At 33.1% G+C, this 231,803-nt stretch overlaps 11 protein-coding genes across 19 annotated transcripts; 5 read left to right on the top strand and 6 right to left on the bottom strand.

Annotated features, from left to right (window-relative positions):
- Positions 1 to 16,494: 16,494 nt before the first annotated feature.
- Positions 16,495 to 22,064, bottom strand: LOC129799642 (ninjurin-2-like). Its single transcript, XM_055843719.1, has 3 exons — positions 21,800 to 22,064; positions 17,548 to 17,730; positions 16,495 to 17,440 (listed from the first exon to the last, which is right to left on the bottom strand). The coding sequence occupies exons 1-3, from the start codon at positions 21,932 to 21,934 to the stop codon at positions 17,261 to 17,263; spliced, it is 498 nt and encodes a 165-aa protein (XP_055699694.1). The 5' UTR covers positions 21,935 to 22,064; the 3' UTR covers positions 16,495 to 17,260.
- Positions 22,065 to 45,526: 23,462 nt separating this feature from the next.
- Positions 45,527 to 46,555, bottom strand: LOC129799639 (calcineurin B homologous protein 1). The gene is made up of 2 exons (XM_055843716.1): positions 46,369 to 46,555; positions 45,527 to 46,247 (listed from the first exon to the last, which is right to left on the bottom strand). Exons 1-2 carry the CDS (start codon positions 46,433 to 46,435, stop codon positions 45,742 to 45,744), a joined length of 573 nt encoding a protein of 190 aa, XP_055699691.1. The 5' UTR covers positions 46,436 to 46,555; the 3' UTR covers positions 45,527 to 45,741.
- Positions 46,556 to 46,793: 238 nt separating this feature from the next.
- LOC129799632 (protein MEMO1) lies at positions 46,794 to 57,701 on the top strand. Its single transcript, XM_055843705.1, has 4 exons — positions 46,794 to 46,989; positions 53,697 to 53,778; positions 53,844 to 54,025; positions 56,734 to 57,701. Exons 1-4 carry the CDS (start codon positions 46,941 to 46,943, stop codon positions 57,300 to 57,302), a joined length of 882 nt encoding a protein of 293 aa, XP_055699680.1. The 5' UTR covers positions 46,794 to 46,940; the 3' UTR covers positions 57,303 to 57,701.
- LOC129799634 (DNA repair protein XRCC3) lies at positions 57,638 to 62,708 on the bottom strand. Of its 2 annotated transcripts, none has more exons than XM_055843708.1 (3): positions 62,179 to 62,708; positions 61,625 to 62,117; positions 57,638 to 57,777 (listed from the first exon to the last, which is right to left on the bottom strand). In XM_055843708.1, exons 1-2 carry the CDS (start codon positions 62,470 to 62,472, stop codon positions 61,626 to 61,628), a joined length of 786 nt encoding a protein of 261 aa, XP_055699683.1. In that variant the 5' UTR covers positions 62,473 to 62,708; the 3' UTR covers positions 57,638 to 57,777; position 61,625. The 2 variants fall into 2 exon arrangements, with proteins under 2 accessions (XP_055699683.1, XP_055699684.1); XM_055843709.1 differs by having other exon boundaries at positions 57,638 to 57,772.
- A 3,169-nt stretch (positions 62,709 to 65,877) lies between these two features.
- LOC129799626 (ferrochelatase, mitochondrial) lies at positions 65,878 to 67,218 on the bottom strand. The gene is made up of 2 exons (XM_055843692.1): positions 67,119 to 67,218; positions 65,878 to 67,055 (listed from the first exon to the last, which is right to left on the bottom strand). The coding sequence occupies exons 1-2, from the start codon at positions 67,156 to 67,158 to the stop codon at positions 65,923 to 65,925; spliced, it is 1,173 nt and encodes a 390-aa protein (XP_055699667.1). The 5' UTR covers positions 67,159 to 67,218; the 3' UTR covers positions 65,878 to 65,922.
- A 110-nt stretch (positions 67,219 to 67,328) lies between these two features.
- LOC129799619 (elongation factor Tu) lies at positions 67,329 to 68,998 on the top strand. Its single transcript, XM_055843672.1, has 2 exons — positions 67,329 to 67,389; positions 67,588 to 68,998. The coding sequence occupies exons 1-2, from the start codon at positions 67,350 to 67,352 to the stop codon at positions 68,928 to 68,930; spliced, it is 1,383 nt and encodes a 460-aa protein (XP_055699647.1). The 5' UTR covers positions 67,329 to 67,349; the 3' UTR covers positions 68,931 to 68,998.
- Positions 68,999 to 72,533: 3,535 nt separating this feature from the next.
- On the bottom strand, positions 72,534 to 82,287 carry LOC129799636 (GTP-binding nuclear protein Ran). Of its 2 annotated transcripts, none has more exons than XM_055843711.1 (3): positions 82,193 to 82,287; positions 81,326 to 81,800; positions 72,534 to 73,244 (listed from the first exon to the last, which is right to left on the bottom strand). In XM_055843711.1, exons 2-3 carry the CDS (start codon positions 81,755 to 81,757, stop codon positions 73,029 to 73,031), a joined length of 648 nt encoding a protein of 215 aa, XP_055699686.1. In that variant the 5' UTR covers positions 81,758 to 81,800; positions 82,193 to 82,287; the 3' UTR covers positions 72,534 to 73,028. The 2 variants fall into 2 exon arrangements, with proteins under 2 accessions (XP_055699686.1, XP_055699687.1); XM_055843712.1 differs by lacking the exon at positions 82,193 to 82,287 and adding an exon at positions 81,907 to 82,030.
- A 2,953-nt stretch (positions 82,288 to 85,240) lies between these two features.
- LOC129799630 (syntaxin-1A) lies at positions 85,241 to 128,374 on the top strand. 7 transcript variants are annotated; one of them, XM_055843702.1, is made up of 8 exons: positions 85,241 to 85,702; positions 104,272 to 104,461; positions 104,555 to 104,628; positions 104,741 to 104,924; positions 108,539 to 108,612; positions 108,763 to 108,900; positions 117,069 to 117,179; positions 127,698 to 128,374. In XM_055843702.1, exons 1-8 carry the CDS (start codon positions 85,670 to 85,672, stop codon positions 127,773 to 127,775), a joined length of 882 nt encoding a protein of 293 aa, XP_055699677.1. In that variant the 5' UTR covers positions 85,241 to 85,669; the 3' UTR covers positions 127,776 to 128,374. The 7 variants fall into 7 exon arrangements, 6 of the variants coding, with proteins under 6 accessions (XP_055699677.1, XP_055699672.1, XP_055699671.1 ...); XM_055843701.1 differs by lacking the exons at positions 117,069 to 117,179; positions 127,698 to 128,374 and adding exons at positions 117,779 to 117,889; positions 123,681 to 123,867 and having other exon boundaries at positions 85,272 to 85,702; XM_055843699.1 differs by lacking the exon at positions 127,698 to 128,374 and adding an exon at positions 123,469 to 123,867 and having other exon boundaries at positions 85,272 to 85,702.
- An 18,427-nt stretch (positions 128,375 to 146,801) lies between these two features.
- Positions 146,802 to 171,311, top strand: LOC129799629 (PDZ domain-containing protein GIPC3). The gene is made up of 4 exons (XM_055843695.1): positions 146,802 to 148,028; positions 167,286 to 167,768; positions 170,785 to 170,874; positions 170,981 to 171,311. The coding sequence occupies exons 1-4, from the start codon at positions 147,738 to 147,740 to the stop codon at positions 171,134 to 171,136; spliced, it is 1,020 nt and encodes a 339-aa protein (XP_055699670.1). The 5' UTR covers positions 146,802 to 147,737; the 3' UTR covers positions 171,137 to 171,311.
- Positions 171,312 to 180,542: 9,231 nt separating this feature from the next.
- Positions 180,543 to 216,772, top strand: LOC129799617 (pancreatic triacylglycerol lipase-like). Its single transcript, XM_055843652.1, has 9 exons — positions 180,543 to 181,041; positions 192,776 to 192,924; positions 197,687 to 197,955; positions 202,652 to 202,744; positions 202,815 to 202,895; positions 202,969 to 203,056; positions 214,795 to 215,564; positions 216,242 to 216,369; positions 216,458 to 216,772. The coding sequence occupies exons 2-9, from the start codon at positions 192,792 to 192,794 to the stop codon at positions 216,561 to 216,563; spliced, it is 1,668 nt and encodes a 555-aa protein (XP_055699627.1). The 5' UTR covers positions 180,543 to 181,041; positions 192,776 to 192,791; the 3' UTR covers positions 216,564 to 216,772.
- A 4,140-nt stretch (positions 216,773 to 220,912) lies between these two features.
- On the bottom strand, positions 220,913 to 228,748 carry LOC129799638 (ras-related protein Rab-10). Its single transcript, XM_055843714.1, has 5 exons — positions 228,507 to 228,748; positions 228,061 to 228,129; positions 227,850 to 227,980; positions 227,639 to 227,728; positions 220,913 to 221,883 (listed from the first exon to the last, which is right to left on the bottom strand). Exons 1-5 carry the CDS (start codon positions 228,631 to 228,633, stop codon positions 221,683 to 221,685), a joined length of 618 nt encoding a protein of 205 aa, XP_055699689.1. The 5' UTR covers positions 228,634 to 228,748; the 3' UTR covers positions 220,913 to 221,682.
- Positions 228,749 to 231,803: the final 3,055 nt, after the last annotated feature.

Genomic DNA, 231,803 nt, shown 5'->3' with positions numbered 1-231,803 from the left:
AAATGATCTTGAAGTCTCAATTAAATGAAATGTGCTTGTATTAAGTGAAGTTGAAGAAACTCCAAAAGGAAGTCATGTCATTGCTCCATGTAGAAAGTTTTACTAATAAAGCTTCTTTCACCCCTGTATTTATGGAATGAATAAGAGTATTATTTTGTACATGTTCAGAAGAAATGGATGGTTAGTAAAATATCTGAAACATAAAGCAGCAGACACTTGAAGTTGAGCTTATTGCAGAAAATTGGTTTTTCCACCACAGAATTTTATTAAGAACTCAAGTATTACTCTTTCAGAAACATTTACCTACATTCAACATATATAGATAATATTATTCATCATCTGACGAATTGAAAATTGTCGATGCAACCAAACGTGAATTTCCCACAAGAACGCATTTCAACTTGATAATAAAATCTTCTTAGATACTCAACTACTCATACCTTTTGTGTGGGCGATGTTGGATGCAAGAGATGCAAGTTTTATTAAATTATATGCATGAGAAGGAGTATCTGAGCGTATAGCAAAATCCTATTTTGTGAGATTTTAATAGAATGACAATATTGTGCAATTTTAATACCCACAAAGTGTACAATTTATTAAAATTCTCGCTTTCTGCAGATTTTCTTATCATCCAGCAATTCTTTCACTTACCACTTTTCCATTTAATTTAATTTCAAATACTTGAACGTTGAAATTGAGCTGTACGTGCTAGAGCAATTTCATAATCTTGCGAATAAACGAATGATCATCATTAAATAGAGATAGTGGTATACTTTGTTGAACTTGGCAAATGATAGAAGATTCATTGTTAACCTCAATAATTATTAGTATCAATCTCAAACTCAAATGCTTTTAAGAAATCACTTATCAAGGTACAGTTCTTGGAATTTTTTAAGCACACTTTAAAGAGAAAGAGCGATATGTTTGCTTTTTGTTTGCTCAAACCGTTTTATTTTGGCAGCTTTTCAGATGCTTCTAAAGCCTTTTTCAATATTTGATAGCGTATTTTTTTTTAATTCTTTAATTTTTTAAAGCCAGATTCAATAAAGAAATATGGGAACAATATCAAACGTTCGAACCCAAATGTGTGTGCTAAGCCTTCCCGAACTAACCGCATTTATAAATTCTTTATATGAATTCTTTTGATATAGCAAATTTTCATTTAAATGCAAAAAACACACATTTTAGTTCAAATTAAATTTCCGAATTCAGTTTAATTTAACTTTTTCCATTAACCCTTTAAGGACGATTGGGTCACCGCACCGGTGACCCAAAAATGGAATTTTTCCTACGGCCTTCTCAAGCTATGTTCTCGTCCTTAAAGGGTTAAGGCGAGGGTAGCAAAGCTTTTCAGCTTGGCAAAGTGCTCAAACTAGTAAATTCAATTGGCTATGCGGGCTATGCACTAAGATTTTATTTTCAATTATTTTTATATTATTTAGTTCAAATATTTTACTACTATACTAAGTTATTTTTGCGTTACGCCTTTAATTATTTATCCTAAAACAAATAAACCGACTACGAAGAACAAAAGAAATTATCCAATATTGCTTTATCTACAAATTATGATCGATCAATAATATTTAAAAATATTGTTAATAAATTTATGAAACAAAAAAAAATAATTTAAAAAATCACTCTGCTAGGACCCCTCGTCAAAATCCCGAAAGCCAAAAATCCGAATAGGTAAAAGTGACATAGCTACTCCCGCTATTGCACCTGCACTTACTGAAGGCAAAGGAAAAGTTTCAGTAGGGGGAAGTTGGGCACCTTTGAAATTAGGATTTTCTACCTATTTTAAATATAATTGTGCCATACCGCGATATAATTTGACTGCACAAACAGATTGAGAAGCCAAATTATATCACGATAAGGCTCAATTTTATTTAAAAATATGTGAAAAATCCCAATTTCATAGATGCCCCACTTTCAAAGGTGCCCCACTTCCCCCTATTTTAGAAAATTATATCACACATAATCCTCTGTGTGATCTATAACCTTTAAGGATTTTGACCGTTTGAGATTTCAGTTATCACTGGATTGAAAATGTGTTTAAATTTAAAACTAAAAATGAATTCAAAAAGTAATCGTAAAATCCTTGTTCTAACTTCTCAATTTTATTTTATAATTTAAAATTTCCATTGTATAATATTTTTTATACTGATCGAAATTCAGTTTTACTGACAATTTTTGCCAAAAAAATTGCAAAATCTACTGCAGTCCGAGAAAATAGCCTGAAGTACAAATGGCTACGATAAATCGATTTGCAATCTCCTGTGATTTACTGATCCATTGCTAATAAGTCAGTAGTTATTCTTTCCTCCAAATCGGTTCAAAAGTACTAATAGTTTATCCAATAAATTGTTTTTATACCATTTTAATTTCTTTTATAAAGATAGTCAATGTGTAGGAGAAGATTTTGTAGCTTCGTAATGTTGCAGTTGTGCAAAAGTTTGTAAATGAATCTATTCCATGACCATATATTATAATAGCTAGTCTAACACTTCACATATCCTGACAAACTTGATAGCCTAGAGGCCTTTTTTCCTAGGTATAATTGTGTCCATTGTTTACGGTGAAAATGAGGGCGTACACAGGTGAGAAAATTTTGTACATAGCTGGACAAACTGGAGCAACTTCGGAAAAATCGCAACTAAATTTTAATTTTCCTCTAATGGAAAATCTAAGGGATTTCCAAGGATTTTCTGAGGTGGATTTTATGAGCCCAAACAGAAGTAGATTTCCAATAGTGTCTTGGATATGGAACTCTATTTGCACAAAATGTCGTTGAAGTTCGAAGAATTCAAATTCAATTTCGAATTTTCATACTAAATTTTCGAAAAAAAGTGGGGAAAATTTATCAAATATCACACTAAAAAGCAGGCAAAAAAATTACTCAGTGATTATGGAGTGATTAAATACTGGGGCAAGAATAGTAAACGTCGTTGTTCTGTTTTATTTCCTCATAACAAAGTGAAGACCGTCGCATTTTGACATTGAGCACTTCGAAATTCGAACAGGATGTAACTTCCGCCACCTTGCGAAACTATTAAGAAGTAAGAAATTCTCATTTTTGGATCTTCAAATAGATTTTCGAATTTTTCAAGATCTACTTCTGTATACGGAAAGGATAGAGATTTTTTAACATGTGGTATAATTCATTCAGCTCTTGTAGCATTCAGGAATAAATCTTGAAACTATGACATCATTTTCCGTACGAAACTGAACAAGGTTCTCCTATTTCTTTGTTCATTTAGCTCAAGATTGCACTAATTCCAATAAAACATTTGAACGTTTTATAAATTTTAAGATGATATAAAAACCGGTTTAAATCGGTTTTAATATATATCAACCACTTAAGTATAATGTTAAAGAAAAATTTAACGGTGCATAAACTTTGTTTAATTCGAACATAGCGAAATTCTTTACATTATATTGTTAGCACATGATCATCTTATCAAAAATTCATTTCCTAGAATAAACTTTCAAAATTGTGTTTTGCTTCTTATTAAATTTTATCATATGCTAGTACCTCCCAATTTATTTATCTGATTTTACAAAATCCGAAAGGGATAACTTTCAACGAAATAGGAATGACAAAGCATTCCATCTTTGCGAAATGCTCTAACTACAGACTTTAGCTACTATATCCATAAAATAGTATGGCACTTTGTATCGTATTGATTATTTAGATTTTTGATTCATGGGGAAATACCGGAAATACAATCGGTCCACGTTGAGAATTTCGCAAATTTTTTCCAATGTGCAATTTCATTGGAATTTTATGTGTTAAAAAAATCGAGGGATTAATATATGTACACACTGCTCTCTCAGTAGAGTTCGAGCAGTAAAATTCAAAAAAGATAGTTATTTCCTCTATTTCCTTTCATCCGCCTTCCTTTTGGGTACAAGTTTATTTGAAAAAGAAACGACTTCCTTTTCCTATTTTAAATCTGAACATCTAGAAACTTTCAACATTTGTGTAAATGACATCAGTGACTTTAACAATTGCAACTATGAGGAATAAAATCGAGTGCCTTAAAAGCTCTCATCGCATTGTGAAACGGTTAAATAACAATGAATAAGATCTGAGGGAGCCAATGAAGCAAAATTGGCTCAATTGAGAAAACACCTAACTTATATCATATAAAACAATGAAAATTGCCAGTCAGTGGAAAAGTTTTCTCTGGGAATTTTATGTTATTCTTGGGAAGACTTGGTGCTTTTTTTGGTACTCCCCTTGACGATTTTCACCTCCATAGAGATTCCACATCATCTGCAGAAGGTCTACATTGCTTATGAGAATGGAAAAGTTTGTGAATCTTTCTCCATCATGATGGCTGTGTATTGTCTGTGCTGAGAAAGTATAAAGCACACGGGAAAAGCTTTTGTGCTCTCACACAAGTCATTCATACAGAAAGAACAACAATGTTGGCAGCATGTTTCAAGTATACGAACATATTCAACTTATTTGATGCATTTTCTGCATTTTCCGTGACTGGGATGCAATGGATGGTGAAAGCGGGGTGACACGTATGAGGAGGATAGGAAGCATTCTCTATGATATATTTCGACGGAATAATCTTGTATCCCAACGAAATTGCCAATAAATAAAGGAAATCGAAGAGAATTATTTAGTGATTCTTATACTTCTGTATTGAACTGTTCGAAAAATATTTCTTCGCTTTCCATATATGCGAATCGCTTTGTGTGGGTAGTTTTCTCCTTCTTCTTAGTTATTGCTCATGCATTTTCCATAGACGAATATTTCTTAACGAGTTCCATTCAACTCTAAATATGTGAAACATAGTAGAATTTCGATATGATTACCAATTCTATCTATAAGATATAGCTTTTAGTTCTCCATTTTCGCAGTTAAAAAGTTATCCAATCACTTGTGAATTAACACCGAATGGTTAAATTAAAAAAGTTCAGTAAAACTCTTCAGTTCCTCAGGATATACAACCATAACAATTTAAAATAAATATGTTTTTTAAATGAACACTCAGGAAAAAAAATGCAACAAATTCATCAACAAAAAGGTTGTAAGGGAAAGACCGACTTTTCGACTATGTATTTTCCTACAGTGTTGTCAATGTTTTTCCTACACTTTATTTATAACTTCCGGAAAGAGAAATTTTCTATGAGAACAAAGCTCATGTGGCTACTCTCTATGTTTTCCCCTAACTCTGCTACCAAAATGTTGGATAATGGTGCTATTTCAATAAAAAATTAAAAGTGGAAATCTTTCTCCTGGACATTTTTTTAATACATAGCTATTCTCATGTGCTTCTGCGTTATCGACTTTTCATTGTATTGAATCCTGTCACGACATTTTACCCTAATCCTCTTCGTGTTCCAAAACAACCAAACAGTCGAAACAGAAACTAACACAAAGAAAAGTCGATAAAGCAGAAGCACATAAGAACAGCAATGTGTTGAAAAATGTTCAGGAGAAAGATTTCCACTTTTCATTTTTTATTGAAATAGCACCTTAATAGATGTCTAATCTTTGTTTCGATGTGAGTTTATGCACATTACGTTCCCCAAAGTCCAAACGATAAAAGATATCGGCTTTCCATGTTCGATGACTGTCGTAAATTGATATCCGTTTGATCTTTCCTTAAAACAGAAACAGATGCTAAAGTGTCCCAGTTTGCGGAATATTGGAACTCACGAAATAAAGCTATCCGTGAATTATTATTTTGCATGTCTTTTGTAGTATATCGGTTTATTAACGATTAAATTCCTTCCTAAATCGGAAAAGAATCTGAACTATGAATTTGACTAAGAAGTGTGCATTTGAGACTATTCTTATGATTAATTACATGCTCACGCGCAAATAAAAAAAAAGATATTCGAAAAAATCAATTATACATTTAACCTTCAATAATTCAAAATGGCGAATTTTCTGATCATGTATGTTAGGACGAAATGGTCGTCTGGGCTACCTCTAAAACATATGCAAAAATTATTGAAAACGCTTGGGCCAATTTTGAGAAAAACACGGTTTTGGAGGGATTAGAGGGGGTTTGGGGTAAATGGAAAAAATACCGTCAGTGATAATGTTCACATGGATGGAGGGCGAAGTCATCGAAAATCGGAAGTCGTTATCTCATACCGTTTGACCTCTAACTCGGGACAAACTTAAAGTCAAATAAAAATCAATATTTCCGTAAAAAAAATATTCTAAAATCGATACTTAACCCATTCATTACCCATAAAGACCGATGCAGCCGAATTCGAAATTTAAATACCTTTTCTAAAACCTCCTTTTAGATCAGGAAAATTTCATAAAGTCAAAATTCACATCCTTTTCTTTTTTTAAAGCTTTACATACGTCTATCCCACGCTTTCGGACTCTTGTTCTTCTTTTAAACGTCATAACAAATTCAATTTATCTCAATCTGGTTTTGAGACTAAAAGAATGGGATAGACTTATTTAATTTTTTCGAGAAAGAAAGGGACGCGAATTTTGATTTCATGAAATTATACAATGCTAAAAGGTGTGCCAAGATGCATAAATATCTAAATTTAACCAAATCGGTTGAACATTGAGCCCTGCAAAGTGATTAATTTTGACCTTCAATAAGTTAAAATGACGAATTTTTCGTTCATAGGTATGTATGGACGAAATGTTTATCGGGACTACCTCTCTCTAAAATATATCCCAAAATCATTGAAAAAGCTCGGGTCACTTTTGAGAAAACTAAAACAAATCAAGGTTTTGGAGGTTTTGAAGGGGAGTGGGAGAAAAAGGAAAAAAAACGTCTGGAGATATGCTTTTTTTATTGAAGGTCATCGAAGACTGCGGAAGTTTATATCGAATTACCGTTTAGGACGAAGACAAGTTACAAAAATGGCGATTCTATAATCTCTTTCTCTTTGAGTTCGAGCAGTAAATAAATAAAAATTCTACTTTTAAACTAATAAAAAAAACATTCCCTTCGTTTAGGGGGACGTGGGGCTACTTTGAGCTGTGAGGCTATATTATTATACGATTTTTTCGCATATTTCTAATGGAAATTGGGTTTAAACATGAAGTAATTTGGATAGACAAAATAATTGTGGATCTAAATAAAATAAGTGTAAGGACTGATTCATTTAGAAATAGGCGAAAAAGTTGTATAACAATCTAGCCCCACAGTTCAAAGTAGCCCTACCTCCCCCTACGCTTGGAGAATGGAATCAAGGGTAAGATGTCGATGAACGTATAGGGAGGAGTGTAAAAATTTGAAAATCAGACAAAAACCTAAATCTTTACCAAAAAGGTTCTATAATTTATTTTTTTATTTGTGTAATTAATATCTATGGGAAAGTTGTCTGCCTTTGAATGCGGCAGCCTTTGAACATTTATTTTTTCTTTTAATTTTCGAAACAAAAATTCTATTTTGTTAGTCGAAGTTAATAGAAAATAGTTAGTTGTATTGAATATAGTTTAAAGAATAGGTTGTTTTCTTTGGAAAATAAGAGATAAATTGAAATATTCAAAGGCTACCGCATTCAAAGGCAGGTCACTTTCCCCTAATACGGGTTTCCGCTAGTGGTTTTAGTATAGCTTAAATTTCATGTAATCCTAAATAATAACGAAACTTAGTCAGTTTTCAAAAACTTATTAATATTTTACCTTAATATTCGATTCTAATTAATTTATTTCAAACAAGAGATTGGAGAAGTTAAGCTTATATGTATAAACCTTAAGTCTGAAGCCCGTTTAAGATGACTGAAAACTAAATAAAGAACACTTTATTTTCTCTTCTGCAAAAATTGCATGATAATTTTACGGTTTTCAGAATTTCAAATTGGATACCGATACAATTTCAATTCTTACTGACCAAAAAGGCGATAGAACAAATCTGAAGCCCTTAACTTAGTTCAAAGTTTTCTAAAAGTCTTTACTTTGAATTTACAAAACCTGTACAAAATACTAAATTATGCTATTTTCAAAAAAAAACTTTTGCTTTCGCAATTGTTTCCCACTCAACATAGATATTTACAAAAATTTCTTAACTTCTAAGACCTGTACTTTTATTTTTGTTTATATTTTTTATTAGGGGAAAGTGGGGTACCTTTGAAAGTGGGGCACATTTGAAATTAGGATTTTTCACGTATTTTTAAATAAAATTGAGGTTTATCGTGATATAATTTTGCTGCACAAACGGATTGAGAAGCTAAATTACATTATGATATGGCTCAATTCCTATTCAACATAGGAGAAAAATCCCATTTTCAAAGGTGCCTGATTTTCAAAGGTGCCCCACTTTCCCCTACATTGTTCATACATAAAATATATTTCGTGCACTTCTCTTATAGTGAAAATTAAAGTTACTTTAATTGAAATCTATATATTTTCCTTATCATCAGAGTGAGGTCAAAAACACTAATTAGAGCTACTGAAAACTTTAGTTCTTCTAGAAATGAATAAGTTTCCTAAAGCTTTTCCTAAACTCACTCTGTTCAATTTTCTCAGCTCTTGAAGGATAAAATATATCCCAACATTTTCTTTCACTTGCAATTTTCAACCAATCACAGAATCTTTTAACCTGCAAGAAAGAAAAAAATTCTTTACTCACGACAAAACATCTGTATCCTGGATGAGGTTGATTTTTTTCGCCATATCTTCTTTGCCTTTATTCCCCAAAGTTCATGGAAGCTTTTGGGGTACGTGAAAGTAGAGGAAAAATCACTGTCATCATGGTACATATTGTTCCCTCCCCATGCTATCCCTACAAATACACTTTGAGAGGGAAAAGTGCTCCATATAACAATAAGAGTGAGAAATTTGAGCTTTTGGCTCGTGCACCCCCGAAAATTCCGGTGGCGGACCGGAAATCTACACAGAGCGCGGTCAGAATGTGTGAAAAATGGACAAAACCATCAATTTGGCGAGTGAAGCGTTCCCCAAAGCCCATCAATCATCCCCCAAAATACGTATGTGGCACCCTGTGGCTCACATTACATACACACAATGAGAATGGGGATAGGATTTGGGGTACTTTGAGGAGGATGATTCCATGGGAGGCTCAAAGGGCGGTTCGTGTTTTTCATTAATATCCCCAATTTTCACCCATACCACATGTTTATTTGCTTATGTGGCACGTTATTTGGTTACCGAAATCTCTTCCTCATCTCCATCAAACCCCCAAACACCCTTGGTTTTTCCTTCTTCATCCTTAAATGTCTGCACGAGTCATGAAGTGTGGCCAAGAGTAATCAGGACATTCTGATCGATATAATTGTGGAATATATAGGTTAATATATGGTGCTGAATTTGTACTTGGAATCAATCAAACATTAAGTAATCATCATTGATTAGGTGTTGTAGACAAATCCAGAAAACATCTTAAAGCTTCATCTTGTACTGACTCAGAAAAGAGATAAATGCAACCCGTTTAAATTAAGTAGGCGAATCTGGGGCAAAATGTAACAAGTTTTATTTTAAAATCTCTCGATACACGTTCAATATAGCCCAAAGGTTTTGTATAGGTAAAGGGAAGGTGCAGCAAGACTTAAGATTACGGTATGAATGCAAAGGGTCAGTGATGTGGTCCTCGAAAAACTCCAAGTCGCTATCAGTCTGCAACTCAGGCAACGAACAGCGTGACATTATTTCACAAAAATCGTATCGCGATGATATGTTGAAATAATTATACTCACGAAGAAATTTAAGCATTGAGAAAAGAAAAAAGCGGCAAAGTTCGATCTATTTTAGACGGAATTAGGAATACCCGAAATCCGTATCTCTTACCATTCAGCTTCTTATTGTACACCAATCAATGAAATGTAAACTATTAAACATCCAACACACATAAAACATGTAATATGTTGGTCTTCTTCAGATTTTTCTTTGAAAACAAAATTCCATCACAATCTATAAAATGTGCAAAATTTTTAAATGCATTGTGAGAAAGTTCAATTAATTCCAGAAACTTAAATTTGAGTCATATTTATGTGATGTGATAACTTTTTGAGAACTGCACTTTATTGCACAAAAACAGACCACAACTTCATTAAATTTTATGTCCGTTCTAAAAAAATAAACTTTGAAATATGGTGGCCAAGAGAACCAAATTTAGCGAAATGCTCAAACTCGTGACTTCTAAGCCATACCCCAAAAGTAGTTTCACATCATTAACCTATTAATGAAATTCTTTAGAAGTCCTTTAGAATTCTTTATAATTTTTTAGAGGGGTTAGTGAGGACGAGTACTAGCTTTTTGTATAGATTTCTTTCCGTGCAGTAATTTATAACATTTACCCCGTTTACCAATTCAATACAAATTTAAACCAATTTATAAAGCAGTGAAAAGATCACCAAAATAGTTTAAAGAAAACACGATTAAATTTCGTATAAAAATTTGTTATCGGTTCATAACCTGATTATCACTATCTCATTGAGCTCATTACTAGTAACCGATTGGAACCGATTTAAACTTGTCGAATAATTCAAGACCTTTCCAACAAACCTAAATATGGCAGCATTCCATTGAGAAATACGCAATTTATCTAGAGCCTTTTGAATATTTGATTAAGTTAAATTTATATAGTAAATTTATTTAGAGTAACTCAATAGTATTTTCGTATGTAGATGCAATGTCCACCTGATCAAACTTTAAAACTTATCCAAGAATAAAAAACAATACGTACTCATCGAGTCGACTTTAGGGGGATCGCTCTAAAATCGGATTAGACCGGTGATACGGCACACAGCTTGATATAATATCTCAGCCGTACCAGTCATAATCCCAAACGCCAAAATTCCGAAAGGCAAAATCCCGAACGTCAAAAGCTCGAAGAACCAAAATCAAAAGTCGTTTGAAATTCCGATTTTTACCGGTTCGTGGTTTTGGCCCATTCGGAGTTTAAGCTTTAAAGATTTTGACCCTTTCGGGATGTCCATTTGTAAAATAGATTCATTCGAGATTTTGGCTTTTCGTGATTTTGACCTATCTGGGATTTTGTCTATTCGGGATTTCGATATATTTGGGATTTCGGTCTATTCGGGATTTTGAATTTCTGAATTTTGGTGTTCTAGTTTTTGCCATTCGGAATTTTAGCTTTCCGATTTTTGACTTTCGGAAATTTCTCCATGACCCATATAAATTTTGGTCTATTCGGAATTTTGGCTTTCGGAACTTTGGCGTTTAGGATTTTGAATTTTTTAGATATTGGCGTTCGGGATTTTGACTTTAGGAATTTTGGCTTTAGGGATATTGACCGGACCCTTTCTCAGATTTCGTCTTATTCGCGGAAATATGTTTAAAATAATAAGTTCCCGGGGAGTGGAGGGTACAAATTTTGGGTGATCAAAAATCTAGTATATAAATCTTTTTATAGAGTTTGCACAGTAAAATTAATCACCCCAAAAATAGTCAAATATAGTGGCACATGGGACAAAGAATTGCTCCAGTAGAACACAGAAAATCTGTTGATTATTACACTGCTCGTCTGTTATACAATGTTCTGGGATGGTACTGGGCAATAAAAAATGAGCAATAAAAGTCAATATAGTATCTACCAAAAAATAATTGAACCTAATAAATTATCCTAATAAAGTAATAAATTGCAATGAAGAATTATCGTTTAATTAAATTTCTTTGTACGCGTCTTTAGCATTCTAAAAGAAATTCAGAAAAACCAAAAACATTGACTAAAATATTATATATTTCAATTTCCAAGATAGGAAAAAAACATCTTGGGATATGTATAAACTGTAAAAAAAAATTGAAGTGAATTACTCAACAAATACCACAAGCATATTTCCTCAAAAATCGTTTCTTCTTGAGTTTTGTGTGTGAAAAGTCCATGTTTTATGTTGTTATTTTCACAGTAGATAGCAAACAAACTTGCATTTGTGCCTCTAACACAATTGTTATCTCTAAAATCAAGTGTTGCTGATGCTTCATAGTTGTGTGAATGGGGAAAAGCTTACAATATAAATTCTCACAAGTTCTTCTGGCAAAAGCGGATCATAAATGAATACAAAAGATTCCATTGTAGAAAAAGTAAAGTGGATTTTCTACTGGAAGTTCTTGTATATTACTCTTTTCTTCTGGCACTTCAACAATAAATAAAATGCTGTAAAATTGTAGCAAAAGAAAGTTCACAAGAAAACACACTCAACTCAGGTGAAACACTTAGTATAAGCTCACACATGATGAGGTGAATTACTGAAGTGATGTGTACAGTGAGACCGTTGAACTGCAATTTGGATTAAATATGAAATTAATAATGTAAAATTGTTTTTAAATTATTATTTTATTAATATTATTAAGATCCAATATAAATCAAATTTAAGTTACATGAAATTTAAATTATTTGTTTAAGAACCTTTTTTGTTAAGTGGTTCTCTGAACGACGCATTACGCGGCCATGCTGTCCTAAGCATGATTGAACGAGCTTATCATAGTGGCTCTATGACTGTGAGGTCTCGGGTTCGAGACTGGGCAGCAGCAGATTTTTTAGCTGCTGTATTAGTCTCGAATTCGTCCAGTGAATGAATGGAAAAGTAATGCCAATGCATTGACAATGAACCGCCTATAAAAGAGCTGTTGGTATAGGAACTAAGTTTCGACATGCAGAGTTCAGTCAAATAGAAATACACATTCACTGCCCAGATCCATAACCGAGGCTGGTTTACCGTGATATAAAGCGGTACTGTGTGTATCAGAACGCACACAGAACACTGTGATATAGAGCAGGTTTACCCGCCTTGGAGGTTAAGATAGAACAGGAGAATAGGGAGTGCATAATGGGCCTGGGTGCAGCGGTTCCGAAAGGAATATAACCGACGCATAAACAAATCTTAATCAAATCTTAATCATTATGGGATATAATACTGCCGAGATATCTAAAGTTGTTGGTTCTAGGCAGGTTTTCTCCATCTATAGATACAGATCCGCTACCCTCTGTGCTTCTGAAATTGAGGTTCATACACTCAGTTTTCGAACGACTAATCTTAAAGCCACCACCCTCCAATTAATCCTTCCAGAGATCTAGTCTACATTACAGGAGATTCCTGGTTTTGTCCACCAGCACCACATCGTCTGCATAGAGTAGAGTCTATAGCGCCTCAGTTTAGATAGAGACGGTTAGATATTCCAAGACTACACTGAAAAGCAGTGGTCTTAATAATTTCGTCAGATATCTTTAGGATTTCTGCAGAAAATATCTACACCTCTGCAGAAAATCTGCCGAGAAATCTTTAGATATTCCTATGAATTTTATTTGGGCTTGGGACAAAATTCGTCAGAAATTTTTGCAGATTTTCTGACGAATCCTGGTGCATACTCTGACGAATTTCTGTAGATATTTTGCCGATTTTCTGTAGATTTTTCTACATTCCAGACTTTCCAGACAGATGTGTCTGAAAAGATGGAATATTTTTCACTGAAGTTTGCAAAATTTAATAGAGTTATTCTTGGTGATATCACAGTGTTTATATAAAATAAAGAATTCTGCGACGCCGTGTTATAAGTAGAGAATAGTGAAGTGATAACTTTAAACACAGTGTCGACCTAAATTTCGTGTTTTTGTATCATTCAACAATATTGATAAATCAACAATATTTTTGTTGACACAACGGAGACTATGCAGATTTCCAATGCAGAAATTCTGCCAAAAATCTGCAGATTTTCGGCAGAATTTCTGCCGAAAATCTACAGATTTTCTACGTATAAATTCTGTCGAAAATCTACAGGTTTTATCTGAAAGTACTAGAATATACCGTTACAATTCAAAAAACCTCCGAGTAAAATCGGCAGGTAAAGCAATGATTTGACGGGATGTTCTGTATTATCTCTCGTCTGTTCGTTCCGCTGTATATTTTTTGGAGAGTAAACAGTAAGTGATGCAGATTACGGTTTTCGAAATAGGTTGAAGAGCGACGAACCCATATCTTATTTTCCATCATTTTAGAACACCCCTAAATTTTGTTTTCTTGATAATTCAGCTCTATGGCATCAATATTGCTTAAGTTTTATTATGTTATAGCTGAGTCTTAAAGTTCTCATTCAAAAATAATAAAAGATTATTACTTAATGTTCGAATGTATTTATAAAAGATCTCGTGAAACGACACAGCCCTTCAAAACATTACAACTTTATAGGATCACAGGTGCGCTACCTGACCTTCCAGATTTATTTTGCTGGATGTCTTGAAATAAACCTATTCGGTTTTATTTATTTATTTTTTAATTTTTCGATTTTGATTAAATTTTGGTATATTGTAGATGAGGTCAAGACCTTTCAAACGATAGGTCGCGGTTAAAACAGATCATTTTGGACACGATATTTTTGAATTTATATTTTACTTATCAAATTTTTTATCTTTGTAAAAAAGCATGGAACATTGCTTGAAATAGTCCTTACGTTTTACATTTCAATTGCCCCATGCTTTAGTATATAAATCTATATATCGTATAGTTTATCGCCAAGGAACTGTACCATTTATTTCTGCCCATGAAAGATTTATGCTAAAATAACGCACACTTGAGTACAAGTGCAATAAAAATTAAATATCCATAGGATTGTAAGTGGAGGAATGAAACATTTGAATTGAACTTTATTCTAGTCATTCTAGTATTTGGGAGTTTTAGAAACACGTAGAACGAAGTGTATATGATAATTGTGAAAATGGGATGTGAGGATAGCAGAAAATCCCTTGTCAGTTAATGGTATCTTCAGGGGTATTACACCTGGGCATAATATAAACGCTCATGAAATTCACATTAAAACGTAGTACAATGCTGTCTCACAAACCACTGAGTTATTATAGATTCTTTGGCTATTCTTCCGCCAATTCCGCAATGTCAGAAAGGTATTAAATTAATTACTTTTGTGGTTTTCGGCAAGATTCTATTTGGCCAACAGTCACACACTCGTTCACAATCTCTGTGTTCATGCCAAAAATCCACCCTACGGCTGGTCCTTCTATAAAACCCCAAAACACCATTGTTACACTCTCACTGCTTCAGCTGGATAATGATGGATTTTCTCATTTTATGCCACAACAGATAATATATTTTATGATGAAAATACCATCCGACTCCCTTCTGGGAACGAGACAATTGCAGACATTTCCCAAAGAACACAGGGATTTTCTGTAGCAAAATGAAAAGATACTAGTAGTACCCGAGAAGAGATAGTAAACACAAGACTCAATAACGAGACTTTTTCTCCTCATTAAAATTTCCACAAAACTCATAATGCTACTTTTTTGGTTTCTCTATATAATTAAAGACTCAGAAAGGGGTTAAATATGCACAATTTTAATGCACCAAGAACTCTTCTTGCTGTAACAACATTTTATGGTATTCTTCTTATTCACGCTAAAAAATTGAGTAAATTTCACGAACTCATTAAAATAGAACACTGCTCATTGTAAATACAATTTCAATTCGTTCTACTTCTATGCAGACGTGTAAAAACACAACTGAAATAAAAGGTTTTTCATGTTCTCAAAAAAAAAAAACAGTTTTGTTTGAAAAGTTTCTTTTCTTTTATTTAACATAAAAGATGTGATTTTTCCAAATGAAATAATGTCAGCCAATAGGAAAAAAATAAATTTTATAAGGAGCACGAAAAGATTTTATATCTTTTTGACTTGTTCCCTACCTGAAAACTTAGTTAAACATTGAAAAATATAAAATATTGTGGTAATATTTTTATTCTTCTAAGGAAAACTGGAGCATCAGAGGACGAGACCTGTATGAATTCACATATGCAATAGGTATGTTTGTCCACTGAACACTGAGGAAAAAAGTGGAGTGCGATTAACTTTTTTTCCTCATAACTTAAACACTTTTTATGCTTTTCGCGCAAGAATAGCTTCATTTTCTGTGGAACAGATAGAAATCGCTGCAGGCTTAATTAAAGCAATACCGTAGTGGAAGGCTTTCAGGCTTCGCACTTACTCTTTCGTCTTACAGTTAAGGCCTATACTTCAGTCGAGATGGATTTCGGTAGCGAAAGTTCATAAGGAACATCAAATAAAAATCAACTCGAGAGTGTTTTATACCGACGCGTGCATGACGAAATCATATGCGAGTGCTGGCAGCAGGAGAGGAAGGGAATCTCGAATTAAAAAAGTGAAACCATGTAGCACGCAAATTTCCATAGATTTGGCGTCCTGCTCGCTTCGGTGACGGATGACTGAGTGTGAGGGGAGGGATACGATTTTATGTTAGACGAGCTATTTTTTGGAACAAATTCGTTACTAATATTGGGAATCTTTTTGTTTCTCCTAGAAGATACAAATTTATTCCAAAAATTTTCGGTGTCCGTGAACGAGCTACTTTTTGGAACAAATTCGTTACTAATATTGATTATCTTTTTGAGTCTCGTAAAATGAACAAGATTGTGCCAAAAATTATGGTGTCCGTGGACGAGCTATTTTTTTTACTCCACTCATTTATATGATCTGCTCTTTGGAATAACAAATAAGATTTAATTAGTTAGAAATCAATAAGATTAAAGCAGTTTAAACCATAAATAAATTAATTTTAGCATATAAAAATTTATTAAGGTTAGTAAAAATACATTCTTTTCGATAAGATAAATCAAATTTCGTCATTAGCAATATGAATTTGAGAAGTTCTTCATTTAAAACTGTCAATTCAGCAATTCATCAAGGAGAAAATTAAAAATACTCAAATACTTTTCTTTTCTCTACTGCAATTGTCAATGGAAATTGTTTAAATTAAATGGATTTTATTTCATGAATTCTATTGATAGATCAATATAATAAAATCCACTTCTATAGTCTTTTATGCACAAACCTGAATTGAATTTATCTTAATTGACATTAAGACAAATTCAATTTAAAGATAGAAATTTTGAATAGTTTTTCACCAAAATACAAATCACTCTTTTTTCAAACGTTCAAATATAACCTCAACCGCATTGCAATACCACGAAACATAATTTTCAATACAAAACGAAATCTCTGTAAAAGTTTTGGTAGATTCATCCAATTATAACGAAGAGATATTGCAGAAGCACAAAAGCACTCTCAAATAACTTGGTTATATATATAATTTATAAATACATATAAAAAGCTGTACAATCTACTCTGAGTTTCATATAACACTGATAAGGTTATTTATAGACATATAAAGTTATAATTGAACATTTAAAAGTTAATGAATGTAATTAAATGGTTTATATGCTGAAAGACCTCGAACTTCTCAAATGCAAGTAGAGAAATATGGCCCAGATATCTTTACCAAAAATTACATCTAATAGCCAAAAGGAGAAGAAGACCTAAATGTGCCTTGTGCCATCATCTTTCAGGTCGAAAGCACTAATTATAACGTTTATAGCCACAGTGACAATGATGATAGTCAAACAGACGTTGTTGCAAATGTCCGCAATTTTCTGTTGGTCCACATTGTTGATATCCAGGATGAGCCCAAGCACAACACATACAATTGCCTGAATTACCTGAAAATTTGCAAATGATAATATGTTAATTCGGCAGGTGATTGAGCAATTACACTTCCACTGGGACTCCAATCACAAATCCGTCACGACACATATCAATCATTCACCTGAAGGCAGATTGATGATACAATGAGGGCAAGGAGGAGTGTGTAGAATTCATGGGATTCTCCAATTCTCAGCAGATACTTCAGCTGGGCAGCATTTGAAGCCAAGAGAGCCAAATCCAGAATTCCTTGTGCCAATGTCTTCTTTGTGGCATACCTGTTGGCGTTGAATAATCTCCGAATTGTCTTTCCAAAGCACCAAAATGTGAAAGAGAAAGGAAAACCAATCAAATTAAAATCTAATCAAATATTTTCTTAGGCATATCGCTTAAACGCATATAAGTTGATAATTTTTCTGGTCATTGTTTATTCAATGGCTAGACCAATACTTTAAGACAAAAGAGTCTTGGCGCGCGTTCTATCACTTAATTGATATTATGTACTTGAATGTGTTGAGATGGAATTTGAAGAGCTCTGTTATATTATGTACCTAATTACTCTCTCTCCACAAATCAAATCATTGTATTATTCGTATTAATCTATGAATCACTTAGCCATAAAGATTTATAGATAATTAGCAACCAAACACAGATGACTAATAAGTGTTGAATTTCAACTAATAATGCAACGCAAAAATTTTGTAATATTTTGTGTTCAAAACTAACGATTTATAAAAATATTTACCGCTCAAAAAATTGCTTTTACCAGTTTTCGTGCTTATGAGCATAGCTGCGCTTATTCTTGTAAAATTTTAATTTTTAATTATAGAAAGAGTTAAAAGAAATACATATTTTTATATTGAAATATTTTAAAAACCAAAACGTTATGTTGTATTGTTATTTATTTTTATCTTAAAATGCTTTGTGGCTGCTTTTATTGTAAACGACAGCGCGGCGATACATCATTTAGGACAAGCGCAGATACAAAGGAATTCCAGACACCCAGGTTGAAGGTGCTCGAACTCAAAGAAAGAGTAATTATAAAAAAAAAAACAAAAACAAGTATTAAAAAATCGTCATCTTGAATTTTTAAAGGTCAAAGTTTAACCACTCTAGAGGGACTATTTTTCCACCGATTTAATTAAGTTTGGATTTTTTGAAAAGATCTTAAAATTTCCAATCCGGCTGTATCGGTCACAATCTGTAACGAGTCGGTAATATACTAGTCAATGACCTATTTTTTTAATATTCTTTTTTTCTGTTCGTAAACTTGTAACCCAACTATAGATCAAAGGGTAAGAGATACGAACGTCCAGTCTTCGGAAGACCCCCTCCATAAATTAGCCCAAGGGTAATTATAATGACCTTCATATTTCTCTCACCCCCTCCAAAACCATGTTTTTTAGTTTATTTCGAAAACGGCCCCTACGATTGCTTTTATTTTCGGATAGGTTTTAACCCATTAAGGACGATTGAAACACCGGTGTCCCATAAAGAAAATAATTTTTCCTGACTGCCTAAAGTTATTTTTTCCTTATGTTTGCACGTGATTGCAAAGTAGAAAGTTGAAGGAATCTGGAATATTTTTTGTAAGTCTCTAGCTATTTGCTATATAGTAAATTTGTAAGCTGAAAATTATGAATTTTTAATTCTCATAATGATAACTAATTTGAATTATTTTTTATACTTCCAATTTTTTTTAAGCAAAATGTTTTGGAAAAAGAAACTACAATACTCAAACATAATGTTTTCCATTAAAGTAAAAATTATCGTTCATTGGTATTGTCAGAAAAATTACTTCAATTTTTAGGTTATTTTTGTCCCTATCGCCCATAGAGGTAAAAATCGGTGTATAGACTCTGTTAGATTTTCTAAGGCTAGATGTAAGACTTTTACTGATTTTGTTTATCGGTTTCATTTTTATTGCATATTTTCGGTCCACAAAAACTGTCTCGTCGTTAAAGGGTTAAAGGTGGTCCAGTCCAGGCGAACATACAGTCTATACACACCTACGACCTAAAAAAATTGTCATCTTGAATTTTTAAGGGTAATCACTTTAGGGAACTATTTTTCATCAGATTCAATATAATCAAAAATGACTCATCTTTCTCGTATATTTACATATTTTCTATTTGTTCGTAGGCTTATAACTTGTATCTCATGCTAGAACATTCTAAAATACGAACTTTTTTAAGCAATTTTCGATTTTGAAATGCTTAGTTTATGAATTGCTTTAGTCGCTGGTCGCTAGTAAACCTAATAAACCAGTAAGCATAAAATACCATTTGAAAAAATAATTCACGGTAAATTCTACCTAGTGTGTTCGAGCATTCTGCAAAACTAGAACGTTTGCCATCTCTTTTTAAAAACTCTAATAATAATTCTTATTTGTTATATTTTTCAATTCTTTGAAATTCTCCGATTCCTAGTCTTATGATGTCATCCGATTGCTTGCTTCCTCGTAACTGAATTTAGTGGCAACAACATGGGCTTCTTAGAGCCCGTTATCTCTCAATCTTAATACCGTATTCAGTGCCTCGATGTTGTAATAAAATCATATAATCCATGCTCGATTTTATGAGTTGTCTGAACGGCTATAAGGCTCTTGAACCAGGTTTTATGTGGCTACTTTAGAGAAACCAATTATTTTAAGTTGGGAATGTTTGCAACCAAGGCACATTATTGAAAAATAATATTATAGAAATTATAATAAATATAAATATTTAATATTTCCTATATTATTTAAAATTTAAATGGAAATTAAATTTAAGAAGGTCTATGGAGGCCATCTGTGGAAAAAAAATGGCAAAAAACAAACGATAAGTAAAAAATTCTAAATGGGCAGTAAAATATTAAAAATGAGCAGTAAAATATCTAATTATGGTCAGTAAAAAACTTAAATCTTTACAAAAATGGGCCTAATTTACATATTTAACATTTAAAATTGTTCCATATAGAGTGAAAAGCCCTTTATTTTCCCTTTGCCGAAATTTGGACGATAATATCACTGTTTCAAATTTTTTTGTTACTGATCAATTTTAACTTTTTACTGCTCATTTATTCAATGCCAAAAAAAAATTTAAGCCGCTGTCTCTTTTATCTTGGAACATATTGAATTTTCAAATTTTCAATTTGTGACTTTTTGCCCCAGTCTCCCCTACAGATTTACAAATTCTCCTTTCAGAAAGTTTTGACCTCTGACCTTGAAGGCTGTTAAAGGGAAGAATTCAAGATCATTGTCGTAGATATATAAAGTATATTTTCGCTTTGATTACCTAGAAAACTCTTTACATTTAATAAATCATTTATTCGTTATTCCAAAGCTTCCAAAGTCTATATCTATTACCGTTGGGTCCTCAATCCCAGTTGAACGATAATAATTAATCATTAAATTAAAAAAAAACAAACGCTATTACAAAATTTCTCTAAAATCTTTAAATTCCCAAAATTATACTGCACATATTTATTAAGTTAAATTCTTTACATACTATTTTTCTAAATTAAGGGAGATAAAATGTTTGTCCTTGCGCGAAAAACTCTTTATTGTGTATTATAATATCACAATAAAGTATTATATACAGCAATAGCTACGGAAGTCAACAAGTGTTCAATATTGTAATGAAAAGTATTGCAACTCCTACTGCATATCCTTCGGTATTCACTGCTGCAAACTGTATGCAATAAAAGATAATGAGAAAAATTCCCGCCAATTTCTCAACTTCCTATTGTATTCTGGACTATTTCCAACAAAGTAGAAATGGGGTTGCATCTTACAATTCATTGAAATTAAATTTTTTTACCAGTACGGAAAACTTCGTTAAAGTCCTTCAATTGCTACCATCATTCTGCCGTTTATTGACGCTTCCTTGTGGCACTAAAGGAAGACGAATAGGGGACACAAAAAGGTCTTGTGAAATGCAGGCGCGGTATGTGGAGAATATTAAATTTTATAGACCCTTTATACTTAGACATAGTAATTTTCACTGATAATAATTGCACTTAGAAACACTTTATGGGATTATGCTTTTACGATGGCCAGAGTGGGTGATATTGGCCTGCGAATGGGTCAGTTGCTTGGTTGCTGTTCTCAATTGAGTTCCGTGATGGATGAGAGGAGACCTCCCAAAAATATGATGATGTCGAATTAACAGGGCTATTCTTAAAATTTGAAAATTAGCATTATCCTTGGAAAGGGAGACAGCCATCAAACGAAATGTTAAATTTGCAAAATACAAATATTATGAATAACTCTGCAATTTACGAGATAATAACAGTTGCACCACTGGTCACATTAAGGATGTCGCAAGCTTTGAAAATGCCCACTTTCATCATCATCAACAATTTAATGGAATGCAATATTAATATTGTTTTATTACCGGAATACGATCTGTCGTATCTCGATCAGCATTATTTTCAGCATCAGATTTCGTCCGGTCGTGACCAGTTGGTCTCTCATCTGACGCAGTTGAGGCCACAGCCACAGGATTTTCGTATCCTCGCAATTTTCCCATCTGTTACACACCAAAAAGGCACCATGAACCGACACAAAATCAATTTTCCACAATGCTCCACTGAACTACACAGTCGCTCTGTCTTCACTTGAAGTGTTGACAATCATTTTATCACAAGAGTCTACGTGAAATGTTTCGTGGCATTTTATTATTGTCACTTATTCATTTGATCATACCAATATTGCTTCACAAAAGAACCACTCAAGGGGCGAATCACTATTTATTCAATCGGTATACGTAGTAATTACGCACTAGCAGAAAAAAAACTGACTTATTAAACATTATCCATATGTAATTAAATATTTAATCTCATAAAATAATTTAGTCTCATCGTATTCTCTGATTGGCTACATTTAAAGCTTTGAAGCTGCACTCCAATCAGAAATTTAGTAAAAATCACAAAATAATTAAATTGCGTACTAACAAGGTTTAAGAAGAATTTTTTTTTTATTTCTGGCTTCGCACATACTCTGGCTTCGAACACTTCAATTTTTTTCCCATATTCCTTTAATGAGTATGATCTACGGCAATAAATTATAATAGATAGTACTAAGTCACACATTCTTGGAATATGTAGGCCAGATTCGTTAAAAAAGTATATGGGAAAAATATGAACTGTTCAAAGTTAGAGTATGTGCGAAGCCTGAAAGCCTTTCCCTATTCATCTGAGTACTCGTACTTTTTTTTCCATATGATATTTCAAAATATTATATGAAAAAAATTATGCGAATATTTTCTCATTTTTTGTAATACTCATTTTAAACAAAGACGAGTAAGGAGCCCCTCGAATTCAAATTGATGAGATAACCGTGATAACCAATCGACAGCCGATGGGAGCACGCTTTATAATTATATTGATATATTGATTATAACTACTTCATGTGAAAAGTGTCTTTTTGTGTTTTTCTTCAAAATTGATGGCAAACAATGAGGTTTCCTTTAAGATAAATTTGTATTTCGATAAACTCCGATAACCCCAATCGGACAATTGCCCTATTTATAGTTTTTCTCACTTGACTCACCCAAACCCTCTCACATTGCTTGATTGAGTCTTTGTTGAGACGCCCTATTCAATTTACTCCAAACTGCAATTGAGTGATTTCAAGCAAGAACATAAAGGGGATGAAAAAGTTCACAATTGTTCAATTTATATACAAAGATGCCAGTGAACTCTGGCGTCTCCGCACCTGCCGTATCAATCAATCGCCAATAAATGCACAATACAACTCCTACAGAAAGTTCTGAGAGAAAATTCATAGTGGATACTTTCAGACGATATAATAATTGGCATTCAATTCACCATAGAAATCAACTCATACCACAATTTGTATCAATTACATGTAAAATGTAAATTTTTAAAGACCAAAAAACAAATATTGAGAACTAGAATTAATTTAAATAGTTTTTGGTCATTCATTAATAATGCTATAATACACCATGTTATTCCGCTCTGTTAATTACATATCTGCATAAATAAGTAAAATATTTAAATTTATTATTTGCAAATGTTTTCATTGACATAAAAATTTATAAAATTCATTAAAAGGACTATGTAGACAATACTTTGCGGAATGCACGAACATGTTACTTCTATACCATGCCTTTTAGTCCCTAAAAACTGATTTTTATTAACAATACAAAAATAACCACTTATTCGCCACTTATTTTTACCACTTTTCGCCAGTTCTGTAACCACTTCTCGCCACCCACTTGGAAAGGTTCAAACTCGATTATTTTGGGCGATATTTTGCAAAGAATACATTCAGCATTTCTTTTTCCTCATGTTCATCTTATTATTACTCATATTAACTGATTTTTCTTCACTTTTACAGTAGACTCTCGCTAATTCGGCTCTTTTAAGATCGGGCTACTTTTTAATTCGGGCAGCGGTTAAATTTGAAAAAAGTTTGTTGTCATTTTTCAAGTTTGATTATGATTATCAAATGAATCAAATATGCCTAAATTTGGCATGGTTTGTCTTAGTTTTGATGTGATTTTGCATTATTGAGGGATTTTCATGCAATTTACGTTATATATGAGTGTGTAAACTCAATATCTATATGCACATGAATAAAAAATCGTTGCATTTCAAAAAGTTTGTCGCCCGAATTTCTGTCTAATTCGGCTGACATTTCGGCCCCATATGCCCGAATTTGAGAGAGTCTAGTGTATTTGAAAAATCACATTATTAGACTATTGCAGAAAGTAAACAAAGTAAATTTGACAACTGAGAATCTATGAAGTGAAGTTAGCGTCGCCTATTGAAAAGCTATGGCGATAGGTGGTGAATCAATTTTAAATTATTACCACTTTCTGCCATGGCTCATTTTTACATAAAAATAATATAAAATGAAACATTAACTAATTAAATACAAATTTTATGTATTTGCCGAATGTAATTAATTGTTCAATAGACAAATTATTTATTCAAAATCGTAACTTTTGTTCGATAGAAGTTTCATGACACTTACTAATATTTGATAAGAAATATTGGATGCGATAAACTTGCTTAAAATATTCCCCTAAAAAAATGCTCAAGCATTTAAATTCAAAACAAAAAAATAGTGTTTTTCGATTCTATAAGTAACAGCAGTAGAGATACAAATAATTCTACGGCTAATTTATTTCACAAATAATGGATAAATCGCGATTTCAATTTAAGTGGGGAAAAGTGAGCACTGGCGAGAAGTGGTTATTCCACGCTAATTCAATCTTGTTTCAATCAGTTGATTAATACTTTATACTACAGGTAAACAATATAACAATATAAACAATATAACAAATTAATTCAATACTACTTCAATTTTAAATCTTGGTCCTGAAACACTATTAAATCGAAGAATACACAGTAGAAAGTGATTATAACTATAATCTTTGATTCCCTTTTTCGACACAATTGTTATTGTAAAGTTATACATTCCGAAAAACGTGTAATCTAGAAGAGTGTATAATAGGGGAAGTGGGGCTACTTTGAGCTGCTAGATTGTTATCCGACTTTCTCGCCTATTTATTAATGAATTTTATTTACAATTACATATTTTATTTAGATTCGCAATTATTTTGTCTATCCAAATTACATCATGTTAAAAAAAACAGTTTTCATTAGAAATATGCGCAAAAATCGTATAACAATGCGTAGCCCCATATCTCAAAGTAGCCCCATTTCCTCCTACACATTTTATATATGTATGGTAAACTATATAATTAAACGATGAGGTTATACAATTGTTATGTAAAATTACATGGATTTAATATAAAACGTGTAGGAATTTTTCACTATATTCATCTGGGTAAAAAATAGGGGAACTGTCCAAATTTCAGACATTTGGCATACCAAAATTACGAATTAAATAAAACTATCAAAGGGAGGTGGAGCTACTTTGAACTGTGGAGCTAAATTGATATTCGATTTTTTTTTTGCAAAATTCTAAATGATCATAATACTGAGCTTTAACGTATTTTAATTAACCTCTACAAAACAATTGTATAGAACTTTGGGTTGGTAACCAACGCTAAGACGGCAGTGGCCGTAGAAAAATATTTGCAATGAATGTAGTGCAATCTCCAATAGGATTGATGACAATAAATCTATCAATTTATCTAATAAATAATATTATTGTAGGACCCAGCTTCTTATATAAATATGCTAGAAAATCGTATCCCAAGAAACAAAATAGCTGCCTTATAGAACCAAGTATTAAACAAGTCTTTTAGTATACTTTTAAAAGACTTAAAGTGAGAATTTTCTGTTGAAATTCCTATAGAAGTTCCTAAGATCCTTAAGAGCGCGCCACTTTACTTACAGTAATCTCAATGATGGTATCAAGAGCGTTATAAGTAAAAAAAGATTTTTGGTTCTATAATTCCTTACTTAAGGAATTCTACAAGACTATATTAAGAAAAAAAATTCTTCTTGGGATATCTGCTCAAAATAGCCCCACCACCCCGTACTACATGTCAGTAATATTTATGACAATATGTTATATAAATTTTGAGTGATATTGCAATTCATAAAATTATTTTAATCGCTTTAATATTTTAGGATTCTCTTTTATGTTTATTAATTTCAATAAAGCATGTTGAATCAAACGATTCTCTAAATCTCTTATCACTATAGTCAAACTTTTTTTAGATTATATGGAAATAGTTGGAACAGCATTCTAAACTAGTGAATGCTGCGAGAATGAGCAAGCAAAATTCGCAATACTCATAACGCAATTTATGTTGAGGAATTTCATGCATGTGTAATTTTCACATTAAAATCATTTGTATTCATATTGAAAAGTCTGTCGCTTATGAGGAACATGTGTTGCATTCACAATCTCCGTTTCGATCCAGAGAAGAGAAGGTATTTGAGATTAATCCGAAAGCATCTAGCAATTCCCTAAAGGAAAATGCAAAGAATGTGACAAATCATTCCATATTCCACCTAGTCATCAAACAGCATCACGTTCTATCGCTATTCTCCAGCACGAAGACCACTAATTATCCATTTGAAAGGCTTCTAGCATTTGGAGACTAATTGGAAATTTTCCCATCATCTGCTTTATACAAGGAACAATTGCATGTTGGGCTGGGATATTGAAGAAGTTGCAATTGCTTCAGCAAATGGTAATTTCATTCCCAATTACATCCTCTTGTATGGAGCATGTGCCAATATAGTGCAATACACAGGACAATGTGAAATAATATCTCTGACAGGATTCAGTTCACCCTATCATACACCATCTCAGCACAAATTTATCTTTAATCTATCTTATATCGGTCCCATTTGCATTATTGAACTTCAGAGCATTTGAGTGCAATATAGGGGATGTTTCTAATTCTCATCGTGCAAGTTGTTCACTTAGAAAAACCTTTCTTGAATGACAAGAATGAAATTGTTAAATCAACTATATATGAATGTATTTCTATGTAAATTTATCGTTATTTTTAACTGATATATGGTTGATGTCTCCCCTGACAATTTTCTAATTCTAAACATCAACATGTTTTATTCACTAGAGCTGAAACCAATACTAAAATGTTATGCGAAAATATTCATATTTGCAATTGTCCTTCTCATAAAGCACATGATGCGAACATTTTCAATTAGTCTTCCAATGCTAGAAGCCTTTCAAATGGATAATTAGTGGTCTTCGTGTTGGAGAATAGTGATAGAACGTGATGCTGTTTGATGAATAGGTGAACTATGGAATGATTATTTGTCACATTCTTTGCATTTTCCCATAGAGAAATTCTGGATGGTTCTTAATTAATTATAAATACCATTCCTACTAGATAATGAGATAGTATATACAACACAATACAATTTAAATGTTACTCATTAAGCCAAAAAATAGGGAAAATTATATAAACTATTTAGGCCGTATCCTTCTATTCGTATTTCACAACTGTAATTTATTAACTAAAAGTGTTTCGACTGAAAAGGTAAAGCTTCTGCTTACACAAACTGTCGATGTTCGAAAAATTCAAACTTGATTCCGAAACTAAGAAGCTCTTAAAGGACTTAAGGTGCTATTCCAATGAATAAATAGAGAAAATCTTTGTCTCGGACATTTTTTTAGCACTTTACTGTTCGCAAGGGCTTCTGCGCTATTTTTTTTCTTGTAATGGTTCCTGTCTAAACTGTTTTCACCAGTCCACACTCTTTCCGTACAGAAGTAGATCTTGAAAAATTCGAAAATCTATTTGAAGATCCAAAGACTTTCCGTACAGAAGTAGATGTTCAAAAATTCAAAAGTCTATTTGAAGATCCAAAAAAGATACTTTCTTACTTCTTAATACTTTCGCAAGGTGGCGGAAGTTACATCCTGTTCGAATTTCGAAGTGGTCAAGTATCAAAATGTGACGATCTTCACATTGTTGTGAGGAAAACACAGAACAACGACGTTTACTGTTCTTGCCCCAGTATTTAATCACTCCATAATCACTGAGTAATTCTTTTGCCAGTGTTTTAGTGTGACATTTGATAAATTTTCCCCACCTTATTCGAAAATTTAGTATGAAAATTCGAAATTGAATTTGAATTGTGAAGCAAAAACCGACGTGAAGATAACTATATTGATGGGGAAACCGGAAATCGTCGGGAAATGGAATCTCTTCCGGTTTCTCTCTTCCGGTTTCCCCATCAATATGAATTTGAATTCTTCGAACTTCAACGACTTTTTATGCAAATAGAGTTCCATTTACCTTTTATCCAAGACACTTTTGGAGAATCAAAATCTACTTCTGTTCGGGCTCACTGTGTTCTTAAACCATCAAACAGTCGTGACAGAAACCAAACGCACACGCTCTGAATTTGAATACTTCATATTTTTTCACATAGTCCTTTAATAAAACTGTCTCATTAACTGTTCAGGAAATATTAGACTTCGGACTAGCTATTAACATACCGTAAATGCGGGTGACTTTGTCCCCTGCGGGTAACTTTGACACCCCCCTATTCGTAAGCTTTTCTTTATTTCTAGAACTGTCTTTTAAGAATGGTCTTTACCGATCAGACATGGTAACTCGAATCAGTACACTGAGAGAAATCGGAAAAAGCTAAAATAACATTCCGGAAATGTTAATTTTACCCTGCATTATTGATCGGAAATCGGTGTAAATATTACCCTTTTTTGTGTATTAGGGGTTAAATTAACCCTTTTTCATGTTAATTTTACCCTTAAAAAGGTGTAAAATTAACATTAAAAAATGTTGATATATTTTTACACCTAAAAAGTGTTAAAGTTACGAGGAAAAAAGTTAATCGCACTCTCTTTTTCTTCTCAGTGAATGAATAAATAGAGAAAATCTTTGTCCAGGGTGTGAATTCTGAGATGCGTGAGTTTTTCACGTGAGAAACTCACGGCTTTTAAATCATCTATTGTAAGAGTTTCGTTAAGTTTTCATGTAAAGTGTCATGTAAAACTCTTACAGCGCCTAAGGAAGCACGGTTTAGTTTTTACGAAAGTTTCACAAAACGCTTACTAAAAGTGATCTCAGAGCCGAGAATTAGTCATGTGAGTAACTCACGGATCTCAGAATTCATACCCAGGACATGTTTTTTAGCATTTTACTGTTCTCAAGGGCTTCTGCGCTATAAATTTTTCTTTGTAATGGTTCCTGTCTAAACTGTTTTCGCCAGTCCCCACTGTGTTTTTAAACCACCAAACAGTCGTGACAGAAACAAACGCACTCGCTCTGAATTTGAATACTTCATATTTTTCACATATTCCTTTAATAAAACTTTCTTAACTTATTCGGGAAATATGAGACTTCGGACTAGCTATTAAAATACCGTAAATGCGGGTGACTTTGTCCCCTGCGGGTAACTTTGACACACCCCTATTCGTAAGCTTTTCTTTATTTCTAGAACCTAAGGATGGTCTTCACCGATCAGACATGGTAACTCGGATCGATAAAAGACCATCCTTAAGTTCTAGAAATAAAGAAAAGCTTACGAACAGGGGGATGTCAAAGTCACTCGCAATTGCAATATATTGCCATAAGATCAATTTCGCTAAATGAATATGGGAAAAATATAAAGTGTTTCAAGCTGAAATATGCGCGAGGCCTGAAAGCCTTCCCCTACTGACATTAAAGGTCTTAAAGGTATTCCGAAATTCGAAACATAAAAACCCCAACCACTACTTAGACTTAATTTTCAAACCCGATCTTTGAATGTCTTAACTCCGATTTCCCTTGCTGAATAATTTTCAAAATCGTGACATTCCCTCTGAACTTTAGATGAGTATCAATGGATATTTGTTAAATTAAAATTGAACATTTATTAGCAATTGTTCTTCATTTTACAAAGAACTATTCGAAAGAATAAATTCCAATTTCACAGAAAACTTTATTAATTCCATCAATATCTTCTCACGGTGCTGCAATATTTATTGAAATGGGATAAAGTTTTGGTACTCGACTGATATAGTAAATTCCAGGAGTAAGAGCCATTTCTAATTGCGCCAGAGTAAGACCGTATATCTCTTTGAATTTCCGCCCACCATAGCTTTTTACATCTGACAGCCCAAGGCGAGCTTTGCAGTTTCCGCATCCACCCCATCCTTGAGATTTACTGTTCCCAAGTGCCCCAAGAAGGCGAAAATGGAGCAAGATTGCAATAATCGCGGAATTAGGGGAATGTTATATTCAGAAACTTAAACATCCTGGGAAAATCAAAATCGAACATGAAAGAGGGAGGAAGTAAATTTTAGTCCAACCTGAGACTGTCATGTGTAATTTGTGTTTCTCGTGGAAAATGTTAAAGGAATTTATTACCCTTCTTTATGTCTTTCGATGTCAAGCAACCCTTTCGGGTGAGGAAACATAATAATTCCAATAGTACAAAGTTAGGGGATTAATTTGGGACTAATTGAAATTTCCAAACTAGGCAAATTTATGCCATTACTATTTTATATTTTAGCAAAGTGTAGGTATATTTGTCAAGAATGGAGTGGATTGAATGAGATATATTTTATGCTAGAAGGTATTTCTTATTCATGATGGTTTTTAGAAGCTGGAGGAAATCTCTGTAATTCCTTGCAAGTTTTCCAAAGCTCAGGTTTTGCAATAAATCTTACAGTGCCGTTTCAGGTGAAATAAATAACTTGAGAGGAAAACCAATGTACAAATTTAAATCCTGTAAACGTGAACTAAAATAAATATCCGTAAAAGCCGCAATAATTTGTGACAAATAAAGAAGTAAGCCCTATAGATGTGAGAAAAATTCAGTAACAAAAGTCTAAGTAGGGGAAAATGACCATGCCTTACTTCATAATGACCAAATTTTTCCTATGTTTTTCAATAAATGTCACTTATCGTACGCTTATTTTAAAAACTATGGGAAAGTATCCTGTTTTTAAAATATATTGCAGAGTCACATTTATTCAGAAACATAGGAAAAGTTTAGTCATTATGAAGCTTGGGACAGTACAAAGCATAGATACTTTCCCCTACGTATGAAAACAGTATTAATTTTCTTTTTAATTCTGCTACATTTTTTAATTAAAAATATTATATTTGTGTACTTTTATAACATTTCGAGTCAGTACTGTAAGCCCTGATGGGGCTCACTGAAATTATAAAACTTATTAAGGGAAAATGGGGAACTGAAGGTGCCACTCATCTTTCAACTTCCTTGGAGTGAACCGTCCACGGCGACTGATGCTCACTCACTGAAGTGCAGGGACAGCTGACATGAACAAAAGCCCCAGCAACCTTCAGCACCTGCCTAGGGATGTTGGGTGGGGTGTGTCATAGGAATGAAGGATTGGGATTGGTGGGTTTGGCCGTCGACTGGGTTAACAATTGTCGAATGGGCCATACGCTCTACAGTACGGTTTTTTTGTCACAATATAGCTATTGTTAAGTTTTCTTCTTACATATATCCAAATCAAATTGAGCGACAGTCTAAAGATTATGATATTAATTATACGATAATAATTCATCATTTATTTTGTAACTATTTTTTAATAGTAAATTTTGCTCCAATTAGGAGGAGGTGGGGCTAATTTGAGCGGTGGGGCTAGATTGTTATATGACTTTTTAGCCTATTTCTAAATTTAGGTCCTTATGTCTCCGGCACACCTTTTAGATCAGGAAAATTTCATGAAGTCGAAATTCGAAGCCCTTTCTTTCTCATATTCTTTGCATATGTCTATCTCATTCTCTTGCACTCTTCTTCTTCTTTTAAACATCACACCAAATTCAATTTCGATCAATCGAATTTGGTATGCAAAAAAATGAGATAGTCATATACAAAACATGTGAGAAAGAAAGGGATGCGAATTTCGTCTTCATGAAATTTTTACTGGTCTAAAAGGTGTGCCAGAGCCATTACAATGACTTGATTTAGATCCACAATAATTTTGTTTATCCAAATTACATCATGTTAAAACCAAGTTTCCATTCGAAAATATGCGAAAAAATCGTGGAACAATGTAGCCCCACAGCTAAAAGTAGCCCCACCTCCCCCTAATTCGTTTTCTTTATATTAGGTTATTATTTACTCAGATACATTTAAGGTAAAGTGCCCTCAAGTCGACCGGTTCCTCGACTCGACCGGTGGTCAATATTTGAATGTTTGATGGTGAATTTCTATAAAATTGTCACCTATTAATTCTATTATATTAATTCTATATTTCTATAAAATAATTGACTTATTAATGTTAGATCATACGCCAAATATTAGTGAAAATATAAATAAATTGAATAAATAACTCTACCGGTCGAATTGAGGAATCGGTCGACTTGAGGGGACTTTACCTTATACAATATCGCGCCGTATAATTTTAGCTAATTAGATTAAATTACTAAAAATTGTCTAACTGACCGTAATTTTAGTAACTGGTGGATAAAAACTTTCTAAACCTTTACGTTATTTTAAAATATTACGGATTTAATAATTTAAAATAAGGTTTATTTCCAGAAAAGCGAGACTTCAATTTTAATAACTGGAGGGTTAATATTAGTAACTTTCAGGATTGCTTTTCGAATACCCAAGGGGTATATTTTAGTAATCGAGGGCTTAATTTTAGTAACTGGAGGATAAATTTTAGTAACCTGAGGATCAATTTTGGTAACTGAACAGTTACTTTTAATACCTTCTAGGTTTAATTTTAGTAACTGAAGGGCAATGTTGAGTTTTCAGAATTGCTTTTAGAATATCTAGGGGATCAATTTATATTATCCCGAAGGTTAATTTCAGTAATTTGAGGGTTAATTTTAGTGACATTTCGGATTGTTGTTGAAACATAGTGAGGGTGATGACGGTAAAATTTAGAAATCTGCTGCATTAATTTATTAGTTGATATGGTTGTGTGAAATGTATGGCAGACGATATGATAAATTTTTATTCAAAATATATAAAAGATAAAATGTAAGATACGAAATGAAAAAATACGAAATTAAAGAAATAAATAAAAAATATTAAAATATAAATTTTAAAAAAAATTTAAAAAAATAAATAAATAAAAAATAAAAAATAAATGGAAAATACGAAAACGTGTAAAATACGAACATGTAAAATACGAAGTTTCTGTATGAAAACACACCGATCAGAGGTTGCATAACTAATCAGAAGGTTTAGGTGTGATTATTAAATCTAAAACATCTCATCCATTTACCCTAATTTTCTCTATACTTTTATTTCCATAAAATCTTTTATTATAGCGCTGGCACACCTTTTCAATTTAGCAAAATTCAATCGAATGAAATTATACCTCTTACTCTTTCAAACCGAAATAAGATATGTTTGTCTCTTTCTGTCAAACGAAAATTGAAATTTCAATTTAATTTTCAATTTTAAATTTTAAATTTCATTTGACAGAAAGAGACAGCTATATCGGATTTCAGTTTGAAAGGGTAAGATATAAAATTTTAATCGATTGAAATTTATTCAATTGAAAAGGTGTACCAGTGTTATTACAATTCAAATCAATTTATTTAGGTGGCAGACTGTTCTCTACGTTCTCTGCATAAAAATTTACCCTCTAAGAGCATAATTTATTTAATAATATCCGGACAGTTTAATTTAACCATGGTCATAATTCAATTTGAAAAAATAACTTACCCTTGATGACCAGGGTAGGCATATCAAGAGTTTTTCCTTAGAATTATCCACTCTGTTTGAACCTAAAAGCATTTAACACTTGGAAGGACCCTAGTGGCAGCTGCTGCCAATTTAATTTTCAACTTAATTTCTTATAGTGAAGAATATATCATTTCGCCTGGAGGCCCGATTGAATGCGTGCAGAATTTATCTGGCTATTTTTTCGTTATAAAATTTTTAATAAAAATTAAATATTAATGTAAATATATTGCAAAAACAAAAAAACTGCACTCGGAAGGACCAAGTGGCAGTTGCTGCCATATGCATTTTATATGGGAGTTTGACGTTCTGCAGATGTAATTTTCTTGATTGTTAGTGTATAAAAGCCTTAAAAGAACAAATTGAAAGTGTTTTTGCAAATTATTGAGAAGAATTATGGGAAATATTGAATTGGGAAATATGAATAATTATGGGAATTATTCAATTTTTCTCTTATTTCCCAAAGCTCAAAATCCATTTTGTTAAGCAAAGTTAATAGAAAATAGTTAATAGTATTAACTATTGTTCATAAAGTAGAATTTTTGCTTTAAAAAATAAGAGAAAAATTGAAACATTCAAGGGCTGCCGCATGCAAAGGCAGACCACTTACCCTTACCCCATGATTCTGATAAAGATGAAAACATCGAATGTTAAAAATCTTTAGATACAGTACCCAAGGAGATGAAATTTCTGATTCAGACAACAGAAAAGAACTGACTAAAGCTCCGAATGTTTAAATATAAGTAAAAATATCAAAATATTATGTAAAATTCGATAAGTGGCGGCGGCTGCCACTTGGTCCTTCCGTGACACTTTTAGTTAGGGTTCTACGAAGTGTTAAATGTCTAATTAACAGTAAAAAGTAGTCACATTAAAAAATATGGAAGTAATATTTTATGGAACTTAATTTTAGGTGAGATACAATTTAATTTCGTATAGATAACCGTTTAACATAGAATATTAAATAAATAAATAAATAAGCTTCAACCGATTGTGCCTCTTGAATATGAACTGAAATGACTAAAATCAATTTTGGGCGCAACTTTATTTATTTATTTGTGAGTTCATGTCAAAGTTCAATTTACAGGTACAATTTGGGACTATTTCACTTTATGTGTATTGGAAAACTCACAAAATTATATAAATTAATGATCTATCAATAAAGTTTGAAGCGAATAAATTTACTTTAACAATACTTTAATAAATTTTGTATCGAAGCGAAAATACTGATATTCGGTGAGATTTCTATCGAATTTGCAAATTTATTTAGTGACTGAATAAAAATTAATTCATTTTAGACCAAAGAAATTATTTTAGGTTTAGAAATTTCTACTAAGGTGTTTCTGTATTATTTAAAATTGAACATTTAAGCAAGTTTATGTGTTTTTTTTATTTTCTATTATTTTAAGGATAACTCTATTTACCCTCAAAATTTTTATACTTTTAAAGAAATTTCAAAAACGGGAAAGTTCGTGTATAACAATTTATTTTCACGAGTACGTTATCAAATAAATATGAACTGTATCTTGGGTTATAGACAAAAAATATGATAAAAATAAAAATTTTTGAAAAAAACATCCCTAGAAAAGATGCAAGCCATTGTGAGAAGGCGTCGATCTCGAGGCAGACCTAGGACAAGGTGGCTGAATCAAATTCAGAATCTACCCTTGGAATGCCTGCTAAACTGAATGTCATAAACGGTTGAAAATGATGATGATAACAAAATTTCCTTAATATTATTTTTTTTTCTTTTACTCTACTATTGCCAAATAGATGTTTATTTTTTAATTAAAAAAAATCTAATGCATTTCAGATTTAAATTGTTCTTTACTAGCATGGAGAAAACTAACTGTAATACATGAAAATATAGGGCCCTATGAAATATAATTGTAACGCAAATGCTTATAATTTGTAAATTTAGACGCTTTCATCTACATGTTAGTCTTCCTCAAAATTTTATTATAATTTAATTAGATGAAAAGCAATTAATTATTCATTTGAAGTGTGTTTGTTTACCTCTAATTTGCCTTTGTAAATAACAGAAACTTCCAAATATGTATATGTAATGTGTAGTGCGAATTCCAGAAAAGAGGTTCCCTTCGTAAAGTTATGCCCTGAGAATAAAATAACATTTTCCAATTTACCCTGACGAATCCTCTTTCTGGTAAAATGTGTTTCTCGTCGTTTGGATTTTCACCTGTCGTCTCGTCATCCCAACATCTGGGATTTCTTTGGAAAAAGGAACTTTTATAACACCGAAAAAGGACCCATTTGTTGAAAATGTTACCTCCGCCTGTTTCGCCCCCAAGCATTAACTTGTTCGAGGGGAAAACCTTTTGAATAAGAGATCAATCGAAACGATAACGCACACAAAAGTAAATTAAAGTTTATGTGCACCAAGTGGATGTGATGGCCAAAAGAGGCTGCTTTTGATAACAACTCTTCCTCAACAATAGTTTAATTCTTTTTTTTTCTTCTCAACATTTCTCTTCTCCCGAAATCATTCTACCCCAAAAGTTCATCTCAAAATCAGAATCCTCAACCATTCATTTCCTATATCAAACCAACAAACAATAGCCACAAACAAAACAGAATATGCCTATACAAGTATAATATAAAATATCAGTTATCCAACCACAAAAGGAGATCTTTTGGTTTTCACCGCAAAACATTGGCTCAAGAATTGAAAAGCAAACTGAAAGAAGTCCAAGAAAGTGGGTGGAAAATGAGTGGGATGCCTTTATTTTGTACCAGACATTTTCAACTTTTTAGCTCTCCAAGCCGTCAGTAATTTACGATATTATTTCTTGTGATAAAGTCACCAAGAATCCAAGAGAATCAACCAGCACGACACAACATATACATTATCGCTCGGGTCTGTCCTTTCCTTCATAAACAACATCAAGAGGAGCAAAAAAGCTCCCAGATTCACTTTTCTTCCAACTGGAGAAAATTTATCTATACATGAGATTGCAAGGTGGTTACAAGGTGAAATTGATGACTGCTCCTATAGTCAGAGTTGGGTATTCTTCACCATGGCTAAAGATAAGGAGATTCATAATGTTAACCTAATATATGATTATGAGAAGATTTTTGTATGATATTTAAGCACTGATTTTACTAGTATTTACTAATATCTGCTTTTTTAACACCCAACTAACCCTTTCAAAATGTTCAATAAATATTTACAAGTATCCACAAAAATTTACAAAATATTCGAAATATTCACAGCAGGTTATTCAAAATATTCAAAATATTATTCGAATATTCGAGCATCGCACTTACGCGATTTGAGTTGCATTTTTCGATTTTTGATTATTGCAGAAATAAACAGAGAATTTTGTGCAGTTTCAGAATCCGGTTATCCCAAAAAGTTGTGCTAAAAATTTTCCAAAATTATAAATTTTCCAAATCCTTGTTTAGTATAAGGGAAGAGTACCCCGAATCGAAATGTTAAGAAACATGCTCCATATTTAGTTGAAAATACAATCCACAAAACATTATTTGGTATTTTTATGTTTGCTAATTGATACATTAGTGATCCCTTTAACTATATCTGTGCTTTTGAATTTTTAATTTTTACAATAAATTAATAAAAAAAATATGTGTAATTATAAACTTGCACTCTGTACCTCGGATCGTCAGAAATTTAATCAAGTGTCTCAGGGAAAATTGGTTTTATAAATTAAATCTGAGTTAATGAACTGTATTCTTGTGAGAGTTAAATGGTAAAAAGTAGCTAATAATTTTTAAAAAATCATTTAATTTGGAGCAACAATGTGGTATTAACCTGATGATCCGAGGAATACTGCCAATCGCTGGTACACTTCCCTTAAGTGATGTTTTCAAAACTTTCTTAAAAAGATTGGTAAGAGTGGCATTTTTGCATAATATACGCTGCACACAACTGATATCATGATAAAATTTATAATGATATATTGATAATTTCTAAAAGTGTAAAGCCGAAAACATTCATAGCCTGAGAAGGGGTTTTCCAGCGTCTTTCCCCCTGAAGGTTGGAAAGGAACGCTAAGACAGCGATGGCCGCATGAAAGGTGGGTTATTTTTGAGTATTTAGTGATTGCAATTCAATTTGTTTTAATATCTGATTTCGCGATTTTCTTAGTTTAACTATGAAATACATTAATGAAAATTGAAAATTTATTTCAGATTTTTTTTCTCAGACAAGAATTACAATTTGCAGATTTCCCGCAAATAAGGCACTACTCCATTGAACTACGTATTAGATCGCCATTTTGTACTCGAAATTTTTTTTAAGTAATTTAAATATGTATAAACATATATCAAAAATTTCAAGAATCTCGGTCGTTTACTTCACTTCGAAAAAATCGCGAAAAACAGCTATATGGGGAGGTGGGGCTACTTTGAGCTGTGGAACTACATTGGTATACGATTTTTTCGCATATTTCTAATGGAAACTAGGTTTTAACGTGATGTAATTTGAATAAACCAAATAATTGTGGGACTAAATAAAATAATTGTAAGAACCAGCTTCCTTTAGAAATAGGTGAAAAAGTCGTATAACAACCTAACTCCGCAGCTCAAAGTAGCCCCATCTTCCCCTAAGTTTCGGCCTGACACTCCCCCTTAAAACATTAAATTTTTTTCTCAAAACTATCAATCGGTTCAAAAAAATGTTCTTAAGGAAATGGGCACATTCATACGGTTCACCTTATTCCCTGCATTCAAATGATATACGGAACTACGGAACTCATGAATCGATTTTGGAAACGTATCCAATATTTTCTAAACCGCAAAATACGATGAAATTTTTATTTTTCAACATTTTCACATAATTTTCAACTTGATCCATAAATTTTCTTCAACTAAGATACTCACAATATCGTCGTCAATGTTAGAGGTCGTCCAAAATGTAGTTGATCTTTCCAACGACAAATCTTTATTGCACAATTTTTCAAGCACTTTTTAATCATCCTGCGAGCAAGGACACGATCTAAATAAACAAATAAAATGTATTTTTGTGCAAGTTCATCACTTACAAATTTCCAAAATTTGCCAAACATTAAATACGGCAAATGCACCTTTTTGTTCTGAATTTTGTAAATGCCCACACTAAAAACACATCATATTTTCTCTATTTCTTTTGTCAACATGATAAAAAAAATTATTTAATTAAAGCTCTATAAAAGCAATAAAATAGCATAATATATATTTCCTGAAATTTTCATTTAAAAATTTTAAAAATTCAACCGTTTGGACCTGAAGTTCGGAGACCTTTCTGAAAACTTATTTTTCGGTGGACAAGAATAACTCAAGGTGGGTTCATTTGTAGTCGAAAACAAAAATATTTTCTATTAGAAGATGAGTTACGGCGTAACTCGTTTTTCGAATTAATGCTATAAATCAATTTATATCAAATTTTGCGGGCCAAGTTTACCTTTTTATCAACAAATAGATCAAATTTTGAATATAAAATGATTCAAACACACAAATTACACATTTGGACTCTCACCAGCGACAATTAATGTGAATCATATATTAAAATTTTAATGTGCAAGTGTGATAACACAGTTAAACTTGTACGTAAACGAAATATTTCAAAAAACATAAATAAATAAAATTTAGATTTTTGAGAGAATTTTCTACAAAAAGTTACCATTTTCGGTGTATTTTGCATCATATTTCCTCTTATAGGGGCAAGTGGGGCACCTTTGAAAATGGTATATTTCTCCTATGTTTAAGTGCAACTAAAATATATCATAATGTAATTTAGCTTCTCAATCTGTTTGTGCAGCTAAATTATAACACACGACTCAATTTTATTTAAAAATATGTGAAAAATCCCAATTACAAAGGTGCTCCATATTCAAAGGTACCCCACTGCCCCCTAAAAGAACTTGTGATCATGGAAACGATAATACTTCGTTCATGTACGAGTTTAACTCATTTGCTAATGGGAATTTTTTTTTTTACTTTGAATGAATCTTCTTTAAGTAATCTTGTCTACCAATAAATCAGTTTGTCAAAAAGGTCTCCAAAAATCAATTTTTAAATTTTTTAAATAAAATTTCAAAAAAATATTCTTAATTAAATTTAATTTTTTTTAATAAATTTCTCGATATTAATGAATTACTAAAGAACTTTATTCATCTATAAAATTAAGAAAAAACTGATTAGAAATAAATCTACAACATTTTGTGAGGGTCAGAGAAGTCCTTATCTTGCTATAGTAAACCGTTTCGCTTCTAAATTTAAATTCATTCTGCGCAGGACTCGATAATTTTATTGCAAAATGTTTGATCAATATATTTAAGTGACTGAAAACAAGTAGTCTGAGTTCAGAACAAATTTAATCTTTTCATGAGAAGAAATATCTTGCAAAATGGACAAATTGACCAAGGAGGAAGATACGAACGATGCCATTCTCTCTGAAATACGTAATCTCATTGCGGAGCTCAACACAAATTTGACAACATTTCAAGGAATTGGGGAAGTGCTGCGAAATTTCTCAGTGATAGACTTGAGGGAGAATCTTGAAGTTTCCACTGAAAGGAGTGAACAAGAATTGGAAGAAAAATCCATTGGTGAAATTTTAAAGGACATAAGAGGAAGTTCTCAAAGACTTGGACCCACATTTCAAGGAGATGCTGCTGGCAAATTCGTAAAATCACTAGACAAGCTCACAGAAACCCTACAAGAGCTGCAGGAATGCAGTGAGAAAATGGCCAAAATTGATAAACAAGTCGAAGAATGTGTTCAAGAAGCACAGAATTCTCTCTCCATGGCTTGTAAAAGTATTCAAGACGATTCATCCAATGCTACTACTGGGATAGAATAGGAAAATTTATGGTAATTTTATAGAGAAATAATTTTTGTGACTTCATTTAAAAAGAACTGTGAATAAATTATGGAAAATATGAATAATGTAAATCTGATGAAATTAAATTTTTTAATAAAACTAAACAAATTTTAGTTTAAACTAATTAATTTAAACTAAATTTTAAATTTTTTTGTTTGTTAAATTTTTTTTTTTTAAGGTCAATTGGGTATTTGGTCACCGGTGACCCAAAAATAAAATTCTTCTAACGGCCATGTACGGTTATGTTTTGTTATAAAACTCGGGAAAAAATTAATTTTTCTGAACCTAAATTTTTGAATCTCTCGTCCTTAAAGGGTTAAAAGGACAAAATTCGTAAGGAGCAGGTGAACAAATCGGCACCGATCCGTCTCCATGATCGGCTAATTGGTAGCCAAAATGAAGCGTAAGTGATCAATCTAGCCCCTAAAACAGAAAAAAATGTACCGAAATTACGAAAAATATGTATTGAAGAAATATAGACATTATATAATTTCCAATACAATTATACTGAAGTAATCATCAAAATCGTTTAAGCAAGAATCAAGATAATAAGTATGCGTTATGAAAATTAGTTCTTGGGACTAAGGCGCCCCTGTCATTGATCTTATGAAGCTGAAATGTCCTAGAAAGTTGCAGAATTTTCTAACACCTTTCATTTGGACATTTTGGACCATTATTCATCAAATTCGGTCAAATAGAACTGAAAATATAACTTTTCAAATTTCCTGAACTGTAACCTCTTATATTCCCGGTTCTAGTGAAACCAGAAAGAACACACAATACGCCAAGTTTATTTTTTTTAGTTTAGAAGTTATTAGACTTAAACGATTTTCCGTAATCAGAGAGTATCAAGAACCATTTTAGTACAAATTGAGCATCAACATGGCATGAAGCTTTGCCAAGATTGTTAATAAAATCACCTAATATTTGCAAGTTTACGATCTTCGGAGACCTTAACGGTTTTCCAAGGTGAATATTTCTGTATAAGAGACACGTTCCTATAAATGCAATCCTTTTCATAAGTTGAAAATGATAAGAATATGGTTTGGTCTGGTAAAGTCATCGTCAAATCCTCCTTTACAAATTGTTCGTTGAACACTAACAACGCTAACAACATAAGATGAACCGTTCTTGAATAAAAAGATTTAGCTGAGATTGTTTGGAATCCCTTTGGTAAAATAATTCAATTTATTTCACTACTCGAACTCAAAGAGACAACTCCGTTTTTTTCAACTTGTCACCGCTCTGTACTTTAAACGGTAAAAGATATCAACATCCAGTATGCGATGACTCACTTTAAAAAAAAAAAACTTATATCCAGACGTTTTTGTCCTTTTTCCTCCCACGCCTCTCCAACCCTTCCAAAAGACCATAGTTTTTTCGGTTTTTCTTAAAATGCTTCCAAGCCAAGCTTTTTCACTGATTTTCGAATATGTTTTGAGGGTATCCCAGGCGAAAATTTCGTCAAAACATACCTATGACCGGAAAATTCTCCATTTTGATTTATATTGAACGTCAAAAGTCAATAATTTTGGAGGGCTTTTCAACCGATTTGCCTGATTATGAATTTGAGAAAAGGGTTATAAAATTTTAAACCAGCTCTGAAAAATTTTTTTTGTCAAATTAACAAAAGAAGTTTGTAAAAAGGATGTTCTTCCATACAGAATATGGAAAAGTTTTGTCAAATAGGCGGCCAACTGGATCTTCTGTTAAAAGTTTGTCAAAAAGGTGTTTTTCCTTATAAAATTTAATAAAAAGTTGTGTCAAATTGGTAAATAACATCCTTTTGACAAAATTTCAACAAAATCCATTTGTTCGTTCAACAAGACATTTTTTTCAGAGCGGGTACATCGGTCTTAATCGGTAATCAATCGGTTAAGTACTGGTAGTTTAATCATTTTTTCGGAAATTATTATTTTTACTTGACTTTATGTTTCTTCCCGAGCTAGAAGTCAAACGGTAAGATATCGACTTCTAGTCTTCGATGACCCCCCCTCCCCCAAAAGTGGACATTATCACGGACGGTCGTTTTTCCATTTTCACTCAACCCCGTCCCCTTCAAAACCATGTTTTTCTTCTTTTTTTTTTCAAAGTAAGGTCCAAGCTTTCAATGATTTTTGGATATGTTTTAGTTAGAGGTACCCTGGGCTAACTTTTCGTCCATACAAACCTATAACAACCTATATGACCGGGAAATCCGGGAAGTATAGTAACTTCTGCATTTCTTCCTGTTTCTTTCCTTTGATTAGTCTGACTGAAAAGAAATATGTGTCCATTCAAACAGAAATTATAAATAAGGGTCCTCCGGAGGCCAGGGGGAGATATTAGAATCGGAAGTGGTGTACAACTGAAAATAAAGTGCTTGGAAGTCTTTGGAAGTGGGAGTACTCGAATATAATGTCTTTTCTGTCTAATTCTGTATTCTTCAGACTGCGTTACTTTTAATTGAGAATTTTAATTCGAGCGGCAGTATAATTTGGAAAGGTTTGTTGAAATTTTCAAGTTCAGTTATGACAATAAAATTTATTATAGTTTGATCGTTTTAATATCGTTTTAACTCTTTCCGGACCATAACATATCCAGCGAACGAATTTCAGTAAAACTCACTTTATTGTAAGTTTTAGTGGACAAATATGATACTTTTGTAGAGAAAGAATTTTTTTCGTCTCTAGGAAATTGGAAAACTCATGGGTACTCTCGTACCCAAAAGAACGAAAAGGAGACAAACTTCAATTTCCCAAAAGCCAATAATATCAATTTTGTGAATAATTTTTGCGTGTCAAATGACTCCTTTACAATGTTGATTACTAAAACAAGAAGAATTATTGACCAGTATCTTGTGGGATGTCCAGGAAATGGTCAAGAAGACACCAAATTCTTGCTTGCCAACAGATTCCTCAAAATATTTTACACATTTCTCTTAAGACGATGTTATTGTGCATTAAGCTTTCTCAAGAGCCAAAAAAACACTTCATCGACAATCAGAATTCATTAAAATCAGGAAAAACAGGAAAAACTTCCCCGAAAGTAATTTCCCGCACTGCCAAATGTCAAAATTATCGGCCATATAAGCAAAAATGTCGCTCCCGCTTGGAATTTTGTTACAAGGTTGATGTCAAAAAGCAAATAGCGGGCATTGGCGGGATAACCTTACATTTGACCTTTAGATTTTTGGGGACGAGCGTACCCAAAAAGTTTGAACAAGTTTTTTAAAAATTTAAGAAAAAAATATTTTTCGAATTTATGTAATCTATAATTGTTAGTTATCATACTTATTGGCCCCGAGAGGTTTTTCCTTATTCTGGTCTAGAAATATGAAAAAAGTCACAATATCTGCAAGGAAGCAGAAAATCGAAAATTAACAATTTTTGACCAAAAATATCTATGTTCAGGAGTTAATTGGGATCCTGCAAAAAATATCCTAGATTTGGACATCCTTATAATTTGTAATCATCCACAAGAATCGGATTTTTATCGATTCTAAATAGTCCAAAAAAATTCTTTTTTTCCATGGGTACCCAGAGTCCCAAAGGAGACGAAAGAGTTAAATGTAACCGTCGTGAACTTGTCCGGATTAAAAAGCGAGCATTGTGTTCTAGATTCATTAGAGGTACCCTGGTCAAACTTTTCGTCTATACAAGTTTTTGGAAAACTTTTGAAATTTGCTCTAGTGCTTTTTTGCATACTTTTGGGGTTTGTCCAAGAACAAAAGTTGGTAGTTGGTACCTTTGCCTTAAGGCCTCTACACATTGGGAGCAATTTTCATCAAAAATTGCATTTTTGACAGAATTTTGATGTTTCTGCGTACACAACTGCAGGTAATTTTCTTCAAAAAGCAATTTTTGACGAAAATTGTTCTCAATGTGTAGACACCTTTATACCAAGACCTTTGTTTGATGGTATGGGTCTCATTCACTCCTCCCCATCAAAACGATGTTGTTTTTGGAATTTCTCGGAAACAAATTGTGCGAGTTTCTTCATGTTGAATAATTTCTCAGTTAAATCATATAACGGATTTTTTCAAAGTAAAAGGTTTAACCCTTTAAGGACGATTGGAACACCGGTGTCCCATAAAGAAAATAATTTTTCCTTATATTTGTACATAATTACAAAATAGAAGGTTGAAGGAATCTAGGATATTTTTTGGAAGTCTCCAGCTATTTGCTATGTAGTAAATTTCTAAGCTAAAAAATGACGAATTTTTAAATTCTCATAATGAAAATTAATTTTAAATATTTTTTATACTTTTCCAATTTTTTTTAAGCAAAACTGTTTTACGAAAAGAAACTACAATACTCAAACATAATATTTTTCATTAGATTGAAAATTATGATTCATTAGTATTGTCAGAAAAATTACTTAAATTTTTAGGCTATTTTTGTAACTATCGTTGATAGAGACAAAAAATACACCAAATCAGACACTGTTGGCTTTTCGAAGGCCAGATATAAGACCCTTTACTAGTTTTGTACATTGGTTTCATTTTTATTGCTGATTTTCGGTCCGCGAAAACTGTCTCGTCGTTAAAGGGTTAAAAGGCTCTAGAGGTCTAGAGAGCGTGTTTCTTAACCGAAGGGGTTAATATTTGGGCTCGTTGGAAAGGTCTTGGAATTTCTAATAAGCCTGAACCGGTTCCAATGATTTATGAATCGGTAAAACCATTATGAACCGATAACTAATTTTTATCTGAAAATCAATTTTATTAATCCTAAGAATTCTAACCACTTTGGGCAATATTTTGAGTGATTCATGAATCGGTTTAAATCAGTTGTGAAATACTTTTGTGGTACAGCATCCAAGTCATGAGTTCGAGTATTTCGCAAAGTCTGGGACGCTTTGCCACCCATTTTTTAGCATATAAAAATACCAATGAGGTCAAGTTTTGGGTTGAGTTAAATCAATGATTTAATCTCTCATCTACAATTTTAGCAACTCTGATGTAAGAAACCAAAAAGACTGGAGTATAAATTTATTTACGATGTCCTCTGACAGGCGCAAAACTGCCTATTCTGTCCCTGTAAAAAGCTCCAAACACTAAATAGCAGGACAAAAATCATAAATTCCCTCAGATGTGGGTGCAAAAGTGACAAAATAATCTTTTCCTCGTGCCGTTCCAAGAACCGTTGATTCAAAAAAAAAATGAAAAAGCGCCTGGAGGTATGCAAAACATCAATTTTTCCTTCTTCACTAAAATCCTTGGCTCTATTTTTATTAAATTCATGTTAATAATTTCTTTTATAAGACACATCTCACTGGATCTTATCACCTGCGGAATGATTCTAATCCACGCTGTGCAACTTTAAGTGGCTGGTCGACGAGAGAGCATCGCGACGTATTTGGTTAAGATTCTTGTGCATTTGCGTTGCAGCAGATTCCTTCCTCTGGGAATTAATTGAGGAAGCGAATGGACATCTTCTGCTCCACATCCGTTCGTTCCAGAGCCTTGCAGAAGTCCTCGAATGAGATGGTGCCCTGTCCCATTTGATCTGCCTCCACAATTGTCCTCTCAGCGATGGAATTCAACTGATCCTGGCTAATATTGTCTCCCACCATCATGTGGAGGATGCTGAGGAGCTCATCGCGTGAGATTGAGTCATCGTCATCGAGATCGTACATCTTGAAGGCAAACCGCAACTTATCCGTGCGACTATTCAGTTTGTTGCGCTTCCCATTGGACTTTGGTGGCCGGAAACGGGCTAGAACCGTCATGAATTGCCGGAAGTTGACACGGTCATCGCTACTCTCCACAAAGAACGCATGAACAATACGATCACACAGAGGATTTATGGCCAATTCTGGGATTCTCAAGAAGTCATCCCTGGAAAGGGTTCCGCAATCACTGCGATCCAGGGACGTGAACCGGGAATACAGACGTTCAATTTGATTTGGAGTGACTACGGGAAGACAATTTAAAACTAATTTATCCTGCCGGACTTACATAAGCAGCCCCAATTGATCCATGAACTTGAGACTTTGTCCCTGAGATTCTGGACATGCATTTTTAATGCCACTTACAGCCTGTTTCCTCCTGAATCTGTGCAATTTCCTCTTCACGCAGCAACAGAGATGACTTGTTGCCCATTATTTTAACAATTCACTGCTAAAATTGAGAGAAAATAGAGAAAACACTTTGACTTTAGGTTCCAGGAATATTTTTCTGGTCAATGACGAAATGACAATAGCAGCTACAGCACAGCTGAGTAACCGAGTTCTTGGGACAGTTTCCTTGATTTATCTACCTGCAATGTAGTAGGAGGCGTAGAAAAAATAATTTCTAATACGACTTTTCTTCACAGTTGTAAAATAAAAATCAAAACTGATTCTTTAATAAGGTTTTAGGCACCTTAATTAAATCCAGCCAATGTTAAATAATAAATATTTTTCCATTAAAATACGTGAAACATTCGACGGTGTAGAAAAACATTCCAGTTGCATCAGTGTTTTTGGGACACTTTGGGACAGTTCGGGTGACAGTCGTGAAATTTCATTTTTTGGGCTGCATCTCCGCGAGCAATTAGTGAAATTCCACGAAAAGCCCTCATTCACGGTGATTGTGGTGAAGTGAAATTGCTGGAAAAGTATCCACGATGGCATCCCGGGAAGCAACGCACGCTGGAAGTTGGTACACGGACTCAGGTTTGTGGTTATACAATTTCACACAAAATCAGCTGTTCTTTGTTTCCCCTTGTTTGATCAATTTTCTTTTGGGCGGACTAGACATTGGTCTCCGTCTCTTTTGAGATAATTGATACTGCACACAGAAGAATAAGAATCTCAATGAAATCATTAAGAGAGAGAATGGAAAGCCTCTCAAAGGCCAGGGTGATTGATATCCTGGAATTATTCCAAGAACAGTTTATCTGAGTGAGATGAGGCTTTATGGTCCTCAGCATTTACCTAATCTTAATCTGAACTTCCAGATTTAACTTATCTCTTCCTTTGGATAAAAAAAACAAAAAGAAAAAATTGGGAAAGCAATTCACTGATTTAGTATCATTGAGAAGATAAAGATAAGGACATATCTTTCTAATTTTGGAATGAGGAACAAGACAATTCATAAAGACGATTTATTTTAAAAAAGAGCTCTTATAAAAACATTCTCCTAATTCCGAGATAAGAGTCTCAGATCTTAATCACAATCTAAAAAGCTGACTCGTATTCTGAGTAAAAGATCTTTAATTTTAAAAAGTCAAACTCATCTTTTAAAAACTAAATGCAACTAACTTCACTCACTAAAATGGAAATTTTTTATTTTGAAAATTATGATACTACAAGGTGACCCAATTCAAGTGACCACCAAATAGAGGAATTCTGCAACAGTATGACAATGTCATATAAACAATTTTAAAAAAATGTCTCTGAGGTAAATTCGGGAAAATTAATTGAAAATCAGATTCATATCAGTTACTAATAAGACCTCCATAGAGCTTCTTCCAATAGGTAATTCGATACTCACTGGGTTTTATTAACGTTTTGCTCCAAAACCAACTATCATTAAAATTTGTGATATGACATTGTCATATCGTTACAGAATTCTTCTACATCTAAAGGTAGCTATAACTTTCCTACTACCAGTCGCAGCACCCTCATACTAAGTGAGCTTCTTAACAATCTCATCTACTATAATCACATCGAACAGACTGGGCTTTTTTACATGGTCATTGCTTTTTTACTTCTTCATTGCTTTTTTACACGTGGAAAAAATATCCAAAAAATTGAGTCATCAAACCTTTTTTTGTTTCAATTTGATCCTTTTCCGTTCTCTGAGACAATATTCTGTAAAAAGAAAATGGTATTTTAGTAAAATTAGCCAAATTTAAATACCTTGAACAAAAAGCAAAAAGCAATTGCCCGGTGAATTGCTTTTCCTTGACAATTCCATATCACATAGTCCGTTAACATTCTCTGTTTAAATTCACTGTTCGAAATTTCATCGACCACCATCGAAATCAGCTGATGCCAGGAAAAATCAAAACAAAGGAAATTTTACTCATAAAACTCTTGTGAAAACTTTTGAAATACATTTAAAATGAGTCTAGGCTTAGTAAAATTAAAGTTTAGTATAAAATACATGTGAATAATGTGAACTGCATTGTTTTGAACAATTGAAAATATTTCCCGCCATCGACATTTTACTTACACTAGATGGCGCTGTTCTCAGTGAGTTATCCAATCGAAAATAATGAAGGTGTCATATCACTTCTCCATTGCTTCTTTGAAAATCGATTAAAAGAGCAATGGCCCAGTTTGTTCGATGCTTTTCCGTTCTCTGAGACAATATTCCGTAAAAAGAAAATGATATTTTAGTAAAATTAGCCAAATTTAAATACCTTGAACAAAGAGCAAAAAGCAATTGCCCGGTCAATTGCTTTTTCTTGACAATTCCATATCACATAGTCCGTTAACATTCTCTATTTAAATTCACTGTTCGAAATTTCATCGACCACCATCGAAATCAGCTGATGCCAGGAAAAATCAAAACAAAGGAAATTTTACTCATAAAACTCTTGTGAAAACTTTTGAAATACATTTAAAATGAGTCTAGGCTTAGTGAAATTAAAGTTTAGTATAAAATACATGTGAATAATGTGAATTACATTGTTTTGAACAACTGAAAATATTTCCCGCCTTGGACATTTTACTTACACTGGATGGCGCTGTTCTCAGTGAGTTTTCTAATCGAAACCAATGAAGGTGTCATATCACTTCTCCATTGCTTCTTTGAAAATCGATTAAAAGAGCAATGGCCCAGTGTGTTCGATGCTAATCTTAACAAAATCTCATGTCCTCCGATCGGCCCCAAACAAACAAAATTCAAACACATTTTACTCAAAAACGCCATTTGGGCATATTGATCAAATTTTAGTTTTAGACTGTTATAGTGTATGCTACGAAGTTTCCAAAAATTGGCATGGGTTCTCTCTGTGGTTAAAATACTTAGGGTAAGTGTGCCAAATTTCGGCATAGCTGCATGCAAGCGCCAAAGTCTCAAGTTTGAAATTTAATATCTTTATTAGAAATTGATTTTTTTATTACTTCTTTTTAAGGAGTGTTGCTTGGAACCTTGTAGACAGTTTATCGTCTTTATTTACTCTAAAATCATTATTAAAACATTTTAAAATGAATAAAAATGTAGACATAGCTTTGGTGCCCTATTTCGGCCACCTTCATTCTCATAGTTCTTTGCCCATCGGGAATTCTTCCAAATTCGAATTCTTGTCGAAGCTACATTTTTTGTTATTCTTTTGCATTGTATAATCTCTAGAGTGTGTAAAAACTAAAAATTCATGGAAATTCGAGGAACAAAAAAAGTGGCCGAAATTACAAGCTGGCCGGAATTTGGCACACTTACCCTAAAATAGAACCGGAGATATGAGGGGTCAAATTTCACGAAATTCAAAACTTCATACCTCCGGTTCTATTTGACCGATGTTGACGAGTGAGGGCGCAAATTAAGGGCCTCGCACAGCGCCGCGCTACAATTTTATAGAACATTTTGTACTTCGTAGGACCTACCGTAGGGGCGCCACACTCGCAAAACCAATTTTCATATTACAGTAAACTTTCGCTAATTCGACTCTTTTAAGATCGGGCTACTTTTTAGGTCGGGCGACAATTAAATTCGAAAAAAGTTTGTTCTCATTTTTCAAGTTATTATGTGATTTTTAAGAAATTTACAATAATATGAACTATGTAAACTTAATATGTGTATGCACATGAGTAAATATCGTTGCATTTCAAACAGTTTGACGCCCGAATTTCTCTCTAATTTGGGAGATATTTCGGTCCCAATTGACCGAATTTGAGAGAGTATACTGTACCCTCGTTGCGGGTGACTTTGCACTCTGCTGTCCGTAAGACTTTCATAAATTCTAGCATTTATTGATGGTCTTTGCCGATCCGGGCTACCATGTCAAAGTATATAGGGATATGTTATGTACCAAATAAGGTACAATGATCCTCAAAAAGATTCTTGTAGTTTCAGTAATAGTCAATGAAATTCTAATGTAGGTATTTTGTCAAAAAACTGCTCCGTCAAAAAGTTATCTAAAGGTGCAATTCCAAAATCGATCTCAGAGTAGTAAATTGCCCAAAATCCAATCTAAATTTATCTGGCTAGAATAATCCACTTCGATTTTGTTGATTATTTTTATTAAACTATTGTTTTCCCTATTATCTTCCTAAGAACGCACGATTTATGTTATAAAATTGCATATAGGGGAAAGGCTCATAATTTTGTCCAGTTTCTTATTTTGGACACTTTGAGGATAACATTGGACACTAAAAATAAATAGATTAAAATGATGGATTTTTATTCCAATATTTGATGAATAATGAATTCTATCTAAATATTTGTTCTTTTTGGAAGATTTTGACACTAAATACGTCAAATTTTGAATATGATTTGTGTTGAAATTGCTCTGTTGAAAATTCAGTGTGAGCAATTGCTTACGAGAAATATGACAGAACTTTATGTTTACTTCAGTCTTATTAGCTGTGGTGAAGTACTAACAATGTTTCCTCGCTTTTCTTGAGTGATATTATTGAATATTCATTGAATATTGTGTTGATTCACGTTAGTGGTGATTTGTACATTTGACCTAAAGTGAGATTTGCCTTGTGAATTAGATTTTTCGTGTGAAAAATGGGAAATTTTCTAAGACATTCACCAGTGAGGTGATGATTCTTATTTTGGACAGGTGTTTTTCTCACGAAATTTCGTGAAGTTTTAGCTTTTGTGATGACTAGGTTGGACAAATGCCTGGAGAAACAAAGGAGCATCATCTCTACGAAAGAGATGTAGCGAGAAATGTCCTGAAAGGCTCCCGGAAAGGTCAGGGAATGAGCGAATCCGCACGTACTTGGAGTATCGAAGCCAACTCACTTTAATGAATGATATGGAAAGTTTCCGGGCTTCTTGTGACATTCTACGTTTCCCTTACATGAACAGGAAGAGGACTTGGTAAGATTGGTTCATCAAATGAATAACAATGGGCATCCCATTGAGGCGGATTAGCTGTCCAAATTTACAGACAAGTTGTAAAAATTAATAACCAAGTTGTCCAAAATAAGAGCCAAGGTCACCTCTACATATCAATTCATTTTTAAACGTATTAAAACTAATTTTAATAAAAATAAGACGATAAATAGCTTGCTAAGTTTGTAAATAACCCCTCTGAAAAGAGAGTAACAAGAAATGTCAATTAGTATAGAAAATATCGCACTTCAAACTTGGAACTTCGATGCTTATAAGCAGACTGTCCAAAATTATGAGCCCTTACCCTAATGGCCTTTATAATGCTTTATTATAGAAGTATTTGGCCAAAAATTATCCAATTTTGTGGGAACTTAAGATAAAATGACCGAGATCTACAAGATGGTATGGTCGCCATCTTGATTTGACGTTTCTGTCCGCCATTTTGAATAACTGTCAAAACAAAAATCTCATCCGATTGAGCTGAAATTTTAGTATGTTCTAGCTGATGTCAAGGCCTTTTCAGAACATATATAAAATCCGACCTAGGTCAAGTGATTGTCTGGATATAGGGGCTCCAAGTTCAAAATTTTAACATTTTCATGAATACAGAAATACAGGGAGCTTCTTTTATCAAAACCATCACAAAAAAGACAGCGCTATTGTTAGGCGATGAGATCTATCAAACAAGCAAAAAGAAAAGTAATGTTTTTTGTTTAGAACAGCATTTTATTTGAGGATCTGAAAAACTGTTTTTGCGAATATGAAAAAATAATAAATAAATAAATAAATGCAATTTTTCGTTTATTTTTTTTTAATTATGTTAGAGTAAATAAATATATAAATTAAAAGTCTCATTCATTTTTAATGGTTACTGAGGCATTTCGTTTAGGTTTCAAATATTGAAGATTAAAAAATAAAGACCGCCAAAATATGAGTATTACAAAATATTAAACTTTGAGCCTTTGTATCTAGGTAAATACTTGACGTAGACTGGAATATAGATATGTTTTGAAAAGGTCTGGACATCAGCTACAACATACTAAAATTTCAACCCAATCCGACCAGTTTTGGGGTTTGACAGTTATTCAAAATGACGGACAGAAACGTCAAATCAAGATGGCGACCACGTCATCTTGTAGATCTCGTGCATATTACCCTTGGATGTGAAGATCTTGATTGTCGTTTATTATCAGAAATTGTTGATTTCTTAGTATTTATTAAAAAGTGCAAAGTCACCCGCACCTCATCCCAAGTGCAAGCCTTTTTTCTTGATTTGTTTTAACATGGTAAAATTTTATAAAATTAATGTTAGTGGCACAAAATCCATTCATTAACAACTACTGAATACAAATAATTTTGCCCATTCACCCCCTTCCTTTCACTTTAACTATCCACTTTTAGAGCGTAAAGTTTAAAAAACAGCGAAAAAACGTGCAAAGTCACCCGCAACGACGGTATATAAACTCAATTATCTCGACTTTTGCTCAACCGATTTTGATGATTATTTCGACATAATTGTAGAGAACATTTTATATCTATATTTTGGCCAAACATAATTTTTTTGCTCAGATTATGCCATCTGTCAGGCTTTGTCATTTTAGTGTTGAAAAAACTGACCTTTTCCGAGTCCGAGTTTGCTCACGTTAAGAATCTCACCTACAATAAGCTGATATAGGCTTATGACTAACTTTTGCACAATGATAATTCATTTTATTAGCTACAAGGTCACTAGAGCATTTGTGAAAATTCTTTCTGAAACTTTTTCTACTCGAACTCAAAGAGAGAGCAGTTATATAAACAACTTTTATTAACGTATCTGCGTCCTAAGTCCTGAACTTAGGCCTGAACTTATTTTCTTGCCAATCTGCCCCGATCTCTCCTATAAATAAATATTATTTGATTAAATAAAAAATTAAAAGCCGTTAAAGCTATATAGAGATTTCTTTTTTATATTAAATTATTCAAAAGTTGTTTATCTTTATCTTGTTAAAAATAGAGCGCAGAAAAATGTTGTTCAATACAATTCAATTAAAGTGAGACAGCAACTTTTACCAATATTTTTACAATTATATTAGTTGAATTTTTTTATCAGATTTGCAATAAATTAAGAGAAAAATTTATAAATTTTTGTGGGAAAACCAACTTAAACACTTCATTGTCTGAATTTACACACCTTGGAATGTGGCAAAAAATTCTTCCGCAATATTTTCAAGCAAAAACCCGTCTAGTCCAACCACCAAGGTGTCATCTAAATTATCATTAATTCCTCTTGCTAACTTTCAATTCCTGTTTTGTGCCACTCGCACGCATCCGAGATGTGAATGATCCCTAATTACCCGCGTCTCCTTTGACTCTCTTCCCGCAGAAACTGAACTCAATAGGCAATTGGATAGCTGGCTAGCCAATGCAGAACTGAGCTATGGTCCAGCTCGTGCCATCATTGCCCCGTGAGTTTCACTATGGGAATTCTTTTGGCACTTTTTCTGGACAATTTTATGATTTTTTTTTGCAGGCATGCAGGGTACACTTACTGCGGAGAATGCGCTGCTTATGCCTACCGACAAGTGAGTCCAGCTGTTGTTAAACGCGTCTTTATCCTGGGACCATCGCACTATGTTCGCATCAAAGGCTGTGCCTTAACGTCTTGCAGCACCTACAAGACACCTTTCTATGATCTCATTGTCGACAGAGCTGGTAGGTTCTATTCTTCTGCCTTTATTGACTTTGGACTTTTGATGTTTTTTTTTTCATTATAAATCTTTTAAATTATTAAAATTTTCCTAAATTCTTCATTAATAATGAAAACAGTAAAACTTCTTTGATATAGATTTAAAATTATAAAATTCGGACAATAAGTGAGATGAAAAATGACCAGTGATAAGCCCAGATAAGCTTATGGTAGCTGAGATTCTTTACAGAGGACGACAGAATGCGTTTAGTTCTGGCTACTTGTAGTAACTTAGAATGCATAAAAATTCGACTTTGAATTGAATTTTGGAAGTAATAGCTCCGGCAGACCTTTTAGCTCAGTATAAATTCATGAAATCAAAATTCGCATCTCTTTTTCAAGATATATTCGCCTAAGTCTATCTCACTCTTTCGGACTCAAAATTGGGCTGAACTAAATTGAATTTGTTGTGATGTTCAAAAGAAGACGAAGAGTGCGAAAGACTAGGATAGACATATGCAGATCTTTAGGCAAAAAAGAGATGTAAATTTCGAGTTTATGAATTTTTTGTGATCTGAAAGTTGTGCCTGTGTCATAAATAATCACTTCGAGCAGTCAGTTCTCAGTGGCAGAAACGAATAAAATTGGCTCAACACGATTTTTTATGGCTCTCGCACACCTTCTAAATCAGGAAAATTTCATTAAGTCAGAATTCACATCCCTTTCCTTCTTAAAAGCTTTGCGTATCTCTATCCTGCTCTTTTGCACTCTTCTTCTTCTTTTGGACATCACAACATATTAAATTTAATTCAGTCCAATTTTGAGACCGAAAGAGTAGGATAGACTTATTCAAGTATTTTGGAAAAGGAAGGGACGCGAATTTTGATTTCATGAAATTTTGCAGGTCTAAAAAGTGTGCTAGAAGCATACTCTCAAAATTCAACTCACAATCGAATTTTACACGCGTTCCGAGTTGTTCACACCCCGAGTTGCAAGTAAGTCCGACGTCCCCTGTAAAGTAACTAAGCTATACCATAAAATTACACTACCGTTCAAAACATTAAATACACCCTTCGTAAGTTTAAATACACCTGGTTTGGACCGGGGAAACGCTGTAATATCCAGTTCTATTGACTGAAATAGATATATAAACCTAAGAACAGTTTTAAACAAAATATGAGAAAATACCTAGGCTAAAAAAATTATAATTTGAGGTTCATTCAAAAATGAGCTTTCTGGACAAAAATGCAAAAGTAGCCCCACATTCTAAAACTGATCTAATCTTTTAATAATCATTTAATATAAGCTAAATACTATTAGTAAATATTATTAAGAGTCAGAAAAACTGAAATTATGCCAAGGGAATATTTTTGGTACGGATTGTGGTCAGTTTCCGGTGTGATCTGTTCTGAAAGGGGTTTCTTCTTTGAATATCAAAATTTCCAGCCCAAATTCTACTTTTTCAAATACTTTTTATTATTTGTCAAATTGTTTTTTATTATTGTTGGAATTTCATTTCTTTTACTTCATTATTTTATTTAAAAAAAAAAAAACATGAATAAAATCATCAAATTTAGTTCTCCTCGAAGAATCCTCCTTTAACTTTGATAAGCGCCTCACATATTCGAGGCAACCTGTTGATCAATTTCTACAAAATGTCAGAAGGAACTCTGCCCACATATCCTGAAGTGTTTCCATCAAGTTTGGAACTGATGTCGGCGTCTTCTCTCGAACCGTCTGGTCGAGAAAATCCCTATCTATTATTAACTTATTATTAACTATCATATTTGTAGTACGATACTAACATAATGCTAGTAAAATTAAGTTTGTGTAATGAAATTTGTGTATTGGAAAATTTGTGTGAGAACTGTCAAAATTTCATTGTTTACTATTGCAATTTTTCTGAGATTTGACATTTTTCGCATTTCTAACTGTCTAATTGTCTTCTAGAATCATTCATTGGATTCTTAAAATATGCCTCAGTCGTAAAAAATGAGGAATAATTATGTAATAACAGAAAACAGAGGAAGCATCATGTAAATTATAAAAATTGACGATGCAACTCTTGGCCATTTGCTTAAGAGAAGTAAGCAAGTTCGTGGCGCGGCCGGAAAACGCGAGACCATCAACGCAAAGGATATGGGTTCACGTCTCAGACCCTCTCTTCATGTTTTTTCTTTTTTTTTTTCTTTTTTTCCTAGTTTAATACAGAGACTTTTCACAGATAATACACATAAACCGAACAAAATTGCTCTACAATCAAAATTATAGACAGGAAGCCATTTTATAAAATTGACAATATACAACTTTGCCAATACACAACATTTCCAATACACAAAACTCACAACCATAGTGCTCGTGCAAAAATTACCAACGATAGTGGTTGTAATTTTTTTACTGTGTGGATATTACAGCGTTTTCCCGGTTCAAATCAGGTGTATTTAAACTTATGAAGGGTGTACTTAATGTTTTGAACGTTAGTGTACTTTCTTGTCATGCTAACGCTTATGCTTAACTCTCCCGAAGTATAGGGCTTCAGTGTAAAAATGACACCTTAACCAATATTCTGCAATTCTTACCCCAAAACCGGTAGCTTGGCCTATAGAAGGCTCAAGGGCGAATTACAAGGATAGAACGTGGTTCATATTAAGAATATCATTTTATTAATAATAATTAAAACGTTGCCTTTAGTTTTTTTTAAATTTAAAAACGATTGTCGTGGTGAAATTTGCAGTTAATGAAGAGTTGAGGGAATCTCAGCAATTCCAGTGGATGGATTTAAAGACAGATGAGGATGAGCATAGCATTGAGATGCATTTACCATATGTGGCCAAAGTGATGGAAGACTTCAAGAATCAATTCACTATTGTGCCAATTCTCGTTGGATCCCTCACGCCAAATTGTGAAGAGACATATGGCGAGATTCTGGCCCCGTATTTGGCCGATCCACAAAATCTCTTTGTGATCTCATCGGATTTTTGCCACTGGGGCCAAAGATTCCGGTACACGTACTATGAGAGGAGCTGCGGGCAGATCTACAAGTCAATCGAGAAGCTGGATAAGTCGGGAATGGAGCTGATTGAGAGCCTCAATCCGGCAGCTTTTACGGACTATCTCAAGAAGTACAACAATACAATCTGCGGACGTCATCCGATTGGTGTGATGATGCAGGCTGTGCATACGCTCAAGACCAGAGGCTACCACATGAGCTTTAAATTCCTCAAGTATGCTCAGAGTAGTCAGTGTAAGTCAATGTCTGATTCCAGTGTCAGTTATGCTTCCGGATCTTTAATCTTCGAATAACCTGAGAATCGGTGAGACTCTACAATCCCTCCCGTCTCCTCCCTCAGAAGAAAAAAAACACGCACTTAAATACCACAAAAAAAACGAATAATTTTCATCTATGCATGTAAGGTTTTGATGGATGACTTTCTCAATTGTTTGTTAGGTCTAATGCATTTTTTTCTTTTTTGTAAAATGCAATGAGAAGGCAAGGAAAATAGAGAAGCAAAAGCGTTTCAACAATCTCAAAATGTTGAGGAAGAAGATTCCTACGTAAATTTGCACGACCCCTCTCTAGGATATTTATTTTACATTTTTTATTCTTAAAAAAAATAGATTTTCGATTTATCTTTTGGTATATATCATAAAAAAACCATTATAATTCACAATTTCTTTGAATAAAAATTGATATCAATACAATTCTTATGGGCTTTGTTATTGATTGAAGGCCTAGTTCCAGGTAACATCAATGAACATCTGTTAAAACGATGCTGCCCTGAAAGAGGTTGGTGCTCAATTTCTTGTGCATTTTGATTAAGTTTCCTTTTTATTTAAATAATTCGAGTGCCTTAGTTCCGCCTATAAAATCACTTTTATGGGCGTGGCCTAATAACTCCGTCTAACAAAAAAACACGCATCTCTTGGAACTTGCAACGCGATTCTTTTTTCCATTAAATGAACCATATAATAACTTTATTGAGAGCAGAGGCACTTATCCAATTTTTAGGATTGTATAAAAAGTCAAGCAAAAAGCTGAATACACCTAAAAATAATTTTAGGCCACTCCCACTTTTAATTTTTTTTTACTTTCTGTGTTCAATAAGGTGATTTTCTATCATTCCAAGGGGGAGACAAGACATACCCTTACTTACAAGCGAAGTATATAGTTTTCTCCTACCAATTAAGCCATGCCCATTTATAAAATAAAAAAATAAATAAATGGGAAAAAACTGATTGATCTACGCCCATTTGCATGCATTATCTCTCTGAAAAGATCATTGGATCAATTCATAAAAAATTGTGGTAAGTAAAACAAATATTGATCGGTTAAGAATTAAATTTGGTCAGTAGAAATATTGGAATGTTCAATAGGTTGGTAAAAAATCAGTTTGGTCATTCAAAAATCTAATTTTATCAGTAAAAAAGTCGATTGTGAAAACTGCTCTCTCTCGGAGTTCGAGCAGTAAAAATTCAACTTTACTAGGTTAAATTTTTTTAGTCAGTAAAAGATTTTGAGTAACAAAAAAACATTTTATTTAAATAGTAAAATATTAATTTAGTAAAATTATTTAGCAAAATATTAATTTAGTAAAATTAAATTTTACTAAATAAATTTTAATAAAAAATAATTTGTTCAACAAAAAGTAATTTGATTATTAATGGCTTCGGCACACCTTTTAGATCAGGAAAATTTCATGAAGTCGAAATTCGCATCCCTTTCTTTCTCACATGTTTTGCATATGATTATCTCATCCTATTGTACTCTTCTTCTTCTTTCAAACATCACTCCAAATTCAATATAGCTCAATCGAATTTGCTGTGCGAAAGAATGAGATAGTCATATGGAAAGCATGTGAGAAAGAAAAGGATTCGAATTTAGACTTCATGAATTTTTTCCTGATCTAAAAGGTGTGCCGGAGTCATAAAAATTCAAAGTTGGTCGGTAATGGCTCCGGAAGACCTTTTAGATTAGGAAAATTTCATAAAGTCGAAATTCGGATCCCCTTCTTTCTCACATGTTTTGCATATGTCTATCTCATTTTCTTGCAGTCTTCTTCTTCTCTTAAACATTGCTCCAAATTCAATTTAGCTCAATCGAATTTAGTATGCGAAAGAATGAGATAGTCATATGCAAAACATGTGAGAAAAAAGGGAATCCGAATTTCGACTTCATGAAATTTTCCTGATCTAAAAGTTGTGCCGGAGCCATAAATTTTTTTTTCAGTAATGGCTTCTGCACACCCTTTAGATCAGGAAAATTTCAAGCAGTCGAAATTCGAATATCTTTCTTTCTCACACGCTTTGTATAATGTCTATCTTATTATTTCGCACTCTTCTTCTTTTAAACTTCACTCCAAATTCAATTTAGCTCAGTCAAAGTTGCAGTGTGAAAGAATAAGATAGATATGTGCAAAGCGTGTGAGAGAGAAAGGCATGCGAATTTTGATTTCGTGAAACTTTCCTGATCTAAAAGATGTGCAGGGGCTATAAAAATTTTATTTCAATTTTAGTGAAATATCAATTTTGTCAGTAAAATAATCAATTTTCATCAATAAAATATTTAATTTGATCAGTAAAAAAAACAAATTAGTAAAGAACCAACAAAAAATCTTATGATCAGTAAAAATTCAATTAAGGTTGGTAAAATGATTTTGGTCAATAATGGCTCCGGCACACCTTTTAGATCAGGAAAATTTTATCAAGTCGAATTTAGAATCTTTTTCTTTCTCACATGCTTTGCATAAATCTGTCTCAGTTTTTCGCACTCCAAATTTGATCGAGCTAAATTGAATTTGTTGTGATGTTTAAAAGAAGAAGAAGAGTGCGAAGGATTGAAAGTCACGGAAAGTCAGGAACGAAAGTCACATGCAAAACGCGTGAGAAGGAAGAAGATTCGAATTTCGACTTGATGAAATTTTCCCAACCTAAAAGGTGTGCCAGAGCCATAAAAAACATTATTTTAGTAAAACAGCCATTTTTCGCCGTAAAAAATCAATCGTGATAAAACAAAACCTAATTTGAAGAGTAAAAACACTCATTTAATTAAAAAACGTTTTTTATCACTATAGAAAACTGTTTGTTCAACAAAATATTTAATTTTGGCAGTAAAAATGAATTAGTAGTTCTTATTTACCATAAAAATAATTTGATCAACAAAAAAATTATCTCATCGCAACAATTCAATTTTTCTTAGGCTCCGGCACACCTTTTTTTAGTTTTGCGCATGTCTATTCTACTCTTTCGCACTCTTTTTCTTGTTTTGAACATCACATCAAATTAAATTTAATTCAGTCCAATTTTTAATCCGAAACTGTGGAATAGACTTACGCAAATCTTTTGAGAACGAAAGGGATGCGAATTTTGATTTCTTCAAATTTTATTGATTTAAAAGGTATACCGGAGGCATAAAAAAAAACAATTTTGAATTTTGATCAATAAAAAAATCAATTTTGGCTAGTAATGACGCTGCCACACCATTTCAATTTAGTGAAATTCAGTCGATTATTTATCTCTTAGTGCGTCTTTAAAACTAAAATCTAATACAACCGTGTCTTTCTGTTAAATAGAGATTGAATTTTAAATTGAAAATGAAATACGATTTTCAATTTTTAATTTAGAAAAGAGAACATTTTAATCGATTGAATTTTACTACATTGAAAAGGTGTACCAGTTATAATAAGAAAAGAAATTTGTCATAAAAACTTGCATTTGATCATTAAAAAAAATTATTTGATTTCTAATTTAATTCGCAAACAAAATTTATTTTGAAATATAATGGCTTCAGCACACTTTTTAGATTAGGAAAATTTCGTGAAGTCGAAATTCGCATCCCTTTCTTTATCAAACCTATTGCATAGGTCTATCTCACTCATTCGCACTCTTCTTCTTCTTCTTTTAAACATCATCAAATTAAATTTAGCTCAACTGAATTTGAGAAACTGATGAAAAATTCAATGGTGAAAAGGTACACTTTTAATTTTTCTGAAAAATTAACAAATTAAAATTTATGAATATGAATATATTTTCGCTTTATTTGGAGCAAAATTAACTAAATAATAAAACTGTGGTATAGAAAATATATAAATATAATAATTTAGTACTGTATTTACCATGACAAGAATGACGTTTCCTTTTAGAGTAGCAAAAAATTTCCATTTGGAGCAGATTTTGAATTAGCTTAATTTACTCTCTATACGCAAAACGTTTGAGAAAGAAATGGATGTGAATTTTGGTTTCATGAAATTTTCCTGTTCGAAAAGGTGTGCCGGAGCCGTAAAAATGAAATTTGATCAATAAAAAAATAAATTTTAGTCAGTTTTGAAAATTGATTTTGATAAGTATAAAAATATTATTCTTCAGCAAAATAATAAAATTTTAGTCAGTAAAAAAGTATTTTTGGTTAGTAAAAAAATTGTTCAGTAACAAAATGGATCTTTGGGCATTAAATGATTTAATTTTGGTTAATGAAAAATCAAATTTGGCAGTTAAAAATCGATTTGGATTGCGGGATTTGGACAAGTAAATTTTTTTTAATTTTTTTTTTACAAAGTATCAATAGTACCTTTTTTGTAATTGCAAATGCGCAAGAAATAATGAATCAACCAAATAAAATGCAAACTCACCTCAATAAATATCGCAAATCCCTTTACCAGTCACGACAAATTCAGCAGCATCCCCAATTATTCGAGGTAAAGTCCCAGAGTGATCAATCGACATTATCCTGACGACATTTCCATCTCTTGTCGTTTTGTGGCTTCTGGCCACTCTGAGTCTGGTGGTGACGATATTGGACCAGGAGACGCCTAGACTGGGAATGGTAGTCTCATGATTGGGTACTGAAACCACTTCATTGACGCAGACAATGGCAAAATCGTGCAAATCTGCCAGTTTCTTCAATTGCTGCCCAAAATCCACTCTCAAGTTTTTACTTCGAGCCACTGCGTTCGTCTCCGTACGGAAGATTCCCAAAGAGTCCACAATGACCAGGCCAATCTTGTGGCTCTGGAGGAATGCCGGGAGTTTCTCTCTGAGGCAGCTGAGGAAACTAGGCAGATCCAATTGGCTCTGGATGAAGATGTTACTCATGTAGTCTATCTGAAGATCTCGATGGCGTTCCTGGGGAAGGTGATACTTTCAGGAATACTTGCTTTTGGAGAAATTAAAGAGTCTGTAGTACCTTAAAAGTCTCGATGATTTGAAAGAGTCGTTGAGATGGGAATACTCCTCCGGTTGTTGTGAAATAGACAACTCCTCTGCCTGTTCCTCCTCTGTCTAGAGGCAATTGAGCTGCCACAGCCAGCTGCATGCATATCTGGGACTTCCCAGAAGCTGATTCCCCATAGATCTCAGTGATCCCACGACTGGGAATGCCTCCTTCTAGCAAATTGTCCAGAGCTTGGCAACCGAAAGTAACTGATGACCAAGTCATCTCCCAAGCTGTTTTGCACTCAAAAGAAGAGGAAGATTGCATGGGATACCACAAAACGATTCCTCCTTGCTTGGAAGAATGATTCTGAATATCAAATGTACTACAAACACTTGGAATTCTTGAGATTCAAGAGAGCATTCCTGGCACTTCTGGTCTGAGCAAGGGGGAGATATTAGGGTTGGAAGTGGTGTACGGTTGAAAATGAAGTGCTTGGAAGTCTTTGGAAGTGGAAGTGCCCGATTATAACGTCTTTTCTGACTAAAATTCCATATTTTTCAGACTACACTACTTTTAGTTAAGATTTTTAGTTCGAACGGTAGTGTAATTTGAAAAGATTTTTTTTGACAATTTACAAGTTCGGTTATGACAATGAAGGGGCAAATATGCTCAAATTTATTACAGCTTAATTTTGTGTTGTAATTTTTCCGAGGAAATATTTAGTTGAATAATTAATTTTCTTTAATTTTTACAGGTACAGTAGACTCTCTCATATTCGGGCACATGGGACCGAAATGTCAGCCGAATTAGGCAGAAATTCGGGCGTCAAACTTTTTGAAATGCAACGATTTTTTATTCATGTGCATATAGCTCGGCATATAGATACAGTGCCCGCTTTATAATCCGGATGATTGGGAGACAAAATGACAGATGTCCGCTTCGTAATCCGGATGGATTTTTTGAATTTGTTCAACGTCTCGAAAATATAATACAAGATTTTTTTGTAGAATTAGAATAAAACTTTTAAAGAAGATTAAAAGACATAATTGGACAAGTCTTTTCTATTATACTTCATTTATTAAACAAAAACATCACAGGATAGTTCATTTTCAGTGCTGAACACGCATGCATACATAACCTCAAAAGTATTTTAAATGTAACCGTCGAGAACTTGTCCGGCTTACGGCGATCCGGATTAGAAAGCGGGCACTGTATTGAGTTTACACATTGATTACGTAAATTGCATGAAAATCCCTCAATAATGCAAAATCACATCAAAACTAAGACAAACCATGCCAAATTTGAGCGTTGATTCATTTGATAATCATAATGAAACTTGAAAAATTACAGCAAACTTTTTTCAAATGTAACCGCTGCCCGAATTAAAAAGTAGCCCGATCTTAAAAGAGCCGAATTTGCGAGAATCTACTGTATTTCAAAATCATATAGTTGTTCACAAATAATGTCATAGCTATTGCAATTGACTTTGATTCAGTTTGATATTTTTTTTAAATAATTTATTGTAAGATGTATTGGATGATTGCATAAATTCGTGGGACTTTTCACAAATGTAGTTATGGGGTATCCGGGTATCCCATAGATAGAACACATCCACCATTATTTTTTGTTAACGTTTTTGCATATGCTGGAAAGGTTTTAGTGTATTACATCTCTTCAAAAAGGTCGATTTCTGCTTTTGAGAACTTTTACAAAATGAGAAACGAAAAGGAACATTTGTAATATTTAATGTTTGCGTAATTTTGAATAAATCTAAGTGATGGTCTTTCGTAAAAAAAAAACATTTTGGAGGTTTAGTTAGATCGTGTCCTTGCTCTCTAAAGATGATTTTGGCTTTGAAAATTTGGAAAGAGGGATATATTCTTCGAAATATATTTCGAAATTTTAATCTTAAGGACGATTGGAACACCGGTGTCCCATAAAGAAAATAATTTTTCCTGACTATACCTGAAGTTACTTTTTTCTTATGTTTGTACGCAATTAAAAAGTAGAAGGTTGGAGGAATCTAGAATATTTTTTGCAAGTCTCCAGTGATTTGCTATATCGTCAGTTAAATCAGCATTTATCGTAACTTCATTTTTGCGATTTTGAGATATATACATATTTGGAATCAGCGTAATTTTGTTTATTAAACGCACTTGTGAAAATGAAACTTTTATAAGCTCAATAAAAATTATTTTAAACAAAAATTATCGTAAGTGCCCTTAATTAAGAAAAAATTAACAGAATTTGTCGTAACTTCCATTTTTGGGGAAGTTACGACGACAAATTTCCATACAAAAATTTCAATAATCAGCATTTGTCGTAACTTCTTTTGCTCACTTGCGTGGCTTGTAATTTGCAGCAAAATTGCAATATTTCTCAATAAAACGTTTATAAACTCTTCCAAATATCGAAAGACAGTGCGAATAGTGTAAAATGAAATCATTTTAATTCAATATTTGCGAGAAAAAAAGTGAGAAAAAATCCCTACCCATCTGTCATTTATTCAAAACAAAACAAGCAACGTGGCGCACAAAATTTATTCAATAAAACTTATGAAATAAAAACTTTTAGGGACAGGGATAACAGTTTAATTGACTAATTTAGTCAAATAAAGGCGCTTATTATCACTAGAATAATTCAAATTGATATAATGCATTTTAGAAAATTGTCGTAACTTCCAGAATCTCCATACATTGGAAGTTACGGCTTTATAAACGATGGAAGTTACGATAAAATATTATTGTGTTTCTTCTAACATATTTTTCAATATTGCAGCTTTTAAATAATTTTATAAAGATTTTCTCGAGGTAACTTACAGTTTATTAGTGCCACTTTTATTATTTTGACTCAAAAGCATCGCATTCGGGGCTCATTTTTAAAAAAAATAATATTGAACTGAAAATTTCGTCTCCTGAAAAGTTATCAAAAGGAAATTACGACAAATGCTGATTTAACTGACGATATAGCAAATTTTTAAGCTTAAAGATGATGAATTTTTAAATTCTCATATTGAAAAATGATTTTAATTATTTTTTATACTTCCAATTTTTTTTAAGAAACACCGTTTTGGAAAAAGAAACTAAAATACTCATACATAATATTTTTCATTAGACTGAAAATTATTATTCATTGGTATTGTCAGAAAAATTACTTAAATTTTTGGGCTATTTTTGGCCCTATCGCTCGCAGAGGTAAAAAATGCATCGAATCAGAATCTGTTGGATTTTCCAAAGTCACAGGCGCTTCATTGATTTTGTTTATCGGTTAAATTTTAATTGTTGATTTTCGGTCCGTGAAAAGTGTCTCGTCGTTAAAGGGTTAAATAAACTATTGATTAGTAAGTGTAAGAAGTGCCAGGAAGTACAGGAAGTGTTGGAAGTATTTCAGCATTTTCGAGAGTGTTGCGAAGTTTTGGAAGTGCGCAGGGCTATTCCATGCAAATTGTGGAAGTGCCTGGAAGTGGTGTACACATTTTCACCGCAATATCTCCCCCTTGGCTCTGAGAGTCCTAAACTTTCCCTCCAAAATTCTGACAGCCCCCTGGCCCTCTAGCTATCAAAGTTCCAACTAAATTTAAATCCTAACATTTTTTTATTTTTTTTATCATTTTTATCTTTGAAAATTTAAAAAAAAATTATAGAAGACTCAGAATTACAAAAGCAAAAAAAATGCAATGGAAATTCAGGAAACCACAATCAAATAAAACCACCGGAAGCCCCCGGAAGCTAAATACCAAAACCAATTTTATTTTCTTATCATTCTTATCACAAATTATTCACAGAATTTAGTATACCAATTCTTGCTCTCTAAGCACCTGGGATTGACACAATGGGGGCATCTGGAGAGGAATTTGGGGGTGATTTTAGGGCCTTTCCGGAGATGCTGAGCCACAATGTCCGTTATCGCCTCAATGAACACTGGATGATCATTGGGAGCTGCAGCTCGTCCAATTCGCTCAATCTTGAGTTCCTGGGCCAAATCATGGCAGTACTCAATGTCCAGCTCATGCAGGGTTTCAATGTGCTCATTGACAAAGGCAATGGGAATGAGGATGAAGTTTTTCTTGCCCTGTCGAGAATATGCCTTAAGAGCGGCGTCCGTGAAGGGTTCCAGCCAAGGCAATGGGCCCACCTTGGACTGCCAGACAAGGGTATGAGGATTGCAGAAGTTTAGCTCCTGCATAACAGCCTGGACAGTGGCTCCAACTTCTGAAGGATAGGAATCCCCACGATTGACGGCTTTCAGGGGAAGGGAATGGGCTGAGAACATTAGAATCACGTCTTTCTGTTTTTCAGAAGGGAATTTTGTCAATTCCTCTCGGATTCGCTCAGCAAAAGTCCTGGCCAGGAGAGGATGTGTTGGCCAGCGATCGATGACACTCCAGGAAATCCCCTTTGGAGGGCTGTTCTTCTTGAAGTGATCGAAGATGGCATTGAAGCTGGAGCCGGAGGTGGCACAGCTGTACTGTGGATACTGTGAGAAGATTACAACGCGTTCTGAGCGATCTTCCTCAATCTTCGCCATGGCTTCAGCTGTCGTGGGAGTGACATAGCGAAAGGCCACATAGTGACGATGGGGGGCTGTTTCGGGAGACACACGATCCAGCTGGCCGCAGAGAAGCTCTCCCTGACGATTGGTCCACTTGAGAATTGGAGATCCTCCACCGATTTCCTGATACTTCTTCTGAACCTCTTCAGTACGCCTCTGTGCAATCCATGGGCCGAGTTTGCTCTGCACAGGCAACTGGATCATATCCCTATCAGTCATGATACCCAATAGGTAATCATGGACCTGCTGGGTAGTCTGGGGACCTCCCATGTTCAGCATCAGAACAGCCGTTTTGGCTTTCTGCTGAATCACAGCGGATGCTGAGAGAAAACGGCTTCTCTCTGCTCCCCATTGTGCTGAATTTTCAAGATAACTGCGGTTTTAGATACTACAGGATATGTACTTTCAATTTTACTTACAAACTTTGAGGAAATTCCTTGAGAACCTGGTAAAATTCATTGATAAAAGTGTGATAGTACTTTTTCCGGAGAGGCACTTTCACCAACGCTGCAGTGGTGCCAACTGGCGGAGAGAAGTTGAAAAAGTGTCCAGTGACAGCCGCATTGATTTTCCATCGGCATTTTCATCATTCTTGGAAAATTGCATTTTCCCAGCTGCTTCCTGTCTCAACAAAGATAAACTACATCAAAATGACTACATACACAGCCTTGAGAGCCCTTCTGACGCCACGTGAGTAGAATTTTTCTCCGGAACTCCCAAAACCAAAAAAATTTTGAGGTTATGTCACAAGGGATTTTCCGGTTGTATTATCAATTTTTCTTACATAATCCCTGGCTAGCTTGGTCAGACTTCTTGGCCAGAGACCCCAAGGGTCAGATTCTTTAGATTTTCAGGGTATTTGATGGTTTTTTTGCCTGTATTTTGAAGTCTTCAGAGACGTCGCGAGGAAGGCATGGATTTCTGGGCCGCAGAAGGTGATTTCCTGCCAAACCAGAGGCTATGCCGAGAAGAAGGTGTTCCAGCGTGTGAAACCTCACTGCAATGTGGGGACTATTGGCCATGTGGACCATGGAAAGACTACCTTAACAGCTGCAATCACTCGAGTACTGGCAGACAAAGATCTGGCTGAATCCCGGAAATACACGGATATCGACAATGCCCCTGAGGAGAAAGCCCGTGGAATCACAATAAATGTTGCTCATATTGAGTACCAAACCGATACCAGACACTATGGGCATACAGATTGTCCTGGACATGCCGATTACATCAAGAACATGATCACCGGAACAGCCCAAATGGACGGAGCGATTCTCGTTGTTGCTGCCACGGATGGAGCAATGCCCCAGACACGGGAGCATCTGCTCCTGGCCAAGCAGATCGGCATCAACTACATCGTCGTCTTCATCAATAAAGTCGATGCTGCTGATCAGGAAATGGTTGAACTGGTTGAAATGGAAATCCGGGAATTGATGACAGAGATGGGCTTCGATGGAGACAACGTGCCAGTGGTCAAAGGCAGTGCCCTAGCTGCCCTCGAGGGCAAAGATCCGGAGATTGGAGCGAATGCTATACTGAAGCTTCTCGAGGAAGTGGACAGATTTATCCCAACTCCCGAGCGAGATCTCGATAAACCCTTCCTGCTGCCCGTGGAGAATGTCTACAGCATCCCTGGAAGGGGAACTGTAGTCACGGGACGCCTGGAAAGGGGCACCCTGAAGAAGGGATCCGAATGCGAATTTGTCGGCTACAACAAAACTTTCAAGTCCACAGTCACGGGAGTTGAGATGTTCCACCAAATCCTGGAGGAGGCTCATGCAGGTGATCAGCTGGGAGCTCTTGTCCGTGGAATCAAGAGGGACGAAATTAAGCGCGGAATGGTGATGGCAAAGCCAGGAACTGTCAAAGGATACGATCATTTTGAGAGCCAGGTTTACATTCTCAACAAAGAAGAAGGTGGACGCTCCAAGCCCTTCACCAACTTCATCCAGCTTCAGATGTTCTCACGCACCTGGGACTGTGCCACGCAAGTGACAATCCCAGGCAAGGATATGGTGATGCCAGGAGAAGATGCCAAGCTCGATATGCGCCTGATTCGGCCGATGGTGCTCGAACAGGGACAGAGATTCACACTGAGAGATGGAAGCTTGACCCTGGGCACGGGAGTGGTCACCAAAGTGCTGCCTCTGCTCACGGACAATGAGCGCATTGCTCTTGTGGAGGGCAAAAAGGCGCGCGAGAAGAAGGCAAAGGCCGTGGAGCAAGGAAAGTAGAAACAGTAACTATTAGTGTAACTTTTATTATGAAGAATAAAGATATGAATTAATAAAATCATTAAAAACCAAGGAATTTTTTTAATAAAATATTTTATTTTACTAAAGAATTTTGTTCCATTGCACCTTGGACTTGGACGGGAAGGAAAGGTTTTGTACAGGACAAATGGCTCAAAATTCAATAACCGAAGCTCTGCTTAGAACGCTTAAAAGAGGGGAAAGTGTCTCAGATTAAAAGGAAATGGTGTGTTGTACGATATATAATTCGAAGCTTGAATCAACAATTGTCGTAACCTAATCGTTCTATAGCCTGCGAGACAAATTGGGGTGGAGTAAGTACTTTTGGCCACTTTAAGGTTTCATGTGCTTGTAATTTTTATTATCTTTATTCAAATAAAATAAAATTTTGTACAAAGGTACCTTAACCCTGGACGAGAAGCTTTCCGCTGAGCGAAATTCAACGAAATCAAGTTTCCCTCGATATTTTAGCCTAAATAAGACATTTACGGTTAAAAATAAATTTTCCCATCCCTAGGAGTCCTGGAAAACTATGGGTCATATATGACCCAATCGTCCATAAAGGTAAAAAAGCACAAAATTTTCCAGATGACTAGTTTACTCATTTGCTCTGTTATTTTTGAAAGATAAATAACTTGAATATATTTGTAATAATAAAAAAAATATTTAGAGTACGAGTAAAAATTAAAACGATCAAAAATTAATTTTAAAAAATCTCATTCAATTTTTGGTCTCAAAGACTCTTGAAAACTTGTACACAAAAACAATAATTTTTATGAAAAAAATGTATTGTTGTTTACTTCACTTTTAATTTTTATGATATTCATCGAAACAAATTTCGTATACTGGTAAGGTAACACAGAGATAAATGTCACATGCCTCACAAATACAATTGGTTTTATAAGTCTCCACGAAACCGCTCGCGCCGCTTGTACGCTGGATTTTTGAATTCTCTATAGAGAATTTCCTAAAATAACGATGTTGATAGGGGGTGTTTTATAATCCTTTTTTCTGATAGCACCATGTGCACTTCAGTTTTCTTCAAAGCATGTTTGATGGTAATGGGTAGGTGCAATGTTGTTTGTCTCTGCGAATTTAAGACGTGACGTACAGTTGCACATTGCTGTGGATCTGGGAGTTCTTCCGGAGTTGATGCGTTTTTGATGAAGACTTCAAAGTCCACTTCATCCACGTTTTATTCCAAATATATTATATATGTAGCTTTCGTTCAGGACAAGATTGTCGGCATTATCGCTATCTTCCGGGCATAATATGTGGATGATTTCGGGTTCATTGATCATGAATTTTTCTTTTCCATTTTTGAAGTCATTTACAAGAGTAAATAGTTATGAATTTACAACACATACGCAGAAGTATCTTATAAATTGTCAAAATGTTACCTTCTTCAGTCAGTATTGCACTGGGAAATCTCAGCTAAATGATATTATCACACAAAATTACACGAATAATTGACTATTTTGCGCACACATAAACAAAAACATGAAACAGTCTAGCCTCAAATCTTCGAAAATCCACTAGAGACAAATTCGGTGTTTTTTACTATTAGGGACGATTGGGTCATATATGACCCATGAAAATTATGAAGCTTTCTTGAAAATACCAATTAAACTATAATTTTTACTTTGTTGTGAAATAATATGTATAGTTATTATAGTTTCTAGTCATAAGAGGTTTTTGCTTAAAAAAATTAGAAATATTAAAAATATTAAAATTCAAGCACTAATGTGAAAATTTGAAAATTCGTTATTTTTGAGCTCAAATATTTTTTATATAGCAAATAGCTGGAGATTTGCAAAAAAATATCCTAGATTCCTACATCTTTCTACTTCGTGATTATGTACAAACATTAGAAAGAAATAACTTCAGGTAGTCAGGAAAAATTATTTTCTCTATGGGTCACGAGTTCAACTTTTCGTCTGATTCTCCTTGTATTTTACGTTTAAGTTGTCGGACTCATTCATTGCAGGTCTGTGACGCTACTTTAAAAATACACTGTATACTTTGACATTTTCAATTGTAATTGTAAAATGATAACTTTTTTGAGGTTAGGTCATACATAACCTAGAATTATGCTGTTAAAAATTAGAAATTTGTTTAGTACGATTTTAATTACAGTAGAGTCTCTCAAATCTGAATCTCTCAAATTCGAACGCCGTTTGGATTCAAAATGGCAATTGTGAGGTTATGTTGGAAAATTCGTATTCTCGGTGAATGGAAATCATATTTATGTGCTTCTTCCTGAATGTTTACATACATTATTATCGTATAAAATGAAAAGGAAGTATGTTATCAATGAAACTTGCGAGAAAGTACGAGATTTTGATTCAAAGTACAATTTAATTTCACACAAATTTCGTTAGTTTTGAAAAAATCGTTCGAATTTGGGAGGTGAGAAATGTCAAAAATACCCCCCGAGCGTTCGAATTTAGAAGACTCTACTGTATTTTCTTTTGTATAGATAGAGGGCATACTAAAACCGAGGTTATGTTCAATCACATACATTCTGCATTGAATTGGTGCGTTTTCAGGGTTTTCAGTGTACCAAAAATTCTATAATTTACCAACTAACTGCATTTTTTTTATCTTAAATAAATTAGAACACTTGAGAAATCAATTCGTGATCTTCTCTTTGTGAATTTCTGCAATTTTGCTTTTCAAAATTCAATAAACTCTAACCTAAAAAGTTTTAAGCATTTTAAAGTACAGGGAGTACGGTTTAAGTTAAAACGGACTGAAAGAATTTGATATAAATTGCCTACTATTGGGAGTGGTTTGTAAAACCATTTTTTCTAAAATGCCCTAAATATGCAAATATTTATTTTTCACGTGGCATTTCTTAAGGGAGTCATACATACCGTTGACGAGGCTGAAAAATTGGCACCGAAAATGTTTTGTATACATGACGGCGTTTCCGTAACTTACTCCAAAGATATCTCCTGTTGGTATGCAATTTTTCTGTATAAGCGAATTCACATGCTTTTTTTTTAGTCTCGATAATGTCTTTCAAAGCGGAATTCTCAAAGAAAAATATTTTAAAACACCAGTGAAATTCTTCGAAAAATTTATTGTAGGTTACAGTTTTTGTTCTGTTTACTTATTTTTTTTTAGGTTAGACCTAAACATAACCTTAAATTTAAAGAATTTTAAATTGATAAATTTTATTCTTTAATTTACTTGATTAATTTTATTTTGGTTATTATCAAGTTGGAATTTCTTATTTTGTGTTGCTTTAGTTTCCATTTCTTGTAAATTTTATTTTTCAAGGTTATGATTAGCCTAACCTCACATTAAAAAAAGCCAGACAAATGGAAAAAAGACTTACGGTTTCAGGTAAATTCATATGGTCGGAAAAATTGCAGGATATCAATTTTGAGAAAAATCAACGAAGACAAGCGAAATGTTCCTTCTCCAGAAATTACGAACAACAACTACGTCAGGAGAAGACTTCAGAACCGTCAGAACCTAACCAAGATAACCACTTCTTCGCTCCTCAGAATAAAAGTACAGAAAGCATTATTTTTTCAATATTTCACGGAAATGTATTTGTTAAGATGAAAAAAAAAGAGCCAATAAAGATTACAAATTTTAACTTGATTTAAACACACTCAGTTCAACATTTCGCTGATCAGTCCAATAAATCCCCCCGCAAGAAAAACTTCTATTCAGCTGGAAAATCAAGAGAAGTTGCCATATTCAGCTAAATCATTCAAACTAAGAGAATTAAAAAAAAACAGCACACTCCGCAAATCCTGACAAAGTGGCCAAAAAAAATATTAAGAATTCTTTTTTGTAAAATTCTAAAACAAAAATCCAAATTTAGGCTGATCTTAGTAAATCCTCTCGTGTATAATTTTTTTTTTCTTATTAAATGGTTTTTCTTCCATTTTTTCTCCTGCTGTTCCTCTCCCCGTCTCTCTCTCTCTCTCTTTCAATCGGCATCTTTTTCTTTTTTAGAGGATGAAGATCGCTTTTCTCAATTACGTTGCGACAAAATAAAAGTAATATGAGAAATGTAGATTGGGTATTGTTGTTTCTTTTTCTTTTTTTTTAAACTCTTCTCTACAGATCTTCATCATCTTCCGGCAAAGCAGTGGCCTGAGCCTCCTGGAGATCCTTTTCAATTTGAATCTGCCAGGCCTTGTCCATCTTAACTTCAGGCGGCAGAAGGGCTGGCATCGCCACAAACTCCAAATTTGGATCACCAACCAATTTACGGGCCAACCACAGGAAGGGCTTCTCGAAATTGTAGTTCGACTTTGCAGAAATGTCGTAGTACTGTGGAGAGAATGTTAACATCTCATTGCAAATTCATGTTCCTCATCGATTGCACAGCACAAATTCAGAGATTTCCAAAGGATGTCGTGGGAACTTTAAATTGTCTCTTGGGGCACCAAATCTCGCATTATTGTATACTCATCAATAAATGTTTAGTAAACAATTCGAAAAATTTCCATTTGAATGGGGGATATTTTGGGATATAACACGGAGTTAATGTTAAATCAAAGCAAGAGGCAAACAAGTACATAAATTTAAGGATAAAGCTCACAGAACTGAGAGAAATCCGAAAAAGTTAAAATAACATTCCGGAAACGTTTATTTTACCCTGCAGTATTGATCCAAAATCGATGTAAATATTATGCTATTTAGGTGTATTAGGGGTTCAAGTTATCCTTTTTCATGTTAATTTTACCCTTAAAAAGGTGTAATATTAACATTAAAAATGTTGATTTATTTTTACACCTAAAAAGTGTTAAAGTTATGAGGAAAAAAGTCAATAGCACCCCCTTTTTTTCTCAGTGAAGTGATTCCCGTTTTAGAATATACCCAAGTAGCATTTTAACGGAAGAATACCGTATTAGGTGAGATTCTTAACAATCTCACCTACTATAATCCTAACAAAATTTCATGTCGTCCGATCGACCTCAAACTTGGCCAAAATGTGTTTCGCCACTTCCTGATTCCGAATATATATGTGGCTAAGTTACGTTCCCGGCCGGCCGGCCGCTCTTTGGAGCTTAATAGCTCCTAAACTAAAAAAGATATCGGCTTGCGGTTTTCGGCAAAGGTTATATATCGGGTGAAAATTGCAACTTGGTGCATAGACCCCCCACCCCCACCCCTCCTTCCGCCATTTTGAAGACCCCCCTTTTTTTGTTTTCTCAATAGCTCCGCCCCTATGGCATCGAGCGGGCTCAAATTTTAGTATGTTATAGCTGGGCCTTAGAGCTTTCCATCAATACCAAACTTAAGGTCCCCCGACCCCCCTGACCCGAGCTATAAGGGTCTAAAAAAAATTTCTTAAAATGGCCATAACTCCGGTTCTAATTGTCAGAATTTAAAAAGTGAGGGCTTTTTGGAAAGCTCTCGTGAAATGCCACTTCCCCTTCTAACATCGCAAGTTCATAAAACCACCGCTAGGGGCGCTTTTTTAAAAAAGAAAATTTTTAAATCTTAAAAGTTAAATAACTCAAAAATTCCATTGTGCATCGGGCTGAAAATTTAGTATGTTGTAGCCGTTGATTATACCTATCAAACAAAAAAAACCTTAAGTCGATCTAAAACCCCTGACCCGAGCTATAAGGGGTCAAAGTTCGAACATTGACCGGCCTCTATCTCCGGTTCTAATTAACATAGCGACCTAAATTTTACCTTTTTGGTTTCGTCTCGATGAGCACTTTCAGATGGAAGTTCAAAAAGTCACCACAGGTGGCGCTGTGATAGCGTCAAAATTCATCGAAATTCAAAGTCACTTTTTTCAAAAACGGCATTGTGCAAGTTAATGAAATTTTAGTATGTTGTAGTCCAGTCTAGGACGTTTCCAAAATGGTGCGTAAGTGCGCTGTGGTTAAAACAGAACCGGAGATATGAGGGGTCAAAGTTCACAAAATTCAAAAAATCATATCTCCGGTTCTATGTGACCGATTTTGATGAATGAGGGCTTAAACGAAAGATCTCACCAAATGCTACAACTTTCTAGAATATTTGAACTTCGTGGGACCAACACCAGGGGCGCCACAGTCGAAAAACCAATTTCAATATCACATAACCTCAATTATCTCGACTGTCGCTGAACCGATTTTGATGATTACTTCGACATAATTGTAGAGCACATTTGTCTCTACATTTCGTCCATACATCATTTTCCGCTCAGACTACGCTATCACTCCGATTTTGCCGTTTAAGTGTGAAAAAATTGATTTTTCCAATAATAACGCTTTGAAATCACTCAGATGCCAATTTGACTGCCTCTACTCCACCGAGACACTTAAAATAGGGGTTTAAATGGAAAGTCCCGCAAAATACAACAATTCTTTGATATAGTTGAAGTTCAACAAATGACTACTTGGGGAACTCTGGATGAAAAAACGAGTTAAGAAACAAAAAACCTCGCTTATCTTGGCTTCTGAGTAATCGATGAGTTCAAGTTCTACGGCAAAATTATAGAGAACATTCTGGTCTACATTTCACCCATATAACACTTTTCTGTCAGTTCATCCAAATCCTTGACATTTTGGTTCAAATACAAAACTTGTATAATTTCACGAATTTGATTCAAGATAACTGAATGGCGTCTCCCTACTTCAGCATCAAATCGAATTTGCATGCACTCCGAGTTAGCTCACGTTAAGAATCTCACCTACAATAAGCCGGTTAGGATTATCTGTCCCTTTTCTTTTCTGTCTTGGTCAAAACAGAACTTTCTAGTGATTACTAGAGCATCCCATCACAGAAAGCACGGAAAATTATGAAAAATAATGTTAGTTATTATGTAGGTAATTTTACGTTTTATTAACCCTGAAATTCCCTATAAACGACTAAAAAATGACACAATAAATAAACATTTCAATAGCTTCCAGATTTGTAGCTTATTGTTGCCAAATGACAAATAAAATAAACCAATAAATGTGAATTCGTGGAGATGTACTTATTTTTGCCCAAATACGAGCTTCCTGGATATTCGGATGACAGCTGTCAAATATTCAAGAAATTTGAAAAAAATCGTCTACTGAATTCACCCTTTATCCTGATTTAGCGGTGAAAATGTATGACAAAAATCCATGCAGGAGGATTTTTCCTTGAATTTCTCAAGCGTTTGACAGCTGTCATTCAAATAAATATCGGGGAGACAAATAAATAGCAAAAATTGAGAGAGCCCATCTGCAGAATAATCTATAGTGATTCATAGGGACAGTACGGACTACCCCCGGAACTCCCATTTACATAAATTTTTGTTGAGGTTCTCAAAGGTCTAACAAGGGAAGTACTCGAGCAACCCCCTGACAAGTTGCCTGAATTTTGATTTAAATTTATATGGGAATTTTTTTGCACTGGCTACCGTTATGCTAAATATTTAAAAAGTGAGAAGTTTTTCCGTATTTTAAGATACCTTTCCGTATGGAGGGATAAATATCGTCGGTTGCGTCTACCTCTGTCGTATCTGCATTTCTTTTGTGTCAGCATTTCACGCAAGAGGAGACGTCTGTATTGAAGCTTGCACCGAATGCAGATACAAAACAAATCCAGATACGACAGAGGTAGACGCAACCGACGATATACTAAATTTTTGTTTAAATAAATTTTTTCCTCGGAGCACTGTGAGCTGAGTCCGAGATCAATTTAGGAATTGGCTTCAAATAACTCCATATAAAAAGGCCAACTTGTCAGGCGCTTGTACTCGAGTCATCAAATTCAGATAAATCTGGGACTTTGCTAATCTACGCAGGAAGGCATCAAATTAAACGTGATATATTCAAAAAGTGCGAAATTTGGTTAAGTTTTTTTTTAAATTCCCCAAAGTTGAAAATGACACCTTACGCAGCACATAATAAAGAAAATTCGAATGAGTCTGCATGCAGCGGTGGCTGCAGTGGTGCAGTGCAGGACATTCAATGGAAGTGCCGCGGGTTCGATCTCTGGCTCTGTCTGTTTTTTTTTCCTTTTAATATCTTTTTTTTTCTTTGCTTAAAAAATACTAATTTTTTTTGTTTTGCTTAAAAATAATTGAAAGTATAAAAAATAATTAAAATTAATTTTCATTATGAGAATATAAAAATTCGTCATTTATGAGCTTTAAAATTTACTATAATCGCTGTATAGAATTTCCATTGATTGGAGATCTCTTAAAAATAAGAGACAAAAGACGGTTGGATTTTGAATATGCATGGAGGGAGAGAGAAGGAGGAAAAAGTGGTGAATAGGATCAGCTGGAAAGAAAGTAGGGGAATGAGCGGGAACCAGTCTGAGAGTTACGTAAGACTTGATTTTGCAAAGAGACGTGAGGAGAGAAAAGTTATAAGTTTATTTTGTGAATTATAAATTAAATATTAGTTCAAACTACAGAAAAATTTACGTGACGTAGAGTTAAACGTGTTCAGTGAAATCTAAGAGGAGAATACTTGTAAATAAAATAATTGGTGAAGGTGAAAAGTGTGTTTCACTGCCTCAGTGGATTTGGAGAAGGGCATTTGGCGGTCATCGAGGAAACGTCTTCTGGAAAATCCAGCCGCCTACGTTCCGGATCACTGTTGAAGACATTTACTAAAGGAATATATATTTCCAGGTACGTGAATATCACAAACGGTAGAAGGAAGCCCAAGAAACACACAGTCCCTGACAGATTTATAACACCACAATATATTTATAGGTAAACTGGGCAGGAAGAAGAGGGTATTAGATATCACAGAATCCTATCACAGAGAAATTATTGTTTACCACAGGTAATTCTCCACAATCGCAAATAGCTAGAAGCTTGCAAAAAATATCCTAGATTCTTTCAAAAAACTACAAAAAAAAAACTTCTTTGTAAAACTACAAAAACTGCTCGTCAAATGATCATGTTAATAACAATGTTTGTGAAAAAAGTACAAACTTTTACTAACTTGTTTGTGGGTTATAAGATTTACGAACATTTCGTATGTCCCCAGTGGGAATTGACAAACATTTACGAACAATTTTACAATTTTTTTTTCTATGTGGAAAAAGATATTTTTTGACAGGCTTCTTGTTAATTAAGCATTTTTTTTGTTTTAAGACATAAACAGATTGGAAATTTCAAGACCTTTCTAAAAAAACCAAATTTATCCAAATCGAAAAAATGTAAAAAATCTGTTTATCTATCTAGTTCAATCTGATCTCAAAATTATATTTAACTTAAATTGAACTTTTTATGACATTCAAAAAAACAAGAAAAGTCCGACAGAGTGGGATAAGCGTATGCAAAGATTTTAAGAAAGAAAGACATGTGAATTTCGATTACATGAAATTTTCCTGATCTAATAGGGCGCTAGAGCCATAAAATGCGAAAATATTGCAAATTGGACATTGACAAAAGTATCCATAACATTTAAAAGGTTTTGCTCCGAAAAATGAAAGTATTTCCATTTTTTTAATCTTTCGCGATTTATTTTGATTCGCAGCAGGAAAATTTCTTAAAAGTCTTTAATAAAAATATATTGTTTCTCTAGACAAGACGTCTGGTCTCAACATTGCGGAATACTCAAACTCGTACCTTGTACTTCAAAGACGGTCTTGCATTTACTTAGAAGCATTATAAAAGTTCAATGGAAAAGTTTCACTCTCTTAGATTTCGAGGATTTTGAAAAATACACTTATTAACATTTTTTTCTTGAAAAAGAATTTTAAAATCAAAACTATTTAATATTTTTTCGTATATAAAAAAAAGTCAGGCTAGAAAATTTCAAAACACGTCCGAGAATCTAATATTATAATAATTATATTACTCTGGTCCTATACAAAGATCAAGTAATGAAATGGGCAAGACACGACATGAGGTCTTTCTCAGTCAGTTTATATTTATTTTGAGATTAAAAGCAGAGTTTGTAATATTTTGCTGCAGCAAGACTGATCGCGTCACAAGACGGAGCAGCATTTCCTACATTGGATTAATTGCTGTTATCGCTTTAATATTAATAGCATAACATGGCATCATATTACCGGAATATCTTGACGAATTGAAATTCTTTAGCTTAAAACCAATTACTGTATGGCACAAACACAAAAGAATTAATGAGCCGCTAATTGATTTTATTGTGTCTAAAACTGAATTTCTTACATTTCTTCGCTATTGTGGCTAGATTTTAAGAATATCTATGGGTCGGTTGGGCATCAAGTAACACAAATAAGATGATACAGTGGAAGAAAACTTTGCAAAATGCCTGATTTCTTAAGTATGATACCTTTTTTAGTAGTAGAGATTGGGGATAAATTAACATTTATTTTGAGAAAGCTTCCCGTTTTCTTAAGTTTTTTTAGACCTTTAACTTTGGACAACATTAACTTTTAACTTTAAGAGAATTGTACATTTTGTCCGAAAGATGTTTAAAATCGACTTTACGCAGTTACATTTTTAATTTATGGGCTTAAAGGGCTTAAAATATTTGACCGTGAAAGTAAACTATAAAATAGTTAGCAAAGACACAATCCATGTAGCCATAATTAGAGTCAAGGGGTGTATAAGCGTCTCTCAGAGTGGCCCGTGAACAGCAATCGGCAAAATAGTGCCAATCTAGAGCTAAAAATCGGCAGATCGGCATTATTTGGCCAGAAATCGGCAGATCGGCCTGATGTTGACAGATCATCATGAAATCTGGGGTGGCATGATAATTAGTCCTATCGCTAGTGTCGAGTGTCGATTATGGGCGATTTAGATGATAACCCGCATTTTTTGTCGCTAGCTAGTGTCGATAATCCTCGCCACTAATTTATCGACACCTCTTGTGAAATTTTGTTTGTTCTGCACGGAATAACCTCGGGCAAATTAGATACGAAAATTTATGTTCTGTTGATTCTGCACAACCACAAAATATTTTTGGACCATCCGGGAAAGGCTTATCAGAGGATGATCTTATTATACCCAATGATTGAGTTTGATTGATTCGTTCTCGTGAGATTTAATTTCACAGAGTAGGAAACGGTCACATGTGCGTGAAAAACATTTCTTTAAATTTCTGGAGTCATTTATTCAGTGACTGACTTGCAGCAAGTCTTTTTTGGAATTACTCGAAATCGCATCATTCGATGTTATTTGGATCTGTTTTAGAGATTATCTAGGCGGACATCTCGTCCTTATACAAAAATAATGGTTTTTCAAAGTCAAAGGTTAAAAAGGCCCTAGGGAGCATATTTTTCAACAGAATGGTATCATATTTCACACCGTTGGAAAGGTCTTGGAATTTCCGATAAAACTGAAATGGTTTCAATCGGTTCTGAACCGGTTGACAACTGATAACTAAATTTTATCCGAAATTTAATTATATTAATCCTGAGGAGTATTTTGGGCAATATTTTTGAGTGATTTATAAATCGGTTCAAATTTGTTGTGAACCGGTTATAAACCGATAAACATTTCTTTTCAAAAATCAGTTTCATTACTCTTAAAACTATTTTGGGGATTTTTTAGTGATTCATGAATCGGTTTAAATTGATGGAGAACCGGTAAACGGTAAATAATGAAAAAGTACTTTTGAGGTAGGGCAAGTGGGGCACCTTTGAAATTGGGATTTTTCTCCTATGTTTAAGTGGAACTGAGCCATATCAAAATTCAATTTAGCTTTTCAATCTATTTGCTCAGCTAAATTATATCACAATAAGGCTCAATTTTATTTAAAAATAGATAAAAAATACTAATTTTAAAGGTGTCGCACTTCCCCCTAAAGCATCTAAGTTACGAGTGTGAGTAATTCGCAAAGCCTGGGACGCCTTGACACGCCACCTCTTTTACCTTATCGTTCATTGACCTTGAAGCGTTCTTTTTACTGAGTTTTCAAGGTCAAAGATTATTCAGCTCCAGAGGAAGCGCATTTCTCTAGCGATTGGGGCGATTGAGACTATTTTGGAAAGGTCTTTGAATCTCTGACAAGTTGGACCAATTCCATATGATAAGCAATCGGTTGGGAAACGGTTATGGACCCAAATTGATTTTACAGGGACTCTAATTAATTTTAGTCAAGATAGAGTCATCAGATGCATCAGTGTAAATTCAAAATACTTTTAAAAAAATTAAAAATCATGAAAAACACTATTTTTTATGTTTTTCCGCTAAAAATCTTTTTTTTAAATTTTTTTTTTTAAATTCTCTGACCTAGGCCTTAGATTAGATTTTTTGTTTTAAATTCCTTGAGAGAAATACCTAAGAAAAAGTTACTAATTAGCTTCACTTAATCTTGCTACTAAACTGGGGTTATTAGATCATCATCTGATTCATTTCACAGAGTTTTTCTTCTCGAATATTCTCTTCAGTGAAAAAAAAGTAAGCAATTGTTTGCCTCTTACGACATCTCCATCCACGCAAATTGCATTCATCAGAAATTTATCAATAATTAAAAAAAAAGACTTACTTGGAGGTTCTTCTTCCTGTGGAAAACGATGCTCTTTGCTTTGACTTTGCGGTCCTTTATGTCGACTTTATTCCCACAGAGCACGATGGGAATATTCTCGCAGACGCGCACCAAGTCCCGATGCCAATTTGGAACGTTTTTATAGGTGACGCGGGATGTCACATCGAACATGATAACCGCACACTGACCCTGAATATAGTAGCCATCGCGCAGTCCACCAAACTTTTCCTGGCCAGCTGTGTCCCACACATTGAACCTGATGGCACCGCGATTTGTGTGGAACACCAGAGGATGCACCTCTACGCCAAGAGTGGCTACATACTTCTTCTCGAACTCTCCCGTCATGTGCCGCTTGACAAAAGTTGTCTTCCCGGTGCCACCATCGCCCACCAGGACACACTTGAAAGTCGGCATATCCGCATCTGAAGCCATTATTCACTTTTATTCCTCGCTCTGTCGCTTCTCACGATGATATCTGCAAAAAAAAGACACACCAAGTCAGCAAAGATGCTCAACGAATTTTGCGCTTTTCTCTAGTTATTTCCCCACTGAGAAGCCCCAAAGCACCCCAAGAAGCTCACCAACTCAATCACAAATTGATTTAGGTAGCAAAGGTAGAAAATGCAGGTGAAAATACAGAGAATATTGAGGATAAAACAGCGGCAAGATGAATGGAATGGAAATTCTAGCGCCAACTGCGACTGTCACTTGAGCGTCCATGACTCAAACACCTTGGCATGCATCACGAACATCTCGCCATGCTTTTTTCCACGCACATCATCTGCATTTTCACACAAAATCCACACAAGTGGATGCCCCAGGGCTCCAGCTACCTAATCTGCCATTCATGATGTATAGGAAAATTACCTGAATATCGGCGAAAATTGAATTCCAAAACGAGGACCGGAAAATAAGGGTGAACGTCAAAAGGTCTGCAAGCAGGAAACTGTGTTGCCAGATTTGATATGTCAGAGGTGTCACACGTTGTCCCAAACTTTTTCTACCGGCGAGATGTGTAATATTACACTAGAACTATTTTTTTACGTCGTGTATTTTTTTGTATTAAAATACACTAAGTACAATTTATAAATAATAATCCGGATTTATACAATACGGTAGACAGATATTAAAAATATTTAAGAAAGTAAAAAAAAATCCTTAAGTCGACCGGTGGAAATATTTATTCAATTTATTTAATTTTTGCAATAATATTTAGCGAATGGTTTAACATCATTGAGTCAATTATTCCATAAATAATACGAATCAGTTGGAAATTTGTAATAATTAACCATTAAAGACTGAAAAAATAACAAAAACGCGAAGCGTGAAAGTAATTTTTTAAATAAAAATTCGCAATTTTCCAGTAAATTATGGCATGCTTCTTGATATCCTTGACTTCTTTCTTAATGGATTATTTCAATTATTATCCCTTAAAGATAACAAAAAAATTTAAATTTTTTGTTCAATCGCAAATCAAGGACTTTATCTATGTTACTGTGCATCAATTTTAGTTCTATGATTTAGTTAAATATTTATTTTGAGTCTTAAAATTAAAGGTATATTTAAAATATGATGTTTCACAATTCAATCGGTCGACGAATCATAGTAAGTAAAGTTTTTTTCACTGAAATATTGTTCTATTTTGCAACAATTCCTCAAAGTGTATTTTCCTACTTTATTTTAATGAATTCTTAATTTTAAGTGTTATCAGTGAAGTGTACAAAAAGCCTAAGTTAAATTAAGTACTTTATAGTTTTATGATGTATTTAATTTTAAGAAAAAATGGGTGATCGAGTAGAGGAGCCCCAGGCGGTCGAGTAGAGGCACACTAATATCAAAGTGGTCAAATAGAGAAAAACTTCGCATTTTTAATTTTTTTTTTTCTAATTTTAAATTATATTATGGCTAAATGAAGTTCACAATTAGATAGATAAATATCTATTCTATAGTTTTAGGTAAAAACCCTATCAAAAATTACAAGTTATAGCTGTTTTTTTTTCATAAGTTTTTCACAAAATCTATCCTTAAGTGGTCGACATAGGGTACTTTACCTTAACAGAGTCTTAAGTTTTTTTTTTGTAATGTTGTAGGTTGCAGCTATTGGTTTAAAAACTTTAAGTTATAAATGCTTGTGTCAAGATTAAAGATTTTCAATTCTGAGTCAAAAAAAATAGTGCTTCATCTATTTCAATATTATCTGGAAATTTTCTACATCCAAGTTTTAATCCAGCTTTTAGTCCAGCTTTAAAATTAAATAGATACATTCTCTCTCTCGTTATCGAGCAGAGAGGTCGCTCAGGGAAGCGGGCTGTGTTTCTCGGCCAGGAGAGCGGTCTTTTGTCTCCTCGCCTCTCAATACCTTCACTATTGAGTGGCTTAAAATCAAGTGCAAAAATAAAATCAAGAAAAAAGTGAAAAAAAAACTCTAGTTATTTTTAACATCGGCGGTATACGATATTCTAGTAGAAAAGGAGCTAACCTATCTCTCTCTAAGTTAGGACCCAGAGGTATTTTATAGACATTGAAAAAGTTAGCAAAAGAATAAATTAATATTGAAAGTAAAGAAAGAAGTACAGTAGTGTGATTTTTCTCCTATAACTGAGCTACAGTAGACTCTCGCTAATTCGGCTCTTTTAAGATCGGACTACTTTTTAATTCGGGCTGCAGTTAAATTTGAAAAAAAGTTTGCTAACATTTTTCAAGTTTTCGAATGAAGCAAATAATGCTCAACTTTGCCATAGTTTGTCTTAATTATGATGTGTATGATGTAATTTTGCATTATTCAAGGATTTTCATGAAATTTACAATAATTATGAGTATGCAGATGACGCCCGAATTTCTCTCTAATTCGGGTGACATTTCGGTCCCAAAAACTCGAATTTGAGAGAGTCTACTGTAATGAAGAAAGTATCGCAGTAAAGAAATGTGGAACTGATTGATAAAGAAAAACGGTTCATCAATATAAACAAGGGTGATATCGCTAACAAAAGCAACGGGATAGCAGATTGGATTTGAGAGAACGAGTTTTGTGTGAACTTCTGGTTCTGAAGAGACTATGGATGGACTGCTTAACATTAAATTGATGACATCGATTTCATCTTTTTCGGAGGCTATCTGGAGATTTAAGTCGGAACGGAGGCTCAAAGAAAGTGCAGGGCCCGCATTTCGGCAAAGTCCTTCAATAGCTTATCCAGGAAGACCAGAGGCATTAAATTTAATTGCTTCTTTTTTTCTTTTCTTTAATCATTTTACAGTTGTACTAATTAATTTCTATGAGGTCAAAGATTCAAATATTTTTCGAAATAAATTTCTAGAATATTTCTATAAAATCTTATCTTTCGAAATTTGAAATTATTCGTTATTCAAAGGTTTAAATTGAAGAATTGGTTATTTTTAAAAGACTTTGGACCTTTGAACATTCAAGAATAATATTATGAGAGATAGTTACGTTATAGAGAATAGAGATTCTATCAAGTGAAATAAATGTTCATTAGCAAAAATCGACAGCGACACGATTTTTCTGTCGAAAAACAACAGAATTTTCTTTATGGTGCGCTTATGTTTCATTTTGTACAACAATTAAGTATCAAAGGCTTTGATAAAGTAAAAATAACATTTTAATTTTTTGCTGGACAAGTAAAAATGTTTGAATATAATCAATTGTCAAGTTTGACAGCTGTCAGCCGGATATCGGAGAGAGTTTTGTACTTTCGTCCAATTTTATATGAGCAATAATATAAGAGAAATTTTATTTAATTAAAATTTTTAGTTCTTGCCTATAGAATTTTGATACAATTATAAGCAATAAAAAAAGTTTAGAAGCCTATGAAAAGTAAAAATTAAAAAAATAATTTATTACATAGTGTAATTTTTATGTCGTGTAGAAAAATGGTAATTTACGACGCGGAAATCGCCGACATTATGGTTGTCATCTTACGCAGAGAGCAGTGCTACCAACTGAGCGTGACGAAAAAGTACGGTGAACGAAAATTGGTTGTCATGCGCAAGCGCTGTGCTTGTTGCAGAAGAAAATAAAATATCGATTTTTATGGAGTAGTTGTGTGTGGTATTCAATTTTTCTCACTTGTGCAAAATAGCAGGGTGTTGTGAGAAGCCAGTGAGATAGTGCATTTATTTGGCACTGACCAGCAAAACCATAAAATTCCACCATCAAATGGATATCTAGTAAAGTGCGCCCTGCCCCAAAACACTTCCATACAATCTTCTCCGTTTTAAGCACGAGCCCCAATCGAGTGTGCTGTGGCTTGAGTGAAGTTTTCTTATTCTGTGGAAAGGAGAATATCCAAGTGAAATCACGACAGAAAGCATACTAGACAGTGAATCATGACGAAGGATAGATTAGCAGCACTTGTCGCGGTATGTATTTACTCTTAACCCATTCAGAAAAAAACCCATGCAAAGCTTTTCCTCCTGTGACAGTGCCAGCCGGAAATGGTAGCACGATTCACCTCTGGCACACAAACCCCTTGCGCCAGTCCCTTGTCTTAACAGACGCTGACACTCAAATTGCCTGCAGAATTTTGGCAATTTGGGGGTGTTTTCCGGGGTGTTAGGGTGGCATTCCCTGGAGAAAAGTGTCTCGGCCTCTGAGTCACTCAATGGAGTCACAGTGGCAGATTTTCTCAACTTACACACTCACTCTCTTGCCCCACTCGAGCCCCACCCGTTCATTCTTCATTTTTGGCCTCCCACACGCAAATCCACACCGCGATTCACGATTTAATTGTCCCGCTCGTCTAGACTCTGCGTCTCTCACTCAATCCGGAGTCTACTCCTCCGCCCCCCTTCCCTGAACATCCCTTTTTCCAAACCCCACCCACTCTCCCACCCCACATCCATTTCACCCATGTGGCCAACAATGCTTAGAAGATTTCAATGGGCAATCTCGAAGATGGCCATCAATCAAAGTTCTGGACCATTTCCCAAACCCTTCTGACCTCCAACACTTCTCTTTCTGCCCAATTTGCCCTCCTCTTTTCATCTTCCATATCCCCTTACTCTTCCTTTTTACCGATTTCCTTTGTATGCTTCCCAAAATTCTTCCGTTACACATAACGTCAATTTAAATTTGACATTGTTTTCGTCAACGAACCTTGACGATTCTCAACGAGCACCTAACCGATTTCAATTCTGCTGAAAACATACTGAATTCTTCTAACCTTAAAACGACACTCGTGCGGCAGTATCAATTCCATATAATTGGTTAGCACTTTTTGTTCGAGAACTGCTAACCGCTTAGCATATTTTTGCTGATCGACTAAGCAATAATATGCTGAAAACGCTAAATTTTTCAGTTAACTGTCCTGTAGGGGAATTCTTTAACTTTCGTGGCATTGTCACGCGTGAGCTCGAAACCTGACAATGCCATTCGAGCTTTTTTGTCACTGTGTTATCACACTTGCACATTAAAATTTTAATATGATTCACATTAATTGTCGCTGGTGAGAGTCCAAATGTGTAATTTGTGTGTTTGAATCATTTTATATTCAAAATTTGATCTATTTGTTGATAAAAAGGTAGACTTGACCCGCAAAATTTGATATAAATTGATTTATAGCATTAATGCGAAAAATTAATGCGATTTTCTCTTTAATTTTTTAATGTGAAAAATATTTATGCTTTAGGTAAATTTAAACTTATTTTCGCAGGCCAAGTCCACTTCTTTATCAATAAATAGAAAAACCCCAAATATTAAGTGACTCAAAAACACAAATAACACATTTGGACGCTCACAAGCGACAATTAATGTGAATCATATTAAAATTTTAATGTGCAAGTGTGATAACGTCGTCATATCATGAGTTCGAAAATGCAACGCATTGAATTTTTAATGAAATCCCTTTACTTGATGATTTTATGAAAATACAGTAGGGTGAAAAGAACGTCTATTGACACTTTAAGAACTCGTGTCAGCACCTATTGACACCCTACTCTGTACCATTTGGGATATGAAATTTGAACATATCTGTTTATAGTAAAAGGTATATTACAGAAAAAACGTTATATTACTTATATTTTACTAGATATATTCAATAATTTTCAAAATTTTGACAAAAGTGTCAATAGGGGTTCCCTGTCGAACAGACGTTCATCCGACCCTACGTGTTGGTTGATTTGTTTAACAAAATTCATTGCCATTTGAATTGCCAGAAATCTCAAATATGTGACTTCTGACATTGCCACGTGAGCTGAAATGGCAATGTCACGGCTACAGAATCGCATTTTCGAAAAAGTTCTCCTAAGATTCGAACCCAATTTGTCATATGGCATTGCCAGAGCGTTACAGAATTCCCCTCCTGGCTGGATTTTGCACACAAGAAATATCAAAAGGATTAAATTAATTTTCATGTTTTGCGTAAATCACGCACAAATCAATCAATATTTTATAATAACAAAAGTGGTTTCAGGAATGCGTGAGAAATGACGGATTGATAGATAGAAAATTGGTTTCGTCATTCAATTCTGATGTAACCTTCGTCCGCTTCTCAGATTCTAAACTGAGCCTTCTAATCACTGAGAGAAATCTGAAAAAGTTAAAATAACATTCCGGAAATGTTAATTTTACCATGCAGTATTGATCCAAAATCGGTGTAAATATTACCCTTCTTAGGTGTATTGGGGGTTAAAGTTACCCTTTTTCATGTTAATTTTATCCTTAAAAAGGTGTAAAATTAACATTAAAAAATGTTGATATATTTTTTACACCTAAAATGTGTTATTTATGAGAAAAAAAGTTAATCACACCCTCTTTTTTTCTCAGTGATAGAATATTATTTTTTATTGTAAATATTTCTGTTGACTAATATAGTTTAATATGTTTTTGCACTTCATATGTAAGTTTTTAAAAAAGTTTCATAATCCTCGGGGGCTGTTTAGTATAAAAAAAAGGATTTTCTAAAAAAAAATCACTTGACAATTGTCATAAATTTAAAAAAAATTGTATAATAAACAGATGACAAGGGAGCACAGTATTTGAATAAATGACCACCATTTAAAATTCAAAATTTGGAAGATTCCTGAAGTTCTCAAACTGTGAAAAATAGACCACGCCCCCAATAGAATAACTATGAAGAGTAACTCAGTTTGAGTAATAAAATATTGAAACTATTTCTAATTCACTGCGAAATCTTAAAAAAAAGTTTTTATTACGATTAAATTTTTTTTGGAAATCTCTCAAGATCGACATAAAATCTTTAAAAAAAATATATATTTACAAATATAGGCGTGACTTTCGTTGGGGTCGCAGGAACACTTTTTCCTTCCTTTTCTTTATTCCTTGTTTAACTCTCACTTCTCACAGTCCTACCAAACATATTTTTATACCTATAGTATTTAGTAAAATTATATACAATTTGACAATCAATAGAATATTGAAAAGGGGCGTGGCCACAGATAAAATATTTTAGGAAGTGGTGTATTTGTAACAGAGAGGTGAGACACTTAAGTTTTAAGTATACTTTCAGCTTGTTCTTGAAGTGTCACAGTATTTTCTTGTTAAAAATTAGAGAATAAGAGAATTCAACATACATTTACTGATTTCTAAAAGGGGCGTGTCTTAATTTGTGAACAAAGGAAAATTTGTGTACTAAGAGAGCACATTTACTTTTTCTCTGTAAAAGTTGCGATTGTATTTTTTCGAAAAAAATACCGTATTGTAAGAGAAATAACATATTTGGACGCTCACAAGCGACAATTAATGTGAATCACATTAAAATTTTAATGTGCAAGTGTGATAACGCCGTTAAATTAGCATTTTTTTTAAGCCGAATGAAATGTGACAAACGAAAAGCTTCAATATTCAATAACTTTCAAACTAAAAAAGGCTAAAGTCTTCTCGAACGTCTAATCATCAAACTTTTTAATTACCGACAATACAAAATTTTAGACAAACCAATTTGGAAATGGAAGTTTACACTTTGATAATCTACACTGAGAAAACTAGGATGGTAAAATTTACCATAATATTTTAATACTCGGATAATAAAAAAGTCGCCTAGCAAACGGGATATTAAATTGGAGAGTTAAAAAATTTAGAATATACGTGCTCTTCTTTAGAATTTAAAGAGAGTTCCGGCTTAAGTGAAAACTCACTGAAAGAATTTGATATGAATTGCCTACTATTAGGAGCAAATTTATAAAAATCATTTTCGAAATGCCCCTAAGTTATGCACGTGATAAATATGAAATGTACTTCTTAATGAACCATTGGCGCTGAAAATAGACTGAAAAATTAGCGCCGAAAATATGTTGCATACATTACGGCGTTTTCGTAACTAATTTCAAAGATAGGGTAATGCAATTTTTTGTGTCAATAGGAGTGAACTCATAGGCTTTTCTTAAGTCCCGATAATTTCTTTCAAAACGAAACTCCCTGTACTATCGTATGGATAATAAAATTCTAATAGCCAGATGGTAAATTCTACTATCCTCCTTTAGATCTTACCTCAAGCATATCTTAAATTCTAATATCCGAATAGTAGATTTTATCAGTCGGGTAGTAAATTGTACAATCCGGATATTAGAATGAAAAATGTTGGAACATTTTTTTTCTTTTTGACCATTGTTGGAAGGCTAGCGACCCTTCCTAGTTGATATTCTCTAGATTCCAACCGGTTGTGATGATTGAAAATATTTTTCCGGGACCTTTGTGATGACGGCCGAACATCTTCAGACAGCGTTACGAATTCTTATAGTCTATACAAAAAATATAGGGAACCGTTGCATCGTCGTAACGTAAAGTATTCCAAGATGACTTTACTCGTTTGCATAGTAATTTCAACAAAATTTACTATCCTCCGTTAAATTTTTCAAATCAAATTCTAGTAATATTTAATGTCCGGCTAGTAAAATCTACTATCTGGATATTAGAACCTAGGGAAAGCTAAAGGTTAAATCTAAAGGAGGATAGTAGATTTTGCCATCCGGCTATTAGAATTTACTACCCATAGAATGGCAAATTTTAATTTGAATTTGAAATTGAATTTTAAATTTTAAAATTCCAAGATAGTATCCTAAAGGAAAGTGTCTATGCAGGATGGAATTTTTACTATATTTTAAGACAGTAAAATCTAAAGACATTAATTCGTGGAAAATACAATCTAAATTTTTCTCAGTGTAGTAAAAATTGCAATTCTAGACCACAGAGGATTATGTAATTGATTTTTATCAAGTTTTAAGACAGTTTGTCGGACTTCTAAATTGGTTTGTTAAGAATTCCTACCTTGTCTCTAATTTTAAATTTTACATTGAAATTTTTAGATTTAAAATATATTCCTCAAAAGAGATATCATTTTAATCACATTTATATTTCCAACGTTTATAAGCATTAGTAAAGTCTATTCAGAATAATTTTAATCATCTGTACACGAAGCAATTGGATGTTGTTGGATTTTCTTAAGTATTTTCGTAATTTACCTCTATACTTGGTTCATTTCCTCTCCAGTTCGCCTTTTCTGTCTCTTTGTTAAATTATAAGACTTTTCTTGAAAAAATAGCTTTTGGAAAATGCGGAAAATGTCTTGAAAAGCACATTTCTTGTTAAGACAGAAAAAATGTCGTCTAAGGCAAAGTTGAAAAAGTATAACTTTCCTATCAAAATATGTGTAGGTGGTACTAGATATTTCTTTCATTTCCGACAGCCTGTAATAGGAGTGAATCAAAATGCCACAAATTACCCTTTGCCTGCAGATATTTACCCGAGAAATTTTGAGAGCTTCCACATTATCAAGTTTTAGGAAATAGGTGGAAAAGCATATTTCCCTTCGCAAGATGGAAAATGGTTTTCGGAAAAGTTGTAGAGTGGTAAATTTTCTATATAAGAATGTGCTGATTAGACATCTTTGAGATTATCTAGGAGTTTTTTTTTTGTCACATTTTTAAGAAAAGTAAATCAACTACTCATTTTACAAATTCAGCAGATTTTCAGCAAATTAAATATACACAGGATGATCTTAAATCTTTTGAAAATCCATATAATGCTGCAGCATTAGAAATGGAACAATAAAATATTGCAAGCTTAATGTTGTCAACTTGCAGAAAATGGAATAGGTAGAGGAAGATTTTTAGACTACGTACACACTGTGGCATCAAACGCTTCATACTTTTCCCGTATTTCTTTAATCTAGGGTAAATATCCTAATTCAAAACCATTTCCAGACGCTTTAACTTTGACAGACGATTCAACACATTAAGTTCATATTTTTACTGAAGAGAATTATCTAAATTTGCTCCTTGACTCTTCTAGATTGTTACTGTTTAATGAAAATTCTTTAAATATAATTTGATTACTTCTTAAATACAAGAAAAATATACGAGTGCAAAATGCTTCTATTGGAAACAAATTAATCCAAATGGAGACAAGGGAAAGTTTCTAATTGGAGACAAACAGTGCAAGTGAAACTGCGATGAAAGGTTTCCAAAACTTTGTTGAGTTGCTCTTGAGTGCAGGATTTGTTCTTATTCCTGGGTAGGGATTCTGTAAGTGAAGTGATCGATTCACCACGAAAGTGATAGATTCACTACTTTAGCAAAAACAACATAATGTATTAATGAACGGAAAAGAATGCTGGAATAGCTCTAAAAATGCGTTAAAAATCAATATTTTTTATTTGTTTTTAGCAAAGTCTCACAAATAAATTAATTCAAAATTGTTCAAAATACAAGTGAAGTGATCACAATACTTACAGAATTCCTACCTTGGTCTTTTCTCCTTTCTCATCTAAAACAATAAGAAAATCTCTCCAAAAATATGATATTTCCCGGGTTTCCTATTGAAGCATTAGCAGACACTTTAGAAAAACCCTTTCTGTTCACGAAATAGGTAATTATTTCATTTGAAAACTTCACGTACCGTTAACAATAGAGATTAGCACTTAATTTAACTAAAATTAGCCAGAAATATGACATAAATGTTAAACAAAACGAAAATACAACAGTCACCTCATAGTGTTTTTCATTGGAAAACATGGTCGATCGATGAAAAATTCGATGGTGAAAAGGTACACTTTTAATTTTTCTGATAAATTAACAAAGTAAAATTTGTGAATATGAATGGATTTCGCTTTATTTTGGAGTAAAATTAACTGAATAATAAAAGTGTGATATAGAAAATATATAAATGTACTGTATTTATCGTGAAAACAATGACGTTTCCATTTGGAGTAGGGAAAAATTTCCATTTCGAGCGTGTTTTGAATTAGCTTAATTTACCCTATCTGACTTTATTGTTTTTTCAGTTAACGTGTAACGTAAGAGTAGTTATTAAAATCTGCCACAGATAGGTCGGATTCAGTAAAGGAATAGAGGAAAAATATGAAGTCTTCGAAGCTAGAGTGTGTGCGAAGCCTGAAACCTACCACTATAGGGTAACATGATGTAATTTCGAATGTCTAATTTGGAATTCTGAAATTTCCTTACAGTTTTAGATGAAAAAAGGACTAAAAGGAACGAATAAGTACTCTCGAATGTAAAGTCTTGTACTTCTTCGTGGTTTTCTTTTTCTCTTTGACCATCTGAAACAGTGAGAAAATTTCCAAAATACCAAAATAGACATGTTTCGGAACTACCTCATCTTACCCTGTTAAGTTTTTGTATTTAATTGGTGTTTATCCACATTTTTTTTTTATAAATCATAATTTGAGAAATTTTTATTCAAAGGAAGAAGTTTAACCGTTTCTAAAATTAAAACTTTTCACCGATATTTTATCCACAATATTGTGTCAAAAAGCCCAAAGCCTAAATTTGTCACTTTCATGGGATTTGTTGATGGTTTGGTATGTTGTGGGTGGGATGGAAAAACAACTCCCTAAAACATGGTTGTTCACTTAAATAAGTTAGGTGTTTCGGGGGCTATGTGTGAAAAATGGTGCAGTTTCTCTTTGAATTTTCCAACTCGATTGAATTTTTTTTGTTGTTGGTGTATGTTCAATTTCAGTGATTTCCTCAAACTATACCGCGTGAATTTCTAGATTTTACTCTGAGATATTCCAACACAATATTGTGGAAACCCTCTGTTTTTTTTTGCCTCTGCCTCAAACAATAGTTCTGTGGAGTGTGATTCACCATGAGAGGGTCACCATTTAATTTGAAATATAAACAGTTGCATTTGATGTGTTGGTGGATAGGTCTTTTATGTGATACTTTTCGAATTGGTTTATTGTGAATTATCAGCGTCAATGGATCTTTTTATGTTTTATACGTTGAAATTGTATTCGAATCTGTTGCGCTTCTCTGCACCAAACACTGTAGGTCAGGGAGTAAAAGCAGCAAGTTGCCCAACTGACAAGTGCAACTTGCACTGGAGGGCGAGGACATACATTCAACAAATATCCTCGGAAAATCACCTCTTTTTATGCTCATTTATCTTCATCTTCTGTCGGATACTTGATTATTGGCTTCTAACTCTTTCTCACTGGGCTTTCATGAAGACGATGCAAGTTTATTCAAGAGTTTTGCTATTAATTTAACGTGGGTATTATCATGCAAATTAAATTACTTTTCAGTTTTTTTTTTCGATTTAAAGTAAGAATTGAACCATTTTAAGCCAGAAGTTGTGTTCTAAAACCTTGATGCAAAATGCTATCCTTGACTGCATTGTTAAAGTCATTTTATCTTTGATATGATGTGTCTAAACTATTTAAATGCTGGTTATGTATTTGAGGTCAACTTTTCGGAAATTGTTAAGGATGTCAGAGCAATGGTCACATAGTGATACATTGTATTACATATTCTTCCATGCGCAAGTTGTGTAGGAAGACACCAAACAAGATGCTGTTCGTCTTTTGAGAGCTATTAGAAAGTCATCAAGAAATGTCTTATTGGCACTTTTTGGGGGTTTTTAATTGTTCCAACTGTACTTTTTTTTTGAAATTGAGGATTTTACAGTGAAAATTTTTGCAAAATCCTCATACATAAATCTTCTCCTTCATTCAGTTCAATTCACCCGTGATTAATTGTTTTTTTTTCTTGCTATAAATGTTAGAAGAAAAGAAGAATAAAAAAAAAGAATAATACTTCCAAATAACCCCGTGACTCACATTTGGTGATAAATTATATCGCAAACCTCATACTCTTCACACTTCAAGGCCGATATGAGCGACGCAAACTCGAGAGCGCGCATCATTCAGGGCAAGTCATGACACATTTTGGAGGATATCTCTCTTCGTCTCACTTTTACATGTTCATCCACAAATTGGGTGATCCCTGTTTTTCCGGCAGTGGCCAAAATCAAGAAGGATATGAACCAATGAAATGGTGCGTGATTGTTGGTGGGAAGAAAATTTTTTGAGATCAATTCGTGGAAATTTTCACACAGGCACAATATTTTCAATGAATGAACGATAAAAGTGCACTGACCCTCCTCAAAAGAACAATTTTTTCTCACATTGAAACTTGTCTATTCCCACAACTCAAATTATTCTCCATAGAACGTCACACCAAAAACAAAAAAAAGACAAAATGGAATTAAAAGAGTTTAGACGTGGTAAATTTGTAATATCAAAAAAAAAAGTTCATTGAATTGAGAAGCTTTACGGTTTAGTTTAAACCAGCATTGAGTGACTCATGTTCATTTTCCTTCAATTGGAGGTGCATAATTGAAAATTTCATTTAAACTGGTGATGCAATTACTATAAGGCGTGTACATGTACATTTCCCGCATTTTCCATTCAATTCAATCTTCAAAATAACATTTGAAGAATGGTCTTTGGGTTTTTTTACGACCCACCTAAATTTGTAATTCTAATGCTATTGATAAGCTTGCTTTACCTTATGGGACCTGGTGATTCTTTTTTTATTGAAAATCCGATTTGGGACAATGTCAGTTTTTTTTAATCAAATTCTGGCACAAGAAAATGCATATAAGACAACTTGTGGTACAACTGACGATATCAAAAATTATGACACTGTAGATTTTCATGTTTGGCACCAGTTTCTTAATGGTTTCAACCAGGTTTACAGCATACTATATACCACGTTCAGCCTTCCAATTATTAAAAAATATAAATAAAAGAAAGTTTTTAAATATTTAACACCGAACATGAAATACTTTTGGAACAGTCCCAAGTTAGACCCACAATGAAAAAAATCATTTGCTATTTTTTTTATTTATAAAGTGTCATTGAAAATGTAAAATGTTGATTAAAAAAAAAAGATTTAGGTTTGAAAAGCAAAATAGTCGACATACATCTAGCCGTTAATTCTACAAAAAAATCAAAACAAAAGTAAATAGGGTAAATTAAGCTAATTCAAAACCTGCTCCAAATGGAAATTTTTAGCTACTTCAAATGGAAACGTCATTGTTTTCATGACAAATACAGTACTAAAACACTATATTCATATATTTTCTGTACTACAGTTTCATTATTTAGTTAATTTTACTCCAAATAAAGCGAAAATCCATTCATATTTACAAATTTTAATTTGTTAATTTATCAGAAAAATTAAAAGTGTGCCTTTTCACCATCGATTTTTTCATCGATTGACCATGTTTATCAATGAAAAACACAATGAGGTGACTGTTGTTTATTCGTTTCACTTAACATTTATGTCATATTTCTGGTTTTTAGAGCAAAACATAACCTTTGATGATTATAGAAAACATTTTTTTATAAATTACCTGTTGTAGTTCAGTTCTGTACTGGTGACCCAATCGTCCTTAAAGATCTTTGTCAGCGACAAGTCAAGTATTAAAGGTGAATTTAAAGGTTTTACGCTAAGAGACTAATTTGAAGATCTAGACTTAAAATTATTAAATCGTTCGTAAAGGTATGGAACCATTTTTGAAATGATTTTGATTATGATGCCCCTGTAGTGCTATTTCGAACAAAGTATCTAGATGCATTTCGATTTTTCTTCAATAAGAAAATTCAATGATCTTTTCTTTCCTAAAGTATTTCTGTAAAGCTAATAGCCAAGCCTCAAGTTAATTGTATTAACTAAAGTTCACAAAATAGAATTTTTGCTTTGAGAAATAAGAGAAAACAATGAAACATTTAAAGGCTGCCGCATTCAAAGGCAGACCACTTTCCCCTAGTCTAATCATCGCTCTGATTAAGTTAAGCCGTCTGTAGGCTTAAGCCGTATGTCTGTTCATCACATAAAGCAGTCCTGTTGCCATCTGTTTAAGGGTGCTATCACACTAGGATTTTTACAATTTAATTTTAAATTCAATTGAGCCAATTGAGCATTATAAGATTTCTAGAATTTACTTGAAAATTCTTACACCCAGAACACTTTTTGCTAGAAATTTGCTCAATTTTAAATAGTGCCGCGAGATTTTTGATTATGAATGACTCCGGAAAATGTATGATAGTAACTTAAAATGTCTTATAAGTCACTTATCTGTTATGCAAAATAATCCCCAAAGCCAGAATTAAGGGTTGCAGGCAAGGGGTCTCATGAAGAGAGTCTCATACAGTCTTGTTAAAAATCTGTGTAAAGTCATCCTAACTGCGATTTCTTGATTGACAACAATTCCTTCGAATGGCTTTGGAGGAACTTAGCAAATTACTCCCGATACTGAAGTTTCACTTGCGTACAAGTTTATCACTAATCACTGTACTTATTTTATTTTTTGGCCACAAATAATATTAATTTAATAAGAACAATTTGGTTCTAAAGGCTACTTGTTTAACTGCAATAAAATTGAAATTAATGAACAATTTTAACATTTTAATTTGCTGAATTCAAATTTGATTGAGAAACCACATTTCTGCTATTTTACCATATTTAAACGTGTTTTTGTGAACCAAGTAGGGGAAGTGCTTATAATTTTGGACAGTCTGCTTATAAGCATCGAAGTTCCAAGTTTGAAGTGCGATATTTTCTATACTAATTGACATTTCTTGTTACTCTCTTTTCAGAAGGGTTGTTTAGAAACTTAGCAAGCTATTTATCGTCTTATTTTTATTAAAATTAGTTTTAATACGTTTAAAAATGAATTGATAAGTAGAGGTGACCTTGGCTCTTATTTTGGACAACTTGTTTATTAATTTGTCCAACTTGGCTGTAAATTTGGACAGCTAATCCGCCTCAATAGGATGCCCATTGTTCTTCATTTGATGAACCAATCTTACCAAGTCCTCTTCCTGTTCATGTAAGGGAAACGTAGAATGTCACAAGAAGCCCGGAAACTTTCCATATCATTCATTAAAGTGAGTTGACTTCGGTGCTCCAAGTACGTGCGGATTCGCTCATTCCCTGACCTTTCCGGGAGCCTTTCAAGGCATTTCTCGCTACATCTCTTTCATAGAGATGATGCTCCTTTGTTTCTCCAGGCATTTGTCCAACCTAGTCATCACAAAAGCTAAAACTTCACGAAATTTCGTGAGAAAAACACCTGTCCAAAATAAGAATCATCACCTCACTGGTGAATGTCTTAAAAAATTTCCCATTTTTCACACGAAAAATATAATTCACAAGGCAAATCTTACTTCAGGTCAAATGTACAAATCATCAGTAACGTGAATCAACACAATATTCAATGAATATTCAATAATCACTCAAAAACAGCGAACAAACTTTGTTAGTACTTCACCAAAACTAAATAAGACTGAAGTAAGCCACGAAGTTCTGTCATATTTCTCGTAAGCAATTGCTCACACTGAATTTTCAACGAAGCAATTTCAACTCAAATCATATTCAAATTTTAACGTATTTAGTGTTAACATCTTCCAAAAAGAACAAATATTTAGATAGAATTCATTATTCATCAAATATTGGAATAAAAATCCATCATTTTAATCAATTTATTTTTAGTGTCCAATGTTATCCTCAAAGTGTCCAAAATAAGAAACTGGACAAAATTATGAGCATTTCCCCTATAACTTTATATCAATAAATAAGCGAAAATCTATCACTTCAAATGATTTTTAATGCAAAATAAGCATAGGAACTATTCATCTGAAAATTAAATTGAATTTACAAATAGAAAAAAACCTAGTGTGATAGCACAGTTATTGTATCATTTGTTATCGAAAGTAAAGAGTAAAATAGAAAATGTTTACTTCACAACCCTTATTTAATTTTTAAAGACAACAATATGTTTGAATATTTAGATAAATATCGCTGCTTTTATTAGGCGTTTTCGTAAAAGCATTTTGATCAGTATTTAAGAGAAACACAATTTAAAGTTCAAAGATTTTTTTCCAACAATTGAACATCAAATTAACTATTTCTAAATATAGAAATATCACAAATTGTTCTAATCTTTATGTATGGTAAAAAAAAGGAATGATAAAGCTATACGTCACCCACGTGCTATCTATCAAGAAATTTCTAATATGAAAGTGTATCAGCCTTCATTGTAAGAAACGTATCTCCAAGTTATGAGTAATAAAAAATCAGTTGCATTGCAAAAAAAAATCTTAAAAAATATACTTGTAAAATTATAGAGATTAAATTATGGGAATAAACTGCAAGTCTGAATAGTGTACAAAACTCAGCTAGGAAGAAGTTAGGGGAAATGGAACACTTTTGAATTGGGTTATCTTTGAAATATGGCTTTTTTCTCTCGGTTTTGAATGAAAGTATGTCTTATTGTAATTAAGTTTTGTTTCACAATTGGTTTGTGGAACTAACTCATGCCATGGTAGGGTCCAGTTTCCAGTTGTATTTGAAAATAGGAGAAAAAAGCCTATTTTAAAGGTGACCCAATTCAAAAGTGCCCCATCTCCCCCTACGCAAATTTTTGTATTTTATAGCAGTAAATTTGAATAAAAAGCGTTTTTTTTTTATTTAAAATTACTTTAATTATAATTTTGTTTTTAAACAATAATTTAATTAAAGTTTTAAAAAATACGTGAATAAAAATAAAATCGGGAGTGAAAGACAAAAATATTTGAAATACTTAGTTAAATTAAAAATAGAATTTAGAATAAAAGTAAACGAAATGCTTTTACGAGACATTGGGTGATAACAATAATATATTGTATTAAAAATAGTCTACTGAAGCATGGGCAGTATTTTGGTAAAAATGGTCAGTAAAAATGAAATTTGTATAATATAAAACAGAAATTCTAAAGGCCCAAAAATAGTGAAATATCCTTATCATAACAAGTAACGAACACTTGTCATTATTTGAATTATTGACGCCCCACTTGTTCTTCAATCTAACGCATCCCTAACTGACGTTCTATATTACGCTCGCGCTGGACACACCTATACGGGCTTCAGATCTAAGGACTAGCCATATGGCTTAAATTATGTAATTTCTTATCTGTCAAGATATTTTGGAAAATTTAACTTAGGATTGGATTATTAAGGACAAATGACCTAATAGATTCTGAAAAAGCAATAAAGTTGGTTACCATTTAGGATTCTCAGACCTTCGGGAACTGGGCTAAACCTCTAAACTGAAGACCGCTCTACGGATTTAGCTGAGAGACGGCTTAACGTAATTATATTCAAAATAATGATTAGACTACATTCCAATCAGTTTCCCACTAAGCAGGCTCTCGGATTAGTGTCTAGGTTCTAGGGTATAAGTTTGTGTCGTTTTTCTAACCATATATTTAGTTCACCTTATAGGCCTTTCCAGACTTTATTGCCCTGATCCTTGCAAACTCGATGATCAACACACCACTTATTTAATGACATTTATTTCTCGGGCGTTCTCATATAACTTCTAGTTGTATGAGCCATAAATTATCCTTCACCACAAACGAGGCTAAAAATCTACCATATAATCCAACATATGTCTCAAATACAATGCTTTTCCATTTCCCCTATTCGTTTATAGCTCCTTTAATTTATGGACAACTTAATTATTTATTCATTAGTTCAAAGGTAATTTTTTAGTGCAACTCGTTTGAATATTTTTTGTCAATATTTGTTTAAACTTCACATATAATAACGATCTACTGTATACTTGGTATTCATTGTTCATTTAAATGGCAAAATACAGAATGTGTGTCAACCCGGAAATAGTACAAATAAATTATTTGAAAGTGTGACAAGTTTGGTGCTTTTATTGTACTTGACTAATTTTTTGTATAACATACGATAGTAATCATTTGATTATGATACAAAAGGGGTGGTATAGCATTTTAATTTTGCATAAATTCTCGAATCCGCGATTTAATAACTTAACCCAAAAATAGTAGGGAATTGGTTCAGTCTTGTTAATGATTCTAAAAACTTTCTATGTTCCAATTTTTCTTTATATTTGAAAAATTGTTTTTTTTTATGAATGATTTAAGGGTATTTTCGTATATCTATTAAGTATCCGCCTAGGCTAGGCAACCTCTAAAACGTATCCAAAAAAATCATAAAAATCGCATGAACGTTTTCGATTATTTGAAGGAAAGGGGTGAGGATTTATAATAATAAGGGTTTTGTTAATAGTCTGAGTGAGCTTATGGGATCCTGTAAAGGTCCCAAGACGCTATCTGTATCCGTTTGGTCTCTAAGTCTGGATGATATGCATATGTCAATGGGAATTTTTAGTGATAAAAAAATAGAGTGATTAAATCGCGATGGAGTTTAATCAATAAAATTTAATATACAATTTTCTGTATAATTAATTTTATTATACTGTTATGATTATTATCAAATTTTACCCTAAAGGTTGAAAAATCAATAAAATACAATAGAAATATTTATTAATATAAATTTCATAACTATTGAAGTGGTTATTTTGTGGATGATAATGGCTGTTATATTTTAATCAGTATATTATCAAATTTGACTACTAATTCTAAGATAAACAAAGCTGAAATATTTAAATAAATATATTTTATAGTAATTTCTTTTTCTAAGCCGACTTTTCGTTCATATACGAAATTGCTCTTGAATCACTCTTTAAAAAAATTTCAATGTCAAATCTATCTCCGATTCAGAGAGCCTCATTTCTCAATCGTTTGGGAAAGTATAGATGTATGGATTTATTCCAGGGTTCGTTTGAAAGATTTGGGATTCTCTGATAAGTCTCAACTTATTCTAAACAGTTTACATTTGATAATGATCTTAAAGGATAATTAATTTTCAGCCGAAATCCTATTGTGTGTTTTTTATTCGACTTTTAGCAAATTTTGAACGATTTATGATATCTATGAATGGGTTTGAAAGGGTTTCTTAAATTGCAAGGCCAAAAAATCGATAGATAAAATCAGAAGACACTTCTAAGTATTTTCGAAGTTAATAGAGAGGCAAATCAAGGTCCGCTGAGCAGGTTCGGACTAACTTTCAAAATTTTGAATCACGGTTCTGGTTGCAGGTTTGCCGGTCCTATACCGATTAATTAATTCATCACTTAGAAAACCATTCATCAAAAATTATTTTAGTGCATATTTTGGAATTAAACAAAATATATATGTATATATATATATATATTCGAAAAAGATAAATCATTACCGCTTAAAACATATGCAGCCAGGTTGGGAATTGTAAGGTCTTTCCAGAAAATCCAAATTGAAGCAAATTCGTTGAAAATTGTGCCTTCCAAAGTAGAGGATACTGGGACAGTAGTAAACAAGGGTAGTTTTAAACACTGATTTTTATGTCTATATTACTCTGACCTATGCTGGTCATTTATTCAGTGGACGTGGATCCCTATAGTGTCTAAGAAAATTAATTTAAATATATCTTGTTTGAATTTCAATCGGTTATGAACCGTCAATGAACCCGTACATAACCCGATAATCAACTTTTATCCGAAATATTCCTAAGGTATTTTGGAAAATATTTTGAATGATTTATAAATCAGCTAAAATTGGTGAAAGCCGGAAAACGGTAAAAGATTTGAAAGTATTTTTGAGGTATAGCATCTAAGTAATGAGTTCGAGAACTTTGCAAAGCCAGAGGCGCATTGCCACCCCTTTGGATTTTAAATTGCACTTTTAGAGATACTTTCATATTTCTAGAATACGTTCTTTTGATTTTAGAAACGTTTCCGTGCTTTTTAAATACATTTCCTCGCGTTTCTAAACTTGTTTTTGTGCTTCTCAAATGCGATTCTAAACATCTTTAATGTAATTCTGCATTTAGAGAACATTCCAATGTATCTTGGATCCGTTTCAGTTCTAGAAATATTACCTTGTTTCTTGGAAACGTTTCTGTGTTTATTTGAATGCGTTTCAACGTTCCTACACTGAGAAAAAAAGAGGGTGCGATTAACATTTTTTCCTCAGAAATTTAACACTTTTTAGGTGTAAAAATATATCAACATTTTTTAATGTTAATTTCACACCTTATTAAGGGTAAAATTAACATGAAAAAGGTGCCTTTAACCCCTAATACACCTAAAAAGGGTAATATTTGCACCGATTTTGGATCAATACTGCAGGGTAACATTAACATTTCCGGAATGTTATTCTAACTTTTTCGGATTTCTCTCACTCAGTGTAGAATAGTTATTCTTCTTCAGATTAAAATTCTCTTATAACTTGATCTAAAAAAAAAAGTTTTTGAAAACCAGTTTTTACTTCCCGAACTCCACAGATATAGCAGTATACTGCTTTCTCTGTGCTAATGCTTCGGTTTTAAGTTACATATATTTTTTGACTCCTCTTCTTACCCCTATAGGGTGGTATTTTGGTAGTATTTTGGAAATCTGAATTTTCTATAGTTTTTGACGTCAGCCTGTTGCTCTTTTGGGATTGGTGAAAGTTTTAAATTATTTTCTTTTTTAGATACAGTAGATTCTCTCTAAAATGGGGAATTTGGGGCAAAATGTCAGCCGAATCATCGAGTGATTTGGTCGTCAAAGTCAATATAAATTCCACAAAAAAGTGCTAAATTATAAAGATTCACGATAGAATAAGAGGAACTACGGCGAATTTGAGCAAATTAGCTTCAAAATCAACCGTGAAAATTGTCAACAAAATTTTTCGGCCGATTGAAAAAGAACCGATTGAGCGAGAGCCTACTGTATGTTTTAGAAGCTGCCTAGCCGGACATCTCGTTCAAAAAAAAATACCATTAAATCATTTCTAATAACGGTTTTTCAAGGTCAAAGGTTTAAAAGGCTCTAGAGAGTGTTTTTCTCAATTGAATGAGGTTATATTTGGACTCATTGGAAAGGTCTTGAAATTTCCAAGAGCTCTGAACCGGTTTCAATCGGTTATGAATCGGTAATAAACCGGTTATGAATCAATAAGTATTTTTGACCGAAAATCAATTCAATTACTCTTCAGCTACTTTGGGCGATTTTTTGAGTGATTTATGAATCTGATAAAATTGATTGTGAACCAGTAAACAGTCAGATTTGCAGTGGAATGAAAAAGAACTGGAAATTGGATTAGAACAACTTTAAACAATTTTCTTCTTCAAAATCAATTTTCTATCAAGGTTTTATCAATTTTTATCAAAGTCACGTTTTCACGCATTTCACAAAACCAAAATGCATTTGTCACCTCGATATAATGCTGCAACATAATGAAATTTTCATGGCAAAGAGAAAATTACGGAGTTATGAAACATTTTGGTTGCATTTTAATCGCGATTTAAAGCAATTTCTGATCAATTATTTTGTGTTATTTACTGTTTAGGCCATAAGTAATTATAAAATTATCATGTTTTAGGTTGGTTTATTTCATTTGAAATTTGTTTATTTAATTTTTTTTGCCTCTCTGTACAAAATACACATCCAAATAAATGTGTTTCATTGAAAATCATCTGTGACTTCCATTGGATTACAATGTGATAATTTATCATGCTTCATGGTTATTCACAGTTTCTGTGGCAGCGTCTGATGGGTTTTTAGAATCTTTGAGTTTTAGTATATGACATAAAATGACATTCACATTCGCATCGATATTATTTGTCAATATATGAGGCTAAAGGGGGGCCCCTAAATGAGATGTTATTGGTGTGAAATGTAACATAATTGGATTGATGAGATAAATTTGACATAGAAGGGTGAAATAATCAATGCATATTGTTGAGATAAACTAAATACAATCTCTCTTGTGGGCTTCCTTTATTTATAGGCCCAGAGCGACGATGATGACGTGGGGCCGGACGATGTTGCTGTTAATGTTGAGGGAAGGGATGGATTTATGGATGACTTCTTCAATGAAGTCGAAGAGATACGAGAGATGATAGATAAGATCCAGACAAATGTGGAGGAAGTTAAGAAAAAACATAGTGCAATTCTATCAGCGCCTCAATCAGATGAGAGTGAGTCATTGATAGTCGGCTCAATTAACCTTTTTTAAACTCTTTTGGAGCATAAATATATTTCAAATTGATTATAATGCCATGTTTTTGCAGAGACAAAGCAGGAGTTGGAAGACCTTATGGCTGAGATCAAGAAAACTGCCAATAGAGTCCGTACTAAGCTAAAGGTAAGCTAAAAATTTGTCTAGTACATATTACTTAATTGATATTATTTAATTTGTTGTATAAAGAATGGGAATGTACTAATTTATTTGGGGTTAAATTGTTTGACCACATCAGGGCATTGAACAGAACATCGAACAAGAAGAACAGGCTAATAAGTCCAGTGCTGACCTACGAATACGCAAAACACAGCATTCAACCCTCTCGAGGAAATTCGTTGAGGTGATGACGGAGTACAATCGGACTCAGACAGACTACAGAGAACGGTGCAAAGGGAGGATACAGAGGCAGTTAGAAATTAGTAAGTTTCCTTCCTTATTATTTACCTAAAATTACCCAAGTAACATTTTCTGATCTAAAATGGAAAATTATCGTAAGGAAAATGTAATTATCACGTCACTAAAATTACTTCAACGCCGATTATTTTAAGTTCAGAGAAAAAAAGAATATTACTTAATGGGAAAAATATTTTTTAGCACAAATGTGTTACGATGAAGTCTTCTTAACCGACCTTTTAGCTTAGTCTGGCATTACTAGACTTTAGACATGATTTTAGTGGCTTAATCAGTAAATCTAGATCGATTCAGCGATTAGGATATGATTAAGCAAATAGTTCAGGGATAATATCCAGGAATTTCCAGACAATTTAATTTTTTTAAACATGAAATAAGCCGCTCAGAACAAATATGAGGTATTATAAAAGGAAAATTCATGAGCGATCGACTGTTTTTGCTCGAAGCAACTGAAATAAGATCAAAAAGTCTGATTTTCTTTGTTGTTATTTACTTGAATAAACCATTACATTATTCTCTATCCCAGGCCAGAATCCGAGTAGCGCGCTACCTTCGAACGACTCAAGCTTCGTACAACTCAATTTTTTCTATGTCCTTAACTCTTTCCGGACCACAACATATCCAGCGAACGAATTTCAGTAAAACTCACTTTATTGTAAGTCTTAGTGGTCAAATATGATACTTTTGTAGAGAAAGAATTTTCTTCGCCTCTGGGAAATTGGAAAACTCATGGGAACTCTCGTCCCCTAAAGAACGCAAAAGATAGAAACTTGGACAAACTTCAATTTTCCAAAAGCCAATAATATCAATTTTGTGAATTATTTTTGCATGTCAAATGACTCCTTTACAATGTTGATCACTAAAACAAGAAGAATTATTGACCAGTATCTTGTGGGATGTCCAGGAAGTGCTGAAAAGGACACCCAGCTCCTGCTTGCCAACAGATTCCTCAAAATATTTCACAGAATAGCACTTTAACACACATTTCTCTCAACACAATGTTATTGCAGACACATTAAGCTTTCTCAAGAGCCAAAAAAACACTTCCTGGACAATCAGAATTCACCAAAATCTGGAAGAATAGGAAAAACTTCCCCGAAAGCAATCTCCTTCGCTGCCAAATGTCAAAATTATCGGCCATATTGACAAAAATTTCGCTCCCGCTTGAATTTTCTTACAAGGTTGGTGTCAAAAACCAAATGGCGGGCACTGGCCGCTCATCTTAACCTTACATTTGACCTCTAGATTTTTGGGGACGAGAGTACCCATCAACTTTGAACAAGTTTTTTGAAAATTTATGAAAAAATTGTTTTTCGAATTTATGTAATCTGTAATTGATAGTTATCATACTTATTGGCCCCGAGAGGTTTTTCCTTATTCGGGTCTAGAAATATGAAAAAAGTCACAATATGTGCAAGGAAGCAGAAAATCGAAAATTCACGATTTTTGACCAAGAAAATCTTAGCTCAGGAGTTAATTGGGATCCTGCAAAAAATATCCTAGATTTGGACATCCTTATAGTTTGTAATCATCCACAAGAATCGGAATTTTATCGATTCTAAATAGTCTAAAAAAATTATTTTTTCCATGGGTACCCAGAGTCCCAAAGGAGACGAAAGAGTTAATGGATTTAGTCCATGGTTATTTTCAGAAAATTTTAGGCATTTCACTTTTATTGAAATACAATAGTATAACGGGTTTAATTTATTAAAAAAAATTGAAAAACTGAATTATTCGAAGTCTGAGTCGTCCGAAGGTAACGCGTTTTTCCTTATTCTTTTATTGAATTACTTAATTGTACAGAATAATAAATTGAATAAATCATGGGAACATAAAGAAAAACAATGTGAGCGAGCATTAAAATGCTAAACTATTTCAATTCAGTTGAAAACACGTTTTTTTACCAGAATTTTGCTAATCTTAAAACGATACTCGTGAGACAGTGCCATTTCCAAATATTTGCTTAGCACTTTTTGTTCGAGAACTGATGATTTGTTAGCATATTTTTTCTTATCGCCTCAGTAAAAATATGCTGAAATGCTGTTTTTTCAGCTAACTGTCCTCGCTGGGTATTTACACATAACGTCGTTAATGTTCGAAGAATTCAAACACCGTCTCGAATTTTCAAACAATTTTCACACAAGATGGGAAAAATTTTTGGGATCACACTGAGAAGCTTTTAAAAGCATTGTTATTCCTCACAACAAAGCGTACAAAGATTCATTTTGATACTCGAAATGGTTTGAAATTTGAACAAAAAGTAGGAATGTCTTTTCCCTGGCTTTCGAAACCGAAATTCGAATTTTTTAAACTTCAAAAATGGACCGAAATTTTAAATTGCAAGTTCATATATTCGTTGCTTTAGCGCTGGCTGTTCTTTCAAGTCGAATTTTCGTAGTCCTAGACATTCAATCGTCAAGAACAGTTCGTAAACGTTTTCTGCAACGTTTTTGTGGAATTTCGGGATGGCAAAACGTTTGAAGTTCAATTTTGTAAAAAATATGTTCTTTTCATGAACTTATTCAGTTTTGTGTAACTTGTCGATTTAAATTTTCGAACTTCCAATGTTTTAGGAGGGGTTTTAGAGGTTTTAGGCAAGTTCTCTGATATACCTTCGAATCGGTACAATATTTTATTAAAAATAGGACTTTCGCGGGGCGCGTAATTTTTCGCGGAGTTTCGCGAGTCGCGTAGTTTTTCGCGAATTTTTTCTCTGATTTTTGCGGGGAGCGATTTTCTCTGGTCGCTGACAGAGGTTCTCAACGAACCGGCCTCTATCTCTCATAGTTTCCGAGATAATCGACTTTAAAGATTTTCAGACACTTTTATGCATTTCTCATCCAATTTTTTTTCATTTTCAAGTGAAATTTTGCATATATCAAGCCTGAAAGGGGCTCTAAATGGACGTAATGTTTGAGGCCTCTATCTCTCATAGTTTCCGAGATAATCGACTTTAAAGATTTTCAGACACTTTTATGCATTTCTCATCCAATTTTCCTCATTAATAACGAAAATAAGTTACATACAGTTTTAACGAAATTTGCATTATTTATTTACAAATATCGTTCGAGTTTACCACAATCCAAATTTGCAATGAAGGAATCGCACCTTTATAAGCTGATCTAGGCTTATCTCTGGCTTTTCATTTTGAAATGTATTAAGAATGATTTTAGAGCAAACAAAGGAGATAAACTATCTACAAGGTTCCAAGTAACACTCTTTAAAAAGAAGTAACAAAAATACTCAATTTGTATACAAAATATTGCATTTCAAACTTAAGACTTTGGCGCGTTCATGCAACAATGCCGAAATTCGATAAACTTACCTTAGATGACCGCCTTGCTTATTCACTAAACGTTATTTCCATCCAATTTTGTTACTTGGGTACGCATCAATTAGTTAATTTTCGTATATGAATTCTTATTCGTTTATACAGGATTTTTGGTGATTAAGAATTTATAAATCAAATTCTTTTCTAGAATTAGTAAAGTTTTTAAAATTTGCTAGGTTCCATACAAATAATTTTTCCATTATCAAATGTTCTAAGAAATAAAAAATATCGCAGTAATTCTGCAATAAATTTATTATACTAAATGCAAGCAATTTAATTTTCCGTATGCAGCGGGTAGAACTACAACCAATGAAGAATTGGAAGAGATGTTAGAGCAAGGGAATCCAGCGGTATTCACTCAAGGAGTAAGTGGAATTCTAATTGAATTTATATTGCAGGATATTTTCTCAATGAGAGTGTATTTGACATTTAAGAAATGAATAATGTGCTCTTCATGTCTTTTTTTTTTAATAAATTCATTTATTTTTCCTTTTATGTCTGCTCAACACTTGTAGATTATTATGGAAACGCAACAAGCCAAACAGACTCTGGCAGATATTGAAGCTCGACATGCAGATATTATTAAGTTAGAGAATTCAATCAGAGAACTTCATGATATGTTCATGGATATGGCAATGCTAGTCGAGAGTCAGGTGCGTACCAAATACATTGCAAATTTACTTTCATTTACTATCTTTAACATTTTTGCTGACTCCATGTGTGGGCAAGAAAAAAAATTTGCTTGCGTTGCCATTTAACTTTTTCAGATAAACTTTTCATGTCTGATAGTGAGAGATAAGAATGGTGTTAGAGAAAAAAAAATTGGCTCTATTGAGTTTCAGAAAACATCATAAAAGTCTTACCAAAAATGTTGATTACCTCTTCAAAAAAAAAAAAGTTCAAGTAGAGAGATGAATAATCCTATTTTCAATATTTATGGTTTGATCTTTTTAGTTTATTTTTTTTTCATTCCCGTGAATGGAAAGAAAACTTCAAAAGTTTTAGATAAATCCATTAAATATTGAAAGTTAAGTTGAAATTACGAATTTATTTTGAAAAATACACTGTAAACAAGTTTTGTCAAATTAACAAGAAAAGTTTGTCAAAAGGATGTTGTTCTCAGAATATGGAAAAGTTTTGTCAAATCGACAATCGGCGGTCAATTGGATCTTGTTAAAAGTTTGTCAAAGGGATGTTTCTCCATATAAAATGTAAGAAAAAGTTTTGTAAAATTGGTAAACAACATCCATTTAACAAATTTTTAACAAGAATCATTTTTAAAGAAAAGAGTTCATAAAGCCCTTCAGCTTTTTAGTATTGTCAATCTTGTGAGTATAATGTCATTAATTGTTTCAATAAGAGTTGCTACTAGATTTTCTATATTTCTAAATTTCAACGAAATATTTTGTCATTTCATTCAGTGATGCAATTCTGACGCCGTCACATTGCTATCCCGCCAAAATTTTCCCGATTTTGCGAAATAGAAATATACATCATACACAGAGTTTTCACTCTGTATGAGTGGGCACGGATAAAGAGTGTGGCGCTTTCAGAGGGATGGCATGTGTAGTAGTGCGCAAAAAGCGGAATAATGGCTGTTATTTTGAATATCCCGCGAATTTTATCTCGCGAGCTCCTGGAGGTCGTGAGATGGCAAAATAGATGCATTTTAAGTGAAAATTTCACGATTTAGTGCTCAAAAATTTTTGTTAAAATTGTTTCTAATAATTTTATGTTATTTATAATTACATAAATTTAATGTCCACGAGGAAGAATTGAAATAATTATCGATGAATACTTTGGGGTTTCTTGGTGTCTCCAGAACCCACAAAGATTCTTATGGTCCATCACTTCAACATTCTAAAATATCTTAATGTGAAAATTCTCAAGAAATGGGTAAAAGTATTTGATGAATAGCATGTTATTTCAATAACGAGTAGGATGGTGTTGTCCAGAAACGATTTGTGAAAAAAAAATTCAAAGGAGATTTTCCTAGAACTACATTTTTAAACTAATTAATTTTTAATTTTAATTTTTTCTATAATTTTCTTCATTTTCTTCATAAATCCCTGAATATCCTTCGAATCCCCGAAAAGGATTGCGCAAGACTACTTGTCTTTTTCACGAAAATATTCTCGAAAAAAGAGCTAAGTTCTCTGAAGATCATAAACACGGAGAACTTAAGGGTAAGGGACCGGTGTAACAATTTATTAACAACAATAATCTGATGGTCGTTGAATGGAACATTTCAGCCCAGAATGAAAAAAAAAAACATTTCTTCTTAGAGCTTTTTCGGTTCCCTGCGGACCTTCTTCGCGGGTCGAAAATGTCAGATTTCTGGGATTTTGTCTTTCTTGGGGGCCAAAGAGATGTCTTCATTGGGTACATGGGTTCTGAGTCACACACTTCACGAACAATTTTACAGCGATATTTTACTCTTTACAAATAAGATTACTAGTTACTACACAAGTTAAACAAAATGAAATAAAAATCTTTCTTGGCTACTAAGTAAGTTTTGCTTAACTCATTTAGTAACTTATTTGTAAAAAGTAAAATATCGCCGTAAAATTGTTCGTGGAGTGTGTGATTCAGGACCCATGTACCGCATGTACCCAATGAAGATATCCCTTTGGCCCTTAGAAAGACAAATCCCCAGAAACCTGACATTTTCGACCAATGAAGAAGGTGCGCTGCGCAGGGCACCGAAATCTCTAGGAAGAAAAGATTTATAATCCAAAGACAAAATATTCATATTTTAATAGATTATTTTGTTCAAGTTTTACAATGATGTTAACATTACCTCTTCCTTCCCATTCTATGATATTCAGTGGCCCCAGCTCTTTCTTCAAGGAAATATTTTCGCGAAGGACACAAGTTGTCCTATACAGCCTTATTTATAAGTTTGAAGAATATTCAAGGATTTATGAGAAAAATCGAGAAAATTACAGGAAAAATTAAATGATAGGAAATTAGTTTGTTCTAGAGAATTTTTCCTTGAATTCTCCTGCAAAAATCATTTCTGGATTCTGGACACCAACGTTCTGTAATGTACAATTATTGAGATAAATACGAGTTTAAACAAGCAAGTTTATTAATTTCTTGAGAATTTTTACCTAAAGATATTTCAGAAATTTGACGTGATATTCCTCCATAAATGTCTTGGGAAAACATGTTCATGAAACACCAAAAGGAAATCAAAAGTACTCATCCACTTACATCCCCCACAAGAAAGGATTTCATTTTATTGCACTGTGTTTTAGAAAAAAAAACTTTAGGTATTATAGTTCTAACGAAGTTGTTTATTAAATGTCCAAGGCATTAATAAATTCATATGGAAAAATCATTTAAAAAATTATTTTGTTGCCTTGGACCACACTTGTAACAAAGAAATTAAAATTTGAGTGATTTGATGAAGCCGTCTATGTAACGGAAATGATTTTGAAAATATCCCGCAATTAAAGAGTGAACGAGAGAGTGCGAGCGAGAGCAATGGCATGATTGAGAAATGACAGCTTCATTGAACAAGCGTTGAATTTCACGGATTTTTCTCTAGTTTTTCGCGAATTTAATGTTTTAGTAAATCAAATTACAATAATTTTCATCTCATAAAGGGTGTTTCTGTGTTTAAATGTGAATAATTTGCTCAAAAGTGCACAAAATATGAGCTGAAGCGGCTTCACACATACAACCACCTTCCCGAAAAATCTGGATAAATTTCGTGACGGCCATCGGAATTGGGGGGCAGATTTGTAGTCAATTCAAACAAATTCATATTTTTTCTTTAAAATTTGTCAAGAAATCAGTGCAAACCCGGTTAAAAACGGCTTAGATTTCTCAGGAATTCCAAGACCTTTCCAATGAACTCAAATTTACCCCAATCCGTTAAGAAGCATGCTCTGTAGAGCTTTTTTGATCTTTGACCTTGAAAACCCATTATTGGGAATAATTCAAGGGTATTTTCATACCGTAAATGTGGGTGACTTTGCGCTTCTGGAGTGTCTTTTCCCCTTGTTGTTCGTAAGTTTGTTTTTCACTTATCGGACACGGCAGATCGGATCGATGAGGGCCATGAGGACTATCCTTATGTGCTAAAATTAAAAAGGAAAATTTGTAAAAGCAGAGGGAAAAGTCATCCTGGAAAGGCAAAGTCACCCGGATCTACGGCATGTTTACAAACTGTCCATCCAGACAACTTCTAAATAAAGGTTCTAGGGTCATCTTAATTTGACAGACATCGACTTACGAGAGGTCTTCCAAAAACCACAAAAACCGCTGTCCCTAAAGCGGTCTTCAGACTTGAGGTTTAGCCCAGTTCCCGAAGATCTCAAAATCCTAAATAACAACCAATTTTATTGTTTTTTTCTGAATTTAATAAGTCAATTGGTCTTAATAATCCAATCCCAAGGTAATATTTTCCAAAAAATCTTGATTGTTGAACAATTAGAGCAGTTAATCCATATGGCTAAATCTCAGGTCTGAAGCCCGTATAACGGTTCGTTTCCTAAATCTACTTACGGCTAAATGGTCAAACGCCCTACTCTAAAAAAAAAATTATCAAATTAACAAGAAAAGTTTGCCAAAAGGATGTTCTTCCATACAGAATCTGGAAGAATTTTGCCTAAATGGTGACCAATTGGATTTTGTTAAAAGTTTGTCAAAAGGATGTTCTTGCACATGAAATGTAAGAAAAAGTATTGTCAAACAACATTCTTTTGACCAAATTTTAACAAAATCCATTTGTTCGCTTAAGAAAACCATTTTTCAGTGTGACATAATTTTTTCAAACAAAGTAAAAAATTTTAAAATTTAGCAAAATCTTTTTTAAATAAAAAAAATAAGCAGAGAAGTATTTTTTTTGTAGATTGTAATGTTGACTGGAAAAGAATGTATCAAAATGTTACTGTAAGCAAGGGCCTCTCGACATTAATTTTTCCATACGTTTTTGCATATATAGGCACTGAAATCTAATGGCAAGTTCTTTCCTAAAGAGAATCGATTTATCATATATTTCAAAATTGAGAAAAAAACGGGCGTGCGATTAACATTTTTTCCTCATAATTTTAACACTTTTTAGGTGTAAAAATATATTAACATTTTTTAATGTTAATTTTACACCTTTTTAAGGGTAAAAATAACACGAAAAAGGGTAACTTTAAACCCTAATACACCTGAAAAGCATAATTGAGCGAAATATTTACACCGATTTCGAATCAATAATGCAGGGTAAAATTAACAATTCCGGAATGTTGTTTTAACTTTTTCGGATTTCTCTCAGTTCTGAGAAAAAATGGGGATGCGATTAACTTTTTTTCCTCAGAAATTTAACACTTTTTAGGTGTATAAATATATCAACATTTTTTAATGTTAATTTTACACCTTATTAAGGGTAAAATTGACATTTCCGGAATGTTATTTTAACTTTTTCGGATTTCTCTCAGGGTACGTTAAAAGTCATCTAAAAATACATATTTTACAATGTTCGCCGAAATAATACAAGAACTATATGAATAAATTTGTTTAATTCACGGTGAAATATCTGTAAAATTTTTACAACGAAAAGTGAACTTCACTTTTTATTAAGTTTGATGGGCCCCTGCTCCAAGATAATTCTTTGCATCCGAAGTTAAAACAATAAAACGAATCGATGTTGAATTGGAAATTTATTGTGGAAAATATTTATCTAGACAAATTGGTAAAAAATAAATCGAAAGCTTAATTTATATGGTTTTTTAATTCAATTTGAAAATGGAGAGATAAATTTAACTGCTTTACAAATGTTGTGTCATATTTAGATTGCAAACGATAAATTTATTTATAAATATAAATTGTGTAAACCTATTTAGGGATTATAACCAAAAGGACTAATTTGTTGAGGTGGAAATATCCTTCCTTCATCATTCTATCAAATATCTTTTGATACAATAATGCGATTAAGGAAATGATAGACAATATTTTTAAGTTATCTATTATTAGATTTCTGTTTGCGGTATGATTAAGAAAATATAACTGATGGAAGATTTATCTTGATTTCATCAATATTAGAAAAAATGTATGGCATGACGAAATAGACTCTGATAAGAATAATTTAATTTTAAAATCAATTTTATGGACATATTGCAAGTCTGGCCTTAAATTGAGAACTTGCCAAGAAAATATCTTGGGAACATCATAAATTGGGTAAACTTATGATGTTCGGCGGAATTTCTCAATAATAATCCTTAAATAATTTAAAAGAATCATAAAATCTGTTCTTTTGATATCGAGGGGGAATATTTAATGTTTATGAGGGGTGAATAAGCAGCAAGCCAATTTCATGATTGTTTTTTAATTAAAAATATTTTAATTAAGAAATTAATTGAGGTGCTATAAAACATATACCACATTTGAAAATTCTTATTTTTTTAAGTTTATCAAACTTTTGCTAAATTTTAATATTTTTGACGTTTTATAAAAAAATTATGTTACACTGAAAAAAAAGTTCTGTCTAGCGGACAAATGAATTTTGATAAAATTTTGTCAAAAGAATCTTATTGACCAATTTGACAAAACTTTTTCTCACATTTTACATGGAAAAAATCGTTTTAACAAACATTTAACAAGATATCCCGTTGACCGTTGATTTAAGAAAACTTTTCCAGATTCTTTATGGAAGAACATCCTTTTGACAAACAACATCCTTTTGACAAATTTTTAACAAGATCTGTTTTACCGCCGATTGTCGATGTAACAAAGCTGTTACAGATTCGGTGTGGAAGAACATCTTTTTGACAAACTTTTCGTTAATTTGACAATTTTTTTCATTACAGTACTCTTCACTTTCAAATTTTTCAAGAAATTAGTCCCCTGAAAAATAGTACCTATTCTAAAAAAAAGTTTTATCAAATTAACAAGAAAAGTTTGTCAAAAAAGAATATGGATTACAGAATATGAAAAATTTTTGTTAAATCAGCGGTCAACTGAATTTTATTAAAAGTTTGTCAAAAGGATGTTTTTCTATATAAATTGCCAGAAAATGTTTTATCAAATTGGTAAATTATATCCTTTTGACAAAATTTTAGCAAGATCCACTTGTTCGCTTAACACAGAACTGGACTTCTATCGGTTCTAAAATATTCAAAAAATGTTGCTCTCATAATACCAATATTTTTCTGAAATATTCAGAGTCTCAAAAAAAGCGAGAAATCAATTTTTTTTGAATATTCCAAAATCTAAATTTAACCATAGCTTCTGAAGTGAGCGTTACCGAAAAATATTATGGACGGAGCTCATTCAGGAGATCTTAAAGTGTATTCTCAAAGTGTTTTTACTTTTAATATTTTTTTTTAGCGAAAAATCAAATTTAATTTATAGCGGTATCTGAGGCAAAATGGTAAGATAAATGTTTCAAAATACTTTAACGTCCTAAAGTATTTTTGTAGTAAACGAACACGGACAATTGAAAAATAAAAAAAAAATGATATTTTGAGTAGGGGAGACTGGGGCAAAAAGTCACAAAACGGATATTTTATTTTTTTATAAGCTACCCGAGCACCTCCAAAATTTCTAATTAGCAATGTTTTATAAGAAATTTACCGCTCTACAACTCTGTGAAAGTCATTTTCTTCTATTTTGTAAGGAAATACGTTTATCGATCCAATTTCTAAAAGGTAATTTTGTGATTATTCTCAAAAATGCTGGGGCAAATAGTATCAGGCATAAGATAGCATCACATTTTGATTCGCTTTATTACGGGATTTCGTAAATTTAAGTGAAATACCTAGATTACATATTTTCATAGGAAATTTATTCTTTTACACCTTTGTAAAACACTGTTTTCTCCATATGAGCGAAAAAGGCGCATTTTAAGCTATTTTACAAAAAAATACACCAAAAACATTGGTCAAAGACATCGTTTGACCAATGCAAAAAACAAATGGCGACACACAGCATTGACGTTTATTTTCACCGTGGGACATCAGAAATTGTTTCGGTTTTGTTACTTTTTGGTCCATAGCTTTTGTTACTTTTTACCCCAAGTGGTCGTTTTTAATAAAAGGATTTCTGGAGAAAAGAATCTTTGTAAAATTCTAAACCAGATATTCAGATAGTCAAAGAATATGCAGATAATTTGGTAAATATTCACCAGTACATCAAATTTAATATAAGTAGCTAATAATTGATATCTTCTGCACGGAAAATATTTCAAAAATAGGGTAAAAATTTCGATATTTTTTATTTTCTAAATTCCTTGTTCAAATTCTAACAAAGATTTGAAAGAGTGAGATAGGCAAAACATTCAAGAAAGAAAAGGATGCGAATTTCGATTTCATGAAATTTTCCTGATCTAAAAATATGTGCCAGAGTTAACAGAGATTGTTTTCAAAACAAGTTGCATCCGTGATACATGAAATTGTTGTCCGTTTAGGAATTCCTGTAGAGTTAACTATCTAGATAAAATTACTAAATATGATTATTCGCTATGGAAAGAGGCAAAAATCAGCACTAATGGCTCCAGCATATCATTTAGACCATTTTTTCAGATATCTGCGCTACCTAGACATTTATTTAAAAGGACTATCAAAAATACGTTTCTTTATTGTGTAATTCTACTCACTAATTCTAATTTCGTCTTTAGATGTTTCTCAAATATAAATTCGCCATTGATTATGTCAAATTGTATTAGCTGCTTATACCAATATTTCTGTTTAACTTTATACTTCAGTCAAGATAAATTTAAAGGCAATGAATGGAGTCAGCAATTACGCTTTTCATTTACTAACCAATTATTTTCTTTGATCAAAAATTCTTTCTCTAAAAATCCAATAAAACATTGGAATAACAGGGAGAGATGATTGATCGTATAGAATATCACGTGGAACATGCCATGGACTATGTCCAGACGGCAACACAAGATACGAAAAAAGCACTGAAATATCAAAGCAAAGCCCGCCGGGTGAGTTATATAAAAATGGATAAAACTAATGTGTTGTTTTTCTTTTTCTTTTTTTTGTCCTTCTCAATTTTCCTCCTCAAAAAATCCTTTTTCCCAAAACCAAAAATTTATGTTTTGTCATTTTATTTCTATCCCTTCACGTTTTATGTCTTCTCTGACTTTCCTCGATCATTAACAATTTATTAAATGTTTTGCATCTCTCGTCTGCATGAATTTACTGATAAAACTTTTTGAACTGCTTAACACTCTATGCTTCATGTTAAATTCTTGATTTTCTCTCTCTTTTTTTTCTGTGAGATGTGTGCAATAATAAAAAAACAACAACTTGAACTTTATTTTTTTCTCCTGATAAATGGAAAATTCTCACAAAAATGTCAATAACTTTCACTCTTTGACAAAACTTTCTTTGAAAACACGTAAATTTTCCCAAACTAAACTAAAAAAAAACTCCTTAAAAACTCTACCGCTTTTTGGCAACAAAATTAAAAACAAACCCACATCACTCTCTCTCTCTGAAAATCCCTCCAAGGTATCTGCGTATCTTGCGTCTGGATGAATTATAAATTAATCCAAACAAACTGAAAAAAAAACTAAAACAGGGTGATCTTGTGGATAACATTGAGCATCATGTTGAACAAAGTGGAAATCATGTGGAAAAAGCTCATGGGGAGCTTGTACAAGCCAGAGAATATCAATCAAAAGCCAGAAAGGTATATTCTTTCTTAGTAATTACAGCCAATAAAAAAAATAAGATTATGCAATATCTTTGGGAAAACTCTCCTAAAATCTTCTTTTGCTGCGAAAATGTAATTAATTAACTAATAATTTAGCTCAATGACACCAAATAGGTTTAATGTTGGTGATTAAAAGAACACAATTCTTCCACTAAAACTGAGAAATATTTATGTGATAGTTGTTGTTTTTACTATCGCACTCGCTATCTCGAATTTTTACAGTCTTGAGAATAATTTATGGAGTGTTCTTTAAAAAGGATTTTAAAACAATGTTTTTGATTATAGTTTTTCACTCGAAGCACAATAGCCTGTGAAAGCTTCGTTAGGGGTTAAAATTCTATAAAGTCTTTTATTGTTTTTGGGAAGAATGGCGAAGAACTATTCGTTGAGTGCTCGAATTCAAAAAACCGAATACTCTGAAAATTGTCTTTTAGTGTATATATTGTTTTACTGTTGGTATGGTTTATTGGAGCTAAGTGCTAACGATTTAAACTGGATATATAAATCGTCAATATAGGATATAGATAATACTACGAATACAATTGTCAATAAAACTTCAATTATTTTAACGCGAACCTCCCGGAATAGAGCTTGATTGGCTTTTTAAGGGAGTGTACGAATCGAGTTTCTCTAAGCTTCTTCATTGATGAAGGCCAATTTGAACGTGACCACGGGATAATCCCTCAAGCGAATTACACTCCATCTAGAGGTGGATACTAGCGATATAGCAGTTTCTAAAGGTTGTCCTTATAGCACCCCTCATAATCACAAACTTAATTGAACAGTGATTGGTACTTACTTACTGAAGTGGCTGCAGCGTTCTTTTAAGAAACCGGGCCTCTCATACTAACCTCCAATCATGGCGACTCTCTGCCAGCTTCGTCCAGTACCTTAGCACTCTCAGATTCTTAAGGACACTGTCCACTACTTCCATAAATCGTTTTCTGAGGCGTCCTCTTGTCCTAATCTGTTCGGTCTCACTGTTCAGTAGCCTTCCGGACATTCCTTAAGCTGGCTTTCTAGACCTCTTGACATCCTTCCAGTAACAGTTAAGATGTAAAATTTGAACACTTGTCTTTATACGAAAAAGTGAAATAGAGAAGAAAAACGTTATCCTTTTTGATTTTTATTATAGTTAACACTAAACCTACCGAACGTCTTTGGTCGTTTCTCGGTCAAATAACAAACCGCGGTAGGGTAGGATACTCAACAAATTTGTCTTGGAAAAGAGCAAAAAATTAAAATTTAAACACTGAAAAATATATTTTACATGCAATTTTTTAAGAAATTCATAAGTTTGATAGTGACATTGTACCGTTTAAATATGTGGTAATTTTAAACCGGTTAATTTGACCGGGTCTTGGTAGGTTTAGTGTTAAATACATTTCAATATTTTGACGAAGGTATCAATAAGGCTTTCCTGTTGAAGAGGTGTTTCTTCGCGGTGGCAGCCAAAATCCCGAAAGCCAAAATCCCGAACGCCAAAATCCCGAAAAGGCCAAAATCCCGAAAGCCAAAATCCCGAATGTTCAAAATCGTAAAAGGGATAAATTTATATGGAGGAAAATGTTCAGAATAATTTCCCAAGATACAGAAGATTTCCCTTAGCCTCCAGCAAGCGCGGGTGCAATCGTGGGAGCAGCTATGACACTTTTAAGAATTCGGGATTTTGGCTTTCGGGATTTTGGCCTATTCGGGATTTTGGCTTTCGGGATTTTGGCGTTCGGGATTTTGGCTTTCGGGATTTTGGCTTTCGGGATTTTGACCGGGACCCGTTTCTTCGACCCTAGCGCATACGTCGCTGCCGTAAAGTCCGTTTAATCTGAGATCCCTTGCGAGTTTTCGTAACAATCTTGCTTTTTACGGAGAGGGGTTGTTATTCACTCGTCTAATCCTGTTTAGAAGAATCAGATCCCTTGTTAGTTAGTTTTTGGTTCGTGACTTTCCACTGGGGTTGGGTACCTAATCTGCTATCACTTACCTGAGTGTACCGAATCTACCAGGCATCTAGCCCGTTTGGAGGTGAACATAGGAATTGAGGGGAAAAAATAGTTAAAAGAGTTTTCGTCAGGACGAGATTTCCGTCTCCAATTCCTCCAGGCTCAAAATGACGCGAAAATTTTCTAAGAATATCGACTTATGGGGAGCCAATCGTAACGTTTCGTAACGTTTAACCTTTACCTCGAGGAATAAAAATTAAAGAAAGGTTTATCGAGCATTCTTGTCAAATGATCGTGACCCTATAAAGTGGTTTTCATGAACAACTTGAATGGAATTGATTCTTATTTAAAGTATCACTTTGGGGATGCAGTTAAAGGATTAAGATCTGACGCAGTGATTAAGATCTGTCATGCGTCGGCTTAAACCTTTATCGGTTCCGCTGCATCCAAGCCACTTATTTAGCCGCATTATGCACTCCCTCTTCCTCCACTCTATCTTAACCCCCAAGGCGGTCCTTCAGCTCTATATCTCGGTTTCTGTATGCCAATGGAAAACACAGAGTATCATTTCTGTATTGCGACAGACCAGCCTTGGTTGGATCAGTTGCAGTGAATGTGTATTTGTATCGACAGATCCTTTCTTCATGTCGAAACTCGTTCATTGTTAATGTATTGGGAATTAGATATATAGATAATTTATTCATCATAATGCCTGAGAAGTACAAGTCAATAAAGATGCAAGAGTGTGTAGTGTTTTCTGCGGCCACTGCCGTCTTAGTGTTGATGACCAACCTCCAGTCCAGAGTGTAAACGGTGGAAAACTCTTTCACAGGTTGTATATGCCAGTCATGCATAAAACATGAATAAATAAATCATGTTTGATGCATGACTAAATTAATTTTCTTTCATTCACTATACCGATTCGATACGACTGTTGAAAAATCTCCAGCTGCTTAGTTTCGAACGCGAGACCTCACAGTCGTAGAGACACTACTCTACTAACTGATCCACTGAGGCTCTCACTCTATCCCATGCAGTGATATGTTAAGTTTCCTCAATTCATTCCTTACAAGGACATTAACACTTAAACGTATACTTCGGGAGAGAAAGTCATGAAAGATTAACAAAACAGGAACACTTGTAGAATTCAATCTGATGGGTTAATCAATAACTTACAAAGATATTGGACCACTTTGCCACTAAACACCAGGTTAAGACTTTGATTGTGATATTTTAAACCATTCAAGAGCTGCATTCCTATTAAAATTCTTAGACCTTATAGAACTCTTTCACTTTCAATAATTTTTACTACGGCGCAGTAAATTTTAAAGTAAATTGATGCACTGATATGGAACTCGGAGACTTCAACAAGGCTTTTAGCATCTTAATGGCCAATTATTAGATCGTTAAAAGCTTTAGTTCTACATATATAAAGTGAGTTATTTTGCTTCTTGGGCACAAAATCCAGTGACGCAAGTTCTTTTTTGAAAATTGTTCTATCACCTCTGGCTATCGTAATAAACGGCAGCAATTTATTCTCGCTCATATCTTGATAGTTTCTAGCATCGATACGTCCACTTACGAAGAAAATATTGCTTTTCATGTGTTTTTTTAAGAACCACCTCCTTGAGCTACCCTTATAAAATCTTCATTTCTTGTCGCAAATAATTTCTGTGATTTTCTAAAATATAAAGAATATTTGTAAATTGAACATTAATAAATGATGCCCTTTTTCTCCTAAACGAATGAATTTCAGAGTGATTATGATTTGATTTGTTTGTGAATCGACTATCCTTTTCGGATCCACTTCATCCAGACCACATATTTGGTTTATTATTCACTACCTATTTCTCCATTTTATCTTAACCCCTATAGTGGTTTCCTTCTCTATATCACGGTTTCTGAGTGAAGTATAATAATTGTCAGACTAATGGAATATTGGTTTGTTTGACAATACAGCGTAATTGGTCTTAACATAGTGAATTATGCGGTTTTGTCCATTTGCATCTTTACGCATTTGTGCGCTCGAACTTTATGCACGGTAACTCATTGCCTTTGAAAACAAGTCTATCATATTTCGCTTATAAATAGGGAACTTTTCGGGTCATGATATTCATAGAAAAAATCTGAAATTAGTCTAAGTCACGAAAAGGGAGAAAAATCCTTAAATGGAACCACGTCATACCTAAAAAGTGCTAGATTTTCAAGGTCCCGGTCGAAATCGCGAAAGCTAAAATACTGGAAATCCCTAAAACCCGAAATCCCGAATGCTAAAATTTTGAAAAGGTCAAAGCCAAAGTTCCGAACGCCAAAATATTCCAAAAGCCAAAATTCCGAACTCCAAAATCTCGAAAGGACTAAAACCCCGAAAGGACTAAAATCCCTAAAAGTCGAAATCCCGAACGGCAAAATTTCGAAAGGTCAAAAGCATGAAAGCCAAAATTCCGAACGCCAAAATCCCGAAAGCCAAAAATCCGAACTCCAAAACCTCGAAAGGGCTAAAACCCCGAACTGTACGCGAATTGTAGTAAATATTTCCCAGAATAAAAAAGATCGATATAATTCATTTTAATTACAAATATCAAAAATGTATTTTTAGTTCAATTCGGTAAACTTTGAAAAGTCGGACAGCATGGAATGTCAGACAAACTAATTCCTGCAAACTTTACAAGAATCATTTAAAACATCTTCAAGGTCTCTAAAATTGCAAAATTACCAAATTAATAGGGTAACTTCGACTTTTTAAAGTTTAACGGTCTTAAGACGCTAAGTTGCAATCAGATATTAGGATTGGTAATTGAACTTCTTAAAATTACGATATCCTTTTAACCCATTCAGTCAATGTACTAGAAATATTTGAGATATATAGAATGTTCATATTTTAGAATTAGTTTCTGACAGGTTAATAGATGATTTTTTTGAAAAGATTTTTTTTAATCTATTATGGGGGCACGGGGAGCCGCTATCAATCACACGTCTTAACGGTCACCGAATTTAAATTATTTACATTAATTCAGTAAAAATCAATTGATTTAGGTAGAGTAACTATCCAAGAAAACACATTGTCAATCAGAATTAAAATCAGAAAAAAGTATGAAGGCCTATTTTAACAAATTCGACACGATGTCGAATTTTCCGTCCGCCATTTTGAGCTAAAATTTTGCATGACTTTCCTCGAAGCGAAAAAAGAACAACAAAATGTATTTTCATGTCTGTCGGACTATTTTTCTCAAGTAATTGAATGACTAAAGTTACTAAAAATCCATTCCCGATAGCAATTCGACTATCAGTTGCCCAGGAATAAATCATCTAAAATCACTCAATTTGCATATGATGTGTAATACCATGGTGAGGATTGGGTTAAATTCCATATGGGTATGATAATAAATTTTTTAAAAATAAACTTCAAAAATATGTATTTGAAATTTTTTTTTGTGATTTCAAGAGTGTTCTATAAATTTTCTCAAGACTGTATTAATAAAATCAATTTCAGGGTCGCAATTTCTGGTGATGATATCTAAAAGCTTCTGTGATGTGCATGGGAAAGGCATCAATACTGTACATTGATTTCTTTCCAATATACTAACTATCATTTCGTTTTTTTTTTAATTACAGAAAAAAATCTTAATAATAATTTGCATTGCAGTAACACTAGTGATTCTAGCTATTGTATTAGCTGTTTACTTTTCACAACTTACTCCTTCCTAACATGGATGTAATCTTAACTTTGGAATGCACACTGTACAATTATGTTATTGTTATATTGGCTGTAAAAATCATTTAAAAACATATAATTTTTATTTTATTTTATTTTTTCTTTATTTCAGAAAAAAATTTACATAATGATTTGCCTGCTAATTACGTTAGTGATTATAGCAATTATTTTAGCAATACAGCTATCTTAAAAAAAAAAATAAAACAAAAAATTACATGCGGTATTAATTTATAATATCAGTTTGTATGAATACTGGATTAAAAAAAATAAGAATCAGAAAATATAAATGTGGAATCAAATTGGAAGTTTATTGATAAAAAAAAATAGATGAAATTTATTTATTTCTCTTCTGATGATTTATTTTCTACACTGCTGTTTGAATTCCCTTTTTGAAAATAAAATGCGTTTATTGCAAGGAGTTCATTTTTTGGATTTTTCACTGTAGTTTTAGTGCCACATTAGCATAGATTTTCTCATCAGTAGTGCATAATTTTATTCACACCGCTAAATTCATCAAAATGCTAATTTATATCAATTAAATAAAAAATTTTCTACTTTATAATATTTGCTTTTGTGACTTTTTGACATTTGTTAGCTTGAAATGTGTGCAAAGTCGCTTAAATATTTTTAAATTAAAAAAATAATATTTGAAACAAAATAAAAACTGGAAGATATTCAGATTAATTATTATCTTGGCATATAATACTTATTGAATCATTTTATATAAATAAACTGCTGGATTTTTTCTTACTAAATGGAAATTCCTAGATTTACAAGTGATCAATCATAAGAAATAATTCTAGCAAAATTCCAGAAATTTTGGAGTTATAAATTAACCAAAGAAAAATTAGAATGTCAAATAATTTCAATAGAATCAGTGGTTAATTTAATGCGCTTACGTTTAAAATTATGAGAAGTACTTCGAGACAAAAGAAAATATTGTATAATTGGAGGTAATTGGATTGATCATTAACTTTTTAATTTGACTTCCTAAAATATCAATTATTCCTCAGAATGGAGGCATTAGTTAAAAAGTTATCTTATATTAAAGAAATCACTTCTAAAATCAAAAGGCAATGCTTTAAATTATTCCTGAGATGAAATTACACAGAATTAATAATTTATTCATCTTTCGTCAAAATGCTTATTTCAAGTGAACGTTTTGAATGAAAAACAACACTGAACTACTTAAGCTAACCAAGTGCATAAAATTAGTTGGAAAAATCATCAATTATTGATTGAATTTCCACAGAATTCTGTCTGCAAACTGGTGGAATAATTCAGAAGGGCAGGGAATTTTCTTTCTCATTAACGCCCTTAAGTCCACAACTTTATAAAGTTGCAAAGTTCAATGAACAGTCTGTCATATTTTATGTTGCTTTTTATCGGATTATGCTGTTCCAGGCTTTTTCGAGATTTTTCAAAATACAATTAGACGATAGAAAGCCGACGTCATTCGAGGGGTTATTATGACCAACGCACAATAACTTTTGTTTGTAAACATGCTTTTAAAATTTCCCATGAGAATGAGCGAGATGATTAGATCTAGATCTCACTCACTCTCATTGAAATGTCAAAAACATGTTTACTAAGCAAAAGTTATTGTGCTTTGGGCATTATAATTCTTATAATAAACGTTTGGGAACATACTAAAAAACTTGGGATTCTTTGGGAACAGAAAGTCCATCTATTTTCATTTTTTTGACGCAACTGAGACTATTTAGGGCTATTGACCGTTCAGGGGAAATAACATGTAGATGAGAGATACCTTGTGAAGTTGTAGGGGACACTTGGAAAATCTTTGGGAATGTTCGGGAAGTCGGGAAGCGGCAAGGTACATTTGGGAACCCTTATGATCAGGCTTATGATAAGGCTTCAGAACCCATGGGAATTTATAGGGAATACTAAGGATCCATTGGGAACTAACGGCACACAAATAGAAACTCATGTAAATTCATAAGATACACTCACAGAAAAAGTGTGGAAACTCATAAAGATAGGTTGGGATCTTTTGGGAACTAACGGGGAACTCTTAAAAACCCTCTTAGAAATTCATGGGGACTGCTTGGAAATTTACAATAAACGCTTGCAAACCCATGGAAAGTTATGGAGAAAACTAGGAATCATTTGGGAACCAACGGGGCACAATTGAAAATTCATGTAAATTCACGAGAATCACTTGGGATTCCATGTTAATTCACGTGTTTAAGAACTTACTAAGAATGCTTGTGGACTCAAGGGGATTGCTTTGGAACTCATGAGAAATATTTGGGATCCCTTGGGAGTTAAAGGGTAATGTTTATGAACCTACTTGAAACCCATGGGAACTGCTTGGAAACCCATCAAAACTTATGGGGGATACTGGGACTCTCGTGGGAACTAACAGGGAACTGATGGGAACTCTTGAGAACTCATGGGGAATACTTAGGATACCTTGGGAACTAAAGAGAAACGCTCGAAAACCTACTGGGAATCCATGGGGATCGCTCGGGTACGCCTACAGACTTATGGGGAATATTAGAGATCCTTTGGTAACTAATAGGGCACAATTGGGAACCCATAGAAACTCTCGAGAAATATTTGGGATCTCGTATCAACTCACGCGCTTGAGAACCTACTAAAGACGCTTGGGAACTGATGGGAACCGCTTGAGAACTCATGGGGAATATTTAGGATCTCTTGGGTACTAAAGATGGACGCTTGAGAACCTATTGGGAACTCATAGGGACCGCTTGGATCCTCTGGGAACTAACCTGGAATCTTGTAAATTCATAGAGAACACTTTAACGGCGTTATCACACTTGCACATTAAAATTTTAATGTGATTCACATTAATTGTCGCTTGTGAGCGTCCAAATATTTTATTTGTGTCTTTGACTCACTTAATATATGGGGTTTTTCTATTTATTGATAAAGAAGTGGACTTGGCCTGCAAAAATAAGTTTAAATTTACTTAAAGCATAAATATTTTTCACATTAAAAAATTAAAGAGAAAATCGCATTAATTTTTCGCATTAATACTATAAATCAATTTATATCAAATTTTGCGGGCCAAGTCTACCTTTTTATCAACAAATAGATCAAATTTTGAATATAAAATGATTCAAACACACAAATTACACATTTGGACTCTCACCAGCGACAATTAATGTGAATCATATTAAAATTTTAATGTGCAAGTTTGATAACACAGAAAATCCCTTAAGAACGATTGGGAACGTTCGAAAATTCACGCTCTTTTTGGACTTTTGATTCTAGCCTCCTTTTTAAAATGTCTTAAAACCTTGAAGTTTATTTATTTATTTTTATTTATTGCCTTTATGATTGTACAATTTCTAAAAAAAAACTTAAATTTGAAAAAAAATTAAGAATACACAATTGAATGCATAATTTGATTTGTATTTATATGCCAATGATTTTTACGGATCTACTCCATCAATTCTGAGATAAAGAAAGCTTAAAAAATGTATTAGGTTCTGTGTTAGAGACAATTGAAACTTCTTATATTACAAGATTTACTAAAGGCTTAAAATAGATTCTCAGAACTAACTTTAAACTAAAGAAAAACTTAAAGAAGTTTGATTTCTCTTTAAGTTTTTGTTATTGAAAAATATTAATCAGTTTTTAGGGCTTACTTAAAGATTTAAAGCTCAAGAGTTTATCTCAGAATTGAGGAGAATATTTTTTAGATCTTTTCATATCCGTCGTATTTTTGTGTTTACAAAAATATTTGTGTTTTATGAGACTTTTCAAACTCAATAAAGTCATCGCGAAGATTATGATGACATAGATTGGTTAAATTAATTACTTTAGATAAATTATTTTATTGACTAAATTTATGCACGATTTTCGTACTATCCGTATGGAATTTATTACAAATTAACGCTTGTTGAATTTTATCTAATAATCTCAGAAAGTGTTTTTGCATTAAAATTTCAGGCTAGCAAATTTATCATAATGTCTTTCAAACTCATTAACAATTTGATGATTTTTCATAGTGTGAATTTTCACGCCTGCAAAAAAGTAAAATTTTATCACATGTAGATGTTGAAGAAATTGTTTAGTGATAAAAAGGTATTGAGCATAGGATAATTATACTAATACAATGCACTTTATGCACCCTCTGCAGAAGAAGATCATGATTCTGCTATGTCTCACTGTCCTGGGTATAATTGTGGCCGCCTACGTCAGTAGCTACTTTATGTAAAAGAAGAGTAACAAAAAGAAAAAAAAGTAACCACAATGTAAACATTGAAAAATTGTGAAGTCAGCAAATATTGCTACCACCTATCACCATGAACCATCACCATTATCATCACTGTACCATGAAAAGAAAGCAAAAAAAAAATAACAAGAACATAGCAAAAGAAGAATAGAAGTGTCCAAAAAAATAGAAAGCTATCAATAACTGTTGTGTGGATTTTATAATTTTCCATTTTTCTTTTTTTCTTGATTTTTTTTATGACATTAGACACTATACAAAAATCAATCACTCACAATTTCAAGCAAAAAAACACTATATAACAATTACACAAGTTATAGGCACGGAAATAAAAATTGGAAAGTTTAATTGTTTGGTAGTAATAAAAATTTATTGGCTGTAAATCCTGGAACATCGATCCTGTTTTCTTTAAGTAAACTTACCATTACGACCAAAGTGATTATTTGTTTTAGACAAATTTATCCAATTTGAGAAAGTTTAACTTTTTCGAACATTCTGACTTCGAAAGCATTACCTTTTAAGGGACGCTTTCCAAACACAGCTGTTTAGAAAAAAAAAATCGTTAGAAATGATTTTCTCAATAATTGGAATGATGAACTAAACATGTTTTTTCTCTCATTCATTGCCGGTTCATAACCGATTGGAACCGGTTGAGACTTCTCATAGTTCCAAGACCTTTCCAACAATGCGAAACTTTCCTAATTACGATAAGAAATAAACTTTCTAGAGCCTTTATTCAATCATAACTACAGAAATGCAAAAATAGTCTTTCGACAACATTGACAAATGTTTGATGCCCCTGAGTCAACGGCCGCGGTAATTCTACTGGATTTCCAGCAGAATTTTCTGTTATGTCCGCAGACTACCGTTAAAAGGTCATGTGGATTTCCATAAATTCAAGTATCAGATGCCAATTGGTGACTTGGAACTTGGAGAGTGTACCATACACCTTTCGTCCATTTGAGTATGTGTTGCTCTCAAGAATTATAGCACTAGAGGAAAAACACAAGTGTGAAATTTTTGCGATCAATTCCATTGAGTATTGGCCGGAAAGATATATTGGAATAATACTTGGAATATTCCATGGAAAATTTAAATAAATTTCTAGCAAATGTTCTCAAGTATAGCAGAAAATTTCTTGGATATTCGTGGATTTTTCCACGAAGAGTCGCGAAGAAAATAGCGGATAAATTCCACGGATTTTTCTTCTAAAGAGAAACTTTGCAGCCAATCGGTTACGCGCTGAACACTAGCTTCTCCCCAACGGTTAAATCCCCCGTTGGTGTTTGTATGGACATCATAGATGTCTTTCGGAGCGGCACCGATTCCTCCTAAGAGCGTTTTTAATGTTAGCCTGTGAGTTACCCCTTCGGGAGGGTTATAGAGAGAATTAGTATTGAGAGTTACTTCATGCTGGATCGTTGTAAGGAGTAGATCACTAGGAGTCTGTTCAATCGCTTTCACAATAAATTAATTCTCCAAGGAAAACATGGGCTACTGGTTTAATTGTACGCATGATATCGTTTCTCAAGGCTCGTAGTGAGTCAAAAACGAGTTGAAGTGCACATGACAATTGGTTGAGATCAGTGGCAAAGGCAATCAGAGCCAGTGCCCCCATAGTTCACTTCGTAGAGCATTCGCCTTGACAGCAAAAGGCCCCCAGTTCAAGTCTGTGTGGAAGCAGAAAATTTTCCTATATCTATTTGGGTTACATTTGTGGGTTGGGATTGGGAATCACTAGTAGTAATTGCCGCTCTCTGTGAACACAAAATTTCTTAGGATTACGCACCAAGCGAACAGAAGTCTGTTCAATCACTTTCACAATAGATCATTAGGAGGAACGCTGAGGGTTTTCAAGAAATTTCTGACGACCAAGGCATTCATCTACGCGATTGGTTTAGGGATTCCGTCCTTACAGATTCCCTGACAGATCTAACAGTTTTATCAATGAAAAATCGTAATACCAATAGATGAATAATCCGGAACCCATGTAAGTCTCAAATTAGCTACACAGAAAAAAATATTTTGCAAAAATGTTCGTAAATGTTTGTGACTTCCTATGGGGGAGTTACGAAATGCTCGTGAATCGTATAACCCACAAATAAGTTCGTAAAAGTTTGTACTTTTTCACATTGTTCGTAACATGATCATTTGACGAACATTTTTTGTACTTTTACAAACATTTGTTCGTAAATGTTCGTAAGATGTTCGACAGAAAGACAAACATTTACGAACAAATGACAAAAATTTACGAACATTTTTTCTGTGTTTACGAACATTTACGAACAAATGTTTGTAAAAGTGCAAAAAATGCTCGTCAAGTGATCATGTTACGAACAATGTTTGTGAAAAAAGTATAAACTTTTACGAACATGTTTGTGAATTATACGATTCACGCGCATTTTGTAACTCCCCCATAGGAATTCACAAACATTTACGAACATTTTTCTATACAGAAGCCTAAAAGCGCCTCTTCCGGCAAGCTTACGAAGTTAAAATGTTCGGAAAAGTTATAGATAATTTCAAGACATTTTCAAAATAACCAAATTTGTTTAAAATTGATAATACATTTGGTCTCAATGATATATTACCCCAAGAAGATGGAAACAAATCAAATATTCATATTTCAGCAGATAGAGTCCTTAATGGAGTAGGGGAAAGTGTCCATGCTTCGTACGATCCCAAGCTTCGTAAAGTCTAAATTTTACCTATGTTTCTCAGTAAATGTGACTCATCGCACCGATATTTTAAAAACTAGGTGAAAGTGACCAGTTTTTAAAATTGTAGAGTAACATTTATTCAGAAGCATAGGAAAAATTTAGTCATTACGTAGCTTGGGATCGTATGAAGCATGGATATTTATCTCTACATTAAACTATTTAAACTTATTCATTTTCATTTCTGTGCCTCAACTTTGTCAAATCCTGTGTACTGGTCCAATGAACACACATCTTATTTTTCGTAAAGATCGTTCTTTTCAACGTAATGTGTATTATTTCTTCACACTTTAATTTTTATCTAATTTTTTGATGTTCAAGAGCAATGACAGCAATTTTGAATAAAAAGGCACCAAGATATTAAAGTATAACATACCAACAAATAAAAAAAATGTGGCATCCGAGTTGTTGAAATTTTTTAGATTTGAGATGAGCAAGGAAGGTCGAGTTGAAAGTATTAAAGTGTTGCATAAATAAATTATAATAGTTACATCAATCTTTCCTCTCAGGTACAATTAGATATTTGTATAAATCCTTATTATTTTTTTTGTAGTTTGATAAAAATTTTCTTTTTGTCTTCTGTGTTTCAAAACAAAAATCACCAGCAAAAAAAAATTAGTAGAGAGCAAAATTTGATAAACAAAATTCTTAAAATGTTTTTTGTGTTATTCAATTCGACAGAAGAAAATCATTATTTTGGTGTGTTTGAGCATCCTTTTGATTATCATTGCTGCAACGATAGCCGGATATTTTATTCCTAATTGAATTCGCCATCACATTGAGATCACAATTGGATATCTTCATGTTCAAAAAATTTTAAAAAGAATTAAATGCAGAGAAAAACACATTCGACAAAAGAAAACAACTTTTTTGAGGGAGTAAAAGATATATTTTTTTTCTTGAGCCCTGTGCTAAGGGTTTAATTATTAAAAAAATATGCAAAATTGAAGTGATATGTTTAGAAGAATTTGGTTTTGGGAAAAGTAATATAATAGTGTTTTATTTTTTATTATTTCCCAATAATTTACGTTATTATATTGATTTTTATTTAGGCATTAACCAAAAATATGTTTGACGTAGAAGAAAAAGAGTTTGGAAAAAGAAATTTTAGGTCATCGGCTGGTTTGGAAAAAAACAAATCTCTTTTAAAACCAAAAAAAAATTGAAAAAAGGGAACCTTAGTTGATTGTAGTGATTTTATTGATTAATTAGATGAGAAACATGAAAAAGAAGAGGGAAAAAATTAAAAAAAAAACAAAGAAGATGCGTTTTAGCAATAATATGATATATTAATGAAAAAAAGTAATACATAAATGATATATAACGACGTTACACTATTTGTAATTTCGGAAAATTGAGCGAAATTTGTTTCTTCTGAAAAAAAATAGAAAAAAAGTTGACAAAAAAATATAAAAAAAAGAAATTATAAAGAGTGTAATTCCTTTTTCTGCCATTTGAATGAATTGCAATTACATGGATGTCTTTCGCTCACAAAATTATTGAGAAAAAAAATGAGGAGAATAAAAAAAATTACCATAACGCATCAAGAAAATTAATTATAAGATTCAATTTTCTGGAACTATAAGATAGGGAAGCAGTTCAAGAAGATGTGTGATAACATTTATCTTCAATTTATATTTAATAAAAAAAGTATATATATAATTAGATGATAGACATTATTTATTACAATATTTAATAAATTTTACATTTTGAGGACATAATATTGATGAAGAGTTCATGTTTATTATACAACAGACAGAAAACCAAGAACGGTGTATATTTCAAGGAAAGGACAGCAAATGAACTAAACAGAATTTTAGAGAATGTTAGAAAGTTTTTTAGTTATATTTAAGTTGCTGTCTTGTATATTTTTTTCTCTAAATAAGTTTTAAAGAGAATTCTAGGAAATCCTTGGATTAAAGTATTGAGTTACTGATGGACACACTACGTAAGAAAAGCAAAAAAAAAGATAGTGAATTAAAGAAAAGTAGGGAAAGTGCAGAGAATCAATAGACATAGGAACACGATAGAGAAAAGTTTCACAACATTTCTTTTTCTACATAAACTTGATTACATTTTTTTTTTGTACATAACATTTCGTTATGACAGTTACGTTGAATAATTTAAAAACTAATAGAGGATTTATGATATTTAATCACGATACGAGAAACATGATTTATTTATATTCTAGTCACACAGAAAAAAAGCATAAAAAAGTCATATATTGAAAAAAAAGTAATTTTCATTTAATAATCACAAATATATAATAAAGACAAATCACACATAAACAGACATTAGAAATCACAAAATATTGAAATAATTAATTTTACTTATCCGCATAAAAATGCAATTTAGCGCGTATATTTAATTACAACAAAAAAAAACATTTCTTCGAATTAAATAAATAAACAACTAGAGGGATAAACAAGAATATTTAAACACTAATAAATTGACAAAAAAAGAAACAACATGAAACGATTTGTGGAAAAGTTTCCAAGTTACAACTTAATAGAGACAACACAATTTTTAGGAAATTATTTGCATTTTCTCGTATGTCTTTTTTAAACGATTTCCAGTAACAATTTATTAGCGCAGATAAATTGCTGGGACTAGATATGATTTCCTTTTACTTAGAATTCAAACTAGGTTGCTCTCCTTTGGGGGATAACTTGCCAGAGGAATGAAGAATCTCATCTTTGCGTAAAGGTTTGTTAATCATGAGTACTAACGCAGTAAACTGCATTATACGAAAACTATGTGATTGGGGTACCCATCGGACGAGTCCCAGATGGCGGATAGTTTGGAATTATCTAGAAGCACGTATCGGCATTTTGGCATCTAAATTGCACATCGTCCTAAAGCCTGAGTCTCTTATACGAAAACTACGAACAGCCTCTAATTTTTGAAGTTTGATAATGAATCTGGAAAACATCGTTATAGCTAGGTTGTTTTAATTCTAGCAGTTAAACATTAAATCTCGATGAAACTGGGTACAAATGCCAAAATGCCATAGCCGAATCGTAATGAAATTCAACATTCATTTCATTACAGTGCAATCGCTACACTGAGAATCATGATTCTAGCAGTTAAACACGATATTTCAAGATCGAAACTAATGAACAAGTCGCTAAAATTTCAAACACATACAGTGAAATAAAACACCCAGAACTGCGAATTTACATTCGCTATACTGCTAAGCCCTTATTCTAGAAGATAAGACAGTGAACAGAAATTTCAAAATATCAGCTAACCCCTAGAGTTTCGAATTTTCACTTTTATGAATACCCGTTATTCTAGCAGTTGAATTTTAAGAACAAGGAGTACAAGCGTCAAAACTGTTAAATTTCTGAAAAGCGTCAATATGTTTAAATGAAATACTCTGGATGGTAGACTTAAGTTCGTTACATCGAATAGGTCTTATTCTAGTAGTTTAACGTCCCATTTTAATAACTGGGAGTAAAAGTGTCAAAACTGCTAAAATTTTGAAAAGACGGAATACATTTAAATGCAAAATGCAGAACGAAGGACAAATATTCACTATAATGGATAGATTTTAGGACTGAAATATAGACTCAGGCTGATCTTCGAAAGTATTTATCCTGTAAAATCTGACAGTAAAGATTTATTCCAAACTTCATATACTTAGGGTTAAGGATCATCGATATAAGATCATTTGCATAAATTTCCTTTACCTAGTCCTTTACTACTAAATTTTACAGGTTATATATTCTCGAGGATCAGTCTGAGTCTATTTGTGCCGTTATTGTAGCAGTTTGATATCAAATTTCAACAACAGAGAGTACAAGTCTCAAGGATACATTGAAATAGAATATGTACATCCGTCACTAAGTGTCGCTATATTCAATGGCTCTTATTCTAGCAGTTTGATATAAAATTTCAACAACAGGAAGTACAAGTGTAAGAACTGCAAGAATTAGTAATCAGCAGATATAGAGGCTGGCAGTAAGCATAATACTACTGGACAATTCTAATTCTAGCATTTTGATATTAAACTACAAAACAGTGATCGTGAACCCTTAAACTGCTAGAATTTCGGTATATTGTAATTCATGAATGAATTGAAGTGAAATATATAGAGTATACATCACTAGGTACTAAGCAACACCAATTCTAGCAGGTTGAGTTTGCTAAATTGAAATGAGTGATCAGCAGAAACTCTAAATTGACGTAATAGATCGTATAAACAATAACCAACCGTTATTCTAGCAGTTTGATAATTAAGCTTAATAGTACTGAAATCAAAAGTCTATATTGCTAAAGGTGATATAGATCTAAGAAGCTCTAAAAGAAATCTAAATACGCACTGGATTGATATATGCAGAATGTGCAGAATACTTCCTAATTCTAGCAGTTCGATGTTAAACTTCAGTAAAAGCGTATCAATACTATTAGAATATATTCAGCATCGGCAAGAATATTGTCACCTGACGATGCCATCTATGGCCAAATTCCTAGAATAACCAACCGTTATTCTAGCAGTTTCATAATTAAGCTTAATATTACTGAAATCAAAAGTCTTTATTGCTAAAGGTGATATAGATCTTAAAAAAAACGTAAGAACGTACTGAATTGAAATATACAGAATACTGCTAATTCTAGCAGTTCGGTGTTAAGTTTCAGTAACTCAAGACTGCTAGAATATATTCATTTCTTTCCCATATACTTTTGTGTTCTGAAGTTTTCTGCGATTGTACATTTGATTTTTAAACACTTATGTCAATATGAGATTCTACATTCAAGTTAAGAATTCTTCTAGGAGAAATAATCTAGTATGAATACTAAGATAACTTACACTATTTTGTACATAAACAGATTCTAAAATGAAAGAAAATATGCCTAATTTTAGTGACTTCTGAGACAATTTGATTTTTTGAGGTAATTGTATAGAAAAAGGAAGATAAAAAAAACAACCATATCATATTTTAAAATAATACTTAAAAAAAAAAGAATACAACGGACAGCAATATGTATAAAATACATAGTGGACTCTTGTTTCGATAAAATATCGACGATCAATAGCAAGAAAATTGAGAGAGATAGAGAGCTAAAACCAACTTCTCAATAATATTTCGTCCTAAAACAATTATGTAATGTGTCATGTTATTTTAATTTATGACATTTTAATTATTTTGGAATTCACAATATTGTGTAAGTTTGTTGAATATTCCGATAACACAATTTTAACATGCAAGGCAGGAAGGAATACCAGTGTTGAGTCTAAATTGGAAATGTTGATTTTCATCTGATTTGCCATTAATTGTGTTTCAAGTTATATTTGCAGACTATTCAGAGAAAAAAAATGGAAAAGAAAAATAAAAAATTTACCATAATATAGAAATTTATACAGAATAGAAAAATTGAAAGTTAAACATTTAGAAAAAAAAATGATGAAAATGATGAGAAAAAGAGAATCTCTTGATGACTTTCTTACAAGAAATACCAATTTTATTGTAAAGTGTAAAATGTATAAAAAAAAAGAACTAATTAATAGCCTTAAGTTGAATGTTTATTTTTTGATGTTTTCGTTCTGCAATTTTTGTCTTCCCTCATTGATGCTAATTAATACTTATGTGAATTTAATTGTAAAATGCGTTCTTCTGTAGATGAAAATTTAAAGAAAAAAATGAGAGATAAAAGTTTTTTGTAAACGAGTAAAACATTTATGTGTTCAAAGTTAGAGTCCAAAGAATCATTCAAAAATTTTCATGATTCATTCATTTTTTCTTTTTAAATTCTTTTGCACTTTATTGCGAAAAAAACTGTGAAAGTCCTTTCTTTCGAGCAATTGTGATTACTCTCTAAAACGTAAAATTCAGAATCTTTTGGGAGAATAAAAAAAGCCAATGATAAATTGTGAATCTTGTAGTAACATGTTCCACTTCAAAACAAATCTTTTTGAAAAAAAATGTCGTTTTTTATGATTTTGAACATTTGAAAGTTTTATTGCGTGTCCAAAAGTTGAGATTCATTTTTTTCCACATAGGGGAAGGCTTTCAGGCTTCGCACACACTCTGGCTTCGAACACTTCATATTTTTCTCATATTCCTTTAATGAATTTGACCTATAGTACTATAAATTAGATAAGGTTCATTAAAGGAATATGGAAAAAAATAAAGTGTTCGAAGCTACAGCCTGTGCGAAGCTTGAATATCTTCCCTTCCCTCCATGAATATTCAAACTTTAAATGCGATTTTATCGCTACATCCCATTAAATACTTTTTCCAATTCATTAATATCCTCGTGGTATTTTTTTATTAAAATATTTCAACCCTTTATTATTTTTATCCAATAAAACAGTAGAATTAATTTTGTCCTGTAAACATGTTTTTAATACTTCAACGACTATTTTAGCGTAGTATTGAGAACATTTTTACCAAACAAAAGTAACTGCATCCTCCATCACAATCTAATTTAGACTTTTTCTTTTGCAATAATTTAATGTACAATTTGAAAACAATATTAATACTTAGATGAAATGTAGTGTAATATAAACAATTAGTGAAAAATTTTTAAGCTTTCAAAATGATAAAAAAAAAATCTAAGAAAAAAATATTATATTGAATTGAAGACAGAAAAAAATTACAATCTAATAGGATATTAAAATTACTTAAAAATAAAATGAAGAAAAGATAGGATCACAAGAAAAAAAGCCCATCGTTAAATAATGTAATTTGAAGCTATATTGTGAGATAAAAAAAATCAGAAATATACAGAAAAAAAGCATTTAATCTTCAAGTATATAAAAGCTTCATATTAAGAAAAAAATGAGAAAAAATACAAAAAATAAAATGATTTATTATTGTCGGTTCTTATCGTTCAAATACTTGCACATGTTTATTAAAAAAAATGAAAATATAAATATATACATAAAAAATATATATAATCTGATGACATTGTAGGATTTTTATGTTTTCAGAAGATGATTAATAAAATTGAGAGAAACTACTGCGAAAGATCTTGGAGAAAATCATTAATTAACAAAATGAAAACATTTGAAAAACTTGCAAAACTTACAAAAAAAATTTCTATAATACTTCTACTAATAAATAAAATATGCAGCAAAGTAATTATATATTCATGTCAATTCTTAATTAAAAAAAAATTCTTTACAAAAAAAATGTGAGAAAAATTAAAAAAAGAGGAACAGAGTATTGAATTTCGATACCTCAAAAAGAAAATCAGGCACACTGAAAACTGATTCAAAACAAACTATAAACAAAAAACAAAAACAGTGTGTGTAAAAATAATAAAAAAAATCAATGGAACAAGATGAGAACAAGTTTAAGGTAATAAAAAGCTTATAAGATTAACAAAATTCACGTTCCACGGAGGAAAGATCTCTCAAAATCCTAAATTGAAGATCAACATGTGTTTAAGGATAATGAACAAAAAAAATTTGGGAGAGGAAAAAAAAACAAAATAAAAAAAAATCACAAAAAACATCATCGATCATGTGAATAATAAAAAAAAACAAAAACAAAAGAAAGTTAGATGAAGAAAAGAAAGTGAAAACATTAAAGGACACGATCATAGTTGAAAGATGAGTAAATATATATATTATATTAAAAATATAAATATATATATTTATGAGTATATAAAGCAAGCAAAAAAACATTTAACTGCATCTCGTATGCATTAAAATGAGAATAATAATAAATCGTATGTGTACTTATTGTGTTTAACATGCATCTTTTTCTTTAATCTCTCTTAAAACTACAAAAAAATGGCGATGCTTTACTGAAACTTTGCTTTTTCTACGGAGTTTGTATTTGTGATTCATCTCCCGAGTAAAATATTACAATATTTTAGCTTCGTTGCGTTCTGTAATTGGCTAAAGCTTGTAAGCATTTAAGGGGGTTTCCCTAATTAGGATGCCAAAACTTGTCTCTTTTTTGCGCGATTTTTTTAAGGTGAGGGAGAAGACCAGACTTCATGAAATTTTTCATATTATACGTTTATACTTATTTAAAATTCTTGAATTAATTTTTTCAAAATAAAAACCAGTGATAACCCTAGATAAACTTATGGTAGCTGAGTTTCTTTACAGGCGAAGTGGAAATGCGTGCAATTCTAGGTGCTGGCAACTCGGAATGCGTGAAAATTCGATTGAAGATTCAACTCACAATCGAATTTTCACTCATTCCGAATTGCACGTATTTCGAAATCACCTGTAAGGAATCTCAGCTACCATAAGCTTATCGGGATCGGGAATCTTCGTTTTTTCCATTTTGTTTTTTACACTTTTGTTTTTCCCAGCTTGTCTTTGGAATCTTTGTCTTCGGTAATTTTTGTTTTCTGGAAACTTTGTCTTTGGAAATCTTGTCTTTCATACATTTTTCACAATTTTCATAAATTTTGTCTGTAACATATTTTGTACAAGTATATTTTATAACTTTCCAAAAATTTCCCTTTTCTCAGAAAATTTCTATATGCCCAAAAGGACGAAACTAAAAACTTCCCACAACAAAAAAAAATTTCCCTTTGTCCCAAAGGACGAAACTAAAAACTTCCCAGAACACAGAGAATTTTCCTTTACCCCGACAGGTGATACTGATGACTTCCCAAAACACAGAAAATTCCTCTTTGCCCCAAAGGACGAAACTAAAAATTTCCCAAAACACAGAAAATTTCCCTTTGTCCCAAAGGACGAAACTAATAAAAACTTCCCAGAACACAGAGAATTTCCCTTTGCCCTGACAGGTGATACTGATGACTTCCCAAAACACAAAAAATTCCCCTTTGCCCCCAAGGACGAAACTAAAAATTTCTCAAAACACAGAAAATTCCACTTTGCCCCAAAGGACGAAACTAAAAATTTCACAAAACACAGAAAATTTCCCTTTGTCCCAAAGGATGAAACTAATAAAAACTTCCCAGAACACAGAAAATTTCCCTTTGCCCCGACAGGTGATACTAATGACTTCCCAAAACACAGAAAATTCCCTTGTGCCTTTAAGGACGAAACTAAAAATTTCCCAAAACACAGAAAATTCCCCTTTGCCCCAAAGGACGAAACTAAAAATTTCACAAAACACAGAAAATTTCCCTTTGTCCCAAAGGACGAAACTAATAAAAACTTCCCAGAACACAGAAAATTTCCCTTTGCCCTGAAAGGCGAACTTCAAACTAAAACTTCAAAAAACATAATTAACAAAATATACTTGTTTAAAATATATGAAAGGCAAGATTTCCAAAGACAAAGTTTCCAGAAAACAAAAATTACCGAAGACAAAGATTCCAAAGACAAACTGGGAAAAATAAAAGTGTAAAAAACAAAATGGAAAAAAACAAAGATTCCGCAAACCAAGCTTATCTGGGCTTATCACTGATCACTTTCTATTCTAAATAGTTTGAGTATGAAAGTCCAACAAAAGAAAAAAAAGAGTTTATTAAAATCGGTCAATAAACATCAGGGATAGAGTCCGGTCCATTTTTGTAGTAAGGGTAAGGTCGGGGTATAGTGAGATAGGATGGGACGGATGCGACTTATCGTCAGAAAGATCTCGATCTCAGATACAAAAGACTAAGATTTCACTGAAATTGCTACGTAAGTACCGAAGATATGGTTCGGTTAGGTTATCTTCCTTTATAGCTCAGTAGGGGTATTCTATAACAGTATGACAATGTCATATGACAAATTTATAAATTTTTAGTGGTTAATTCGGAAATATTAATTGAAAATCAGATTCATTTCAGTTATTAAAAGCTTCATAAAGAGTGAACTTTAATGTTATCGTGCTCCCGAATTTTAGCACGAAAATTTGTCATATCGCTACAGAATTCCCCTACATGCCAGGGTAGAGTGAGGTCAAAGTGCGACACACCGTTGGAAAACTCTTGGCCTTAGCTACAACATACTAAAATTTAATGAAAGGAAATTCCAAGATATTCGACATAGAAGTTTCGAAAATCGATTTTTCGATTAATTGGACTCTCGATTAACCCTTTAAGGACGATTGGAACACCCGTAGAAATTATTTTTTTCTTATGTTTGTACGTAGTTGCAAATTAGAAGATTGAAGGAATCTAGGATATTTTTTGCAAGTCTCCAACTATTTGCTATATAGTAAATATTTAAACTTAAAAATGACGAATTTTTAAATTCTCATATTGAAAAATGATTTTAATTATTTTTTATAATTCTATTTTTTTTCAAGCCAAACCGTTTTGGAAAAAGAAACTACAATACTTATACGTAATATTTTTCATTAGGCTCAAAATTGTTGTCAGAAAAATTACTTACATTTTTTGGGCTATTTTTGTCCCTATCGCTCGTAGAGGTAAAAAATGCATCGAATCAAAATCTTTTAAATTTTCCAAAGTCAGATGTAAAACGTTTCATTGATTTTGTTTATCGGTTAAATTTTTATTGTCGATATTACGTTGAAAGATATGTGGGCAATGTCGCTTTTCCTTGGTGTATTATTTTAAAGTAGTATAATTCTTAAAATATATGTGGCTCTTCTTAAAATTTCGGGATAAAATAATTTTTAGAAAATCTTATTCCGAACAAACAATCTTGTACGATAAGTTGATTAGTATAGAAAAATAGAAAGGGTTACCTCTGTTTCCACGAAGATTCTTGTAAAATCTTGTGATTTACAACACGATATCGTGTTGAAACCTTGTTAAAATATTTTCAAAATCTGTTTTATTTTATCATCCGCAACTTATTCAAAAGAAGTCTCCTGAAAGTACGCAAAATTTCTGTATGTATGACGCCGATGCGCGCTTTTTCTCGGTCCCGAAAATATGCATAATCCCGGGACCCCTTTTGTAAGGCCGATTTTCCTTTAGAAATATGCAAAAAAAATCATATATCAATGCAGTTCCACTGCTCAAAATAGCTCCATCTTCCCTTATTTACCAACGATTTTTTCCGAATAGTGGGCGGGGTTTATTTTTAAAAGACTGAGCCTTTTTGGCTCAACACTGTAAATATTTCTAAACGTTGTTTGATAATGCTACATTGTCGTTCCACTCGACATTGAGAAAATGTAACTTTTATAGTCAGCCATAACTCATTACGAGGGCGTGACTTAAGATTAATATGCGAAGTCTACCGAGGAGGGTGAATACCCCCTGGCAAAAAAAAGTTTCAGTAAAGTAAGGGAGTCCTAAAATATAACTTCACCCCACTTGTTGTATTTGTTCACCATTGATCTTTAGAATCTTCACTTGCAACATTTCTGACCTTCTGTAACTCTATTTTCTGTGTGCTTTAGAAGGTGCTTTGGTAATTAATTTTCCGTGTGTGTGGAGAATTGGCATTTGTCTCAAAGAAGAATTTTTGTGTGTGCAAGAATCATCCATCAGTCAATGATCACGAAAGCAATGTAGCAGCAAGTACAGTCTTTTTCTCAATTTTACCTCGTTGGACGAACAAATTGCACGGTAATGGATCTAATGAAGTGAATTAGTGAGGTTCTTCTCAGTGCCCTGGAAGCGTATAACGTAGTTAAGATGAAGAAATAAACCTCTTGTGTTTGAACACAAAAGGGGACACTGTTCTTCCAATAGAGAGACTAACGGAAATAATCTCAGAAACATAAGTAACAATGCAGTGGATACAAGATGAGGTAAGCATAAGACAAATTTAATTTTAAAGAATAAAAGTTATGTTACTTTTCAATAATGAAGGATCATTATGAATTGACCACTATTTTTTATATTCAGTTGAAAAAATACAATATATCAAATAAAAGAGTGAGTCTTCTGTTTTTATTATCTACGCAATTATTTTTTTCATTTTATTGAGACTTTTTCATTTACGTAAAACTAGTTAAGTTGAGTTACTTTAATGCTTTCCTACATATTATTTAAAGACAACATTTAATTTTCTGATTTTAATAAAAGCTGAATTAGTGGTTTGATAATTTTTAAAACGCACTACAAAGCCACTTTGGCAATTTTAATAAACATTTCACTTCACACATTATCATTTTGTACAATTCCAATAATATCAACTGCTGAATCATCAAAAAAAAATATTCGCAAATTGAGTATAGTACTTAAAAAAAAAACTATTAAAAAAGATGCAGCACTGCAGCACTATACAGCGCTTTTGGTAAGAATTAGGTCAGATTTTGTTAAATGGAAAATCAAATGGACTCATTCATTTTCAAAGTAAAATAAAAATTTTAACAATAATTTAATAATTTTTGTCACTTAATTCATGTATTTTAGCCTCTCTGACTTCATGACGGTTCTCCCAAAGAAAACGGAAGAAATTCAGTGCAGTTGTCAAAAAACATTAATTAATTCGCTTTAATGCATGTTGTTTAAAAAATAAAAAAAACTTGTCTTCAAAATAAAAATCAAAAAATATTCAAAACTTTGAACTAACAAAGATTCGTTTAAACGAGAGTAATTTGAAATGCACTCCGCTATAATAACCCGGTCTATCTTGGATAATTTTCCCTTGGTTCTTAACTGCCATAAAATCATCACCATCTGTTATGGTTATAATCTTCTACACTTACAATGTGTATTGTCTAAAATGAATGCATGGTAAGCTTTCTAATTTATTTATTTCCAATTTCTAATTTTTCTATTTTTAAGGAAAAGCTTAAGAACAGAATAGGGGGCCAAGTCACCCACATCTACGGTACTTCAAAACTTTCCGTAGTAGTGGAAAAAATGCTTTAATAAAAATTAATAAAATGACAGATTATAAAGTATTATTTATTTATTTATTTAATATATCGGGCTTTTATTTATTATATTATTTTTAATTTATTTATTCATACACTCGAAGCCAATGCGCCCCATACCACTAGGAACAGACTGAACTAGACTTTGATTTGGGTAGTATTCCGGACACTTTGAGTGGAATTTCGGACATCTTGTTTGTAACCACCTTGTGTGAAACAACGGATAGAAAATTTCAAAACGTCATACGGATCAAGTTTAACATTTAGTTTACTATACATTTATATGATTCGGAAGCCCTGAGATCTTCCGTGTAATTTATCCTGAGGACCTGAAGAGTTGACCTTGGCATCCTAAATTTATTCACAAATTGTTGTAGTGACTTGTCCTTCCTGAACTTATACAAGGCAATTTCCACAAAAAAAAAGGCCATGGCCTTTTTTTTCTTTTTTTTCGATATTTAATAATCTATTAATTAAAAAAAGAATCAAAATAAACAAAAAAATTATGAAAGCAAGATATGTGTGGCCGATATAATAAACATTATCTCGCAAAATATCTACTTTTTGCATAAAACACGGGATCCAAATGGGAAATTTCACTCAGAATCAAAAGAACGGTTCACTATTTTAAAAAAACAAAAACAATATGTAATGAACACTAATCAATTTTAATAAAAGAAAACAACTCGAAAGAAAATCATTCGTACTGTTCGTACTTCACTACAAACCACAAGACTGCTAGCAACACAAGCAATTTGTCATATTTTTTGTAAGACTCCACCCACACCGAAATTTCTATAACACAACTTTAATGCTAATTATATCCAAATTTTAATGATATTTGAATTATTACATTCTAAAAAGACCAAATACTTAAAAGAAGAAAATATCATTGACTATTCAAATGTTAAAGACATTTTTTTTTATTTGGCCGAAGTTACACTCAAATTTTCCGAAATTCAAAGCTGGTCGAAGTTTGGCACATTTACCATAAACTACAATGTCTAGAATGTATGTTCTTCATATCTCCCTAACATTTTCTTTTTACTAACATTTCGCTATCCTTAAGTACTAAAAATGCATTAAACAACATTTAAAAAATAATATTTACGGACCATTGTGACCATCTTCTGCAGTCGCTGCAGTCTTGTGCGAAACCCTTCTCAACATAGGATTTAGTGCTAAGATTATGACTAATTAAGAAAGTATCCTAAATTTTATTTATTAATATTTGGACGTATTTGTTAAAATAATATAATATTAGTTTTTTTCCGGAAATATCATTCATTAATCTGAAAATTATCCAGAATATGTAGCTCTTGAGACAGTCACATGTTAAAATCATCAAAATTGATAATCAAATGTTTCTCGGTTCTTGTATCCTTTGCAGTATTTCTGTTTTATCATCGGAAAGGATCACATTCTTGAAAAGATAAATAAAAATTGCAATAATTTAAATACTAAAAATCATGAATCAATTGCTTTGAACGGTATCAAAACTCTTTTATTTTATTTTCTTGAAAACGTTTTTTGCAGTCACTGTGTTTACAAAATCGTTGATTCTGGAAATACATATTCGAAACTATTTATTTCGCACATAGAGACAAGAGCGTAGCTGGGATTTTATTTAGTAAAAGAGAGGCTATTTTGAATTTAATTGAATATTTAATTTAATTTAATATTTAATATTTAATAAAATTTAATATTTAATTGAAAAGAATATTTTTGGGAGATAACTTCCCATTTTTCGAACGCAAAGAACCAATACTTTTATCGCAAAAATCGCAAAAGCCACCAATTTTAATTCAATCATGAATTTCAACATATTGAAGAATCAATAAAATCTCTTACTAAATACTTTTTTAAAAAATCACTTAAGGACTGTTCTTTGAGGAAATTATTTATGATCTTCGATTTATTTCTGCACCGATTTTGACAATTTTGGAACTGAGCAACATTTTTTTATAGAAATTATGTTTAAGCTTGATAATAATATCGCAAAAAGATGGTCTTAGAACAAAACAGGTTCTTATAGATTCTTTTACAAAAAACTGGGATAAATCCCTATTTTAATCAGATTTTGATGATTTTAAGTGGTTCGGATTTTATGTAAAATATGAAACTTGAACATCTCTTTTTATAAGAAAAAAGGTAGATTACAGAAGAAACATCACTGCGGTAAAAATACAAGGATCAAATTGATCCTTTTGCAAAAGATGGATTAAATTGACATGTTTTATTATGATAATAAATGTGCATTCAAACTTCAAAATTTGATAAATCTTGTAAAATGATCAAATTTGGATCAATTTGATCCTTTTGTATGTAAGTTCCATTTTCCTTTAAGATTTTTGAACTTTTCAACAAGCTTTCTCACACTTGCACATTAAAATTTTAATAGGATTCACATTAATTGTCGCTGGTGAGAGTCCAAATGTGTAATTTGTGTGTTTGAATCATTATATATTCAAAATTTGATCTATTTGTTGATAAAAAGGTAGACTTGGCCCGCAAAATTTGATATAAATTGATTTATAGCATTAATGCGAAAAATTAATGCGATTTTCTATTTATTTTTTTAATGTGAAAAATATTTATGCTTTAGGTAAATTTAAACTTATTTTTTTAGGCCAAGTCCACTTCTTTATCAATAAATAGAAAAACCCCAAATATTAAGTGACTCAAAGACACAAATAACATATTTGGACGCTCACAAGCGACAATTAATGTGAATCACATTAAAATTTTAATGTGCAAGTGTGATAACGCCGTTACACGACTAATGCTTTAGAAACTTTTCCGAGTAGTCTTACTTGGTGTAAAAATTGGGTGAAAATATGAATTATGAAATTGTAAAAAATATGTTCTTTTTTTTATAATTTAACTTTAATTTAAATCCAATCTTAATGAACGTGGCGTATTTCGTAATCTGAAAGCTTGCTGAAGCTATCCGAGAAGAATTTTCTATGAGAAAAGTTTAGGGAAATTGATAAGAAATTTTATTTTTACTTACTAATTTTGATATTTTACTTACCAAACTTACAATCTTACTACCATTCCAACATTTTACTTACCGAACCTAATTTTTTACTTACCAAAATTGTTTTTTTTTACTTACCAATTTTGATGTTTTACTTACCAAGTGATTTTTTTTCCGTTTTTACCAAAATACTTACCAAAAATAGTGGGAAAAGGATGTCAGGGAAATGGTTCACTACTACATTTTCACAAATCGACGAAGTGGACATCACGATGGTCAGATTGGGAATGACGATCATGACCACTTCGTCCATTTGTAGTAGTAGTGAATCATTTCCCTGACATCCTTTTCCCACCATTCTTTTTCCATACCTGAAGAAGGAGCCATCAAGTTCCGAAACGTTGGCAAGGAATAAAGGAGGAGAAGATCAAAGGTCAAAATCCCGTGTTTACCAAAAATGTTTTAGCCCTTTATAAAACTTTTTTCTGAAGTTTTTTTTTCAAAAGTTCCCCAAAATTTAATTAATATTAAAATATTAATTAAAATTTAATTAAATATTAAAAATAATTATTTAAATTTATGAGATCGAGCAATCTGCGAATTTGTCTTTGTCATTCTTTTATCAATGGGTTTTAGTTATAGAAGAGTTTTGAGATTCAGAAATAGTGTACTTTTTTTCTGGATTGTGCATGCCCCTTCTGGGCACCGCGAGAGAGAAGTCAGAGACCGCGACTGGAAAGTTCCAGGCATAGCCCCGCTCTTGGTCTCTCGGAGCACCAACTTCAGTCAACGAACAGCGATCACCAAGCACGATATGTGCGGGTAGAATATATTTGCTGAAAGAGAGTACCTTCAATTCACAACAGAATTTGTGCTATTGTACAAAATCCATCTTGGTCGGGAAGCCACATCATTCACCACGACAGGTGGAACGCGCTCATGGAACTGTAAATGCGATTTTGCATAACTGTTCAAAGTGATTTTAATTTGTATTTAATTGAAAATTGTTTGTGGCTCGGCTGCAATGATCGTGTCATGGAACTCCGAGTGATATCGTACTTATCTTTCTTTCGCGCACATTTCTGATAGTAAGATTGAGAACTCTTGTGCGCCATTGTGTTTCAGGTTTTCTTATCACTTGGCCAAACCGATTCACACTCAAATTGATGATGTGAATCAAAAATATTTATTATATTGAAGTATTCTGTGTGTGTAATGTTCGTGGAATATTTCAATAGCTTCCCGTGTCGTTGAGGCTCCAACAGGTGAAAATAGGTGAATTACGAGCAGTCACGATTCGCTTATTCACAATTAATGTGTTGTGTTGATCACAGACTGGTGCTGGGGAGAAATAAAAAGCGAATTAGGTTCAGGAGGAGGAAAAAGTTGATTTTTTGAGGGTCATAGAGAGAAGTGAAAAAAAACTGATACTACAGAGAGATTGTTTCATCCGTTAATCGTCCATGAGAGATTAAGAGTGCTAGAAACGAAATTTATGTGCGATTGCCTGTGAAAATCATCTTAAGATCTCGAGAAGAAAAAGTGTCATATTGAAAATAGTACCTTGATCGCGAAGATGCCGTTATTCCACAAGAAGGCCGTAAAACCGGTCCAATACCACGAGAATAATAATTCAGTGCATCCACAGTCTCAAGCACCAGCTAATCACCATCCTCTGCCGGCCAATGGGTCCAAGAGTGAGATCAGACCGCAACCACCGCAGTCTCCGACTCCTACCAGTCCCGTACAGCTCATGTTCCACTGCCAGCTGGCCCACGGGAGTCCCACTGGCTTCATAACGGGCTTCTCCAGCGTCAAAGAGCTCTACCAAAAAATCGCAGAGTATTACGATTTTCCAACTGATGAGGTACGTAATAAACCAGGGGCTTCCCTCTACTAAAGTGATCTAAATGCTAGCTCTCTTAACACGACGACAGTAGGAAAGAAAAAAAAACTAAATTAAACTACTTAATGCCAGGTTCCAATCAACAAGTTCTACTTTGTCGACGAGTCTTTTAAACTAGTTTAAGTATGGCCTGGTTAATCGATGTGTTATTTCATCAAATTGGGAAAAGGAAATTTGTGTTTCAAATTTCCGTTAGTGCTGCATTTTGTTTAAATTGAGTTGGATATTATTTACTTTCATTTTTTTTTATTTGAATTCATTTGCTTTTATAAATATTTCGAATAAATAAAAATTTCCAAAAATTATTCAGAAAAATGTGAGGAAGAAGGTTCGATCCAAAGTGCTACCAGAATCAAGCATCATTTCGTTATCCCTTAACGTTTAGGAAGTACAGTGATTTATTGTCATTTCAATTGATATACAGTAAAGTCTCGTTATAGTCCATATTTGGTTTCAAATTTGACACTTGTGTCGCACTATAGTCCATGTAATTTTTTAAAATTATGAACGACCTTTAGTATTGAAATTGCTCGACGGCATCCACTTTCTTTGCGATTGTGGTACTTGTCCTCGCTATCTTCATTATGGATCACAATTATCACAACTACTTAATAAAGTTTGCCAAAAATATTAAAATAATTATGCATGTCGCATACTAAAAAACATAACCTAATTTAAAATCAGTGTTTCGAAATCAACGGTCAATAAATTGTGGACTATAGAGCGATGGCCTATAGCGAGACTCTACTGTAGATCAAAAATTATCCAGGTACAATCCGTTAAAACTCGGAATTGAAGAGAGAGCAATAAATTTAATGCAATAAAGAGGCTTTATTTTGATACCTTTCACCGTTTGGAATACCAAGTAGTTCAAGTAAAATCAAAATCACCAGGTATTAATCTAATATGAACTTTATAAGATAGTCATCAAAGAGGGACCAGCTTTAAAAAAAATGAAAAGAAATAATTAAAAAAAAATATGTTGTACCATTGCAAAAAGGCTGCAAGCTGCAACAGTTTAGAGGGTTTTAACCCTCTAACGGTGTTTAAAGTGTCCCAGGCTTTCCGAAGTGCTCGAACTCTTGACTTAGATGCCATACCTCAATATTATGCCCTAAATATACTTACGACTTTAACCGAGAGGCGGCTTAACAAACCAAAATAATTATTTGGCTAAATTCTCATTAGTTTAGCACTAACTAAGCCGTTTCTCGACCAGAGATGGATTATAGTGAGAAAGTGATGGAAATGTAATCTGATCTTTGATTATAATTACGGTAAGGCACCTGTCGGTTTAAGTCTTTGTGTCTAGGGCATTACTATCGCATCATTTACCGTTTATCGGTTCGCAACCGATTTGAACCTATTTATAAATCATTCGAAACATTGCCCAAAATAACTTATGGCCTCTACACACTAGAGAAATTTATGTCCATAAAATGAGACAAATTGCCTACTCCTGTGTAGGAAAAATTGTTAAATTTAGAGATAAATTTCTCTAGTGTATAAAAGCCATGAGTAATATAATTGCATTTCAGATCAAAGTTATTGGTTATTAACCTGTTCATAACCGGTTTATAACCGATTGGAATCAGTTCAGTCTTGTCAAGAATTCCAAGACATTTCCAAAGAGTCTCAATATGATACCATTTGGCTGAGAAATACGCAATCTAGAGCCTTTTAATTTCGTATTTATATTTTCGTATAAGAACGAAGTGTCTGCCTGGATAATCTCCAAAACATATTTTAAGATTAAAAAAAAAAACGCGTTTTTGAGTAATCCCAAAAAACATGGTTTTTAATCGGAAGGGGAGGGGTGCAGGAAAATGAGGGACATGTTAATGGTCCCAGGGTCAACTCATGGGGGGGTCCCCTGAAAGTCCCAGGTCTCTATCTCTAATGTCAGAAAACTTCAAACTTCTGATTTCCAAAATTATAACAAAACATGACCCCTCAGGAGGTAAGAATACGGAATATATATGGGCTAATTCACCTCAATTCAGACGGGAAAACGACAGTCGCTCCCTTATGGCCTTAAATGTTTTTTTTAATGTTAAAATACACACAAAAATATTTTTTTTGTTTTTGCCAAAAAAAATCCTTATATCCCAAATTCAGGGGTCAAATATGTTGTTTCATGCTTCATTTCTCGCTTGCAATTTTATATAAATTTTAAAGTGTTTTATCTAGGAAACGGATTGAAGTTTTTTCTTACTTCTTTTTATTTAAAAGATAATTTTGGAAAAGATAAGTTTTTTTTTGAAAAAACTAAAAAAAAGTTTTACTCCAAATCCTCATTTAAAAAAAATGATTTTATTTACTGTTGATCAGTAACATTGAATACTACAATTCCTGAACAGGAGAGCTTCTCGCGTTTATTTTTTTTTTTAATAATTAAAATTTTGCATTTTTAAAATTAAATAAAACAAGTTAAATCGAAAATTTGATGCTCAACTTTTCAGGGAATATAGGGGAAGTGAGAGATGCTTCGCACGCGCGAGCCTTCGAATAATCCGAGTCTTCTCTTTGTTTGAGAAGTGCTAATTCCCTTATTTCTTAGGCATTAGATAGATAATCATAAACCTCATCTTCACTGCAAAAATAGGCAACCTAGCCCTTCTTTCCTAGGTTCTAGAATCACAAATGCAAAAATTGCCTAAAATGGGAAATTTTGATGATTCACATTTCGTGTGATTTCTCACAGTTGAATTGATTTTCAGAAATAATCACTTACATCAATAGATGAAGGGTTAATCTGGGTTGATATTTAGGTAATATTTTTTGAATCGAAGGAAAATTATTTTCCGAGTGGCGAAAAAATCCTAAATACTACACTGCGTATTGGTTCAACCACTGAAAGTTTTATGGTTCGCCAACTCATCAGGTAACTCCAGCAGCTTAAAATCACAACATAACCTCAAAGAGGAAAACAAAGGAAAAGGAATATGAAGAAAAGACAGCTGATAAATTTTTAGGGTTGTCACATTTGAAATTTTCACATTTCAGTCGATTTTTCCACATAAATTTGCAAGAAAAACAGTGCTTCAGGAAAATTAGAAGAAAACTGTTTTAGATACCTTCTTTTAGTGAAATAATGGTTTCCGTGGATTCGTGGAACTTGAATCTAATAATCGGTAAATAATTTTTAATTGTGAGCAAGAGTTATTCCAGGAAAAAATGCAATGACGAACCTTAACAACCCATCGTGCGAATCTTGCCTCCACAGGCAAGGTTCGCACAAATCATCATACTTTTTTCATTTTCCTGTCCAGGAAAAAGAACAGACTTTACGGCAGTGAATGAGGCACGCATAGAAAGTTAAAAGACCAGAGATTCTTGTGGTATAGCGCAATTGATTGTCCATTTTACCGTTCAGCCAGAAAAAAATCTTGAATATTGACTTCCAAAAAGCGTGCGAACCATCCCTAACTTCCCCTAGTATTCCATATTACTTATTAACGGTTAAAAAATCAAAATTTGTGGAATTCGCATTTTAGAGTTTTTAAAATTTTTAAATAAATAAAAATGTGTTTTATTGATAAAAACAATTAAGTAAATAAATAATTCATTATCATGTCGCGGGTTCATGACACCCAGTTTAGCAGCCCACGCTTGTCGATCCTTCGCCACTTCAGGAAGATGTTGGGGTTCGATCTCAAGGTGCGCTCCAAGGCAAGATTCTGAATTTGATTCAGCCACTTTGTCCTAGGTCTGCCCCGAAATCGTGCCTCCTTACAATGGCTTGCATAGCTTTTATGGGAAATATTTTTTTTAAAAAAATCAAAAATTTTAAATAAATAATTAATACATAAATTATTACATAAGAGAATCAGGTGAAAAAAACTCGCGATATTTTTATTCTTCGCTTTATCATTATTATTAAAAAGTATTTGATTGAAATTGAAATATACTCTTGAAAATTAAATAAAAAATTTCCCTATATGGTATTGAACTTCGAGACGTAAAAATGAATCCTATACGTAGAAATATGAAGATAATCTTTATAGATATAAAATCTTGTGAAATGCAATTAAACATTTTCTTAGATATCGATGAATTCCTTTTGAAGTAGTCACACGTATTGATTTGCCAATTAGCGAATGTTGAACACGCCGCTCATCGTTCAGTCTAAAAGCTATTACTATTAGGTCAAAAGTGTGGAAACTTTCGCCTGTTATCGCGGTGTCATTGAAACTATATAGCATATGTAGTTGCATATAGTAGCTCTCTCAATGTCAGGTTTTAGATAAAACCATACAACTTTTGCCTCAATAGGCCACCAAACGGGGTGATCTTTTGCACTTTTTTTTCTCTTTTGTATTGTTCTATCCGTTCTACCAGGAATATTCATTGATTTCTGTGAGAGAGAAATTCACGTGCTCAGAAACATGTGATCAGCAATAGATTAGCATTAATATGATTTTTTTTCTTTCTTTTCTCCAACCTTCACACACGCACTTGGCATAACATATGAGTTTGTACGATTTTTGACGCCAATTCCACTTCACTTAAACCCAAAAATAATAACTTCAGAAAGAGCTCTTTTCGTTCAACAATTGCTTCAATTCAATTGTCTCAATAAAATGTGCATTTATTCGCGAAAGTATTTAAATGATGGTACAAAATATTTGTTAAATGTTATAACCCTTCACAATTATTTATGGTATACATCGATCAATTTTACTTTATTTAATTCACATCTCTTTTTTTCATGTTCAATTTCTCATTATTCAATTAATAAATAAATTAAGTGCAATTACAAGGCTATTATTCACTGCGCTTCAGTGTTCTATATAGCTGCATTAATTATTTATGAGATTCTAATTATAGTATGATTTCACACGTTTTGGGAGTACACAGTCTATCAATTGATTTTAATAATATACAGATATTTGCGTGTGAAATGTTGTAGTGCAGATATAATTGTTGTGAAACACAGGTTTTCAGTTAATTAATTCAATAAAATATTTACCGATTTGGTCGATAGTGTGAAAATTAATATACCACTAAATTTATCTTTCGAACATTTTAACTAAATTAAAAGACATAGATCATAGAGTGTAAAGGAGAAGAATAGGAGAGATTAAGGTCATTTAAGTCGTGAATTTCAATTGGAATTTTAATGATTTTTCTTTCAATTCTTAGAGAATGAGAACTGAAATTTATTAAATTTAGATAAGTGAACCAATTTTAACCAGTACTCGCTTTGATTTTTGAATGAAATGAGTATCGCAAAATCAAATTCGGTCAGTACAATATTACATTTTGGTCAGTTTAATTTGTATATTAGGTCAAATTAAAAGCTATTTGCTTTGTCTCTTTAAAAACTTACATGATGATGTCATCGATTATACTAACTTAAGTAACTTTTGGAAAAAATTAAGAGCTTGATAAAGAAGGATCATTAAGGAACTTAGGATTTGGCACTATTCTAATGTGCGTAGCAATTCATGTAGTCTGGATGTACCCAAAATTCTTACAAATTAGTCACATTCGAGCGATTTATCTTGTGGTCTACCTTTTTCTGCAAATTCAACAGAATTAAGATTCTTAGATCATTTTGACTATTGCAGAAGATCAATTTTATTCTGATTGAACCCCCTTTTAATACTCTTGGCGACATGTTTGATATCAAATGCTTGGCTAGAACTTAAAAAGCAAAGGGCAAATTATTTTCGATGTAAGATTTCATGGCTTGTCCAAAGATTTACCTTGAATACAAATTGGTCTATACTGCCTGTGATATGTATAGGTCATACACAACACCGCGAAAAGTAACTCTACTTTAAAATTACAGTGGTCATTTTTCCCGAAATTTTGGAGTTCTTTTTGTGTAATTTGTAAATTTGATCATAAAAATTTATTAAATTAATGGTTCTCAAATGGTACAGATTATGGTGTCTTTAATCCTAACACGAGTTCTTAAATGGTTACTATCTGTTCCTTTCACCCTTAAGCAGTTAATTTGCAGAGGTCCCTTCCTACTATTTTGACAGATACACTTGCACCAATTATAAGCTTCCTTAAATTACGAGGAATTGGCATTGAATTTTCAAGCTTTTAACATATTGTAATCAGGCACATTATTTTAAAATTGAAAAACATAAATTCTGTAGATTTTTTAAACCAACTATTTGTGTAGTAAAGATCGTGAAAGCTGTGTGTTTTATATCTAAATTAACAGAAGAGTAAGGCTTCCAAGCTTCGCATACACTCTGGGTTCAAACACTTCATATTTTTCCCATATTCCTTCAATGAATCTGATATACTTGGTAATATTTTTGAATGCAAAAGATTCCTTAGACAATTTGTATGCAAAAGCTATTGTGAGGAGGCGTCGACCTCGAGGTATACCTAGGACAAGGTGACTGAATCAAATTCAGAATCTTGCTTTAGAGCGCCTTGGGATCGAACCCGAACATCTTCCTGAAGTTGCGAAGGATCGACAATCGTGGGCTGCTAAACTGGATATTATGGGCCCATGATCCCAATAGGGATAATCGGTTTAAAATTATGATGATGAATTGATGAAGATCTTTTAATGCTACTTCTGTTTAACCCTTTAACGACGAGATACTTTTTACGGACTGAAAACCAACAATAAAAATTAAACTGAGAAACATAATCAATGATAAGTCTTGCATCTAACTTTGGAAAGTCCAACCGAGTCTGATTTGGTGTATTTTGTGCTTCTATAAACGATAGGGACAAAAATAGCCCAAAAATTTAAGTAATTTTTCTGACACCAATGAATCATATTTTTCGCTTTAATGAAAAATATTACGTATGAGTATTGTAGTTGATTATCTAATAATGGGAACTGGCGCGATTTTCTTTATAGGGAGTGTATCCGGTGTTCGCCAGTGGAAAAAGTGGTCACCCTAAGAGGAAAACACTTTTTTGGTCTTGCCCAGAGCTTTCGGTCCCAATATGGACCTTCTTCAGTAGTAGACTAAATTGTGTTTTTCGCAGCTTTTCTCAGGGATCGGTCGATTTTTGTTGGCTAGGAAAATCATTACCAGCAGGATGTCAGTATGGGGGGTCTTTTCTTGTGAAAATTTCTCACTCAAGAAAAGACCAACAAATGCCTCATTTGTTGGTTTTTGTCATTTTCCAAAAATATGAAGTACCTATTTTAGAGCAAATTTCCTAAAGATTTCTGAGAAAATATCTTTTAAAACTTGTGTAAAACATACATAAATGTGAAGATTCTTCTTTAAATCGATCGGGGGACCACCAACATGATTTTCATTAACATCACTAATCAACATTCAACCGCGAGAAGGAACCCCTAAACTCCTTTTAGAATGCTTTTTTATGATAGGTAGAAAACGCATCAGCGATCATTTCGCAAATATATTTCAATGACTTTAGATCATACTTTCATTTAAAATTAGCCTCTACTAGAAATAGTATTAGATGGATGGATGGAAATAAATAGAAACACAAATTGAATTACTTAAAGGAAAATTGGGAGCTTTTTAACGATGGTTGATTGGGAATGTAAATGAAAATCATGTTGATGATTTCCCGATCGATTTAAAGAAGAACCTCAACATTTATATATGTTTCACATAAGTTATAATATAAAAGATATTTTGTTAGAAATCTTTAGGAAATTTGCTCTAAAATAGGTACTTCATATTTTTGGAAAATGAAAAAAAACCAACAAATGAGGCATTTAGAGTGATCGGAGCGCGATGTCTCAGATGAACAAAATTGTAGTTCTAAGTGTGGCCTATCACCTGGTATCATTGGATTTTTAATATTTTGTTTAGTTTATTTTATACAAATTTTTAAAACCTCACTTTAGGACCATTTTTTTGGTGATTTTTAGAGAAACTTCAATTTTACACCCCGAAGGAGTGGTATTACAAGGTTTTTTGTAATTATCAAAATTGAAGCTCGACTAATGAGCTTTCCAACGCACCCACACTTTTCAAGTTCCGTTCACTAGAACCTGAGATATAACGGATAATGTAAGGCAAAGCAGAAAAAATATAAAAGTATTAATAAAAAAATGTTACGTGTTGGAGCAAAACCAAGGCCAGATTCTTAATCAGGGGACTTGACTCTATCAAACGTACCATGTGAGATCTCCGTTAGCAAAAAAAGTTGTGAATTTGTTGCATAGTGTTATTGCTGTTATAGATGGGAAAAAGAAAAAAAAAACAACTAAGAAGAACTGTTTCTTTTTACTATTGAAATACTAAAGAAATCTCAAATGTTACAAATTAGAAATGGTTCCAAATTGGTCCATTTTACCCTAAAACTACAAATCTTTAAAAAAAACAAGTAGTTTTTTAATATAGCAAATTACATCAAAAGTTCAAATAGATTATTTAAAAAATAATATTCGAGGCTAGAAACAATTTCCTTTTTTTGCAGAACAAAACTAATGATAAGCTTATCTTAGTTTAGGCAGTAGGATGTCTAATTGTAATTTTGAATATCCGGTTTGTAGTTAATTCGAATAAAGTGATAGCGATGTATAAGAAAACTATTTTACACTGGCGTAATTAATATCAGTTGTTCACTTTTTTACTAAATAAGAAAACTAAATGATTTAGTTTTTAATAAAGATTTCAATTTATTGAATTAATTTTTGATGTAGCTTAGTCCAATAATTCAAAAAATCCAAATAATTTAAAATTGTCTATGTACATTGCATTGTTTTCCGTTTATTAGAGACTCATTCATATAAAATTATTACTCAAATTTTGCTATTTGATCACATTTATATCACTAATTTAGGTTTAAATTGATAATTCGGAAAATTTCTCTAAAATTGTCACTAGCACATATGTCCTACCCAGCGAGCACAGTTAGCAGAATAAAATAGGATTTTCAGCATTTTTTTGCTGAATCGGTCTGCTGGCCAATCAGCAGCTCTCGAACAAAAAGTGCTAAGCAAATACATAAAAATGGCACTGTTTAGCGCTCGCAGTGGATGATGGCAGAACTAAATACTGCCGGTAGATGGCGCCAGGAAGCATTTAGCAGCAAATTTTCTCTTTCATTTTTTTTCTTTTTCTCTCAAAATGTCAAAATGGACTTGGAATTTCCCCTGAAATTATTTATCAACTTGGGGGATATTATAATCACGATTTTTATTACTTATATTATTATAGAAATTATGCTGCGGTATGCTGCCTATAGAGAATGGTCAAATAAGAGTATTAAACATACTCCCGACCAAAAATGTTGCATTTTTTAGTTAATTGCGTCATTATTTTCCCGAGAAAAAAAAATATTTGTTTCTGAGCAAATATTCAGTCGGGGGTTATAAAATTATTCATTATTTATGAAAAATATGTTTTTTCTTTTGCAAAAAGCATATTTTCCTCAATTTTCGCAATTAAATATTGGCATCTTTCCTGGAACAGCCATTGATGTATTATGCTCACAGTCGGTCACAACTATTGTAATTGATCTTGAAACAGGATTTTTCTACTTTTTTAACTTTTTTATGGTAAATAAAGTTGCAGATGCATTTAAAAATATCCATTTAAAAGTTGTGACTCCCCCACTTAACTCTTTCGCCTCTTTTGGGACTCTGAGTACACAAAGCAGCATATGAATACTTTGTGGAAAACAATGTTTTTTTAATTATTCAGAACTGATAAAAATCCTATTCTTGTGAATGATTACAAACTATAAGGATGTCTAAATGTAAAATATTTTTTTGTAGGACCTCAATTAATTTCTGAGCAAAGATATTTTTGATTTAAAAAAAAAGTGAAATTGGCTTACAGTATATGCTGCGGTCCGGAAAGAGTTAATGAGTTCAATAATGCCTTTTAAAAATACTACAAAAAAATTTCTATGGATACTACAAAATAAAATATAATTGTTTTATCACAATTTAAGTTGAAAAATTTACATAAAAGCGTTTTTGTTTGTTGCGGCAAATGAGGAAAATATATATTTTTTTATGTTATAAAATGTTTTATATTTTACAAGTGAAATAAATGTATGATCCGTGCACGATGAATATGCATAATGTATATGCTGCACTTTTCTATTTATAAATTTTCGATTATAAATTTTCTAAAGCGCATTTTTACGCAAAAAAATACTTTTATTATCGTGGTAAAATAACAAACCAACAATTATCGTTTTTTTAATACTGTACGTATTCTTTTTTAAATGAAAAATTTATTCAATTTGATGATTCATTTTTTAAATTAAAATGATATGCATTTATATTATTCCTGACTTTAAATACCTTTAAAGTCAGGAAAATATGCTAATTTGTTGGAAATCATTTCAAATAATTTTGAGTAGACTGTGTATACCATTAAATAAAAATTATAGAGGCTCTAAATTCTATATGTTCTTGATCTTCTTGGTATTTCCATGAGGTTCCGAAGTTTTTTCAATATTTCTCGAATTTAGAATTCATTAAATATCAAAATATCTTGAGAATTCCCAAGAATTTCTTGGGTTATTAATTTTCTAAAATCACAGCGGACAAGAATTCTTGGCAATGCAATTTTAATTTAGGTGTAGTATATTTTTTTATAAATGAATTCACAATATTTTTTGATAAAATTAGACAAAAAAATAAATTTATTGGTCGGAAAAGTTTTATTCAAAATATATTATAAATATGATTTTTTAAAATTTTTGTGAATTTTAAATTTTTTGCTTTATTTTTTAATGTCAAATGTGGTTATTGTAAGAATCATAAAATTGTAATAATGGAAAAGGTTAACCTAAGCTTCTACTCAACTCAGCAAAGACAAAAACCAAGTGCATGAAAGTCTCTCACTCGATTGGGGAAAAAGAATAACTTTGACTAATTGCCACTGCGATCGCTAGTGTAACTTCGAGGTCAGCAGAGCTCAGCTGAAAAAATATATGTTTTCAGCTGATTTGAAAAAGCTTAGCATTTGGTGCTCGCTGGGTATTATATTAGTGGGAAATTTGAATTTAATATTTTATATCATTGACCACAATTTAAAATATTGCTAATTTTCAGACCATAAATATTTTATTCTAATATTCAATAAATAAATGTTTTATTACTTTTGTTATTAAAATTGCTACATTTTATGTAATAGCCGAAAATTTTGTACATTGCAGCATTGTTGGGTAGGAGGTGTGAAAATTCGAATTTTTCTTTAGGCTGAAGATGTGTTTTGCAACTTTTAAAACTTCTTAGACAACATTTTTGAAAGTTTCACTTTGTCTCTAATCTTTGCAATTTATTCGAAATGGTACATTTCCGTGAAATTCCGTATTCTTCTTCAATTTTTTTTTGGTCATGGAAAAAGATGTTCCAGATTGTAAAGTTTAAGAGACAGAAACTTTCTCGCAAAAAATATTACTATAAGCCAAAGAGCGACATAGAAGTCTATCCATTGCTGACGATGAGAAAAAAATTTGAAACAGTTAAAGTATTTTTGTTAAAATGTATATTTTAAACAATCACACAGCAGAAGTTTCACCCATCAACGAACACTTCAGCACTTTTCCGCCTTAATAACATGATCCATTTGTTGAAATTTGCATCCGAGAGTGTGAATGAACTGTGTATAAACTTTACTTCTTTCCCCTCCAATTGTGGGGTCACTTTATTTTCATATGCAAAGAGAAATGCTGAGGCTTCAATGTAGGCTGATTCCCATAAGCCAATTTTGAATTTCTACTTTTAATCTCCAAATGACCAGAATTGGACAAAGTAGGAAAGTACTTTCAGCTGACAATTTTAAAATTCATTGAAAATTCTAGAAGAACAAAAGCATAGTGAGATTTACAATGCTCTTAACACAATACGAGTAATTTGTCATACATTAATTCAGAGAGGTGATATCATAAGCCACAAACACCAATATGAGATAATAGACTTTTCAATTGCCTTTAAAACATTTTAGATTCGTAGATCACATTCTTTTGTAAACAAATTATATCTGTGAAATTCGTTATGTTATCAAGATGTTATATTCAAGAGATCTTCAAACTGTTTTCCATTAAAAAGTTTGTCACAGAAACTGTAAAATTTTTCAACACAAATAATAAAAATTTCCATAAACATATAAATTTTATGTGCAGTTTTTGTCAGTAAAAAATAATTTGATCAGCATTGAATTTATATAACTTTGAGTTTGAGAGCATTAAAAATTTTTCATTTTCTACATAACCATTTCAGATATTTCATTATCTTGATAAAATTTATTTATATTTATATACGCTTTTAATTTTATTTTATTTATGATTATATTTTTTTACTCGTCGAATATAATTTCTTGCTGGCAAAAATATTTTTTCCGTAACTATTTGATAATAATAATAATATTGCTGGCACAGCATTCCATGAAGGAACAAGGCCTTCCCGCAAGGGGATTTCTATAGACATGCATTATTATTTTTTCTTGTACGGGATGAGATTGTCAGTCCCATGCCCGTGGAATCAAGTGCAGTGAAGCTCACTGGATGCAATCCGAACACCTTTAACGCCAGAATAATTCCTGGTGACCTAAAGGGGATTCGAACCCGGGACACTTGCATCATAGAGCGAGTGCTCCACCACTTGACAAATTGAATGCCCCCATTTCAAAAAAAAATTAAAAAAAAAATAAACTACAAAATTTCCAAACTTCTGATTTGATTTGATATCCTGTTAATATAGGGGAAGTCTTTCAAGCTCCGCACATACTCTAGCTTCGAACACTTCATATTTTTCCCATATTCCTACAATGAATCCGACCTAGTGGCATCACCATCATTCTTTTCAACCGCATATCGCTATTGGGGTTTCCGGCTTATGACATTCAGGTTATACGGGCTTCAGACTGAAGAGTTAGCCATTATGGCTTAACTGCTCTAAATTCTTATCAATTAAGATTTCTTGGAAAAAATAACTTAGAATTGGATTATTAAGGACAAGTGATCTATAAGATTCTGAAAAAGCAATAAAATTGGTTGCTATTTAGGGTTTTGAGAACTTCAGGAACGGGGCTAAACTTCTAGTCTGAAGATCGTTTTAGCAGCCCATGCTTGCCGATCCTCCGCCACTTTAGGGAGGTGTTTGTAGTCAATCCCAAAGTGCTCCCGTGAAAGATCCTGAATTTGATTCAGCCGGTTCATAAGTGAATGGAATCAGTTCAGGAATTGGAATACCTTTCCAACAAACATAAACCTGATACCATTCAGTTTAGAAATATGATTTTTAGAAACTTTTTAGCCTTTGACCTTGAAAAATCTCCTGGGTAACCAAAATCCAAAAATGGAAGAAAAACATGATTATGAAGGGAAGAAGAGGCGGGGGAAAAGTAAGGTTCGACTTATGGGGGTCCACCGAAAATTCCAAATCACTGTCTCTAACCGTTCGAACTCTAGAGCTGACGACAGCCGGGCGAACAGACAGACGAAAAACAAAGGAATATCCTTTAGATTTCCAAAATTTTAGTAAAATACGCCCCCTTTGGGGGATAAAGAGGCAAAATGTGTATATATATTACTCAAAATCAAGGTTATATATATTGCTCTCTCTGTGGAATTCGAGCAGTAAAAATCAGTCGAAGGCAAGACAAAATTTTTAGCCATGCCTATTTTATCTTTAGGGAGTTATACAGGCTTCAAACCTAAGGATTAACCATATGGCTTAATTACTATAATTTCTTATCAATCACGATTTCTTGGAAAAAACTTAACTAAGAATTGGATTATTAAATATAATTGACATATTAGCTTCTCAAAAAAACAAGCAAATTGCTCGATATGTAGGATTTTGAGACCTTAGAAAACTGGGCTAAACCTCTAGTCTAAAGACCACTTTTTGGGAATACACAATGGGAAAGTTGAAGCCCAATCTGAGCTCGAAGTCACAGAGAGAGCAGTTATATAAGCCCCTTTTTTTGCAACTTGTGACACGGCTAGAGGCCAAACGGTAAGAGATATCGACTTCCGGTATTCGACGACTCTCCCATAAGTCAACATTATCTAGGACAGTCTTTTTCACTTTTTCCCAACACTGCCCTCCCTTCCCTTCAAACCCGTGTTTTTTGGTTTATTTCGAAAACGACTCCTATAATGTCTTTCATGTTCGAATAAGTTTTAGAGATAGTCAAGACAAATATTTTGTCCATGAACACCTATATGTTCGAATACCATTTCAATATCGAATTTTTGGAGATCAAAGTTTAACCACTCTTTAGGGCCTATTTCTTAACCGATTTGTTTGAATTTGGATTATTTTTCGAAAAATTTTAAAATTTTCAATCCGACTGCACCGGATATAATCGGTCATGAATCGATAATATACCCGTAAATCATTTACCTTTCTCGGATTTACTTTTTTATTTGTTATTCATGCTAAAATATTCTAAAACTTACTTGTCTTAAGCAATTTCTTATTTCTGTATGGATTTTTTAATTTAAAAAGCATGCGAAAAGATAATACACGGATAACTCTTTCTCGTGAGTTCGAGCACTCCGCAAAGCTGGGACGCTTTGCCATTTCTTTGTTTTTTAATTAAAAGCAACACTTTAAAGTAATAAAACTGAAAAGTTAAAAAGAAATTTTACACGAGATTCATTCGTAAACTTGAGTCCGTATATATTATTTTAATAAACTTGGTAAAACTAATTTTGTGGGAAAGAGGCGTAAAGTTGTGCAATTTGCAGAATACTTATTATATATAGACGAAGAGCGAGCAGTAATGGTTGTTTGTGAATCCTTGTATATATAGTCAACGAAATCAATTTTCAACAATAAGACACTTATTCAGCGATAAAATAACTCCCGCATTGCCAATAGACTTGCTCTTATCACATGTCGTTTAGATAACAAACTGCTGATTAAATTATTAATGTTCCACCTATTTTCCTCGTTCACAATTTCCTCTATACAAAAATTGTCAGGTTATGACTAAATTTCCTCAAAAAAAAAATCTCCCCTTGGCAATTGCCTATTATTTTAAAAGTAGCTACATGGAAGAATTTTCTATAAAAATGCACCACAATTTTAGGCTTCACTCCTACCTACATAATATATAGTTAAATTTTATACTCTCCCATTCTAATTCTGTATCTTTCCCGCAGTAATAACATAATGTCTATGTATTTATATATATAAAATATTCAAAATTCCAATTGTTTTCTTCCAGCAACATGCGGTTCGCACCGTTGACTAAATACAATAAACACACACAATGTGTTCTAACATATAACGCACTATGTGCTTAACATGAATTTTTCTGTATTTGAGAGAAAATAGAGGGCGAAAGCAGAGAGACAATGTATTAAGCTTGATCTTTACGCAGGAATGCTATTTCGAAACTATTGTTAAGCATTTTTATGTTAAACAAATTGCATTTTAAGTTTTTGTAAAATGATGTCATTTGGAAACATATTCTATTTAAAAATATGGGGAAAGGTAATAAAATTCAAGAGAAATGCAATGTATTTAAAAGCAAGAATTTCCTAAATCTGTTAAATTACTCAGAGTCTCTTAACTTTTTCTATTTCACCTAAAATAAAACATGGTTTGATAGGAATAAGGGCAGCAACATGATTGGGTTCGAATAAATTTGCAAGAAAAATCGATAGAACATTTCATGTAAGAATTAAATTTATAAAGTATAGAGCAGGGATATTAAAACAATTAAATGGTGAAAACAATGGAAGCAAACTATATTGAGTGTTTTGGAAAAATTTGTAAATTTCTTCGTGGAAATAAAAATAAGGTAATCCTTAAAACTCTTTTATCTTCCATTTCAATCGTGCGAGATAAAAGTTTTACTTAAATTTTCTCCTGAAAAAGATATAAAACACAAACGAAACTCGTTAGTTTTTGAAAAATTTTCTAGATTTCTTTAAAGAAATTTTTCACAATTTCTCGCTCTTGTTTTTTTTTAAATGTTATATTAAAATAATACACAAAATCGTTAAAAGATCACGAAATATGGAAAATTATTCTATTTCTTGCTTTTCCCTTAATGACCAGAAAAATATTTTCTTGTCATTGATGCTATTTTATACACAACATATACATATAAAAATCTTTGCAAGAGACTTGAGTCTTAAAATACACTTAGGCTGATCCTTAAGAATATTTAGCACGTAAAATTTAGCGGTAAAGGATCTTCTCAAACTGTACCTATATATTTTCTCTTTTCTGGACCCATTGTCAAATTTAACAGGCTAAATATTTTCAAGGATGAACATGATTCTATTTATTTGGACCTGTTATTTCGTAGACAGAATTACGACTTAAATTGAGAGATGAAGTCCGAGAGAGGAAATTGATAGGAATGTAGGTTAATCATTATTTTGATTATAATTACGTTAAGCCATAGGTCTATGCAGCACATAAGATAATCTGAAATGGTCTTAAGGCTAGAGACTTGGTCCAGTTCCTAAGGTATTAAGTTTCTAAAAAAAAACTAATAAATATTTTTTAATATCTAAATAACCATTTTCCTTTAATATAACCATTTTAAATTTTTTTTTCAAAAAAAGTCGTCCTTTAAGATATTAAAGCTGTTAAGAAATTACGTTGGTCAAGAAAACTGAAGAAGAGCGTTTTTTTTCAGCATAATAAAAATTTACTTAATTCAAACTCTAAGGCATTTTAAAGTCCAATATTCATATTAAATTTTCTGAAATTTTTAATTGAAAAATTCAAAAATTCAAACGATTTTAGGAGATTTTTTTTAACCTCATTTGTCGGTGGACAAGATTTTTATATAATATTTATAATAATATAATTTTTATTATAATTATTAATATTTATTTTATTTTATTATTATATTATTATTTAATACTCCCTCCGTTCCGAAATAAGTCGTACGTTTGGCGAAAAATTAGGGATTAAGGAATGGTTTCAGAGAATGTTTTTGTTATTTGCAAATATCTTGTGTATGAACTATCCTCCATGTTCAGGGATAATATGGGGATCCTATCACGATGGTAAGTTGAGGAATCGATATGTCGAAGTTGCCCATTTTTCGCGTTTTTTTTTTCAAAGATCTCCGGTAGATAGTTAATTACTCAAAAATGGCCTGTGATTAACGTTACAGCCTAGAATTTGTTCTAAATTTTTAGTATGCACAAGTAGAGCTCAACAGTTATTACCGATATGACATTTTTTATTGCTCAAATTTTGCAGAATAAGCAATAAAAAGAACATCCTTTTTTATGTTTTCGAATATCTGGGTGCTAAATGGTGGGAGATAGGGACTTAAGACCTTCAGCGGACCCCCCATAAGTTGACCCTGGGATAATTTATATGTTTCTCTAAAACATATCCAGAATTGAAGAAAAAATCGCACGACGTGTTTTCGAGCAATCCCAAAAAACATAATTTTGGAGGGGAAGGGGGCAAAATGAAGGACATATTAATGGTCCCAGGATCAACTTATGGGGGGGTCCCCCGAAGGTCCCAAGTCTGTATCTCTCACCATTCTGCACTATTTTGGATTGAAAATAAAACGCCAAAAATAAGACATTTTTAAGACATTCGTTCCTCAACTTACCATCAAGACTGGACCTTAATTTTAGTACTGGACATTAGCAATAGTTCTTTACAAGAGATAATTGTTGATACACAAAACATTTACCAACAAACTTTGCCTTAATCCCAATTTTTCCCAAACGTATGACTTATTTCGGAACAAGAATTTTTTCCAAACGTACGACTTATTTCGGAACGGAGGGAGTAATAATTTTTTATAATATAATATTTCCTGTTAGCTGATTAAATAAACTAGTCCTTGAATGAAGGATTTTATGTTTACTTAATCAGAACTTATTCTACAAAACAAAACTTAGTGTAAAATGCGACAAAATAGTTTTTTTTTGTATAAAATTCTCCCAAAAATCCAAATTTCATTTTTTTCCAAATCAAAAATCGGCTTTGTTCAAGGATTAATTGAACTCATCAGCCAGCAGGAAATATTTAGTTTTTTGATTTCAAATGAAACTACTGTAAGAAATCTTTTCCATAGAAAAAGTAAGTTTTTTTTCAAAAAGTTCTCTGAAAATCGGATCTAAGAGGGTGAGTTTTTAAAATTTTAAATGAAAATTTGAGAAAATATGTATAGCGAAAATTTTGGGCTTTTATTATTTTTAATAGCTTGAATTAAATTAATTTTTATAACGTTTAAAAAAATGATAAGTGAAAAATATGCTGTTGTTTTTAGTAATAAATATAACCCCTTGAATCATATATTGATGAACGTCATATAGGTCTGATGGCCGTAAGATTTTAAAAGTAATACTTTGAAGCTCTTCAGCTTGCAATCTCCTTTAACACTAAACAAACCTACAAAGACCCGGAAAAATTGACCGATTTAAAACCTTTTCAAAATTAACACATATGTAAACGGTACAATGTCACTATCAAACTTTATCAATTTCTTAAAATATGAATGTAATATATATTTTTCAGTGTTTAAATTTTAATTTTTTCCTGTTTTCATAAAATCTTTTCATTTATTCATAAAATCTTGATAAAGATTAATAAAGAATATGAGTTAAAACTGCAAACATTTTAATTTTCCTAAGCCCCCAAAGTAAAATTTGTAAAATCTCTGACTTTCGAACAATGGTTCTAGTATTTAAATATTTTCTTTCAATTTAAGCAATTTCAATTTTAGTCTTGATTTTAGCATTAACACTTAACATTCTTTTATAAAATTAATATGATATCTATTTCACTTATTTAAAATTTTCTTAATTAGTTCGAGCACTTCGCAAAGCTGGGACACTTTGTTTTTTATACAAGACATTTATTATAATTTCTTTTATTTTAAATAATAAATTAAAATTTCTAATTCATTGCGCTATATTCTCTGAAAGGAATGAATCTTTCAGGAAATTCTGAAAATGAGTTGAATTGTCGATCATCTCTCTGCGCATTGCGTGTAGAGCGAGATTGGACAATAAAACAAGAGGGGCGTAGATAAAACAGAAAATAACATGTGCAATGTGGAGACAGGTGATTGTAAATCTCATGCTGAAAAAAAGGGAACCTGCCAGTGAAAGAAGAAGGAAAGAAATATCACATCAAGCAGAGAATTTAGAGAGATTTATTTGTATTATAACATAGAAGCAATTTTCATTTTATTACCAATTATTCGTTGTGGTTTTCAATGAAAAGTAGACACCGGAGGATACAATAGAAGAGGAAAAGAATCCACCATTGTTGAACATAATAGAACAAATGTTGATTCATTTTAGTAATTCTCTCTCTTTTCTATAAAATTTCAGATTCTCTTCTGCACACTGAATTCCCACAAAATCGACATGTCGAAGCTGCTGGGAGGTCAAATAGGGCTGGATGACTTCATTTTTGCACACCGGAAAGGCCGTCCGAAAGAGATAGAGATTGAAAAGTCAGAGGATGCCCTCGGGCTCACGATAACGGACAATGGAGCTGGGTATGCCTTTATCAAGAGAATAAAGGAGGGCAGTGTCATCGATCGAATTCCGCATATTAAGATTGGCGATCACATTGAGCGACTGGATGGGGTGAATGTGGTAGGCAAGAGGCACTACGAGGTGGCCAGGATGCTCAAAGATATTAGTACAGGAACAACATTTACACTGAGACTCGTGGAACCCATGACGAGTGGCTTTCAGGGTATTGGACCACGAGGCGGAGGCGGGAAGGCGGGGAAGTCAAAGGGTTACGGAAGTGGGAAGGAGACCCTCAGGTTCAAGTCCAACGGAAGTGCCGCAATTGAGGATGAGGTAAATATATTTTAACATTTCAACTCAAACTTTTTCTAGGGGAAAGTACTCTTCCTTCGAACGTTCATGCCTTCGAATAATGTGAATTTCTTTTACTTTTCCTAAAAGACTGGCACATGATTATCACATAATTATCAATAATTGATAATAAGCTAACTAATACTTAATAGAAATGTTTAAGTCTCTTAGGAGAACTAAAAGAAAATTAACATTATTCGAAGGCATGAACGTTCGAAGGGAGAGTACTTTCCCCTACTTTTACATCGTTTGCCTTTTACCGGTTTTTAACCGTGATTCATAAATCACTTAAAACTTCCCACTAAATAGTAATTTGATTGATTGTCGGAAAAAATTGCTTATCATTTTATAACCGGTTCATTACCGATTCATAACGGATTGAAATTGTTTCAAACAACTTTGCAAAAAATCCTTTTTCTAAATTCATTTCTTTTTATAATTCTTTGAAAAATTTTCCTACATTTATCTACAATCCTACAATTTAAACCTCATAATTACGTGATTTCCGTCGAAATAAATTTAAAACTAGTTTTTGAACTTGTAATTGTTACTCTATGTATATCACATACGTTAAAGTTTTATACAAGTTTCCAAGTAATAAAATAATATTAAAAAAAATTAAAATGTCATATAAAAATCACCATAATATCAATATTTAAGTATTAAATAATATAATAAAAGCTTGTACTGCCTAATTGCAAGGAAAAAAAACAATAACACTCGAAATTGTAAAGGTTTCATTTAGTTGGCTGAGTGCTCGTTTTTCGTTTGAACTTCAATATCGAGGTTAAAAAACAATCTGAGAGAAAAGTTGTACATGGACGAAAATGTAGCTGATTAAATTCTCTATCAAACCCACAAAACAGATTGTTAGGGACAGTCCTAGTTTTCGAGATATTTTTGATCAAAGTTGCTAAAAAGTTCGATTTTTCCATGTTTTCTGATATATTTGAGACTACAGCGCCTCTGGTGTCAGTTGTACGAACTTCATCTGTTCAGAGGATTTATCGGGCATATAAAGGACAACAAATTATTCCATAGTGAGAAATAAATCGGTTCAGCAGAATCGGAGATATAGGCACCCAGATGTCAAAAAACGGCAAAAACGGTTTTTCCTAAATACTAGGCGCAAAATCCAAATGAAATCAAAATGATAAGTATTTTCGTAAATCATTTGACCCTAGCAATAGAAAAAATAGCATGAGAACCCAGGGACAAAATCATCGTTGCACAGTGTTATAGAGATCTTCCCCTTGATTCTAAAATAAAAAATGCTTTAAAATTTAGTTAAATCTGCTCTTAAAATTACAAATTCATGATTCTAAGTTAAAGGGTAAAGACGGTAATGACATTTCATATTCCCATACCTTGAAATTTTCTGCATTTAAAGATTTAGAAAAGGTACACTGGAACACATTTAAAGTTAAAGATATCTCAAAGCAATTTAGCATTTTTGTCTTTTGTCTTCGTTTTTGTGAAATTTGTTACTATAGAATTTGAAAAAGTTTGAATAAATAATTTGACAATAAAAAATTAAAATTCTGGGTCCCGGTCAAAATCCCAAAAGCCAAAATCCCGAAAGCCAAAATCCCGAACCCCAAAATCTTGAACCCCAAAATCCCGAAAGCCAAAATCCTGAATTCTTAAAAGTGTCATAGCTACTCCCACAAAGGGAAATCTTCTGTGTTTTGGAAAATTATTCTAAACATTTTTCTCTATATAATTTCATCCCTTTCAGGATTTTGAACATTCGGGATTTTGGCTTTCGAGATTTTAGCTGCCACCGCTCAAAATTAAGGGATTTATCGGTTTTATTCGTTTTATTTATAGATCAATATAGTTAAACTATTTCTAGTTTTTTTTTTTTAATTTGACATAGAAATGATTTTTCTTTTTTGTAAATTTCTTTCTTTTTATGATGAATTAAATTAAAAAGAAAGGCTTGAAGGCTTTAAAACTTTGATGACGGTAGACTCGTTCCACTCGATTTGATCCTATGATCCTTATTAAATTTGAACCATGATATATATTTTAATACCTAGTTCCATTTCTCTTCCTGAATAGTATATATGAGTCAAAATCAAGACGATATAGATCCTTTATCAAACGAAGCTTCAAAGCCTTGCGTAAAACTTATATGTTGCTTATAGACACACAAACAACTTAAACCGAGAGACGACTTAGTGGAAAATGATGGAAATGTAGTATAACCATTATTACTAATATAATTACGCTAAGCCGTCTCTCGGCTGATCCTCAGGTCTGTCAAGGCCCTTATAGAATTTTGGCTTAAGTACTACATATGAAACTGGCCTTCTTTCTCCTAAATTATGGCCTATGACTATGGATTTAAAAATTTAGGATGAGCTTGTTTCTACTTCCGGGATATCTAATCTAAACCGAACGATCTTAGTTTCTTGAAGATTTATTAACCGACTACAAATGAAGACCGATGCAAAGAGAATTTAAAAAAAAAAGTATTCGAAATATTTAGAAACTAAATTTTGCTTTTGTTCTCTAAATTACTTTGCTATTACCCTTGAAATTCTTTTTCAAAATCATTAAATACAACTAATTGTCAACATAAAAAATAAACAAATGTTGTTTCTTCATTGTATTATTTTCATTGAGTAATTAAATTTTACCTGAATTCCACTTCCCGGAAACATTCCAACCACATCAGACTCAATAAAATTCTACAAAGAAAAATATTTTTGCAACAAATAAGTTTGAATTGAAACTCTCATTGAAAAGATTTTGTGCTAAAAGAAAGCAAATATTTGGCATTTCACTCTTGCATAATCAGGAATAAATTGACTTTAAAACATTCATAAAATGCAAAAGTTTTGGCTTTGAATAAACATTTATCCAAAATTAACGCAAAACCGTAACATTTGAATGGCAATTATGTCAAAATTACCTTGAAGGTTCTCTTTAATATTTTAAGCATTTTTTTCTCACAAATCTCTTTTTTTCTTGAATTTTTTTTCCCATGAAGCGCGATGAAGTAGCTCAAGCGGGAATTGATGCCATCAACGCACTTTTAGACTCTTTCATGGGGATTAATGATGCAGAACTTGCCTCACAGGTGAGTATTTTTTCATGGGCATATCTCCCAATATTCCCTGCAAATTACAGGAATTCTCAATCAATAATGCAATTTTTTCTCTCTCTCTTTCCCTTCTTCCGTCTAGATTTGGGATTTGGGAAGCAATAAAACGAATTCAATGGACTTTGCAGAAGCAATTGATGCATCGGATTTGGAAGCATTTGGATTTACAGATGATTTTATAATTGAACTCTGGGGTGCTGTGACTGATGCCAGACAGGGTCGCATGAAGAAATTGTAAAATGTGCTAAATTTTACTCCTAAATTGTAATAACAAGATTTTTAGTTTGTAATGGATAAAGTATCGATTTTTTTGAGAAATTCCTGTACATATCATTGCCTATCTTGCGATAGAAAAGAAGATAATTCGTTATGGATGTAGCATTTAAATGAATAAACGCCAAAATGTATGCAAACCTTTTAATTTGGAAATTATATCCGTTGAAATTATTGGAAGATCAATGAAAAGAAATGTGAACAAAGATAATGAAAGGTGGTCTGCGAAAAGGTATTTGGTGAAAAAAGTCACGATTATTTCATCCATAAGAAATGATTATTCATTCAACATGTGGATAATGATAGTTTGTGGCGTTGGAGGTGTTTCAAATCTTCACTTTGGAGGGTACGATATGAGAAAGAGCGTGGAATGAATGCTAAAAGACCCAACACATGATCAAAATGGCACAGAAAATTATAAATAAATAGAACAAGGTATTCAGTAAGAAATAATAAATTTGTATTGGATTCGAACATCAATTTGAGTGTCTTAAATTGTGGTTTGGTGGTTTTTTTTAGGTGTCTTTTATACCGCACTACATTCAAAAACAGGGTTAGATAAAACATTTTGAAAGCTATATAAATTCTATCTTATGAAGTGTTCTGATTAGAGGAAGGTGGGTTAATGTCACTTCCGAATTATAAATTGCATTGTTTTTGTAGTCATTTTATATAAAAAGTTAAACAGTAAAACTTAGTATATACTTCGTCTTAGAGTTGGGTTTAGGGTTACTAAAAATAGGGAAAATTCTTTTAATTTAATTGTCCTTTTGTGGAGAAGACAAGTTCACCTGAATGGCAGAAAAGCAGAAAGTCCTCCAAAATGTGGGAAAATTTCATGCAAAAATGGATCAGTAGGGGAATTCTGTAACAGTATGACAATGTCATATGACAAGATGATTTTTTTTATATCGCAAATTCGGAAAAACTAATTGCAAATCTAACTCATATCAGTTACTAATAACTTAATAAAGCTCCTTGCACTGACCATTCGGACCATTCGATGCTCACTGGGCCTTAATGTGGTCCTGTAGGGGAATTCTGTAACGGTATGACATTGTCATATGACAAACCCTGTAACCGATCGGCCGCAAAGTTTCACAGTAACACAAAATTCCTGGGAATTTATCTTCTATTTTTTCGCGAGAGTTTCCCTGGAAATAAACGCTAATATTCCGCTTGGAATTCTGCGGAGTTATTAGCTTTTCTTCGCGTGGATTTCCTGGAAAAAACGTCCGAGGAATTTTCTTCCAACATATCTGAGAACATTCCCTGGAAATTGATTCAAAATTTCCTTTGAATATTCCTAGTATATTTTCTGGGATATTTCCGGCCAAGACTCCATGGAAGTAAACGCGAAAGTTCTGCAATTAGTTTTCGCCCTAACGCTATAATTCTTGCGAGCTAGATATACTCAAATGAACGATATGGTAGCAATATTTTCAATTCAAAAGTAGAACAATTGAGTGTTCGTCTGATAGATGAACACTCTCCAAGTTCTAAGCTGCCAATTGACACTGATCGTCCATATTTGTGGATGTTTTTCTGGAAATTCTCTATGAAAGTTCCACGAAATTTTTAATCAATTTTTGGAATTATTTTGAAGAAAAATATATTTAAAAAATCCACTGAAAAAGTCGTGGAATTCCGTAATATTAAACCACGGAAGCCTCTAAGGCCGTTGCATGGAAATTTCCACGGAGAATTTTCTTGGAAATAAAGAGGATTTTTCCAAATTTTTAAAGGGCTGACTGCCGATTATACGCTAATAATCCATAGGAAAAGCCGTGGAAATATTCGTCAGAGAAAAGTCCATGGAAACTCGCGGACATTTTTTATTAGACGGTCCTATACAGAGCTCCGCAAACGTCCATGGAACGCTAGGAAGAAATTTAGCGTCAAATTCCATCTTGGAAGCTTACGCGGATTTTGACCGGTAAAATCCAGAGAATTCCACGCGGATTTTTAGCGGTAAAATCATCGGACATGGCAGAAAAGGCTGCTGGAAATCCAGTGGAATCGCCGCGGCCGTTGGCTAAGTTTTCATAATAAATTCGGGAACAGGACAGCATTAAAGCTCAATTACCATCGAATGGCTATTGCAAGGAGTTCTATGAAGCTCTGTAACTGATATGAATTGGATTTTCGATTAGGTTCTTCTGGCTTTACTTACTACATAAATTTTTTTTTTGTCATATGACATTGTCATGCTGTTACAGAATTCCCCTACTTATCCTGAATTTTGCCACGAAAATTTGTCACATTGCATTGTCATACTGTTAAGCGGTCTTCAGACTAGGTTTAGCTCAGTTCTCCAATAATGTCTCAAATTCCTAAATAGAAATTAGGGTGGAATAACCGGCTATCGCCATGTTTAGGAAAAAATTAAATTCATTTAATCATAACTTTTGAATCCTTGTTACAAGATAAGTCAAATTTGACACAAAGTTACTTAGATGTATTGGCTCTATATACGTGAAAACAATAATCCTAGAACATAACGCTGGACTACTTAAAAAACTGATTTTTATTAATAATGCAAAAATAACCATTTCGTCGCCACTTTTTACCACTTTTCGCCAGTTTTGTAAAATTTGTAACCACTTCTCGCCACCCACTTGAAAAGAACCACACTCGGTTATTTTAGGCAATGCTATGAAAAGAATACATTCACCATTTCTCTTTCCTTGTGATCACTTTATTATTACTCTCTTTAAATGATTTTTCTTCACTATTTATTTGAGAAATCAAATTATGGGGCTTTTGCAGAAAGTAAACAATGCAGATTTGACAACTGAGAATGTACGAAGTGAAGTTAGCGTCGCCTATTGAAAAGATATGGCGACAGGTGGTAAAATCAATTCCAGAATATTACCACTTCTCGCCATGCCTCATTTTTATACAAAAATAATATAAAATGAAATATTAATTGACTAAATACAAATTTTATGTATTCCACAAGTGCAATTAAATATTCAATAGACAAATTATTTACCCAAATAGGTATTTTTGGCCTGATGAAAATTTGACGACACTTAGTACATTTGGTAAGAGATGTTGGATTCGATGCACTTGCTTAAAGTATTGCTCTAAAAAGTGATCAAAATCGTGAATCCAAAACGAATAATTATTATTTTTCGATTCTATGCGTAGAAGCAGAAACAATACAAAAAATTGCGACTCATTTATTTCATAAATTGCGAAAAATAGCGATTTCAATGTAAGTGGCGAGAAGTGGGGCACTGGCGAGAACTGGTGATTCCACCCTAATGTTATTGGTTTTTCAGAATATAAGATACAGTACCCTAACTCACTCAATTTTTGAATGTTTGATGGTCAATTTCGTCAATTTCTATGAATTTGTCACTGGTTCGTATTATTTATGGAATAATTGGCCTATTAATGTTGGATCATACGCAAAATATTATAGAAAATATAAATAAATTGAATAAATAAATTTACCGGTAGAGACGAGGAACCGGTCGAGCGAGGGCATTTTACCTTAATTGATCATTTCCCCTTATAATCCAATCGCAAATCCAAGTTTTGCAAAAATTCTTTACTGATAAGAAATTAAAGAAGTTAAGCTATATAGATAAGCCTTAGGTCTGAAGCCCGTATTCCAGAATTCCCCTTCAGGTTTTACGAAATAAAAATTTACGTTTATTAAAACTCGAGGTACTGGATTTCAATTGTTATTATTTTGAGAGTTTATAATACTTTAAATAAACTTAAAAAAATATAGCCAAACAGGGATTTTATTAAATCATTTTTTTAATTTCTGTAGAGTAAAGTGGTACAAGTTCGACAATGGTACAAGTTGGACAGGGCTTTTTTTCTTGATAACTTTAGTACTTCATTTTTATTTGTATATTTTTAATGCTTTAGTTTTATAATTTAGTTCCTTGTGTTTAAAAAAAAAATTAGTACTGTATTTATCAAGAAAAAATCCCTGTCCAACTTGTACCGGCGAATTGTCCAATTCCATCCCTTTATGGTCTTGAATCTGTCCCACAATACTATTGAATCTCTAACCCTAAAAAATAAAACAAAAAAAACTAAAGGATAAATTATTCAATTTTATTTTGCAGTAACCCTTTTCTCAGGATCACCTAATATATTTATAATTAATTTGTCAATTCATCTTTATTTACTAAACAGAATATAAGAAAGCACATTCTTTATTTGGTACATAAAAAAATCTTTGCATTCTTTTAAATTAGATAATAGTACACGTCTAGTTGATTTCAATTTGTTTTCCATCGACAGTAAACCGTTTTTCTTACTCGACAATGATCTAATGATTGTTCGTCAAGTATTTCATCGAGAAGCTATTCAATCAAGATCATTAATGCACAACTTTTTTCTAAATGAGTATAATAGCAAGTTTATTGAATAACTATGCACAAGCATTTGGTACACCGAAACTCTAATGATACAAAAAAAAAATTTATAATGAATGTGCCAGTATATAAACGAACGGCCTTACACTTCCGGTGTTTTTCTTCTTCTTCTCTTATTTACACAAGAGCACGACTCCGGCAAAGTGGAAGTTGTCTATAATGGCTGGGAAGAGACTGTGCAACTTGATTAACACATACTGATAAATTTATATGAAATATTTTAATGGTATTTAATTCTATAAATTATGTGTTTAGTGTCGCCAGAAATTGGTATGGGACAATTTTAAATCATGGATCGACTCTTTTTGCATGATTTTTGGCTGTTTTTACGCCATGAAGGCTACCGGGGATTGCATAAGATTGCACGATAGCATCTGTTGGCAGAGAGTTTTTTTGTATTTTTCGAGCCTCCCCAGCAATCAAATTCCTCAGCGATCACCCCCACGATGGAATCCCAATTCGTGACGCGAGGTAAATACTTCAGCTGCTGAATCCCCACCAGTCTTGTCGCGACTGAAGTCCAGAAGGCCCAAGAGAGTGCGATCGCATGCCACTATCTTCTTCGCGGTGGCGTCGCGCCTTGCATTGTGCAGACAACAAACTTTCACCATGTCGCACATTCTACAAGCCTTCAAATGATCGTTAATTACATGTAAAGAAATGGAGACTATTTTAATGTAAGAAAATAACTCAGATTATTTTCTTTCATATTTTATTTCGATGCTAAACGAAGTATAAGTGGCGCTGCTTTAACCATTAATTGACCATTGAGTGTATTTATTTATTTATCATCCTATTACTCAAAAAAAAAAACTTTTGAAACACGTGGACTATAGAGGGATAGAATATTGGATTTATAATGCAGAAATCCTTTGAGAAAGAGGATGGTAAAGCATCCCAGGCTTTGCGAAATGCTCGAATTCCTGACTTAGACATTATACCTCAAAATTTCTTATACATAATTTACCATTTAGGGGGAGGTGGGGCTACTTTGAGCTGAGGGGCTACATTGTTATACGATTTTTTCGCATATTTCTAATGGATACTGGATTTTAACATGATGTAATTAGGATGCTTAAAATAATTGTGGACCTAAATAAAATAATTGTAAGGACCAGCTTCATTTAGATATAGGCGGAAAAGTCGTATAACAATCTAGCCTATCTAACCCCATAGCTTAAAGTAGCCCCACCTCCCCCTACCGATTCACAACCGATTTGAACTGATTCATACATCACTCAGAAGAGCTCCAAAATAGCTGAGGGATAATAAAATTGATTTTTGGATATAAATTACTTATAGGTTCAAAACCAATTAATGGTTCATACTCAATTTTATCCGCTTCAGACTTGTCAGAATTTCCAAGACCTTTCTAACGAGCGGAAACATGACCCCATTCGATTGAGAAATACGCCCTCTAAGGCTTCTTAAAACTTTGTCCGTGAAAAACCGTTGTTAGGAATGATTTAACGGTATTTTCGCATATCAACTAAATGTCTGCCTGATCTTTATTTTCAAACATTGAGTAGGGTCGGAGGAACGTCTGTTCGACAGGGAACCCCTATTGACACTTTTGTCAAAATGTTGAAAATTATTGAATGTATCTAGTAAAATATAAGTAATATAACGTTTTTTCTGAAGTATACCTTTTACTATAAACAGAGATGTTCAAATTTCATATCTCAAATGGTACAGAGTAGGGTGTCAATAGGTGCTGACACGAGTTCTTAAAGTGTCAATAAACGTTCCTTTCACCCTAAGTTCAGAAATATTTTTTCTTCAAGTTCTCTGCAAGAGCAATATATTTCTACGGGCGAGAACTGACGGAATATTACTTTTTCCGCCGAGAAAAAGTTCAAATTTCTAATATTCCGTCAAATTTTATGGCAATTAACGCCAGTACGTCAGTGTGTGAGCAACAGTCGTCGTGGACAGTTCATTCTCAGGAAGTTGAAATAATGGTGGTAACCTCAGTTCACAAATTCTCCTTTAAATTTTGTAATTATATTTAAGTGAGCCGGGTGAGCCCCATTTAGGCTTAGGCCCTCGACACACTTACGACTTAAGCCGAGAGACGGCTTAGTGCGAAAATGATAGAAATATGGTTTAGACATTATTTAGAATATAATTACGCTAAGCCGTCTCTCGACTAATCCTCAGGTCTGTCAAGGTCCTTACACTTGTATTACTTTCCTTTTAAGTGGCCAAGTGCTAACATGTCACATGTTAATCACAAGCCTTGATCATTTCTAAAAGGTCTTCCACCATTCCTTATCAAATCATTCCATATGCTGATCAGGTGAAAAACCTGATCTCTTGAAAATCTCTTGAAAGTTTGAACTCATTTTGCCTCTTCGTTTTGTTGCTATTCCCAGTTTTGTGTGACAGGTCAGAGAAAAAGCAACAAAAAATATTTGTGCAAAAAAAACTCATTTCCAATTTCCATAAAAATACCGATTTAAAGTTATCTGACTAAAATAAATTCATTTTTTACTAAAAGATATGTCGTTCCACTTTGTGTATTTTATTTAAAAAATGTGCAAAAAGTAAAAATGTGAATTTTAGAAGCAAAAAGAGTTTCAAAAAATTTTTATATTTTCTCACCTAGCGCCTAAACTAAAAGAGATAATAAAGAATAGATGGTATTTTCGACTTTATTGAATCATAATTATCCTAGAAAACACTTTCTTACAACTTTTTTCGTGTATTAAAGAAAACACTATTAGAGGGTTAATATGTCATACATTTTCCCTACCCTTTTGAACCCTTTACCTTCGACCTCGAAAAAACATATTTTGGTACCTTGAAAACGCATGGAGCTCCGTTTTTCATTTTCGGACATTCAAACTTAATAAGTATAAGTTTATTAGGCGGAGTAATTTATCCGTATTCTAGGATTGAAGGAACACCTATCGGCACTTTAAGAAATCGAATCGTAACCTATTGGCACCCTATTTTATATTCTATCATTTGGGATATGAAATTTGAACATTTAGGGCAGAATCACATTGACAGTAAAATGCTCACTGTCACCGTCAAAGCCTCACCGTATTTCGTTAATTTACGCATTTTAATTGCAATTCTTACGCAAATTCTCAATTACCGTGTTACCTTATCTCATACTCGGTGGCACTAGATGAAAATAGTAAAACAAAATTGAATAAATAAATCGAAAATGCGATAAACGGTGAGCAAAAAAACTGTAGCAAAAAAATCCTACAGTTTTTTTTTTGCTCACCGTTTATCGTATTTTCGTTTTATTTATTCAATTTTGTTTTACTATTTTCATCTAGTGCCACCGAGTATGAAATAAGGTAATACGGTAATTGAAAATTTTCGTAGGAATTGCAATGAAAATGCGTAAATCAACGAAATACGGTGAGAATTTTACTGTCAATGTGATTCTGCCCTTATCCTTACAGAAAAGGTAACATTACTGAAAAAACGACATATTACTTGTAGTTTATTAGACATATTAATACAGAGTTCAATATTTTTATGAAACAGTCAATAAGTGTTCCCTGCCGAACAGGTGTGTTCCTTCGACCCTACTAAAATGGCCTTAAAGAATTCCTATTAACAGTTTCTCAAGGTCATCGGTCATTCAGTTCTAGAGAGTGTATTTCTCAACCGATTTGCGTAGTTTTGAAGTTATTTGAAAGGTCTTGAAATCCCTGACAAGTCTGTGCTTTCAATTGTCAATAAACTGGTAATCTAATGACGGTTTGTATCCATAGTTCAATTGTTATTACTTCTCGATTTTTTGCATATTTTTTGGTGAATTAAAAAAATTTGATTTACCAGCTGTGACTCGGAAAAGATTTTTAAAAAAATAATAAGCCGCAAAATTTTTGTAAAACTTAAAAAAAACTCGATTTCATGAAATTTTTCATCAATTTCAGATTGTTAAAATATTTTTTTCATTGAAAATTTAATGTGCTAACCTAGCTCTATCAATTTGTAGTGCTAAATAGCTAAGGCACGTTTGTCAACTTTTTCAGGACAACTGTATAAATATTTAGGGTAAGTGTGCCAAATTTCGGCATAGTTGCATGCAAGCGACAAAGTCTCAAGTTTGAAATGTAATATTTTTTAATAAAAATTGAATATTTTTGTTACTCTTTTATAAGGAGTGTTGCTTGGAACCTTGCAGACAGTTTATCATTTTTATTTTCTCTAAAATCATTATTAATACATTTTAAAGTGAATAAAAATGTAGACATAGCATTAGTGGCCTATTTCGGCCACCTTCATTCTCATAGTTCCTTGCCCTTCCAGAATTGTTTCACTGCCTTTTTCAGATCATCTTGCTCGTCGAAGCTACATTTTTTGTTATTTTTTTGCATTGTACAATCTCAAGAGTATGCAAAACCTAAAAATTGATGGAAATTCGGGGAACAAAAAATATGGCCGAAATTGCAAACTGGTCGGAATTTGGCACACTTACCCTACGTAATATGAAATTTTTAAAATCCAAGTATATTTCCGTAGTTCTTTTACAGTATTTTCGGTAAAATAAATGTGTAAAAAATAATGCTGTAGGATTACATGCCACTCAATCACAACTCTCCAGCGCATTCCAATGTTTTTATACATAAGGTAAGCAAAAAAAAAACTTAGCCTCTACCACTGCTTTATGATTTACGATGAGAAGTCATGGACATGTCTAAAAAGCAAAGGATCGTGCCAGGAAAACTGTTGGTATTTGCCAGATGCACTGAAAAAGAGGGTATTTTTGTATCTTTATAAAAACAATCACCTTTCTTTCTCGCGAATATGTGACAAACACATGAAGCCCGGAGAGGCCAAGAAAAAAATGGCAAGATTGGTGAACCTGCAGAAAGAGAGCTGAACCAATACTCCCACAGGTATCCACGGAGCTCCCTACCTCTTCGGCTCGAGCAGTGTGAGCACGAGAGAAGCACACCTTGTGGTGGTACTAACGGAGTCTTGGCGCAAGAAAATATTTAGTTAGGCATTGCATACAGGTGAGTAATCACCTGATTGACTTCTCGCACGTTCGCAACTCCAAAGTTTAACGGTGTTTTCGAGTAACCCGCCGTATATTTGGAAAAAGAACAGAGGCATCAACAGTTCGGTTAAAAAATACGCTCACAAAAGCGACATAGCTGCACAAAATTGAATGAAGAAGTGATTTCTTCAGTGGGATTCAAACAAGTATCTCGTCAACTTATCAAAAATTGGCTCGTCTTGTTTCGATCCTCTGTGGACTTTTTAGCAGTATTGTGTGTGCAGAGCCCATAAAATATCCAAAGTGATTGAATATCGTCTTTGCTTGGTATTATATAATTGTGCCATATATAGAGTAAATAAGGTATTGCGGTTAGAAACTCACCTATTATAAAGCTCCAACGAAATCTATCATAACAACCCATTATCGACGATATAAACAGTTCATCGAGCAATTGCAGCACCGCAGTGACAACTTTTGCCTAAATGGTTGCACGTAAGTTCATGGAGAGCATTTCACCACCTGGATTGGTGTAAATGTAAAAGAAATAAGGTGTAAGAGTGTCCCACACCACGTAAAATTTCGCGCGATTTCTTCATAATATACGCGACACTCTTACTACATTTTGTTAATTGCAAATCTAAATAAAAGTCTCACTGTGACGACTGTCCCAATTGGTAATCTTTAACCAATGAATCTACCAAATGGAGAGAATTATGATGCAGTTGTTGATGATGAAGAATTACAAAAAAAAAAAAATGAGAGAAACATCAATTGCAAAGTGTGTCAATGCAATTTGATAGTGAGTGTCTCATGTAGTCCAATGTGCAATTCTCTTCAGCACAAAGCTTTAAAATCTCCAGCGGAATCATGGATTAGTATCTATAATCTCTACCTTACAATGCAACGTGCCATGTCTTGCATATCCATTGCTCGAACGCATTCCATCTCTCTTTCACCTTTTCCACAAACTCTCCGCTACCAGTTCGAATCAAATAGACTTCCTCATTGATCAGGGAGATAGATATATATTAACACAACGTTAGGTTATAGCTGAAAAAATGCACCAACACCGCAAACACTACACAACTTTTAAATGTTTATTGGGTAAAACCATAACTAGTCCATAATAGGATAAATTGTATGGCTATCAACTATTTCCATTAATCAGAATCATCAGCGGAATCCAATTTTAATACCCTACAATTTTGTACAACATGCAACCTTTGTCATTTGACCGCCAGTGGCGCTAGGATCACATTTCAAAATTTATGTTAACAAGTTAAATCAATGATCAAGTTCAGTTATTTTATTCTGAGAATTGACCTCCAAAATCACAAATATGGAAAACTAGGGTAGATCCGATTGGGGTGTTAGGAGAAAGCTTTCAGTCTTTTAACATTTCATATTTTTCCCGTACTTCTTTAATGAATTTGACCTGTCTCTAAGTTACTAAAATATATTGCCATAGAAAGGTAAGATTCCTTTATGGAACATGGAGAAAACATGAAATGATTGACACTAGAGTATGTGCGAAGCCTGAAAGCCTTCCCCTACAGTAAGGGAAAGCGCGCTACCTCTTCGGACAACTCAAGCTTCGGAAAATTCAATTTTTTCTCCATTTTCCTTATGGATTTCACACATTTCTCTTTCCAGAAAATTTGAGGAATTGGACTTGCTATTCAAATATAATATTGTAATAATGTAAAAATGGTTCGTGCGAAGCATAAATCGTCCGAAAGTAGTACACTTTCCCCTATATTAAAGTTAGCAAAAATTTCTACGATCCTATACAAAAAACAGCGTATCTTAAATTACTATTCAGTTATTAAAAAACAGGACTTTTATGGCTCGGCAAGGTTTTAAAATAATATTGCCAGCTGAATAATAATAATTAAGTTACCCAATTGGAAATGAGATTATAAAGAATCTCAGCTAAAACACCAATTGTGTAAACAATTATCTAGGAGTATTTACACTACAAATTGCACTGCATTATAAACTTATCGGGATAATTGCATTAATTTTTTAATGGTTTTTCCATGATGATATAAGATATTTAGCACTAGGGGGAAGTGTGTAATTGAAACTTTGAAATAGGACTTTTTCTCCCATTTTTCAATGAACCGATTGTGAAACTGAATTTTATGATGATAAGGCTCGGTTCCATTTAATAATGGGAGAAAAAAGCTCAATTTTAAAGCTGCCACAATTTAAAGGTGCCCCACTTCCTCTTAAGGCAGTTCTGACAATTTCTCCTAAAAATTGTAAATGTACATGAAAGGCAGTTTAATCAGAGAGTGATGTACTTTTTCGTATCCAAAAACTAATTATTCTAATTTCAAATAACCCGGACTTATTAAAAATGTCTGGTAAGTAGTTTTTTTTCGAAGAAAATACCAATATAAAAACTAAACATTTTTATAAAAGAAAATTTAAGGATAAAAATCAAATCAAAACAAATAATTTGAATCTCTTTGTGTGAATTAATGTTGCAACATGATTCAAAGTTAAACCTTGTTTAATAATTTAAGCGAGATTGCTAGGTTTGAAAGTGTTATTAAATTGTTATTCTTCTAAAAAATCTTCTTTGCCTAAAAAAAAGGGGAAAGTGGGACACCTTTGAAAGTGGGGTACCTTTGAAATTGAGATTTTTCTCTTATATTTAAGGTGAACTGAGCCATATCACAATGTAATTCAGATTCTCAATCTGTTTATGCACCTAAATTATATCATGATAAGGCTCAATTTTAATTAAAAATCGGTGAAATTTCTCAATTTCAAAGGTGCCCCTCTTTCAAAAGTGCCCCATTTCCCCCTAGATATTTTCTAAATAGAAGAATTTTTTAATATTAATAAAAGACCGTTTAGCGCAATATTAAAAAAAATCTCAATAAATAATTCACAAAAATTGAAGAAAATCTCCCAGCCACCAATTAAGAGGAATATAGTACAAAGATTTAAAGATATATATTTAAGCTGATGTCTTCAAATTGTCTTTTAAGATTATTTCGTATTCTAATTCAATTTAAAATACATATAATCTATACGATTATAGAGATTTTATTTCTAAATGTTATTCTTTAAACTTTTTTAAAACTAAAGTGTAACAAATTCCACAAAAATTAAATTTTAAATAAAAATGTTAGTCTTCTTTAAAGTTTATTTATTTAAAAGCTCATCTCCGGGAGCTTTAAAAACCTTTAAATGCTGAAAATTTGGGCTTGTAGTTGCAACAAGAACAACGTGTTATTTGCCTTTAGTGTAAATAGAAAATTTTAAGTCGGATAATAACTTTTTAACCTAAATATTTAATTCTTTAAGCTTTTTACTTGAAAATTAAGAAACTTAGATTGAAAACAACAAAGCTTTTTAAATAACCCATTTTGAATTTTAATGCTGCTCACAATTCCTCGTAAGCTCCTAAATACTGAAAATATTGAGGTGAAGAAGTTTTAATAAGTAAAGGTTCACTACAATAATACAATACAACAATACAAATAATAATAATAATTACAAATATTATTTAAAAGATTAGCATTATGACTAGCTTACAATAACTTTTGTTTATAAACATGTTTTCAAAATTTCCCATGAAAATGAGCGAGATGACTAGATCTGGATCTCACTCACTCTCATTGAAATGTCAAAAACATGTTTACTAAACAAAAATTATTGTGCGTTGGGCATTATGACCAGCAACAATAACTTTTGTTTATAAACATGTTCTCAAAATTTCCCATGAGAATGAACGAGATGACTAGATGTCTGTTTCATTCACTCTCATTGAAATGTCAAAAACATGTTTACTAAACAAAAGTTATTATGCGTTGGGCATTATGCTCAACGCACAATAATTTTTGTTTATAAACATGTTTTTAAAATTTCTAATGAGAGAGAGCGAGATAATTAGATGTCGGTTTCATTCACTCTCATTGAAATGTCAAAAACATGTTTACAAAATAAAAGTTATTGTGCGCTGGGCATTACATCTGAATTTTTATTATTAATTTAAGAGATTTAGAATTCTTAAAGCAAAAATTGTTGGAGTTGCATTGTAGGAAATACTTTTATCATTCACAAGTAGATCTTGAAAAATTTGAAGATCTACAGTGCGGGGCAAAATTGTATCAATGTTTCACAGTTCTCCATAAAAAAATTATATCTCAGGATCTAATTTATATTTCGCCTCAAACTTTTTTTTATTGGAGAGCCCTATTATAAAGCTACAAAATATGCCTGATAAGAATTTTTTGGCAACAGGACTAATGTATTTTTTACAACCTTTTAAAGAAAGGATGCATTGGCACAATTTTGTCCCTTCCTTGTTCTGAAACGCAACTTTTTGGTCTAAAATTTTATTTTATTGATTATTTACGGTAATAAGAGTGCAATATCATTCTATCCGGCTGGTATAAAGGCATTTTCCATTATCGCTTCCGGTAATTTTCCCTTACATACTAAATTATAGTTAATTTAATCAAAATACACTCCCATAAGCAAAATATCTATCGATAATGTATTTTATTCCAACAAAATGGTTTAAAAAACATTGCGTAGACCGTATAACAGTGCTCACACTACATATCCGTGCTTAATCCAGTTATAAAATTATTAAATCCGGACGTCAACCAAATTTTATTACAGTATTAGTAACAGTAACTTTATTGCAGTACTACGAGCGAGCAGAGAAGTATCAACTTTAATCGCATTCCCCAAAACTCAATTTTTGAACACTGTAGATAATTTTTTTCAACGATTAATTCACCAATTTCACTGGAATTTTGCACATTTGTCCTAGATAGGATCTTGAAAGGGGATTTCATTTTACCTTGATTAAAACTTTTTTTTTGAAACAAAAGAAAATTTGGTGCCTATAAATTCTCCCAAAAATTCGGAGTTTTTTTTTCAATGATCATTCGTTCAAGTTGTCTTTTATCGGCTTCAGACCTAAGGCTTAGCTATATGGCTTAGTTGCTCTAATTTCTTATCAATCACATTTTTTGAAAAATTTTTACTTAGAATCGGATTATTAAACATGAATGACCTATTTGATTCTCAAAAAGCAATAAAATTGCTCGTTATTTAGGACTTTGAGACCTTCGGGAACTGGGCTAAACCTCTAGTCTGAAGACCGCTTTACGTGCTTTACGTATTTGGTAAAAAGAAAATAATGTATTTGTTTTTTTCTTAGTTTAGATGAATCAACTACGACTTTTTCAAATTTTTATTTATTTATTTTTAGTGAAAATGAAAAAAAACATTGTCCAGGCAATATAGAGGAAGACTTTCAGGCTTCGTACACACAGTGGCTTCGAACACTTTATATTATTCCCATATTACTTTACTGAATCTGACCCAATTTTTTCCAGGAAATCTGTGACTTAAGATAATAATAAGAATAATAATACTGGCACAACATTCCATGAAGGAACATCCCAAGAAGCAAAACAGCTGCCTTATAGAACCAAGTATTAAACAAATCTTTTATTGCATTTTTAAAAGACTTAAAGTGAGAATTTTCTTTTGCAATTCCTATAAAAGCTCTTAAGATCCTTAAGAGTGCGCCACTGTACTTATAGTAATCTCAGTGATGGAACCTAGAGCGTTATAAGCAAATAAAAAGATTTTTGGTTCTATAGTGTCTTACTTAAAGAATCCTACAAGACTATATTAAGAAAAATATTGCTTCTTGGGCAAGGCCTTCCCGCAGTGGGATTTCTAGACATGCATTATTATTTTTTCTTGTACGGGATGAGGTTGTCAGTCCCATACCCGTGGAATCAAGTGCAGTAGAGCTCACTGGATGCAATCCGAACACCTTTAACACCAGAAACTGGTGACCTAAAGGGAATTCAAACCCGGTACACTTGCATCATAGAGCGAGTGCTCCACCACTTGACCCATTGAGTGCCCGTGTGACTTAAAACTAGCTGTTAAAATATATTTTTATAAATAGGCCAAATTCAATAAAGGAAAATATGAAAAATATGAAGTGTTTGAAGCCAGAGTGTGTGCGAAGCCTGAAAGTCTTTCCCTACTTTTAAATGCTTTCGCCAGATTTAAATAAATTTGTTGTTATGTTAAAAAAAAAAATAAATAAATGTTCAAAATATACCTTTTAGACTTCGAGTCGGTACCCACGTAACCCCTTGATACACTAAAAGCAAGCATTTTTATCACAAAATATAAATCAGAATTTTGAAAATCGATTTGAAGATTTATGACTTTAACCTTTATCTCTGGATTAGGAGACACAAAGACTAGTGTGACCTCCTGTTTGCGATTTAGACATTATTATGTGAAAAGAGGTCACAGTGAAGATACGTTGTATGGCGAAAGCCGATGGTCGATTGATTGATATCAATAATTTTTATTAATAAATTAAAAGCTTTAATGAAATAGATAACTTTTTAACTAAAATAAAACAAATTATCTAGTTTAGTTCTTTTATTTTCTGACGCACTTTAGAACGTTACAGTCCCAGTAATCCTTAATATTGGATTTCATTTTAATTGAATTGATGTAGTTTTTCTTTCGAAATTTAAATCTTGTAATCTACTGAATGCGCTCTGATTCCATAGAATTAGTTTCAAAATGCATTACACCACAATTATCGTTAATTTTAAGATAAAGGCTAAAGGCTTATATTATCCAGTTTAAAAGCCACGACAACACTGAGAAGATTCGTAAGAAATAATAATTATTTCTTGTGCAAACAAAACATAGAGTTTCAATTGGGTTACTGGAAAAAAATACGCTGATCTTTTCACAGTATATTCACCTCTTGACACATTCTTTGATTATATTCTTTCTCGCCTGTCGTCTAATTAATATATAATAATATAATGGATTTCAAAACAGTCACAGTTTCCCGCTGGCACAATCCATGGGGGATTAACAAAAAAAAAGTGAAGAAGAAATTGAAGAAGACAATTGATGTTGTATAACAGCAACAATATGGTATCTTATTCATTCGCAAAAACGGAAAGAAACCACCAAAGTATCAATTTTAAATTCACTCTCCTAGAGATTACTATCAAATTAACCATTTGTAGTACATGTATTTAGTTATCTCTACCATATAGCAATTTTTACAGTGCCACACAATAAATTTACATTCTTTATTGTGTGGCCTGTTGGATGGATGGGAGTTATGAAGCTACATGAAAAATTTCAACATTTCTTTCGCCAGTGACTTTGGAAGAAAGTTTTTGCGTTCATGTCGCACAAGTCATTCAAATTGCACCCATAGACGTAGTAATTTAAATTTTTTCACTCCCTTTCCCCGTCACGATTAAACATTATTACATTATGAATGTTGTTATGGAGTGTATGAAAATATTAATATGAACTCTTGAGTACGTGAACTCGAGCCTTTTATTGAGTCAACTCTCATCTTCTCTATACGCGAGAGACATTGAAATTGTCACTATTATAAACCTCATTTTCTAGAGTTTCTAATTTTTAATATGTCATAAAATTTATGGATTTTATTGTACTAAAAGACCCTTTAGCATTGAAATATTTTCATAAATTTTACAATGCTTTCTAGAGAAAGTTAATATCAAACGCGGGTTCATAAAAAAATATGGAAATTGCGTTACTGTGGCATTTTCAATGAAAATTGAAAATTCTTTTTTATATAGGACACGATGACAAAAAAGTAGAGTGCATAATCCTAAATTGGATATTTAAGCCAAAACTCTTTACAGTCTCTCTGTGTGAGTTGTATATTAAATTTTAAACAGTTATAAAACTTCTATTTGAGGTTTGGGGATTATTTCCAACGTGGTAATTCTTTAATTGTACCGGGGGATGCTCAGGGGAGGGAGTTCATGGAAATTCTTTCCTTAATTTGCCATCACTGTAGGATACTAATATTATTACTGTATGAAAACGTTTACCCGGATTTTTAATCCCTAAGATTTCCCAAAACATCAACTCATTCCGAAAGGTAGGAAGTACTTTGATTCGGATGCAGCAGATTGAGCAGTTCTTTAGTAAAATTGGTCAGTTTAGGAATGATATTTTTTAGTAACACATAAAACTTCAATCATAAACTGTAGGGGAAGGCTTTCAAGCTTCGAACACTTCATGTTTTTCTTATTTCTTTAATTAATCTGACCTTGTGACAACATATTTTAATTATTGTCCTATTTTTTACATTTGACGACCAGACAATCTGAATAATATCAATAATAAAATAGGGTCTTAAAGTTTTATAACGTGTAATTTACAAATTGTACGAGTCGAACAGTACCCGACTCTATATACTCTGAGTCATAGGTCAATATAAAATCATTTCAAAAATGATAAATTGGTTATGAAGTGTTTATTGGTAAGTTGTATATTCTTTGACCTTTTACCTTGAAAAATTATACCATTAGACTGCGAAATTCCTCACTTGGCATTGGAAATTGTGGAAAGGGATTTATACTTGCACTTTTTTGTATTTTCCCTAAACAAAACTTCTATTAATAATACTCCCTCTGTACCGAAATAAGTCGTACGTTTGGGAAAAATTCTTGTTCCGAAATAAGTCATACGTTTGGGAAAAATGAGGATTAAGAGAAAGTTTGTTGGTAAATGTTTTGTGTATCAATAATTATCTCTTGTAAAGAACTATTGCTAATGTCCAGTACTAAAATTGGGGTCCAGTCTTGATGGTATGTTCAGGAACGAATGTCTTAAAAATGCCCTATTTTTGGTGTTTTATTTTCAATCTAAAATGGGTGCAGAATGGTGAGAGATACAGACTTGGGACCTTCGGGAACCCCCCCATAAGTTGACCCTGGGACCATTAATATGTCCATTATTTTGCCCTCACCCCTCCCCTTTCCCTCCAAAATCATGTTTTTTGGGATTGCTCGAAAACACGTTGTGCGATTTCTTTCTTTCGATTCTGGATGTTTTAGAGAAACATATAAATGATATAAATGGTCCCAGGGTCGACTTATGGGGGGTCCGCTGAAGATCCCAAGTCCATATCTCTCATAATTTGAATCCAGATATTCGAACACATAAAAAAGATGTTCTTTTTATTGCTCATTCTGCAAAATTTGAGCAATAAAAATGTCATCGGTAATAACTGTTGAGTTCTACTTGCGCATACTATAAATTTAGAACAAATTCTAGACTGTAATGTTAATCACAGTCGATCTTGTAGTAATTAACTATCTACCGGAGCTCTTTGAGAAAAACGCGAAAAATGTACAACTTTAACATATGGAATCCTCAACTTACCATCGTCGTAAGATCCCCATATTATCCCTGAACATGGAGGATAGTTCATACACAAGATATTTGCAAATAACAAAAACATTCTCTGAAATTATTCCTTAATCCCTAATTTTTCGCCAAACGTACGACTTATTTCGGAACGGAGGGAGTAATAATTAAGGAAAGGTGATCTATCTTCGATCAAGGAATGATGATCAATATTTCAAGAGTTTTTTTTTCTAAAGAATCTGAAAAATTGCAATACTCGAAGGCTAGCATGTTCGAGAGCTAACCATCTTAGGACCCAAATAGACAGGCTGATACTCGAGAATATTTAGCCCGTAAAATTTGGCAGTAGAGAATTAGTTAAAGGATATTTATTCAAAGGACTTCTAATTGTCCTATTCTCACCTATGGCCGTGAGACTTGGGTACTGACCGAAAGTATAAGATCGCGAGTACAAGCTGCCGAGATGAGGTACCTCCGGGCGGTTAAGGCAGACCTAGAACAAGGTGGCTGAATTAAATTCAGAATCTTGCCTTTGGAGCGTCTTGGGATTGAACCCGAACGTCTTTCTGAAATGGCAGAGGATCGACAGGCGTGGGTTGTTAAACTGGGTGTCATGAGATAAGCGATTGATGATGATGATGGACTTCTAATTAATGATTCTAAACTAAATATTTATGAGGATCAACCAGGATCTATTATTTGGGCCATTACTCTCACCTACGGTTCACTCAAGTACCAGTCAGTTGCTCTTTACGTAAAAATCGGATATCTAGGGTATCCCGATCCCAACTTTATCACTCAAGGTTTAACTAAAAATACTTTTTGTCACCTTTTTTTAAGAAAGCTTAATTTAGAGCAGCCCGTTAAAAATGAGTTAACGATAAAATAGTTTTTTTTTCCAATAAATCAATATTCTGTATTATGGCCTATAGGTTATAATTCGTAATCTCAATCTAAGAATCAGGGCTTTTGTTACCTGTACATAAAATGTATTCAGTATTCCTTTAATGTGCAATTAACAAGTTTTCTTAAAAAATGATTTTACAGTAGAGTCTCTCAAATCTGAATCTCTCAAATTCGAACGCCGTTTGGATTCAAAATGTCAATTGTGAGGTTATGTTAGAAAGTTCGTATTCTTGGTGAATGAAAATCATATTTATGTGCTTCTTCCTGAATGTTTACATATATTATGGTCATGTAAATCGAAAAGGAAGTATGTTACCACTGTAAGACTTGCGAGAAAGTACGGGAATTTGATTCAAAGTACAATTTAATCTCACAAATTTCGTTAGTTTTGAAAAAATCGTTCGAATTTGGGAGGTGAGAAATGTCAAAAATACCCCCCGAGCGTTCGAATTTAGGAGACTCTACTGTATTATACTTTTTAAATTGGTAATCTCGCAGACTCATTCCCTATTTTTAAAATAGAAATAGAGGAACTGTTACGAATTTTAAACAATTTGGAAATATTGGACACATTTCTTATTGCTCATAAAATTCCATATTTAGAAGTAATAGTAAAGCAACAAAAAAATTCGGCGCAGAAATTTGGCGCAGTTCCTAAAACCAGAATCACATTAACCGTTAAATCGTTATGCTAGGGAAAGTTATGCTGGCTTAAGGTCGAACGTTACTCTATATGGCCTAACTTATTTAATATTTTAGTAGTCAGAACTTTTGGAAAAAAATATTTGTAATTAAATATTGAAGGCAAATATTTTATAAGATTTTGAAAAGTTACCAAAATTGTTTGTTATTTGATTTACGGGACCCTCGGGAACTAGGCTATCTCGTCATTGCCAAAGTTTAATTTTTTCTCAAATTCAACCATTTTTATTACAATTCTCACACAAAGTTTTTATTTAATAAACTTGCCCATGACATTTTTTAAAAGATATTACATGAAAATAACAACAGGATAAATAAAATTAATTGTGTTCAGTTTCTTTCTTTGTAAGTTTATCCCAATGTCGTCTTATTATATTTTCTTTTATTATTTTCCTGTAATATCTCATTTGTCTGAGAATTGCAATGCGGAAATTTGTGAGAAACGAGAAGCATATTCATGAGCATAGTAATTGAGCCCTAATGATATGTTATCTTTAAGCTTAAAGCTCAGTTTAGCTATAGGGGAAAGTTGGGCACCTTTGAAGTGGGGCAAGCTTTGAAATTAGATTTTTTCTCCTATTTTTAAATAGAATTGAGCCTTATCATGATGTAATTTAACTTCTCGATTAATTTGTTTAACTAAATTATTTCATAAGGTCCAGTTTCATTTAAAACCAGGAGAAAATAGCTCAATTTCAAAACTCTCCCAATTTAAAGGTGCCTACTTCCCCCTATATTTATTGTAATTTAATCTACTACATGAATAATTTCGATAAACTAATTAGCTTTAATCAATGTACTTAATGAGTAAAATTGGAACCGGAAAAATCATTATGGAGAGTTTTAGTTTAGTTTACAAGTTTAAATAAATTTATATTATTATAAATTTTTACAGTATCGTTTTGATTCTTAGCATCAGAGGAAACGGAAAATATTATTAAATGAAATTCGTTAAAGGGTTAAACACCATATAAATCAATGTTATTATTTCGGTGTCTAAAACAACAATAAAAGTCTAAACAAGTACACATTACAAAATTTATAACTTCCTCTGACCCGAGATATAAACGAATTGGTTAAACTCTAAGATAAATGTAATATTTTTAGTAATAAAGCTTGAATTAATAAAATGGGTGTAATAATTTGTTAGTTGATACTCTCAAAATTTAATTAATGTGTTTGCTGGTTGATTCAAAATTGGAAACAATTGCAAATGCGATTAGACATTAAATACATATTTCTGAAGATTAACAAATAGATTATCTAGATATCAAAATGAAAGTAAAAGTCTTTAAACCTATGTGCCCTTGACAATATTAAAATGTACTTGAAAGATTAATTTTGAAAAAGCTCCATCACTTTTGCTAATACTAAATCCCTTAACTTTCAGTGGCACTCGGACCAAGATGTGGAAGTATGTGTCTGCTCTATTGACTCTGGGCTTGACGTCTTCTGCGGTGAAGGGAGGCCCTCTGGATCCGTTCAGCTGGGCCAGGGCCGATAAAATAACCATCGATGTAAATCTGCCTTGGTTGCCATGTAAGTAATACATTGGTCGCTAAACTTTTCTCACAAAGCACGCAAAACCCACTAATTTCACTCTTTTTCTGTCTTTCTGTGCCAAAGTCATTGATTATGCTCTCATTTGAATTCATGTCCTTCATCCAAAGTAACTCACAAACATTATTGCTGCAAGAAAATTGTTAATGAATTTCAAACATATTATTTTATATTGCAAATACATTTAATTCTTCAAGTCGATAGAAGTGGCTTGTTGGAAGCTCTCGAGGTTAAAATTAAAATAATTTTTGGCAGAGGTGGGCGAATTGCAGAATATCAGTGAAATCGCACAATTGTTGCACACTTAACATAGATAATCTTATAAATTCACCACAATCTTTCACTTCTTTCAGAGAAAGTTCTCATTTTTGCAGAATCTCAGTTCATCTTGCGTGTTTAATCTGGTAGCACTTAAAACTTAAATGGGATCGGAAAGCATAAAAAGAATTACTTTTTTTTTCTTTCAAATATTCTTTCTTTTTCATAACGCATGAAAAAAGTGAATTCCAACATTTCATAAGATTTCACTCTTTAAACCTCTCTACTGTATAAAACACAAGTATACATTTCAAGTATATTCTTAGTGAAAGAAATTGAAAGTGTTAAGAGAATTTATTTCTATTTTTAGTGCTTCTAATTTTTCTTGCAATTAAAATTCGCAGAATTTTGCAATTGTATTCTTTTATGTTATAATTTATAATACAATTTTACAAATCAGCTGATTTTTTGATAGTACTCAGAGAAAGCAATTATATCATATAAATCGGTGTTGGCCAAAATCCCGAACGTCAAAAATTCGAAAGGTCAAAATCCCGAAGAGACAATATTCTAAATAGGTAAGAACTTCCGAATGGGTCGAAGACCTGAATGATCAAAATCCCGGATTTTGGCGTTCGGGATATTTGCTTTTCAGGATTTTGATTCATTCGGGATTTTTACCCATCTGGGATTTTAACTATCCAGGACACTCTATTAGGGATTTGGCTTTTCAAGATTTTGACCCATTCGGGAGTTTGGTTCATTCGGGATTTGGCTATTCCAGATTTTGGTTCATACGGGATTTTTGGCTTTTCGGGATTCAATTCAATTCAATTCAATTCAACTTATTCTCTCACTACGCTTGATTGCGGCTGCCGACCGACTTCACTACCGATCTCATCAGGTAAACGGCAGAAACCACTGAATCACTGATCGTATATGCCAAAATTTTATACACGTTATAACAGTTTAATTTATTTATAACAGGATTATTACCTCTATTTGGCATTTTGGCTATTCGGAATTTCGATCTATTCAGGATTTTGCCTATTTGAGATTTTGGCTTTCTGGATGTTGGCGTTCGGGATTTTGGTTTTTTAGGATTGTGACTCATTCCGGGAGTTTGGCTATTTGGGATTTTAGCTATTCAGGTTATACAGAAATCTCAATTAGGGATTTAGCTTTTCATGATTTTGACACATTACGGATTTTGCCTATTCGAGATTTTGATTCATTCGGGATTTTTGGTTTTTCGGGATTATTACCAATTTGGGATTTTGGATGTTCTGAATTTCGATCTATTCGGCATTTTGACTTTCAGGATTTTGCATATTTGTGATTTTGGCTTTCTAGATTTTGGCGTTCAGGATTTTGGCTTTTTAGGATTATGACCCGTTCAGGATTTTGACCCATTTGGGATTTTAGCTATTCAGGTTATACGGAATTCTCTATTAGGGATTTGGCTTTTCAGGATTTTGACACATTACGGATTTTGCCTATTCGAGATTTTGATTCATTCGGGATTTTTGGTTTTTCGGGATTATTACCAATTTGGGATTTTGGATATTCGGAATTTCGATCTAATCGGGATTTGGCTTTTCAGGATTTTGGCTATTTGCGATTTTGACGTACGTGATTTTGTACAATTTGGGATTTTGGTTGTTCGGGATTTCGATCTATTTGGGATTTTGGCTTTTCATGATTTTGGCTCTTCGAGATCTTGACTTTCTGGATTTTGGCGTTCGGCATTTTGGTCATCGAGATTTTGGCATTCTTCGGGATTTTAGCTTTCTGAATTTTCTGAATTTGAAAAATTTCTGAATTAGGAATTTTCACAATGCAATGGTCTATATAAATATATTTATTTTGTAATACATAAATAATGGAAATATATATTCTTCAGCCTTCAGGGGGTTATTTATATCGCAACAATTATTTTACAAAAATCTCGAAATGATGATGTGATGATCGACCGTTATGTATTCTAGAGCCATCGTCTAAATCGTTATAAGATAGTGGCCTGAAGTTTCTAAGAGAATTCCCTAGAATTTCTCCAATTAAAGCTTGATTTTTTTCCAATTAAAACCTCTGAGGAGTATATTTCTTATCGATGATATAAATTTAAATTTGTCTTTATTTCAATTGATGACCGCCGCTTTTAAAACTTTTATCTAAAATGAAATTCAACGGATCCTTTCTATATTAAGCCAAGTTAGATTTCATTTTAATCTAAAATATTGGAGCTTTGGCTTCAAATGAAATCATCGTAATTTCATGTCTTTTTGTTTTTTTTTTTTAAGAATAAACAAAATGATGTTATCTGGCTTTTCAAATAAAAAGCCATTTAATATTTCCTCGAAAAATAATAAATAATTCTATAAGCATACTAAAAATAATATGAAAAATATGAAAATGAAATATAAATAAAAATATAATAATAGAAATGGATGCAAATATCTTAATTGATTTATTTATTTTTAATTTACAGTAAAAATAGGAAAGAAAAACATATTCAAAAATACACCGAATATTTTAATATTTTCACATGATTTTTTATATGAACAGCAAATAACGACAAAATATATTTTTATCTTCAAAAATGTGGCAAAACATTTCATTTTATTATATTCTATCAAAATTTATTCTTCAAATAAACAATTTCAGTCTCAACGGAAAATAAAGAAAAATATTTGAAGCAAAAGTTCTATCAAAATTAAAACGATTTTATTTAATTGAGCTCACTTTTATTTTCACTCATCACTTTTAAAAATAAGTTTATGATAAATAAAAAAAAATAAGTTTAATTAAAATTTTTAAAATAATAATGTAATGACGACGTCATAACATCATTTGAAATAAATAAGTAAAACGTTTGAATTAAATGTTTTCTAGTTATCTAGTTTTTGAAAATGAAAATTACTCGGGGAGAATGCGATCTTTATCTTAATTGAAATTACGATCTTGAACTTGGTCTCAGAATTGAGGCAAATGTTATCGTTGCGAAATATAATGTTGTATGAAATGTAACCATAGGTCGTCGGGACGACTTGTATTGATTCTATGCTATTTAGCCAAGTTTTGATGTAGTATTTTTTAAACCGGTTACGAATTGGTAAACATAAAAAAGAATAACACAACTGAAAAAAAACAACTTTGCGAAATTCTCAAACTCGTTATACATAATGTCTCCATGACTTTATTCGATCGAAATTAAATAAATAAAACAAAAACGATTTTAAGGATATAGCAAGGCCTAAAGAATTTATGCAATACATATTACATTAGTTTTTAAGTCGTATTTTACAATTGTTTTAATTTGTTTGTCATTTAACTTTATAATTAGGAAAATTTAACGAAATCAAAATTTCCAACTCGTTTTATCTCAAATGTATTGAATTCACTCTTTCACACTCAAATCTAAATTGAATTTGTCATGATGATCATAATGATCCAACGCGATATCATCCAAGAAAAAAGGAGAGTCCAGAAATATGCAATTCGTTGATTGAATTTTACGATCCAAGAGGTCAGAGGCAAAAAGTATTTCATTTTACATAAAATCATCTTTAGATTTTATAAATATTCTAGAATGAGGTGTACAACTGACTGAAATATAATATTTACAATGCCAAATTCAATTTTTCACAAATTAAATTTATTTATTTTTTATTTAAGCAAAAATATTTTGACTTTTCATTTGATCATCACTTTTATGTTGTTTTTCTTAAAAAAAAAACAATGAAATTTAATACTTTATTTTATGCAAATAATAAGTATAATTGTATATTCGAAATTAGTTGATTTTATCTATTTAAATTCCAGTATAAAAAATATAGTTTCTTTTATTTTGTGCACAATGAAGCACCCGCTAAAAGACATTGTAGTTGTGTTGAAGTTTATTCTTGAAAAATTTCAAATCGCCAAATAAGGTGTAATGTTATTTGCAATTATCATTAATGATGTTTTATGGATGCAAACACTGATGAAAGTGATGCTTTCCAGCAAATATTTTCACGATTCATTAGGTGAATGAGGTTTGGCATTCAAAGAGACGGCGCATGGCATTCCCAAAAACCTACACAAAATCAAGTTCATTTCGTTCATTGTGAATAAAATCAATTTTTCCGCAATTAATGAGAATTTTCAATCAGTGCACATAATTCCTTCTTTTTTTGCCCCTTACTGGATGCTGGAACGTAATTGATAAAGTCAATAAGAGGTGTATTTGATTTACCAATTAAATGGTGTATTTTCATTCTAATTTACTGCTTTAACGTCTCTCTTCTCTCCATTTTTCCGTAGTTCATGCGAGTGCGAAAAAAAAAAGAATGTGATCAGCTTAACTTTCCCATTAATTGCTACTAAAGACAAGAGTATCGATAAAAAGAGCCTGAAAGATTTTTGAAGATTGAGAAGCACTTTTTATAATCTTTTTTTTTCTTTCCGTTGCTCTTTTTCCTTTCTTTTTGTGGGATCATTTTAGTTGAAAACGAGACACGATGTTTCGGTGAAATTGGCTGTCTCAACATCACCCGCGAATGGTATCATCTGATCCACCGGCCATTCAATGTCTTCCCACTTCCAAGGAATATCATCAACACACGCTTCTATCTCTACACGCCAAAGAATCCCCTTCAGTCGCAAAATCTCGTGGCCGAGGATGACAAGACCATCAAAGAGTCAAACTTCAATGCTGATTGGATGACCAAGATCATCATTCATGGCTTTATTGATACACCACTCTCAAATTGGGTAAGTTTTTTTAACCTCTCAAATTTTTCAATTATCTCACATTTTGTAATTAAAGATTCAACTCCAAAAGATAATCTCCGTGTATAGGCAATTGATCATAAAATTCAATAGATTCGACTCGAATAGATTAGGATTTGATTTAGGTTATATTAAGTTTTGAAGGTTTTCAACTCTTAAATACACGAATTGAATCTAGACGAAACATTGAAAGATTTATTAAAATTGCTTAATATTTACTAAAATTCTTCTTTGAATTAAATTTTGGTTTAATACGGTTAGGCTAAATGAAATAGAGGTACAAAAACAAAAAGAAATTCATATTTTCTGATGAGCCTCATGAAAGTTCAACGACTTCACGCATTTTAATACGTAGGAGTTGTTTCCAAAAATAATATAGAGGAAGTAGAAGAATGGAATTTAAAATAATAAAACAAAAATATTTAGAAGGTTTTACTTTTATTTGGGAGTTACGGGAAACCCGAAGTCCTTGTCTTTAATAAGGATTTAACATTGGCGGTTTAGTCCAGGTCCCAAATTCAGCTATTTTAGTGGTTTTCTAAATCTAATATAGATCATTTACCTTAAGAATTACGAAGACTAAAATTAATAAAAACATCATATTTTCTTTATTTTTTTCAACATAACAAAAAATATTTATTTTTAGCTCGCTAGAGCGAAGTGGGGAATCTTTGAAATGTGGTGCCCTTGAACTAGGGTTTTCTTCTTATATTTTTAAATAAAACTGGGCCTTATCGTAATGCAATTCAGTTTCACCAATGCATTGGCCTGTGGAGCTAAATTATATCCTGGTAAGGGCCTCGACAAACATGACGATTAGCCGAGAGACGGCTTAGCGTAATTATATTCGAAATAATGATTAAATTACATTTCCATATTTTTCCACTAAGTCGTCTCTCGGCTTAAGTCGTAAGTGTGTCCAGGGCATGAGTCCCAGTCCCATTTAAAAATAGAATAAATCAGCCCTATTTCAAAAGTATCCCATTTCAAATGTACCCCGCTTCCCCCTAAGCATATAAGAGTTGGGACCTGCATTTTTGAGAGACATTTTCTGAAAAACCAAATTTGTAGTGGACAAAATTACTTACAGTAGGTTCATCTAAAGTTAAAATCAAGTATTTACTCGATTAGGACTTATTTTATGCAACAAAAAAGTCTCTCAAAAACCCAAATTTCATTTTATTCAAAAATCCTTCTTTCTAGAACTCTTTTAACTCGTATGCTAAAAGGAAATATTTAGTTGTTTTGGTTCCAAATGAATCTACTCTGAGTAATTTTGTCCACTGAAAAGTAAGTTTTATTTAAAGGTCTTCGAAAAACAGGTCAAAACGGCACATTTTTTTAAATTTTAAATAAAAATTTCAGAAAATACAGTTTAAAAGTTGTGTTTTATATAATTAAGAGCTTAAATTAAATATTTTATTATTATGTCGAAATAAATTTTGAGTAAATATGCTTTGTTTTGGTCTTCGTATAACTGATGTAACCCCTCAATATCCAATTTTAAGTCAAAATTTTTCTCAAACATTTCGCATTATAATAAATTAGAAAAGTTAATCATGTGGTCAAACTCTAGGTCTGAAGACCATATATCCGTTTGTTTTCTAGCCCTTTAAGAACGAGAGAGTTACAAATTTAAGCATGAAGCGCTTTAGATAGCCGATTGGTTCACCGATGACCCAATCGCCCTTAAAGACTAGACCTGTAATAAGAAGAAACAGATTTTAAAACTGATAAACACTGAGCAATCATCAGATGGAAGTTTTAGATTTAGATCAATCAGTAAATATTAATAAAAAGGGATGTCAAAGCGTCCTAGGCTTTGCGAAGTGCTCGAACTCGTGATTTAGATTCTATAACTCAAAAGTACTCTAAAAGTGAGTTAATGCTTACTGGCTTTTATTATTTGTACACTGAGAGAAATCCGAAAAAGTTAAAATAACATTCCGGAAATGTTTATTTTACCCTGCATTATTAATCCGAAATCGGTGTAAATATTACCCTTTTTAGGTGTATAAGGAGTTGAAGTACCCTTTTTCATGTAAATTTTACCCTTAAAAAGGTGTAAAATTAACATTAAAAAATGTTGATGTATTTTTACACCTAAAAAGTGTTAAAGTTATGAGGAAAAAAAGTTAATCGCACCCCCGTTTTTTCTCAGTGTAAGTACTTTCGTATCATTTCCCGCTACTGGATCTCAACCGATTTGAACCGATTAATAAGTTACTCAAAAGATCCCCCAAAATAGTTTTAAGAGTAATAGAATTGATTTTTGAACAAAAATTCCTTATTAATTCCTAACCGGTTCATTACCAGTTCATAAACGATTCTCATTTATTTATAAATCACTCAAAACCGTGCCTAAAATACCTCAGAATTGAAATTAAATTGAATTTTGTATAAAAATTAGTTAACTGATAATGAACTGGTTCAGGCTTGTCAAGAATTCCAAGACTTTTCCAACAAGTCCAAAAGTCATACCATTCGGTTGAGAAATACGCTCTCTAGAGTCTTATCAACCTTTAGGGTAAATTAAGCTAATTCAAAACCTGCTCTAAATGGAAACTTTTAGCTACTCCAAATGGAGACGTCACTGTTTTCATGATAAATACAGCACTAAATTATTATATTTATATATTTTCTATACCACCTTTTCATTATTTAGTTAATTTTGCTCCAAATAAAACGAAAATCCATTCATATTCAGAAATTTTAATTTGTTAATTTCACAGAAAAATTAAAGGTGTACCTTTTCACCATCGAATTTTTCATCGATTGACCATGTTTTCCAATAAAAAACACAATAAAGTGACTGGTGTTTATTCGTTTTGTTTAACATTTAATGTCACATTTCTGGCTAATTTTAGTTAAATTAAGTGCTAATCTTTATTGATAATGGTACGTGAAGTTTTAAAATGAAATAATTACATATTTCGTGAACAAAAGGGGTTTTTCTGAAGTGTCTGCAAATGCTTCAATAGGAAACCCCGGAAATATGATTTGTTTTTTGGAGAAATTTTCTTATTGTTTTAGATGAGAAAGGAAAGAAGACCAGGAAGAAGAACAAATCCTGCACTCAAGAGCAGCTCAACAAGGTTTTGGAAGTCTGTCGTCGCAGTTTCACTTACACTGTTTGTCTCCAATTAGAAACTTTGCCTTGTCTCCATTTGGATTAATTCATTACCAATAGAAGCATTTTGCACTTGTGTGTTTTGTTTTGTATTTAAGAAGTTTTCAAATTATATCTAAAGAATTTTCACTAAACAGTAACATTCTAGGAGAGTCAAGGAGCAAATTTATGTAATTCTCTTCAGAAAAAATATGAAATGTTAAAGCGTCTGGAAATGGTTTTGAATTAGGACATTTACCCTATTATAAATGATTGATAAATTCAAAAATTCAAAATTGACCAAAATCACACGCCGTATTTTCAAACAATTCCAAAAAACATGGTTTTGAAGGTGAAGGAGAGGGACGGTGGAAAATAACGGGCATTTTGACAATCCTTGGGTTGACTCATGGGGGGTTTCCGAAAGTCTTAAGTCTCTATCTCTAACTGTTTGGGATATAGATGTGGTAACGGCCAGACGAACGGACGGACAAACAAACAGGGTAGCGACTTTTGTCCCCTGCCGGAGACTTTGCCATCCCCCTGTTCGTAAGTTTTTCTTTATTTCTAGAACTTAAGGATGATCTTCACCGATCCGATCTACCATGTCTGATCGGTAAAGACCAACTTTAAGTTCTAGAATGAGGAAAAGCTTACGAACAGGAGAGTGTTAAAGTCAACTACTAGGAAATGGTAAATTGTTCTACGTCACCTTTAAAATTAGTGTAATTAAATATTTAAGTATAGGTATTAATCAATCTTTCATTCTAATTACAATTCAAGCATAATGAATAATAAAACATTTCCATTTATTAAATGACTAATACAAAGTTCAGACAAATAAGTAGAAGAAAAACTTGTTGAAATTGTTGCCATTTGCGATAGTGGAATGTTATTTTAATAACTAATTTATTGAGGAAATTTCTTGAAAACCACAATAATTTAATATTGAAATTTTCCTAGTAATTATGACTTTTCTGTATTATTTTTTATTGAATATCTCAGGTGTTAAAGTAAAAGTGATAAAAATTCAATGACTTGAGCTGCTTCAAGTTTATTAGTGTCTTAAGTTTGGACAGTTTTAGCATTGAATTCAATATGCAAATTTGTTTTTTATCATGTGTCTTTCACTTAAATAAATTGCGATCTACTGTTGAGACTCAGTAAAATGCATGCAGGTAGAGTAAAGCTAAACCTGCACATTAAGTCATTCACTAAAAATTGTTTGTTTGTTTGGAGCTGTGAAGAAGATAACAAAACAACCATTAAGTTAACTCAACATGCATCAAAGTTTAGGACAACATTAATTATAGTGTTTTAATTGCTTTTAATAAGTTACATAAAATGAAGAGAGTTCGTGAAATTTTCATACTTCTCACATGCGCGGGACTACTTAACACACGCATGTTCTGCTGCCTCAGATTGCAATTTGTTGAATAAATTAGCATGGTAGGTTTTTGGTGTCAGTAGGACGCAAAATGCTCACAACATGTTGCCCACCAATTGGCCCCAAAAGCATCCTAGAAGGGAGTCATTTGATAATAAATTTATTGGAATGATGTTTTGCAGGTCTCTGAGATGCGAGACGAATTAATTGCGCGGGGGAATCTCAATGTCATCGTGGTGGACTGGGCTGGTGGATCACTGCCCCTTTACACCCAGGTAAGTGTGCAGTCTCACCGTTTCCCATGCTGATCAACTTTCAATGGTGTTGATCTTTTCTCTTGTGCAGGCGACAGCAAATACGCGCCTTGTGGGACTCGAATTGGCTTACTTGCTGAAGAAGCTACAAGAAATTTCCGGTTTGAGAATGGTACGGATGACTTCATGCCAGTAAAAGAGAAATTAATAGGCAATTGAATCAATTCTCTTATCTTCTATTGCAGGAAGATGTGCACATGATTGGACATTCTTTGGGAGCTCATACGGCTGCATATGCTGCTGAGAGAACTCCCGGAATTGGTCGGATAACAGGTAACTTAATCAAATACTTTCCCCGCTAAAAATTTACTCGAATACTATCGAGTAAAATAGTCATTAAAATCGCAATAAATGAGTCCATGATCTCTATGAATATCCGGCTATTTAGCATTAAATACAAATTCACAAGTGTACAAAAAAAAGTTATTAGCAACTTAGTAAGAAAAAAGAACAAAGAATCGACTTAATGACAAACTAAGGTGGTAAATGTTTCACAATTAGTTTACTGCTCATTGTTTCATATTATAATGAGAAAAATGCACGGTCTTTGCATTTCAATTCATAGTTCTCTTGTTCTGTTGATTTGTGTTATAACTAATTTATTATAACATTCTTTATTTAATAAGATTTTCCTCATGCTTTCAACAAGAGCTGAAACTTAAATCATCAGCTAAATATAACTGTACTGTACAAGTATCAAGACGATTCCTGAATAGGGAAAAGTGGGGTAGTTTGACTTAACTCAACTTTTTATAGAGGCCTATTTGTCAAATTATGAACTATTCAAGATAGGTACATATTTCTAGTTAGTTCCTCTTGGGTGTCGGTTACTTTAGTAGGGGAAGGCTTTCAAGCTTCCCACAAACTATGGCTTTAAGTACTTCTTTTTTCTTATATTCCTTTAATGCTTGTCTTTAGTCGCTCAATTAAAGAAACATGAGAAGAATACGAAGTGTTCGAAGACAGTATGTGCGAAAGCTGGAAGCCTTCCCTTATATGGGCTTCGGATCTAAGACTTAGCCATAGGGTGGAGTAACCACTTATCGCCAATTTTAGGAAAAGTGAAATTAATTATATTATATTATAACTTTTGGCCCCTTATTATCAGATAATGTTGCGAGTAAATTTAAAAATTTAAAATGTTCCCTCCTGATCTGAATTACTCGCTCCGAAAGATATGCTAGCCGAGGGTAGCGTATATTTGTGTGACTTCCGAGTCAAAGTGAATGTCCCGTTGGTTGATGGGAGAGCACACGATGGACCACGAATCAATTAGTAAGTGTCCAACTCTCTAAGAGTGTCTATCTCGCCCCTCAGGAGCCCATCACCGACGCTGGAAAAGCCACAAAGAGGCCATAGCGCCCCAAAAAGGAAAAAGTGTGTGCTGTTCCCCCTGAAGTGCCCGAGAGAAAAGATCGCGATTAATATTACTCGATTAAAGTGCCAAAATTGTAATTTAAATAATAATTAATAATATAAGTGCGTTTGTGAAGAGAATTTCCCATCTTTTTTTTCCTTATTTTCCACGAGGAGGTCAGAGGCTACGTTTCATTTGGCGCCCAACTTTTTTCGATCCCACGTTTAAAAGCATTTTCTTTTGCGTGATGAGTTTTCTTTAAAATTTTGGTGTGCCTCTTGATACCTTCTCATTTTAATTTGGGAATCTCTATCACAAGTTTTTTCGCACTTTTTGCACTCGATCAATTCACTTTTTCCCACGTCTCTCCAGTGCATTTTGTGTGGAGATTGATCTTTGGGTGGGAAAAATTGATTCTCGGGCACAAGTGTCGTGTGATAATTTGTTTAGATATTTGTGGCTCTTGTGGATAGACACAAATCTCTTCACATTTTTAATTTTTCTCCAATATTTTATTGGAATTGGGCATTTTTTTAATGTGTCTCACAAGCCGCATGGTGAACACGAGGTGAGCGAAAGTGTTGCATAAGAGGTCAATTCAGTTGCTTACACCGTTAGTTCAAAGAGAATTTACGGTACATCTCCAAAAAAATTGATATCGGAAGATATCAACTGGAGCACATTTTGCGCATTTTTCTCTATACCTCGTGGCTCATCTCTTGTTAATTTTTTGTGTTATAATTTTTTGTAGTATTTGAGGGATTTTTTTTCCATTTCTAGTAATTAATTGAAGAATAAAATGTTCGGTATACGATCTCCAAAGAAGAAAAGTACCCAAGGCAGCCCACCTTTAACAAGGTTGGCAAAGACAAAATCCCTGTCTAATGTTTCGGAGACCAGTGTGGAGAAGAATGATGAAATTTCACCAAGTGGTCGCGGTAGAGGATCACTAGCATGGAATGTGTCATTGGGAAAAGATACATCTTCTCGAATTGGTGCGGGGGGAGGTTCTCGTGCTGATGTGGGGGGATCTTCCGTGGCTGGTGCGGGGGGATCTTCAGTTGCAGATGCAGAGAAAAATTCTGCAGGTAATGCGGGGGGTTCTTCGGTGCCTGGTGCGGGGGGTTCTTTGGTAGGTGCGGGAGGTTCTTTTCCGGCTGGTGCGGGGGGAGCAATTCCAAAGAGGAAAGAGGATATTAGTGTGGTGGAAAACAGATTCCAGCAAATTGAGGGAACTCTATCACAGGTGGTGAAAACACTTGGGTTCATCAGTGAACAATTAGACCGCATGAAATTCCAGGATAATGTTAATCCATTTCCCACAAATACCCAAGGACTCGGTGCTACTCGATCCAACGAAAATTTGGGACAATCTATTGCGAATCAAACTTTCCGCCTAAAGGAAAAGCCATCAGTAAATAATATTGGCCAACTGGGTGGGGGTGATGGTGATGTGTTGAGCGTCCGTAGCGATCGCATTGGAATTCGGGATGATCCTATTCCTCCGTTAAGGGATGATACGGTTATACCACCGGTACGGAATCCGAACATTACGACAGGATTTTATAAACCTATTCCTATTAAAGATTGGGGAATCAAATTCTCTGGAGATAGTAAAGGGATGAGGGTGCAAACTTTTATTCATGAAATGGAGAAAATGGCTGCAGCTCAAGGTGTTTCGGTAAATTCCATTTTGTCCTCGTTGCACCTTTGTCTAACAGGAGATGCTCTTGAGTGGTATAGGGCTAGTAATCTTTTTTACAATTGGGGAGATTTTGCATTCGCCCTCAGATATACATTTGGGAGATCAGATTGTGACCTCACGATCAGGCGTAGGATCGAAGAGAGGAAACAGAAGGAAGGTGAAAGGGTAGGGGTTTATATCAGTGCAATGAAGTCCTTGTTTCGTGAATTGGAAATAAGACTCGACGAATTCACAGAAATGCAATTAGTTCGTAGGAACTTAACACCTCAATTTCGCGATGCAATTTTGTTGCGAGACTTCACCGCCCTTGATGAGTTGGAGTATGCACTCCATAAGGTCGAACAAAATATTCTCCTCGCTGCTACTGATCGCCCTAAGAAGGTTCAAGTCAATTCGGTTGAAACTGTTCCCCAAGTTGCAAGTGTTTCGAAATCCCAATCCACTCGATCTTCTCAATCAAGCCAAAATTCTCGCCAATTCAAACCTCGTAACCAGAACAATTCTCGTCAAAATTCGGGACGTGCGCCCTTATGCGTTAATTGTTATCTCGGCTACCATTCTGTTGAAAATTGTAGTCAGCCACGCCGTGCTCAGTTGTTATGTTATGGCTGTGGTGCTGAAAATGTAACCTATCCCAATTGTCCTAATTGTAGATCATCGGGGGAAGCGAGAAGGGAGGATTGAGAGGGGCAATTCCTCCTAAAGTATCTTCAATTTCTGTCCCTCAGGTGTTGGTATTAGATGATAGTGTTGACGTTATAGATTGTAATTATCTTTTTTCTTCCACTGGGAATCCTACTGATCTTTCCACCCCAGAGAGTATAGTTCCGTTAAAAGAGTGTTCACATGAAGACCCTCCACTAATTGATTTGGCGGACATGGGGGAGGTAAGGGGGGATGGTGGGCTTTTGATTGATTTTTCCGAAAGTCCAGAAAATGTATCCCCTTTGAAATCTTCCGTGTTATCCTGCGAACCCATGGTGTTTGAGGTCAATGACACTTCTGAAGGAACTTCCTTTCAAGGTGATCCTCGTCCCTATCTAACGGTCAAGGTTTTCGATCGTGAAGTAGTGGCTTTAATGGATACAGGGGCGACACAAACATGCTTTGGGAAAGGTTCGGGGGGAATTCTTGGTGAATTTCAAATTTCAATCCGTTTAAGTCCTAATCCTATCTTTGTAAGGACTGCGGATGGTGTTATGCACCATTGTGAAGAATTGGTAGATGTTCCATTCCAATATAATAATGAGACTCATCTCCTTTCTGCTCTGTTGGTCCCTGATTTGGCATCGCCATTGATATTGGGAATGAATTTTTGGAGAGCATTCGGGTTGAAAATGATTAAACCTATGTCGACTCCGGTTGTTAATGAAGTGGAGTTACCGTCAGATCTCATTCACTTATCCCAAGAACAGAAAATAATCTTAGACGAAGCTATAAGATCCTTGCCAATCACAACCTCGACTTATTTTGGATGTACTCCCAAGATTACCCACACCATCGATACAGGAGATAATAGCCCTGTTCATGAGAGGTGTTATCCTGTGCCTACTCATTTAATGGGACCTGTCGATGAAGAACTGGTTAGGTTACTTCAGTTGGGGGTGTTGAGGGAATGTGAGCCAACGCCGTGGTTAAATCCCGTGACCGTAAGGATTAAAAAGGATAAGAGAATTAGATTCTGTTTAGACGCTCGGCGTTTAAATTCAGTCACAACCCGAGATACTTTTCCCCTTCCCCATATTGAGTCTATTCTTTCGCAATTAACCGGTACAAGGTATCTTTCTTCGATTGACCTTTCGGAGGCGTTTTTCCAAATTCCTCTTGACCCAGAATCTCAATGCAAAACCGCTTTTGCCCTTCCAGGGAGGAAGCTTTATTGCTTTCAACGAACTCCATTTGGGCTCGTCAACTCCCCGATGACCATGGCAAGGTTGATGGCAGTAGTTTTGGGCCATGATTTGGAAAATAAAGTCTACCACTATTTGGATGACATTTTGATAGTCACTGAGGATTTCACTACTCACGTGGCTATGCTGAAGGAAGTCGCTCGAAGGCTTAGGGAAGCCAATTTGACAGTTAATCTGTCCAAGTCCCGGTTTTGTGTGGGGAAACTCACGTATTTGGGGTATGATCTTTCATCGGAAGGTGTGTCGACGAATACTGCAAAGGTCGATGCCATTCTTCAACTCCCTATTCCCAATAGTATCAAAGGTTTGAGGCAAGTAATTGGGATGCTTTCCTGGTATCGCAAGTTCATTCCTGATTTTGCGACAGTTATCGCACCATTGACTGACTTGTTGAAGGGAAAGCCTACAAATCTCAATTGGACTACAGAAGCGGATGAGGCGTTTTCGCGGTTAAAGCAACTTCTAGCTTCAGCTCCCATTCTTGCGACGCCTAATTATGACCTTCCTTTTCGCGTTAAAACTGACGCTAGCGATTTTGGATGTGGTGGTGTGTTGGTTCAAGGTGAAGGTGACCAGGAACGAGTCATAGCTTATATGTCTCGGAAGTTTACGTCAGCCGAACGTAACTATACAACAACCGAGAAAGAGTTACTTGGGGTAATCTACAGTATTGAAAAATTTCGTCAGTATCTTGTTGGGGCTAAGTTTCATCTGGAAACAGATCATTCAGCGTTGATCTGGTTACTCAGATTAAAGGATGCTAAAGGGAGATTAGCAAGATGGATTTTAAGTCTCCAAGAGTATGACTTTGAAGTCACTCATAGGCCCGGGCGAGAGAATGTGGTCCCTGACGCCCTATCACGTTGTTTTGATTTGAATTCGGTAGTTCAACTACAAGATAAATGGTATTCTTCCCTTTTCACCAAAATTACCGATAGTCCTAGCGATCACCCTGAGTTTCGTATTGAAAATGGAAGGTTGTACAAAAATTGTCGAATCAAAAATCCATTGGGGGTTATTGAGCATAAATGGAAGTTGATAGTTCCACGTGAGGATAGAGAAGATTTGTTGCGAAAATATCACAATGAACCGGTTGCAGGACATTTTGGGTTTTTCAAAACCTTTAACAGACTCGCTGAGTTCTGTTATTGGCCCAAGATGCGGCAGGATGTTAAGAAGTGGATTAAGAAGTGTGATGTGTGTAAAGGCTGTAAAGCTCCAAATACCACTCTCGCCCCATCAATGGGAAAACATGTGGAGGCCAAACGGCCGTGGGAATTTATTAGTGCGGATTATATTGGTCCATTAGTGCGCTCTTCCCATGGGTATACTAATATCTTGGTCTTATTGGACAAATTTACAAAGTTTGTCTTATTGTTTCCGTTGCGAAACGCTAAGACTCCGGCTTTATTACGGGTCCTTAATGACCATGTGTTCAATGTGTTTGGTTACCCTCGTTGCATATTGACGGATAACGGAGTACAGTTTGAATCGAGGGAGTTTAAAACCTTTCTTGAGAAATGTAAAGTAACGCATTACAAAACCCCTTACTATCATCCGCAATCAAATCCGACTGAACGGGTCAATCGCACGATCATTTCATCTATACGTGCTTTTATACAGCGCGAACACAAAGAATGGGCAGAACATCTGCATGAAATTCAGGCAGCCATTAATTCGTCCGTCCATGAGGCATCAAAATTCTCGCCGTATTATCTTAATTTCGGCCAAAATATGGTTACCTCTGGTGATCAGTATGATACAATCGATGTTAATGCACCTTTACCCGTCGATGTTCGGTTGAAGGAGCTAGCGAGTGCTCGTGGGGCTGTTGGCCCGCGTTTGCGTAAAGTGCATGAAGATTCGGCGCGTAATTATAATTTGCGTACACGTGACCATCAGTTTTCTGTGGGAGATCTTGTCTGGCGCCGCAACTTCCTGCCATCTGACGCGGCTAAGGGAACCCAGCATAAATTCTTTCGTTGGATTAAATGCCAGGTAGTGTCTGTGCATGGCAATACTTACCAATTACGCGATTTGAATAACAATAAGATTGGAAAGTATCATAAAAAGGACATTAAACCGGATTGAGGTTCTAAGTTTTTATTGTTTTGTAAATCGTCTTCCGATTTGATGACTATGTATCTGAAAGATAAGCCAATAGATTAAATATCAGGGAAATCTAATAAATTTTAGAGAATAGATCCTTGAAAAGGCGTGGACGTCGAGATGATCTCTTGTTTGAGACAGGTGAAATCTTCATAATTCTCGATCTTCTTGTGGTTTAAAATCGGGAAGTATTTAATGGGGGAGTTCGTCTTAAGTATCTCTTCGCTGTGGTCGGCCGCTACAGTGATCTTAATGTGAGAATTAGGGACGCAGGGGACGAAGATAAGCGTACCCTGGGGAAATGGGGTGGAGGTTGTTGGAATGCAGTGGGGCCGGTATCACTACTTTTCCTTCTTGGAAGGAAGTGCCTCCTGTATCCTGACTTATACTTTCTACTTTCCGTTCACTAGGTGGCTGTCCTAACCTTCCATTTGTCTTTTCCCCAATCCAAACCCTAGAAATTTCCGTTAAAAGCCAGCACAAGTATTCAATCTAGATCGAGGAAGTGGTCAAGAGTGTTTGAGCCTATGTCAGAAACATATTTTCGCGGAATGAATTGTAATTTACCACTCTCCAGTAGGTTTTTCTATCACAGAATGTATCTATTTTTCTATTTTTCCATCTGTATAAAAAAAAAAAAAAAAAAAAAAAAAAAAAAAAAAATTGAAAGTATATATATAAAATCTATTTATCTATATATAAATATATCTTCATCACCATGCTTAGGCATGAATACAATGCAAATTTAGCATCCAACTTTATTAAAATTTTCATATCAAATTATAACAGTCAAAGCTGTTTGAAAGTTCCCACTGGTAACTCAGTTACAAATACAGCAGTGGCAACAACTTTACATTAGTAAAGGGGGCTACGGAAGAAGCATCCCACTATGTGGTGGCGCTCTCAGTCAATCTAAATTATTGACAATGTCTTCCATCATTATCAGAGTTTCGCATAGACGAACTTCTCATGTTTCTTTCATGGTGAGCCTGCAAATTTATAATCATCAATGCGGGGCCCCTATGGTCTAACGCCATTGGATGGTAGCCATCCAACTCTAGATAACAGGCCACATTCTTTACCTTGCATTTCAAATTCAATTAAAATTTCAGTAGGAATTAGACTTAACTTTGTGAGGAGAGGACTTATTGGTCACGTAAACCTAGAATTCATTCCAATGCGATTTTTCCCCGTAAGATCAATATTTGCTTGGTTCCGCTCAAGATCATATGATCCGAAATAGTAGCGATACAAGTGCATTCCTCTATGCCAAATAACCTACCCCGTCCTCAAAGTGCCTCGTGAAGGGGTTGCGGAATTTCGTGAGTGAGGAGGTTTGATGGTTTGGCTAGTGGTGATTCCAGGTGACCCGGTTGGGGGGATGCTATACCATATGCTATGGTTAAATTCAAGTATCTACTTTCTGGGAAGTACTGGGAATCAAATGGGTACTATAAAAGGAGGAGTTGCCAGAGGCTTTATCTGATGATGTCATCGAAATCGAATCAGAAGTTCGAAATATATGGTTTCGGTTTTAGTTTTAGTTTCTATAATATTTTTTTATGGCGCCCATATTTTCATTTTTTTTCTTTAGTCCACGTGACCCCATTTTTCTTTTTTTTTTTTCCAATTTTTTTCTTTTTCCAAGTAAGGGGAGATGTTGCGAGTAAATTTAAAAATTTAAAATGTTCCCTCCTGATCTGAATTACTCGCTCCGAAAGATATGCTAGCCGAGGGTAGCGTATATTTGTGTGACTTCCGAGTCAAAGTGAATGTCCCGTTGGTTGATGGGAGAGCACACGATGGACCACGAATCAATTAGTAAGTGTCCAACTCTCTAAGAGTGTCTATCTCGCCCCTCAGGAGCCCATCACCGACGCTGGAAAAGCCACAAAGAGGCCATAGCGCCCCAAAAAGGAAAAAGTGTGTGCTGTTCCCCCTGAAGTGCCCGAGAGAAAAGATCGCGATTAATATTACTCGATTAAAGTGCCAAAATTGTAATTTAAATAATAATTAATAATATAAGTGCGTTTGTGAAGAGAATTTCCCATCTTTTTTTTCCTTATTTTCCACGAGGAGGTCAGAGGCTACGTTTCAATAACTCAAATTTGACAAAAAGTTACTTAGATATATTGGCTCGAGATTCGTCAAAACAAAAGTCCTATAATTTAACGCAGGAGTACTTAAAAGCTGATTTTTATTAACAATCCAAAAATAACCACTTCGTTGCCACTTTTTACCACTTTTCGCCAGTTCTATAACCACTTCTCGCCACCCACTTAAAAAGATTCAAACTCGATTACTTTGGGCAATATTATGTAAAGAATACATTCGGCATTACTTTTTCCTCATGATCACCTTATTATTACTCACATTAAATGACTTTTCTTCACTTTTATTTGAGAAATTAAATAATTAAACTCTTGCAGAAAGTAAACAAAGCAGATTTGACAACTGAGAGTCTATGAAGTGAAGTTACCGTCGCCTATGAAAAGCAATGGCGACAAGTGGTGAATCAATTTTAGAATATTACCACTTTCCGCCATGGCTAACTTTTAAATAAAAATAATATAAAATGAAACATTAACTGACTAAATACAAATTTTATGTATACACCGAATGTAATTAAATGTTCAATAGATAAATTATTTATTCAAAATCGTAGATTTTGTTCGATAAAAGTTTCATGACACTTACTGTATTTGGTAAGAAATATTGGATTCGATGAACTTGCCTAAAATATTCCTCTAAAAAATGCTCAAATATTTAAATTCAAAACAAAAAAATAGTGTTTTTCGACTCTATAAGTAACAGCAGTAGAGATACAAATATTTTTACGGCTAATTTATTTCACAAATAATGGAAAAATTGCGATTTCGATATATATGGTGAAAAGTGGGGCACTGGCGAGAATTGGTGATTCCACCGTATGGCTTAACTGCTCTAATTTCTTATCAATCACGATTTTTCGGAAAAATTTAACTTAGAATTGGATTATTAAAGATAAGTAACCTATACATTTTTAAAAAGCAATAAAATTGGTCGCTATTCAGGATTTTGAAACCTTTTAGAACTGGGTTTAACCTCTAGTCTGAAGACCGCCTTATACTCACATTCAACATAATTTCTAAATATTTTTATAATCTTGAATGACATTAGTAAACCCTTCTATCCTCTCGTAACAACTTTTTCAATTGACTCTTGACCAAAGAGAAGGCGAGATGAGCTCCTACATGTCTAGGAGGATACCAGAATTACTCTTGTAGATTTTTATTTCGACTTGTCAGAATATAAATCAAACAACTTGATTTTTTACAAAAATCTTTTTATTCGCTTTTTGAATAGTTCCTAATACCCTCTACCTTCCCTGTGAATATTATACTTGAAAGATGATTATTTTCAAAGTTATAGAAATTTTAAATCTCAAAAATCCTATACTCTTTAGAGGTATTCGTTTCTTATTCTGAGTGGTCGATTTATACTTCACTAATATATTTTTACTTCGCATTTTCTGAGAGTCAGATGGACCACATTGTCTTTGAAGTGGGTCAATTCCCGGGAGCCCAATGGGCCCCTCGGGGGTAAAGAGATTCTTCCCTATAAGATCACCCTTGGTCAAATCGGGGTGGATCAACGATCACCAGTGTCAAGAAAAGTTTAGAGATCTACCCTAGTTTGCTAGTTGGCGATCTCTCAAAGATCCACCCCATTTCGTCTATGGGTGATCTTACGAGGAAGAAATCCCTTATTCGTAGTGTCTAAAATTGCCCATATGACCCACAGGAATTAAAATCTTGCCTATAGAGTGGCCCATCGGAGCCTTGTATTATGAAGTAAAATTTATTAGTGAAGGAAATAAAAATCTACAATAGGGGAAGTGTAGCATCTTTGAAATAGGGATTTTTCTCCTATATGTTTGAGTGGAACTAAACCATACAGGAGCGTAGGAACAAATTTGCTCACGGGGGGGGGGGGGGGGGGGGGCAATTTTTTTTGTACTTTCCAAATTTTTGAAAATATACTCATCCTTAATGGACTCTACATTAGAGATATATGTCCATATCAAAGAGTTTTTACGCAAATTTTTCATTACCGTAATACTTTATCTCATACTCGGTGGCACTAGGTGGAAATAATATAAAAAAAATGAAGAAATAAAACGAAAATGCAATAAACGGTAAGCAAAAGAAAACTAAGAGAAATTAATCGTACAGTTGTTTTTTGCTTACCGTTTATCGCATTTTCGTTTTATTTCTTCAATTTTCTTATATTATTTTCACCTAGTGCCACCGAGTATGAGATAAGGTAATACGGTAATCGAGAATTTGCGTAAGAATTGCAATGAAAATGCGTAAATTAACGTAATACGGTGAGCATTTTACTGTCAATGTGATTCTGCCCTTACTGCAAACACAAAATGCTTTTAGGGCAGAATCACATTGACAGTAAAATGCTCACCGTCACCGTCAAAGCCCTCACCGTATTTCGTCGATTTACGCATTTTCATTGCAATTCTTACGCAAATTTTCCATTACCATATTACTTTGTCTCATACTCGGTGGCATTAGGTGAAAATAGTATAAGAAAATTGAATAAATAAAGCGAAAATGCTATAAACGGTAAGCAAAAAAAACTGTAGGATTTTTTGCCACAGTTTTTGCGTACAGTTTTTTGCTCACCGTTTATCGCATTTTCGTTTTATTTCTCCAATTTTCTTATACTATTTTCACCTAATGCCACCGAGTATGAGATAATGTAACACAGTAATTGAGAATTTGCGTAAAAATTACAATGAAAATGCGTAAATCAATGAAATACGGTGAGGGTTTTGACGGTGACGGTGAGCATTTTACTGTCAATGTGATTCTGCCCTTAGTCCTTTTTTTATTTTATTAGATATTGTATGTAAATAAATAATTCTTTATTCCAGGTCTCGATCCAGCTGAACCATATTTTCAGGGAATGGGTCCTTCTGTTCGACTTGATCAATCGGATGCCCAATTTGTCGATGTGATCCACACAGACGGCAGAAGTTTCTTCCTTCTCGAGATTCCCGGCTACGGAATGTCTCAGCCATGTGGACATCTGGACTTCTATCCCAACAATGGCAAAGAACAGCCAGGATGTGCTCTGTCACAGGAAGGTGGCACGCTGATCCCCTTGACACTCATAAAGGACGGAATTGAAGAAGCATCGCGAGTTCTTTTGGCTTGCAATCATGTGAGAGCTATCAAACTCTTCATCGACAGTATCAACGGGAAATGCCCCTATGTAGCCCATCGATGCCCATCGTATCAACACTTCCTGGCTGGAAGATGCTTCAAGTGTACATCTGGGAATTGTGCCTATATGGGCTACCATGCCACAATGCCCATTTCTGGCCATCAGAATTCTTCTGAGAATGATATTATAACGTCAGATGTGAACGAACCAATGGCTCCACAACCTGGAAAATACTTTCTGGCCACTGGAAAGGACTATCCCTTCTGCCAGAGACACTATAGATTCACAGTAGAGCTGGCTAAGCCCCGGGATGCTGAGACATGGGTACAGGGATACCTTACAGCGGCCATATTCTCAGACCGTGGAGCCGTTCGGGGAGTCGATCTGACTCCGAGGGGAACGGCTCGTCTAGAACACGGAACAACATATCAAGTAGTTGTGACGAATCCCCACGATTTAGGTGATCGCATCCGAAAGGTTAGTATTAATATTTGAGCATTTTATTCCCAGTAAATATTCAATCAAAAAGGTGGGCGTATTGGATAATTCTCAAGCTGAACACAGCCGTAGTTTCTTCAAGAGAAAAAAAACTAAAGATCGGCTTCTGCCTAAAGAAAGGACATTTAAACTTCTTTGATAAATTCAGCAAGGAGGCTCTTGATCTCCTGAAGTTTTTGAATGGGATGAACAGTAAATCATATTTCACTTTTTTTTTAAATAAAAATGGAACCGAAGTTTAGATTAATTCTTTAACCTTGTAGTATTAAAAAATAGGGATTTTCCAGGATATGCAATTTGAATATTCGAAAATCAGTTTGACTTTTCGAACATAATTGAAATTTCGATGTCGTTTTTCTTTTAGCCGAGACACTTTTAAATAAGAAAACTACGGTTGTGAACACGCAGATTGCTTGTTTTTTTTTAAGAATTCGATAAAGATTTATTGTAAATTGATTAATTTAATGAATTTATTTAATTTTAGTTCTAAAAAAAAACTATACAGTTTACCTCTGAAAAATAGCAATGAAAATATTCTTGCGAAATATTCAGCTCAAATCGCTCCTGATGAATTCAGAGAATTTTAGAAGTGGGTAAAGGGCTCTTCTTTCCACGGCTTTAAATGTCACATTGTTTGCTTCTTTTCGCCATTCAAGGTTGAACTCAATTGGACACACGAGATGAACGTGCTTCAGCCGAGATCTCTTTGCCTCCTCTTCTGGTGCAACGATCACTTGTACGTGAAATCTGTCACCGTTGAGATTATGCAAATGCCATCGAGAGGGTAAGAGGAGTACTTTACAGACCACTCTTGTTTTTTTTTCAGCATAAGCTCGGAAATGATCATTTAACTTTTCCACCAATAATTACAGAAAGAGAAACAGTGGCTCCTCGAATAAACTCTGTGCGCCCAAGAGAGAGTATGCTGATATCGCTAATCGGGGAATGTCTGTCTTCTACGACAATTGCAAGAGATAAAAATTAACTGGCCAATGGTCTCATGTAACGGTCGATCAACTTTCTCTTTAAGTATTACTACTGTGTCGTTAAGTACTCCTGAATTTACTACTTCCAAGGATCAGTGAATCTATGTGATAATTATACATGATGTTAACTAGTGTTTACTTTTTGTACCCTGTACAATGTCTTATTATTTTTTTTTTAATAAAATACAAAAATTACCTGAATACTGCTGTGAGTTGTTCAATAAAAATGAATTTCAAAATAATGAATTATTGTTGAAAACATAGATGTCGCTGCAAAAATTTTAAGCGGGAAAATAAACCTAGAAGTACACTGTAAAAATCGATAACTAGTTTTCTTTCAAATTTTCCTTTAATTTTTCATTTTGATAAAGCAGAAACTTTCTTTTAAAAATCAAATGATCCTTAAACCTTAAGATTTGCTTCGGACCCTATTCAGGGGAATTTTTTCGATCATTACTGTGGAGTAAATGCTCCTTTGTGTCTGGGTCATTGGTGGCTCCTGAATAAATAATATCTCTCATACACTGCTAAACATTTCCTTTCTTTTCATTGATTTGCAATTCAAGAAATCAATTACAGACAATTCATGGTCAGATTGAAAGGATATAACAATTGCGCAGTGTTGGAAAACCTTTTAACTTTTTTCAAAGGCAAACACAGGGTGAGTCAATTGAACTGCAACTAAATTTAGATAGCTAGTAGACTCTCTCAAATTCGGGTATTTGGGACCGAAATGTCACCCGAATTAGAGAGAAATTCGGGCAACGATTTTTTTGAAATGCAAGGATTATTTATTCATCTGCATACACATATCGAGTTTACATACTCATACTTATGGTAAATGTCATGAAAACTCCTTAATATTGCAAAAACACATCAGAACTAAGACAAACCATGGCAAATTTGAGCATATTTGCTTCATTTGATAATCATAATCGAACTTGAAAAATGTCAACAAACTTTTTTTGAATTTAACTGCGACCCGAATTAAAAAGTAGCCCGATCTTAAAAGAGCCGAATTAATGAGAGTCTAACTGTATAACTTTGAAACCGTTCGGGGAGCATGTTCAAATTTTGCATAAAGTTAGTTAGGTTACAAGACCACAAAAGCAGTTATGAAAATTTTTTGTATTTTTTTTTTATCTGTAATGGCTATCTCAAACATGATGGCGCAATTGCTATATATTTTAAATATGGCCCAATCCATCTCAAGACGACCATAGGGGTACCCTTCATGGTCTCAGATGTTTCTGAATTTCACATAATGTTAATATACACGATAAAATAATATACCCCTATTTTTTTTCGCCCAAAAAAAATTTCTGGCCTGAGATACATAGCGCCAAAGATGGCGTCTCGCGCTTCATTCGTCAAATGAGATTTTTGGCAAATATTTCAAAATGCTCTGTCTCGCGAACGGGTTGAGATTTCTTCTTACTCTCTTTTTTATTTGAAAGATAATTATATACTCTTTAAAACGATGTACGAGTTTTCGCATTACACTCAGCTCTTCGTTATCCGGCACTTCGATATCCGGGTGACAGCTGCCAAACACTGGCGGTTGATGTATTCAAAATTATTTTTACTAAACTTAAAGTATTAAGAACATAAAGAATTAAAGTATTATTATCATTGTATCGAAGTTTTTAATACTCCCTCCGTCCCAAAAAAAAGTCGTACGTTTGAGAAAAATTCTTGTCCCAAAAAAAGTCGTACGTTTGGAAGAATATCGTTAGGAAGAGACGGTGTAAAGTAGAAATGCTGTGTATTGGAAATTTCTTATGTACATACTATCCTCCATCTTCAATGGGTAATATGGAGGTCCACCTAGGATTGTAAGATAAGAAAACAATGTCTTAAAAACATCTTTCTTTTGAATATTTTTAGTAAGATTTAAGTACCAAAAGGTTGGAGATAGAAGCTTGGCACCTTCGGCGGCGCCCCCGTAAGTCGACCTTAGGATTAATACCCTACCCCTCATTTACCCCCCCTCCCTTCCCCTCCAAAAACCATATTGTTTTTTGGGATTGCTCAAAACACATAGTGCGATTTTTTTCTGAGGAAGAGAAGGGGCGGGGGGGAAACTGGGGACATATTGAAAATCCAAAAGTTGACCTACGGGGGGTGAGGATCGTCCAAATACATCAAATCTTTATCTCCAACCATTCAGCACCCATATCACAGAACGTAGAAAAAAAAGAGCAAGATTGGTTTTATTGCCCTTTTTGTAAATTTAGACCAGAGGTGTGCAAGAAACCGTTGAAACCGAATTAACGTCAAAATAAGTTTGTTATAGTAGCGTTTTGACCATTGACGTACATGTTTCATTTGACGTTAATTCGGTTTCAACGGTTTCTTGCACACCTCTGATTTAGACCCATTGTTATGGCATAACGAAAAGAACTATAAATCCCTTCTTTGGTACACTAAATTTTTAAATGAAATTTTAGTTAAAAATGTTAATTGCAGTAGACTTTTCAAAAGTTATATATCGACCGGAGCTCTTCGAAAAAAAGTGAAAAAAATAAATCTTCAAGGCACCAGTTGCTTATCTTACCGTGGTAGGTGGACCTCAATATTACTACTGAAGATGGAGAATAGTTCATACGTAAGATATTTACTATTAACAAAAACATTCCGTAAAACAATTCCTTAATCCTTAATTTTTCCCCAAACGTACGACTTATTTTGGGACGGAGGGAGTATATAATTGTGATAAAAAATGAAACATAAGCACACCATGAAGAAAATTCTCTTGTTCTTTGTCAGACAGAAAATAAATTCACACAGCACAAAATAGAAAAACCGTTGATCATTCAAAAAACCTAAACGTCATTTTGTTCCCCAGTGAACCGGATAACGAAGAGTCGAGTGTATCTACTCAAGTTTTTTTGTAACGGTTTTTTGAATTTTTTTTGAAAAAATTTAAAAATTAATTTTTCTCAAAAACCCCATTCTCAAAAATTTTCATTTTTTTACTGTTGATCAGTAACATTGAGTACTATATTCCCTGAAAAGGCGAGCTTCCACTTCTGCGCTTTAATAAAAAAAAAAATTCAAATTTTTACAACATTTTCAAAAAAGAAAAAATACCAGTTAGACTCAAAATTTTGAGTTACATTTTTCAGGGAATACAGTACTCCACAATTTCGATTTTCGATTTCCCGTTTTTAAAAAAAATTTTTTTTTTTGATTTTCAAATAAAAATGCCTTTTTACTATAGCATTATTTTAGAAATAAGAATCCCCTAAAATTTGCCAACAAATTGAATTTCCAATGACAAAATCACACCTTTATAAGCTGAACTATAGGCTTTTGACTGGCTTTTTCTCTATAACTTTTCAGCGCCCCTATTTTGTGGGTGCAATATTTTTAATATGTCTCTTTATTCTTAGAGCGCCTACATATTTTAACGCCTTAAGTTTTCACCGTCTAATCTAATCTAATTTGTTAGCGCCCCTAATTTTTTGGACGCTGTAAATTTAAATATCCTATTTTTTAAATACCCCTAATTTTTTGCGTCTCTGTTTTTTTTTATTTCTAATTTCTTGGTGTCTAGGAGCTCCAATTTTCTAATTGTTTATTTTTAAAGCGTCTTCATTTTATAACGCTTTAATCTTTTACGCCCTTAAATTTTTTTGTGCCTTGGCGCCCCTTATTTTTCCAGCGCCCGGAGCGATCGCCCCCTTCATCCCCGCTACGGTGCGCCTATGCCCAAACCACCCTCCAACCCCGGGACAAGTTAAATCACCATCTTGTCCGTTGAGTTGGATTAGTCGTTTCTGGTGCATTCCGTCTGTCATCCGAGACTCCTTTTATGCTTTCTGGTGGGCATTGCTACTGTGAAACAATTTGCAAGCCTGTAGTTTTACTAAGGACTTCTCAAAGTCGGAAAGATGCCGATACATTACCTGCTCATTCTGTCCTTTTTGTTAGGTGCACCAACGGTGAAATTTTATACTGCTATTTTATGATAAAATATTCTTCCGGTCAGATTATAGCTTTTGGTACTGTATTGTGTCTTCTTCTGCGGTTCTTTGTGCTATCTGAGTATCAAGCCATTTTTCATTAAAAAGAATACGTTCCAAGTCTCTTTCCAATCTGATCAGTGGAATATTAGACAAAATCCTGACAATATCATAGATAATATACTAACCAAGAACCATCGAGGGAGACATAATACAGTGCCGAAAGCTCTGGAATTTTGAAATAACTTCACTGACGTAAATGAATTCTTAAAAACCGAAAAAAAGAAAGTATATTTAAATAAGAAATTATATGAGTAAGATCATTCATTCTACTAGGTTGTCCTTTCTATTTCAACTAAAAAAAACTTACAACTTTTTTTTCTCTTTTTCAACAGCGTTTCTTTATTATCAAAATTTTATAGTTTATAAATTATTTCATTTTCTATCAAAAGAAAATCTTCACATATTTAATGCGCTTTTCTCCTTTATTAGAAGCAACATGGCACAGATATCTAATAAAAAAATGTTAATTAGTTACTGTAAAAACGTGCCATATTCAAATAATTCCCTCTTCTTGCTGTGTATTTTTTTTTCGTTAGGACAATAAATTGTTATAAAATTTAAGCAATTTTTCCACATAGTTTTTTTTTGTTTCCACTGGAATAGGCTGTTAGTTTTTGAAGAAAAGTATATTATTTCTTCAATGAAATATTACACTTAGCAACATTAAAAATATCTTGTCTTCATATTCAATTATTACCATTTTTTCTTGATTATGAATTTTTTTTTTTATTCCTCTCCTTTTCGCTCATTATGAAATTTACAAAAATGACAAAAGAAAGAAAATGTTATATATGGAAAAATCAATATAGAAAACATCGCGTTATTAATCATTGCGTGTGTTTTTTTTTAATCTCGAAGCTACATCGAGTTCTTGATAATTCTCAACAAGTAAAACTTTACTAAAATTTTTCTTTTAATAATGAAATACAATATTCTTGGAGACTCTAGAATCCCTCTACACTTTATCTACATTTTCATGATTACCTTCCTAAATGGATGTTCCTTTTTTACACAGAGAAAAAAATAATAATACCACAATCTGTGAAATTTGTGAAATACAAAAAAATAGAATGAAGACTACTATGCACAGCAACCTTTGTTGGTTGGAGACTTATCTTGGTCTTTGCGATAAACTATTACACGGGCCTCGGGATTGTCTGCAGAATCCTTACCAGATGTCTTATCGAGAATTGCTTCAGCTAATTCACAGAATGCCCTTTCAATATTGATATTCGCTTTGGCAGATGTTTCCATAAATCTGATGCCATGTTCAACTGCAATCTGCATCAAAGAGAAATCCATCTCTTAGAAAATAATAACATTCACTTTTTCCATGTTACACTCCTCTGGGTATTTCACCCAAAAAAATTAACTAAGCATGAAGAAATTGTGTTTGATAAATATTTTGCAGTAATTGAAAATACAGCAAAGAACTAAACTTTCAAATATCAATTTTATAACAAACACTGACCAATGGTTTTATTTATTTTCTTCTTTTAGAAAATTGAACTAGTAGTGGCTCAATTCAACATTAATATTTAGAAACTTAATAAATAATAATTGTTATTTTTGCTCGAACTCAAAGAGAGCAATATATACTTTCTGTAATTTTAACTTTTTCCATAAGAAGCATCAATGCTTTACGTCAATTTTCTTAAATAGACGTTTAGCAGAACAAACGATTTTAGCATTACTATCGACTATTTTATGAACTTTTAATTTTCTAAAAAGCTACGAAACATTAAATTCTATACGATTGGAATATAAAAGGACTGGCAAAGCCTCTACTGTTTTGCGAAACGTTCGAACTCGTGACTTCAATGATTTATATCTACAAAAAATACTTCCGCATCATTTAGAATAAGTGTACCAAATTTCGGCCAGTTTGCAATTCCGGCCACTTGTTTGTTCCTCAAATTTCCATGAATTTTTAGTCTTTGCACACTCTAAAGATTATACAATGTAAAAAATAACAAAAAGTAGCTTGAACAAACGAAATAATATGAAAAAGACTTTAGAAGAATTCCGGAAGGGCAAGGAATTATGAGAATGAAGGTGACCGAAATAGGTCACCGAAGCTGTGTCTACATTTTTATTCATTTTAAAATGTGTTAAGAATGATTTAAGAGATAAAAGAAAGTTAAGGCGTTAAACTATCTGTCTATAAGGTTCCAAAAAAACACTCCTTAAGAAGTAACAAAAAAATCAAATTGTATTAAAAATATTACTTTTCAAACTTGAAACTTTGATTCTTGCATGCAACTATGCTGAAATTTGGCACACTTACCCTACCTTTTTCCCGTTTCACAATCGGTTTGTACTAATTTCTAAATCACTTAAAAGATCGCCAAATGAGCTGAGATGTAACGCAATTGATTTTCGGTCAAAAATTACTTATTGGTTCATTTATCGGTTTACAATAATTAATTGGGATCGGTTCAGACTTGTCAGATATTCCAATACCTTTTCGACGAGCCTAAAAAGGCCCCTTTTGGTTGAGAAATACGCTCTCTGGAAGATTTTTAAGACTTGATCTTGAAAAACTCCTATAAGGAACGATTCAACTGTATTTTTGTATATGGACGATCTGTTCGCTTGAAAAATCTCTTGAACATATTGAAAAAAAAAATAAAAATCACACAGGGGAGGATAAGGGACGGGAACATGTGAATGGTTCCAAATGTCAACTATTTGGGGGAGGGTCTATTGAAAGTTTTGAGTCTCTATCTCAAACCGTTTGGCCTATAAAGCTGGCGACAGCCGGCTGGACAGATGGACAAAGAACATGACGGAAAAAAACTCTAAACTTCAGATTTCCAAAGTTTTACTAAAATATGACACTTAAGGAAATAGGCAGTTGAAATATACTTTAGGGGAAAGCGCCCATACTTGATACCATTGGAAGCTTCGTAATGACTAAATTTTTCCTATGTTTCTCAATAAACGTGACTTCGCAATATAATATATTTTAAAAACTGACCACTTTCCCATAGTTTTTAAAATATGGTTGCGATGAGCCACATATATATTGTAAAACATAGAAAATTTAGTCATTACGAAGCTTGCAATGGTATCAAGCATGGGCACTTTCCCCTATATCTCAAAATTGAGGGATTATTATATACTGCTCTCTTCGTGGAGGTCTAGCAGTACAAGATGTAAATCATCTTGGGATTAAACGTTTGGTTTAAATAATTTTCCTACCATTTTTAAAATTAATCTGACCAAGGTAGAGTTTTTACAGAATAGAATAAATTTTCTTGGTAATCACTTTAATTTTTCTTAATTAAACAGCTAATTCGCTAATCAATATATTTATTCCTTAACAAACAAACATGCAAAGTATTAGAGAAGGATATCTTTTAACCCTTTTAACTCACAAATTCTTTTAATAAAGCAAGTGAAAGTTCTGAGGTTTAAGTTAATTTTAACATTACAGTTTAAATGTTATTATTGCAAAGCGCATTTTTAATATTAAAATAATTACTAAAACATGAAAAAAAATGCTAAAATCGTAAATAAGTGATACAAAATTAAGCAATGGACCACTTAGCCATTTCCTTAGTCTTGCCGGGCTGTATAAAAGAATATTATTTTTTTTATTATTAGGATATAGCCTTGTTACAAGTATGTTTCATGAATAAGCTTATTAAATTTCAATTTATGAACTTAAAGTTTTGATTTAACTCAAAATTTTGGGATTTTGTCCGTTTTCCAAACAAAATTATAGATAACGATCTTCCAATTTTATTTTATATTTGCTTTATATATTTCGAAACTGCAATATACATTTTCATATCTGTATCAAAATAATTCATCTTTATGGAATTAATAAAATATCTATTTATATAACTTTGTTTTTTTTATATTAGAAATCGTCACAAAACGAAGAAAACTGTCACGAGATTATAAATAACAATAACAAGTACAAAGAGTTATTATCAAATTTACGCGTTTCAAGGTACCTATTGGTAAATTTTGAAATAGACTTATTCTATCATAAATGCTTCAACAATAAAATGTTATTGCCAAACCTATTAGCATTAAAAGTGCATTCTTAAAAAGAATTATGAAAAAAGCTAAAATTTTCACGATAAACTGAGGATATCGAATATTGAAACAATAACAAAGTCGTTTCTAAAATAAATACTTTCACTTCCTGGACCAAGACAATTCAAGATTAAAAAATATTTGTGGAAAAATTCATTTGGTTAGAAAAAAAATCGGCGAAAATCAATTTTTTTTCAGTTAAAAAACGATTTTGGTCAATAACAATTATTTTGATTATTAACAAAAAATGATTTTTGACCAGTAATACGGGATAGTACTCTCCCTTCGAACGTCGATGCCTTCGAATCACCTCCATGGCAAGTTCTCTTTTTTTACCTTTTTTATATGGAGCTATTTGAAGTGCCTTTACTCTGCTCACAGAGCCGATCGGGAAAAGTTATATTTAGTCCGAAATCTAGTATATTTATTCCTCCACAGGGTTCAGTAACTTCCAAAAGCGGAACAGGCCCCACTTTTAAGTTATTTTGCATTACAAATGCAGAGACATGCCAGGGGGCGTGGTTTGAAAGGTCTGGACCTCAGTCATAACATACTAAAATTTAAAAAAAATTCAGCGTCTAGGTTTTGAAATATTTGCCATCGAATTTTCGAAAATCGATTTTTCAATTATTCGGAACTTAGATTAAATTGGACAAAGTTGGGGTGCCAGAAGCGTTGTAACATTTAACGAAAGCTTTTCAAAACATCCAAATTTTTCAAATTCTGACAATTATGGCGGTGATACACCGTTTCAATTGAGTGAAATTCAATCGATTGAAAGGACATTGGGCAAAAATGTATGGAAATTGGTCTCTGTGGCGACCACAGATGGGACTAGGCGCATTTCAAAGGTAATGGTGTAGGATGAAAAACTACGGAAAAATTGAAAATTAAAATTTTGACACTTTATATTTATAGTTTGGGTCGGGGGGTCAGGGGGGCTTATTTTTTTTATCGTGTAGACATATTGTCCCAACTCCCGTGAAATTCCCTGCGTGGAGCAGTAGTTTCGACTTCGGTCCAGAACCAGGCCTAGGTGGGCTACGGCAAAGTATGACAGTGTAGTAACATCAAGTAGGTAGAGGTCAGTAGTGTAGCGTGCGTCAAAAAGGGTCGCCCCACATTGGTCGGAACCGATTCTTCAGATTTAGGTTTTATAGAGTAACAATAAACCTGCCGGGGTTTATTGTGCAACATTAAAGGGTCTTAGGTCCAGCTATAACGTACCAAAATTTGAGATCGATCTACACCACAATTTGGGGGTGTTCCAAAATGGCGAATAAGGGGTGAAACTTCTAGCGGCCCATCGACATTTAACCCTTTAACGACGAGACGGTTTCCGCGGACCGAAAATCAGGAATAACAATGAAATTAATGAACAAAACCAGGAAAAGGTCTTATACAGTAGACTCTCGCTAATTTGGCTCTTTTAAGATCGGGTTACTTTTTAATTCGGGCAGCGGTTACATTTGAAAAAAGTTTGTTGTCATTTTTCAAGTTTGATTATGATTATCAAATGAATCAAATATGCTCAAATTTTGCATTATTAAGAGCCTTTTATGAAATTTACAATTAATATGAGCATGTAAACTTAATATGAGTATGCAGGTAAACAAAAAATCGTTTCATTTTAAACAATTTAATGCCCGAATTTCTCTCTAATTCGGGTGACATTTCAGTCCCAAATGCCCGAATTTGAGAGAGTCTACTGTATCTGGCCTTCGAAAAGCCAACAGAGTCTGATTTGGTCTATTTTTTGTCTCTATGAACGATAGGGACAAAAATAGTCTAAAAATTTAACTAATTTTTCTAACAATATAATGAATGATAATTTTCAATCTAATGATTATGTTTAACTATTGTAATTTCTTTTCCCAAAACGGCTTTGCTTAAAAAAAAATTGGAAGTATAAAAAATATTTAAAATTATTTTCATTATGAGAATTTAAAAATTCGTCATTTTTTAACTTAAAAATTTATTATATAGCAAATAGCTAGAGACTTGCAAAAAATATTCTAGATTCATTCAACCTTATACTTTGCAATTACGTACAAACATAAGGAAAAGGTAACTTTAGGTAGTCAGGAAAAATTATTTTGTTTGTGGGACACCCACCGGTGTTCCAATCGTCCTTAAAGGGTTAACCTTTGCCGAAAACCGTATGTCGATATCTCTCTCCGTTCTCTCGCCAGAAGTGATTATACGACAGACAGTACGGATGGGACGGGACGGGACGTCCACAGAAATCGATTTTTTGGCGCATACGTTATTCGTGATCTGAGTATTATACCGTGTATATCCAAAATTTGGTCCCGATCTGACGAGGCCGGATTGCAGTCCGGATTACAAAAACTGAGATTGTAAAGAATCTGAGCTAAAAAAAAACACAGTGTTAGGAACTGCCCTTATGCAGATCCACCAAATTTTATTTTCTCACGGAATATTTAATCCCATAAAATATTTTATTCCGATCAGCTTCTCTGATTGGCTAACGCTAGAAACCATTCAAAGCTCACTCGACCAGAAAATGCAATGGGCTTAAATATATTATAAAACTTTATTTCGCTTTATTATTTAATTTAAAATAATTTTAAACTCTATCCTTGAAACTTTAGAATACAAGTTCGTGATTTCCATTGCTAAAAAGAGCAGCAAAGCTCTGTAAATTGATAACTTGAATAGCCCCCTAATTGACCTTTTGTGGATATTTCTGCCACATAAAGCATATGCTTCTTATGAATTTCTCATAGTGTTCGGTCGAGTATGATAAATCAAGCGTAGATTATGCTCGCAAAGAGGGAAATCGCTCCACAAATACCAAAGAAAAAAGCGAGAGAAAACATTTATATGATTGAATTTACGAATAATAAATATTCGCAGCTGATTTTCAATGATTTTTTTCAAAGAATTTTTTGTAGTTTTGATTAGAAACTGCGCACTTTTTAAGCTTTGCTTCCTTTGTGATTATTAGATTTTTTGTACTTACAGCATGCCCCCGATCCCTGCTCACGACCCTCTTATCGTCCATGTCACACTTATTTCCCAGAATCATTTTTTCCACATCTTCATTTGCGTGCTGGTCAGAGAAAGAGAAAGAGAGATAAAGAAATGGATCATTTAATCTTGCAGAGGAATGTTACTTCATTATCATGAGTCATGCCTTCTTCAGCACAGATTCATGCAATTAATATACAAACCTCATCTATATTTCTCAGCCACTTGACAATGTTCTCGAAGCTTTTCTCATTTGTAATGTCGTACACCAACATTATGCCCATTGCTCCTCGGTAGTAGGACGTTGTGATTGTGTGGAATCTCTCCTGGCCAGCTGCAAGAAATATTCAAATGATTGGGACAAGGTGAGGATTTGTGAATTGAAAGGGATTTTAGTGTAATTGCAGGAATTACCTGTATCCCAAATCTGTAGCTTTATCTTCTTCCCACGAAGTTCCACGGTTTTTATTTTGAAATCAATACCTTTGCCGGGGGAGAAAAGAAAGTTTTTGTGGTGAAAATCAAAAGAAAAGAAAATCTTGATAGATTTTTTTTCTGATCAAAACAAAAGCCGGAAAATGGAATCGTAGTAATTGTAGCGTCCATTATTGATTGGACCGCTGAAATATCCTTTGTACACATTGGCTCAGAATTTTGCTCTTTCTTCAGGTATTCTCAGGGCTAATCGATAAATAGGGATTTTCAAAGCAATCAAGAGATACAGATGCTTTCCTCTTGATGGTAATTTGGTTTTGTAACAGAGAATTGAGCTAAATTCGCCGAAATTCTTGAAACGCCCTTCTTTATCATTTTATCATAGCAGGCCCCTCCGCTTTCGTCATTGTTCCCAAAATACGCACCTATTGTTGATATAAAGGTTGATGTGAAGGCGTCGTCGGAGAATCGAAAGAGGATGCATGTCTTTCCCACACCAGAATCACCAATTAGAAGCAATTTAAATAGCAAATCGTAAGTTTTCTTCGCCATTATTTTATTATACACGGGTCTAAATATGGAATCCAAAAATCACATACTTTTTTGACAAAAAACACGAAGTCCACTGTCAAGATTTTTCCGACGTTCCCACGAACACTCCCGAATTGATGTTTCGCAGATCAACCGCCGTGGCGCTGCCCGGCTCTAACCAACTTCGAAAAGTAACAGAGAGGGGCCGTATCCACCAAATGTGAGAGTTTGATTTTGTGGGAAAAGCCAACTCTCCGTGTGGAACTCGCCTATTTGGTATCCACGAAATTTTCGATTGGAAATTTTCTCATGAAAAACCGAAGAGAATTCTCGAGTGGTATTCCCAGTGAGAGTTTGATTAATTCACATAGAAAATAAGCAAATAAATTAAAATATCGCGTTTTTTTAAAGTTTTAAATGGTTTTTAAATGATTATTTCAATTAATAAATACAAATTCCGTATATTTAAATTAAATTTCAATTAAGTTTTTTTTTAAATAAACTAGGCATGCATTTCGAACTTTTTTTTATTATCTCTTATTATTTTTCTAATTTTTTTTTAGTTTGATACCAATCATTTTTCCAAATTGTTTATTACTTTAATATTGTTTTGTATCAGCTCTCGTGAATAAGAAAACGGTTGTGGCCATTTAATGACTAGATCTTTGATTAACCTATTTATATTCTTAATAAATACGAAATTGAAAAGATTTTTAGCAGTTTACTTGGCCGTGAACTCTTTAACTCTTTCGCGTCCCACTTTTATTCAGCAGATGAATTCATGTAAAATTGAGTTTTTCCTAATGCTTTATGATGAAATATAATAGTTCAGAGAGGAAAAAAAAATTCCATTGCGTGAAAACTCGGAAAAACCCCGGGTCATATATGACCCTATTGTCCTCAAGGGAAGTGTACATACCATTTTCAAAATCTATATCACGGGCTTTTTAAGAGTTTTTTTTTGCTTGAAGTTATTAATTTGGCCAAAACAATGGCAAACTGGATTGTCTTGATGAACACTGTACTCCTGGTGTTCAAGGAATCTTCCTGGTAATCCCTTGAACAGTCTCTGTCACAATATTTTGAGTGGTATTTAGCAAAAATAAACTTATCCACATATTTATTCACACACAATACAATTGCACAATATGAGACGCTTGCAGAATACTCTAAAATATTGCAAAATATGTTATAATTCATCAGATATAAGATGAAATGTCCAGGAGCAAGATGTCCCACCTGCATTTCACAAAGAAAAACAATGCTCCAACTACATTTCGCTATAGGTTTGGGACGAAAACACTGTTACCCTTGCCGACAATAGGGTCATATATGACCCGAAAAATTCTACGCGCTTTTCTGGAAAATTGAGAGTGGTTTATTATATCAAAATATGCAATGTACAATCTTTGGATATTCTATTTTGTATTTCTAGAGAACTTTTTGCTGAAAAAAATAAATGAATATAAAATATTTTGAAAAAGAAAAGTCATTTCACAAAGTTCGAAATTCGTGATTTTTTATCTCAAATATTTTCTTTTCCTGAATATCTGGAGTCTTGAGAAAATTAGCCAAAAATCTTACATTCTTCTATTATGATGTAGAGTGCACAAACCGATAGATTTCAAATTAATGTAAATAGTCAAAAAAATTGTTTTTTCCCCGGGTCATATATGACCCTATAGACGCGAAAAAGTTAAAACTCATAATTTTTGTTTTAACTAAAACTGGAGAAAAAAGATCGCATAATTTATAGGGAGTTTATCAGGAAAAGGTCTTTTTTAGTAAGTTGAAATTGTTAGATCTCAAGAGTCAACAAAACAAATATTTTTTTTATATGTACGTATTCCTCCTTAAATTAGGAAAAAATATATTGAATGAGATTCTTTAAATTTGCATCTATATTATCCTTTTTTATTCGACATACAATCTAAGAAAAATTGTTACTTCTCAATTGAAAAACTAATTACAATATTTGAAACTCTTTTCTTTAGGTTAACAAAGTTTTTATTCGAGAAAATTCCTTCAAATACTCTATGTGAAATAGAAAATAAAACGGATAATGTCTAGAATTTTCCGAGAAAAACATAGGGTAAATGTTCTAATTCAAAACCATTTCTAGACGCTTTAACTTTGACAGAAGATTCAACACAATAACTTCATATTTTTTCTGAAGAGAATTACATAATATTGCTCCTTGACTCTTCTAGAATGTTACTCTTTAGTGAAAATACTTTAGATATAATTTGAAAACTTCTTAAATATAAGAAAAATTCACAAGTGCAAAATGCTTCTATTGGAAAAAATTTAATCCAAATGGAGACAAGGGAAATTTTCTAATTGGAGACAAACAGTGTAAACGAAACCACGACGAAATGCTTCCAAAACCTTCTGTTCAGTTGCTCTTGAGTGCGAGATTTGTTCTTATTCCTGGTCTTTTCACCTTTCCCATCTAAAACAATAAGAAAATCTCTCCAAAAAATCATATTTCCGGGGTTTCCAATTGAAGCATTTGCAGACACTTTAGAAAAACCCTTTTTGTTCACGAAATAGGTAATTATTTCATTTGAAAACTTCACGTACCGTTAACAATAAAGATTAGCATTTTATTTAACTAAAATTACCCAGAAATATAACATAAATGTTAAACAAAATGAATAAACAACAGTCACCTTATTGTGTTTTTCATTGGAAAACATGGTCGATTGACGAAAAATTCAGTGGTGAAAAAGTACACTTTTACTTTTTCTGAGAAATTAACAAATAAAAATTTGTGAATATGAATGGATTTTTGCTTTATTTGGAGCAAAATTAACTAAATAATAAAACTGAGGTATATAAAATAAATAAATATAGTAATTTACTACTGTATTTATTATGAAAACAATGACGTCTTCATTTGGATTAGAGAAAAATTTCCATTTGGAGCAAGTTTTGAATTAGCTTAAATTTACCTTATATCAATATTGAATTTTACCCTTGAGTGATTGTATGTATATCAGTATCTTATAAATTTCAAATTTTCAACGATCTTTCTATTTTTCTTAAATTGACTATAGTTCTTATATGTGTTCTTCATTCATTCATTCATTTAATTTATAATTACTTCAGTATTCAGTTTTTTTTGTGACCAAAAACAACGCGCGGAATATCAAAAAACGATTTCCACAAAAAGTTCCACACGAAAATCT

This window comes from Phlebotomus papatasi, chromosome 1 (assembly GCF_024763615.1).
Source record: "Phlebotomus papatasi isolate M1 chromosome 1, Ppap_2.1, whole genome shotgun sequence".
Classification (NCBI taxonomy): domain Eukaryota; kingdom Metazoa; phylum Arthropoda; class Insecta; order Diptera; family Psychodidae; genus Phlebotomus; species Phlebotomus papatasi.
Note: the sequence above shows the minus strand (reverse complement) of the source record. Positions and strands in the feature narration are given on the sequence as shown.

What these genes read in the sequence shown, in the direction of transcription:
- LOC129799642 (XM_055843719.1), bottom strand. Translation starts at nt 21,934, where the DNA reads ATGGGAAAATTGCGAGGATACGAAAATCCTGTGGCTGTGGCCTCAACT. An exon ending in ATACGACAGATCGTATTCCG is followed by an intron (nt 17,731 to 21,799) that starts GTAATAAAACAA and finishes TGCTTTGGAAAG; the next exon opens with ACAATTCGGAGATTATTCAA. An exon ending in TATCATCAATCTGCCTTCAG is followed by an intron (nt 17,441 to 17,547) that starts GTGAATGATTGA and finishes GCAAATTTTCAG; the next exon opens with GTAATTCAGGCAATTGTATG.
- LOC129799639 (XM_055843716.1), bottom strand. Translation starts at nt 46,435, where the DNA reads ATGGGCAACAAGTCATCTCTGTTGCTGCGTGAAGAGGAAATTGCACAG. An exon ending in GATTCAGGAGGAAACAGGCT is followed by an intron (nt 46,248 to 46,368) that starts GTAAGTGGCATT and finishes GTCTTCCCGTAG; the next exon opens with TCACTCCAAATCAAATTGAA.
- LOC129799632 (XM_055843705.1), top strand. Translation starts at nt 46,941, where the DNA reads ATGGCATCCCGGGAAGCAACGCACGCTGGAAGTTGGTACACGGACTCA. An exon ending in AAGTTGGTACACGGACTCAG is followed by an intron (nt 46,990 to 53,696) that starts GTTTGTGGTTAT and finishes CTCTTCCCGCAG; the next exon opens with AAACTGAACTCAATAGGCAA. An exon ending in TCTCATTGTCGACAGAGCTG is followed by an intron (nt 54,026 to 56,733) that starts GTAGGTTCTATT and finishes TGAAATTTGCAG; the next exon opens with TTAATGAAGAGTTGAGGGAA.
- LOC129799634 (XM_055843708.1), bottom strand. Translation starts at nt 62,472, where the DNA reads ATGCAATCTTCCTCTTCTTTTGAGTGCAAAACAGCTTGGGAGATGACT. An exon ending in AAATCATCGAGACTTTTAAG is followed by an intron (nt 62,118 to 62,178) that starts GTACTACAGACT and finishes CACCTTCCCCAG; the next exon opens with GAACGCCATCGAGATCTTCA.
- LOC129799626 (XM_055843692.1), bottom strand. Translation starts at nt 67,158, where the DNA reads ATGAATTTTACCAGGTTCTCAAGGAATTTCCTCAAAGTTT. An exon ending in AAGGAATTTCCTCAAAGTTT is followed by an intron (nt 67,056 to 67,118) that starts GTAAGTAAAATT and finishes TTGAAAATTCAG; the next exon opens with CACAATGGGGAGCAGAGAGA.
- LOC129799619 (XM_055843672.1), top strand. Translation starts at nt 67,350, where the DNA reads ATGACTACATACACAGCCTTGAGAGCCCTTCTGACGCCAC. An exon ending in GAGAGCCCTTCTGACGCCAC is followed by an intron (nt 67,390 to 67,587) that starts GTGAGTAGAATT and finishes TGTATTTTGAAG; the next exon opens with TCTTCAGAGACGTCGCGAGG.
- LOC129799636 (XM_055843711.1), bottom strand. Translation starts at nt 81,757, where the DNA reads ATGGCTTCAGATGCGGATATGCCGACTTTCAAGTGTGTCCTGGTGGGC. An exon ending in ACAGGAAGAAGAACCTCCAA is followed by an intron (nt 73,245 to 81,325) that starts GTAAGTCTTTTT and finishes TTCTCTCCACAG; the next exon opens with TACTACGACATTTCTGCAAA.
- LOC129799630 (XM_055843696.1), top strand. Translation starts at nt 85,670, where the DNA reads ATGACGAAGGATAGATTAGCAGCACTTGTCGCG. An exon ending in GATTAGCAGCACTTGTCGCG is followed by an intron (nt 85,703 to 104,271) that starts GTATGTATTTAC and finishes CTTTATTTATAG; the next exon opens with GCCCAGAGCGACGATGATGA. An exon ending in ACAGAGGCAGTTAGAAATTA is followed by an intron (nt 104,925 to 108,538) that starts GTAAGTTTCCTT and finishes TTCCGTATGCAG; the next exon opens with CGGGTAGAACTACAACCAAT.
- LOC129799629 (XM_055843695.1), top strand. Translation starts at nt 147,738, where the DNA reads ATGCCGTTATTCCACAAGAAGGCCGTAAAACCGGTCCAATACCACGAG. An exon ending in ACGATTTTCCAACTGATGAG is followed by an intron (nt 148,029 to 167,285) that starts GTACGTAATAAA and finishes ATAAAATTTCAG; the next exon opens with ATTCTCTTCTGCACACTGAA. An exon ending in ATGCAGAACTTGCCTCACAG is followed by an intron (nt 170,875 to 170,980) that starts GTGAGTATTTTT and finishes TCTTCCGTCTAG; the next exon opens with ATTTGGGATTTGGGAAGCAA.
- LOC129799617 (XM_055843652.1), top strand. Translation starts at nt 192,792, where the DNA reads ATGTGGAAGTATGTGTCTGCTCTATTGACTCTGGGCTTGACGTCTTCT. An exon ending in TAGGTGATCGCATCCGAAAG is followed by an intron (nt 215,565 to 216,241) that starts GTTAGTATTAAT and finishes TCGCCATTCAAG; the next exon opens with GTTGAACTCAATTGGACACA. An exon ending in ATGCAAATGCCATCGAGAGG is followed by an intron (nt 216,370 to 216,457) that starts GTAAGAGGAGTA and finishes CAATAATTACAG; the next exon opens with AAAGAGAAACAGTGGCTCCT.
- LOC129799638 (XM_055843714.1), bottom strand. Translation starts at nt 228,633, where the DNA reads ATGGCGAAGAAAACTTACGATTTGCTATTTAAATTGCTTCTAATTGGT. An exon ending in GCTACAGATTTGGGATACAG is followed by an intron (nt 227,981 to 228,060) that starts GTAATTCCTGCA and finishes TATTTCTTGCAG; the next exon opens with CTGGCCAGGAGAGATTCCAC. An exon ending in GGCTGAGAAATATAGATGAG is followed by an intron (nt 227,729 to 227,849) that starts GTTTGTATATTA and finishes TTCTCTGACCAG; the next exon opens with CACGCAAATGAAGATGTGGA.